Source organism: Emys orbicularis, chromosome 3 (genome assembly GCF_028017835.1).
Source record: "Emys orbicularis isolate rEmyOrb1 chromosome 3, rEmyOrb1.hap1, whole genome shotgun sequence".
Classification (NCBI taxonomy): domain Eukaryota; kingdom Metazoa; phylum Chordata; order Testudines; family Emydidae; genus Emys; species Emys orbicularis.
The window spans coordinates 8,501,812-8,790,169 of record NC_088685.1 but is presented as its reverse complement, the minus strand read 5'-3'; the positions used below and the strand labels follow the sequence as shown (position 1 = coordinate 8,790,169).

The window sequence follows — 288,358 nt, the reverse complement described above, 5'->3', positions numbered from 1 at the left end:
GAATCCTACAAAAAGTGGAAACGTGGACAAATTGCTAAGGAGGAGTACAAAAGACTAGCACAAGCACGTAGGGACAAAATCAGAGAGGCTCAGGCACAAGAGGTAGCTACACTACCACTTTTGTCGGTAAAACTTTTGTCTGTCAGGGGTGTGGGGGGGGGAAAAGACCCCTGACCTATATAAGTTTCACTGGCAAAAGTGCTGGTGTCAGCTCTCCTGCTGACATACCTACGCCCGCTCTCTGGGGATGGTTTAATTACGCCAGCTGGAGAGCTCTCTCCTGCCGGCAAAGAGCAACTACAGGGTGACCTTACAGCGGCACAGCTCTGTAGTGTAGACATAGCCTAAGTTACACCTAGCAAGGGAGATAAAACGCAATATGACGAGGTTTTATGACTACATTAGGAGCAAGAGAAACATGAAGGAAAGTGTAGGTCCTCTACTTAGTAGAAAAGGAGAGCTAATAATGGACAATATCAGAAGGCTGAAATTGTAATGCCTATTTTGCTTCGGTGTTTACTAAAAGATAAACTGTCACCAGATACTTAACCCAATTGTTATTAACGATTAGGGGAAAGGACAAGTTAAAACATATTTAGATAAGTTAGATATATTCAAGTGGGCAGGGCCTGATTCATCCTAGGGCAGGGGTTCTCACCCTTTTTCATTCTGAGGCCCGCCCAAAATACTATAAAAACTCGCCGGCCCACTTGTGCCACAACAACTGTTTTTCTGCATATAAAAGCCAGGGTCGGCGTTAGGGGGTAACAAGCAGGGTGCTTGCTCACGGCCCCACACCACAGGGTTCCCCGTGAAGCTAAGTTGCTCAGGCTTTGGCTTCAGCCCCAGGGGGCAGAGCCCTGGGCTTCAATCCCATGTGGTGGGGCTTTGGCTTTCTGCCCCGGGCCCCATTAAGTTTGCTTGGTGGACCCCCTGAAACCTGATTGCGGCCTGCCAGGGGGCCTTGGACCCCTGGTTGAGAACCACTGACCTAGGGTACTTAAGGTACTAGCTGAAGCAATCTCAGAACCATTAGCAATTATCTTTGAGAGCTCATGGAGGATGGGTAAGGTCCCACAGGACTGGAGACGGGTAAACATAGTACCAATATTTAAAAAGGGGAACAAAGAGGACCCAGGGAATTATAGACCAGTCAGCCTAACTTCAATACCTGGGAAGATCCCGGAACTAATTATTAAACAATCCGTTTGTAAGTACCTAGAGAATAATAGGATTATAAGGAATAGCCAACATGGATTTGTCAAGTTAGATCATGCCAAACCAACCTAATTTCCTTCTTTGACAGGGTTACTGACCTAGTAGATAGGGGGAAGCTATGAACGTGATGTATCTTGTTTTTAAAGTAAGGCTTTTGACACAGTCCCACATGACATTCTCATAGGCAAGCTAGGGAATTGTGGTCTGGATGAAATTGCTATAAAGTGAGTGCACAACTGATTGGAAGACTGTACCCGAAGAGTAGTCATCAGTGATTCGCTGTCAAACTGGGGCGGGGGTATCTAGTGTGATCCCACACGGGTCTGTCCTGAGTCCAGTCCTAGTCAATATTTTCATTAATGACTTGGATAATGGAGTATAGAGTATAATTATAAAATTTGCAGGTGACACCAAGCTGGCAGGGGTTGATAGCACTTGGGAGGACAGGATTAGAATTGAAAAGAACCTTGACAAATTGGAGAATTTGGTCTGAAAGCAACAAGATGATAGTCAATAAAGACAAGTGCAAAGTACAACATTAGGAAGAAAAAATCAAATGGCTATGCAATAGTACTGCTGAAAAGGATCTAGGGGTTATAGTGGATCATAAATTTAATGAGCCAAGAATGTGATGCAGTTACCAAAAAAGCTAATGTCATGCTGAGGTGTATTAATAGGAGTGTCGTATGTAAGACACGGGAGGTAATTGTTCCACTGTACTCGGCACTGGTGAGGCCTCATCTGGAGCACTGTGTCCAGTTCTGACCACCACACTTTAAGAAAGATGTGGATAAACTGGAGAGAGTCCAGAGGAGAGCAACAAAAACAATTAAAAAGCGACAAAGAGTCCTGTGGCACCTTATAGACTAACGGATGTATTGGAGCATAAGCTTTCATGGGTGAATACCCACTTCGTCAGACGCAAAACAATTAAAGTTTTCAAAAACGTGGCCTATGAGGAAAGGTTAAAAAAATTGGATATGGATAAGAATGCAGAGGGAGGACTTGATAACAGTCATCTAATATGTTAAGGGCTGCTACAAAGAGGACAGTGATCAATTGTTCTCCATGTCCACTGAAGATAAGAAAAGAAGTAATGGGCTTAATCTACAGCAAAGGAGATTTAGGTCAGATATTAGGGAAAACTTTCTAGCTATAAGGATAGTTAAGCACTAGAATAACTCTCCAAGGGAGGATGTTGAATCCCATAACTGGAGGTTTCTAAGAACAGTTTAGACAAACAGGGATGGTCAAGGTCAGGGGTAGGCAACCTATGGCACGCGTGCCAAAGGCGGCACACGAGCTGATTTTCAGTGGCACTCGCACTCACACTCACACAGCGGCCACCGGTCCAGGGGGCTCTGCATTTGAATTTAATTTTAAATGAAGCTTCTTAAACATTTTAAAAACCTTATTTACTTTACATACAACAATAGTTTAGTTCTATATTATAGACTTATAGAAAGAGACCTTCTAAAAACGTTAAAATGTATTACTGGCACGCGAAACCTTAAATTAGTGTGAATAAATGAAGACTCGGCACATCGCTTCTGAAAGGTTGCCGACCCCTGGTCTAGGTATACTTGATTCTTGCTCAGCACTGGGCACTGGACTAGATAACCTCTTAAGGTCCCTTCCAGCCCTAGATTTCTATAATTTGAGGCCACCCATGAAAATTCTTGAAGCCAATCTGTAGCCTGTGATTTCTGAAAACAGATAATTCTCCCATGCAAAAGGCTGGGGACCTCAGTGATATGACAGAGAACCAGAGTGAGCAGCTTTCCTCAGCATTGGTCCGTTTCCTTAGGAGACTCCTGTGACGTTATTGACATAAACTGGGACCATATAGATCATTGTTGCAACCAAGGTCCTTAGTGGCACCCAAATCTTGTATAAAGGGGGTCAAATGGGGTGTCTAAGACAAGGTTATGGTTTACTGGTTATGATTATGCTGTCTATATGTGTGTGTCAGTTTTGTAGTTGAAGTTATGAATATTGGCTCTATACTGTCTGTATTTCAAACTTATGCTATGCTTCTGGGTGACATCCCAGACAAGCTGGGATTAGCTCTGCCTAGCCTGCTTGATGGCCCATTAAGGACCATCAGCTATACAATAGACCCATTGAGAGAAGGCAAATATGCCTTCAGACTCAGCAAAGTATGCAGGGACTGGCCCATGTGACTCCAGGCTCCATTTTGCTGTAATTTTCCACAGTAAGAACAAAGAGGTGTTCTTACACCTGGAAAAGTCTATTTAAGGCTGATGCCTCATCTCCATTTGGTCTTCAATCCTGCTTCTTACCTCTGGAAGGACTTTGCTACAAGCTGAAACTTTGAACAAAGGACTGAATGACCCATCCCAGCGGGGGATGTATTCCAGAGATTTAATTTGAACCTGCAGTTTATTCTATCACTGCTGCAAGCCTGAACCAAGAACTTTGCCATTACTGTATGTAATTGATTCCATTTAACCAATTCTAACTCTCATCTCTATCTTTTTCTTTTATCAATAAACCTTTAGATGTTAGATTCTAAAGGATTGGCAACAGCGTGATTTGTGGGTAAGATCTGATTTGTATATTGACCTGGGTCTGGGGCTTGGTCCTTTGGGATCAGGAGAACCTTTTTTCTTTTACTGGGGTATTGATTTTCATAACCATTTGTCCCCATAACGAGTGGTACTGGTGGTGATACTGGGAAACTGGAGTGTCTAAGGAAATTGCTTGTGAGACTTGCAGTTAGCCAGTGGGGTGAGACCAAAGTCCTCTTAGTCTGGCTGGTTTGGTTTGCCTTAGAGGTGGACTCCTCCACGTCAGGTGTCCACAGACATCCCCATTGTTTACTATTGAACTCAGGGAATGAAAGAGCACAGAAGAGAACCAGTGTATTGAGGATAAAAAATTGGATTCAGTGACGACAGAGAGCTCCATCGGGTCTTGTCCCAGATGTACCACAGAGCTAGAGTGGAGCAAAGAATTACTTAGTAGAGCCGTTCAAGGTAGCAATAAATAGAATAGTCTGTTTCAGCCACACTTCCTCTCTGTCCTTCTTGCGAAAGCTATGGGCAATATTCCATCTTCCTTGTTGATTAAAATCCTTTGCAATCGATCCAATTTCCTGTTATCCAGGAAGCCAGTGTCAGAGCAGGAGGCCACAAATGCACCTGTGCTCTCACTCACTCTGCAGATGGTCATGAGAGGCAGCCTGTGTGTAGGAACCAGGCTTATTATGGCTTCAGAAACCCAGTGGTGAGGCGCTTCTCCACTTGGGTGGGAGTTATTGGTGCCTTCTAGTTAGGGCAGAGCACAAGCTCTCCTGAAACACACCAGTGTACAACCCCCAATCAAGAAACCATCTCTTGATGCTAACATCCTATCCAAGTTCAAACCTACCATTTCTTGGGAAGAGGATCAAGAAGGCGACTGCCAGTCAACACCTGGAACATTTGGAAAACGTGGAAATGGTCGTTACCTTCTGATCTGGTTGCAAAACCCAACAGATGCTGAGAGTGTGAGCTTGTCAGATAGATGGCCTCCTTCAAGTTACAGATCCAAAACAGCTTTCCATGTTGATGTTAGACCAGTCCACCTGCATTCAGTATTTCTAACCACAAAATGAGTGGCTGCGGGGGAATGGGATTGAAATAGTGGTTTTGTTCTCTCCGTTGGGGCAGATTTAAATCAGTAGGTACATGGGAAAATTATTCATCAACCCAGAGAGTTCTGCCAAATGGAGTCCCTGTGATTCCGGTTTTATCCCTTTGGTTGTCTGATACACATGTGAAGCCACGCCAAGTACCAGTAAAGCGGTACGGACTGAGATACCAGGAGGACATTTTTGAATTAAACTAGCACCAAGCAGCCCATTGTGCAAGGTGCTCTCTACATGCACATCGTACGGGAAAGGCTGGCAATCTAAACAGAAAAGAGTGGGGAGAGGAAACGGAGGTGTAGTGACTTGCTCAAGTCTATGGCAGAGTTCGCAGTAGAGCCAGGATCTTCTGTGCCCCAATCTAGTGCCCTCCCCACTGCCTCCACTCTAGATTGAGATGGCAATGTCCTCCCACTGTCCCACTGGCTGAGCTCACAGACTGATGTGCAAGTCAGTGAAGGCTCATATGGGTTAAGACATAAGCATTAGGAATTGGGCCAATGTGCCATTTTGAGATTTTCACCTGTTCTTCGGTACCCTGGTTTACTGGAGCACTTATAAGGTTATAAACTGGGGGGAGGGATAGCTCAGTGGTTTGCGGATTGGCCTGCTAAACCCAGTGTTATGAGTTCAATCCTTGAGGGGGCCATTTAGGGCAACAATCTGTCTGGGGATGGGTCCTGCTTTGAGTAGACAGTTGGACTAGATGACCTCCTAAGGTCCCTTCCAACCCTGACATTCTATAAACTTCAAAGTCATCTGGGGCCAGGTTTCAGCAGTGATCAAGAACAATTTCAATCATCTCCAAAATATTTGGGAGCGGCAGCCTTTAGTTCCAGATGTGGACACAGCAACCCATGCCTTTATAATCCCAGTGCTACATTACTGCAGCACTCTTTAGCTGGGATTTCCCTTCAGAAATCACCCACAGACTGCAGCTGTTGCAGAACACAGAAGCACGCCTGCTCAGGGGCCTTTACAAGAATCAGTAATGTTGTCACTCCATGACTTCTACTGTCAGCATATAGGCCAGCGAGGGTGCTTTAAGGTTTCACCACGGGTGGAATTCACCTCTATGCAGACAGCTAATGCATGGTTTATGCAATGCTTTAAACCCACAAAATAAGGCTTAAATAGGACTTAAGTGGGGCATAGACCTCCTGTACCCCCTTAGTTTATAAAGATCTAAATAATATAACTCTACCTAAGGAATTGCCTATTTTTCTATGTCCTACTATGCTTATTGAGATCAACAAGTTTGAAACTGGTGACCCTTCTTAGGTAAAGGACCAGAGACTGTTTCATTACACCAATATAAATTGAGAGTAACTCCACTGACTTTCTCAGAATTCGTCCTGGTTTATTCCCATGTAACTGAGCTCAGAATCTGGCCTATAAACCTGAAAGAGCAGGAGGCAGTTATCTCTGCCATTCTTCATCCTAGCATCTGTTAAGGCAAGGCTGAAAATTTCATCTTCATTCCAAGCTTGTTTTGTTAGTCACAATGGACTGAGACTTAAACAATTGTTCTTTTTCCAGTCCCCTTTCTGACTCTGTACTGGGGCATGTTTCCATCTCTCTCGCTCTCTTTTTTTTTTAATCAGTAAATTGTTCAATTAACATGATATTTGTTGTTAATTATGTGTTAATGAATATATAGAACTGCCGAGCATTTGACTAAGGGAAAGGATAGATTAGTGCTGGTTAAAGCAGCAGCCTGAGATCAAGGAGATTAGGTTCTATTCTTGGTGGATTCCCTGGGTCATCTTAGATAAGTAACTTAACATCTGTGCCTCAGTTTCACATATGCAAAATAGGGATAATTCTCCCTTCTTTACTGTGGTGTTTGACTTAATGTCTGTGAAGAAGCACTTTGAAGTCCTTGGATGGAAGATGCTAGAGATGTTTTTGAGCAACTGCCATTCCCACGGTCTCCTGAACACAGTCTACCTACTTCATAGAGTCCAAACTAATCTTCTCCTTGGTTTTATTAGCACAGAAATAAATAATAGTAACAACATAAAATTCAGCTCAAATCATCTCCACAGGCTTATCTGCTCCTAGGGCTGCTACCCCAACTTTTCTCAGTCCACACCCTGAGTCCTGTGTTTCTAGAGACCCACCTCCATCTCTCCTAGAACTGGGCAGGGTAGTGAGCCTCTTGCCTCAGTTGGTGAGCAGACCCCACTTAACCCTTTCCTAGCAGGCTAAAAGAGAGAGGAGTATTTTGTTGCTAACCCACTGGATTAGGAGTTAGGTGCTCTGAGTTCAAGTCCTGTCTTTGCCACACGCTTCTTGTGTGACCTTGAGCAAACCACCTAATTGCTCTGTGCCTCAGTTTCCCACTTGTCAAATTGATATGATTATAATATTTCTTTTCACCCACCGTATTTCTTTGTCTTACTCTATTTAAAGTATTGCCAAGAGTTCAAAAATCGTGCATCAGGTCCACAGAAAATCATGAGATTTTAAAAATAATAAATTGTAGGTTCTCTTTATTTGCCTTCTGGTTTTGAGCTTTTAAGGTTCACGTTCTCAAGCTTTTCTCTGTGAGAACTAGAGCTAGAAATATACTTTGATTCTCACATAATCACATTACTTCAGAAACTGAGATTTTAAGGAACAGTAGAGACTATCATGAGACTCATCATAACTTTGAGATTTATGTAGATTAATCTGTAAACTCTTCAGAGTGTGGACTGTCTCTTAATACGTACAGCATTTAGCACAAAAGAGGTATTTAACTGGGACTTCTAGGAATTACCATAATACAAATAACATTAATAACAATCAACAGCTGCTAATAGGGTGAGAGATTTCGGGCCAGACTGTTACTGATTTATTTATTTATTTATTTGTGTATTTATTTATTGTATTAGCCCATCTTAGAAACCAGTTCTTCCTCTATACAGGCTTCACTTTTCTGAAGCTTTGTCACTTTAATTTGTAAATGATACCATTGCAATATATCACTTACACTGAGTTACATGGGGTTGAACCAAATGTCAGTATAGAGCAATGAACCATTTTTGTTATTTGTTACTGTAGGGTAAGTTTATGTTGATTACTCTAAGTATCACTTTTGAAAGTTAACTAGCATTAAAGTGTTGATAATTCCCCACTTTTGCAATCATATTTGCATAGTGTACAACAGAGTTGAGGAGAAAAAATTATCTTAAGTGCTGTTTTTCATCAGCCCTGTCAGTCTCTTACTGTTTGCTTCATCTTGGTATATGGGGCATTCTGTGACAAATGGTTGTGACATTTTCATCTAAGCTTTGCATTATTATATAATAATCTGGTTCTTTCTCGTGAGTGCACCCTTTACATGTAGTGGGGGAAGGGGGCAGAGATCTGTTTTACAAAAATCTTGCCTACATTTATAAATCCTTTCCCTCCCCACCTTCACAAAACAGTAGCAGCAGAAATGCTGCCGGTTTTCCTGTGGGCTCGGTCCTCCCCTCATTGAAGTCAATGACAAAATTCCCAATATATCGAGTCTAATATATAAGAAGTGTGGGCCCTTTCTGTTCTGTCCTCATTGTCTGTCAGAATATTACTGAACAGAACACGTACAATTATTATCACAGGCCTGATTCTCCCTCATTTATCTCTTCAGTGAAGTCCCCCCGACTTACACATAAGGTGACCAGATAGCAAGTCTGAAAAATCAGGACACTTTTTTTTCGGGGGGGGGGGGGGGGACGGAGGGAGGGACGACTGTATAGTTGCATATATAAGACACAGCCCCTAATACAGGGATGGTCCCAATAATATCAGGACATCTGGTTACCCTGTTTATACCTGTATAAGTGAGAGGACAATCGGGCTTTACAGTTTTATTGCAGCAATACTTGTAAAAGATACTGAAACATTTCCTAAGCATTAAAAGCCAAGAAATTAAATCCCCAAGAAATTAAAGCGTTCAGAAATGCAGCATGAATAAGATATCTCCATAGCTATTTCTCCCTCAGTTACATCTCACCTTGGTTTTGTAACCACATTTAGGATCTACATTTATTCCTATTTATATTAGTAAATACAAGAATAATAATAGTGCCTGGCATTTATAGAGTGCTTTTTACTTTCAACACCTTTTTTATACACTTTCTAATTCATCCTTAGTCCTATTACTAATTAAGATTTTACTTTATCGTGTGTGTGTGTGTGGCATCTTATATTTTGCAAAAACAATTGTACATGAGTTACTAATTTATAGTAAGTACCTACTTGAATTCAGAAGATTTCAAATTTGCTTCTAGGAAATATTACATTTTTTGAAATGTTTGGCTTCTCTGCTAGTATTTATCTTTCTGCTTGCCTCACACTTCTTGCATGCAAGTACAGTATAGAACATGTTATGCTTTGCATTAATAACAGCCCAATAAAAACAGACAATATTCTTAGTTAACTATGTGTTGAGTTATGTAGATCCTAATTCTACTGCATTAGCAATGAAAGGAAAGCAGATATTTTGTCCTTACTAAAAAACAAATTCTGTGATACAAATGCAAACCGACATATGGTAAAAATTGCCTGCAGCTCTGCTGATTTACAGCACTGTCTTCACTCACAGATAATTCATTAAAAAATCAATTTCATACTGTGTGTGTGTGTATGCGTGTGTATATATAAATTAAAAATGTTCTTGTATAAATACCAGTCTATGAAGGTATTACATAGCTTTTCATACAGATGAGAGGGGGGAAAAACCCTAAAATATATGGCCACCAGAAGAAAAAGCGAAGGTATCATTAGAATTCATCCTTCAATACAGGTCAGGATTGTGGGTTAGATAGCACAGCTTTTAAATCTACTACCTGAACCATCTGCTGTGCAGTACAAGTTGAATCTGCTTATGTGAAACACAACTATGCAGACATTTATATTGTGGTATACAGCACAAAAGGGAATAGAAAAGTGCCTGATTCAGGGCTCTCTCACTGACCATGGGAACAATGGGAGTAACTATAATGTATGCTCCTGGAGATAGCAATATAAAACCTAAGGATATCAAGGCCATTTGCACTGTAACCAGCGCAGCATTCAAAACAAATAGCAAATTTAAAAAAAAAAGGATTTTTTTTAATTTTGAATTTTTACCACGATTTCATAAAATAATGATTGATTTAAAAACTGTAAGGAGGAAAAAATACCCCTGATGAAAAATGAATTTGGGCAACATCAGACAACTTCAAAATATTAATAGCCAACATATATTTGGCTATTTGGATGATAAGGGGAAGCCCTGAAATCTCTCCCTTAAATCCCATACTCTCTTCTCCAAAGTATGTGTTACTAGGACCAAAACATTCAGTAACTTCCTAGTCAGAGAATGTATTTTTCCCTTTTTCTAGTATCGTTTACTAAATGTGATGCACTGTTCACTTTGATCCACAGCTTTGAGATCTGTGCATGATTTCTTCCCCTCTAGGGAAATACACAAATCAATCACTGCATACAAGAGACAACATTTTTCCTCTATGGCCTCTCTACAGCAGGTAAAATATTGTTGAAAAATTGCGGAAGGGGAATAAGTATGTGGAATAGGGAAAGTGCGCCATCATCTCCCTTCCAAAATAAAATCCAGTAGTAAGAACAGATGTAAACAAAACTAGAGTGTTTGCAAAAAACGTTAAGATGAAATGGCTGCTGCTCTGTTTGAAAAATATTAGAAGGAATGAGAATCTCCATCTGTTCGTCCTGATCCAACTCCCATTGAAGTCAATGGCAGAACTTCAAGGGGCCAGGCTGGCCCGTTTTCGATGGCAATCTCAGAAGATGTTGTGCATTGCTGGCGAGGACACACTTCTGTCGCTGTTAAATCCATGTGAAATTTTCAAATTAAGTATGAACTAAACTGAAAAGGGAGAATAAAATAAACTTTTATTCCAGACTAAGAGTGTCCACATCAGGGGTTATACTGGGACAATTTAGCAGTATATTTATGCTGGTAAATTTTCCCATGTAGAACAGCTCTAAGATTGAAGTTCCAGTATCCAGACTGTTACCACAGATTACAGAGCTTTTCTTCCTGTAGCTTGGACTGGAGTCAGGTAGTTTTGTATCTATATAACTTTTTTCCACCCTTATTATTATTTGTAAGGGCTTTGCTTCCCTCCCCCGCCCCCTTACTGGGCAATTTACCTGGCTTCTGAACAAGAAAAGCTTGGGGTTTTTTGTTGTTTTGTTTTTATTTTTGACTTTGTTTTTTCGTTTGTTTTCCCTTGCCAAGGTATATGCCTGGCTCTTTATATGGTCCCTAGAAACTCTGCAAAATTAAAATGTGAAAATTATAGGGTGAATTTTAGGTTACCGTTTCCAGCAAACAGATCCTCATGTCACATTGAATCAGCCATCTGAAGGAATTAACAATTTAGTATGTGATCAATGGACACACGTTACATCAGAATAACACACTTTCTCAAAATGGTTGAAATGTTCACTGTTATGCTAATTCCTTTTACAGAATGAATCATTAATTCTAAATACAAAAGCTGGCATAGAGTATGTTGCTACAGGATATGTTTTTTATTTTAAAACATAAATAAATCGGTTGCACCATAAGAGTGCTGGCCCCTAACTCAAAAGCCAATGGATCATAATCATCCTCTCCTAGGGATGCTCTTTGTTTACAGTTCCGCCTCTGGGCTTAGATCCCTTCCTCCAAGTTGCCCAGTGCATCCTGCCTAGTCTGTTTCAGTCCTGTTTAGATTGTAAACTCTTTGGTGCTCAGATTGTCTGTCTTGTGTTTCTTGTGCAGCACTGAACACATTCCAGGTGCTTAACAAAAATAAATAAATAAATAATGATTATATAGGGTCTGATTCTGCACTGCTTGTACACCCAAAAGTCCCAGAGACATCAGTGAGAAATCAGGACCAGACCCATCGTGAATTATTATTTATTTTTAGGATACCGTTTCTGTTTATAACCTGGCCCAATCCTGCACTCCTTACTCAGGCAAAACACCCCTGGATGCCAGTGTAAATTGTTAGCTGTAACATAATTTATAGTTCATGGGGCAAAACTATAGTATCCGCTGAAGTCAAGCGGATGAAAAGAAAGAGAATTTACACATTGCCATTGATTCGCTTCACATTCTCGGTGAATGATTCCTCCAAAGTCATCTGCACTGTCGATACTTACAGAGCTCGTCTTACTGGGTTTTGTGTGTGTGTGTGAATTGCTCATACAGCATTCCAATAGGGCCCAATCCTGCCATACTCAGCCTGAGTACCCTGAACTGCAGTTGACATCCCCTTGCAGGATTGGGACATTGAGTCTCATTTAGTTAGATGATTGATATTCAGGGGATACATCAATTGTTCACAAATCATAGATCTGGCTTTGCATGTGGGGGTTGAGGTGGAGGGGGGATTGCTAGTGTCATTAAAAGGAGCAATTCTAAACCCATCTTAACTCACTTTGAAACCCTTCCCCATCCCACATTGTGTTAATACATAGGTCATGTATGAGCCCTCAAGGGATAGCCGGAATTAGGCTTGCAAAAGGGATGCAGCATCTTTTCGAAGAGAATCTACACAGATGTCGTGCCATATGGACCAAGAGAATTCTGGCCAACTGGGTCTTTAGGAGTTTTATTGTGTAATTTCTTAATGTGTTAATATTTTGGGGCCCAGGGAGGGAGTGGATCATCACTTAAGCCCCAAGGATTTATGTTTTAAAAGACCATAATGTATTTTCAAGCACATTATCAGGGAAGGCTCTAAATATCCACAGAAAATACGATGAGGCATTGGGGGTGGGGTGTTAGCTAGAAAAGTCCTTAGGGGTACATTTTAGCTATTAATTGTGTTGGTTTATAATCTGAGGCATTCCACCTAGACCTGCAAAATAGAAACAAGTAGAGCCAATGACCAGCACAGGACTAGTCACGTGAGTAAGGGCTGCAGTCAGACAACCTGGACTCCAGTCAGCCGCTGGCTGACTGTTTAATTTTTGGGTGAGTCATTTGATCTCTCCGTCCTTCAGTTTCCCTACCTGTAAAATGGGGTTAATCGTACTTACCTTACTGCAGTGCTGTGAGGCTTCATTCATATTTGCAAAGTGCTTTGAGGGAAGGTGATCCAGAATGGCGAAACATCATGGCTAAAAGGAGCAGAAATGGTGATTTTGGGGAGAGTTGTCTGAAATTAAAGCTTCCTTTGCACCCAGGCAAACAGTAATCTCACACACGATATGTATATTTATTTTTAAGGAATATAACTCAGCTTTGTATAAACTGTGTGAGTGCAGAATTATGCCCTTGGACATCAATTGGAGCTAGTAATGCAGCATTCTCATCACATTGCTATTACTGTTGGCTTCTGATACTCAAAACTCAGATTGTGTAGGTGTGGTGTGCAATTTGTTTGAATTGTGAACAGCTTAAAGCAGCCTTATGAAATTCTACTTGTAACTTCGTTTTACCAGGCAAATACTATGTCATTTGTTTCATCATCTGTCATTATGGTAAATGAGAGACAAGATGGGTGAGGTAGTATCTTTTACTGGACCAACTTCTGTTGGTGAGAGAGACAAGCTTTGGCGCATACACGGAGCTCTTCTTCAGCTCTTAACAATGCTGTATAGGTTATGATAAATGGCAGACAAATAGATTGTGTGCCTAGGCTGGTAACTTTTTGTAACCTTTATCCAAGTTTGATTACAAGCAAACTCTTCTGACTTATTGGGTCAGATGAAAGTGCCAGCAACTTAGGTATCATTGTAATTATGTTTATTATTAATGGAAACAAAATGCCATTAACAGCAGTGAGGGAGAAGGAACCAAGAGCTGTAGGTCATCTGTACATGGTAACTCTGTGTGGGTAGTGTTGTGTTCAGGATGTGCAGTGAGTGTGCGCGGGTGTAAGTGTAACCCACTGGTTACTTACACATGCTTGTGTGTTCAAGGTGTGCAGTGCTTGCTTGTGTGTTTTCTGTAGTATTACTGTATGCATCTTCCAGGCCTGAACTTTAAAACAAAAATCTATTTGTGCTTCTCTAGCTAAAGAGGATATGTTGGTGATTCAATGCAATACACATGTTTTAAATAAGTTGAATAACAGAATGACCCCTGCTTATGTGGCTAGATCCCGGTAACTGGCACATGCCTTTGATATCCTGTGAATGGTGAGGGGTTTCGTGTCTTATTTAGAGCCTGTTTTACCCATTCTGGGTGCCACTGCTGTATAACGCAGACAAGGTTATAAGCTATAACAGTACACACAAGAAGGATCAGTGATTCAGTGTAGACACGTGTGTTACTTATCTCCAGTATACATCTGGAGCTTATCCTGAGCCAAAACGTGCCCTTCTCCTTGAAATTCACCTTGAATGCAGTGAGATGGGATATTTTTTCCCTCCCTTCCCTGACAATTGTCAGTGGAGAGGCTGCAAAAAAGCCACTGCAGCCTGAATGCAGCCCAGGCAGCTGGCAGCTCTACTCTACTGCAGTGATGTCAGCTGCAAAACCCGGCCACCTCCACCCCCACCCCCCCCCAGCCCCCGTCATGAGCAGCAATCAAACTCCTGTCCGCACACACACAAAGTCACCAGAATAAGAATCATGACAGCAGCAGGGCAATGAAATCAGCCATGGATGATGAGTGGTGGAGGAGGAGGCTGAGCTTGAACCAAAACAAAATCCTCAACATAAAAATAAACCCAGATCTCCACAGCTGCGTCAAACCCATCCCAATAAATAAAATCAAAAATGAATGGTGATCTGTAAGGGAAATTCTAAAGGCTCGGTGCATTCATTTGCCTCAGCCAAGGGGCTGCAAACTCCCCTCTCTCTCTCTCAGAGTGGGTGGCTGAGTAGGTGGGACATTGCATGTGACTTTCTTGCAAGGTGAAACTGCAGGAGAGTCAGTGAGGATGGCCTCTCTTAGGTTGCTTCTGGGGCCGGGGAGGAGGGGAGATGAGATGGGGTGGGGTGGGCTGGAGGATCTTTCCCTCGAATCTGCTCTTTGATGCTCTGTTATCTCCTGGTTTTAAAACCATCCTTTCCATGGACAACATCCTGGGCATAAAATAAAGAAAGGAGCGTCTCCCAGCTCGGAGCACAGAGAGGAGGGATGCACATGAGGGCAAAGGAGTGTGAGGCGCCTGTGAGTGATGGAGGGGGCGGGGGGCTGGAGGGGCTGAGGAGGGGGGGGGATTTTTTATTATTATTTTTGATTGCGAGGATTATTTTCGGTTTGCTTTCGGTGCAGGGAGTCCGCAGATGTGTCTTTTTTTTTTTTTTTTTTTTTTTTTTTGGCTGAATCCTTTCAAGGGGGGAGAGAAGGGGGGAAAAAGTGGATCAACATCACGGAAGGAGGACAGTGAGCAAGCTCAGGGCTGGCTAAGGATAAATGGGATGACAGTGACACCCCTCCCGGCTCGTCTCTTCTTTGCCTCTCCAAAGCGCCGGTCCTCGCTCCGGCTCCTCTGCGCGCAGCTCCTGGCTCTCAGTAGCTTGCTAAATGCGCGACGCAGCCTGGTGACTTTCCCCCCCCCCTTTAATATAGATTCTGCTTCTGTTTTGCAGCCTTTTGCCTTCCGATCCAGGTCTTCTCCCGCCTCCCATGCATGCTAAGATTTAACCAGAGGCTGCTCTTGTTTTACCTAGGGGGATGGTCTGCACCTTGGAGAGCATCTTTCCTCTCCCTGGCTCTGGGCGGAGTGACTTTCCCTTGGCTTGTCTTAGCGTCCGTGATTTTTTTTTCCTTTTCCTCTTTCTTCTCCATGTAGATGTCTGTTTTTGGAGGTGCCCGGGACTGCAGTTTGCCAGCTGCACCCAACCATGTCTGCCCCCCACCCCCAAACAGCCAAGGGATTATGCAAGCAAAGATACCTGAATCGCCTTCTGCACCAGCCCCGGGACTGGATGGAGAAACTCAGAACCCAGCCAGCCTAGTGCGTCGGGGCACGGAGCTGTGTAAGGAGGGTGTTTCGCGTGGGGCTTCGTTTGCTCCTCTGTGTTTGTGGATTGCATTGGGGGGGGGTGAGATGCTGCATTAACGGCTAGGCTTGCTTAAAACTGTAAGACAAAATGCATTGGGTTTGCAATAGCTCCCTCACCCACTGAGCCAGCCAGGCCCCCTCCCACCCATCCAGCCCTCTTCGGGCGCAGGCTGGACCGGTGGGGAAGGGGAGCTCCTGAGATGCTGCGCCTGGGCGAGGAGGCTCGAAAGAGGTAAACGCTGGTCCGAGGTGTGGGTGTGTGGAACTGCTTGGTCCCCCCCCCCCCCCGTTTGTATAGAGGGGAGCACGGGGCTGTGGGCGGTCGGGGGGGGGGGACGAGGGGATGGAGTGTGGGGGGGTTATAGACAGGATGTAGCGGGGGGATACAATCTACCCCCCCCCTTTCTTCTTCTTCTGAGCGATGGAGGAGTCTTTTGCCTTAGGGAGGTATGTAGCCAGGGTGGATGCTACAGAAAATGATTCTATTTCATTTGTCTATTTCTATTTCTTTCTGTTGGTCTCTCTCTTAATGATCTATGCTCATTATACTTGTGTGACCTTTGAAATCAAAGCCCAGTGTATTGCTCGTAAGGTGCATTGGCTGGAAAGGGATTTGGAGAGGGTGTCTGTGATGCACCCTGGCAATCTCTCTCTCTCTCTCTCTCTCTCTCTCCCTCCCTTCTTCCCTCCCTCCCTCCCTCTCTCTCTCTCTCTCTGCTGCATTTTGCATGAGCTATCTAGGTCATTAGCATTTTAGCGTATGCAAGACTTGACAAAGCTGATGAGAAGCCAGATGGGCCCCTCTCCTATTTTTTTGCACCACTTGGGACCTGAGCTAAAGGATTGACTGCAGCAGGCAAACGGGGAAGGTTTATCACTCTCACCCAGGCCCCTTTATTCCAGCACATCGGCTTTGCGGAAAAGCAGCAAAGCGCACACGATGCCTTGCAGAGGGTAGGTAACGGGACGAGCCTGCAGCCACCGATCGCTTCCTTCTTTCCCCCTTTTTTCCCTTCCTTTCTCCCCCGTTCCTTTTGCACGGCTGGCTGAGTGGGTGTCTACAGCCGTGCAGCAGCCATTGCAGGGCTGTTCACTGTCTGTGTGTCTGGGGGAGCAGGGTGGGTGGGAGAAACAGGGGAAGGAAGGGTGACCCCCCCCCCGCAATTGAAAAGAGACAGAGGCTCGCCGCAAACAGGAGCAAGGAGAACAAAGACAACCATTCAAATGCATGGCATGTTATCCCATTGTCTGTGTGTCTCCCTGGCGCGGGGGAGGCGGTGGGTGCGAGGGAGGTAGTGGGGGGGGGGGTTGTTGCTTTTCTTTTTCTCTCTCTCTCTCTCTTTTTATTCTCCCTCCCCCCCTTTTTTTATTCCTTCTTCCCCTTCCTTCTTCCCGAGGAAAGGCCCCTCTCTCCGTGTTCACAGCGGACCTTGATTTAAATGTCCATACAATTAAGGCACGCGGTGAATGCCAAGAACGAGGCTGAATAGCATCGATCCGAGAGCAGCGGAAAAGACAGCTGCAGGGTGCTGCATCAGGGTGTGTGTGTGTGTGTGTGTGTGTGTGTGTGTGTGTGTGTGTGTGTGTGTGTGTGTGTGTGTGTGTGTGTGTGACAGCGATTACACCGAGTCTGTCTACTCTAACTGTAATGCAATCTCAGCTGTTATTTGCAAATAAATTATACATGTATATGCAATAAACTCTGCATATATAAAAATATCTGTGGGCATTATACATAGGTAAAGTGTGTCTGTGTATATATATGTGGGTGTGGGTGTGTGTGGGTGTGCAATACAAATAGACATAGATGCGATTATGTATTTGTATGTTACATGCGGTTTTTAAATTTGCAAATGAGTTTCCATTTCTGCAGACTAGGGGACCTTTTTTTAAAAAAAAAAAATCAGCTCCTTGACCATGTTTCTATGGTGAGGAGGTATCTGTCCCTTCGCCATCATCTCTCTCTCTCACACACGCTCTTTTACTGCAGATAGCTCTGTTGGGAAATCAAATATTCAGCTGTCACAGAGATCTGGATGTGACATGCATCTAGTTATCGTTAGGAAAGAGCTGCTCCGTGCAATGCCTCCTCCCCCCCCCCCCACTTTGTTTTAAATAGTTTGTTTTAAAATGTTAAATTGATCTTGATCAGTATGACTTGCTGAAAATTCATGGGGGATGGGGGAGGAGGGGGAGGGACAGCCGGACTACTAGGAAAGCCTTTTTCGGTGCCTGTTTTTGTATCTTCCCCTTTAATCCTTATAATGTAAATCAAAAGTGTCTGGGGCAGATTTATGTCTGCAGGATCAGGCGGTGTGTAAATCTCTTGGAAGGATAAACATGTCATTTGTTTCCTTTGTATGGTAATGCTGCCCCCCCCCCCAACAGCTGCCCCAGCCATGCATCCTCTCTACTAAAGGTCCCAATTACGCTCCAGAAGTGACCCATCATCTGCCTCATTATTCCCTAGCCCAGACCCAGGGAAGGAGAGGGCTGGGGGTGGTGGGAGGTGGTGTGTTTATGTGTATGCGTAGGGGGGGGGGACGCAAACCAAATTATTTACAGGATCAGAGGAGGAGGAGGCTGGAGAAGAGCAGGGGAAGGCGGATGGAGACGAGGGATGAAGAATTGCACAGGCAGAGGCGGGAGGACAGGACGCTTGAGGGCGCAGGGTCAGCACCGTGGGTACAGAGCCTGCATGACACTTGGGTATCAGCTAGTGAGGCCTAGCCGAGGGGAATCAAAGGCGGCGCAGATTAGAAAGGGTTTGAAGCGTGGGTGTGGGTGTAAATCTCTTCATCATTCAGAAGGATCCGCCTCCCCTTCTATGCCCCACACAGGGGCAGCAGCAGTGAGGGGCTCCCCAGCTTTGGGGCTGTTGAAATCATTCAATCCAGAGCAATAGACAGACAGAGGCTTTAACCCGGCTGCCTGTGCGTTACCGACCACTCACTCCATGGCACGGCTGGAAATCTACAGAGCTTTGGGTTTACCAAGCGCCCTCCAGCTCCCCCGTCGCCCTGCAGAGAAGGAGGCTGCTGTGACACCCGCTAGCCCTGAGTAGGTCTGGAGCTGGCTGGTCGGTAGGTGGGGGGGGGGGGGGGCAGGTGCCTCTGCAAAGCCAAGTGGACAGAAAGAGGCTCCACTTCTTATTTGGCAGGCTCCAATCCTGTCTGGGCTGTGGCCAGAGCAGGGTCCTTCGCAGCATGCAGCGGCTCCCGCATTTCCCTTCCCACGTCCCGATTGTGGGTGTTGCTTGTTCCGCCCCAGGCTTCCAAACGCATCATGAATCGGCGCCCAGGAGCGCTCTTGCGCACGGCTCCGGAATGGGTTTCATTTGCGATCTGTTTGCTGTTATTTCTCATTACAGATGGAGGCCCCTTGACTAGCCATGTGAACGGGAGTTCTGACTCCTTTCCGCTGCTGCCTGGCTGGCGGGGCTCAAAGGCAGCGCTCTGGCATGTCACTGATTGCACCTGACCTGCCCGAGTGTCCCCCCTCCCCAATAATTAGAAGGTAATTAAACACACACTTCCAAATTACACCTAACACTTCAAGGAAGAACCTTGCTGTGGGAGAAGGTGTCGGTTTCCTATTGATGAAAGACAATTAACATCGACAACAAAAAATCCTCTGTGCATCAGACAAGTTTCTGCAACACACGTCCATCCCCCCCCCCTTTTTTTTTTCTATTAGTGGCAAAAATGCCAGGCTGGGCCCTAGGAGGAAAGGAAATAGTTCGTCTGAGTGGCAGGAAATGCACGTGTAAAAACCCTTCTCCTGGCAGGCACTGGAAGATGCTTGCTCCAGGATGGAGAGGGCGAGGCGGGTGTGTAATCGACACAAACGGGAGTGGACTTACATTCTGGGGGAGCGCTCGATCCGAGGGAGTGTTGTATGGGGACAGGTGGATCAAACGTGTGTGTGTGTGTCTAAGTAAGTAAAGAGAGCCTGTTAACACACCGCCACATCCATAGCTATACAGTCCGTTTATGACCATAGAACAACAGCGGGTATTTTCTCTGCTTACCGCGTTGCGTTCGGGCTATGCTTGCTCCATAAACGCATTAAAGGTCTTAACACTTCGCTTCCTTTTTTGCAACTATTTTTACAAATCCCTCCGTGTATTTAATACGTTTTCAGTCCACGGTGTGTCGTGTGTGTGTTTTGTTTGTTTGTTTTATCTTTTCAGCAAAGCCCTTTGCACCTTTGGGGTTTTTTTTACATTTGGTTTGGTTCATTTCAGCTGTTGTAAACGAGGCACGTCAATACAATAAAAACTGGTTCTATTGTTTTCTGTATTCCTTTCCTTTGTTGTAAAAAGAGACTTTTCACCCGTGTTTGTTTTCTTTTCCTTTTTTTATTTTTTTATTTTTATTATTTTTAGTTTAAAGATGGGTCGCCGTTGGTTTGGGGAAGGGGAAACGGGCTCAGATAAGCTGCGTGAAAGGCGGAAGGAGTCAGGTTTAGATACGTATATATATGTACTATATAGTTTAAGAAAACCCAAACCTAGATCGCTTAAAAAAAAAACCTTCTCTCCCGCTTAGAGATTTCTTTCCCAAATATTTAGGCGGGGAAGGTGATGCAGACAAAGTTCAAACCTATTTTTCATGGGGAAGGTCAAAGCACCATTGGAAGTTGATGTCAAGGTCATTGGGGCAAGATTCATACCAAACATTTTTGTGTTTCTTGTAGAGGCCACAACCCTACAAAAATACACTCATCCCCCTCCCTTTCCAGTTAACGAATTTCTTGGTACATTTGGTCTCCAGATTATTATTATTATTTTATTTTATCGCAATCGGTAACCTATAGTGTGTAGGTAGAAAACAGCCCTTGGATGTAATCTAACCAGGGATTTCTTTCTCGCTGTTGGGCTGTATGTCTGTCCAAGTTTTCTGGGAGAGAACGGGGACGAGCGATCTAGCCAAGGTGTCCCAAGAATGATACTTCATTTAGCGTATTTAAACTGCGGTTAGTTTACCATTTATTTTTTTTAATTGCTTTATCCTTTATAGGGGAGTCTTTATCCCTTTAAAAGTAAACGAAATTTTCCTCCATGTTACTACAGCTGGCTTCTATCCTCGCTGGGCGCGTACTTCCCCTCGGTTGGGTACCAGTTAGGAAGGAAGGCGCATTTCCTAATGGCACCAAATCATTTCCAGAAAGGCCTTTTCAAAGGGGAGATTTCGCGTTTAAAGATGGAGAGGGAAAAACCCAGGTAGTGCTAAGACTCATAATGTTGCGAGCTGGGAACTTTTAACTCCCAACAGGGGAGCTTGACCAATGGAAGAACTTGGCATTTGGAGACCACATTCGCGGGTGTCTTTTTTTTTTAAAGTTAAAACAAAACAAAAGAAAACAAATCCCTCCCCATCGGCTAGACCCTTGCAGCTGGCTGTGTTTCTCTGGGGGGAAAGTGCGCTGTTCAGTCTAGGTTATGGCTAAGACTTCAACCCAAGGAATAAACAGAACGGTTCCTCCCCAGAACGGACACGAACCTGACGCGACTGGGGAGGGTCCCTGGATGACTGGGCCAGCGGGCAGCAGAATAACCTGTTTCCATTGCAGGGCAAAGAGACCCCAAGCCTAGCCGCGGCTCCTGGGAACGCGGGTTTCCCTTGGGTCACGCAGTTCCTGTGACACCCGCTGAACTTGACGCTCAGTCCTGAGAACCACTGCGGGCGCTGGGGGGGGGGGGAGCGCTCCAGTGACCCAGACAGGCCACCCGCGCACGGGCCCTGCTCCCTTCTCGCGCTGACCTTGCCTGGCTGCTCCCCCGGGGGAAAGCCTCCAGGCTTTGGCTGCAGCAGGAGCAGCAGCTTCGATGTACTCCCCGCCCCTGCGGCTACACAAAGCCCCCTACTGCTCCACTGACGCTCGTCCCCCCCCCCCCCCATACATTCCCCATAACCATAAGCTCCAGCACCCCAGAAAGCAAACTCTGTAAATCCCCCTCCAGTTCCCCTTCCCGGGGCCCGATCCGAAGTCCGGGGAGTGAAGTCATTCCGCTGACTGCAGTGGGCTTTCGATCCGACCCACAGCCCACCCCCTATAGCCCTCCCCAGCCCCGCCCCTCCAGCCGCAGAGCCCTGCTCCCTTGCAGGAACACAACTCTAGGGAAAAAATAATCTCAATCCAAAATATCCCCCCCCCCCAAATAAATAAATCATTATCCCCCTTGAAATTTACTTCAATCAACCCGCAGTAACAAAGATCTTCCCACCCCCTTTCTGGCCCCCTGAAGCTTATTCTCCTGCAGGGACTGCTCCAACGGGGGCTCCTAGCTAGAGACGCGCATCCCGGCAGCTCCAGGACGCCTGGCTTCAGCGCTGGGGCAGGATTCGATGCTGCTGCGGCGGGGACAGGGTCGGGCCCCTGAGGCTAAGGCAAGGCAGGGACGCAGACCCCCCAGTACAGTTGTGAGGGACCTGAATCGCAGGGAGCGGTGCTGGTACTAGAATAAACCTGGCGGGGTTTAGAGACCTCCCAGGCCCTGGGGGGGAGCTGGACTCTGCGGACTTTTTTTTTTTTTTTTTTGGTGGAGGAGTAAGGTATGGAAAGGGGGGGCGGGCACTAAGAGATGGGCTGGTCTTTTTTTTTTTTTTACGCAAGGGGAGGCGAGAGTCGTTTCAATTTTATTCCAAGCACCTCAGACTTTAACGCCCCCCCCCACACACCCCCTTTCGATGTAAACATAACACAAACCCGCCAGGCTCCGTCCCCGGTTGGATTCGATGGGAGAATCAAGCCGCTTGTGTGAAGAGTTGATGCCCCGGAATAACCTTCAGGCATCTGGATTCAAGGTCAATTTCCTCTCTGCGGCTGTGACTGAGCGCAGGGCCGGCGGCAGCCCATGGGGTGGAACCCATAGCTAAATAGGTACCGCAGATGGAGGGGGAGATAGGACACAAACACACTTTCATCTACAATTTTATTTCATTGTTATTCCTCTCCCCCCACCTGTGCACCATGTATGTTGTATGGAGAGACCAGTTTAACGTCAAGATGATCTTATTCTAGGCCTCAGTGGGGTTTTCCCCCCAACCCCTTTCCCTCATAAATCCCCACAGAGATTTAAGTAGCCCCATTTCAGGGTCTGTTAGTCACCTTCCAGTTAGATAGCCAATCAGGAAGGATCAATGCCTGGCCCTGGGAACCTCTGTTCAAGGTCAAGGTTCTCCTTCCAGTAGCAGGGTTTGCCCATAGAATATCAGGGTTGGAAGGGACCTCAGGAGGTCATCGAGTCCAACCCCCTGCTCAAAGCAGGACCAATCCCCAGACAGATTTTTGCCCCAGATCCCTAAATAGCCCCCTCAAGGATTGAGCTCACAGCGCTGGGTTTAGCAGGCCAATGCTCAAACCACTGAGCTATCCCTCCTCACCCAAAGGGCCACCCTGCTCCACAGCAGCAGCAGGATTGGAACCCACGCCCTCCAGTATCAAAGGCTACAGCCTTACCCCTGTGCCACCACACCCCCTTTCAATTGATTTTTGTTTCATGACTCTCCCCCCACCAAAACCTCACACACAAAAACACACACCCCAGCCACAGTAAAACGGAGAGCATTCTAGGCTCCTTTCGCTTAGATTTGAAGGGAAATCCTTTTGTAATATCCTGGGCACATTAATAATTTATAAATCAATTCATACATTAATTAAATTAATTCAAATTTCTTAGATCTATAAAAAGGAGAGTCCTGGTTTTTAGCCTTTCCTGGACAACACCTTCATCCCAGCAGAACTCCCTCCGTGTGCAAAGCAAGACAACCCTCAATTACACAGATTCATATTTCACTCGTGTGTTGCCTCCCTGACTTCTCCCTTTCTCAGCAACAGAATCGCAAATCATCTTAAATGCTCTAAATTTAGAACTCCAGAGAGACTGTGAACAGTTGTTTTGATGATCTCATTGCTTTAAATAAAGGGGGCAAATAGAAAACCTGCAGTTCCTTCCACCACTATGGAATGTCTGCTCACCCAAGTACACCAGCGCATGGCTTTACCCATGTGCCTTTGCTTGGGCCTGTTGTGGAGAAAGCTATGAAGACACTTTGAAAGGAGAGAAATCCTGGATTTTAGCAATATTATTTCTACTGTCATCTAAATGCCAAGTCTAAAGCAGGGGTGGGCAAACTTTTTGGCCTGAGGGCCACCACGGGGTTGCACAACTGTATGGAGGGCTGGGTAGGGAAGGCTGTGCCTCCCCAAACAGCCCGGCCCCCGCCCCCTATCTGCCCCCTCCCACTTCCCATCCCCTGACTGCCCCCCTCAGAACCCCTGACCCACCCAACCCCCCCCCCCGCTCCTTGTCTCCTGACTGCCCCAACCCTATCCACACCCCCAACCCCTGACAGCCTCCCTGGGACCCCCAACCCCTATCCAACCGCCCCCTGACCACCCCCTCCTGGGACCCCCGCTCCCTATCCAACCCCCCTGCTCCTTGTCCCCTGACCACCCCCTCCTGGGACCCCTGCCCCCATCCAACCCCCCTGCTCCCTGTCCCCTGACCGCCCCCTCCTGGGACCCCCGCCCCCTATCCAACCCCCCTGCTCCCTGTCCCCTGACTGCCCCCTCCTGGGATCCCCGCTCCCTATCCAACCCCCCTGCTCCCTGTCCCCTGACTGCCCCAACCCTATCCACACCCCCGACCCCTGACAGCCTCCCTGGGACTCCCAACCCCTATCCAACTGCCCCCTGCTCCTTGTCCCCTGACCACCCCCTCTCAGGACCCCCCCGCCCCTAACTGCCCCCGGGTTCCCACCCCCTTATTCAACGCCCCCTGCTCCCTGTCCCCCGACTGCCCTCCCAACCCCTATCCACATCCCCGCCCCCTGACAGGCCCCCTAGACTCTCACTCCCAATCCTCCCTGCTCCCCATCCCCTGACCGCCCCCCCCAGAACCTCTGCCCCATCCAACCGCCCCTCCTCCCTGACTACCCCTCCCCCAGGATCCCCCGCTCCCTTACCCATCCCTCCCGCTCCCCGCCCCCTTACCAGCAGCAGGAGCTCACAGCCGCGACACCTGGCCAGAGCCAGCTGCGCTCCCCACACTGCCCAGTGGGAGCGGCGGGCCAGAGCGAGGTGAGGCTGTGGGGGAAGGGGGGACAGCGCGGGAGGGGCCGGGGACGAGGGTCCCCGGACGGGAGCTATGGGGCCGGATGGGAGCTATGGGGCCGGGCAGGACGGTCCCGCGCCCGTAGTTTGCCCAGGTCTGGTCTAAAGAATAGTCTTCAGCTAACTCACTATCAGGAGCTGCCATTACAGATCAGAAAGACAAGGGGAATCAACAGAGCCAGGGTCTTCTGTTTGCATTTGTTTATTGAAAGCCTCGAAGCCTAGATGACAAGCTTGTTTGCAAACCTCTAACCAAGCTGCTTCAAGTTGGCTGAACTCTTTTTCACTGACTGAACAAGGCAAGGGTGTACATGCAGGGAAAACATCATATGATTTCCCACAAACAGGGCAAGAGGAGGGGGAAAGGTTTAGATGAGCGACTTCTCCTCTTGTCACTTACGCTTCACCATTGGACTTCTGGAAAGAGCCTCTCGCTTTCTGCATGCTTTCTTTCTATCTACTGTGCATATGTGTATGCATATGGCTATGAACATAAGAACGGCCATACTGGGTCAGACCAATGATCCATCTAGGCCAGTAGCCTGTCTCTGACAGTGGCCAGTGTCAGATGTTTCAGAGGGAATGAACAGAACAGGGCAATTTTGAGTGATCCATCCTGGTGTCCAGTCCCAGCTTCTGGCAGTTGGATGTTTAGGGACACCCGGAGCACAGGGTTACATCCCTGACCATCTTAGCAAATAGCTGTTGAATGGATCTAATTCTTTTTTGAACTCATTTATATTTTTGGCCTTCATACCATCCCATGTGAATGAGTTGCACTGAGTGACTGTGTTTTGTGTGAAGTAGTACTTCCTTTTGCTTGTTTTAAACCTGCTGCCTACCTGTACACACATGTACATATACACACTAGGCCTGATTTGCCATTGCCCTGCATGTGGTGTCGTCATTTATACCAGAGCAAAAGCAGTGTAAAATGCTCTGATTTTGATTTGGTAGCATTTCACACTCCAGCTGCACCAGCACAAATGATGGCAGAAGGTGGAATGCATTCTGTAGAACTAAAATCAATCATGAACAGATTTATCTAAGTTGGTATAGACTACTTATCACCATCGCATCTAAACACATCCTGGGGAAACTATAATTTTGACACTATTCTTCCCTCATATACAAAAAATAAATATACGGTAATATTCAGGCTCGTGAGGCTAATACTTTAGCACAACTCCCATTGACTTTAATGTGAAAAAGGACCAAACGAGCAAGTCCATACTGCAGAGGGAACAATCTTGCACTGGCAGGTGGATGGTCTATGCAATTTTTTGGTGAGGAGGCCAGTTAGGGACTTCTGTCTCCCACCAAGCTATATTTCATGGTTCTCATTGTGCAGTAAATTCCCAATGCAGGAATGTATTTTTCTCCCTTTTCTATATATTTTTCTGTGATTTGCTAACTGTATCGCGACATCCTGTTTACCTCATTCTCCAGATTTTGTGTGTGCCTTTAGGGTTTTCACAAATAAATCATTGTGATCTGCATGACATAAGAGGGAATCTCCATCTCTGATATTCATGATGACATTTTTATAAACATTTTTTTATTTCTTCGGGGGGAGAAAATTTCTACAGCTACTGAACTGATTCTTTTATGCAGCAGCTATACAAAAGAGCTAATATCTGGCTGGATAATCTCACTGTTAATAGGGATTTGCCTGGTTGAAGTTACTCTACTGGTAATATCTTACATGGGGAAGACAGAAGTAATGTGTGTGTGTGTAATTTTCTGTGTCAATTTGTTGCACTGTCAGTGTGAACCTTAAAAGTTATTTAATTTATTACAATAACCCAAAGCCTTTTAGAGCTGCAGACTTGGAAGAGGAAATTATGCAAATAGGTTAATAATCTACAGCAATATGACTGACAACTAAAATTAGACGAACACAGCAGAGTAATATGCTAAAGGCTGTCACATTATGGGGGTTCAAATCCAGACTGGTGAGGGGTTGTGTCACCACTTCCCCTGCAACCCAGGGTGCTTTACAATACTTGGCTGCTGTAACTCTGCCTAGGACACTCATAGGCAGCCTACACAAGCATGCAGGTCAGGTCACACCCTGAACGGTAGACAACCCTGGCTCAGCAGATCTGACCCCAGCAGCAGACCGACTGACTTCCACCAGCCTTGGTTACAAGGAGCCCAACACACCCTCAGTCCCACTTTTCCCCCAAAACATCCACCCTGAAGTGTCCAGCCCTCTCCTGGATAGCTCAACATCATAAGGTTCAATGCTCCCGTAAAGAGTCAATATACACAGCACCTTATCATTTTAACTAGAATTAATGCTCACTTAAGTTAAACAGCACTGCGTTGGTTCATAATAAAAAATAAACAACTTTATTAACAAAAGAGCCTGGATTAAGTGGTTCAAGACAGAAGGAATTACAAGTAAAACAAAACAAAGCACGCTCCGAACGGCTGAGACTCAACTTAACAAGCTACTGTCTGGGTTCAAGGTAAAATCTTACTACGCGCTCCCAGCAAGATGACTCAGAATGGCTGACCATACCTTTGGCGACAAGGACCTCTTCACAGAAGAACAAAGGGCTGGCTTCCCTTGTGTCCCCAAGTGAAAGATTCTAGGGGCTCTCTTCTCCTTACTCTATAGTTCAGTTCCCAAAGACTCCAACCACCCCCCCACTTGGGCTGAAGGACCCATCTTTCTCAGCTTGCAAAAGCTCTCCCCTCCTGCCTCTGTCCCATGATGGATGCCAAAGGTGGCTTCTGTCCTTCCTTGTTATATCTCTCAAAGTTCAATGCCTTGCTGCAGGAGGCAGGAAGCTCTCCTGTGTGCTCAGCTTGCTGTCACCACCAGGAAGCTGGCCTCATGCTATTCTTCCCATTTACATGCCTAGGGATGGGAAGCCCGCAGCATGGGGCTTCCATTGATTTGATTCTGCCATGCTTATTTTACACAGGAGACAGGTAAATAGCTGCCCCCCTCCTGTCTGGGTGGGAACTGCTCCTTCCTTCGTTTGGCCACACACTTTCAAACATAGTATCAGTGAGTATTCATAATTCCTCACATAGTGTTCAGATGGTCATTTCACAGTGATATTAATCACCAGCGTGTTACAGGCATTCATAAATAGAGTCCTGCGCAGATACAAATTTATACCCGCAGATGCAGATATCCACAGATAGAAATTGGTATCAGCGGAACCGCAGGGCTCTCCTGGGAACTGCTGCGGCAAAAGGAGCCGAATGTGGGGCCGCCACTCCCAGGAGCCAGCACCCCGTGCCAGCAGCAACTCTGGTGCGGCTGTACTGCCCCCAGCCCCGCGCTCTGGGGCGGGCACCCGGCTCACCAGCAGCTCTTATGTTCAAGCAGCACACACGCTCCCAGACAGGAGATGCAGATAGCTGTGTGGAAGGGACGGGGGCAGGGCTGGGGGCGGTACAGCCGTGCCAGGGGAGCTTCTGGCTCCTGGGAACAGCGGCCCTACGTTCTGCTCCTTTCGCCGCTGCGGTTCCCAGGAGAGCCCTGCGGTTCCATGGATACCGATTTATATCTGCAGATATCCACAGCCACGGGTATACATTTGTGTCCTTTTAGGGTTCTATTAATAAAAGACCTTACATGATACAATAATATTGTATTCAAACAGCTGATTCAATTGCTTATTATGTGAGGTTTAGGCCCCCCCCCGGTTTCTCTTCCCTTCTGGGGTGTGGCCACACTGTGTCTTCTGCCCACCTTGTTAGCTTGCTGGCTTTGCTTATCTGATATGTAAATACATTCTCATTGTCTTTCAAAGTGCTTTGGAAGTAACTGCCCTTGGAGAACCACATTCCTGTGTTTATGGTGGGGTAACTTCTGTTCGACTGGCAAACACATTTTAAGAAGAATTATAATTTCAGTCTGTGTCCATAACTTTTCATCATTTGCTTGCACCTACCTTACACAATGATATTAATAACCAGTGAGATACTCTGAGAGAACCTGCTTCAATACAGAAATAAAACCCCCTCCAACCACTAGGGTGATCAGATGACCCAATTTTATAGGGACAGTCCCAATATTCTGAGCTTTTTCTTGTATAGGCGCCTATTACCCCCTCACCCCCATCCCGATTTTTCACACTTGCTATCTGGTCACCCTACCAACCACACACCCCTACTTGCCACCTACCACCCTACACTGGAACCCCTGTGGGGTATCATCAAACAACTACAACCCATGCCCAATGGGGACCTCATCCTTAAAGAAATCTTTCCTGAACCTTCATTTCTGGCCTTCAGACAATCCCCCAACCTCTCCAAGCCCATCATCAGAAGGCAGCTCCCCACAGACCAGGATACACCAACTCAAAACGGCATCAGACTCTGCCAGAACAACAGATGCAAAACTGAAGCTCAGAAACATAATAAGGTTCGTATCTTCCATATCTCCACTGCTATAATGATCAACACCCCCCGCCCTCAACACATCTTTCAAGATCCATGGGTGCTACACATGCCTATCACAACTTGTGGCAGAGGCAACAGGTGGGGAGGTTCCGGGGGGGTGGTGTCAAATGTCCCCCCAGATTGGCCTGCTGGGGGCAGGGAGGGAGAGGGGCTCTGACCTTTTCTCCCTGTGCTGCCCTCCCAGCACGTTTGGCCGCTCTTCCTGGCAGCAGGGTGGGGAGCGGGATGAAGCCACTTCTGCCTGACAGCCTGGCTGGGAGGCAGTGGTGGCCCACTCCCCACCCAGGACCTGCTGCCAGGGACAAGTGAGCCGGATGCTCAGCTCCTGTCATGGGCAGCCAAGCCCAGGCAAGAAGCGGGCCGCTGCAGCCTCCCAGCCAGCAGGGCGAGGCGGGGGTCACTGGGCAGGGGATACGTGGGGCAATCATGTGTCCTCCCCTTTAGATTGAGCCTTCCCAGTATGGGGAGACACCAGTTGTCTATGATATATGGTGTACCTTATCCAGTGAATTAAATACCCCCAGAATAACTATGTGGGTGAAACCAGAACATCACTCTGCTCTCAGATGAACTCAGGAAAATGATAAAAGACTAAAACACCCTGTCACCTGGGGGTGATCACTCTACATCTGACCTCTCAGTCCTCATCCTCAAAGGAAACCTGCACAACCCTTTCAAAAGACAAGCCTAGGAACTTAAATTCATAACTTTGCTAGACACTAAAAAGCATGGTTATAATAAAGGCTCTGGATTTATAGCTTATTACAACAATGTGTAACCCACAAATCCCCCTGCCTCCCCCATTTTGTTCTATGACTCCAGGGGTGTTAAAGGGCCACTTCACCTTGAATGTTCCTTTCAGAATATGTGCTAACTACTCATGGTCGACAATTTGTTCCACCTTGTATTTAGCCGTGACACTGAGTTCCTTTCCCAGACCTGAAGAAGAGCTCTGTGTAGCTCGAAAGCATGACTCTCTCATCAACTGAAGTTGGCCCAATAAAAGATAGCACCTCACCCACCTTGTCTCTCTAATATCGTGGGACTGACACGGCTACAGACACACTGCATATGACACCTACACTCTGCATATGACACCTTTTAGATATAGATTCTAACAACAGTGAGTTGGGGTACACCAGGCTGGTCAGGCCAGCTGAAACTCGCTGCTAGAAATCAGGGTGTCTCTTGCTCTCAGCCCTTGAGTTGTTCTTAATGTCACAAAGGCATATCACTAAAACTATGGCTGGGGATTTGTTCAAAATACCAGTCACATACTTTCCCTGGTCAAATATTTATAGATCATAGAATATCAGGGTTGGAAGGGACCTCAGGAGGTGATCTAGTCCAACCCCCTGCTCAAAGCAGGGCCAATCCCCAAATGGCAGAATACTGTAGCCTATTCTATATATTTTTTGTTGCATTTCCTTCTCTCCTCCCCTAATATTTTGAGATTTTACATAGCAAAGAACTAATATGGTCAATCATTACCAAGGAGAAGGCAAATGCTCTGCTCTAAAGAAAAGCCTTTGTCGGCCTAACAAAAGATGGATAGGAACCAGGTATAGATGAATGAACAGGGCTACTACACCAATTGTGTTTTCTTAGCCCTGGTCTACACTGGGGGGGGTGGGGAATCAATCTAAGTTACGCAACTTCAGCTACATGAATAATGTAGCTGAAGTCGACGTACTTAGATCGACTTACCGTGGTGTCTTCACCACGGTGAGTCGACTGCTGCCACTCCCCCGTCGACTCCGCCTGCGCCTCTCACAGTGGTGGAGTACAGAAGTCGACGGGAGAATGCTCGGGGGTTGATTTATCGTGTCTAGACTAGACACGATAAATTGATCCCCACTGGATCAATCGCTGCCCGCCGATCTGGCAGTTAGTGAAGACATACCCTTAGGTTGGTGTGAAATTCACCTGTAGTGTGGAAGTTCAGGGCAAGCCCTTCTCTGCTATTTGAGCACAGCACACGGACTATGAAAGGGGACTGTAGGTAGAACCAGCTGTGGAGAGGTACCTGTTGATGCATCCTCTGTGTGCCATTGAAAGCATGCCCATGCTGGCCCTGCATTGATCAATGCAGAAGACTGTTGGGGCTATGCAGAAGGCAGGCCAAGGGAGGAGCCACAGGCCTGGATCCAAAAAAAAAACCCACACAAAAATGTGCTTTTAACTTTAATTACATAATAGCCTCATTGAAGTCACGTTCTTAAAGTTAAGCATGTAGGGTGACCAGATGTCCCGATTTTATAGGGACAGTCCCGATTTTTGGGTCTTTTTCTCACATAGGCACCTATTACCCCCCACCTCCTGTCACGATTTTTGACACTTGCTATCTGGTCAGCCTATAAGCAGGTGCTTAAGTGCTTTGCTGGATTTAGGCCTTACAGGGATTCATTGGCTCCACAACCACTGCCTCTGCTGGTAGGAGGAAATCTGAACTCTATTTTGGCCTTAAACTAGAACAACAAATTCAGGGGGCAGTGTAAAAAGGGCTGCATAGCGGTCTTGTGCCTTGGGCCTGAACTGCGTAGATTTCACCTCCCCCACCCAGCAGCATGCCACCCTTAATATTGCCTCCAGAAATAGAATATAAATACTATTGATAGCCTTGGGGAAATCTAGAGAAAATTAATTAAGTAATTGGTTAATTAATTAGTGAATGTATGGCTCACTTAAGAGACCATTGTCAGGTTTGTCTGTCTGCCTGTCTAAGTATATATATGCCCCCTACTCCTGGGGGAATTCTGCGCCACTGCACAATGCAGAATTTTGCAGAAATTAATGTATGCACAGAATTTCCTTTCCCCCACAGAAATGGGTTGCAGTGCTGTTAGCCGCCGCCGGACTCAGCAGGGCTCAACTTGCACGTAGAAGAGATTGCTAGGGGGAGGGAGAGGGAGCTAGAGGGTTCCTTGCAGCTGCAGTTCCCAGCATGCTCTAAGGGAATGCAGTAAACTCTGTACAAGCCGGGGACCAAGCATCACGCTGTTTCTCCCTCTGGATCCCTAGTTTGAGGGGATGGGTGAACGGGTGTCTGGACAAGGGCAGGCCCCACAGTTGGGCTCAGGGGGGGAAAGGGGGCAGAGAAACAGGAACTGAGTTGTCATAGAGGTTTCTTTAACTCTCTACTCCCGGGGGAAATTTTGTGTGTGGCTGTAGTGTTACAGACATACTTGCTGACAGATATTTTGAAATAAATTACCAAAATAATTGAACTGGTGTGATTATGTAGTGCAGAGGTAGGCAACCTATGGCACGCATGCCGAAGGCCGCACGCGAGCTGATTTTCAGTGGCACTCACACTGCCCGGGTCCTGGCCACCGCTCCAGGGGGCTCTGCATTTTAATTTAATTTTAAGTGAAGCTTCTTAAACATTTTTAAAACCTTATTTACTTTACATACAACAATAGTTTAGTTATATATTATAGACTTAGAGAAAGAGACCTTCTAAAAACGTTAAAATGTATTACTGGCACGCGAAACTTTAAATTAAGTGAATAAATGAAGACTCGGCACATCACTTCTGAAAGGTTGCTGACCCCTGATGTAGCGTTAGCTTGACAAATAGAATTTGCAGAACTTTGCAGAATTGTAAAATATTGTGCACAGAATTTTTAATTTTTTGGCACAGAATGATCCCCAAGAGTAGACCCCCTCTCAATTAATGTAGTAGTTGAATGCTGAAGTTAAGCTAATATATTTTCAATAAACAATGTTGCGTATCTATGCAGCAAGTTATACCACAGAGCCGCGGTTCTCAAACTGCGGGGCGCACTTCCCAAGTGAGGCGTGGCTGTTTGCTTTATTTATTTTTCTTTTTTTTTTTGGTGAAGCGCTCCAGCTGTGAGACCCAGTTGGCTGGGCCCATGCAGAAGGGTTGTGCACTCCCAGGAGGTCGGGGGAGAGGGGATAAAGGGGTCAGTTGGAGCCCCACCACCAGGGGCTGACAGCCTGAGCCCTACCTCCCAAGCTTGGGCTTTGCTCCCCCACCTCTCAATCCTTCACCAGGAGGCAGTCCAGGCTTGGGCTCTCTTTCCCTCCGCTCCCCCAATCCCTCACCAGGAGGTGGCAGTGGGGCTCTGTCTCTCAGCCCCGGGTGGCAGCAGCAGTAAGGGTGGCAATGGGGCGCTAAGTCTGCTGTGAAAGGTGACCCTTACTTCTGTGCTGCTGCTGGCAAAGCGGAGCGCTGCCTTCAGAGCTGGGCGCCTGGCCAGAAGCCACTGCCCTCCACTCTGTCTTAAGAGCTGGGTGGTGATGTGTACTTGTGTAGGAGGGAGCGTGTGAAAAAGTACAGACACAAAGAGGGGGGCCCCACAAAAAAATAAGTGTGAGGACCACTGCCATAGCCTATTGAAACAGAATTTTAAAAGCCACAATCAGGGGTCCTACCTGAGCCTGCAAAGGACATTTGCACTGGGGGACATATATGACCACACAACATCCCATTGACTCCTATAAGACTCTGCCTGCCGGGATCCCTTTTCACTGTTGCTGTTTGTTTTCCTTCTGCCTTTTTCTCAGATTGGCCAGTGAACATAGAGATTAGTCAGAGGAGCTCCCCCACCTCTTTCAATCCTTTCGCAACCAGCTTCAAGGGCTAGATCCCGGACTGGACAGGGCACACCAGCCAGTCATTCACCTAGGAATATGGCCCCTCATTTCTAGGAGGTTATTATCAAAAAGGAAAAAGTTGTTTTTTCATTAAACACTTGAGGGGGGAAAGCCCTTGCCAGTGTCCTTTATACAAATAAAGCCGGAACCAGTGTCATGGTCTAAACATCACATTATGAAAGCTCAGAAACTTTTTGGCAGCCTCCCACTCTGCCATGTTAGGGAGGACACCAGACCTTGAATTCGTTCCGGGAACACCAGTCAATGGGTCTGATGCTGCAGACCCTTCTTAATGGAAAACTCTCATTGACCGCAAGATCAGGCCCCTGTCTTGGCCTATCACAGAGCTGGCAGAACTAATGGAAAGGGTGTCACCCCCACCCTTTTCAAAGCAACTTCTGCCAAGAGATTTACAGAGCAGCAGCACGGATGGCAGCTTGGGAGGAAAAAGTGCCAAGACAGCAATTAACAAGAGGCGTGTGTGGGGGAAGCATTGCCGGCACGGAATCAACACCGGGCCACTCACTTGGTTAAAATGCCTGTGGGAGAAGAGGAATTTTTTTTTTTAAAGTCATAAAGTGTTATAATAATTTACTTATCAGGCGTTCACCATGTGATTGATACATTCACAAAGAACAATTCCTGTAAAGGATCAGCTTTTAAGGCATGACAGAGAAGAACTCTCAAACTGTTTGGTGAAACATAGGAGTCCAGTCCTTGGCCTCACCCAATCTCATTTAACAAGATGTATGTGTCAGTGAGTATGTGCATGTAAAATCCAGGAGGCTGGTCACATGAGGGATCTGGAATGACAGTGCTGGTTAGCTAAGCGAACGTTTGCCCTCTCACTCCCAGAAACACAACAGCAGTATACACTGGGGATAGGTGGTGTGACAGGGTGTATAGGCCCCATGCTGACCATGAAGATGTCCGAGGGGCTCTGGGGGCAGAACTAGCCCCACCGCTCTCGCCCTGTTAATCAGGTATGGTTGGGAGGAGGTCTTTAAAAAGAGAGGAAACTGCAGTCAGCTGTTGGGGGAGTAGCTGCCGCTGCCATGGCCTAAGCTGGAGACTGCTGGAGTGACTCCTAGAGCCACAACGACATTGTGAGGGAGATTCCCAAACCTGAACAATTCTTTTTAGGTGACAAATCTGAGGAACTGTCCCAGATTGAGGTTTTGGAACAAATTGATAAACTAAACAGTAACAAGTCACCATGACCAGATGGTATTCACCCAAGAGTTCTGAAGGAACTCAAATGTGAAATTGCAGAACTACTAACTGTGGTTTGTAACCCATAATTTAAATCAGCTTCTGTACCAAATGACTGGAGGATAGCTAATGTGACGCCAATTTTTTAAAAGGGCTCTAGAGGTGATCCTGGCAATTACAGGCCGGGAAGCCTGGCTTCAGTACCGGGCAAACTGGTTGAAACTATAGTAAAGAAAAAAATTGTCAGACACAGATGAACATAATTTGTTGGGGGAACAGTCAACGTGGTTTTTGTAAAGGGAAATCATGCCTCACCAATCTACTAGAATTATTTGAGGGGGTCAACAAGCATGTGGATGAGGGGGATCCAGTGGATATAGTGTACTTAGATTTTCAGAAAGACTTTGACAAGGTCTCTCACCAAAGGCTCTTACGCAAAGTAAGTTGTCATGGGGTAAGAGCAAAGGTCCTCATGAATCAGTAACTGGTTAAAAGGTAGGAAACAAAGGGCGGGAATAAATGGTCAGGTTTCAGAATGGAGAGTGGTAAATAGTGGTGTCCCCCAGGGGTCTGTACTGGGCCCAGTCCTATTAATCATATTCATAAATTATCTGGAAAAAGGGGTAAACAGTGAGGTGGCAAAATTTGCAGATGATACAAAACTACTCAAGATAGTTAAGTCCCAAAGATCTACAAAAGGATCTCTCAAAACTGGGTGACTGGGCAACAAAATGGCAGATGAAATTCAATATTGATAAATGCAAAGTAATGGAAACATAATCCCAACTATACATATAAAATGATGCAGCCTTAATTAGCGGTTACCACTCAAGAAAGAGCTCTTGAAGTCATTGTGGATAGGTCTCTGAAAACATCCACTCAATGTGCAGCTGCAGGCAAAAAAGCAAACAGAATATTGGGAATCATTAAGAAAGGGATAGATAATAAGTCAGAAAATATCACATTGCCTTTATATAAATCAATGCTACGCCCACATCTTGAATACTGCATGCAGATGTGGTTGCCCCTTCTCAAAAATGATATATTGGAATTGGAAAAGGCTCAGAAAAAGGCAACAAAAATGAGTAGGGGTATGGAACTGCTTCCATATGAGGAGAGATTAATAAGACAGACTTTTCAGTTTGGAAAAGAGATGACTAAGGGGGGATATAGAATCTATATAATCATGATTGGTGTGGAAAAAGTAAATAAGGAAGTGTTATTTATTCCTTCAAATAACACAAGAACTAGGGGTCACCAAATGAAATTAATAGGCAGCAGGTTTAAAACAAATAAAAGGAAGTATTTTTTCACACAATGTACAGTCAACCCGTGGAATTACTTGCCAGAGGATGTTGTGAAGGCCAAGACTATAACAGGGCTCAAAAAAGAACTAGATAAGTTCATGGAGGATAGGTCCATCAATGGCTATTAGTCAGGATGGGCGGGGATGGTGTCCCTAGCCTCTGTTTGCCAGAAGCTGGAAATGGGCGACAGGGGATGGATCACTTGATGATTACCTGTTCTGTTCATTCCCTCTGAAGCACCTGGCATTGGTCACCGTCAGTAGACAGGATACTGGGCTACATGGACCTTTGGTCTGACCCAGTATGGCCATTCTTATGCTCTTAATACTGTCATTTGGAAAAAAAACACAGAAGGGAAAGAACAGGAAACATCAGCTGAACGGCCATTAAAACTTTAGGGGGCTCACTTCTGTTCTTTAGCCCTTTCACATGCAGATATCCTACATGGCATAAAGGGACCCATTCTCTGCCTGTTATTCTGTCTCTCTGACATACAAACACCACTAGCATATGGGGCATTGTAGGGAGGCGATGACTCACCCGCATGGCGCCTCCTGCTGGTTGTCCTGGGAATTAGCTCTCCAGCTCCAGAGCACCCTCTGCTGGCCGATGTGCCGCTTGCTGCTGGCCCCCATGACCCTCCTGGACCCCAGTGCCCCTCTACCTCAGGGTTCTGCCCTCTGCAATACCCCCACAGTCTCTGGGTCTCCCCTCCCCAGGTAGGGTGACCAGACAGCAAATGTGAAAAATCAGGACGGGGGGGGGGGGGGTGGTAATAGGAGTCTATATAAGAAAAAGACCCAAAAATCAGGACTGTCCCTATAAAATCAGGACATCTGGTCACCCTATCCCTAGGGAACCCCCAACCTTCTATCCCCACCTTGCCTCAGTGGTTGCTGTTAGTCATCATCTAGCCCCCTGCTCGCTGGGGCAGACTGCAGTCTGTACCACTCATCATTGGCAAGGAGGGTTTGGACCTGCTGCCTTTGCCTATCCTGGGCTGCACCTCTGCAACCCCAGTACCTGGTCTGGGCCTTCAGCAAACCCTGCAGCCTAGGGGGTTCTCAGGCTGGAGCTTGTCAGCTCCTCTGGCCTTCCCCCAGCCCTGCTCCACTCTAGGTACCCTGCTGAGCTTGCAAGCAGCCAGGCCTGTCTCTCTCTACAGCTAAAGAGAGACTCTCTGAGTTCCTGGCCCGCAGCCTTTTATAGGGCCAGCTGTGGCCTGATTGGGGCGTGGCCTCAGCTGTGGCTGCCTTCCCCATCAGCCTAGTCTTTGGCTCGCAGCCCCAGTCCTCTCCCAGGGCTGCCTGTAACCCTTTCAGGGCCTGAGCAGGTGACCACCCCGCTACAGACATTTACAGGGTGGTTCCATTCTGGACACACCATACTGTCCTTTTGCTTATCCCTTTCTAGACTTGGCCGCACAGAGCAGATGATCAAAGAAAACTACATGATTTTCCCTCCTCTTAGTAGAGGGCACAATACGTGGTCCCCACAGCATCTCTACCATTAGGATCACTTTCTCAGGATGAGTCCTTCCAGCTCCCCGTGGCCTCAGCCTTCAAATCCTCACATGGCCTAGCTACTACAATGCCTAGATACAGTGACTGAGGGGCACTGTGTGTAAATACCTGCAATACAGAGACAGAGATAGACCTGTTCATTGACACAGCTAACACTGGGCCTGTACCTCTAACCCTTCATCACACAAATAGTGCCAATGGGATTACTCATAGGACCATGAGAAGTCTGCAGGATCAGGCCTATTATAACACATTTCGCATTGATATAGCACTTTACACCCAAGGATCTCAAATCACTCTGCCAATGTTAATTAACCCTCACATCTCCCCAGTGGATACTATTAAAACATCCATTTACCAGCTGGGTAGACTGGGGGATGGAGAAGTTATGTGACCTGCCTAGAGCCATGCAAAGAAGCAGTAGCACATCCGGGAATGGAACCCCAAAATCCCAGCTCCCAACAGGTCACAGACCCAGGAAATAACATTCCTAAATAGAGAGCCAGGTCACTGTGACAGGGTGTATAAACCCGGTCATGCCACAGCCACTAAGGAGTGAAGAGATGGGGTAGATACAGCCTCAGCAGCCAATTGGCAGACCATCGATAGCTGGGATATTAACCTGCAGAACCAGCAGGAAGGATGGCCAGGGAGTCTGCAGAGGGTTCTGTATCAGCTGCTGGCTGGTTGGAGGCCGCTCAGGGAGCCGAAACAAAGCACTGGAAGAAGTTGCTCTGTGAAAGCAGCTGGGGGTCAGTCAGTAGCTGCTTAGTCCAGAGTCCTAGTAGGGCTGATTCTAGGGGCAAACAGCTTACGGGACCGTCTGTTTGTTGCACTCTAGAAGGGTGGGGACCATAAGTGACCCAGCATGACCCAGCTCGGGGGCTGAGTCCATAACCAGGCCCTGCAATGTTCCGAGAGGCGTATTTGTTGAAAGATACTATAAATGATTATATTACATTATTCTTCCTCACCTGATGCTTTGCCTTTAAAAGAGGAACTGCCTTCAAACTGGAATTTTCAATAGGACTTTCCACCCTCTAGTCTTTTAGGCTTTTATACTCTCTCTTTTTATTCAAGTTATTTAATTGGTAGTTCACAATAGCCCCAATTGGGCTTTTTTAAAGTAGGAAGTAAAAACCAGTATGACCACAAGGAAGCATGATGGGTATCTATGCACTAGCAACTTTCCTTTAAAATTAGCAAATTTTCTGCTGGGAGTGGGGAAAGTTAAAAAAAAAACCCAAACACCCACCTTCTCTTCTACTGTCAGATCTAGACAGCGATGCTGCTTTATGGTGTAGTTACTAGAGTGCTCTGTTTGTATATGTGTATATAGTTAAAGTGTTTGTTTGTAGATGGCACTCAAGAACATGTACAGTAGTAAGCATATCACACCTGTCCTCTGCTCTCTAAACTGGCTTCCCACAGAATTTCAAATCAAGTTCAAGATCTCGGTCCTTATCTTCCAAGCAATCCATGGTGTGGGCTCAGGATACCTAAAAGACTATCTAAAGGTCGAGGACAAAAGCCGTGGTTGACAACTTTGCTTCTCTGGCACCATGTAACTCACAACGATAAGAGTAAAATTTGTCCATGCAGGAGACAGAACCTTCCCCAGAGGTGGTCCGTGGCTGTGGAGTGACCTACCCCAGGAACCAACGGCCATCACAAATCTCAACACTTTCTGCTTCAAGTGCAAGGTGTATTTCTTTGATCTTGCCGTCTCTAATACACACACGCATTGACAGGTATATTTATTTAATAAAAACCAAAACAAGACACTCCATTGCACACGTTTCTCTTTCTCTGGGGAGACAATGAGAAAACAAGCAACATGTGACAGATGTGTAGTCACATGGCTTCATGCACTACTGAGATCCAGAAGACTGCTTTGATTGTGAGTTTTGTATTACCTTGTGAGTTTTTGTTTGAACTAATAAAAATGTGTCCTGGAAGAAAGGCTGAAAGACTGGGTGTGGTAGTGAGTCCTTCATGGTCTGGGGAGACAGGCCAGCTGCCTACAACACATCAGTGAGATTCCAGGTGTGCTGTTCTAGCTGTGTCCTGTCCTGCTCTAAAATCATGAGACAGACTTAATCTAAAGAGAGGGGTGTCCAGCTCTTCACTTGTGTAACTAGGAAGAGTAAATGACAATGGGTAGACTTACAAACAAGTTTAAAAGCCGGAAAACCAATGAAGTAAGGGGCTTATCTGTATATATATATATATATATATATATATATATATATATATAGTGACTAATTTTTTGAGTCAATCGTGTGAGTTAACTGCAATTAATTGACAGCCCTTTTATATATATTAGGGCTGTTGATTAATTGCAGTTTTAATCGCACTGTTAAACAATAGAATACCAATTGAAATTTATTCAACATTTTGGATGTTTTTCTACATTTTCATATGTATTGCATTCTATGTTGTACACCTCTACCCCGATATAACGCGACCCAATATAACACGAATTCGGATATAACGCGGTAATAACCCCAGTGTAGAAAGCCCTATGTCAACAGGGGAGTTTTTCCACATCAACATAGCTACCGCTTCGCAGAGATGGATTAACTACGCCAATGGGAGAAGCTCTCCTGTCAGCGTAGTAGCATCTCCACTGAAGCACTAGTGGCACAGTTGTGCCACTGCACCGTGTTAAGTGTAGACCTGCCCTTAGCTCCAAAGACAATCACAAACCTTGTTAAAGCCAATGGGTGGGCCATGCACTCTTTCACACTCATCAGAAGGAGCACTCAAGCCCCTTTATGTAGTAAAAGCAATTGCAGACCACAAGGAAGGGGGGGTGGGGCATGGGGCAGGTCAGAATTTAAATGGACCAAGGAGCTTCCCTGGTTCCAAATGCAGAGATTAGTTGCGGGCTGGGGGAGAAAAGCCAAAAGGAGGAGTTGTAAGGGTGAGTGTGAGAGGAAGCAGAGGGCCTGAGCTGCTTGGGCACAGAATTTGCTAGAGTGGCAGACTTGGGGAAATTGTGTCAGATAAACAGGGCTTCCTGTAGGTGTTTCTGATTACATCAAGAACATTGCTGATTCATAGCACTGATTTCCACCGCACCCCCACCCCCCATCCTGATGGGAACAATGCTGCAATGCCCTGAATTCTGGCTAACAGTTTAGACCAAATGGGCAACCTTTACTTAAGTGTTCAGAAAGCACCGTGTACACAAGTCTATATAAATAATTAACCTAGTACTGTAATTTATTTCTTCTGAAGTCCTACTGGGTATGCAATTAAGTTTGCAAAAATAAATGTCATTGAAATATTTTTTATTTCTATAGAGTCTTTCACTCTTTGTATGTATTTAATGAGATTGCATGTCTCCCCCCTGCACCAAATATTCGTTAAAAAAAGAATTACCGTCAGCCTATTTAGATCTCACTTTTTCATAGAATCATAGAATATCAGGGTTGGAAGGGACCCCAGGAGGTCATCTAATCCAACCCCCTGCTCAAAGCAGGACCAATTCCCAACTAAATCATCCCAGCCAGGGCTTTGTCAAGCCTGACCTTAAAAACCTCTAAGGATGGAGATTCCACCACCTCCCTAGGTAACCCATTCCAGTGCTTCACCACCCTCCTAGTGAAATAGTGTTTCCTAAAATCCAACCCAGACCTCCCCCACTGCAACTTGAGACCACTACTCCTTGTCCTTGAGACCATTACTCCTTGTTACTTACTATTAAATTGTTATAATAGAATAATAAGTGTGATCTTGATTGTAAAGGGTCTGTTATCCCCTAGATGGGATGTGTGTCACTTCTACTAGAGAAAATCTTTTTTTGTTTTTAAAGCTACCAGTTTGTAAGAATTTTTGTGTGACTCCCCCCTAGTCTGATATTACACCAAAAAAGTCTGAGCGCCCCCTTCTGTCCCACAGCAGCAGTGCACTCAGAAGCATGGCTGGTATGATTTTTCAGAGATGCTATGTACTCTCAACTTCTCCTGGAGTCAACAGAAAGAAGAGGGTGCTCAGCACCTCTGGAAAAACAAGGGCCATGTATTCCCAAAGCTGTGCATATCCTCACGAAGCACATCAGGGATGCCAGGAAATAAAGAAAGGGCAGATGTGTTGGTTTCTGCTGCACTATAAAGATGGCAGCAAAGAACCTTTTTAGACGTCGTCCTGTAATAATTCTCTATTGAACAATATACAAAACCATGGAAACTAAAAATGGAAGGGAAAAGATCTGAGATAATCTAAGGTCTGGTCCAACTCCTACTAACTCTCAGTGGGAGCTGGGTCAAGCCCCTAGCCCAGGGGTAGGCAACCTATGGCACGCGTGCCGAAGGCGACATACGAGCTGATTTTTAGTGGCACCCACACTGCCCGGGTCCTGGCCACCGGTCCGTGGGGCTCTGTATTTTAATTTCATTTTAAATGAAGCTTCTTAAACATTTTAAAAACCTTATGTACTTTACATATAACAATAGTTTAGTTATATATTATAGACTTATAGCAAGACACCTTCTAAAAACGTTAAAATGTATTACTGGCACGCAAAACCTTAAATTAGAGTGAATAAATGAATACTCGGCACATCACTTCTGAAAGGTTGCCGACACCTGCCCTAACCCATCCCTCACGCTGTCTTTAGGAAAACGGGAGAAGGTGGGGAAACAATTGGCTCTTTGAAATTATTTAAAAGACAAGGCAGATAAGGGCAGAATAAGATCCAGTGGCTGGAAGCTAAAGTTAGACAAACTCAAACTGGAAATAAGGCGCAATGTTTAACAGTGAGGGAAATTAATCATTTACCAAGGGATGTGGTGAATTCACCATCACTTGAAGTCCTCAAATCAAGATTGGATGTCTTTCTGTAAAATGTGCTTTAGCTCAACCAGAAGTTATGGGTATGAAGCAGGAATCAGTGGGTGAAATTCAATGCTGTGTTATAGAGGGGGTTGGACTAGATGATCGTAATGGTCTCTTCTGGCCTTAGAACAGGGGTGGGCAAACTACGGCCCAGATCCAGCCCATCAGCCCAGGGGCCACAGGGACGTGGTGCCGGCCGCTTCCGGGAGCAGCGTGGGGCCAGGGCGGGCAGGGAGCCTACCCTGGCCCCAGTGCATGCCGCTGCCACCCTGGAGCTGCTCTAGGTAAGCGGCGCCAGGCCAGAGCCCACACCCCGAACCCCTTCTGCACCCCGCACCCCTGCCCTGAGCCTCCTGCCACACCCAAACCCCCTGCCCTGAGCCCCTGCCCACCCCTGCACCTCCCCCTGCACCCCAACCCCATTCCCTGAGCCCCCTCTTACATCCCGCACCCCTCCTCTGCCCCAACCCCTTGCCCTGAGCCTCTTCCTGCACACCGCACCCCCTCCCACACCCCAATCCCCTGCCCCAGCCCTACATTCATGGCCCTGCATGCAATTTCCCCACCCAGATGTGGCCCTAGGGCCAAAAAGTTTGCCCACCCCACCTTAGAAGCTACGGATCAGTTAAAATATTTTTCTGGTGCTGGGTGATTTGTTAAGCAAAATCCTAGGAACACTTAACTTGCAGATAAACATTACTGACCAAGTTCTGCCCTCAGATACGTGTGAACCATTCCTCATGAACTGAAAAAACTTGTAGGGTGGTTGTGGCGGGGACTAGATAAAGTACTTGGCACACTACAGAGAGCAATCTTGCACTAGCCAAGCAGTGATGAACTAAGTAGGGGTTAAAAGCAGCTTTCAGTGAAGTCAGTAGGAAAAAATCACATTGACTTCAATGTGAATTGAATCAGATCTTTGGGAACCTATTGGTAAAGTATGAGGCCTTTCTTGTCTATTTTTAAATATTTTTATAGCAGATTTAGTCATTCCAAAATGTCCTTTTCTAACAATGATTCTACACTTGGGACGTGTACTCTCCAATCACTTAACCACTATTTGATGCTTCTGTGCTTCATCTCTTAGATCACAGACAATGGAGGCTGAAGACAATTGTGGAGGAAATCTGATTATACAGTTGCTATTGGTTTCCCAAAACACCATCAAATTCAAAATTTACCAAAGGAAATACTTTTTCACACAATGGGTAATTAAACTGTGGAACTGATTGCCACAGGATTTCACTGAAACCAAGAATTCAGAGGGACTGGGAATTTACATAGTGAATACTAACAAAAAGAGTGTTGGAAGGGAGATAAAACCTCATGTTTCAGATCTGAAGCCATCTTCTAACTATTAGGGGTTAGGGTGACATCTTTGGGGTGGGGGTCAGATTATTCCACAAGTGCTTACTGTGGAGTTCTTGCACCTTTCTTTGGAGCATCTGGTACTGGCCGCTATCAGATGGACCACTGATCTGATCTAGTCTGTTAATTCCTATGTCCGTTACTGGAACTGGCTCTCTGGAGCCATTCCTGCAGTACAAAAGGACAGGAAGGAGGTAAGTGCTAGACAAGTGGCACCGAAGAGTAGAGGCAATTCCCACTAAAATTGCGGTTTACATCTTCCTGAGCCTAAATAAATATGAACTAATTCAGATAAGGGCTGAACAATATTAGAACTGGATCCCAAAGTAAATTGAAGTATAGTTGCTTGATATGTAAAAATCATGCAGTGCCCATATCTGCACTAAGGATGTTTCCTGATGACTTTTTTCACAATACATCACATTTTTGTGCCTCTGTTTTATATTTATTATAGGAGTATATATATTTATTCCAGGAGTTAAGCACGAGAATAAATTGTCTAGGGAGGTTGTGGAATCTCCATCATTGGAGATTTTTAAGAGCAGGTTAGACAAACACCTGTCAGGGATGGTCTAGAATTAATGGTTCTCAAACAACGGGAACCCAACGTGGGTCAGGACCCCATTTTAATGGGGTCACCAGGGTTGGCATTAGACTTGCTGGGGCCTGGGGCCGAAGCTGAAGTCCGAGCCCCAGGGCCAGAGCCGAAGCCCGAGATCTTCAGCCCTGGGTAATGGGGCTCAGGTTACAGGCCCCCACCTAGGGCTGAAACCCTTGGGCTTCTGCTTTGGTCCCCTGCCCTGGGCGGTGGGGCTTTGGCTTTGGCCCCGATGTGGGGCAGTGAGGCTTGGGAAGGCTCAGGCTTCAGGCCCCCCTCCCCCCCCCCCCCCGGGGTCATGTAGTATTTTTTCTATGATTTATATTCTGCACATGATGGAAAGGATGATCTTGTGGTTAAGGAACAGGACAGAAAGCTTGTCTACAAGAACATTTAGTTCGTGTCAAGCTGGGGTTTGAATCAACCCCGCACTAGCCTCCCTCGGATGAACTATCCGGGTGCACCCTGCTGATGTGTATTAACAGTTGGTTAATGCACTTTGAGGTACTCCTCTTTCAAAGAGGCCTAATCAAAGTGCATTAACAAACTGTGCACCGGACAGTTGGTCCAAGGCAGGCTCATGAGAAGGAGATTCACAGCCCTGCTTGCCATGAACTAAATATTTGTGTAGACAAGCAGGACATGAGTTCTATTTCCAGCCCTGCTGGATATTTGCTCCATGACGCTAGGATGAGTCATTTCCAATCTGAACTTTCCACAATTCAGAGTTTTGGCTTTTCTCTGCTAATAACATACAATGAGGTGAAACTATTAAAAAGGAAAAGTTATAGAAGGGCTAGAACCAAAACTCCCCATCCATACACCTCTGAACTTTGTGACATTTTGGATCTGGATCCAGATTTAGTGTCTTGGTCCCATATCTACTGAGCATCATTGTAGCAACATTGTAGCAATAAAATGTATTTGGCTATGGAATAGTCTCTCCAGGGAGGTGGTAGAAGCCCCATCACTTTAAAAGAAAGACTGGAAGAAGCAATAAAAAAGGAGAAATTCTGCACGAGGGGGTTGAGCCTGAAGTGGGATGGACTAATGAGGTAAAGACAAGTGAATAGATGATCTTGTGACTCTGGCATCTACCCCAGCAGCACTATTCTTTGCCTGGCTGGGTAGGTCTAGTCCTGTGCAATGATAATTAGCTCCACCAGAGGTCAGGAGCTGACTTATTTTGCTCATTGTAACGTGGTTCCTTTTCTTTTTGAACGCTTTGGAAACGAAATGAGAGAGCCAAATCTCTCACTCTTCCCATGCCAGGCGGTCCTATTTAGGAGGGACACCCATTATTTTTTAATATTTATGCTTTCACAGTTTCTTAATGTTTAATATTACCACCCATCACCATCATGTCTGAGCACATCACTTTGTCTCTCCCAAAAGGTCCCCTACTACTCCAAAGTATTTCAATTAGACACAGCGGATTAAGCAAAACTCCCAGATGCAAATTCCGCAAACTTCAGTAGGGGAGGGGATTGGGATTGGAACCAGGATCAAGATCTGAATTTCAGACTAGGGCCATAGCTCTACAATGGGAGTTCACATCTGGATCAGAACGAGGCTAACGCCTAATTAATTTCAATGGAATTTTAAAAATGCAGTCCTGTTTCTTCACTTTCTGCCCTCATCCCTAATTTCCCCTGTTTAACACATCCAAATATTGGCAGGCACCTTATGGAACTGGTAATATCAAGTCTCAGTTACAGAGGAAATACCATGAGGGCTTTTGATTTTAGTAGCCGAGCTGCTTTATACCTTAGGAAATAACATTTTCAGGGTAGGGCTGAGATGCCAGCTTCCAGTGGCTGCGTTGCCAACTCTTGTGATGTTTAGCATGAGTCTCATGGTGTTTGGCATCCTTCTAAAAGCTGCAACTCCTGGAGTGACGTTACTACATGAGCATCTCTGCTATCGTTTTTAAAATACAAAACAAAGTGATTTCTAGCCCTCATGGTTGTGGAGGAAAGCTAGAAAATGTAAATCCTAAAGGCTTAAAAATCAGAAGGCAAATAAAAGGACCCAAAATGTATTGTCTTAAAGCCAGTCTCGTGACTTTTGGGAGACTGACTCATGATTTTGAATGCTTGGGGTTGGCAGGACTACAGGGGATGTCTAAACAAACTTTTTTAAATGTCCAGTTAATTTATTAACAATTAACTCAAGGTAATTAACATGTTTGTAGAGGCTGGTTAATAATTATCAATCAATTAACTCAATGTTAAGAATTGGGCATTCTTGGGGTATGTCTATACTGCAATTAAAACCCTGCAGCTGTTCCATGCCAGCTGACTTGGGCTCACAGGGCTTGGGCTGCAGGCTATTTAATTGCAGTGTTGATTTTCAAAGGTTTAGGCTACAGCCCAAGCACTGGGACCCTGCCACCTCTTCGAGTCCTAGAGCCTGGGCCCCCGCCTGATCTCAGAAGTCTACGCTGAAATTAAACAGCCCCACAGCCCAAGCCCTGGGAGCCTGAGCCAGCTGGCATGGGCCAGCCATGGGTGTCTAATTGCAATGTAGACATACTCTTGGACAAGGCAAGGTTTACCGCTAACACAGGGTAAAACTACCGCTGCTTTGTTCACCCTGGTAATTTACCATGTGTCAGTTATCATGTTAGCTAAAACATGATTAAAAAACCCACCATTTTGACTTGTGAAGACAAGGCCCAAGTGTAGACAAGCCTAGTGAAGCCTCACTTAAGTACTGTATGTGAAACCCTTTCTCCACTGAAGTCTAGGGAAAAACTCCCATTGATTTCCAGGGGGGCAGGATTTCACCCTGTGCATTCAACTTGCCTTCAGCACTTTGGAGAGTTACTTTACACGGAGTTTAGACACAGGCCCCCACACTGGGTATGTCTACGCTGCAATTAAAAACCCATGGCTGGCCTATACCAGCTGACTTGGGCTTGCAGGGTTGGGCCTAGTGGGCTGTTTAACAGCAGTGCAGACATTTGGGCTCAGGCTGGAGCCCAGGCTCCAGGACCCTGAAAGGTGGGCATGCATACTGGCTGTGGTCATGGGTGTAGTTTGGGTGACATGGGGGGCATTGCCCACCCAAACTGCAAGCCTTGGGCAGGCATGGAATTTGCCCCCCCCCCCATCCCCTTGTGGTCTCATTGGCCTGGCTGGAGCTCCACCCACCCACAAATATAGAAGTCAAATTACGCCTATGGCTATGATCCCTTTGCTCTTTGCCCTTTCACAGGGAAGCGAGGAAGAGCTCACTGGAGCCAGCAGTCCCAGAGCAGAAAGGGAGGCAAATCCCCACCTGACTTTAAAACGTTTCCCCTCACTATTACTTTTGTAAATATTCCCTGCCAAGCAAGGGAGCTGTCACTCTGGCCCACAGCTACAAGGAGAGTCAGTTACCCCCCACTCCACCAGGAAAGAAACCTAACATAGGCAGGGTTCAAATGAGAATCACCTTTCTCCCCTCCAGCTGTAATTTTGCCACTTATGTGTGTTCTGTTGCTGATGTAACATCATGTGCCTAAAACAAGAGTAGATTTGTCCTTCTTTTGCTATAAGGTTTTTGGAAGATGTTTATTTTTCCTTAAAAGAAGCTAATAAAACGACAGTATTTAAAAACAGGAAAAGAAAAGAAAACTGCAGGCAACAGAGACCTGAATTCACCCATGCTCCTCAGCCACTAGGTGTCGCTCTTGTCTGCAGATGCCGAGTTTGCAATTGGCCATTTTTAAACCCTAAATTTATTAATAAATTCTGTAACTTTACCAGGTGAAGGTAACATCCATGTTTTTAAGACGCTCCTAGGTCTGAATGTCAAACCACCAACCGTCTAAATGTAGTGGTGTTTGGCTCTAGTGTTTTAATCTAGCCCATTATTTGCTATATATGTGCAACATATTATTAATACAATATTATTATTCATTAATATAGAGGCAGCTGGAAAATTGAAATCTGGATTTGGACTTTGAACTTAACATCCCCTCCAAATCCTGAAGGTCTTTGAATCCAGGGTTTTAGCTTGGGTCTAGCTCTAGTCTGCAAAAGAAACCCTGGCTCTTGCAGGTCGCTCCTGCTCTGCTGATGTGAAACAATAATGTGATTCAGCAGATAAGGCTATAAAATATGCCAGTCTTTGGTGACAAGGGAATTCGTCTCTCACAGAAAACCAAGGGAATAAATGCTGCAAGCTTTGGCATAATTCTCTAAAACTTCAGTTGTTCTATGTTTCAATAGATGTCTTTGTGCTTTCTTCTTGTGTTTCCAGAACTGCAACTTTTTCTTGACTTCCCATCACATAATTTCCCGCTAATTCTGTTTTTTGACTGTTGTTCAAACATCTTTAAAGACACCAAATCCAATTTATCATCAAATCAAAATGTCAAGCCTTTAATTGGAGAAAGAATAATTTCTAACAAAATCTGAGAAACCAGTTGTGTTGAATAAGAAAGCTTATCAGCAAATTGAACAGCTGATAAAAACAAAATAATTCTTGATCCACAAAGTAGGGACATTAAATCTAACTCATAAGGCCCCCTCCTGCAAACACTTAAATGTATCAACTACATGGGGGAATCTTAGTACATGCATATGCTTTAGTGGTGGGGTCCTGTATTGCCATTCAGAAGGATGGACTTGTATTAGAAGTGAAAGTGCCCCAATTCTGCAACGGATCAAAAGGACCCCATTTCTGCAAAGAGTACCATTATACCGGAATGCTGGACCCATGCGGAGTCTCATTGGCTTTAATGGGGCTCCATTTAGATGCAGGGATCCACCTTCATGGTTCTTTTTGCAGGACTGAAAAGAAGAGTGAGGGGGGATTTGATAGCAGCCTTCAACGACCTGAAGGGGGGTTCCAAAGAAGATGGAGCTAGGCTGTTATCAGTGGTGGCAGATGACAGAACAAGGAGCAATGGTCTCAAGTTGCAGTGGGGGAGGTCTAAGTTGGATATTAGGAAACACTATTTCACTAGGAGGGTGGTGAAGCACTGGAATGGGTTACCTAGGGAGGTGGTGGAATCTCCATCCTTTGAGGTTTTTAAGACCCGGCTTGACAAAGCCCTGGCTGGGATGATTTAGTTGGGACTGGGCTTTGAACAGGGGGTGGGACTAGATGACCTCCTGAGGTCTCTTCCAATCCTAATCTTCTATGATTCCATGACTGGAGCCCACGTATGGATTTTGGGATTCATTCTGGATAATCATCCAAAATATAGGATTCTGTAATGCTCTGGATATACCCCCCTCAAAATTCCCGATGAGGACTTTGGAATAAACAAAAAAGGGTGTTCTACAGATAATCCATCTCAGTTTTTGCTCTGTACCCTGCGAATGCTGCAACATGAGTTCAGTTGTTTTATTGTATTACCCATGAAATGAGAACATGACCAATAAAGCTCTGCACTACGTATCTCCCTAGAGCGTCTCAGTGCCTTGATTCTACAAACCTTCCCATGACAGGGAACACAGGGAATGCTTCTCCAAAGCATACATGAACCTCTTGAACCTGTAAACTTGTACAAATAGTGTCTCATGAAATTGCTAGCATATCTGCTTGTGACTTGGCCAGAAATGTTGCTACAAGATCCTCTGCTTTAGCTTTCCTAAGCCTGAATGATTTATGGACAGGAACTAGGTCTATAGCATATTAATAATTGATGCTTCTCTTTTGATATGCGCTCTCACAAATGATGTGACTTTAAAATAGGCCTGACTTTTTTTTGGTTATATTTCCGCTCTGGATGAGAACAGAAATCTGCAGTGTTTTCCACTGTGCAGTAAAATATAATTCTGTCCAATCAAAGAAGGATGCTAGTCCCCGTTTCATAATCATACAATGACTCCTAAAAAATGAAGGCCTCTCCCTCCCTTTGAACAGATTGCTAGGATAGGTCTCAGGCAAATCTGCAGACATTCTCACCCCCATTCAACATGGCTAGTGTGGATAAAGGGGGTCCTTGGTGGTGCTTCGATTGGCTCAAAACAACCAGTGTAACGTTGTCCCTGTTAAAGCCATAGGCCATGTCTACACTACGGGCATAGTGCCACTGTAGTGCCCATAGTGTGAATACTTCCACAAGCAATGGAAAGGGATTTTTCATAAATTATAGGTAACCCACTTCCTTGAGTGGCAATAGCTAGATCAACAGAAGAATTCTTCCATGACCTAGACTCATCTGTACTGGGGGTTAGGTTGGCTTAACTTTGGTGCTGATGGGTGTGAATTTTTCACATCCTTGAGCAAGGTAGCTAGGTTAATCTAAATTTTAGGTGTAGACCAGACCTTGGACAGTCCAGTCACAGTGGACTTGTAATTAGGTGGCATAACAAGAGCAACTGGGCTCTTTGACTTGGGTATAAAGTGTTGAAGACAGGAGCTAAATAAATGAATGGGAGGGGAAAGTAATGTCTTCCCCTGATGGTTGTTTGTTACTTAATTACATTAGTATTTAAATAGCTGGAGCTAATCCTTGAATCATTATAGTGAATAGGGTGGGGAAGGAGTATAATTCACACATTTTCTATTACTATTGTATAGTTACAGACAATTCCCTACACGGTGAGACTAAAAGGTTTGTCCTGGGTTATGTCTACACTATAGGTGCTACAGTGGCACAGCTATGGCACTGCAGCTGTGCTACTGTAGTGTAGACGCTTCCTACATTGATGGAAGAGGTTTTTCTGTCGATGTAGGTAATCTACTTCTCCAAGAGGCAGTGGCTAGGTTGACAGAAGAATTGTTCCATTGACCTAGCTGTGTCTACACAGGGGATTAGGTTGATCTAACTATATCGCATAGGGCACAATTTTTCACAGCCTTGAGCAATGTAGCTAGGTCAACCTACATTTTAAGGGTGGACCAGACCTAGATTAGGGAAATTCTCAGTGGTCCTAGATTAGGGAAATTCTCACTGGAGTAACTACATTGATGTAACTGCACTAGTATAAACCCCTAGTGCAACTGATTGTTGTACAGCATGTCTACATTAGGGAAATTTTGACAGGTTCTAATGTATAGAATCATAGGACTGGAAGGGACCTCGAGAGGTCATCTAGTCCAGTCCCCTGCAATCATGGCAGGACTAAGTATTAGCTAAACCATCCCTGACAGGTGTTTGTCTAACCTACTCTTAAAAATCTCCAGTGATGGAGAATCCACAGTCTCCCTAGGCTATTTATGCCAGTGCTTAACCACCCTAACAGCTAGGAAGTTTTTCCTAATGTCCAACCTAAACCTCCCTTGCTGCAATTTTAAGCCCATTGCTTCTTGTCCTATCCTCAGAAGTTAAGAAGAACAATTTTTCTCCCTTCTCCTTGTAATAATCTTTTATGTACTTGAAAACTCCTATCATGTCCCCTCTCAGTCTTCTCTTTCCAGACTAAACAAACCCAATTTTTTCAATCTTCCCTCATAGGTCATGTTTTCAAGATCTTTAATCATTTTTGTTGCTCTTCTCTGTATTTTCTCCAATTTGTCCACATCTTTCCTAAAATGTGGTGCTAGGGTGACCAGACGTCCCGATAAAATCGGGACTGTCCTGATATTCAGCTGTTTGTTCCGCGTCCCGACGGATGTATTGTCGGGATGCCATTTGTCCCGATATTTGGCTTCGTCGGCGCTCCGGCTTTTTTTTTTTTTTTTGCTTCGGCGGCTTCCTGACCCCCGATGTGTCCCGATATTTTGTTTTTGTCATCTAGTCACCCTATGTGGTGCCCAGAACTGGACACAATACTCCAGTTGAGGCCTAATCAGCACAGAGTAGAGCAGAAGAATTATTTCTCGTGTCTTGCTTACAACACTCCTGCATAGGGTGACCAGACAGCAAGAGTGAAAAATCGGGACGGGGGCGGGAGTTAATAGGAGCCTATATAAGACAGAATCCCAAAAATTGGGACTGTCCCTATAAAATCGGGACATCTGGTCTCCCTACTCCTGCATAGGTAAATACAAGATGTAATTAAATGTTCCTAGTCTAGAGAAGCCCTGGTCATTACATTTGTGAAGATTCTTTTTAGCCCAAAGGACTAGACCCTTCATTGCCTTTAAATAAACCTGCAGAAAACAGCAAATATTACATAAGAGACCATGCTCTCCATAATGTGGATTCAGTTTCTCCTGAGTTCCTGGCAATTAAGATTCTGATGTAAGATTGATTGGGAGGTTTTGCAAGTTTTAATAAAAAGTTCTGCATCTACAGGAGTGCAAATTTTAGCAAAATATCAATTAAAATATTTCATGCATTCATTATAGTTTAGTTATACAGCATTCAAAACATAATGTTCTTTTCATAACAAATAATAAGATAGTATATTATCCTTGCCCCAAAGAGTTTATAATCTAATTTTACCTATGAAATAGTGCGTAAGAGTGACAGACAATGGAAAGGAAGATGGGGGAATGAGAGAGAAATTACAGTAATTAGATAACCCTGTCAATCAATTTTGGTATGTGAACATCTTGGTAGTCCCTTTACATTTATTTAAATCAGGTCTTTAGTGTCTCACGTTGGACACCCAAATACTAAGGTACTTTGAATCACTGGCCACTTTCCCCATGTGTAGAGTGGGGGTAATATTTATCTTTACAAACATTTTCTGAACCTCAAGACATTGTTAAGTATAATACTTAGCTAGAAAATACCACAGAAGTTAAAAGCATGGTCCCATTGAAGCCACTTGGGAGGGCCATTGCTCACAAATGTAGGGAGGAACCACCTGAACAGATCAGTTTAGCAGTATCCCTCTGGTTTGGCAGTCTGCTATGGCAAATTGGTCATCTCTTCATGTAGCCGTATGATTTAGTCTGAACACAGCATGCTTGGAGTTTGGGATTCCCCTCTATAATGCCCCAAACCTGTTTAAGTCTTGTTACTGTTTTTTTCCCACTTCCCTGATTGGTATGACCTGCTAGCCCTGTGGAATTATTTTTGGTCTTTAAGAAAGTGAGAAAACCAGCATCTTGACCCTTATGGTCAATTTCAAGATGCCATGGCATTTTTTCCCAATGTTAGTTCTAGTGTATGTTAAATGCCAATTTGAATATTTGTATTCTGTCTACCTGGACAAGCTATTCTTTGGGTTGGTAGGGGTGAAGTGATATATTTTAAGTTAATAATATATGGAGATATACCTATCTCATAGAACTGAAAGGGACCTTGAAAGGTCATCAAGTCCAGTCCCCTGCCTTCACTAGCAGGACCAATTTTTTTGCCCCAGATCCCTAAATGGCCCCCTCAAGGATTGAACTCACAATCTTGGGTTTAGCAGGCTAATGCTCAAACCACTGAGCTATCCCTCCCCCCACTGGGGGCCTAGTCTTCTGGATGGAAAGTATGCACTTAAAGTAAATCTTATTCTGAAACCATTTGAATCTGGGTTTCGTTTTGTTTTTGAGTCTCTATCATTCTGTTACAAAGCTTTATCCCTGACTTCCATGTTGAAGAGCTAAAGTATTACAATTCTAAGAGATTTTTTTTTCTGCCCTCCCTGCAATCTGGCCTTTCAGAGAGACAGAAAGAATTCTTTTTTTGAAAAAGAATAGAAACTACAGAGCTGTTCAACCATGACATTTAAATGAGTGAGATTTCAAGGCCTTGTATGCATTGGTTCCCAAACAGGGTTTTAAAAATGGTATCTGGAAACACAGTTGAACTAGCTAATGTAGCTAGGATGTAACATTGTTAAAATCATCTTTAAATATCATTAGTGAAATGCTGGGTCTGTCTTCATTATAAAACATGTTGTGTTTGGACAGTGCGTGTCTTGGCAGTGCCCTGGCAGAATAACACAGATTGGTCTTTTTGCGAAGACAGACCTAATTCTTCTTATAACCATATTATGGAACTTTATTATAGTCCCTGGTCTTTAACATGCTCTGTAACATGGTGATAACAGAGCTTGATGCCACAGACAATCTACAACAAACAATTATTACATGGCCAAGGCAGTACCATGTTGTTATAATGTGTTCTCTTGATTTAGTAAGTCTTGTAGTGTAGCCAGGCCCTTTTTTCTCACCCCTATCACTAAGCAGCAGGCATATGCCAAAATATTATATCTCCAAACTATTAATCCTCAAACTTTTCCATTTCCCATATATTCTTTATATCGGTGTACTTCTCCTTGGTACCTTTATATAAAGCGATTATACACCATTTAAAAAACATTGGCTTCCCATGAAAAATGTTACAATAAAACAAACAAACCCATATTTGTATTTGTAAAGATTTTTATGGGAAAACTCAGAGACTTTGCAAACCTCTCTGAAAGATTCACTGGGATATTGCTGCCTCCAGATGGAGAATTTATTTTCTAATCAAATAGGACTAGTAAAAAGAGCATACAGGAAGCACTTTATAGTCTATAATGTGCACGTTTCCTGGTGCTTGAAGGGAGTGAATATGAGGTGAAGCAGGGGAATACGGTGATATAAATAATTTATATTTTTACATTTATTATCATTTGCATTTCCACAGTGAGTAGGGGCCCTAGCCCTATTGGGCTAAGCACTGTACAAAAACAGAACAAAAAGACGGTCCCTGCTCTAAGGAGCTTACAATCTAAGTATAAAACAAAAGACAACAGATGGATGTAGCCAGACGGGGGAGTACAAGTAAACAATGAGACAGTATTGGTCAGCATAAGAGGTAGTGGTTTCTGCACAGCAACAGCCTAACCGTTGTCATGTTTTTGTAGGCATCACAGCAAAGGAGAGTACCGAGGAGCGATTTGAAGGTGGATGATCAGGTGGCTACATACTACAGCCATGGATCTCTAGCTTGAGGTGGGCAGTATGTATTATTATATAGCAAAACACAGAGAGGTGGAGCGACTAGTCCGAAAACAGGTGTGCAGCCACCACCCCCTTCCAGAGCCAGGGATACCACTCAGCAGCAGTTCTGACTTTCTCCCAGTCTCTTGTATCAATAACCACTAGACCGAATGTGTTTTCCAGAGCTGGGAACAGAACACTGTCTATTTAGGTATGTGCTAATATGGCTCTGTTCTTGTCTGAGCTCTTCACAAGCTTTCAAAAATACAAATAAGTTGATCACTCTTTTTTTTTCTCTTCATCTTAGCCTGTAGGCAAAATAGCCTGATTAATTCAGAGGGGTTATTGCTTGCTTGCTTGTTTGTTTGAAGTGGGAGAGTTGTATGTGTCTGAAAAACTAATTGAGGAGAAGATAAATTGAGCAAATTTTGGATTAATGCAGAAAGTGGTATTGTTCTGATGTCCTGCTCCAACCAGTAGACTGTGCTCTCCCCCCAGAAGGAAGTACTAGTATTATCCATGTTCTTTGTAGAAGGGTGACTTTCACTCTCCCTGGTATAGACAGGGAACTGAGATACAGAGGGGTGGAAAGGCTTGCCCAAGGTCAGTGCCAGAGCTAGGAATGGATAGGATTACCATATTACAATGAAAAAAGAGGATGGGAGGAACCCCGCGCTAGCCCTGCCCCCGTCCTGCCCTAGCCCCGCCCCTCCCACTTCCCACCCCCCTCAGAACCCCCAACCCTCCCCCCACTCCTTGTCCCCTGACTGCCCCCTCCTGGGACCCCTGCCCCTAACTGCCCCCCAGGACTCCACCCCCTACCTAAGCCTCCCTGCTCCTTGTCCCCTGACTGCCCCCTCCTGAGACCTTCTCCCCATCCTAACTGGCCCCCTAGGACCCTATCCCCTATCTGTCCCCTGACTGTCCCCTCCTGAGACCCTCCCCCCATCCTAACTGGCCCCCTAGGATCCTACCCCCTACCTGTCCCCTGACTGCCCCAACCCTTATCCACCCCCCCACCCCCAGACAGACACCAGGGACTCCCACGCCCCATCCAACCACTCCCCACCCCCTGACAGCCCCCCCCCCAGAACTCCTGACCCATCTAAACCCCTCTGCTCCCTGTCTGCCCCCTCCTGGGACCCCTGCTCCTAACTGCCCTCCAGAACCCCACCTACCACTTAAGTCTCCCTGTTCCTTGTCCCCTAACTGCCCCCTCCTGAGACCCCCCCCACCCTAACTGCCCCCCCAGGACCCTACCCCCTACCTGTACCCTGACTGCCCAAAACCTTCTCCACACCCCCAGACAGACCCCCCCCCCGAACTCCCGACCCCCCCCCCGCTCCCTGTCTCTTGACTGCCCCCTCCAGAACCTCCCTGCCCCTTCTCCGACCCCCTGGCCCCCTTACCGTGCCGCTCAGACCAGCGTGCTGCGGAGCGGCGCGCCGGGCAGTAAGGGGGGGGAGCAGGAGCAGGGGGAGGAGCTCCAGACTGCCGGAGGCCCGATGTGAATGGCAGGTGTGTCGCTGCAAGCCAGAAGGCAGGGGCACCATCTAATATGGTCCCTGCATCCTCAAGGGACTACATGTCCCAGCATGCAAAGCTCTACGTTGCGTCACAGGGACGCACGGGACGACGCTTCCCAGCACGCATCACGTCCTCCTGACCCTCCCAGCCCGAGGCGTGGCGCGTTGCCCGCTGGGGGCTGTAGTCCCGTTCCCTCCCGCATGGAGTCCCGAGGCTCCTCCCTCCGCTTCCCCCTGCCGGCAGGGTGTCCCGTGCCTCCTTGGAAGACGGAAGCCGAGGAGGAGGAGGGAGAGTCGGAGGAGCGGCGACGGGATGGGTGACTCCAAAGTGAAGGTGGCGGTGCGGGTCCGTCCCATGAACAGGAGAGGTGAGTGCAGCCCAGCCCAGCCCCCTGCGCGCCCGGCCGAGGGGGGAAAGGGAGAGACGTGGGGAGATACCGACCGCCCCTGCTCCCTGCCCCTCGCTGAGGGGGGAGACACCGACCCCCCCCCCCCCGTGGGGAGAGACACCGACCGCCCGCCCCTGCTCCCTGCCCCTCGCTGAGGGGGGAGACACCGACCCCCCCCAGTGGGGAGAGACACCGACCGCCCCTGCTCCCTGCCCCTCGCTGAGGGGGGAGACACCGACCCCCCCCCGTGGGGAGAGACACCGACCGCCCGCCCCTGCTCCCTGCCCCTCGCTGAGGGGGGAGACACCGACCCCCCCCCCCCCCCCCGTGGGGAGAGACACTGACCGACCGACCCTGCTCCCTGCCCCTCGCTGAGGGGGGAGACGCTGACCAACAGCCTCCCCCATCTGAGGGGGGGGGAGACATCGACCGACCCCCCCTCCTCTCTGAGGTGGGAGAGAGACAGTGACCGGCCAATGCCCCCCACACACACTCCCCTCGCTGAGGGGGGGGGGAGAGATAGTGACCGACACCCCCTGGGGAGAGAGAGAGACCCTCCCCCCCCCCCCCCGACTAATTCACGTCTAGGGTGACCAGACAGCAAATGTGGAAAATCGGGACAGGAGGTGGGGGGTAATAGGTGCCTATATAAGAAAAAAACCCAAAAATCGGGACTGTCCCGATAAAATCGGGACATCTGGTCACCCTATTCACGTCCCCCCTGTAACCACCCCACATTTCTGTCCTTTATGATTCTCATTCCTTCTAAGGTCTCCCCCTTCATAATCTTCCTCTCTTCTCTTCCTGCCTCCATAGAATCCCCCACCTCCTGCACCCATTTTACAATGGGGCTCCTTCCTTGTCCCTTCACTTCCTTCCCACTCAGATTTCTTCCTTCCCTGTCCCCCCCTCTCATTCTCCCACCCCCATCAGCTTTCCCTTCTCCCTTCCATGAAATGACTCCTCCCCCTCCCTCCCCCCACATGTGAGAGTGACCCAAAGTGTCCCAGACTATGGGGACATGAGGATAAAAGCAGCTGGAAGAGGAAGTGTGAATCGATGGGGGAATTTTAAAAAATAATACACCCCATAGGCAAGTTTCAATTACAGACTGGGTATTTTTCTTTTCTTTTTTCTTTTACTTTTTTTTTTTTTTTAATCAGAAAAATTCAGTTGCTGCAGCTGGTCGAGAAACAAATTTACAAAAGGAAATATAGCATTTAAAAAAGTCAGGAAATAAATTAAGGAAAAAATATACACGCACACACAATTAGTATCTCAATAGAACACTTCTGATTCACCTGAATCTTACTGTAATGAACAGTGAGGTAATGCCAGGTTTGTGTACTACTGAGGTAAATGAGGGTTGCCCATCAATGTTGCAATTGAGGTATGTGTTATGCAGTCTTAAAGTCTGACGGTCTTAGGGATCATCCTCTGGTAACACTTTAAAAGTTGTTCTTGTGGTTTTATTTTTTTAATAAACCTAGAGGCAAGAGAGTGATTTTTAAAAACCTGTGTTGTAATTTGCATTTAATTTTTAGTAACATTAGTATGAATCTTGGGAGGTCTTTGGATGTGAATTGAGAAATAGTCTGAATTCTGTTCAGGGTCATTGCTCATGACCCCCAAAAGGAGACTTTAAAATATTATAAACCTGTTGCTGACTGACTGTAGACACTTAACCTTTGAAATATTCTTGATGTCTGCATGCTGTTATTGTCTTTGGACTGTAAATTCCTCAGGGTAGGGAGCTTTCTGCTGTAGATCTATAAAGTGGCATATAAGTCTGTGTTACACTTCTAGGCTTTGTATAAATAAGTAGTAATAGGTTCTTTGCAGAAGAAGTACAAGGATCTCTGTGCTGAAAAGTTTCAGAGTAGCAGCCGTGTTAGTCTGTATCCGCAAAAAGAACAGGAGTACTTGTGGCACCTTAGAGACTAACAAATTTATTAGAGCATAAGCTTTCGTGGGCTACAGCCCACTTCTTCGGATGCATATATCCGAAGAAGTGGGCTGTAGCCCACGAAAGCTTATGCTCTAATAAATTTGTTAGTCTCTAAGGTGCCACAAGTACTCCTGTTCTTTTTGTGCTGAAAAGGTTACCATTTTATCTATAAAAAGAACAGGAGTACTTGTGGCACCTTAGAGACTAACAAATTTATTAGAGCATAAGCTTTCGTGGGCTACAGCCCACTTCTTCGGATGCATATACTTGCGGATACAGACTAACACGGCTGCTACTCTGAAACCTATCATTTTATCTATGGTACTATTGGACCGAACGAGCTCCCATTATAGCTAATGGGGGTTGGATTGGGCCCCATATAAATAACTACATCTGCCTCCTTGCAAGACAGGTTTACCACACTAACTTCTTGCATTGAAGTGGGTGTTTGAGTAAACATTCATTGGTCCACTTATGTTGCTCATTTGTTGCATCTTGGCTCAGATTGCATCCCAATACTATAAACACTTATGTGCGTAATCTCATTGAGTTCTGTGGAACTACTCACATGAGTGAGGACCTGATGGTCTTCTGGGCAAGAACCATATCTTCGTTGTTGTATATTTAGCAACTAATATAATGAAACCCTGAACCTTTTTGGGGTGCTACCAAAGTATCTAATAATAATTATTATTATTACTATTGTTCACAGCTGTTTTCTTCAGTTGACTAGAACTATGTTGGGGTGTCTTGGTTCCAATGTAATTCTTTTTACTAAAGAATATTCACAAGCTCTCAATTTCATCATGATGCCAATCTGTAACTTCAAGTGAAGTGACATTTATTTTTATGGTAGCTAGGGTGAGTGCTTTACTTCACTTTATAAAAGTGTGTGATGTGATCCAGTTAAATGTCAACTGGATCCATAAAAACAAATAAGGGAAACCTAATGGCAGACAATTTGAACTCTTAAAATTTATTTTTACACTTCTGTCTTCAAGTTTATTTTTCATTCCAAATAGTATTGATAGATGCACTAAATGTGTTTGATTCATATATAAATCCTTTCAGTTATCTTAACAACAACCTTAGCTGGAGAAGATGGTTTAGTGATCTCTGCTTCAAATTTGAAGTACCTAGATTCCTTGGAACCATATGTTTAAATCTCTGTCATGTTCTCTCAGACCTTCCTCTTTCCAAGGTAGATAATTGTTGTACTTAAAGTACTGCACAGAATCTTTTCAGGGGGAATAAGGCAAAACGCTACATTTATTAGTAATACATGTATTCATTAACACTATCATATGTATATAATATATTACACTTACACTCACACACACACACACAAACACACTCCGTCTTGTTGTTACCAATTAGTTTAGGGCTACCATATGTCCGGATTTCCCCGGACATGTCCGGCTTTTCGGTGTATAAATAGCTGTCCGGGGGGGATTTTTAAAAATCTAAAAATGTCCGGGATTTCCCCCCGGTCGGCTATTTATAGACAGAAAAGCGGCGGCCAAGCGCCGCTGGGCACCCAAAGCCCCTTCCTGGCTCCCCCCATCCCCTGCAGCCTTACCACGCTGTCCGGCCCGCAGCTGTCTTCCCCCTCCTCCCCTCCCCTGAACGCTCCGCCCCCTGCTCCTCCCCCTCCCCTGCTTCCCGCGAATCAGATCTTCGCGGGAAGTCTGAAAAGAAGCAGGGGCAAGCGGGAGGCAGCAGCAGGTAAGCTGGGGCGGGGGGGCGCGAGGAGGAGAGCTCCGGGGAGGCGCAGGGCGGCTTAGATGGGGGTGGGGTCCTAGGGGGCAGTTAGTGGCAGGGGTCCCAGGAGGGGGCAGTCAGGGGACAAGGAGCGGGGGGGGGTTGGGGGTTCTGAGGGGGGGCAATCAGGGGGTGGGAAGTGGGAGGGAGTGGATGGGGCGGGGCAGGGGCAGGGCTAGAGCGGGGCTCCTCCCCCCCCCCCGTGTCCTCTTTTTTGCTTGTGGAAATATGATAACCCTAAATTAGTTGCTCCCCTTAACTTCACTGGCCAGGTGAGTTAGATGGGTGAGGGGGTGGAGCCGGGCTTCTGCCGATCTGGATCGATGCTCCCATGTTGACAAGACGAGACCCGGGGTCCTCTGCAAGACACCTCACTTTTATAGCAGCTTCCCTCTCATGCAAATCTATACCAGATTCAAAATCTGTGTCTGTGTCCATTGGTCCTTTGTGCTGCTTTCTTCTGGGTGTTGTTCCAATGCTGCAAAGAGGGTGTTTCCAAAAGAAGGTGCTTGCTTCTAACCCCTGAGACCATCAGTATGTCTGCTTGTCTTTAATGAGCCCACTTGACACGTTTTATTGTCCTTGGGTCTGGCTCCCAGCCCCTCTCCAACAGTTGAGGCTGTCAGGAGGTGCTGCCTTCCATGCCTTGCTCATCCACACCTCATTCATTCAACAGGGCAATTGATTAAGAGTGGGGGGGGGGAAGCTTTTGTTTTACTGCTAGCAAAAAGAAATTTTTCTTCTATCTTATTCTATCCTTAGGGGCTATAATATTATACCAAGGGCAATGCAAAGTTTCTAAATGAGGCTTTGATACAAAGTCTCCATATACCAAGGCTCATCAATACAAGGTTTCTATATGAGGCTTTGATACAAAGTCCCATGAAAACAGAGGTCACACGTGGGTAGACCCACCACAAGGTTATATGAAGAGGCACAATGTAAAGTCATATGAAAATTATCAGAGATTTATCTACATAATTGAGTACCACCCAGCTTGTTGAATGTAAGAACAAGGATTCTTGTGTCAGCTTGGATATTAAGGCCTTCTTTTCAAGAGAAGGAATTTTCTTAGGGCTTGTCTACACTGGCAATTTACAGTGCTGCAACTTTCTCGCTCAGGGGTGTGAAAAAACACCCCCCCTGAGCGCAGCAAGTTTCAGCGCTGTAAAGCGCCAGTATAGACAGTGCATGAGCGCTGGAAGCCATGCCCCTCATGGAGATGGGTTTTTTTTTTTTTTTTTTTAGAGCGCTGGGAGAGCTCTCTATATTTTCCACTATTATGCAATGTCCTGTGCACCAACTTTCTGTTGCCCTGGACTTTGGAGGTGGTTGCATTTCCACTATGTTATGTGTATATTGTTTGTGAAATTTTCTGGATGAAAGGTGCTACAGAAATATAAATGATGTATCTGAGAATTGAAGTTTATTATGCATGATTAATCTTATTGTTAGAGCATAACTAGTTTCACAAATGAAGTGGTAAATGTCACATCTTGATGACAAGTATCAGAGGGGTAGCCGTGTTAGTCTGGATCTGTAAAAGCAGCAGAGAGTCCTGTGGCACCTTATAGACTAACAGACGTATTGTATCAATGTAGCGTAGGTAGAGAAGGGGAGTGAGTGGACGAGAGCTGAGGAAGCGTTGTTCCAGGTCAGCCATAAAAATGTTGGCATATTGTGGGGCCATGTGGGTGCCCATGGCGGTGCCACTGGTCTGGAGGTATATATTGTCATCAAATTTGAAATAGTTGTGTGTGAGGATAAAGTCACAGAGCTCAGCAACCAGTTGTGCTGTGGCATCATCAGGGATACTGTTCCTGACAGTTTGTATTCCATCTGTGTGTGGGATGTTTGTGTAGAGAGCCTCTACATCCATGGTGGCTAGGATGGTGTTTTCTGGAAGGTCACCAATGCATTGTAGTTTTCTCAGGAAATCAGTGGTGTCACGGAGATAGCTGGGAGTGCTGGTGGCTTAGGGTCTGAGTAGAGAGTCCACATATCCAGACAGTCCTTCAGTGAGAGTGCCAATGCCCGAGATGATGAGGCATCCAGGATTTCCGGGTTTGTGGATCTTGAGTAGTAGATAGAATAACCCCGGTCGGGGCTCTAAGGGTATGTTGATTTGTTCCAGACAATACGTCTGTTAGTCTATAAGGACTCTTTGCTGCTTATCTTTATGTCAGTATGTGAAGAATAATACATTTTACTCTCCATTATCCTTTTAAAAGTGAAAGGTTAGAGTATATTAATATTAAACCCTCATAGTGTAAACAATAATAAACCCGGGGATCACTGTGGAAAACTATGCAGTGACACATAGATAAAGCATGTGGTTCTAGTTTGTTTCAGCTTGCTTAAAATATAATTGCATAACTGAGAAATGCTTGTAACTCCTTGGGTGTGCTTAGCATTTACTCTCAAAGGGGGACAATAATTATGAGTATGGCTCAGATTTTGTCACGGATATTTTTAGTAAAAATCATGGACAGGTTTCAGGCAATAAACAAAAATTCAGGGAAGCCCGTGACCTGCCCTTGATTTTTACTAAAAATATTCCTGACAAAATGGGGAGGGAGGAGGTTCCAGCTCCCAAAGGGGCTCTGGGGCCCGCCCACCCGCCACAGCTGGGCCGCTTCGGGTGGGGAGGGGGGGACCTGCTGTCCGCAGGGGCTGGGAGTTCCGGGGTCCCTCTGCTGCCCGGCAGCTAGGAGCTGCTGGGAGCCTGCCGACAGCAGCAGCTGAGAGCTACGGTGCTGCTTGCTGACAGTTCCAGCCCCAGGCAGAAAATGTCACGGTTGTCTCTGGAAGTCACAGATTCCGTAACTGCTGTGACCTCCTTGACATAATCGTAGCCTTAATTCTGAGCAATCACAGTTGAGTCAAATGTGTATACTGCAAAGGAAAATAATTTGTTAAACTAAGTAAATGTACTCTTAAGCCTAGTTTTGTATGAGATTACCTTGATGTTTTGGCTTTATGTTTACTTGATCATTTTGAAGTCAACAAATGATCAGATAAAGTCAAAGCGTAAACTCTGCTAAAACTGGTTTCTGGTTAGCATGTTTATGGGAGAGTAAACACCATTGCATTACGATTTGAGTGTAACTTTAAAGCAGCCATTACTTCAATGGAGCAGAGAAGTTTTGTAGTCTTGCACTCTATACTTCCACCAGCGTACTTGCTGGATCAGAAACTTTCCAGACTAATTAATTTACTTAAAATATTTGTGCAATGAACAGTATATGCAGCAGCAGAAATATCTGTAAAAAAGAATGCACAGCCACATGGAATGCCTTTATGAGGAACATTTGGCAGGCTGTCTTTTCTTGTATATCAGACTGAGCAGCAGAAGACAAAAGGAACACTTCCGATGGGTTTTCAGCAACTTGTCATTAATTCTCGTGATGTCGAGCGTCTCTTTGAGTTATAACTTATCTAGCTGATGTGATCGCAATACAGTATTGTGCTCTTCCTGATGCACTCATACATATTAAACAATCTATAATTACTGCAAACTGAAAATTGTATGAATTGTACTTACACAATTATATAGCAGAGGAAACTTGAAAGAGGACTGTCTAGAAATAAAGGGCTGTTAGGTTGAAGGGACATATCACCTTAAAACACACTGCTGTCTGTTTTAAATAACTGTTGTACAAGGAATGCCTACATTTGCTATAACTTTGCTCAGATTTTTTTCTTCTTAGTTTTGTTTACTTTGTGCAGTTGGCAGTACTTCGTATATCATCAGTTGGTTTTCCCTTTGTTGGCCTTTCACATAGCAAAGGGAAGAAATAATGACTTTTCAGATTTTTCTAAAACAAAAGATGACAGAGAGCATATGTGGTATCTGAAACTACTTTCAACATTTAAAAAAAACCACACTAATTTTTAAGATGATGGTGCTTCTTTAAAATATTTTTTAAAACATTTTTTGTGTTCTAAAACTTCAAGGTTAAAAAATAAATGCTTTCAAAACTCTTCACATTTAATGCTATTTAGATTTCTGCATTTTTCTCAGCTTGGACAAACTTTAGTAAACAAAAACCTAACTTCACATTTAGGTCCTCATGCAGTAGCATAATACCACAACATACAGTTGTAAACTTTGCAGCGCAATGTTAATCTGTTTTAAATTGGAAAAAAGAAATTCCACTGGCATTTTAAAAAAAAAATCAGGTAAAACTTCTGTTGGTCTCCAACTTTGTGAAAGCTTATTTTGAACTTCTATTTCAGGCCAAATTTGACCTGGCAGAAAAATTAAAGCTTTAGTTATTTATACAGTTAATACCATTTTCATGTTCATAGTTTTCATACTTCAGTTATTCAGTATAAACCACATAAAATACACCTTTTAGTCATTTTAGCCAACAGATTTCCTAAAACTGAAATGCTTGTTTTAAAAGGCAACATAACTCCTCAATCTTGACCAACATTTTGATAAATTGCAGGCATACAAGTTTTACTTTAGCATCTCACTTTTCCTTAGAATTATCACAAAGCACTTCTTACAAACTGTATATTAGGATCACTTTGTCTACCATTGAACTTTAGCCACCTCAGAGGTAGCTGTTTAAAAATACCCTACATCAGTATGTAATAGTTCAGAAATTTCCATATATGCCTGATTTCTTGGGTCCCAGATCCAATCTATAAAATCCCCTGAAAGTTGTATCTGCCTTAGAACTGGTAAGTTAGGTGTGGGTCTAAAATTGTATTTATCTACAAAATTTGAGGTGAAATTGGACATGCAGTTCCTTAATTTTCACCCTAAATAAAGAGGTAGAGTTGACATAACCCCACAAAGTCTTTGGGCTAGTCACAGGGCTAAAAGCATAAGGCTTGTGTGTGGGATCTCTTATAAGACTTATAAGGGTTGCCAGGAGGTTGATGCACTTAGGTGAAGCCCCACTCCAGTGCAGCTCCTCAGGTCTTCAGGACCTGGGCTCTTCTTCTAATGATTTTAAGAAGATGAATCTCCCCTCAAGCACACCTTGAAGGAATCAAGAAAAAGGTGTGGAGAGAGGAAATGCCCACCATTTTCCTTCATGCCTGAGTTGCACAATAGGAATTAATTCATTCAAATGAAGCTAACATATTGGCACATATGAGTGGTGAGTGCACACTATCTAACAGTTATTCACATGACTTTGTTAAACACCTGATGCAAATCCAAAAGGTAAATTTGGATACGTGGCAAACATACTTTTGATTTCTTTTGTTTTCAGGGTAGATGTCCCATCCCCATGCTCTGCAGCTCTGAAATAGGCTTTTGTTACTCTATAGTAAATATTTTCCAAGATGATGAAACTGTGAAGTCTCCAAAATTAATCAGCTGATTACTGTATCCTGGTAGTATTCTTCTGCCTTCAGTGAAACAAGTGGTTGTTGATTGTGCTTCCCCAGTTAATGCTGTATCTAGCCCAGTAGATCTGGTAGCATTAATCAGTATTGCCAGCCCCAAGCAGTCAATCAAGAGTCAGTCTTTAAAAATAATCACAAGATTGGTTTAAAAATCATGAGACTTTTAAAAAAAATAGTTTTTGCTCTTTGCATTCTGGTGTCTGAGCCTTCACATCCATCATAGGGTTTTTTTTAACCTATTTGTGATAAGGTAAAAAACAAATCTATTCATAGATGGCTACATGGAAAATGAAAGAAACCTGCTTCTACTATGTTACTTTTGTAGTGCCCAGAAGTGTGTTAGGTGTTTCACAGAATAACTTGAAACACATGGCCCTTGCCTCAAAGAGTTTACAGTTTAAATTTGAGATGTTATGCAAAGAGTGGAGGTGGGGATGAGGATTACAGTAAACATGGTTAGTCAGTTTAGGCATGAACACATCTTGGTGACTCAACTAAGGTTTTTTTAGCATGTAAAAGTGAGGATATTCTGTTCAGGTTCTTATTCAGCTTTCATAATCATAGTATCTGAGCTTCTTTCAGAAGTGATTTAAGCAATATGATTAGTATCTGTCATGAATATAGAAAATAATACTATTTACTCATTTTGGGCCTTGTAAAAGTGGATTTTCTAGATCTGGTGTCATAATATTGCTCCCGTTTCACCCTATCGACGACTCCACCTGTTGGTGAGTAAGCACTTCAGTCTTGCTTCACTTCTACCAAAAACTAGTTTCAGTACTTGAGGTGGAGAGTATTCCCATACTCTCCTAACGGTTTTATTACCCGCACCAGCTAGCCTGTTACTTCCAGGGATGTCACCCCTCTTGTCTCTAGTAGTTGGTCTGGAATCTGCTGGTGTCTCAGTGCTGGCAACTGGCACGAGATCTCTGTGTCACACCAGTGGATGAGTACATAACTGGAAACTTGCCTCATACTAGGGCCAGCCTACCCCCTGACTAGATATGTGAAACTGTGACAGCAGCAAGGAGAGCTGCCAAGGTGGTACCATGCTAATAGTTACTTCCCTAAAAGAAGTCTCTTATTGCCTTCGACAAAACTTAAATACTACTTTCATTTTGAAAAGAATAAATGCTTTTAAATCAGACTAAATCAATCACAATAGAATATCTCTGGCACTGAAGTTTAACACTAGTTCTCTTTTTATTGTGTGGCTAGTGGGGAGCTTGGTGGCTAGAGGAAGCAATGGTACATAAAATCTGGTACATTAAGAATAGCATTTGACACTTTTTTATTTCTTTATAGAGTTTGATCTGCATACAAAATGTGTGGTGGATGTGGACACAAACAAGGTTATTCTTCACCCTGTAAACACCAATCTTGCAAAGGGAGATGCCAGGTAAGACTTTTAAACTAAGCAGCACTGGTCTAGTACATTAGGTATAGATCTAGCAACTGGGAGATTTTGGTTCCTACATGTGATCTTGGGCACATTTCTTAAATTCTCCATCTTTAAAATGAGGCCAATAATGTGTACCCACCTCAGTAAGGTACTCTTGAGATCTACAGGTGATTCTAGAGTGAATACTTGCTCACCACCCTTCCCTAACTAATATTTCAACCCATAATGCCATTAGTTACCTTTTCATTTATTCATTTCTGTACTCCTGTCTGCGTTGTTTTAGATGTGACAGCTGATTTCAGAGCAGGGCAAAGTCTCCCTCATTTTTGGAGGAAGGAAATTTGCTCATACTTTTTTATCCAACTGTGCTTGTGTCTGGTCAGTAAGGGAAAGGACATGCAGGCATATTGGAGAGATCTATAGCTATAGTAGGTGCCTAGATATTGAGGGTATTCGATGCATTAGGAATGCTTAGCATGGAGATGACAGTTGAAGGCAGGGACTACCTTTTGTGTAGAAAATGACCAAGAGACTGCAAATTTATTAACCCCTAAATGCCAAAGATCCTGTTGATGTTTGAAAGAGGGGGGAGAGTGACTAGCTTATTTCTTGTTTGCTCTCAGGAGAAGAAAGGAGAAACAGAAAACAAAGTGGGCTGAAAGAAAGAAGGGTGAAGTGTAGAGATAGACCAGTGAAAATGTACTGAAAACAATACAGCAAAAGAGATGACATTATCCATTTATTTAAAAAAAGAGCAAAAACAGTAGTTAGGAAGTATATTGATGCTAGGAAGGTAAGGAAAGAATAACAGGTGAAAATTGTAGTTCTTTACATTTAAAAAAACTTACTTAAAGTTGGTTGACAGTGTTAAATACAATGCATAACTACTTTTTCCTTAAAATTACAGTGGTTTGGGGAGTGTAGTGGCACAGTAATTCATCCTGTCCAGTAGACTTAGTCTTTGGGCTAGAAGATGTCAAGTAAACTTCTCAAGCCCTAAGTAGCATGTGGAAAAGTGAGGCAAAAGGAGATTGAGACCCTATGCAAACTTCCACTGATGTCAATGAAAAGGCTTCTACTGAAGTCAGTGGAAGCTGGTTCAGGCCTTTTGTGACTTGCCCGAAGTCAAATAGGAAGTCTGGCAGAGCTAGGTATAGAACACACATTATTTAGCTCATAACTCCAGTCCTCTGCTCTAGCCACAAGACCAACTAATTCTGTCTCGAAAGTTGTCTAAACTGTTCATGTAAAGTCACTGGTAGTGGGTAAGGAACATGTAGTTAAAATACATGTTGTGGGTGGGAAATTCAATCACGTGGTGGAAGTGCTTTCACTTCCCTGGACTGAGTCAGCTCACTAAACAATGGGCAAAGTTCAGATTTGCTAGACTGTTATATTGGGATTACAAGGTGTGTATCCCCTGTGAAAGGAAAACTAGCATTCCTCCCACTTCTAAGTAAATAGACTGAAGGCCTAAGTACAAAACTGAGAACCATATAATTGGAGCAAAGCCAGATGGAGGTTGGCGGTGTGGAACACAGTAGCTCATATTCATTGTTGTTTTTTTATGGATTACATGGCTACCTCATCCCTGTCCTTTACCTGTGACATTGGCCAGTCTGATTAAAGTTCTGCATTACACATCCCTCCATCCACAAATGTCAGAAAATCTGGTACTGTGGCCAAGTCAACAGGCAAGCAAGGATTTTCCATTTCCCAGTTTCCACAGTCTGTGAAATATTACTTTAGGGACAAATACAGTCCTGCATAACTGAAAAGGGTAGCAGAGAGTCAGAGAAATTTGGCTGTGGCACGAGGGTTGAGGGAACATATCTGTATCTAGCAGCTTTATATCAAAACATCTGCACTGTCCCTACATCCTCCCCACACAAATTCCTCGAGGCCAGGCTCATGAGTTTGTGGAAAATTCCTCACTGCTTTTTTCAAGTTTTAGGTAGAAGATTTCAGGCAGTAACGAAAATTCAGTTGATAAGATGTCCTAGTCTTGGATAAGGGACCGTGAAGTGAGGTTGTACATGAACAAGGCAATTTATAATTCAGTTACTAGTAACTCATGGGATCTTTGTATTCCGTATTAAAGGAGGCTTTCTCCCCACTTGCCTTTCCCCTGCATCACAAAATAATCAACTGTAGAGTTTGGAAGGTTTGACTCCCTTTTTTTTTGTTTTATTTTAAACATTAAACAATCCAGCAAGTCAACTGTTTTGTCTGCTTTATGGCTTTACTTACATATGACTGGATGTTCAGTGACTAATCTTTTAATGATACTCTAGATTTGTAAAGCAAAACTTCATAGTTCGGAGTGTTGTTTAAAAGAAAAGTTGAAACTCCTGAGTTCTAGTCCAACTCTTAATGGATATCTTGAGAACTTGGACTTTAACATCTCTGCTTCTGTTTTTCCCCATCTGCAGGATGAATCTTGTATTTACCTACATTCGAGATGGTGAAAATTAATGTATGCTAGTCAAATGATTTGAAAGCCTTAGATGAAGTGTGTCTGACTCTGTGTGTTTCTGAACAGGTTACACCTTGAAGACACTTATTACCCCTGCTAGCCTTCCTTAACCCAGGAGTGGTCTTACATGGGACAGAGAAATCAAGCCAGTTACTGTATTGAGTAGCCCTTATTATGGCTTTGCTGGTAGTGTCAGTAATCTGCTCATGTAAAGTAGATCAACTTCAAAATCTACAGAATAACCTCCAAGCTGGTATGCTTGTACTAGTACTAGTTCTAATCTTACTTTGGTTTTGTGTATGTTCTTCCTCCCTTGTAAAGAAGGAAGCTATATTATATATATACACCTGTTCCGTAACGCTGTCTGCAAAGGCCTACCAAGAACAACTTCTCTAAAGCTGCTGTCATAAAAAATGCTTTGCTATAAATCCTTAGAAGTTGATCTTCTGTCTAGCTCCTCCCATCTCCACACTTACAGCACTGCAGCGGCACAGCTGCAGCACTTAGTGAATACGCTACCTATGTGAACAGGAGAGCGTCTCCCATCAGCATAGGTACTCCACCTCCCCGAGTGGCCGTAGCTATGTCGACCGGAGAAACCCTTCCGTTGACATAGCACTGTCTACACTGGGATTAGGTTCACAGGTGCTGACTTTTGTTTTTGCTGGTGGATTTCCCACCCCATCCTGCGGCCCCACTGCCACTTGGCCTCTTCCAGCTCCTGCTCTGCCCCGTCCCCCGAGACCCCCCCAAGTGCCTCTGCCGCTCACTCCTCTTTGCCCTCTTCCCTAAGCACCTCGCACCCACTGTTCGTTCCTTTCTGCCCCCTCCTGCCTTAAGGACGAATGACAGGAGAAGGGGGCAGAGAGGAGCAAACGACTATGGCCTCGGGGGAAGAGGCGCAGCATGGATGGGGCCCAAGGGGAAGAGGTCAAGCAGGGGCGGGGCCTCAGGCTGGAGTGCAGGCCAGGCAACGGGCCGGGGGTGCTGAGCACCTCCGATTTTTTTTCCGTGGGTGCTTGAGCCCTGGGGCACCCACAGAGTTGGCGCCTATGGTTATGTTGATATAACTATGTCGCCTGAAAATCCACACCCCTGAGCGACGTAGTTATACCAAGATAAGTTCCTAGTGTAGACCAAGCCTAATTTTATCTTATGGAGCTGTTTGTGTTCTCTCGGTTGCAGAAGGTCAGAGCTCATATTTCCTCACCAACATAAAATTTTACAGTGCACTGCAGGCATTAGTCAAAAGTTTATTAGTTTGTGGTTGGCATTGGGGAAGGGTGTGAATTCATTTTGATAAGGGTGAAAAGATAGTATCTGCATAGCAACTGGGATGTCTGTAAGAACTAAGTTTTTGAATAACCCATAAATAGATAGCACTTCCTGAAGCTTTTAAGGCTTCTTGATTCTAGACTCTTTTGTTTTGTTTTTTTGTTTAGAAAACATAGTATTTAAAAATACTGAGATTATTTTTTTGAAAGCCTAGAAATTAACTACTTTTGACCAATTAGGGAAAAGGAGTTAAATTACAGGGCATAACTATAATTGTGTGTAAAAGATAAACCCTTCACTAATTTGCATAGTGGTCACACCCAGGGTTATAAACAAAGAGCGATGGTTGTAAATTACAGCACTTACTAAATCTGTCCAATAGAAGCCAGCATTACAAAGAGTTTTGTACTTTTTTTTATTTTATTTTATTTTTTTTACCATGTGCCTTTATTAAGCGCTAAAAGTACTTTCAGATACTATGCATGTTCTTTAGTTCCAGTCCCTATTTATGGTTTTGTAGTCACATTACTATTTTCAACCCTCCCCCCCCCTTTCCCCATTATTGTATGACAGACTGACAAACAAGGGACCTTCCAGGGTAAATTGTGCAACTGACTACTTTATGCATTTGATAATTTTTGTATACAAACAAAAATGATCTTTCGGCTATACTAATATTAGGTAAAAACTGTTCAGTTACAAGTGTCATTGACGGTGACCCTCAAATATCTAACAACTGTCAAATATCTAACACTGCTCTTAGTAATAATAAATAATAAATAAATTAATAAATTTAAAAAAACATAAATCATGGTTTGTTTGTTTTTAGTGTTCAAAATGACAGCAGAGTCTGTTGCTAAGGAAACTGGGTTGTATAAAGAATTTACACAATTTTCACTATCCCCTAAGGAGTTTCAGAAAGCTGAAGATGGAATCAGCTGGCATCTTATTCAACTCTGAGATTTTTTGCATCCTCAGTATGCATGTTTGGAACTCATGGGTTACCTCTCTTTCGCTCACTTGATAAGCAGCAGCCCAACCAATTATAAGCAAGAACGTTTAGTGCCTTTATAGGATTCTTCAGCCACTCACCTTCCGCAGATTTTTCTGAGGCAGATGTGGCAGCCCCTACAGAGACTTGAGCGGGAGATGGCAAACAATTATGGGCTACAACCTTTGCCAGTAGAGATTCTTAACAGGCTCTACTTTGAAGAGCCGTGGAGACATGGCAACTGGATCATTATGGCTACCGCTAACCACTGGGTAATATCCCTTAGGAGATAAATCTTATCTAAGTGAACTTGACAGGGTATTGAGAAAGCAGAACTAATTTTCATGGAGCTCAGCAAACAGCCTAGCTGTTCTAGAGCAGGGTGAACTTTTCATAGACCGCAGATTTGAATGAGTGCCTGATTTAATAAGTTTGAGATGAAACAGTAGATAATCCAGTATGCTGAACTCTTTCTCTGTGTTGGGACTGATTGTTTTTTAATGAAGTTAAGAGCTCTTTGTTCCTGTTCCAGAAGAGAGGGAGATGGGGTTTTCCCCAGACCTGCTCTTTTCAGGTAATAAAGATGAGACTGTGTAAGAGATTGATGTATCAAAAGACATGGTGCTGGAAAATAATGATCTTTGAGTCCAGAGTATTAAGTAGCATACAACCAAGAGTTCTGAAGGGACTACAGGGTGAAGTGGCTGAACTGCTAACTAAAATATGCAATCTGTCAAACTAAGTAGTCAAGGGGTGAGAAGTAATCACTGTCATATGTTTAAAAAACAGCTAAGAGATGAGAGAGTAGGAATAAATGGTCAACTTTTTGCCTTATTGAATATTGACATTGGGGTGCCCCCAAGACGCTATTAGAACCAGAATTTTACTTTTATGAATTACCTGGAAAACACCTGAATAATGAGATGGCAAAATTTGCAAATGAGAAGAAATTATTTAGGCTAGTCGTGACTAGAGAAAACTGAGGAACTCCAGAGGGACCTAATACATCTACGTGAACAAGGTAGCATGATGGCAGATGAAATTTTATGTTGACAAATGCAAAGTAATGTAATACTCAGGGAAAAGGACCTGAGAAGTTCAATGAAAACATCTGCTCATTGTTTAACGTTGGTTTTAAAGGAGTGTGAATATAGTGCCATTGTATTTTTTTTTTTTTTTTTTAAAACAGCAGTTCATCCTTGCCTAAAATAATGAAGTCTTCAGTTCTGGTCACTCCATCTGAAAAACTGAGCAGAAACTGGAGATTTCCAGAGTTGGGATGCCAAAATGATTAGAGACGCATACACGAAGATGAAAAATTGGGACTGTTTAGAGAGGAGATGGAATGATTTGTAAAATAATGAATGGTGTAGAAAAGGCAAAGTGTGACTTCTTATGTACTCTCATAATATGAGAACAACAGGTCATTCAGTGAAGTAGTAGAAAGGCAACACAATGCATAATTACTCTGTTGATCTCATTGCCACAATATATCACTAAAGCCTAAAGCTTAATGGGATTCATAAAAGGATTATCTATTTATATTGATGGTGGGAACATACACAGTTACATTAAGTAGGATGACTTTCTTTTAGAAAGCATATCAACCTCATGATTCAGGGCATAAGCCATGACCACTTGTTTCTTGAGGTTATGCAGAAGCTTCCTTTATTGGGCAGGTTCCATATCTATTCAGTATGTGGTTTCCTGAACTTTACTCTGAAGCATCTGGTACTGAACGTGGCCAGAGACTGAATATTGGACTAGATGGATCACTTGTCAGGTCTGGTCCTGCAATTCTTATGTTGCTGTTTGACCTCAAGCCTGCTGGGGAAGGAAATGTTTCTGTGCCTGAAGATTAAAGGAGAATAAGTTACAATTTACAGCCTTTTTCTTTCCCCTTTCCTCCCTGTTGCTAGCTGTTGTTTTACTTTTGCTTGGGATGGCATCAATTCACAACTGATGTTCTGTGGGTGTAGAAACAGAACTTGTTAGTTAGTTGGCTCTGTGCACATCAGTATTCTGTTGAGGAATTTCTTGCCTTATGGATGAGTGTTCATATTCACTTCTAAAGCTTCAATTGTGAGTGGAATTTATGAGTTACATATTCAGTTTAGTCTTACACTAAACAATTCTTCATACTGTGTCTTGTAATATGAAAGCATCCACTAAGGAAGGACGTAGCATTTATGAAAAAGTTCCAAAAAATCCTGGACTGTGACTGGTTGGCCTTTTGACAACGAGCTGAGGGGAAGCCTGCAGCTCACAAGATCCATATTGGTGTACTGAGGGTGTGGAAATACAGCTAACCGGTAATTCTAGTGAGCAAAAAGAGCCTTGTGAGACTGATGTTTCCTGTATTACTAGTATTGCCTGTGTAGCTCTGTTGTCTGAGTGTTTGAAAACAGTATTTAACAGATGTGTTCAGTAAGATCACCTGGAGATCTTTCTTATGAAATTTTTTCATGCAAACTCTTGCTGACTTTTATAGATCAACTTCCTAAGCAAGCTTAAAGTTTAGCTGTAAAATAGTTCCTCTAATCCAGGCCTTTGTAATTTAAAATTATGACTTAACTATTTGAATGGTTGCACAGATTTTTGGCAAAACCAATTACTTTTTAAGTCAGTTATTAGTAGGACTTATTGTATTACAAGGCATATTAGACCTATATTATGTAGCATATTTCCTGATTTATGCAGTAGAGCTGAACTGTATTTTGTACTCAAAAGGGATCTTTAATTTTACTGAAATAATTCTGTGTGTGTGTGTGTGTGTGTGTGTGAGAGAGAGAGAGAGAGAGAGAGAGAGAGAGAGAGAGATCTCAAATGCCACTTGAATTCATCAAGAGCTTGTGTGGACTCCTGAGATACTTGGGCACTGCATGGCAGCTGACTACCCATCCTGCATGGAACTTAAGCTGGGTAAGTGTGGGGACAGGCAGAGGTAGAAGGATTTGAAATTCTATCTTGAGGACAGCAGAAGGAGGCTTCCAAGAGTATGCAACTGCCATCTAAGACTCATAAACCACGCAGAAGTGGAGGTTCCACTCTTATGTGGTTTAGGAGTTGGACAGCATGGGGAGGTGGCTGCCATGTGAAACACCTACCACGTGCAGGAGTTGGACATTTAGGAGCTGTGCCAGAAAGGAAGTTGGCTGTTGTACAGAAAATGATAGGTGTCTATACTAAGGAACTAGAAGGTGGCAGTAACATGAGAATTTTTGTGGATTTGTGATATGTGGATTAATGTAGCATCCTGGCAAAAATGTAAATATATTCATCCATTTGGGAGGCTAAATAACTGCATAATGTCCAGGGCCTTAAGTATTAATTTATGAAACTAGACAAATATGGTCATCACGTGACAGCCTATGAGCTGGAGAGCTGTGTCTGGTGTGAGACATAAAACAAGGATTCAGAAATTCCTACAGTTGTCAAATGAAACCTACTATAGTTATTTTAATGTTCTTTTTTATTTTTAGAACAAAAAGTTGAAATGACATTTAAATGTGTGACTGGGATAAGAATCTTTTGGTTCTGCATTTGAAAGACAACCAGTTTGGGACTGAGAATGTAATCGGGCTGTAAAATAGTTTCATACTAACTCAAGACTAAAAGTGAAAATGCAGAAACTAATCAAAAACTCTTGCTATGGCGAAAATGTAATAAAGAGAACCTGTAACTATCCCTGCAGGCTTGTGTGTGCTTAATAGGGCTATAAAAAGAAACTGCTGTATTTTCTCAAGCAAAACATGAAATAAACTTAGTTAAAAAATCAAATTTTACAATTATGTAAATGTCTAAAGGATAAATATGTTCTTCCCATCTCTCTTTCCTCCCCCCCGGTTTGGCTTTTTGCTAGTCAAGCTTCCCCTCATTGTGACCCTCCAAATCAGAGCTATGAAAAGTTTTGTAAATTTTATACTGGGGACTATAATGTAAGTGAAAACTGTTTTTAATTAGAGCCAGGTCTTTTGCACCTCTCAGATCCCCTGTTTTCAGTGGGAGTTACAGGTGCTGAGCACCGCTAAGGATGAGTTCTTGAATGTGCCAGTTGTCTTCATGCAGCTCCGTAGCGTGTCACGAGCTATAGTCTTTGTCACTGAGACTCACAAATAAAATGGATTTTGAAGGCAGATTATAATAGGATAAGTTTGCAGTCTACAGTGGGAGGTAAAACAAGTTTCTTTTTAGCCTTGTTAATCTGGCAAAATCTATAATAACCTACGCTGTTTGCAAAGAAGGGAAGATAAGGTGGCATCCATATGTGAACAATTGTTGTTGTTTTGGGTGCCTTGTCTGAGAAGTGCAACCCCTACTCTGCATTTCAGATGTTTTTTTCTTTTTTCTTACGCTACTTTTCAGGATGTTATGGATATCATCAAACCACCTGTAATATGCCTGCAACCTTAGGTTCACCTTGCATAAAGGTGTGTTTGTGTTTTACAGGATATGTAATAGAGCTGCAAGTTACGGAATATCTTTTAACATTGTTGACCTACTTGCAAACTGTCTTCTGCTTTCTATGGTCTGGTGATATTAGTTGTTAAGCAGCTTGCTGTTCAGGCAAACGTCTCTCAATAGTTGGAGAAGTTTTTTAATTGAGGAACAAGTCTACTTGTAGATGACATGCAAGAAGTATATCGTTCATAGTCCAGTCTCAGTGCAAATTGACATTAGTAGTAAAGATGAATCATCATTCGTGATTTAACAAACAAACGAGTCTTTATATATGGCATACAAAAGCTAGAAAAATCATCTACATGAAAATATTCGAATGGGAGTCAGGTTTTTATGTCAACATAGCAATTTACAAATAATTGATTCTGACAGGGAGGCAAAGGGAAGCTGCAATTACACATTTTTCCCACCAGCAGCTGATGTGGCACCAGAAGAGAGGGCAGCTGACTCGTGGGCTGGAGTAGCCAGCTATGGAGAGGGAGGGGGCAGAGGCTGCCTTTGTCACAGTGCCCTGTCCATGGGGCCAGGTGAGGAGGCACAGGATATGGGGGAGGGGGTATGGACAGAACAGGACACATGGGACTGCTGGGGGGATCACACAGACTGGGGTTCAGAAGGGCTAGTGGAGGGGAGAGACCGACTGGGGCACAGGCATAGGAGCTAGTGAGGTGACAGTGTTGACCAGGGGCTGAATGGGAGTGGGGGTCTGGGGCCACATGGGGATGGGGGAAGAGGGTGCAGGGACACATAGGGGTGAGAGGGTGGCTGAGTGTGGGTTCAGGGTCACATGGAGATGGGCAGCTATGTCTGGCTGAGTGAAGATGCAGGGATACATAAGGATGTGGGGAGTGGGGTTGTAGGGCCACATAGGGACAGGGGCAGATATGCCTGGCTGAATGGGAGAGACTAGGTGTCCGCCAGGGTCTGCATTGGGGAGGCTCCCAAACTACCTAACTATCTCTCCACCTCCCCCAAAAAAACCCTGTTCAATACTTCTGCCCCACACCCAGCAACCCTCGAGGTTCACTCCCAGGCTCCTTCCCAGCAATTCTTCCCTCTTCCTCAGCTTCTCCGTTACCTGACTCCCCCAAGCATTTGCACTGCTTCTGAGGAGTGCGGGAAATACGTTTCTGTATTGTAGTTTAAAGGAATTATTACTCAAAGTTCTGTACTAATATGCCTAGTAAGGAATCTGTTGGTCAACAAAACATTTTCTGAATCTTTTTTATTGTCTGCATTGTTACAGACATACTTGCTGACAGGTATTTTGAAAGAGATTACAAAAAATAATTGAAGCTAGAGTGATTATAATTGTTGTTTTGACAAATAAAATATACAGAATTTTAAAATATTGTGCACAGAAGTTTTAATTTTTGGCACAGAAGTTTTAATTTGTTGGTGCAGAATTCCCCTGGCAGTAATAAACATTGATATACAGTACTTCCATTATTTTAAAAATGTTTTGTAACATAGATTTCACAATAAAATTAATAACATAACATGTAATTATTAAAAATTCAGCCTAAAATAATTGAGTAATCCTATAATACAAAATACTAAATTACAATAAATTGGTCTTTCTCAACTCCCACTACTCTTCTGTCCTCCCCACTCTTCCCCTTCCCGGTCAGGGCCCTGGGGCCTCTTTCTGTCCACCCCATTGCTCATCTTCCCCCATCCTAGGGTACGTCTTCACTTACATCCGGGTCCGGATGTAAGCAATCGATTTTCTGAGTTCGATTTATCGCGTCTGGTTAAGACGCGATAAATCGATCCCGGATCGATCCCGGAAGTGCCCCGGATCGATCCCGGAAGTGCTCGCCTTCGACGCTGGTACTCCAGCTCGGCGAGCGGAGTACGCAGCATCGACGGGGGAGCCTTCCTGCCGCGTCTGGACCGCGGTAACTTCGGACTAAGGTACTTCGAATTCAGCTACGTTATTAACGTAGCTGAATTTGCGTACCTTAGTCCGAAGTGGGGGGGTTAGTGTAGACCAGCCCCTAGGGGGAGCCTGTTCTCCAGGCTGGTCCTTTTCTTCACCTGCTGGGCTCGTGCCGCCACTGCCCAGGTTCCACTCTGTCAGCCTGGATGGTGCTAGCTTTTGCCTGGCAGTACTGCTGGAGAGAATGGGTTCCCAGGGCCTGCAGCACCTGCACTACTAAGGAGGAGTGTGGGAAGCAGTTGAGCATAAAATGGAACATAAGGTGTTCTGTATTAAGCCTTCAAACTTCTGGAGAAAGATGGGGACTGTTCTGGGAGGACAGGATGTCTGGTTGTTCTACTGATTCACTGACAATTATTTACTGATACAAAAGTAGCAGCCAAGAGCTGAATGGTGAACTCCATCTAGCTTGGAACGCAAACTGCCAACAACAAATAAGCTATATAGCTGACTCCAGCGTGGCGTCTTATGGCCTGTGCACTTTGACCCCAGTAGCAGTCATCTGCATGGTTTCCCTCTACAGAACCTCTTGTCTTTCTCCCTGCCCCTCACTCCAAAATATGAATTCCTTTGACCTTAATTTCCTATCAATAGCCATTGCAGAAGTAATACTGTTAATTCTTAGCACTCTATACAAGAGCTGTGCCAAACTGATACGCTGTTAACTTTTTCAGGGCTGTAAGGCACAAGTAGGTGTAGCACGTTACTGTACGCTGAATCATAGCTGCAATACGTCATGGTAGTGCCTTGGGAGTAGGCAGAGGACAGCCCTTTGTGACCCAACCTCCACTGACTGCAGCAGTAAATACAATAGAGTAGCCTCATGCTAACTACTAAGGGTATGTCTACACTACCTGCCGGATCGGCAGGCAGCGATCGATCCAGCGGGGATCGATTTATCGCGTCTAGTCTAGACACGATAAATCGACCCCCGAGCGCTCTCCCGTCGACTCCTGTACTCCAGCGCCGCAAGAGGCGCAGGCAGAGTCGACGGGGGAGCGGCAGCAGTCGACTCGCCCCGGTGAAGACACCACAGTAAGTCGAGCTAAGTACGTCAACTTCAGCTATGTTATTCACGTAACTGAAGTTGTGTAACTTAGATCGATTTCCCCCCCCCCCCCCCCCTCCAGTGTAGACCAGGGCTAAGGTGCTTAACTTGTGAAATCAGTTGCAAGGTGAAACTGATTAGGATCACCAATAGTCTGACACATTTATTGATGTTTGTGATTTATTTTTCTCCTCTTCCTCTTCTCCAGCTCTTGTTGCAGTTTCCCTTATGGTACTTCACTGTTATCAGGTGGTCAATAGCCCACGCCAGAGGAATTTGCATACTAACAGGGAGTTCTTAGGACTTCTGTGATAGCCAGATGTTCGGTTCACTAGATGCTTTTTCCATCAGACTATTTTTTTTTTTTAAGAACTACTTTCATGGGTATAACAAGCTCACCAGTTTCAATACTATATGCAACTCTGGTATTACAGCCTTTTCCATTCCTTCCTCCCACCTCCTTTAGGTTCATCTTCAGAAGGGGAAGAAGTAAAATAGTTTTAAAGAAATATTTCACTCCCCTAAAATATAGATTGCTGTAAGTTTTATATGCAGGTGTGCTCAGAACTGCATTTCTTTTGCACTTCAGTTTCTTTTCATTCTCCGGTTTGCCTGGAGTACATAGATATGAATGAAATTTTGGCTTCTTTATACAATGAAGGCAGTAACCTTATTTGGAATTAAAGCCTTTGGAAAACATTCTAGAGGCTAAGATGCAGTGAGTGACTAAGGGCTTGTCGACACTGGCACTTTACAGCGCTGCAACTTTCTCACTCAGGAGTATGAAAAAACACCCCCCTGAGCGCTGCAAGTTTCAGCACTGTAAAGCGCCAGTGTAGACAGCGCACCAGTGCTGGGAGCTATTCCCCTCGTGGAGGTGGGTTTTTTTTATAATGCTGGGAGAGCTCTCTCCCAGCCCTATGCCACAACAACACAAGCCATGTTAAAGTGCTGCCGCGGCAGCGCTTTAACGTTGCTAGTGAAGACGTGTCCTAAGTCTAGATTGTATTTAGCGTAAACACTAACTAGAGGTCACTGTATTGTGTCCATAATTAATACGCTTGCAGGAACGTGAGAGACAGATTAATCTGCAAGGTGGTAGGGAGGTCAGCACCCCTAGTTTCTTATGAGTTAGGTTTATTAATAAACAGATCAAAGTTCTGTATCATTTAGAAGAGATGTGAAAGAGTGAATAGTGGCCTTAAAGACGGATTTATAGAAAGCATTCCATATGTAAGGGTAGCGTCAATGAAAGCATGATGTTGAATAGAGATTAAGGTAAAGCAAAACTGTTTAACTTCTAATTTAGATTACTTACAGTACAGTGCTTGAGGCAGTGTTGTCAAATGGTTGAGTAGACAATTAGAAGTTAGGAATTCCTGGATTCTGTTCCCACCTGTGTCTTAGACTTGCTGTGACCTCAAATTCTAAATTCTTCATTGACATGACAAGCTATAAAAGTCTTGCAAAAGTGATTACATTAACCCTGTGTTTGTCAGGCTTAAAGTTTCGAAAAGGGCTGTAAGATCCTTAGTAAAAAGAGTTTTGGGGAAGGATATGCGTTACGAAAAATGAAGCTTATTTTTTATTTATTGCAAATTGGACTTTAAGTTTGTGATGCTTTAATGATTAATTTAGGGTGTTTGTGTCTCCAGATAAACAGCAACTAATTGCAATATAAATACTCTTATGAAGTTGTTTACTGTCTTCCTCTGTATCTGCATTCAGAGACCTATAGAATATAATAAAATCACATTGCTATTTGAAAGGTTAAACCTAATAAGATTACTAGGAATAGCTGAAAAATTAGTTAGGATATCTCCATATATTATTATTTATTATATCTCCTAGAACTGGAAGGGACCCTGAAAGGTCATCGAGTCCAGCCCCCTGCCTTCACTAGCAGAACCAAGTACTGATTTTGCCCCAGATCCCTAAGTGGCCCCCTCAAGGATTGAACTCACAACCCTGGGTTTAGCAGGCCAATGCTCAAACCTATAGTGAGTTCAGTTTCTCTCATTTAAAAAAATCCTTTATAAAATGTATATTAACCCCTAGACGGCAACAAAAATCCCCCATTAAAACAAGTTCTAAAATAATTTAAAAAATAAAAACCTCACACTGTTATTTAAAGAGTGCTGTCAGAAATTGATTATTTTTCATATTTAGTCAATTAAAAAATACAGTACTATAACCACAATATAAAATTTAAAACGGATAAAAACAGTCTGTGTATATAAGATCTTTGTCTCTTTTAAAGAAAACCTATTACAGGTATATTATAGCTTGAATTTTGAGCAGCTGCAGGGTATTCTTATATATGTCTCTGTAGCCTTTGATGGTTTGTATATAAGCTGTAAAATTGCAGGTTTAATATTTGTGAAAATTATAGCAACATTGTTTCGGATGGGGTTTTTGCGGATCCAGGCATCTGTGCCTCTCTAAACTCCTGCTGTTTGAAATTATCATGAGTGGCAGACATGAAGGGAAGCCCACGAGGGTCTTAAACTAACCCCAACGTGACTGCACAGTTGCCATGGTGTTGTTTTTGACCAAGAAGAGTGTTGTCACTTGGCCACGTAAGCAAACCTGTAATGGGTGATTACCTTTTAGCTTAATGTTGCTAACCCTTAAAAAGAAGACAGCTTGTAGCAGCTGTGAAGCAGAATGTGATATCTGTTTTCAAAGGGGTTTTGTGTGTGTGCACGGTATCCTGAGACTTACTCCAGAGAAACTTTTTTTCCTCTCCTTTCCATTTCATCTGGATGGGATGATGCAAAAATATCATAAAGCAACTTGTTAGAACAAAATATTGTTTCACCTTAGAGACTAACAAATTTATTAGAACATAAGCTTTCGTGGGCTACAACCCACTTCTTCGGATGCATAATGCATCCGAAGAAGTGGGTTGTAGCCCACGAAAGCTTATGTTCTAATAAATTTGTTAGTCTCTAAGGTGCCACAAGTACTCCTGTTCTTTTTGCGGATACAGACTAACACGGCTGCTACTCTGAAACCTGTCAAAATATTGTTTGTTTCTTTGCATTGCAGCTGGGCATAAATTGAAATTACTCATTCTGGAGGCACAGGATTTAGCAGATAGATGGCAGATGGCATTAATATTTTTGAGCCCAACTATTTTGTGCTGTAATTATTTCATACCTGCAGAAACTACTTTACCGGTGAATGAACTCAAAACAATGATGGCTCCGAGTCAGCGAATTGGTAGTGGGAGACTGAAAAAGTGCTTTCCTTTTTAATATGAATTTGCTGGTAGCATTAGTAGTGAATACATCCAGTTCCTTGCACAAGAAAAAGCAACTTTGCAAACATGGTCTGTTCCAGATTGTAAACTGATGTGTTTGGGTTTAGAATTCTCAGTGTCATTGTCGGCGATCCCTCAAGGTCGAGGATGATCTCTTTCACAGGTTTTATTTTGTATGGGTCCTTTGGTGACTGAGGAGTTTGATCCTTGAGCCGCAGACTCATTGGCAGATGTTGCAGGTGGTATTGGAAGTCAGGGTTGGGCCATGCAAGGCGATTTTCCTCAAAAGTGGACCTTTCTTCTCTGACAAGTCTTTGCCAGTTATCCCTATCTTGGGCTACTGTCTCCCAGTGTGTGGTGTCGATGCCACATCTCTTGATGTTTATCTTGAGGATGTCTTTAAAGCGTTTCTTTTGGGCTCCGTGTTTCCTTTCTCCTTTGGTGAGTTGGGCGTACAACAATTGTTTTGGTGAGGGTACATCAGGCATGCGCACACAGTGCCTGCTCCACCTCACCTGGTGCTGGATAATCAGGGCCACAACACTGAAGATGTTGGCCTCTATGAGGACACTGACATTAGTGCGGCAATCCTCCCAGTTTATGTTGATGATCATCTGAAGAAAGTGCTGGTGCTTGGTGTCTCAGGTTTTTCAGGTGTTTTCTGAAACAAGTCTCACAGCCGTAGAGGAGAGTTGGGATTACCACTGCTTTATAAACTAAAAGTCTAGTGTGTGTTCTGATGTTGATTGTTGAACACCCACCTGGCGAGACAGTCTGCCAAAGGCAAGGCTGGCACAGCGGATTTTGTGTTGAATCTCGGTGTCTGTATCTGCCCTCTGTGACAGATGGCTGCCAAGATAGGTAAAGTATTCTACGTTTTCCAGTTCTTCTTTGTTGATGTAGATCTTCCTTTCTGGGGCTGATGATCGACTGGGAGCTGGCTGGTGGAGAACTTTTGTTTTGCCAATGTTCAGCGTTAGACCTAGGGTTTTGTAAGTTTCAGAGAAGCAATTAAGGACTGTTAGTAGATCCTCCTTTGAGTGTGCAACTACAGCACAATCATCTGCATACTGGAGTTCGATTATTGTTGCTGATATTACTTTAGTTCTGGCACGGAGATGAGAAAGGTTGAAGAGGTTGCCATCTGTCTGATATTGGATGCCAATGCCCTATGGTAGACAGTCTTGGGGTTAGCGTTTTCATAGCTGCTAAGAAAATGGAGAAAAGGATGGGTGCTAGTACACAACCTTGTTTTACGCCAATTCGGATGACAAAGGGCTCAGAGATAGAGCCACTGCACAGGATGGAGGCAGTCATCTCATCGTGGAGTCATCTTACAATGATGGTAAATTTGCTTGGGCAGCCAAACTTTGACATGATTTTCCACAGAGCCTCATGGTTGACAGAGTCAAAGGCTTTGGTCAGATCGATAAAGGCCACATACAGCTCCTGGTGGTGTTCTTGACATTTTTGCTGGATCTGCCTGGCTGCAAAAATCATGGTGGTGGTGCCATGTGATGGTCTGAAGCCATGCTGGGACTCTGGAAATACTTCCTCTGCAAGAGAGAGCAGGCGATTCAATAAGATTCTAGCAAGAATCTTCCCAGTGATGGAGAGGAGGGTAATGCCTTGATCGGGCCGACTGTGGCAACTATCTCCCTTTTTGAAAATGGTGATGATGTTAGCGTTACGTAAATCAGCAGGGATTTCTTCGATGCACCAGATTTTGAGGAGCAGCAAATGAAGCTCATTATTCAGTGTCATTCCCCCCACCCCCCATTTTCAGTACTTCAGCTGGTAAGCATCAGGTCCTGATGGCATTATAGTTCTTCATTTGCTTAATTGCTTTGCAAATCTCCTCAGCTGTGGGTGGGTTGGCAAGAGCTTCCCAGATTGGGTGCTGAGGAATGGAGTCGATTGTTGTAGTCAGTCACAGTTGATCCTTGATTTAGAAGCTTTTGGTAGTGTTCCTTCCAGTGTTCTTTGTTGGATTCATTATCTTTAAGAAGGGTACTACCATCTTCAGATCTCAGTGGTGTGAGGCCACATGAGCTTGGCTGCACAGGGTCTTTGTCTCAAAAAAAGCTCTGCATATCATGTCATACAGCTCTCACTGTGCTGAGTTAATGTACCACACCTTCATGTTAGTCTTGTAAGATCAATATGTTTTTAGTGTGTAAACAGTATCTATTTTAGTAAACATTCAGATTCTTCCAAATATACAGAGTAGAACAGCTTTTGACCAGTGGTACTCCAGAAGAAATATCTTAATCTTTATCATAGACATTAGAGTTAAAACAAAACAAAACAAACAAACAAAAACCCACAGCCCTGTTAAATCATCTAGTGCATAATTGTTCTTTAAGTATTTTCTCTAGTGCTTTCTCCACCATGCTTTATTTGCAAATTTGTTTGCATGTATTAAATAAAGTTTTCAGTGATACAGAAACATAGTCCTTTGTACATTCAATTATTTGACCCCAGAAGACAGGTGATCTGATGTTTCTCTTCTTGTATAATTGTGTGTGCATGTGTGGGAGGGACGATTCTGAGCTGGCACATGTAAGGGAAGAGCTTGTTACAGAAAGTTTGCAAGCAAAATATCAAGTCTTCAAATTCAGAGGGACCCCTTTAGGCCCAATCTACCTTCCAAATTTAAATGTGTCAGGTAACCTGATTAAAAACGGTTTAAAATTTGCTGTTATAAGTGGGTTAATGGCTTGTATATGTAGCATAAGTATTGAATCTGGAAAGAGTTGCACACTTTACTTTTCTGTTACAGGTGGGATAGACTCATCTGCAAATAAAATGGTGAATTTTCTCCTGGACTGCTGGGAGTGTTCAGTAAATTAGATTAGCACCTGTAAATGCTTTATCTGAAGGAGTCTAGTCCAGTGCTTATTATTTATTCAGTACATCAGGGGTGGCGAAACATAGATTAAATAAGATTCTAGCAAGGTGGAGCCGCATGGGGCTCTTCGGAAGTTAATATGCGGCTCCTTGCATAGGTGCCAACTCTGGGGCTGGAGCTACAGGCGCCAACTTTCCAATGTGCTAAGGATGCTCACTGCTCTGCCCCAGGTCCTGACCCCACTCCACCCCTTCCCCCTAGCCTGCTGTGCCCTCGCTCCTCCTCCTTTCCGCCCAGAGCCTCCTGCACGCCATGAAACAGCTGCACTCACGGCCCTGTTGAGACAGCACAGAGCATGGATTCCCCCCTCCCAGCACAGTGCTAGGGGACAGGACAGCTGAAGCTCAGGAGCACAGAGTGGCCACGGCCCCGTTCCCCAGGGCCCACCCAGCCCTGTCCACCTGGCGCTGGTGGTGCCCGTGGTGGAGAGGAGGCGTTTCCTTACAGGGGTCAGGGGTAGCTGCCGACTTCCCCAGTGTGCAGCTTCTGCAGAGCGGCAGGGAGAGGTGGGCCCCACCCCTGGGGAGCCTGAGATGGATGGTCACCGGCCAGGAGGCTCAGAGCGGCAGCGGCTGAGCCGCCCCTCTACCCCCGTCACTGGTAGGCAGCCGCAGGCTGAGAGGAGTGAGCAGTTGACAGGGGAAGGGACCATGGGTGAGGAGGAGCTGGTGGGCGGGGCCGAGAGGTGGAGAGAAGCCCTGGGCCAGCTGGCCGAGAGGAGTGAGCGGTGGAGAGGGAGGGGTCAGGGGCAGTAGCATAGCTAAGGGGGCTGCGGGGGGGGCGGACACGGCCGGAGGAGCGAGGGGGGACGCAGCATGGCCGCAGTGTGGCCGGAGGAGCCGGGGGGGGGGGGGGAGAGTGGAGCGGCCAGAGGAGGAGCCAAGGGGGGCGTGGCCACAGGAGGAGCCAAGGGGGGGTGCCTTTTTTATGTTTGCTCCCCCTGCTCTTAGAACCTGGCTATGCCACTGGTCAGGGGGTGGATTGGAGCCAGCAGCTTGGGGAGCAGCGGGCCAGGTCAGGCCGGGGCCCCCTCTGAGCATGGGCCCAGTGCCATTGTAAACCTGGTACTGCTTTCCTTCAGTAAGGCATGGTGTCCTACACTTTTTCCTTTCCCTGTTAGTTTGTGGATCCCAAGAATCAAGCTGCTTCCAGTGTTGCTGTGTGGGTTTTTTTTTTTCTTTAACTACACTATGAAGGCTGCCATTGGGTGTTTTATGGAGGCCAGGGGAATACAGCTCGAAGTTTTGCTGAGAACAGGGTTTTTATCTGGCAGATCATCTTACTGCTACCAAGGCTGGTATTAAATAAATTAGTGGCTTTGCGGTTTTTAGCTATCCATAGAGTGCTCTAGAACATTTTGGAATTGTGAGCTCAAATTGGTTTGTGAGGCTGTTTTCAGTAGGTTTCTACTGACTCCAAACTTTATCCTCTTGATTTGGAAAAAAAATTAAAAAATTCTAGGCTTTCTGGCTGCAGAGATAACCCTTTAAATGTAATGGCATTGTGAAAAGTGCCTTTCAGACAACTTTCAGTAAGAATGTATCAATTATGCATTGTTTGTCTCAGTCATTGTGCCAATATCTGTTGACATCCAGTGCTTACAGTTTTAAACTATCAAACAACTTGCAACAGTTTGAGCCTATGCTGAAACAACACAAACAATTCTGGGACATGGAATCAAAGGAGAGAGAAGCGGGTGTGACAGTACTCATAGCTTGCTGGTGTTCGTCCACTAAGGCTTGGTCTACACTTACCCCCCAATTTGAACTAAGGTACGCAACTTCAGCTACGTGAATAACGTAGCTGAAGTTCGAAGTACCTTAGTTCGAACTTACCTCGGTCCACACGCGGCAGGCAGGCTCCCCCGTCGACGCCGCGGTACTCCTCTCGTCTAGCTGGAGTACCGCAGTCGACGGCGATCACTTCCTGGTTCGACTTATCGCGTCCAGACAAGACGCGATAAGTCGAACCCAGAACTTCGATTCCCAGCCGCCGAACTAGCGGCTGGGTGTAGACATACCCTTAGTCACATCACAGTTGTAAGTCTTCGAGTTCTATTTCTAAACTCCCTGGAAGGTTTATCTTGCCTCAAAATGTTCCTGGTTCTCCAGGGAATGCTACAACCACACTGTCCCCAAACAGTCCAACTTCAATTACTTATCTTTCATATTGCTGTGGTCCAGGCAGAGCATGTTTCTTCTTGTGAACAAAGATCGCTGCCAAGACTCAAAATGTTCCTTTTTAGAAGCCTACTTAGGCAAAACTGTCAACCTTTCCTTCCAAGATTTCACAGCTGGTAATCCCTCTAGCAGCATTACAGGTGCTTTTCTTCACTTCCAAAGAAGCTCAGCTCGTTTTTCCTCTTGCACGGGCATGGGAAGGGCATGACAAGTTAATAGTTACTTGTTGGAGTTTTTTGTACACTCATTGTTAAGGCTGCGAGTTTGTCATGGAAAGTCATGGATTCTGTGACTCTTTGTGACTTCTGCAGTGGCTGGTGTGCCTGGCTCAGGGGCAGCTCAGGCAGCCCCTGTGCCAGGCGCACCAGTCTCAGGCCCCCGCGTTCTCACTAGCAGCAGAGTTTGGGTGTGGGAGGGGGCAGGTCTGTGGGCGGCGCTTACCTGGGGGGGCTTCCCGGAAGCGGCGACATCCCCCTCGCTCAGCTGCTAGGCGGAGGCATGGCCAGGCAGCTTTGCATGATGCCTCCGCCAAGAACGCTGACTTTGCAGCTCCCATTGGCCGGGAACCGTGGCCAATGGGAGCTGTGGGGGGTGCTTGGTATTTTTAGTAAAAGGCATGGACCGGTCACGGGCCGAGAATTTTTGTTTCCTGCTCGTGACCTGTCCGTGACTTTTACTAAAAATACCCGTGACTAAAACATAGCCTTACTCGTTAGTGCCACTGTATCTTGAACCTTATTATATTAAACATTACTTTTATTTATTTTGACCAACGAGCGTGCGTGACATTCCTTGTGACTATACAGTGAACCAACCCTGTAGATACAGTGTGTATATCATGAGTCAGTGCCTTGGAAGAACTTATGTACTGTTGTTTTTTTCAAGAAGGGTTAGTACAATGGATGTGGATTCATGCACTGATGCTGAATGCCCTATGCAGGTGAAAAACAAGTCTTGGGTTGTGTGTGATTGACCAAGATTGCTTATTGCAATGGAAAATTTATTTCTCAATTGCAGCTTGCTATGATGGAACAGAAAGCTGAATTGGTATCAATAGACATGCAGGTGATTGCAAAGCATGCCAATTGAGTGTTGCTTATCTGCTGTTATCAGTCATGGAAGACAGAATATAAATAGGAGGGTATGAAGTTGGTAAGAATGGCAAGATTATCTTATTCTTTCCCACCTTGTCCCATTTGCCGAGTGATACTGGTATCTTCCTATGTACCATTACCTGGGGCCTTATCAATTCCACGAAGAGGTTTTAATTCAGGATAATTGCTGCCATAATTTGGGATTCCCCAGAGGGGTTCATATGTCTTCACGTATTGAAAATTACACTTTCAGTTTTCACAATAATAGGCTTCCAACATGTACTACTTTTTTCTAACAGTATATGTGAAACGGGTTCCTAATAGGGTGTGGTAATTACCTAATGTTGGACTGACGTATGTCATCCCTCTTTTTTTAAAGAAATTTGATTGTCTGATTTTTATCATATGCCAAGCGAATTCTGACTTTCTTTTGCTCTGATCTTGAAAAATGAGATTTCTCTGCAACCGTTCTCATTTCTGTATAGTAAAGAGTTCTTTGAAAGCAGGACCATTGTCAAGGCTGAAAACTGATAGTCCTCATTCTTTGCTAGGAATTTTTGTTTCTTCTGTGACTTGGCTTTTACAGTCATAAACTACATTTGTTCCCATTAGCAACAGAGTTGTTGGTCATTCAACTTTAACAAAACAAAATATATTTTATAATTACTTTAGCTGGCTTATTCCTTGTTTCTTAATTAATTTAACTGATTTTGTTAGTGTAGTGAGCTCATTACATAATGGTTAGTATGTCTGGAACAGCCTGTAGTCAAATAAGCATCATCCTCTACTTACAAATAAAAGGCCTTCTGTGTTGTGCCTAGATACCATGGTGACTTGTACATATTTAGGTAGGTAGACTTGAGCTGTATTGTGACCACATGTGCATTTAAACTGTAGGCCCTTAAGGCAAGGGGTTCCATTATTTTGTGGATCATCCAACTTATTGTAAAGCATTCCGCACACCATAAAGAACTGTATGCACCTGTGGCACTATAAAGAATGCAGCCAGCCTAAAGAGTTGAATGGTGGGGAGAAAAAGATATAACAAGAATGAATGACTGAGAGTTTAAAGCCAGACAAATTCAAATTGGAAGTAAAGCACAAATTTGGAATAGTAAAGATGGAAAAAAACACTGGAGCAAACTACCAAGGAGCATGGTGGATTCTCCATCTGTTATGTCTTGAAGTCAAGACTGGATGCCTTTCTGGAAGATGTATACTTTAATGAAACATTTGTTATTGGACTGAATAGAGGGGCAACCAAGTGAAATTCGGAACCCTGTAAAAAGAGCGAGGAGTACTTGTGGCACCTTAGAGACTAACAAATTTATTTGAGCGTAAGCTTTCCTGAGCTAAAACCCACTTCACTGGATGCATGTAGTGGAAAATACAGTAGGAAGATCTATATATACACAGAGGACATGAAAAAATGAATGTTGCCATACTAACTATAATGAGAGTAATCAATTAAGGTGGGCTATTATCAGCAGGAGAAAAAAAACGTTTGTAGTGATAATCAGGATGGCCCATTTCCAACAGTTAACAAGAAGGTGTGAGTAACAGTAGGGGGAAAAAAAATTAGCATGAGGAAGTAGTTTTTACTTTGTGTAATGACCCATCCACTCCCAATCTTTATTCAAGCCTAATTTAATGGTGTCCAGTTTGCAAATTAATTCCAATTCTGCAGTTTTTCGTTGGAGTCTGTTTTTGAAGTTTTTTTGTTGGAGTATTGTGAGTTTGAGGTCTGTAATTGAGTGTGTTATACAGGAGATCAGACTAAACGATGGTCTCTTCTGGCCTTCAAATGAGAGAGTGGGTATTCATTCATCCGGTACTTGGATATCAGCATGATGGGCGCAGTATAGTGATAAATTTCAGTGGTTAAGGATATGATGATTCGATGCATTTTAGGAGATCTGGATTTGTCTTTGTCTCCTGTTCTAGGTAATCTCATACTACTGCTCGTCACAGTAGCATCTAAGCGCTGCTTACACATGCTACACAAATGATTGAGTTTGGTAGCTTTCTTGTCTCCATTTGTGTTTATTCCAAAACCACTATACAGGCTGGCATGATTGTTAATGCAGGACTATTGGATTGATATGGGGAAGCTGTGAAGAATTGCACCATGTCTATCTGCTCTTAACAGCTCACTGTCATGAGCTTGAAAAATATAGTCTCTACCCCTCTACTGCTACTTAATCTATTCCCTCCGTTTATCTCCTCTTGTTTCTGAATGTGCCTCCTTTTACCCTCAGATAGATAGCGCATAAGAGCCTGATCATGCTCCCATTGCAGTTAGTTGGAATTCTGCCACTGGAAGCAGGAACAGGCCCAAAGTGATACACTGCAATCAAACTTTTGACAAAATTATTCTGGTAGCTGATGGCAATGGAAGGAGTCTTTCTTAAGTGGGCAGAAGAAGCAGTGTGTTAGTGGACTGAGCACAGGGCCGGAAGTCAGGTCTCCTAAATTCTAATCAGGGCTGTGCCACTGATTTGGGAATGTGGCTTTGGGCAAGTTATTTAAAACCTAATTATCCAGTCCAAAAAAAAAAAAAAAAAAGAAGGCGGGGGATTGTATGGAGGTCCCTGGTGTCTTTTTTTTCCTTTCTCTTGACAAACCCCAAACTTAAATCCCATTGAAATCCAAATGCTTTTGTGTCATCCTGGCCTGAGAGTACAGCCTTCATTGAAAACGCAGGTGGTGCAGTAGCACTGTTAATTACTCCGCACTGTCAGTCAAGATGACTAGCCCACTTCTCAATGCAATTATTGCCTAATCAAGGGCCTGTTGTAGATTTTAATTGAATTGCTATGCACCTAGATACTGTAGTGATCTAAGATATTGAACACACCTAAGCAATAGACTTTACTCTTCAATGTATCTAAATTGCACTTTAAACAAATTACTGTAGTTAATCTTGAATACAGTTGCCTTTCTCTCAATTTTACCAAGATTTTGAAATGAAGCCCATTAAGAGCTTTGTAAAATCAGGGTTCCACTTCTACTTAGCAGGTGTGTTGAGGCTTAATGTATGTTCAGTGTTTTGAAAACTTAAAGCACTATGCAAAAAGCTGAGTAAGATAGTAGGCTACCTTTAGGCTAGTTGTACTTCATTGTAAATTACTAGTAAATATATGTGGTTTCCAGGCTGAGGTCAACCCAGCTGGTTTACTCTACGATGAAAATGACATGTGTTGTTTGTATATGAAATACAGCAATATCTGTATGTATACTTAATTGTGAATTCATTCATTGATATCCCAGATATGTACTGAGACTTCACACCTTAGTTGAAGGGGCTGTTTGTTGAGTCTTTCACAAAGGCATCCTTTCTACCAAGTGTTTATAAGTCATTGGAGTCAAATAGGTGTTAAGCAAAAAATAATGCTTTAAATATTTTGTCTAAAAACCCCATCCTCTTTCAGTGGATAGAGCATTGGACTGGGGCTCAGTTCTATTGCTGACTGCCATTGGCTTGCCTGGTGACCTTAGACAAGTCGCATCACTTCTCTGTGCCTTAATTTCCCCCTCAGTAAAATGAGGATAGCTGCCTCCTTTGGTAAAGTGTGTTGAAATCCATGAACGAAAGGTACTAAGAGCTAGGTGAGGTACTAATTTCTAATGAACTCTTTTTTTAAAAAAGAAGCAATTCTTTTTGATGATGTTGATGTTGACAGTCTTTCAAGCCAACTTTTATACATCATAGTTTTAAAACTCTTATCTTTCCCTTCCCCCTCTCCTGTGTGTGGTTTGTGTGTGTTATCCATTTTTTTTTTTCCAGTTTCAGCACTGGATACAACTGATTTTTTTGTTTTTTTGTTTGTTTTAATGCTGTGTTTTGTTTGGAGCAGCAATATTTTCCATTAGTCCTGTGGAACAATTAATGGAAACTTGTGTGTTTGAATTGCACAGCCCAACTCTTCCTCTGGCAGCATTCAGTCATTAAATTGCTAATGTGAAAATTAAAGTTCAAGGGGAAAAAATGAAGTTGGGGGTGAGGAGGCAGGATGACTCTGCAGCACTCATTTTACTGCCCGTGCTGTTGAAAACAATCATTTTCTGAACTTTTCTGTTTGAGGGGGGGGGGGGGATCTGATTAATTCCCCCCCTCACCCTCCATTCTCGAGGGCCTCATCTTCCAGTCTGTCACATCAACTGTGCTAGTCTTGCATAAATGTTAATTTGTGGATTGTCTGTTTGGGAGTAAAATGCATGGCTGCTTTTCCTTTGGTTTAAAATTCTAGTGCTTACATAAGGTGCTAGATGAACATTGGAAACTGATGTCCTCTCTCAGTGGAACCAGTAGAGCAGCAAAAGCGCTTCTTCGAGTGCTAGTCCATACACATGTTCCACATTAGGAGGTTGAACCTCCAGTACACTTGAGTTGGAGAATTTTCCAGTCAGCAATATCTAATCAGGATGGTGCATGTGCCCTTCTTGTCCTCGTGCATGTTGCATGGGTATAAAGGGCAGAATCACCCCACCACATCCAGTTCCTTCTCTACCGCTTATGGTATATGTCAGAGCAAATCTCTTTTCTCCAGTGATTACTTCGTTAGACATTTCAAGTATTTAGGTAGGTCTTCACCACCCTTCGAGAAGAAGGGCTCTTCTCTCTCTGTGGTTGTCAGTGGTGCCAGCTGCCATGGCTGACTTCAGCAGATTCCCAGTTTTTAAGAACTTCCTGTCCTGTTTGGGAGTAACAGCAAAGCACAAGCTGTCTGTTTAGCCTCAGCGAAGGACACGTCCCTGAGCACTCTGAAATTTGCAGGTCTTTCTCAAAACAGACCTGGTGCTTAAGGGAGGTGTGGCTGAGGGCTTTCCTTATGGAGCAGGTGGTGGGGCCAGTCTTCGAACCAAGACTCCAGGTGTATAGGCCCTTGGAAGACTGAAGGCTCTCGAACTGTGCCCCAGCTTCAATGTCCAAACTGGCTGAAGAGTGCCTCAGGTGGGCTCTTTCTTCATCTGGATAGCATAGAGAGAGATTGGTTTTGACCTCAAGTCCTCAAAGGAGAAAAGGTGAAAATCACCCTTTCCAGATCTGACTTTGAGGCTGCATAAGGCCACCAGACAATCGGACATTAAAGGTACTTCAAAACTTAGAAAAAGTTCTCTGAGCACTGGATACCCACTGAGGCGGTACAGAATGTGCTACGCAAACTCATTATTTTACATTAATCAGTACTGGGATGCATAGTGACCCCGATCAACGAGGGGCTACTAGAATCTGCAAAAGTGCTATGGTCGTTCTTCCAGTACTGACTGCTTGAGTCCCCAGTCTGCAGACAGGTCTGTGAGGGGAAGATCCCCCGCATAGGCCACCTCTTGGTCACATCTCCCTGCATTGGTACGAGCTAGGCAGCATAGATCTCAGAGCATAGACCTCAACACCTATGTCAAGAAACTCAAGTTCAAAATCCTCTTCCTGGAACAAAAGGACTGGTTATGCTGCCCTTTACCTCAAGGATGTGTATTTCCACATCGTGATATACCCAGCACAAAAGCGTTGCCTGAGGTTTATGTTGAACAAATACTACCAATGCTTGGTCCTGCCCTTTGGGCTTTCTACAGTGCCCTGCATCCTCACCAAGTGTCTCATGGTGGTAGTGGCCCACCTAACAAGGATGGGCATCCAATTGTTCCCATACTTAAACAACTAGTTGGTCAGGGGCCATTCAGAATCTCAAGTCTGGGCCCACATGGTGTCTGTACTTCAGCTGCTCACATGCTTGTGTTTGCTCGTGAATAAGAAGAAATCCAAGTTAACTCCCACACAACAGAATTCATCAGGGCCATACTCAATGTAGAGGCAGAGACTGCCTACCAACAACTCACCAGGTTTCACGTGATCTCTGCTCCCACTTGCAGTCCCACTTCTTCGCCCAGGTGAAGACTTGTCTTAGGCTGCTACGTCTTATGGCAGTATATACATACATTACCCCATACATGAGGCTTCACTTCCAGTAACTTAGCATAACTGTTCTCTGTTTAATACCTGATAAGAGACCACCTAGACAGGGTGACGTGTCTCCCCTGGCAGTCCTCCAGTCATGACGGTAGAAGCACCTGTGCGGTGTGTGACAAAGGAAGTTCCAAACAGACCCAGTTAGCCCTCAAGTACTGTAATCACCAATGCCTCCATGTGGGCAGACTGGAGGCTTAGGGTCTTTGGTCCGTTACAGGAAGGTCCTCTCAAATCAATGCTCTAGAACTCAGGGTCATATACAGAGTATGTGTAGCCTTCCTTCTAGACATTTGCGTCTGGTCAGTCTTGGTAATGTCAGATAACATGGCAGCAGTCTTCTATCTAAACAGATAGGGAGGGGCCTAGTCACAGGCCTTGTGGCAAGAGGCCATCCAACTCTCGGATTTCCCCTTACAGTATGCTACTTTGTCAGCAATCTATCTCCCCGCGGTGGACAATATAAAGGTAAATGGCCAGAGCAGGCATTTCTGCAACAATCATGAGTGGTTACTTCACATGGGGGTCCTTCAGAACATGTTCCTGTATTGGGAAAGCTCCCTACATAGACCTTATCGTGACAGTAGAGAACAAAAAGTGTCCCCACTTCTGCTTGTGGGGAGATCCACTGGATAGGCTCTCTTCCTGACATTTTTCTCTTCCCATGGACAGACAGCCTGTTGTGTGTGTTCCCTCCCATCTCTCTGATGCTCAAGGTTCTGTGGAAGATCAAGGTGAGAAAGCCAGAGTAATCCTCATAGCCCTGGCATGGCTGAGACAAACATAGTTCAGGGACTACCACCAGTCTTACTACCCTTTATCTGGTAGAGCCTTTATCTGCGATGGGGGACTCACTCAGCCCACACCTGAACCTGAGTTCCCTCCACTTGACAGTATGGGTGCTCTCTGGTTGACATCAGTGCAGTTGGCCTGCAGGGAAATTTCCACTAGGTCCACCTCTCTAAATGGACATGCTGTTGGACCCAGATTGTAAACCATTGGGCAACCCCCATGTATTCTGGAATACAAGAAATTATGGACTAAATGTTACACCTGAAGCAGTCCAGTCTCTCATTAAACTCACTCCGGGTTCACCTGGCGGCCATATCTCTGATTCACCCAATCCTTAAGCGATTTTCAGTCTTCTCCCACCCTGTGGCAAAGAGGTTCTTGAAAGGCATCTCAAGACTGTACCCACTGGTCAGGGATCTGGCCTGAACATGGAACCTTATACTAGTCCTCTCAGAGCTAACGGATGCCTCTTTCAAACCTATGGCTACATGCTCCTTGCCCTACCTCTTAATGAAAGTGGGCCTTCCTCTTGGGAATCATCTCTGTCAGGAGACTCAGGGGACTGCAGGCCTGATGGTAGAGCCACCTTGTATTGTTATTCAGAAAGACAGTGTATCCATGAGTTCACATCCCAGATGTTTGCCCAAGTTGATGTCAAATTCCATATTAATGAAGACATCCACTTGTGTTCTTTCCCGAACCTCACACTGACAGAACAGAGCAAAAACTGCATAATCTGGATGTACGCAGAGCCATATTGTTCAATTTGGATAGGACAAAATCCTCCTGGAAATTGACTGGGCTGTTTCTGGTTTATGCAGAAACAGTCAAAGGGTCTATATAGGGAATATCAAACTGAATTGCCCAATGAATCGGGTCATGAGACTGGCAAGAAGGCATTTAGTTTCCTGATTCACTCCACCACAGCACAATCTGCCTCTGTGGCCTCTCTAACAAACCTCCCAATTCAGTGTATAATTGTACATCAGCAACCTGTTTGTCCATCCATACACACGTTCACAAAGCACTATGCATGAGTACAGGGAGCCAGGAATGTTGTAAGATTTGGAAGATTTGTGTTGCAATTCATATTTAGAGACTCCTTGGGCCCACCCCTGCAAAGACTACTGCGGGGGAGTCACTAAATGTGACATATGTATATGGACTAGTGCTTAAAGAAGAAAGTGGTTACTGATCTTTACAGGAACTGCCATCCCCATTATTTCGGAGTCCTGATGTCATCGGCTTTCATGATAGCAAAGGAACTGTGTGTGATGGATTGATTCTGCCTTTTATATCTTTGCCAAGTGCATGAGGAAGGGAAAGGTGCATGAGCTGCCCAGTGGATACTGCTGACTAGAAAATTCTTCGGCACATGCACACTGGAGAATGCATTCACCTAATGCGTAATCAAATACATATTCCACATCGCAAAGAACATCAGTTGCTGCACAGGTAATAACCTCTTTATGCTTTCCCCACATTGCCCCAATAGTATGTCTCAACTGGAGGAAGCACCGCTTGCAGGTGAATGCTAGTTTTGTGTCTACCCTTTCAGTCTTTGGTCTAGTTGTGGTGGTGGATTTCCATGATATGAGTCTTATAAGGACTGAATTGAGACCATCAATTCCAGTGAATGTGGCCAGTCAACCACTGACAGATAGGAGCTACTCTTCACCACTACCAACCTTAGATGAATGACACCTGGTGAGCTTGAGGGGACATTGCTAATCTTTAAATTATCCATTCTACTCAGAAAATCATGCCTCAAAATGTTGCATAGGCTCTTGTTTGCCTTGCTTGCTTTTAAAGAAGCCAGATATGAAATTATGGATTAGGCATTAGATACTAAGTGATAAATGCCATAGAAATGAGGTGTTTTAATATGTCCCATTGATGTAGCATCAAATGACATAACTGAACATACAACACCTGCTGCATAGACTAGTTTAGTCAGCTGCATGGGTGAATGCTTAGGGATTTTATTAGCCACACTGTGCAGGTTATGGTAATTGGACATCTTGTCTATTTTGTCATCTTTGCTGCAGAACATTGATGGGTTTAAAGTAACATTGTCAAGTTAATTAGGGCAAAAAATTGACTTACTTAAAGCTGTCACATATTATATGCTACATTGTACATCTGAATATTTCCTGATGTGGCATTAAAAAAATCAATGTTCTATTTGCATGTGTGTATTTATTTGCATTCAAACATGAAATATTCCATACATGTGGAATAGTGCAAGTGAATGGCATTATGTAGGACCTACAGGAAGTTAATCACGCTTCAATAAGTGATTTGGAAACCTCTGAGCAATGCTGGTTCTGTACAGTCATTTGATTTTGATGGCTTTGGAATTACGTGATGACTTCCACTTTTGATGGAAAACATAGAAAACTATGTGAAACTGAATTTAACAGGGGAGTAGCAACCAGTTGGTCTCGGTTCAAGATATTGCGGGTTATGAATTCTGTTTTTAAATCCTGGTATTAATCTGCCTAATTTCTAGTCTGCAGTTCTTTCTAAAAATAATTCCGTGTTTGCCCTTTCTTCTTTGTGTTTGATTTAAAAACCTCAGGGAGCTCAGCCTGGATGGCATGGTGATAGTGTGACACAATTGCTCTCTGCAATGACCTTGTCACCAAGGTTCTCCTTGATGTCCTTGTGAAGAGACTCTTTTGTTAAAAGAACAGGAGTACTTGTGGCACCTTAGAGACTAACAAATTTATTAGAGCATAAGCTTTCGTGGGCTACAGCCCACTTCTTCGGATGCATATAGAGTGGAACATATATTGAGGATATATATATATATATATATATATATATATATATATATATATATATATATACACACACACACACACACATACAGAGAGCACGAACAGGTGGGAGTTGTCTTACCAACTCTGAGAGGAGTTCATGCTCTCTGTATGTATCTCCTCAATATATGTTCCACTCTATATGCATCCGAAGAAGTGGGCTGTAGCCCACGAAAGCTTATGCTCTAATAAATTTGTTAGCCTCTAAGGTGCCACAAGTACTCCTGTTCTTTTTGCGGTTACAGACTAACACGGCTGCTACTCTGAAACCTGTCTTTTGTTAAAGGTGTGTGTATATGTGAGGAAGTGTAAACTAAGACATTTTGGTGGGTGAGAACTCTTATACTATAGATCCCCATATTAGAAGCACCTTTAATGAAAGACTGTTAATTGGATTTTATTTTCTTCTTGAGGCCATTTTGATGCTAAACACTTTAGGCTTAAAACTGCACCCACGTTCAAAGTGAAACTGACACTTCTTTAAAGCAAATCACATTCTGCTGAAGCTCAAGTTTGATTAACTTTATTTTTAAAATCATATGTTAGAAGTTTAGTGAAGTTCCCCTCAGTCCCCTTTTCTCTTATGTGCTTTAGCAGCCAGAACTTTATCAGCTATATTTAGCTCCTCATTGTTGCTTGCTTTTTTTTGGCGGAAGTCTGATATTTAACATGTGTTAAGTGTTTTAATCAAAGTAGAAATCAGATTGCTTCAAGATTGGAGTGGGGTTGGGGCATAGAGGAGGACATCTCTTATTGCACCTGCTATATTCTTTGATGGCCTGAGTTGCTGGGAAGCATCTGTGAGCTAGTTGCTCCTTTTGCAATATGAAAATCATCCTGGAGCTCTAGATGACTTGCATTGTCTGATCTCATTGCTTACCTCTATATTAGCTTTTTTCCTTCAGACTTTCCACTGATTTAGCACCATTGTTAGTGGTGTAGTTGAAACACTAGTGTAGACTCCTCTTTGTTTTTGTTGTTTTAAGTACCACAGCTTGTAACCTTTAACAGGTCTAGCTGATATAGCTGCTAAAAGATATTTGTGTCCGTGTTACACTAGAGCTCCACCGCCGCTAACAATGGTGCTAGCAATAGTGGGAAATCTGAAGAAAAATGCTAGTGTAGGCAAGGATGTTTAGGTGGCCTATAATTATGACATTTGCATGGTACCTTACTCTTAATTTTCTTGTCCAAAATTCTTTCCAGTAATGGTAGAACAAATGGAGAACAACATGCTAGTTTGCCAAAATCATCTTTGCAAGCTGACATAGTAGCTGAATTTCTGTCCCGTAGAATGCAGGAAAGGGAGAACCAACTGTCAGCTATATTTTTGTTTGCCTTTTTTCTTTGTTCATGCTTATGCTTAGTCATAGAAAGTAGTCATATCCCTTCTCAGCCTTCTTTTTGCTACACTAAACAAGCCAAGCTCTTCCAGTCTCCTCTCAAAAGATAGGCCCTCATAAGAACATAAGAAAGGCCGTACTGGGTCAGACCAAAGGTCCATCTAGCCCAGTATCTGTCTACCGACAGTGGCCAATGCCAGGTGCCCCAGAGGGAGTGAACCTAACAGGCAATGATCAAGTGATCTCTCTCCTGCCATCCATCTCCATCCTCTGACGAACAGAGGCTAGGGACACCATTCTTACCCATCCTGGCTAATAGCCATTTATGGACTTAGCCACCATGAATTTATCCAGTCCCCTTTTAAACATTGTTATAGTCCTAGCCTTCACAACCTCCTCAGGTAAGGAGTTCCACAAGTTGACTGTGCGCTGCGTGAAGAAGAACTGCCTTTTATTTGTTTTAAACCTGCTGCCTATTAATTTCATTTGGTGACCCCTAGTTCTTGTATTATGGGAATAAGTAAATAACTTTTCCTTATCCACTTTCTCAACATCACTCATGATTTTATATACCTCTATCATGTCCCCCCTTAGTCTTCTCTTTTCCAAACTGAAGAGTCCTAGCCTCTTTAATCTTTCCTCATATGGGACCCTCTCTAAACCCTTAATCATTTTAGTTGCTCTTTTCTGAACCTTTTCTAGTGCTAGAATATCTTTTTTGAGGTGAGGAGACCACATCTGTACACAGTATTCGAGATGTGGGCGAACCATGGATTTATATAAGGGCAATAATATATTCTCAGTCTTATTCTCTATCCCCTTTTTAATGATTCCTAACATCCTGTTTGCTTTTTTGACCGCCTCTGCACACTGCGTGGACATCTTTAGAGAACTATCCAGGATGACGCCAAGATCTTTTTCCTGACTCGTTGTAGCTAAATTAGCCCCCATCATGTTGTATGTATAGTTGGGGTTATTTTTTCCAATGTGCATTACTTTACATTTATCCACATTAAATTTCATTTGCCATTTTGTTGCCCAATCACTTAGTTTTGTGAGATCTTTTTGAAGTTCTTCACAATCTGCTTTGGTCTTAACTATCTTGAGTAGTTTAGTATCATCTGCAAACTTTGCCACCTCACTGTTTACCCCTTTCTCCAGATCATTTATGAATAAATTGAATAGGATAGGTCCTAGGACTGACACCACTAGCTACCCCTCTCCATTCTGAGAATTTACCATTAATTCCTACCCTTTGTTCCCTGTCCTTTAACCAGTTCTCAATCCATGAAAGGATCTTCCCCTTTATCCCATGACAGCTTAATTTACGTAAGAGCCTTTGGTGAGGGACCTTGTCAAAGGCTTTCTGGAAATCTAAGTACACTATGTCCACCGGATCCCCCTTGTCCACATGTTTGTTGACCCCTTCAAAGAACTCTAATAGATTAGTAAGACACGATTTCCCTTTACAGAAACCATGTTGACTATTGCTCAAGAGTTTATGTTTTTCTATGTGTCTGACAATTTTGTTCTTTACTATTGTTTCAACTAATTTGCCCGGTACCGACGTTAGACTTACCGGTCTGTAATTGCCGGGATCACCCCTAGAGCCCTTTTTAAATATTGGCGTTACATTAGCTAACTTCCAGTCATTGGGTACCGAAGCCGATTTAAAGGACAGGTTACAAACCTTAGTTAATAGTTCCGCAACTTCACATTTGAGTTCTTTCAGAACTCTTGGGTGAATGCCATCTGGTCCCGGTGACTTGTTAATGTTGAGTTTATCAATTAATTCCAAAACCTCCTCTAGTGATACTTCAATCTGTGACAGATTGAAGTATCACTATTCCTCCATTCCTCCATTCCTCCGATCATCCTAGTACCTTTTTCTCAGCACCTGTACTAATTTAAATTTATTTTTCTTGAACATGCTTGACCAGAATTGTACACAGTATTCTAAATTGGGTCTTAACAGGTCTTTGTACAATGGCATTAATACTTCTGTGTCTACTAGAAATACCTTCCCTGATGTATCCTAGGGTCACATTTTCTTTTTTCACAGCTGCATCACATTTGTGGCTCAGTCATCCTGTGGTCAACGCACAAATGCAGTGGTCTCTCTCCTCCTCTGTCACTTCCAACTGATGAGCCCCCAGTTTGTAGCATAATTTTTTTATTATTAGACTCTGTGTGCATGACCTTACACTTTGCACTATTGAATTTCACCCCATTTCTGTCACTTCTGTCTTTAATGTCAATCCAGATCTTTCTGTATAGTATTCTGATCCTTATCCACGTTACAATTCTTGTCCTAATCCCCAAGTTATCCAATTTAACTAATAATTTCCCATGTGGTACCATGTCAAATGCTTCACTGAAGTTCAAGGGTATTAGATCTACTGCATTCCCCTTATCTAAAAAAAGCAGGAAATCAGATTAGTCTGGCATCATCTACTTTTGGTAAAACCATGTGGCGTTACACCCCTTTATCATTTACCTGCATGAATTTAATTATTCTTTCCTTCACAATTTTGTTCTAAAGTTTTGATTACTACTGAGGTCAGACTAATGGGTCCGTAATTGCCCTGATCACTCTCTTTCCCCCCCCCCCTCTCAAATATAGGTACAACATTAGCTATTCTTCAGTCATCTGGTACTTCCCCTGAATAGATAATTTATGAAAAACCCTTGCTACCAGACTAGCAAGCTTGTGTGTCAGTTCTTTCCGTAGTATGGCGTGGAAATTATCCAGTTCCTTCAATCTGAGTGCATTAAGCTCTTTGCTCTTCTTTAAGGAGTGTCCCTGTGAGTGCTCCATTTCAGGTGTTGGTGCGTCCCTGTGCCTTTGATTGGAAAATTTCAGTAGCAATGTCTGTCCGGGTACAAATGCACTGTTCCTGTCTCACGCTGTTGTCGGCGCTTATCTAGCACGCATGACCTGACCCCCCACAGTTCCTTCTTAACCATCCTCGGCCTGAGACGGAGCTCCCAGCAGTGCGATAGCTGATATCTTTACTGGGTAGAATAGTTAGAGAAGTGTTTGTTTACTGGTTAGATTTACTTATCCTCTGGCACTGCCTGCGATGTACCTTCTGTTGAACTGAAGCGAGCAGACTGAGTTGAGAGGCAAACAAAAGCCCATCTCCTCCATTGTGGTACCAATGGAGCCACCGAAAGACGCGGCACCAAGACTCTCCCCACAGCCTATGGTGCCACCACCTGCTCCAAAAACGCAGAGCATCTAGGCTTCAGCACCGACATTCACAGCTGCAATGGCACCGTCAGCACTGACCACTTCAGCACCGAAACCATCAGCATTGCGCCATTTCCTGCAACATAAGGACTTAATGGTATCGACGACGCCTGAATGTCCACTCTTCGGCACTGGTGTATCCCCAGCACACGTGGTCCAGCCCAACCTGCTTCACCACTGGCCCCTCCAGTGAGGAGGAGGAGGAGGGTGTTTTTCTCATTGCAACACTCCACTCCTGTCCGACCTACTCCTGCACTAGGACCACCTATAGAGCCAAGACTTCATCCCAGTCCTGACACCCAGACCTGATATGGCCACCTGGGGATGCCTCCACTTATGCCGTTCCCCATACAGTGACCTTATTGGGACCCCTGGGCTGCATTCCGGAGGCAATATCCCAAGACCTTGAAATCCCTACAGGGAAAGGATTAGGTCTCCCCCACCATCCCCTGTGGCTGCACCATCAGAGCCCATTGAGGAGAGCTTTGAGGAACAAGAGGAAGCCCTTGAACAGGACCCGACACCACCTGTCAACCAAAAGAAAACAGGGTAAATATTATCCTACCAGTGAACACGATCTGCTCCATACACTCAACAACAGAGACACTATGAGACATAGCGACAGAGGCAGAGACTTTCGGGTTGTCAACCACTTCCGCCTCAATTATCTGCGTCTCAGCTATCCTCAAACAATAATTTTGAGGATTTGGTCGAGGGTCCGAACAAATTCCCTGACCCCCATCAGTGCTGACACTATCCCCTGTTTTGGCCACTGTTTGACTCCTTTCTATTTGATGTGGACTTCCATCACCACAGACACAAATGGGTCCTAGAAATAATCCATACAGGCAATGTGATATCGTTCATCTCCAGCCCCACTACCCATCCTCCTTCCCCAACTCTCTTCAGGGACCCTTCTCACAAACAACTTCTACGGCAGGCAATAAGCAATCTATGACATCTGGGCGCCATAAAAATTAGTACCATCTCAACACAGAGGGAAGGGCTTTTATTTCCACTACTTCTTAACCCAGAAAAAGAACAGTTGAGAGAAGAGTGTCATTGCCAACTAGTGCCAGAGTGTCATTACCAACTAACAGGTTCATCACTCTAACCAACCTCATTTCTTCGTCATTGAACAGTCCACCCATATTGGCACAAACCTCCCTCCAACTATTAGCACATTTGTGATACGACATGCATGTCTTCACATGCGCTGTCTTCAGGGCTGGATAAGAACGGTGTACATACCACGCAAACACAGCCTAAACAGACACCTTTTAATGCCGATCAAAATCAGTCTCTCTCCACTGGTGGACGTATCCCAACAATGTGTGCATGGGAGTCCCATTCACCCAGACTCCCATCTTCAATAATAATCACAACTGTTGCTTCCTTGATAGGCCGGGGAGCCAATCTACAATACCACATGATCCAGGGCTGGTGGTCTCCTTCTGAGACTATTACACATAAACCTCTTAAACTGCATGCAGTTTGCAATGCGTGCTTGCACTGCCTGCCACTGATCAGGAAAGAGAATATATGGGTAATGACGGACAACATTGCCTGCATGTTTTATATAAACCAACAGGGAGGTGCATATGCACACTCCTCATGCACTGAAGCCATGAAGCTATGGAACTGGTGTATCCGGCACAATGTCAACATCTCAGCCTCATACCTCCTAGGTCATCAAAATACTACAGCGGATATGCTGAGCCGAGAATTTTCCTAGGATTACAAACGGGACCTAAACAACGCGGTCCTTCAAAACTTATTTAGACTTTGGGGTCACCTATCTATTGACATCTTCGCAACATCCCAGAACTACAAATGCCCACAGTTCTGCTTGAGAGCAGGTTTGGGGCCCCAATCCCTGGGGGATGTCTTCCTCCTCAAACGGGATGCCCACCTGTTATACATATTCCCTCTGACCCCCTGTTATTGAGGGTGATACACAAAATACGTACTGACAAAGCCAAAGTCATATTGATAGCCCCAGAGTGTCCCAGACAGACTTGATACTCATACCTATTGCTGATGGACACACGCAGGACTCAGTATTACATACCCTAGACATCAGCCGTGCACTAGCGTTCTACCTCGACAGAACTAAGTCTTTCAGAAAATCTCTGAGGCTTTTCAGTTCCACTACAGAGCGTTTTAAAGGTTACACTATTTCTACACAAGAGACTATCTAAATGGATCTCTGGGTGCATCCACCTCTGTTATCAACAAAAGAACCTGCAACCCCCGCCAGGGATCAGAACTCACTCTACCAGATACTTTTCAACTTCAATAGCCTTTCTAAACAACGTATCAATCATGGACATGTGTAGAGCAGCCACTTGGGGTTCCATACACTCGTTTACAAAACACCACACAATCAACCAGAGTTCAAGATTTGGATGTATTGCTAGATCTTAGTGTTATCACTTACATAGGCAACTCCGAAGCCCCTTCCATCCAGTGTGGGGCACTGCTTGACAGTCACCTGAAGTGGAGCTCCTACAGGGACACTCCTCAAAAAAGAAGAGAAGGTTACACACCCTCTGCAGTAACTGACGTTCTTCAAGATGGATGGGTGTCCCTGTGTCTGCTCCATTACTCACCCTTCTCTCCCTCTATTTTGGTTCAATTTCTGAACTCTATGGTAGAAAAGGAACTGAGGTGGGTCGGATTGCGAGCACTAGATAGGTGCCAACAACAGCACGAGACTGGGACAGCGCATGCGCGACCTGGACGGACGCTGCTGCTGAAATTCTCCAATCAAAGGCGCAGGGACACACCAACATCTGAAATCGAGATGGTTCTCCCTGTGGGTGCTCCAAGAACTTCAGTTACTGCACAGGGTGAGTAACACTCTTTTTCTTCCACCTCAGGTATGGTAACTTCCATTTCTTGACACTCATTTCCATCAGCCATCTCACCTTCATGCCCATGTTCCATATTATCATCCCTATTGAAAACTAAGGCAAAGTATTCAGTGACTACTTGATTTATTCTGCTTTTTAAAAGGTACCAATATTGGGTCAGTGAGTACAGTTTTGAGCACAGTTTGTTGCAATTCTGTAATCGCTATTGCATTCTGCATGGCATACATTACTCTATCAAGCAGGACAGCGAAGCACATTTGGTGCTGTTTTGATCTCTACCCTACATCATAAGGGAAGAGGGAGATCCTAATTTAGCCCAATCATCTGAGTCTGTTGCCATTTGCATGGAAAACTTGCACCTGTTAACAAGGACATTTGCTTTGTGGCTCAGTGCATACAGCTGACTTTTATTATTAAAACAAACAAAACTTTTGAAGCTAGTTTATCTGATTTAATATTTCCAAACTGTAATTAAGCAATACACTTACTGCTGATCATATCATCTTTCCACATATTTGACTGCAAGTTCTCTTGCTAGAGCAGGGAAGGGGTGGGTGTGGGGGTGTCTGTCTCTATCTGTAGGTACAATTCTTCTAGTATCTAACTTTTTCTTTTCCTGTGGCAGTCCCAGTGCTATGCCAATCAAATTATTAGCTACAGTGTATGCCAAATGACTAGTACGTTAATTGGTAGTGCTCTTGGGTTTGTTGATTTGTTGGATGTTCCTGTTGTGGTGGTGGTGGTTTTTTTTTAATATACATTTTTTTTTTTTTTTGTAGCTTTTTGTTGGGGGTTTGTTGGAGGTTTTTGTTAGCTAATCCAAACACTCTTTAAGAAAATTGCTCTAGCTTTGTTTTTGACAGTGCTTGTACTTTTTATAGACTGGCCAGCTGACTTTCTTCCCCTGCCAGCACATGACCCTCTTTCCTGTTTTCACAGTTAACCTCTCTTCTGAAGGAGTTAAAACGTAGTTGTTTTTTTTTTTTCATTTTTTAGGGAAATTTTTTTCTAAAAGAAACATGAATCTTCTCACCCATCTACATCAGTATGAGTATAGTTATGATCAGGAATATGACTAGGTGAAAATTAGACCTATGAATTCAACTGTTCTGCTCCCTGTATCTGTTCAGAATTGCACCTGCTGTTTTTCCTGACAAAAATAATTTTCTTTTCTGATTCGTGCATCAACAAAATTAACTACACTCCTATTACAAAATTTCTGACTGGTAGTGATGCAGGAGTCAGAAACAGAGTCATCTCTGCTTTCGAATTTCAGACTGAGTTTGTTGGACTGGCACTTACATTTTGTGTGTGTAAAATTTTATCTTATGAACTATCAAATGTGATCCTGAGTAACCAAGACAACAAACATGGAAACTGATAAAGGCATTTTTAGAGTGGCTTTTCAGAACAGAATTTTTTTGTGTGATTAGTGGATCATGGTGTAATATCTATGATCACATTTCTAGCGTACCACGAGCCATGCTACATGGTTTAGATGGGGTACAGACATGATTAGTCTGAAAGATTTCTGGAACTATCACCATATAGCGTGAAGCTTCTCAGCCTAGGAATATTTTCATAGGGATAGATGAGATGCAATTTAATTCAACAAGAGGATTGACTTTTTTTTTTTTTTTTTTTTTAAGTGTTAAGCATTGAGGTAGAGGATGCATTTTTCATAAGCTAAGAATTTTTTTGGCCATACTTCTGCACAGGGATAATTCAAAACTGTTTTTGTTTCTAATTGAAACTTGGCAGAGATTTTCTTCAGTGCCTTTGCCATGTTTCAATTTGATTCACAATTAATAAAATTAATGCTTTCATAAGCGGTGTGCTGCTCGTGTGCAATATAATTTTTCTTTTCAAAAATACTTTGAGATGCTATTTTCCAGATAAATACACATCGAAACAAACTCTTCTACATTTATTATTTGCTTGCAGTGCCATAGCACTATTCTTATAGTACTTAGTCACACTTTTGAATGTACAGTAGTAGGTCTTTGAATATGGGATCACTTCTGAATATACAGTCAAACAGAGCAATGAGTCACATCTAAAAGCAAGGAAATTTTAAATGGAAAGTGACAGACGTTAGAAATTCAAAGTTGTGGTTTTTATAGATAGTGTAACTTGGCTCCCTTGGACCTACTGTGTATTAAGGGCTTAAATTTCAATACCATTTATATGAATGCAACATACTATGTGTACAGCCTAAGCTTGTGGAGTGAAAATATCCTCTCTACCAAGGACAGCTGGAATGAAGAAGTTATAAACTATTTAAGATCACCCTTGCATACACATTACCAAAATTGATGGTTCTTCAACATGCATAAGGTCCTACTGGATTTATGCTTTGAACTCTCATGTTGTCAAGGAAATTATTTTTGACCCCACAAAATATTAAACATCTCTCTCTGTGGTGCAAACCACATGTCACTGCAGCCACGTAAATCAGAATAGCGAGCATTTAAATGAAGCCAGCTGGCTTCTAGTACTGTATATCCAATGGTGGGGGTTATAGTGTGAAACAATGAAGCTGAGGCTGGAGCTGAGATTTAGTTCAAATTTTAGATCCAAGTTCTCATTTAAATTTTCTTGAAAACCCAAGTAGAGGTTTCAGGTTTCAAGGACTCATTTCCTGCAAAGAGTGGCCTGCCAAAAATATAGCAAAACCCACACTGAAAAGTTTGATTGCACCCTCCTCCATTTAACTTCATTAAAGGCAAAAACTTACCATTGCAATTGGTCCCACTTGAAGACTTTGATAATAGTACTCTAAAAACCTGCCTTAAGCTGCCCAGTTAGATGCGAAAGTTATTGATGGCTATGAACAAGAGACTTCACCAAAATTAAGCATTGCAATATGGCAGCTTGATTCCTTGGCTTGTTTTTTCTTTATTTACAAACTTTTGTGCTACTGTCAGCAAAAATGAGAGTTGTCTCTTCAGGAAATGTTATATTCTGTGGAGTTTAGTAAAGAGGCCATATGTGTAGTAAGTCCAAACAAAAAAGGTGACTCTTAAACTCAAAACTGTGGGGCTGGAAGGGACTTCTAGGTCACTTAGGCCATTCTCCAACCCCTGTTAAGACAGGATTAAGTGTACCTAGACTGTCTTTGACAGGTGTTTGTCTAATCTGTTCTTAAACCTCCAATGATGGTGATTCCATAACCTCCCTGCGTAGCCTGTTCCAGTGTCTAACTATCCTTACAGTTAGGTTAGATATTAAGAAACTTTCTAAATCTCCTTGGCTGCAAACTAAACTGGTTAATTTTGTCCTCAGTGAACATGGAGAACAATTGATCACCGTCCCCTTCATAACAGCCTTTTACATATTTCACAACTGCCATCATGTCCCTCAGCCTTCTTTTCTCTAAACCAGCCATGCCCAATTCTTTCAACCTTTCTTCGTAGGTGATGTTTTTCTAAACATTTTATCACCTTTGTTGCTGTCCTTTGAACTCTCTCCAGTTTATCCACATTTTTCTTAAAGTGTGGTGCCCAAAACTGATAGTGATCCAGTTGAAGCCTCACCAGTGCCAAATAAAATCGAACTGTTACCTCCCATTTCTTCCTTATGACACTCCAGTTAATACACCCTAGATAACATTTGCCTTTTTCGCAACAGCAGAATACTGACTCACCTTCAATTTGTGATGCACTATAATCCCTAAAACCTTTTCTGAAATCCTGCTGCCCAGCCATCTATTCTCATTTTGCATTTGTGCATGTGATTTTCTTCCGAAGTGAAGTACCTTGCACTTCACTGAATTACATCTTGCTGATTTCAGACCATTTCTCCAATTTGTCAAAGTCCTTTTGAATTCTGATTCTGTCCTCCAAAGTGCTTGCAACCCCTCCCAGCTTGGTGTCATCTGCTGATTTTATAAGCATACTCTCTACTCCACCATCCAAGTCATTAATGAAAATATTGAATAGTTCCAGACCCAGGACTCCACTTGATATGTCGTTCCAGTTTGATAGTGAATTATTGATAGCTACACTATGAGTATGGTCTTTTAACCAGTTGAGCACCTACCTTATGATAATTTCATCTAGACTGTATTTTCCTAGTTTGTGAGAATGTCCTGGGGACTGTTACAAGCCTTACTAAAATTAAGATATCATGTCTACTGCTTCCCACTAGAGCAGTTACTCTGTCAAAGAAGAAATTTAATTTTTCCTCTGATTCACAAATGATTGTTCATTTTGTACAGTAACTTTGTTTTACAAAACAACCACCCCTCATTAAACATATGTTTAATAGGCACAAGGGCTAGTTCAGATGGCCTGTACATGTTTGTATTGGGAAATAAACCATGTCCCGAGAAAGGAATACAAATGCATAACTTAGTCCTATATATACTGGCTTCTGTTATGGCAATCTGAACATGTGAAACGTGAGGTCTAGGCTACTTCAGGGAAGGGTGAATTTATGGTCCACTTATAAATCCTTTGAAAATAAGTATTCTGTAACTGAAACAGCACTACATGTAATCGTGTTTAATTTGATCACATAGTGCTGTTCATGATTAAGTTATTTGTAGGCACTGGTGTTGAAATAGTTCTGTGATTTGAGCGTACACAATGTAATCAGCACTCTACAAGTCAAATATTTTGTGCTGCAGATCTTTCAGAGGGATCATTGAAGGACTTCTAATTTTTTAAAGGAGGGATTTGAAAAGAGAAGGTGTTGTGATGTGTAAGAGGCAGTTTGATGTGTAAGGAGCGGCATAAAATGTGAAGGTGTTATTTTGGGAAGGAGGCTTGAGAGGGGTATAGAGAGAAGAGTAGGAGCAGGAAGAAATTAAGAGTTGGCAGCTATTGTGTATTCATCAGTAACTGACTCTGTGACCCATAGGCACTTAAAATCTGTTATGAAAGGCTATACTGCTTGAACTGCTGGGGTTGTCCTTAACTCCTCTTGAAAAAGTGTTAATGACTTGCCTCTACCAGAGACTTACAAGAAGGTGTTGGTGTAACTTCTCAACAAAACACCATTTCTCTAGAAGTCTAGCACCTGTTCTCTCTCAGTACTGCTCAGTAAACATCTGGTATAACATTTATAAATGAACGTTTCAGTGAGGGACTCAAATCTACAACTTTCTAGCTGCATGGCGAGTATACCAGCAACTGTGCTATGTGAGTTCTTTCACAGTAGACTGGAATTGTACCCTGCTTGCGAACTGTTAAAGAACAAAATGATCTACCCCGTGGTGGAGCAGGCACAGAGTCAGCAACAAGGAGTACACCATTGGCTGAAGCCCTGATGATGATTGGCAGGAAAGAGAATGGGGTTTCACTTGACAGTTTGTTTAGACAAAATGGATACACATCACCTTGCTAAATAGCTGAAACCTCCTGCCAGAGTTGTAACGTATCCTGGCTGATCAATTATTTCTCTGCTATGGGCAGTAGTCTTCAGAAGACGGGTGTCATATTCTGCCAGAATTTATCATTGCCAGCTCAAGTTTGCCATTCGGGATATCCAGTGTAACTTTAGAACTGAAGTCATTTGTCGCCAAATACTCTTTACCTTGTCTAAACCTACAGCTTCTGCAGTTGCTGCCACTCGTTGAATTGCACGTGTATAGAAACATGCTTCCCAATTTTTATAGTATGGACAAGGCCCTTAATAGTTAGATAGTGTTAAACAGTTGTCAAATTTGTTCTTAGTTGGCTGCATTTCTCTGTGTGTGGGGGGGGTGGGGTGGGAGGTTGTATGTACGTATACAAAGAGCTTTGCAATAAGAGGTACAATATAAAAAACAAGATGATCAAAATGAAGCTTTCTCCATTAAATGTTTTAAGTCTATCTTATTACTTCTTTCCCAAATGAGGGCTTTCAGTGGACTACAATGGACATAAGAGCATATATGAGAACGACAGTGCTTCTAAATACTAAAGTTCTATAGTGGGCTATTTTGAGTTGAGTATTTCAAAAAAATTATTCAGATTTGAAAATAGCCACATGGTTAACTGTGGCTAGAGAGAGAATAACAGACGCTACTCAGGCAAGGGTTGAAATTAGGAAATTACTTGAGTCTAAGGCTACAAGAAAAGGCCAAGGTGGGATGGTGGTAAATAAATCCATTTATTCGTGTCTGAATATCTGTGATCTCAAAGCAGAATTTTCAAAGCCTTTGTGATCCATCCCTAACTTTGAGCAGTCAGGAGCTGAGCTTCCAGTGATCTGCCCTACATCATCCATCCATTTTCGTGCTCATTGTGCCCTATTACAATGACCCTCCACCATTCCTCCCATAATAACTTTCTCAAGGTTATTTCCCTCTCTATGCCTAATGTGACCAAAATATGTTGGTTTGCGCCTGTTGATTTCTGATTGGAGAGTCTGCTTCTCTCCAATAATATTTCTAGCCCAGGCATTTGTCTTTTTGTCCACCGAGGAGATGTGTGAGTCTTCACCAGCACCACTTTTCAAAAGCTTCAGTTTTCTTCTCATCAGCAGTATTAACTACCCATGATTGACATCCATAAATAGGTATTGAAAAAATTAGGCTTTTTACCAGTCGCACTGTTGCACATTTCAAGATGCCACGTTTTTTCCATGCATTCTTAAGGAAGGCCATAGCTAAGTGAGCCAACCCTAATCCTCTTCCCATTTCTTTGGAACAGCCTCCTTGGTTGGATATATATGATCCCAGATAATTAATCTACCACTTCACCAGCTTGTCCATTAATTGTGATATCCACCTTCATTCTGTTTTAGTCATGTAAAAAGCATATGTGTATTTTGTTTTTGTTGCATTCAGCAATAGTTCATATTCCTCACTAACTGTTTTTACAGACTTCAACATTTATTGTATTGCTTAATGGTTGTAGCAAAGAGAATCACGTCATCAGCATATTTGAGGTCAGTTAAGAGGTGTCCACCAAGGGAAATCCCAGCTCCTTCTACTTTGTCAAAACCTTGCAAGGCATATTTTAAAGAGGTATGGGAACAAAATAGACGCTTGTCTTACACCCTGCCCAGTGGAAAACACTTCACTGATGCCTACTGCTGTTTGTACCATGGTCTGTTGTTGGTAGAGACTTGCAATGAGTTCAATGAGCTGCTTAGAAACCCCCATGTCTGCCAGTATCCTCCAAAGATGGCCGTGTCAGACTGTGTCACATGCTTTTGAGAAGTCAAAGAAGCACATGCTCAAAGGGTGATTTATACTCTACATTTTTCAATGTGATGCATATTTGGAATTTGGTCACGTATGCCTCAGCACTCTGTGAAACCAGGTTGTGGTGGTGGTAGTTCTTCTGTACTTCATTTCATGTGATTCTGGATTATGTAGAGAAAATTTTTTGATCTCATGCGATTTCAGGGAGGTGGCATGATAGTTATTACGCCCTTCTTTGGTAAGTGGGGAGGGAGAATTCCTTCATCCACTCCTTCAGCCGTTTTCTAGTTATCCATACGTAGTTACAGATTTTCCACTTAAGATCAATACTTCATTCACCAATCATTTTCAACAATTCTGGAGACACATTATTTACCCCTGGTGCTTTTCCAGTCTTCATTTTCATAATATCACACACCTCTTACTCTTGCAGGATTGATGGCTCTGGCTCTGTGCTCTTTTCTGTCGTCCTGTATTATAAGTGGCTCTTGTGAGGCATACAGATTGGCAGAGTAATCTTTCCATCTGCGTTTAATATCACCCTCAGTGAATTCTCTGCCATCATGATCTTTTATGTTGTTTGATCACAGGGAAAACCTTTTGGTAAAAAGTGTGATCACTATGAACATACTTTTCTATTATTTCTCTTTATAATGTCTCAAGTTCCATACATTTTGTTCTTCTATTTTCGCTCTTGTCTCATCTAGTCTGCCTTTGAATCTGTCTGCTCAGTTCCTTATATTCTCTTCTATTCTTTCCTCTCCAAGCCATTCTCTTGCACTCAGCATCATTTTTTCGTCCGCTTAAGTGCCTTCTCATTTAACCGTAGTGTGGTCCAATATCAACTTTTTAGAATGTGTGCTTTGGAGGCTTTGAGCATGATCATTTTCATTTTCTTCCAAAGTTTGTTGGGAGAGAAAATGAGGAGGAGTCTCTTATCCGAGGAGTCAGCAAAGCGTGGACTCGGATATAATCCGCTCAGTAGTAGAATCATTACAGTTCGCCTTTGAGTAAAGGCAGTCAGGATGTCAATCATACAGGATTATGTTCCCTAGAACAGCAGCTGATGACATGACCCTGACTTCTATGAATGTCTTGAAGAGGTACTCAGTAAAACACTAAGTTTAAAAATATCACCCTTGTAACTGGGGACTTGAATGCGAAAGTTGGAGCTGTAGGCTCTCATAAAAAAGTAATGGGAAACAAAGGTCTAGGTTCCAAAATGAGGAAGGCATTTAGTTGAATTCTGCTCCTGTAATTACTTGGCCGTTCCAAAAACCATTTTGACCCAACATCCTGGACATTTACATATGGAGGCGTGACAAAGAACCAAATAGACTATGTAATGATACAGCAATGCTAGAGGTGAAGTGTCCAGTGGGCAAAAACTTTTTCCTGGGTGCAGACTGTGGGTCAGTACTCATGGACCATTGGTCTGTCCTAGTATGCCTGTTCTTATGTCAGACCATCAGCTGTTGGCCTCAAACATAAAATTAAAACTTAAAAATATATGACATTTGACTGGTCAAATGCTTTTGGACTTGTTCAGAATCAACAAAAATTGTGTGACTTCTGTCCAGAATGGATTTGAGGCATGGGCACAGGTGAAAGACGAGAACAACTGAACTTGGAGGTGGGAAGGGGTGACTGCACGTCATTTAAGCAGAAATATGAACTGCCTTTGAAACATGGAAGAAATTGACATTCTCCAAAGACACAGAAACAAATGTTGAACATACAAGCAATGCAGCAATCCTGTATTTAACAAATATGCTAGCATTTTAATAATTCTGCTGTGTCGGTCTGTTAAGATGTGCTGATAAGCATCTTTTGGCACTACTGTTATTAAAAATCCATTTGATCCAAGCTTTATTCCCATCTGTCCCTGAATCTGGATCTGCATACTTTCTCCATTTCTCTCCTTTCCCCCAACAGTTGGTTTGCCTTCAAAACAAGCTCTCAAAGTAGGTCAGAGCACCTTCATGTAATTCTGTAGTTTTTAGCAGGCATCTTTAAATACATTGGCTAATGCAATGTGGCATTGATTTGGCCTGTGCAGAGTGCTGGCTCAGCTGAGGCAGCAGATGGGAGCAGAACTGTGGCAGTAAAGGTTCATTAGTAATTTATATAAATATATATAATTTTTCTTTGCTGTTCAGTAAATAGGTCAGTGAAATAGTAAATAGTGATATTCCAGTGCAAAGAAATATTATGGAATAAAAAAAAGTATAGACGGTGTCAATTTGTGTGGAATGCAATCTGTTTCTTTCATCTCTTGTGGCAGAACTGTGATCATGGGGGTCTGATCCTACAACCCTTGTTCATCCAAATAGTTCTCCTTCAGGTAATGGGACTACTTGCGTAAATAAAGTCTGGCAGTGATGGGCCCTTAAGGAGGACCTGAACCTTTTGTGAAGAATGAGGTGATGGAGCAGTAGTTGCCAAATGCCCTAAATTACAAGTGATGACAGATAACTAATGTCAATATTACTTTTTAATACTCTCTGCATTCAGCATATAACCCTAATTTAATCAGACAACTTCTTGGGTCACTTTTAATATTCTAGTTCACTGAAGTGGGTGGGGAAAGTTGCCAATATTTTCAGTATTGTACAGTTGAAAAACCAAACCTATTCATAGAAGGAACAAAACAGTAAGACACTTTTCATTATGGAAATAAATTCTGTAATCCCATTGCAGCCCATTATATGTGTTTTATGCCACATCCAGGTTTTTTTAAAGTGCAGCTCTTTTAAAGTGTGTCTTGAAGAGCTGTTGTATTCAAGTGATTTCTTATTTAATAGTAGTACAACTGCATTGTGCTTTTTTTTTAAACTCCCAAAGTTCCTCTGGCATCAGTGAGAATGCATAGAAACTGCAACAACTTCTCCACTTATCACTGTGATCAGGATGTGTACATTTGTGCTAGAGTAAGGAAATTCAAAATGGTTATTGAACCATCGAGGCAAAGCAAGTTACTTTTATATTCATGAGTAGCATTTCTCATCTGTAACTTTACCTCTGTTGTGCATTTTTTTCTTGTTCAAATAATTTAAACCACTTAGTTTGTGTTTTCCAGTGCTGTGTTTTTTAAATAGTTGAGCTTCTGATTTAAAGCAAAGGCTGCCAGTCCACCCCTTTATTCTGCCTAATTGTGCAGTTCTGGTGCGTCTTTTTATATTTTGTTCCTGCAAAGTACAGAGCATCTTCTAATTCCATTGGGAATTGAGGAGGCTCAGCATCTCACAGCATTGGGTCCCTTGGTTGCATACCATTTCATTTCTGCTTGTGAGTTACGCATATCAGTGCGTGAAATGGATGACCATTTCCCTTTTCTGCACTAGGCAAATATGAGCGAGATAAGGGGGTGAGGTAATATCTTTTATTAGACCAACTTCTATTGATGGAAGGGACAAGCTTTCAGGCTTCACAGAGCTATTCTTTGGGTCTGGAGAAGGAAACTAGGGGCTAATCTACACTGGCAACGCTAAAGCGCTGCGGCGGCAGCGCTTTAATGTGGCTTGTGTAGTCGCGGCAGAGCGCTGGGAGAGAGCTCTCCCAGCGCTCAAAAAAACCCACCCCCACAAGGGGCGTAGCTACTAGTGCTGGTGCGCTGTCTACACTGGCGCTTTACAATGCTGAAACTTGCTGCGCTCAGGGAGGTGTTTTTTCACACCCCATAGTGAGAAAATTGCAGCGCTGTAGATTGCCATTGTAGACAAGTCCTAGAATGTCCAAGCTAAATACAAGGTGGGACAGATTGTTAAGCATAAGGTGTTCACACCTGTTGTGGGACATAACTTAATTTTAAGTTGACACCTCTGCAGTCTTAGGACAATGGCCGGTTAGGCGGCAGCTATGCTGCTGTAGCTCTTCAGTGTAGACACTCATGACAGCAATGGGAGGGTTTCTTCCATCATTGTAGTTAGTCCACCTCCCAGAGAGGCGGTAGCTAGGTCAATGGAAGAATTCTTACGTCTGCCTAGTACTGTCTACACTGGAGTTTAGTTTGGCATGGCTACGTTTCTGAGGGGGGTGGATTTTCCACTTGCCTGGGAGACGTAGCTATGCCAGTGCAAGTTTTCAATGTAAACCAGCCATTAGTAGTTGTAATGGGCCATAAAAAGTCCATGGTTTTTAGTGTCCAGCAGAGTTATGAATTTAAGTTTGCAGACTTGTCTTTTTTGAAGGTGTTCAGGTTTCCTTTGAGGATGAGTACTGAGAGGTCAGAGATGGAGTGAGTGCTTGTGAGAAGTGTTCACTCACGGGCGATGGGGTGTTTTTTTCTCGAATGGACTCACACAGGGAAAAGTTGGAGGTTTTTTGAGCCCTTGAGGTACAAATTAAATTGCACGTGCATTCTTTATTGTAGCATGCATAGACAGGCTCTGTGTAGTAGTAGGCACATGAAGTTCATGTTCTTACATTACCTCGTTTCTGGAGGGATAGGCTGTTGAAACAAGAACAAGCAGCAGGCACCATTACTGATAAATGTCATATTGAATACAGGATCCATAGCACAGTGCAAATGATGGATTCTGTATTATAGTAGCGAACATCTGAAATTGTTGTTTTGGAGTAGCAGGAGGAAATGGAGTCTGTATCTGAAAATGGATAATCTGTTTCAAATAATTGAACTCAAATTAATGTTTAAATATTTGCAGGCACAGGTTTTTATCTTCTAAGCGCTGAACTCTGCTATACTAGTGCTTCTCAAACGTATTTGATTGCACCCCCCTTCTTTGTGTCTGTAGTAGTTTATGCATCCCCCTTCCACCACACAAGTACATATACCGATATATGCGGTGGCGATGCTTCATTAGAATCAGTTTCAGCTTCTTGGTTTTTCACTTGTTTTTTTCTGTTGCACGAATGAGCCAATGTTCCATTGTAATAAGAGCAAAAGCAAAACTGCGATTGTGGTCCATGCTGACAATTAAATGTGCACACCGTGTCGTAGCGAATGGATTAAAGTACAGATGGCAATGACTTTGTCTAATGCTATGCAAACTTAACAGAAATCTCTCAGAATGCACGGTGCCATCTGAGGATCTGATATTTCTGGAGGAATCAATGTTGCTAGTTATTCACTGTGGTGGGTAAAGTGTGTGCAGTAAGTTTGGTTTTTTTACCCTCCAAAAGCTTCTCACAAGCAAGCCCCCCACCAAAAATACATGCCATGCCCCACTGGGGGGTCCTGTTCCCCAGTTTGAGAACCTCTGTGCTCTGCTACCCTTATATGTACCATTAAATGCTTGTGAGCCTGCCAGACCTTGCACCCACGCCCCCCCTACCCCCAACCACTGCTACCTCTGCACAACTCCTTCCTTTCTCTCTCTCCCACGCTTTATTTGCCAACGGGGCTTCTTTAAGGGGCTTAAAGAAACCACTCTTCCATTCACTCTTAAGCAGACCAGCTTGATTTGAGGGGCAGCTGGCCCTTTGCAATTCCTACCTGATATCTGAAGAATGATCTTGGGCTTAAAAGTATGCAATTTGAGTTAAGAGATCTGAGTTATATTCCTGGCTGTGCCCCACAGTTTATTTTTTAGATGATATTTTCAGGGCCAAATCCTGCTTGCCTTTTGAGGGTGTCGTATCTAATTTCAGTAGATCAACTTATGTGGGTAAGGTGAGAAGGATTTGGCGCCCCCTCTGATGCCATAGTCATGGCCATAGTCATGGCATCAGAATTGTTTACCCACTCAAATGAATCATGCTAGTTACAAAACAGATTTCTATGTTACATGATGATGCAAATATCTTGGTAAGCAGCAATGAAGGGAAAATAAAAACAGACGCTGCATGGCACTTGAAAGTGAATTTAATGCACTTGCAGGTTGGGGTAAGCACATGTAATAAACATTGTGTTTGGAGGGTAAAGGGACTTATTAAATGGTGGCTGCTTTTTAAAATGAAAAATAGTTTGCCACAAGTCTCTCAATGTTACTAGATGAGTGTCTCTGTGTTCCCTGGGGTTGTAGAGTCCTTGGTGTAGTTTCTAGAATAACTTTCCAGGAATGCCCACTTCATTTGAGAATGAAAAGGTTGTGGTCTGCTTAATAAGCTCTGTGCATGTGTTTGCTAGTCTTTTCGCTTTCTTTTGAATGGTTGTTGCTCTTTATCCTGGACTATTTTTCTCATTTCTTTGAAGTGAATTGGTGCTCAAACTGATTTCTCTTTCTAGTGTCACTATAGTGTATTTTAAGGGAGGAAAATACAGAGGGAGTAGTTAGGAAACCACTTTCCTCCCCTCCTCCCCCCACCCCAAAAAACAACAACAACAACCTGTTTTAGCTAATGTGGTTTTTACCTTCAATGTGAAAGGGTATAATGTAAAGTGTTTTCAAAAACTATTATCAAGACAGTTAAAATGGGAAACCATTTTAAAAATCTGTTCTTAAAAATGGTTTTCTCACACACTCTCCTTTTTGTATTGTGTTTATAGGGCTTAATTAAAATAAATCAGTCATGGGATAAGAGATAAGGTTCTGTCATGGATTGGTAACTGGTTAAAAGATAGGAAACAAAGGGTGGGAATAAATGGTCAGGTTTCAGAATGGAGAGAGGTAAATAGTGGTGTCCCCCAGGGGTCTGTACTGGGACCAGTCCTATTCAGCATATTCATAAATGATCTGGAAAAAGGGGTAAACAGTGAGATGGCAAAATTTGCAGATGATACAAAACTACTCAAGATAGTTAAGTCCCAGGCAGACTGCAAAGAGCTACAAAAAGGATCTCTCAAAACTGACAGGGCAACAAAATGGCAGATGAAATTCAATGTTGATAAATCCAAAGTAATGCACGCTGGAAAACATAATCCCAACTATACATTTAAAAGTAAGGGGTCTAAATTAGCTGTTACTACTCAAGAAAGAGATCTTGGAGTGACTGTGGATAGTTCTCTGACAACATCCACTCAATGTGCAGCGGCAGTCAAAAAAGCGAACAGAATGTTGGGAATCATTAAGAAAGGGATAGATAATAAGACAGAAAATATCATATTGCCTCTATATAAATCCATGGTACGCCCACATCTTGAATACTGCATGCAGATATGGTCGCCCCATCTCAAAAAAGATATATTGGACTTGGAAAAGGTTCAGAAATGGGCAACAAAAATGATTGGGGGGATGGAACGGCTGCCATATGAGGAGAGATTAATAAAACTGGGACTTTTCAGCTTGGAAAAGAGTTGACTAAGGGGGGATATGATAGAGGTCTATATAATCATGACTGGTGTGGAGAAAGTAAATAAGGAAGTGTTACTTACTCCTTCTCATAACACAAGAACTAGGGGCCACCAAATGAAATCAATAGGCAGCAGGTTTAAAATAAACAAAAGGAAGTCTTTTTTTTCACACATCACACAGTTAACCTGTGGATCTCTTATTGCCAGAGGATGTTGTGAAGGCCAAGACTATAACAGGGTTCAAAAAAGAACTAGATAAGTTCATGGAGGATCGGTCCATCAATGGCTATTAGCCAGGATGGGCAAGGGTGGTGTCCCTAGCTTCTGTTTGCCAGAAGCTGGGAATGAGCGACAGGAGATATATCACTTGATGATTATCTGTTCTGTTCATTCGCTCTGGGGCACCTGGCATTGGCCACTGTTGGAAGACAGGATACTGGGCTAGATGGATCTTTGGTCTGACCCAGTATGGCTGTTCTTATGTAACTGGCCTGAACTAGACTAATCTGGCTGTTGCTTCTAAATTCAAACTGATCATGGAGCACCTCCCTCTGCTACTTCACCCACCAATAAGTTCTCCTTAAAAGCTTCACAGCCATAGTGGGAGTGGGAGGAAGGGTGCGGGGGAGCATTGTGCAAACAGTTAAAGGAGTCTTCATTAGGAAAACTGCGACCTGTGAATTCATCTGGCAGTAGCAATTGTGGAAGTGGTAGTGTAGATTTGGCTTGGGTGTTTCCTACCACTGTCCTTTACAGTGGTTTAAAAGCTCTTGAATCCTGTCTGCCTTACAGCTCCACTAGTGGAGTTGCATTGGTGATGAACTATGAGCCTGTTTTCTTAGTATAGACTTTGCTCAACTGGAACTTAATTCTACAACTCGAATGTGAAAGTCAGAGGAAGGTTACAGAGCAGTCCTGAGCCTTCAGTCGAATTTAGACTTTCATTGTAACAAACAATTTAACAGGTTTCATACACAGAATCCAAAGTCACTGTAATTTCTTAACCAAAAATTTAAATGTATCAGTAGTATAAAGCACTGTATCAGCTGACTTGCTTAAAGTTACACAAAGGATACACTTAGCCTCTGGTAACTATAGCAGTGAAGGGGAAAAAATGATGTCTGACAAACAAAAGTGTGAAAGGTGTTTACTGTTCACGTTTTAAAATAATTTTCTACTAGTATTGCTCATGTACAAACCATAGGGGTTTTTGAAGTCTGTCTCCTATAAAACGTAGCCGTCATTCTTTCTGTACAAGTTGCAGAAGTGATACATCAATAGTTCATGCAGGGAGGAAGTATAACCCACACCTCTGCTGGATGTGGTGCTCTGTCCCATGTAGTGGCACTGAGACCACTTAGAGATTAGTGAGTTTGCTACAGCCCTAGCTAACAGCCATGTAGCTTTTAGCTCATGCAGCAGAGGCTCATCCACTGAGCTCCAGAGGCCCCAGGTTCAATCCTGCCCGCTGATGACCAGGGTCTGTTGGTGTTACAGAAGCATGGTCTGTTGGTGAAAACAGGATCTTAAATTGGGAGATCTGGATTTTTTTCTGGTTCTGCTATTAATTCCTTGTGACCTGTGGAAAGTGAGGGGTAGAAGTTGAGTTCCCCAGTTTGTAAAATGAGGATACAGCCTGGTGTGACGTTTCCTGAGGGTATCTAGGGTTCTGAGGCACCTCGGTACTACCTGGCCTTGGAGTGAGGAAGCCTTGTCTGTGCCTGCCATGGGTCAGCTCCCCAATTCCACTGGCAACACAAATGCTCCTCTTTCAGCCTATGCAGGCTCTGCTGTCCCTCTGGAGGTTAGTGATAGGCACGCTCAAACCTCTGAGCGTCCCCCTGGAATGTCTAGCTCCTATACCACTAGACACTCACAGTATTCATAGATTCACTTCTCCCAAAGGAACAGTACACCCCAGCTTACTAGATGTGGCTCAGTTCACTGCTCTGCTTAACCCTTAGCACTTATGAGCAGTTGACAGCAAAAGCAAATGAAAGTTTATTTAACAAAATATAGAAATTCAAGTGATAGCAAGCGGAAATACTGGTAAGAAATGGTTACATATAAAATAAAGTCATAACATGCATTTTAGAACCTAGACTTAACTAAGTACTGTCCTGTCTTGTAGGGGAAGCTCACTTAAAATCCTTTCAGCATATTACAGCCAGGCTTCCATTCATGAGACAAGCCACGCTTTCAGCTTGCTTCCTCTGTGGAAAAGATTCAGGGTGCTTCCCTATAATCCCAGTTATACTCCCCAAACCATTCTTTACTTGGAGACAGGATGCCCCCTACTGGTTATTTTTTCCTGCATGCCTCTTGTCTGTTTCGCTCAGACTGTAGTTAGGCCTCCATTGTGAAGCAGAAGATAACAGATACATGATCAGCCAGATACATGACGGATAAACATCTCTTCCATCTTACTTCACCGGAGTGTGTTTATCAGCTTCTGGTGACCTACCATAATTCACATACTTTAAGAACATAATTATCAATACAGATACATAATTCCTTAAACATTATCCATACATACATTTTTCAATTATTATGATGACCAGTGGGTTCTTGGCTCTTTGAAGAGACCTCACATGCCACCCTTTGGTAAATGTAATATGCATATATCTGACCCAGGGGATTCTTGCAAAATTCTATGACACCCTGTGCCCTCTGCCAAGAAGGTCCTGAGCACACCTGGCTTTTAACTTTTTTTTTTTATTTGACTGAAGAGTGTTATATAAATGTATTTTACTAGGAAATAATCCAGTCACAGGAAAGACATTAAGCACTATATTCTGATGTCAAAAACAAACAAAAATACCATTTGCTTTCTTAGGAGGAAGGGAAAAAGGCATAAAACAAGTTCTTTTAAAGCAGTGTCAGTGGGTGCAGGCTTCTGATGTTGAACAGTGAAAGAAGTAAAAACATGTTGACTGACTTTGTGACCTGCTAATCCTTCCTTCCATTCTTCTGTGTCATGTCCTCCTCCTTTCTGATTTGGCAATGAATGAAAAACCTTGACACTGCCTTGCTTAGGCCTGGGCCATGCATTATTTTGTACCGGTATAACTATTTTGTTTAACGTGAATGTTTTTAATGGAATTAGGTATACTGGTACAACTGCTAGCATGAATGGTTATATTGGTATAAATGTGCTATATAACAATATAATTTATTCCCCTTCCATTAAATGAATAAGTTATACTGGCGTAAGCATCTTTATACTTGTATAACTGTCTACACTAGGAGGGTTGTACCACTTTAACTGTACTGGTATAGTTAGTAGTACAACTTTTGTGTGTAGACAAAGCCGTATTTTTCCTTCTTAATGATTTTTCAGTGATGGTTCTTGTGGTCTACTTTTTTTTGGTATTGTTCTGCAATTTAGGCCTATGTGCCAGTGTGGCTTTTGTATGTGGTTAAATGATTGCTTTAATGTAAACTAATTGCTTTATATTTTAGTGAGCAGTTATACGATTACATTAGATCACTCTGGGCTAAATTCTGTATCTTAAGGAATTTTTTTCCCCCAAGATACCATTACTTCACCAGTATTGGACTCTCTAACCCATTGTTGTGAATTACATTTTATGCTGATTTAGTGTATTGTGCACTAAGGAACTATAGTAGTTGGTGGTGTATTGAGAGATTGTCAGATTCCTCTAGCATTTCCCTTTTGTTCTCATCCCCACAAAAGTCTTGTGCTGTTGCTTTTGGAGTTGATCATTGCTGCTGCTGGGTTGGCTAAAGGACATCACTTCTGAGTAAAGTAATCTTTGCAGTTGTCCCAGAGGCAGAGTACACTGTTTGTGCCAAGTCCCAGGCCTGGGACCTTTTCATTGCCATGTGGAGCACTGTCTACATATGAGATTTCATACATGTTTTTTTAAAAATGTTAGTCACATCAACATTTATGGAAATTTGGGATAATTCACAATAAAACTGTAAGTTTGGATTGGTGCTCTGAGGCAGTGGCTCTCAACCTTTCCAGACTACTATACCCCTTTCAGGAGTCTGATTTGTCTGGTGTACCCCCAAGTTTCACCTCACTTAAAAACTACTTGCTTACAAAATCAAACATAAACAAATTAATTACTTTCTCATTTTTACCATATAATTATAAAATAAATCAATTGGAATATAAATATTGTACTTACATTTCAATAAAGTATATAGAGCAGTATAAAAAAGTCATTGTCTGTATGAACATTTAGTTTGTACTGACTTTGCTAGTGTTTTTTATGTAGCCTGCTGTAAAAATAGGCAAATATCCAGATTAGTTTATGTACCCCCAGGGGTATGCATACCTCTGGTTGAGAACCACTGCTCTGTGGCACAGCAGTACACCAACATCTAAATGTCTACTGACAAAAGGATAACATTTTAATCCTTTTGTCATAACACAAGCTTTATGGGATACTGCAAGAACTCAAATGTGATAAGGGACTAAGCAGATTACACCATACTGAGACTAATAATTCAGAAAATTTATCTTCAACCAGATAATACTAAAAGCCCACAAAACTGCTCTTCTACATCTGACTTTGAAAAGTGAACTAGCAGAAATTAGTCCTCAGTTAGTAGAAACTAAGTAACTTCAAATTATGCTTGGAATGCGTTGCAGTTATGAAGGAATTTAAGTAACAGTGATTTCTTTTGTTTTTGCTAACTAAACAATTTTAGGATTTGAACTGCATATAAACTTTCACATTTACTCTGGCTTTTTTGCTTTACAGAGCATATTTAGTTCTAAAAAGGAGAACTTTGCCAAGCTTATGGGAAAAAAAATTCTCCCAAAATGTTCAGTATTAACATGAAGAGATATGTAGATGGAAGCTTTATAAAGTGATACCCGTGGGAGGGAGTGTGGTCTAGACTCTAGGGTACTGATAGCCAGGATTCTGTAATGCTATTGTGCCTTAGTTTACCTACCTGTAAGGAGGAGGAATGTTTATAAATGTTTAAAGCACTTTGCAATCCTCTGAAATGTGCTAGGAAATAAGTTGTTAAATGTGGTGGGCTACAGAAACCTAAAGTGAACAGAGTTTCCTTAGTGGACACTTCCTATCTCAGGCATATCTTGCTGCAATTAGATGCAGCGCTAGTTGTATACCTTTAGTACCATGAAGAAACAAGAGGAAAAATCATCTTAATGAAATCCTCTTATATATGCTGGGCATAGCCAAAATATCTTCTCAGTTAGCCAATATATTTTCTTGGGGTAAATGGTTTTGAAAGTTTTTGAGAAATAGTTTAACCTGATCGGTTGCTTGCTTTCCATTTAAGCTTGGAAACAGAGTCTGCAGCTGGTGTCTTGACCATGAAGTTTCGACATGAGAATGTATCCTCTCTCTGTTGGGACTTCTAAACATTGTGTACATTTTTTTCTGAACTCCTTCATCTGTTGATTACTCAGAGTAAGAAAGGTCAAAGTGAACTTAATCTTGGTACCAGATAGGCCTGATAAAAAGATGGAGTACAACCAGCTCATTTATCTTAAGCCAGTGCGAGGCCTTCTCTTATACAGACTGTGGCTGCATCCTGGTCCAACACAGCTCAAGCTATCTGCATGGTTTTTGATTGGGCATTGCTAGTGATGTTCAGTAGGCTCCTGGATACCTTACCTGCTTCTTGTAAGTGGGAACCCTCTGTAGTATATACTACAGGGTGTGGGCTGATGGTGAAATATAAACTTAAAACCCACAAGTCCATTGTCACACCCCTCAGTGAAGTACCTGCAAAAAACAGTTCAGTAAAGCTTTGCAACTAATCTTCTAAAGGTGTAGGATCCATGTCTTAATGTCAATAGAAGAAAAACTGACATGAACCAAGTATCAGGGGGTAGCCGTGTTAGTCTGTATCTACAAAAACAACAAGGAGTCTGGTGGCACCTTAAAGACTGACATGAACCAACCTGCACTAGTCCTTTAGCATTTGGATTTCTGTAGGGCTGACCCTAAGCTTCTCCCCAGTACTCCTCAAGAAAACATCTTTGGCCAGTGTCCAAGTCTGAAATTCATCTTTCAAGCTGAAATGCTTCTTAGGTCCACAGGAGATCCTTTTCCTTCACCTTTGGACCCATAGTCCCTCAATCTGGGCTTTATTTAGTCGTTCCCTCCCTTATAGTCCTAGGTTAGCTCTGCTTGCTGTCCTTTCCTGGAAGGTGGCATTCCCAGTTTCCTTTTCACTGGCTTTGAGGATTAATGATCTGGATGATGGGATGAATTGCACCCTCAGAAAGTTCACGGATGACACTAAACTGGGGGGAGAGGTGGATATGCTGGAGGGTCGGAATAGGGTCCAAATTGACCTAGACAAATCGGAGGATTGGGCCAAAAGAAATCTGATAAGGTTCAACAAGGGCAAGTGCAGAGTCCTGCACTTAGGACGGAAGAATCCCATGCACTGCTATAGGCTGGGGACCAACTGTCTAAGCAGCAGTTCTGCAGAGAAGGACGTGGGGATTACAGTGGAGGAGAAGCTGGATATGAGTCAACAGTGTGCCCTTGTTGCCAAGAAGGCTAACGGCATATTGGGCTGCACTGTTAGGAGCATTGCCAGCAGATCGTGGGCAGTGATTATTCTCCTCTATTCGGCACTCGTGAGGCCACATCTTGAGTACTGCGTCCAGTTTTGAGCCCCCCACTACAGAAAGGATGTGGATAAATTGGAGAGAGTCCAGCGGAGGGCAACGAAAATGCTTAGGGGGCTGGGGCACATGACTTATGAGGAGAGGCTGAAGGAACTGGGGTTATTTAGTCTTCAGGAGAGAGGAGTGAGGGGGGATTTGATAGTGGCCTTCAACTACCTGAAGGGGGGTTCCAAAGAGGATGGAGCTCGGCTGTTCTCAGTGGAGGCAGATGACAGAACAAGGAGCAATGGTCTCAAGTTGCAGTGCGGGAGGTCTAGATTGGATATTAGGAAAAACTATTTCACTAGGAGTGTGGTGAAGCACTGGAATGGGCTACCTAGGGAGGTGGTGGAGTTCCTTAGAGGTTTTTAAGGCCCGGCTTGACAAAGCCCTGGCTAGGATGATTTAGTTGGGGTTGGTCCTGCTTTGAGCAGGGGGTTGGACTAGATGACCTCCTGAGGTCTCTTCCAAACCTAATCTTCTATGATTCATGGCCTTTGCTGTGCCTTTTTTTTCTAGCCTTCTATCAAGATACGGTGGACCTATGTACCTGACTTAATTTTCTGCTCAAAGTGGTTATCCACAGGTCCAAAGACTTGCAGGAAGACCAAGCTGCTGTTTGGGAATTCAAAGCAAAGGTCAGCAGCATCTAGGTTCATGCTGAAGACTGAGACGGCCCTGCCCAATGAAAATCAACTCAGTCCACAAAAGCTTTTTTTTTTTTTTTTTTTTTCCCCTTTTCTTCTGTAAAAGGGAAATTTACTCAAGATGTCCTTCATAAACAGCCACCATGTGTTCCCTGTATAACTCTCAAGCCATTGCAGATTCAATGGACCAGGCTTAGCTTGATATAGATTTGGCTTCGTGGCACTTCTGCAAGTAGTCAGAGAATCCTTTTTCTTGTCCTGGAGCACCACACAACTTATTTTCTGTCCTCCTAGATATCGCTATTTATAGGGTATTCTGTTGACAGAGACTACTGAGAGCATCCACATGACTGAAAAGGGGTCTTTCTTGTAGAAAGTAAGAGAGGCTAATTTTAACCAGGTTCTGACATACTTCTCTTGGGGTAGGGGAGGTGGATTAGGTGTTGGAAAGATTGGTAGTAGGAATTTCTTGTAATTTATGTGGGCTTTTTCTCCATTTTATGTTTGTCATATGATTTGCTCTTCTCCCCCCACCACTCCCATCTTGACTCACTAGTTGTTACTGTAGCTTAACTTTGGAACAACTTTTACAAATTGCCTGAATGACTAAATGCTGTGATCCCATACATTCAAGCACTTCGATACCTTGGTGTCACTAAGCAGTAGCAACAGATTGGAAACTGAGCCACTTGTAGTCTGAATGTTGCATTTAGCACTGGTTTAGGAAGTGGCCTAAAGAAAAAAGAAAAGGAATGTGATTTTAAGATGTTGCCAAAATGAGCAAAAATAACTTTTAAAATGTCACTGCTGATGTCAGGTTAAGTAGGTGTAAACATTAAACATGATTTAATTTTCTGAGATTAGTGATTTTAATTAATGGTAATAAGAAATGCAGGAATCTAATCTCATAGGCATATACTCTGACCCCCAATGTTGGAAACTAGGGTCTCTTTTGATTTGATACTTAGTATGCTAAATATCTGTGTAACCTGCCTTCTCTCATTTCTAGTGAGAATAGGTGTATGTGGGTTAAGAATCATGTATGGTGCAAGGGTTTTAGGTTAAAAATAAATGATTACTCAGGGCTGCATATCTTTTGTCATTCTCAAACACCATACAGATTCCCCTACCTACACTAAATAAAACTAGTAAACAAAACTGTCTGGTTTAACAGGAGGAAGGGCATTGGAGGACTATCAGCACCAGAGTGATTTTTTTGTTTGTTTTTGTTTTGCCTGTCTCTTCACTGCAAAATATCTGGTTCCAGCCATAGCTGAAGTGGAGCTTATGCTCTAACCTATACCCCCCAGCTGAGTAAACTAGCCCAGGCTTAAAGCACTCCAAACCTGGATCGGATGTTTTCTATGTGGATGGTGGGGGAGGGAGACGGAGAAGGTTGTGCTAAAACCTGCGTAAGAGCCGAGTTAACATTGTAATGTAGGCCTATCCTTGCAAATGCTTCAACAACATTGCAACTGATACTATCTACAAATTTAGCTGTGAAACTTGTTTGACTGCTCTTATGTATCTTCCTGCTCTGCTGCATGTGTACTCTGCAGCTGCAGCATTGGGTATCTTAAAGCTACACACCACAAACAAATATTTAATTTAAAACAGAGATATAGAGATAAAGATTTATAGTTGTATAGGTTTCTCTGTGGTAGATTGTGGTGTGACACAGTATAATGCAAGAATGCAAAGCAAGCTTGTAAATGAATGCAAAGCAAGTACTTGCAAAAGTACTTAAAATAGTTAATTATGTGTCTTATGAGTGGAACCGTCATGGAAGGAGCAAAGAAGAGGTCCAGTCATGAAGACAATCTTGAAGGGAGGATAGGAAATTCAGTGAGTGTACAAAAAAAAGTTGGAGTGCCCAGCCGCAGGAAAGTATGGCAACCTGCACAGAGGGGTATAGAAAACTAAAAATGTGGTCTCTTTTTTTTTTTTTTTTTTTTCAGGGAAATAATTTCATGAGTTCTGGTAACTGCATAAACAGCTCAAACTATGCTTTAGAGCAGTGATTCCCCACCTTTCCAGACTACTGTACCCCTTTCAAGAGTCTGATTTGTCTTGTGTACTCCCAAGTTTTACAAAATCAGACATAGAAATACAAGTGTCACAGCACACTATTACTGAAATATTGCTGATTTTCTCATTTTACCATATAATTATAAAATACATCCATTGGAATATAAATATTGTACTTACATTTCAGCGTATAGTATATAGAGCAGTATAGACAAGTCATTGACTTTATGAAATTTTAATTTGTACGGACTTTGCTGCTGCTTTTTATGTAGCCTGTTGTAAAACTAGGCAAATATCTAGAGGAGTTGATGTACCCCCTGAAAGACCTCTGCATACCCCCAGGGGTACATGTACCCCTGGTTGAGAATCACTGCTCTAGAGGTCTGAAGTCCACAGAGCCAGGGCTAAAATTATGGCTCCAAACTTCAGTTTCTTTTCTAGATGCCTTTGTATACTCTGAATGCAGTATACTATGTTCCTATGAGCCATTCTCAGTAGGTAGTGAATTATGCTTTACGTTCTTTGATTTAGGTCTTCTCTTTATGTACAGCCAGATTAACAGTAATTGAGGCTACAAACATTACAGGATATAATGTGCATATTCATATCTCTGAAGAGAACAAGGTGCTTATTTAGTATCAAGCCTTTAGTCTATATTAAGCTTGATGTTTTATGCAGCCTAGTGTAATCCCGGTTCTGAAAACTACAGATGTGATGTATGACTTTTGAGATTATATCCTTATTGCTACTTTAATCCAAACACTGAATAATATGTGCTCCCGCAAGGCCTGAAAGTTTAAGTACCATGTGATAACATAATCCTGCCTTGAAATTCAAGACAGGATAAAACAAACATAAATGCATCTGGGTTTATGGTAGAGTCATTTCTTCTCATAAATTCAAACTCAGATTTGCAAAGAAAGTGAGAATTTTTGGATGGCACCCTTTAGAAATACCATTATGCCTTTAGTGTAAATAGGAGTTCCTACAAAAGCCTATGAGGAACCTCCAGTAAAATAGCATAAACATTTGAGGCCAGAGAGCAGAAATGTAAATGTGCTTTGTTTACTTTTGAACATTCCAAAATCTGATATGAGGATCCTAGAGGATCACTCCCCATAATTTTATGCCCTCTCTCTGGTCTTGAATCAGTTTGTCCTATGTCAGGCTCCCCTGTCTCTGACCAACTGAAGAGTGATATAGGGTGACAAGTGCCACTATCTACCCGTGGGTCTGATCATGCTTCCTGTGATGAACTCTGTATCCAAGCTTTGGTTTTTGTTTGGCAGACAAAGTGTTACTGCTCTCTTGCGTTATTATCTTGTTTTTGGCGCATATTCTGCTGTAGCAAGAGTGAGTAACTCTCTTGACTTGAACATGCGCCAACCTGCCAGAAGGGTCACACTCTGACTCTGCTCCTGACCCAAGGCTGCTGTCATTGCTGTTTGGTCAGAACAAATCCTAATATTTGATCTGAACCAGAGCCAGATAGAAAAGTTTTTCTCCATGATGGACTGATAAGCAAACCTTCATTCTTTGAGGCAGACCCAGTGACACAAAAATAACCATGAATCTAAATTAGCTTCCCAGCCTAAATTGACGAGTAAGAAATATATCTTATTCTCATCTCATTACCGTTCCCTTCCCTGCCAAAAGAAATAAATGTGATATGTCAGAACAGCTTTCTGATTTCATTTGTAAAGTTCTGGAGTGAAGGAGGCTGGCTGTTTCCAAAGTTGTGTATTTTGGATACTTCTCAAGTCTTCTGTATGGTGGTCTGCATATTTACATTTTTTAATCTGATGTTCTCATTTACTCATTTACTTGTATCGAATAATATGGTATGGTCTTTTCTGAATTGACCAACCGTCTTGAAAACATTTATACCATCATTTCTCCCCTGGAGAAAAGTGCCAAGAAGAGCCACTCTGGATCTTGCTGTTGTGTATAAAGCCCTTAACCTAGGTCTGAGACACTCGGGAGAGTGCTCCTTTTCTCCACTCACCCTTTCAAGGCAACCTAGATTGGCTAGGTTGTCGATGGAATCTTGAGACTGAGATCAGAACTGGGTATGGGTAAAAGCTTTACCTTTGGTTCATGGACAGAGGCTGTGTCTATACTTAAACCTGTGCAGCACTTCAGTGTAGACGCTCACTACAGTGATGGGAGGGGTTCTCCTGTCACCGTAGTTAATCCACCCCCCTGAGAGGCAGTAGCTAGGTTGACAGTAGATTTCTTCTGTCAACCTACTGCTGTCTACATTGCTGATTATGTCAAAATAGCTACGTCTTTTGGGTGTGAATTTTTCACACGCTTGAGAGACATAGCTATGCCAATATATGTTTTCAGTGTAGACCAGTCCAGAGTCTGTGCAATTCCTTCTTAGTCAGTCTGCTAGACTTCATTTGCAACTATTTTCAGGGCTCACTAAAAGGCACTTCTGTTTGGCTATTTATAACCAAGGCCCTACCAATTTCATGACTGTGAAAAACATGTCACAGACCATGAAATAAGTCCTTCCCCGTGAAATCTGATCTCCCCATGCTTCTGGGGGCGCCCCAGCTGTGGGGGCTCCGAGCTGCTAGTCAGGGCTGGGCTGAGGAGGGACAGGACTTGTTCTTCCCCTACACGGTCGCTCTTGGTGGGAAGATCAGACATACCTCCAGAGGCAGCACAGAAGTGAGGGTGGTAGAACCTCACTTCTGTGCTGCAGCAGCCCTGGAGCTGGGCTTGGGGCTTCCGCGCCCCCCCCCCCCGCCCCCACGGCTCCTGCTGTGGCTCAGGGCGCCTGGTCACGGGGCTTCTGCCCCCTGTGGCTCCCGGAGCGCCCATGTGTGCTAATCCACCACTGGCTGGGGCTAGCAGCTAGGAGTCCCTGGCTGGGGTGCTCACAGCTACACGGGCAGATCAGCTTCACATCCATCTCTGTGAGCCTCCTCCCGCTTCAGGAACCTTCGGGGCTGCTGCGCAGCTGTGAAGGCATCACAGAAGTGAGGTGGTAATCCCATGACCCCCCCATAACAGCTTTGTGACTTCCCCCTCCCTCCCCCCTTGATCACCTTTTGGGTCGGACCCCCATGGTTACAACATCGTGAAATTTCAGATCTAAACATCTGAAATAGTGAAATTGACAATTTTAAAAACCTTCTGACCGTGAAATTGACCAAAAATGGACCTTGAATTTGGTAGGGCTCTACTTGTGACCATATTGTCCCCATCCCTATTTGTACTATCATAGTGCCTACTAGCCATAGTTATTGACCAGCACCCTATTGTGCTAGGTATGTACTGAGAGACTTTTTTGCCCAGTTTTGTTGGTATGGCTGGCTCCTCTAAGAATTAAGCTTAGTTTAATTTGATTTTTTTTTTTAAAGTTAGGTTACTACAGAAAATATCCCAGATACTGCGTTTGGAAAGGGTGCTTCATAAGCTTTAGTTCCTATATTTGAAAGTGATTTTGAACTTGAAGCTGAAAGGGGAGTTATGGGGAAAGTTGAAGTTTCTAGTTAACATGTTATCTTCAATTTCATATTTAATTGGTTGTATTTCTTTCTCAGACCTGAGAGCCCTCTAATTAACTGTATTTTTGTCTGTTTTTTTCTTACATGTGCCCCTTCTCATTTGTCCCTGATGATGATTCCTCTGGGAACTGCAGGAGCCAGCCAAAGGTAAGTTTTTGATTTCACTTTAAACCAGTGTTGTGAAAAGCTGTGGTATATTACTTGTTCAGCCTTCAAATATCCAAATATTTACTATTTTTTTTAAAAAGTGCAGTTGATCAGCTGTTGTTTCTCAAAAGAAAAACAAAAAAACTCCAAACCACACATTCCTCAAAAAATTTCCTTGCTGCAGAGTCTAGCCAAAAAATGAGTCTCAGAAACAAGTGAGAACATAGTTGCGTATTAAGCATTGAGGACTGTGAATGAATGGACTGCTTGTCTTAAAGCATTTTCTGGTATCTGCATTAGAGCAAACTCATTGCTGCTGACTTATGTTCCCTTCATTTTTTGCATTTTATATGCAGATGCCTCTTATCTCCTTTTCCCACCTCTAAAAATTTAGTTTATTAGCATGTTTATATACTCATGGCTTATTGTTTTAAACAGCTTGTAAATGGGACTGATAAAATAAACCATATAAAAATTACAGTAAAGTAAATTAGCTTGAATTTGATTAAGCACAAAAATAGAAAGCAAATAAAGGTGTCTTGTGGAGGATGGTTAGAATGGCAGCAGAGGCATATATATCAGCTAACCATGGCTAACAAAATAAGGATACCTTTTTTGGTTTGATTTGACTATAGTTTTTATAAGATGTCCTGTTGGTTTGTTTTATTACAGGTGTTTGCTTACGATCACTGTTTCTGGTCTTTGGATGAATCTGTAAAAGAAAAATATGCAGGTAATATTTACTGTAGTTTTGTGATTGCACTCTGTTTACATGACAGCTATGAAAAGAAAAGTATTAAGAAATCAGTTTGCAAACACCTAGAAGATAACGAGGTGATAAGGAACAGTCAGCATGGATTTGTCAAGAACAAATCGTGTCAAACCAATGTGAGAGCTTTCTTTGACAGGGTAACAAGCCTGGGGGATGGGGGGAAGTGGTAGATGTGGTAACAAGCCTTGTGGATGGGGGGAAGCGGTAGATGTGGTCTGTCTGTCTGTCTGTCTATCTATCTATCTATCTATCTATCTATCTATCTAACTTTAGTAAGGCTTTTGATACTGTCTTGCATGACCTTCTCATAAACAAACTAGGGAAATACAACCTAGATGGAGCTACTGTAAGGTGGGTGCATAACTGGTTGGAAAATCGTTCCAAGAGAGTAGTTATCATTGGTTCACAGTCATGCTGGAAGGGCATAACGAGTGGGGTCCCGCAGGGATCAGTTCTGGGTCCGGTTCTGTTCAATATCTTCATCAATGATTTAGATAATGGCATAGAGAGTACACTTATAAAGTTTGCGGACGATACCAAGCTGGGAGGGGTTGCAAGTGCTTTGGAGGATAGGATTAAAATTCAAAATGATCTGGAGAAACTGGAGAAATGGTCTGAAGTAAATAGGATGAAATTCAATAAGGACAAATGCAAAGTACTCCACTTAGGAAGGAACAATCAGTTGCACACATACAAAATGGGAAATGACTGCCTAGGAAGGAGAACTGTGGAAAGGGATCTGGGGCTCATAGTGGATCATAAGCTATATATGAGTCAACAGTGTAACACAGTTGCAAAAAAGGCAACCTCATTCTGGGATTTATTAGCAGGAGTATTATAAGCAAGACACGAGAAGTAATTCTTCTGCTTTACTCTGCGCTGATTAGGCCTCAGCTGGAGTATTGTGTCTAGTTCTCGGTGCCACATTTCAAGAAAGATGTGGACAAATTGGAGAAAGTCCAGAGAAGAGCAACAAAAATGATTAAAGGTCTAGAAAACATGACCTATGAGGGAAGATTGAAAAAATTGGGTTTGTTTAGTCTGGAGAAGAGAAGACTAAGAGGGGACAGGATAACCGTTTTCAAGTACATAAAAGGTTGTTACAAGGAGGAGGGAGAAAAATTGTTCTTCTTAACCTCTGAGGATTGGACAAGAAGCAATGGGCTTAAATTGCAGCAAGGGCGGTTTAGGTTGGACATTAGGAAAAACTTCCTAATTGTCAGGGTGGTTAAGCACTGGAATAAATTGCCTAGAGAGGTTGTGGAATCTCCATCATTGGGGATTTTTAAGAGCAGGTTAGACAAACACCTGTCAGGGATGGTCTAGATAATACATAGTCCTGCCTTGAGTGCAGGGGACTGGACTAGATGACCTCTCAAGGTCCCTTCCACTTCTATGATTCTATGATAATTACAATCCTGTATTTGGTAAAGGGAAAAGACCATATGGCATGGAAAACCTTTTCTTTATGTGGTTGCCCATTGTCAAGAGAGAAGGCAAAGTCTTAAAACTGCTACCTTAATCCTTCCTTCTTTCTAGTCAAACATAATGTTTAGAGTAGAGGCAGCCAATAAACATGCATTACAATCTATATACAGTATAGGTAATTGATGAATGTAACTAATTTGCCATTTTGATTCATACAGATATCTCCATTAAAATACTTAATCTAGATATATAAATTAAAACATTTCTATTCCTATTTCTGCCCATAATTTGAGGATCAATGCTAAGTTCACCTTTGTGGTAAAGCTTGCCCCCACTCAGGCCAGTTCAGCAACACACAAGTAATTTCACTGTAGTACCTTTCAGAATTGGGACCTAATTCTTTAGTGGCTTAGGTTGCAGTGGTTTAAAAGGTCCAATCCTGCTCCCACTGAAGTCAATGTGAGTTTTATTGATCTGAATGGGAGCAAGACTGGGCCTTGTATACCCAAACATAGGTCCTGATCCTACAAATCAGTGCTGTATGTGAAGAGAAGCAGTACAGTATAACTAAATTCATGGACTACTTTGGTCATTGAGTGAAAGAAATTTTTCAGGGAAGGGAAAACTTTTTGAGAGAAGAGTTCTGAATATTTGATGTATGATTTAAAGTATCTTGCCATCTGCCTATGTGTTGCATAATTATCAGAATGACACATTCTTTGACGGTTAACAAGACTTGTGGATGGGGAGTAGCAATAGATGTGATGCATCTCAAATTTAGTAAGGTTTTTGATACTGCCTCACACGACCTTCTCGTAAACAAACTAGGGCAGCGTAGCATAGATGAACCTACTATAAGGTGGGTGGACAACTGATTGCAAAACCGTACTCAAGAGTAGTTCCTCAGTGGGTTCATAGTAAGGCTGGAAGAGCATATCGAGTGGGGGCATATCAGGGATCTGTCCTGGTTCCAGTTCTATTCAATATCTTCCAAAATGATTTGGATAATGGCATCGAGAGTACCCTTACAAAGTTTGCACGTGATACCAAGCTGGGAGAGATTGCAAATATTTTGGAGGACAGGATTAGAATTCAAAATGGATCTTGACAAATGGTCTGAAATAAATAGGATGAAATTCAATAAGGACAAATGCAAAGTACTGCACTTATGAAGGACGAATCAGTTGCACAAATACAAAATGGGAAATGACTGCAGAAAAGAATATGGGGGCTATAGTGGATCACAAACTAAATATGAGTCATCAGCATAATACTGTTATAAAAAACGTATCATTTTGGATGTATTATCTGTAGTGTTGTAAGCAAGACGCAAGAATTCTTTCTACTCTACTCAGCAATGACCAGGCTTCAACTAGAGCATTGTGTCCCATTCTGGGCACCACATTTTGGGAAAGATGTGGAGAAAGTCCAGAGGAGAGCAACAAAAATGATTTAAGGTGTAGAAAACATGAGCTATGAGGAAAAATTGAAAAAATTGGGCTTGTTTAGAGGAGAAGAGACGACTGAGGGGGTACATAACAGTCTTCAAGTAGGTAAAAAGCTGTTATAAACAGGAAGGTGATAAGTTCTCTTTAACCACTGATGGCAGGACAAGAAGTAATGAGCTTAAATTGCAGGAAGGGAGATTTAGGTTAGGCGTTAGGAAAAACTTCCTAACTGTAAGGGTAATTAAGCACTGGATTGAACTACCTGGGGAGATTGTGGAATCTCCATCATTGGATGTTTTTTTAACAGGTTAGACAAACACCTCTCGGAGTGGTCTGAGTAATACTTTGCCCTGCCTCAGTGCAAAGGACTGAATTATCCTCTGACTTTATCAGAGGATAATTCTATGATTCTGTGATTCACTGTATTACTGCTTTAAACAAAATCAAATTGACAAACTTTCTTCCACTCTAGTTGGAAAAGAGGCAAACAAAAATTTTAAGGGTGGCTAGGTTTACACATACTGTTACAGTAGAAAAACTATCCTATATTTTGTTGATCCACATGCCTTATACTGTAATTCTCTCCAACATAATTACGGTCTCTTCTCTGTAAAGATTTAATAACAGTGATATGGCAAAGTCTATTACTATATTTTCACTTATATTACAGAATACTGTAAAGTACACTTACTAGTAGATCATAAAGTATTACCTTAAATTTAAAATTAAACTGCAATTGTCAAAATAAATGAATGAGGTACATTTTGTGGGTCTTTCTTTGTTTTGCTGATGCACAAAATTCTGTGATTGTCAATAGATGGTAGTTGAGGTTCTAGTGGGTCTATGGATTGCTAATATTGTGTTCATAGAAAACACAGATACAGAACCAGTTTCTAGCTTAATATAAATCAGGAGTAACACCACAGACTTCAGTGTAGTTATTCCAGATTTATATCCATTGTCCCTCTCTCAAACACCCTACTGTCTAATTGAGATACATTATGAAAGATGTAAATCTTTCATACAGTTCGTTCTTTTCGCCTGATTTGGAGTCTGAAAGGCATGACTGTAAAAACAGTTATCATTTTTCCCTGAACGTCAGCTTTTATTTTATTTTTAGGTCAAGATGTTGTTTTCAAGTGCCTTGGAGAGAATATTCTTCAGAATGCCTTTGAGGGCTACAATGCATGTATCTTTGCCTATGGACAGACTGGTAAGTCATTGCAGAGTGTAAAAAGTGCTGTTGATGAGAAACGTGTTGTGACAGAAATAATTGTTCTTGGGCTAGCTTTTTGACATTGCTAGGTTTTTCCCAATATAGCAATGTAGATAAGATGTGGGCTTTTTTCTGTTTGTTTTGTGTTGGGGCTGAGATGAGAAGGCATTTTGGAATAACATTGCTAATTTCTGGTGCCCTGCTACCCTGCTTTCCCAAGCTGTGGATAAGTGTCTCCTGAATGTTCTGTGTTCATGAATGTCCTTGGGTTTGTTGTATCTTTAATATTCTGTAATGGAAGATCCCTGACTCTGCATTTAGATAGTCATTGCTCATCATTTTTTAATTTGATAAACAAAGATGGCTTGGCTTGTTCAATTGGCTTACTTGAACTGTGTAGTTATGAAACTCAGGTAGGCATTAAATTGATGTCCATGATAAGGATGCATCTCTCTAAGTGCTTTCAATCAATTTAAGTAGCTTGGCTTTTCCTTTTCAGCTTGATTTAATAAGTAGGCTGCCCTTTTTACTTTGTCCTTTAATTGGTGTCTTGGTTCCTTTATATATAGAAAATTGTGTTTAAAGAATATTCAATGAAAAGTTCCAAACCATTCTTTGCCCTTTACTTCCCCCTTATTCCCATCACCTAAAAAAATCTGTTGCAAAAGCAATAACACTAGTTTCAAATGCACAGGGTCTGGAAAATCTTACACAATGATGGGTACAGCCGACCAGCCTGGATTAATCCCGAGACTCTGCAGTGGTCTCTTTGAAAGAGCACAGAAAGAGGAAAACGAAGAACAGAGTTTCAAAGTGGAAGTGTCCTACATGGAGATTTACAATGAGAAAGTTAGAGATCTCCTTGACCCCAAAGGGTAAGCAGTATACATATAGAGGATGCTTGACCTCGGACAATGTAACATGTTCTTGTTTCCATGAGCTACGGCTGTCTCCCTACCTTGCCCTAATGGACTCCCTCTCAGGCATCCTATCAGGGTACAAGACGTATCCCTGTTATGGGATCGTATTGTCTTCCTGACTGCCCCCTAAACCCCCCACAAATAGCTGCTTTATTATTATTTAAAGGCCCAATATGTGCCAAACACTTACTCTCGTGCTCACATTGATTTTCATGAAGTGAGGTACGGGGAAATGCCAACACTGTATGTATAGACAAGTGGGTTTTTTGTCTAGTGCACTATAACACTAAAGCATTCCTGCTTTGAATGGTTGCTAGAGGGTCTTGTCATCTTGTCTATTCCTTTGAATGGTAAGTTGATAAAAATTGTGGTTTTACTAAAAACCTTATTGTACTTGGATAGCTGCACTTTTATAAGTACAAATCTTTTTTTATTTTTTTTTTTAAACAGAAGCCGTCAGTCATTAAAAGTTAGAGAGCACAACGTCTTTGGTCCTTATGTAGATGGATTATCTAAACTGGCTGTCGCCAGCTACAAGGTAAGGGACCATTTTAGGGACGGAATAGATCTTGAAACTGGTAATTCTTATAGTCGCTGCTCAAGTATTGTTTATAGTAGCGAGATTATTTTTATATTATGTTTCTGTAATTAAGGGATTGAGAGAGAATATGCTTAAAGAAATCCTTTATGAAAGTCTTTAAACATGTGAGTACTGCTCTTACCACCTAACATTGGGAAGAAGAAAAAAAAGGAAATGAAAGATTTACAAGGCTGGTTTAATAATTCTTCCTTACTGCAACCTTAACTCGTAGTCTCAGTAACCTAGGCTATACAAACAAAAACAGTTTGGACATGTAACAGGTTCACAAGGAAGGGTGGTGCATTGCCTTCGCTGGAGAAAGTAAGATACCCAGCTATGTGCTTTGAGGCTTGGTTAGGTCATTTCATCTCTCTGTACCTCCATTTCCTTAGATGGGAACAAAGGATTAACTAGTTAGTATTTGTAAAGCACTTAAGATCCTTGGATGGAATGTACTAAATAAATGAAGAGTATTATTGATGATCATGTAGCAACCCTATGTTCAATCTAAGTAATTCAGATTCTAAGGATTGTGCAGCACAATGTCTTCGTGGAGCTATTTGATATGCTGTCAGAAAAGCTAGTAATTATAAGATGGAATTACAAAACTCTTATGCCTCTAAGCAGACACACTTGCAATACAGAGGTTGGTTCATGAGTACTGTTATGAGCACCCTGTTAATTCTTCCAGTCCTTACTACTAGTTTCTATAAATGAAAATGTACATGAAATAATTTTCATACACACTACACAGCAGTCTTGCAAAATTCCACACACACAGCGCAGGAAAGCATTGTGGTTTTGTTTTGCTTTTTCCTTCCCCAGCATCATCCTGCTAAAGGTTGGGTGAATAGATTTTTGTGTAGGGGCAGTAAGTCTGTGACCATTTTGCAAGATTGATGTACAACATGCAGCTCCTATGCCTCAGGGTGTCTCTGAAGCCACTGATGAATTATGGCATTCTAGGACTTCCCAAGCTTTTGTCCAGGAGAGAAACATCATAACCTGTTCTGTTGATTGTTTTGCTTTTATAAAATTTAAGGTTCTAGGTATGAATTAAAATGCATGTTAATGAAAAGCTCTAACTACTGAGTGAGCTAAAGTGCTGTACTATTGGGGGGAGGGATAGCTCAGCGGTTTGAGCATTGGCCTGCTAAACCCAGGGTTGTGAGTTCAATCCTTAAGGGGGCCACTTAGGGATCTGGGGCAAAAATCTGTCTGGGGATTGGTGCTGCTTTGAGCAGGGGGTTGGACTAGATAACCTTCTGAGGTACCTTCCAACCCTGATATTCTATGATTTCACAAATGAAATGCCATTTTACTTTGTTCATTGCAGTAAATTAATGTTTTCTTCAGCCAGCCAACCAATAAAAAGGAATACAGTATCCCCCACCTTGAGACCCAAATAAAGTTAATGGATAACATACAAATAGTGATGTTGTTTAAATTGAATTAGGCTCAGTGACTGTTTACTGCTTACTCTTTAACTTAAAATAGTACAATATTGTGATTTCATCTTTAGAGACTTAAAAAAAAAAAAATTAAACCCAGGGAGAAGCTTGTCTATTTTACGTTTAACAAAATTATTTTTACTATCTATTGAAGTAGTTTAGTGAAAGCAATGTTTGTGCAGATAGTGCCTAGCACATATTATTAAAGGCCTTACGATTTTATTTAGGACATAGAGTCTTTGATGTCAGAAGGTAACAAATCTCGAACAGTGGCTGCAACCAACATGAATGAAGAGAGCAGTCGGTCACATGCAGTCTTCAAGATCATCCTCACACACACACTGTATGATGTACAATCAGGGGTAAGTAATAGCAGGAGATTTGCAGGTAGAGACTTTGACCTCTGATGTCTAATCCAAGCTACAGATTCTAATCATGGCTTTTGTAATATGTTCCAATAGACTGCTGTGCTTGTGCACATATGTAATGAAGCTAGGTTTATTTAGATGTTTTGATGGACGTGTAAGATTGAAATCTGGCTTTTGAAATGCAATGATATAAGGATGCAAGCCCAAAGCTGCAGTAGATTTAATGAGGATTCCTCAATCCTAATATCTGAAGCAATAAAACATGTATTTTAAAACAAGAGTTTGTAATATAGATTTGGGGGCTAGATGGAAAGTAAAACTTCTGCAAAACTGACTCAGTATCCTCCAGATCCCTCCTTAAAGCACCCCTTTGCCATGGTGCCTATAAAAAGTTTGACAACGGTCAGGCTGCTGATGTGCTGAAACCAGTGCCTGTCACGCTGACAAATATTGTCTGTTTTCTTGTACTCCCCTATTGGTCAGTCTGTATCCATCTGTTGCCTCTTTTCTTATATTTAGATTGTAATCTCTTTGGGCACAGACTGTTGTTTTGTGCTGTGTTTATACTGCACCTAGCACAGTGGGGTCCTATTCCATGACTGGGGGTCCTGTTCCACGACTGGGGCTCCTAAGCGCTACAGTAATACTAGTGTAATAATAATAGTGTGTGGGGGGTGGGAAACTGAAGTGTTGGAAGAGTGTTTGAATGTAAAACTGGCTTTGTCCTTTACGAGAAAATATTTGATGGAGATATTTTGTGATGGTATCAGAATGAAGAAACCTTTGTGCAGGTATGAAGATTTCAGGTTGTAATTTTTTCCTGGACTATTTCCAAATGTATGTTTGCTGAAAATGTTACAAAGATTTCATCTTCTCAGTCAGGAGTACTTTCTTTCCTTTAATTTTGTTTACCTGTTTTTTAAGAGAAACATATTTAAACTTTTCCGTTTTCTTTTACTTAACCTCTGCAACCTAGCGGTGACGGCATAACAAATTTAACTTGAAAATACAAAAATTTGAGAGAACTTCTGGAGACAAACTTAAACAAGTTTGGTTAATCTTATTAAGCTAAATGTATCTTTTTCCTGTTAGCCACGTGGTAAGCCTGTGGCCCTTCTAAAGGCAAAGCTAAAAATGATCAGGTAACCAGTCTTAAGCTTCACAACTCCTTTTGTCTCATCAGTCCCCAGGAGTCAGTAAAAATAATCAGATGTAGGAATAGAGAGCATACTGATCAAATTTTCAGATAACACAAAGCTGGAGGTGATGGGGTTGCAAAAACTTCAGATGATAGAGCAAAAATTCAAAGGGATCTTGATAAATTGGAGAACTGGGCTATAGACAACAAAATTAAATTCAACTAAGACAAATGTAAGGTGCCACATTTCTTAAGTAAGAAAAAACAAATTCACAAATACAGAATGGGAGATAACTGGCCTGGCACCTGCCCTGCAGAGAAGTATCTGGGAGTTTTGGTCTATCAGAACTTCAACATGAGTCAACATGCTGCTGCAAAAAAAAATAAAAAAAAATGCAATTTTGGGTTGCATTAACAGAGGCATAGCATGCAAGTCACAGGAGGTGATAGTACTGCTGAGTAGATCTCAACTGTACTACTGTGTCCAATTTTGGTCACCGCTGTATAGCAAGGATGTAGAGAAACTGGAAAGGATCCAGAGGTGAACGACAAAGATGGAATGCAATCTGTATGCGCAAAGGCTGAAGGAACTGGGTATGCTTAGTTTGGAAAAGAGGAGATTAAGGGGGATATGATAGCGATCTTCAAATACCTGAAAAGCTGCCATAAAAAAGATGGAGAAAAATTGTTCTCTCTTGCCCCAGAGGGTAGGACAAGAGTCTATGGGTTCAAACTACAGCATAGCAGATTTAGATTAAAGCTCAGGAAAAACTTCCTAACTGTAACAACAGTAGGACAATGGAGCAAACTGCCTAGGGAAGTCGTGGAAGCGCCTTCACTGGAGATTTTTCAAGAAGAGGCTGGATAGCCATCTGTCATGGTTTGTTTAGACACAAGAAGTCCTGCATCTTGGCAGGGGGTTAGACTAGATGACACTTTTGGTCCCTTCTAACCCTATGGTTCTATGAGTTTGATTCTATGAAAAGCGAACAACGTAATGCCAGCTGAACATCCAACATCATTGATCAAATTCTCCCCTCACTTTGAGGAGAGTGTGGGAAAACAAATTATACTGCATGTAGAATTAACATAAAGCATTTAGCTTAAATGAGTTTTATTCTTTGATTTCACACACACACCCAATTCGCGCCCCCCCGTCCACTCGGATGTGGGAATGTGTGGGGTCTGGGAATGATGGGTACCAGGCAGGAAATAGGTCTTTTCCACTTGTGCTCTGTTTGCAGCCCCCATGGTTAATGGTTGAACAAGGAAGAACCAGAAAAAACCCCAACAAAAACTACTAATCACATTCTGTATTTTTTTTGTTGATTAAGCTATTTTGGGTTTTAAATAAGGGTTTTGTCCCTCTCGGCTCCACTGCTTTTGTCTGATTCCCTCGATGAAATTTGAATTCTGGGCACATTTTATCAGTTTGTTGTGGAAATATGTCTCAGATTCAGTGTTATGACTCCACTGCTCTATCTAATATGGGTTCTGAAGTGTGTGTGTGAGTGTGTGTGTTCATGTCACCTGCATAATTTAGTAAGATTTTGTCTGTCTTATATTTCCTGAATATCGAGTGCCTAAAAGTGGTATTCATCGGAATAGCTGATTTATACAGTAGTGTTTCCCCCAAAGTGCTCTCCAACTCCTGTTCTCCATTTCCTTATTTCTCTCTCCTCACATCCTTAATCTTTTTCTTATTGTCTAACCATTTTCTTTCTTTCATTCTTTAACTCCACTCACCCCCACCCACCATGCTATATTTCTCTCTCAATTCTATCTTCCCCCCAGCCTCCAGATCACTCTCTTTGCTGTGTCACACTCCCTACAATGCTGTATTTTTCATGGTTCTCTAGTTTTTCTGTTGCTACATTGCATTTTTGGTTTCTTTGATGCTTCTGGTTAGGCTTGGCCCAAGATAGTTGTTTTGCTTTCCTTTTTCCCTTCTTGCCCTCCAGTGACCACCCTGCTGACTATGCAGTTATATGAATTTCTGGAACACTGGGCTTCTGGTCTGGCTTTTTTTTTCTGCTGTCTTCGGGTTCTGAAATTAGATGATCCAACATACAGTGCTATGAGATAGAAATGCAACGTGCTTTGAGAAAAAGTTACATTTTCAAAAGTAGCTATATCCCAGTGGAAAAAATCAGTCCCATTGATTTTTTTTTTTTCAATGAGACACAGGTACTTTTGAAAATGTAATTATACTCTTAGCACTTGCATACTACAGTGATGGGAGCTAAGGAAAACTTAAGATACCTATTAATTTAAGGGAAATCCAAATCCCAGGTTGAATGTTTGAAAAATTTATTTTTGGTCCAGCTATAACTTGCAAGAGTAATAAGAATTTATGATAAAACTTCTATTGGGTTAAAGTTGAGAGTTGAAAGTTTTTTAATCAGCTTGAAATTCCTTCTTTAAGGAGAAGGTCTTTGGAGGGGATGTGAGAAACCTTGCCTGTCATCTTAGTATTTTTGTAAATATCTGCCCTTCATAAAATGTGGAATTATTACATACTTCCTGCTTTGCTCATTCTTATTTTCAGAGTGATGTAGTCTGAGCACTGGACTGGGAATCAGTGTCAAAACTGAGGGGCTGTTTATGCTACAAGCACTACAGCAGCACAGCGATGGCACTATAGCTACGTTGCTGTAGTGTATGGGTTATTTATGTCATTGTAGTAAATCCACCTTCTTAAGAGGCAATAGCTAGGTTGATGGAAAAATTCATTTGTCAACCTAAAGGTGTCTATAGCAGGACTTAAGTCAGCCTATCTATATCTCTCAAGGGTAAGAATTTTTCACACCTCTAAGTGGCATAGCTAAGTCATCCTAAGGTTTAAGTGTACAGCAGGCCTGAGATTGGCATTCAGGAGTCCCGACTCCCACTGTCGCTTTGGACAAGCAACAGTTTTCTCATCTTGAAAATAGGAATCAAAGTTAGAGATGTTGCCCCCGATTAGATCGAGCATCCTGATCTGTGACTCCTGGTCCATTGCCTGTGTTCCCTCTTCCCACTCTTCTTGCTTTATACCTGTCTGATACTGGCTGTGTTCCTCCCTTCTGGTACTTAGGTGTCCAGCTAGAGGTCTTGAAGTTCTTGGTGCATCCCACATTACCACTTTTGAGGCAGCAACTAAAGTAATAGAAGGATTATTTTTGATTCAAAACGCTATGTTTAAATATTCAGTACTTGTTATTATAATTATTTTAAAATGTGTCGGATAAAAGGTCGGAAGTAAGGAATACAACCTGCATTCTTATTTGAAAACATGGCAAACTGTGAAACTTAACTAGAAATTTGAGTGAGTAAAATCTTTTAACAGTAACTCTTCTCTTGTCCATTCCTCAGACATCAGGTGAAAAAGTGGGCAAACTGAGTCTGGTGGACTTAGCGGGCAGCGAAAGGGCAACTAAGACTGGTGCTGCAGGTGACAGGCTGAAGGAAGGAAGCAACATTAACAAGTAAGGCTTTTAATGATTTTTCTGACTGCTGTTTTGTTAAAATAAGCAATAAAGGAAAGCTACATCAAACTTCTAATGCACTGTTTAATCAATAAGATTTCTGCAAGGTACTTGTTGTAACCAATTCAGGCTTTTCTGAGGTTGTTTTGTATTTGAATGTTATTTCTATAGAAATTCTTAAGTGATCTGTGCACATTTTAAGTATTTAAGATGTGTTTTATGCTGGCTTATACTCCCTGCAACAGTTATGCTTGTAATTTGTGTTGCAAGGACATGATTATAAAGGCTGAAAACTTTTTATCTTGTGAGTTTCTCACATAGAAAATTGATACATTGCTAAGCAATGTAGCTTGTGTTGGAAGAGAATATTAGTGGAAATGCCACTGGCTAACTTTTTTTTTCATAGCTGCTTTTTGGAAAAGCAGGGTCTTGCCTTACTTCTGATACTCCTGCACTTGCAGTTATCTTCATGAATAGAGACTAATAATTATGGCAAATTGATGTGTACAAAAAGGGGACTAGATGGAGACCACTAAACTAAATTTCATTTGTCTGAAGTGGGTGTTGGATGGGCAAGGGCTGTTACTGCTTTAGGTATTTGTTACACTGAAGATGTCGGTGCTAATCAGATAAATATTAATTCTGTGAAACTGAGATAAAGTTACTCTACTGAAATGACAATGGTTTTGTTCTTCTTTGAGTGATTACACGTGCATTCCACTCTTGGTGTGTGCGTGCCATGAGCACAATGGTCAGAAATTTTCCCCTCGGCAGTACCCATCAGACCAGCTCAAGTGCCATCTGCTGCCACACACCACCACATGCAGTATAAAAGGCAAAGCCACTCCCAGCCCCCCTCAGTTCCTTCTTGCTGCCCATGACAGTTGTTAGAATCTGGTCTTGCTTTAGCAAGTTCTCGGTGTTTTTTTCTTGTATATAGTTACCTAGTTACATAGTTCTTGGTGTGTGTTAGTGATAGATACGTTTGTTTAGTATCAGTTAGTTTTTTCTCAGTTCCCCAATTTTGGGGTTCCGTTTGTCAGTACCAAGGAATTCCTTGGGCCCAGGCTTCAAGCCCTGTCTTTCTTACTCAAAGCTGATGCCTACGAGCAAGCTGCGCTCTAGTTGTTTAAAGTGTTTCGGTGAGACTCACGTTAGGGATCTGTGCCAGATTGACAAGGACTTCAAGCCGAGAACCAAAAGAGATGGAGAGGCTAGGCGGAAGTTTCTTTTGATGGAGGCTGCTCTGAGCACACCTTCAGAGTCTGCTCGGTCAGAGAGGGTACTGAGCACTTTGGCATGTGTGAGCAGTACATCTCCATTGCTGTCTGAGTCCCGGCACTGCTCATCCTTGCGGGTGTCCAGGAAGAAACAGAAGCCTTCCAAAGACATTGCTGGGAGAGGCAGATCTCTGATCCCTAAGTCTGCCAAGAAAGGGGGCAAAGTGTTGACTAGAGTGCAATCAAAATTGAAGTACTCTTCCACTCACTTTTTGGATAAAATGGTACCATTGATTCAGGCATTGAGGCAGACAACATTGAGTCCAGGGCCCAAAGCGGCACATTTATCATCTGCAGCACCATCTTAGTCTCTTGTGAACTGGTCAGTGACTATTCCAGTACCATCCATGCCAGAGGCATTTGGAGCTGCAAGGAACTTGTTGAGCTTATCGGCGCTGCTCTCCCCAGTGGGGCAGATCTCTCCTACAGTATAGGTAGACCGTTCAGTATCAGTCTCCTTCCCCTTTGTTTGCAAACCATCTCTCCTATTTCTTCAGACCAATGGGTCTTATGTACCATGGAAATAGGGTACACTCTGAAGTTTGTTTCTTTCCGTATTCAGGGACCACTCTCGCTAGGTGCTCCTCCTTCAGGAAGTTCAAACTCTCATCTGGGTGGGAGCCATAGAAGAGGTTCCTCAATGTCACAGAGGAACAGGGATTTATTCCTGTTATTTTATAATATTGAAAGCAAAGGGACGTCTCAGGCCAATTTTAGGACCACATCAGCTCATCAGATATCTCAAAAAGATAATTTTGTATTGTGTCACTAGCTTCCGTTTTCCCCTTCCTGTATCCTGGAGACTGCTATGCTACCCTCGACTTAAATGATGCCTGTTTCCATTTGAGGATTTATCAAGACCATAGGAAGTATGTCAGATTCTTGGTAAACCAATCTTGCTACCAGTTCACAGTGCCGCCTTTCGGCCTGTTGGCAGCTCCCTGGATTTTCACAAAATGTATGGGACTGGTAGCTGCCTTCCTGAGAAAGTTAGGAGTATATATCTATCCCTATCTGGACTACTGGCTTGCGAGAGGCCACTTCAAGATTCAGGTACTGTAATTCTTATCCAGTCAAATTGTAAGGCACTGGGACTGTTGAGCAACTCAGAAAAGTCTGTCCTCTCACCCGTTCAGAGGAGAGAGTTTATAGGGGCTATACTGGATGCGCGCACACCAACCAAGAATGGCATGGATATGTGCAACACATCTCCAAGAACAACAGTTACAGAATAGATAAGTAAGCTGCTTCTTCGGGTAGTGTCCCTATGGGTGCTCCACTGTAGGTGCGCCTGCGTCCCTGCACAGTTGATCAGACAACTTTGGTAGCCGTCTGTCCCACCCATGCATGCACTGCTCCTCACCTGCCACAAAGCTAGCCAGCATGTGTGAGCAATCCCTCCGCAGTTCCTTCTGAACAGCCCTTGGCAAGAGATGGAGCTTCAGCTGTCCATTCATGGATCTTTAACTCCCTTTAGATTTGCTAATTTTAGCTTCCCTTGAAGCTTTTTTTCGTTGTTACTTCATTTGTATTTTTGTTTGGCCATGTCTAAAAAAGAAGAAGAAAGAGTTTGCTTCCCACCAACCCCGGTGGGGGTGACCCCCCTGGACAAGGGTATGCCCAGCTCCCTGGGCTTCAAAAAGTGCCTCAGTTGCATGGAATCTATCCCAGTGACTGATGGACACTCACAGTGCATTCGCTGCCTGGGAGAAAAGCCCATTCCACAAAAGTGTGGCTTGTGCCAGCAGCTGAAACCTAGGTCCAGGAAAGACAGAGAGTTAATTCTCAAACTCCTGCTCATGGAGTTGGTGTTTCAACCCCTGAGTCCCTGCAGAAACTCTCACCACAATCCTCTACGTCGAAGGGAGGTGAGCCTAGAGAGATGAGCTACTCACACAAGGCCTCTAAGAGAAGGTCTGTGAGTCCCCGTAGCGAGCCCTGATGGAGCTGAAAACTATTTCCAGCTTCATCAGTATCATTGGTACCAACAGAACCAAAACCATCTAAAACTGGTACCCAGGGCACAAGCGGTACCATATGACAGAGAAAATTTGTCTGCCCAAAGACCCAATAGGCATGGGCAAAGAAGCATCGGTACTGCAGGGGCATGAAAAACATAGAAGATCCGCCCCGGGGAAGGCTCCATCGGTACGGATATCAGCACTGGTACCGACTCCGGTGCATCTGGCATCAATGGATTTTGCGGCCAAGTCCACATCTCCAACTCCATCGGTGCAAGCCTCTCTGCACTAACAACTACTGGCAGTACCAACGCCATCTGTACCACTGGATTTCCAGTGCGTGACAGATCTTTCAGTGTCCAACGCACCTGACTCACCCCTACTCAGTATCGGGGCTCCAGTACCAAGTTTGCCCAAAGCCCTGGACTCACTGACATCTCCCTGCCGTGCACTGCTTTTCTCATCATCAGAGTCAGAAAGTGAGTGAGAAAACGTGGGTTCCCGCCGCTCTTCTCACCTGTCATATGGGGTTCAATTTTACTATGGGCATCAGGCATATCATCCACCTGATCCACAGCCTCCCTGGTTTGGTCAGCCATGGTACCAACCACTGGGCCCATACCCACCACAATAGCCATACTGGGACCCTTGGCAGGCTCATAAACAGCAAGCCTCCCATGCCTCTAGTGTGGCATGTCAGCAAACAAGGAGACACCCTCCTTCAGCTGTGGTTTCGAGGGCTTCTGAACCCCCAGAACAAGTAGGAGAGGAGATTGAGGTGGAGGAAGAAGTCACTCCTCAAGCCTGCTTCTCATCATCGTCACCAGACAAGACGGTGATGCCCCCTCTGCCATCAATGGCTGATTTCACATTATTCCAGGGCCTGGCACAGAGGGTGGCAGAAGCCCTACAAATACCCTTGCAGGAGAATACCGAATCTTACCACAACCTGGTGGACATTTTACATTCCTCCACCTCCTCCAGAGTGGCCCTCCCTATTAATGAGGCATTCCTGGATCCTGCCAAAGTCATATAGAAGACCACTGCATCTGTCCAGCCAATATGCAGGCGGGCGGACAAAAAGTATTACGTGCCAGCAAAGAGCATAGAATTTCTCTTTTCCCACCCGCCTCCTAATTCCATCATTTTGGATGCAGTTAACTGTAGGGGCCGCCAGCACCAGTTCAGAACCACCCCTTATGACCGGGACTGGAAATGTTTGGATCTGTTCGGCAGGAAGACATATTCATCAGCTACTCTCCAGTTCCGTGTAGCAAACTACCAAGTCTTATTGGCAAAGTATGACTACCAAAACTACACAAAACTCAGTTCCTTTATTGAGCAACTGCCTAATTCTCACAAAGAACAATTCAAGGCAATAGTCAATGAGGGCCAGCTGTTGAATAAAGTGTCCCTCCAATCCGCGCAAGATGCAGCTGACACAGTGGCGCACTCGATTTCTATGGCCATTGTGATGAGACATGCTTTGTGGTTTTACTTGTCTGGCTTCCCTGAAAAGGTCCAAACTATGGTGGAACGACCTTGCTTTTGAAGGGTCAAAGTTATTTGCTGAGAAGACTGATGCATCCCTTCACATGTTGAAGGATTCTAGGGCAACTCTTTGGTCCCTTGGGATCTATACTCCTGAGGAGGGATTTCCCACACATGCTGGCTAGCCTTGTGGCAAGTGAGGAATAGTGCATGGCGAATGGGATGGACTGCTACCAAAGTTCTCCGATCAACAGCACAGGGACGCAGACACACCTACAGTGGAACGTCCATAGGGGGACACATCTTGAAGAACCATAGTTACTGCACAAGGTGAGTAACTTCTTCAGTTTATTTGGGCATCCATCATATTTAAAAGGGTTTTTTGAATTATAGATCTCTTCACTTGTTCATGGGTTGGTTACTTTCTCCATGCAGGTCCCTTACAACTCTTGGGCTGGTTATTTCTGCTCTAGCGGATCAGGCTGCTGGCAAGAACAAGAACAAATTTGTTCCATATCGTGATTCTGTGCTCACTTGGTTACTTAAAGTAAGTGAACTTCTCATACATCTTTGGAGTGGGTGGCATGAGGAGAGAGAGAGAGAAGAATTTTTCCTTCATAATGTGTAAAATACAATTGTTCCATCATCTAACCCTAGTTTTGTATGCAGCAGCCTCATCTTTGAAGAATTAGAAGGATATTAGCCATTAGTGTCTCTAGAGGATACATTCTATCTCCCATGCTTATTGGGAATAACTCTGTGATGGCCAAAAGTATAGGGCATATTTTTTTAAGTGATCTAATAAATATTTAAGTCCAGCTTTTTGAGTCAACTCACTAACAGCTACACTTAGAACTCTGGGGCTGATTTAGCCTGGACCATCTCCTTATGACCTAAGTTTACCCAATGTCATGGTTGACATGATTAACTTCAGAGATTTTGGATAAGATGTTTAGCCCTTTGCTTCAACTCAGCAGGGGTGTATTCACAAAACATATTCCAGTCTGCAGTCCAGTTGCAGTCATATTCTCATGCTCATGTGAAATGCGCAGTTATGGAGTCAGTTTCTATACTGCAAATCATTCTGATTTGAAGTTTACTGTTGCAAAAAGAAACTGGATCTAGGAGGGCTTTAAATGAAGCTCATTGATATCTAAATGTTTGTTTGTTTTTTGCTCCTGCTGCCTCCTTTAATATATAGTGGTTATAAAAGGATGGTAAGCTGCAGTTAACCAAAAAGAGAGAAGTTTGGGCAGTGACTGGGTAGTTTCACTTAAGGCTTGACAAAGCCCTGGCTGGGATGATTTAGTTGGGAATTGGTCCTGCTTTGAGCAGGGGGTTGGACTAGATACCTCCTGAGGTCCCTTCCAACCCTGATATTCTATGATTCTATGATTCTAAGGAAGATCCTGTTTTCTCCTGGTCTTTGAATATGCTACCTTTAGAGCTACCTGGTTGCTTTCATATCTAAAGCCAAAGAGGCAAGTGCTTTCCTTATAATGAGATGGATTTTCCTTCCATTGGTACAGATCAAGTGACTGACAGGCAGATTGGCTAGGTTTTAAAGTAACTGCATTATAGAGGTGCAGACCCAATAGGGGCATCAGGACTAGAGTATCCCATAATGTTTATTACATTTTTTTCTGTTTTTCCACATCAAAATTGTGAAGTTCAAAATGTTTCTATCAGACTTAGTTATGAATCTTGGAAAGCTGGTATCTCTTCCTTCCTTACCTTTTGTCCTATGCTTCCTTGCTATCAAGAAGTAATTATGATATTTATTGGGTATAAAGAAATAAGCTGGAAAAGAAACATTTATGTCAGCTCTATTACCCAGTGATTGCTAAAGCTAGATTCTATCCTTTTGTAGACGGCACCCAGTCTAACCACCCGCACATAATCTCTAGGTGATCTCTGTAAACATAATGTGATCTGAATCCTCCATTCCCATAGTTTACTTACAAGTGTAAAAAAAAAAAAAAAAAAAAAAAAAGTGAACTGCAGGATATAGCGGTACTTAAAATGTTTAAACTTTTCCCTATAATGAAATTTGGAAAAAAACAAACAAAACAACCCTCCCTCCCCCCAATAGTTGACCTTCAGTGCAGTTCATTGCCTCTTGGGCTAGATACAGTAGGGAAATGAAAGGTCAACTGATATAGCCCCTTAGCACTATGAGTCTTGATTTTCCCAGTAGTTACCTTTAACAAACCTTCCCACAATATTGTTTTGTAATAGTTAACATTGGGAAATTCAGTTAACACGTTAACCTTGTAGATACTAAGATTTTAAACATCACATACTGCGGTGATAAAGCTGTATAAAAGTTTGAATAGAATAGCAGAAGTAATAAATTTTATTTTCCTTATAATATAGTAAATCTTCTTTTCACAATGCTGCCTCACACAACACTTCTTATCTATGCTAAAATATAGCCTTGCCTTTATATTCACTGTCTCGAAGTTTGTTGAAACAAATGTACTTTGCTTCTCTGCAATGTTGTAATCAACTATGCTTGGTTTGTTTCAGTTTACTGCAGTAGTGAGACCTATGTATGGGTAACAGAATCTGAGGAAGCAGAAATGGAAATCTTTTCAGAGGCTTTCCCATGTTGTTGTTAGAATTAGTTATGCTGATCCTTTTCTAGACGTAATCCAGCAAATAGATTGAGTTTCATGTTTAGCCCCTGCCCGATACATTGTAGCAAAGATGGATGGCAATGGCATGCATAGTAAGCGCTGAAGCTCAGAAACAGACTTTTGTTATGCCTTCCTCCAAGCAACTCATGTCCTTTGTCCTGTTCATGTTCAGCCATGTTAAAATCCTAACAAAGGCTTAATTTCAAAAACAAGCTCATTTAAGTGAAACTCAAGGACGAAATTTTTAACTAATACCTAGTGAAAAAGATAATTTGATTATATTTTAAAGAAAGCTCAAACTAAAAATTCATCAATTAAAGATGTCCAAACTTGTTTTTAAACTCTAAGCATTTGGGGATTGTTATTATACAATGTGCCACTCCTTTTCAATGTGGTGCAGGAGAGAGAATGTATTCTAGGATACTAGGAGTACTTAGGAATAATCTATATTTTAGAACAGTGGTTTTCAACCTATTTTCATTTGCGGACCCCTAGAACATTTTGAATGGAGATGCAGATCCCTTTGGAAATCTTAGACCTAGTCTGTGGACCTCCAGGGGTCTGTGGACCACAGGTTGAAAGCCACTGTTTTAGAGCAAATTTGAATAACCATTGACATAATCAAGACTTTGTATTGCAAGATGGGCCATCTACTAGCTTTACTACTTGTATGTTGCCTCTATCCCTTTTCCATTTATTTTCCTGTCCTGGTCTTTTTATCTTGGATTCTAAACTCTTCAGAGCAGGGACCATACTCTTTTATCTTCGGAAAGCTCCTTGTGTATTGTGGGCATTACTGGAAACAAACTTTAACAACAATGCCAGTTGCAGCTTCTGGGTTCTGTACCAGTTGTGTGACCTTGGGCAAGTCCATTCAGTATTTCTGTGCCCATCTTCCCCATTGTAAAACAGATATAACAACAATTATTTATGTCAAAGGAATGTTGTGAATCTCAGAACCAGCTCAGAATCTGGCCCTTCATGTTTATAACTTACTTGAAGATCCTTGGATGACAGATGGTAGGGGCACAATTCTGTTCACATTGAAGCCATTAGGAGCAACACCAGAACCTAAATGCAAGTGAGAACTTGGTCGAAAATAATAACCAATCTTCTTACCAACTTATCAGGCTTTTGATGTGTTTTATCAATTATACATTTATATTTACCCTGCCTTCTGTGTGGGTGTTCTACAGTTTGAGGCACATTAAAATGAAAAAAATGTAGGAACTGAGAACAGTGATCGCCTCGTAAACTATTTTCTTGTTCTAGGTGTTGGTTAGGAAAGTAATGTCTAAATTTTCACATTCCAATAGTGTTCTCACAATAATTTTAGTGCCGACACATAGTTGGCTGGTTTTAGTCTTTTTTTTTTCTTAGTTATTTCCATTCTGTTCTTGTCTCTGACATACTAAGCCCCCCACCTGTTGCAAACTTACTCTTTTTCATTATGAGAGTCTAGCTTATTCTCCATTCACCCTTCCCACTGTGCAATAAAGGAACCAGTGCCATTGCACAACAGAGAATTATATATACAAATAAATTGGATGCCCTGGAGCTGGGCCTGAGCAGTCAACACAGTGATGGAGGGACCATTAGAAAATTAATAATGGATAGGTTATGAACCATGATGGTGTATCACTGATAGGAAGCCCAGCCTCCTATGGAGAAGAGTTCCAATTTAGTGGTTTTAGTATAAGCTCTGCTTTGGAGCTAATTGATGCAATGAAAGTTCTCAAAGTGTAAACTATGAACACTTTCTGTGGATTCCAAAAAGTGTCTGATTTTGGACATACTGTATATACAAACCTGGGATCATTTGCCAGTTACTTCACATTTTTGAAAACGTTCGGGAGAGGGAAAAAAAGTCCCTGGCTCAAGGAAAAAAACCCACATTGAACAGGACCAGTTCACACTGGATCCCATATAGTCTTCAATGGCTGTGATGTGAGTACATTGCTATTTTATTTGGAGTGGGCCCTGCAAGACAAAGTAGTTTGCAGACATGTAGGGATGGGACTATATTTATGCAGACAAAAAGTGTATTCCCATAAGCTAGTGGTATTTATTCTGTGAATTTAAACACGTTGAGGATTGTTATGGAAAGCTTCAATGCGTTCGCCTGAATGAAATGATTAGACAAATAGTTTTAATGATGCCCAGTGGCAATCTTTGACCTACATTTCATGGATTACTTAAGATTAGAGCTCGTTGGGAATTTTCCATTAGAATGATTTTCTGATAGGAAAATTAAAGTTTCCACAAAATTTAAATTGTCCATGGGAAAATTTAAAATAAATATTTCATTTTCAGATCAGTTCCACCCAAATTGGAATATTTAGTTTGTTTAACAGATCTGAAATATTATATTTCTGACTAGTTCAACAAAACATCAGACTGCATTTCTCTATCAGGGCATTGCCTTATGGGAATTGTAGTTCAGGCCCCCATTCTATTATATGGGCCAGGCTCCTGGAGGACATCATCTCCTATAATGCAATCCAGATTTCCCTCTGACTGATCTGTGTGGTGGGTCATGGAAGTCCCATGTAGAAGTATTTGCTACAATCACAAATAAAACCAGTTATACCGTTAAACTCTAGGGCTCTGTCTACAGTACAGCAGTGCATTTAGCTGTTAATATAAAAGAGATGGTTTGTAAAAAGGTCTGTATTCCTTTAAATGTAAAGCTAGTACACTAGAAAGTTAACTGTCATTCAGATTCAGGCCTAAAAGTGCCAGCTGGAAAAAACTGGAAGACAAGTGAAATGGTGACATCACAAAACACACAGTGAAAGTAGACCTATTAAGAGGGGAATTTTTGGTCAGATTGTTCTAAACTGTTTGTTTTGTTAACACCTATTGTAAATGAGTAATATTTCTGGTAGAGAAAACTAGGGTTGTCAAGCAATTAAAAAGTTTAATCGTGATTAATTGCACGATTAAAAAAATTAATTGCGATTAATCACACAATTAATCGCGCTATTAAACAATAATAGAATACCATTTATTTAAATATTTTGGATGTTTTCTACATTTTCAAATATATTGATTTCAATTACAACACAATACAAAGTGTACAGTGTTCACTTTATATTTATTTTTATTACAAATATTTGCACAGTAAAAAACAAAAGAAATAGTATTTTTCAAATCACCTAATACAAGTACTGTAGTGCAATCTCTTTATCATGAAAGTTGAATTTACAAATATAGAATTATGTACAAAAAATAACTACACTCAAAAACAACACAATGTAAAATTTTAGAGCCTACAAGTCCACTCAGTCCTACTTCTTGTTCAGCCAATCGCTCAGAAAAACAAGTTTGGTTACAATTTGCAGGAGATAATGTAAGTTGACATTGTAAATAAGAAGCAGGCAGCATTATCTCCCGTAAATGTAAACAAATTGTTTGTTTTAGCAATTGGCTGAACAAGAAGTAGGACCAGCAAAATGGCCACTGAATCCTCAAAACCATTTCATTTAGTAACTGACCCATAAACTGATTGTGGGTTGTGTGGTATTACATGTAACTTAGTGCTACACGTGCCATGTTGGTTACATTTACACTAAGGCAGGGGCTCAACCTGAGAATCAAGACCACCCTGTCCTTCCCATCTTGCAGGATAAGCGAGGAGCCCCAATATGTAAAAAGGGTCACAGTATGGAATAGATGAAGAACTACTGCACTAAAAAGTTTTTTCCCTTTGGCTCAGAGAATATGGATATATGACCTCAATAACTGTAGCTCCTAGGTGGGGTTATCTTTATGGCACCTTTTAAAGTGATGTCCACTTTTTGAGGAACACCTTCATTTTTCTTTTGTGGCATGATTTTCCTTTTTGAAAGATCTGTTCCTGTTGTGTTAAACAGTTTAGATTCCATTCTGAGTGTAGCAAATTCTAGCTACAACTTGCTGTATTTTAAAAAACAAAAAACAAAAAAAATGTAAACCTTTGTATGACAAATTGGTCAAGTGCAACATCTTTGATCCGTTTTTGTTTTTATTTTTAAACAGATAGCCTTAAGCTATTTACCTTCTAGGACAAATATTTTGTTTGGTATTTTTACAAACCCTTCTGTATTGAACAAGCATTTATTATTAGCCTGCTCTCCAATTTGCTGATTAAAATGATGCACAGTAATATACTGTTTTCTTGCTGGTGTAACTTTTGTTGAAAACATTTTATTGCTGTCCGCTTCTGCATCCTATATGGGCTCATCATAGATGTGCTTGTTAGAGGAGGACACCCCACCAATGAGTTTAACTCGAACGCAGCGCTAAGGCCAGCAAAGCGGACACAAGAATGGATAAATGACGTCATCTCCTGCCTGTCGCATCATATCCATTGACTCAAAGTTTAATTCCTGTGGATGGCAGGAGATGCTACTGCTGGTTTGCTTCACTGGAGTTCTCCCAGTGATAGGAAGCAGCTTTAAACACTAGTAGAACAGTTTTGAAAAGCTGCTGAATCAGCAGTTCTTGATATATTGGCTTATGCCTCATTTAGAGCTGGGTTGCATTAGTCTCTTATGATCTCCCCCCCCCCCGCCCCACCCCAAATGGAGTCATAGCCATTTTGTGCCTCTGCAACATGCTTCCTGCATCAAGGGACCTCTACCAGAGCTTGCTGATGTAAACAACTACTGAATGTAACCTACAAAATACATAGACTGGATGAGGTCCTATGTTTCTGTCTGAAATAGTCCCTGACAATCATCCCTGGCATGCAGTTGCTGATGGGAGGTTGCCAGATACATTAGAATTACTTTTTTTAAATCTACACTCAGTATTTGTGAAAGTTGCCAGACTATTTGTGAACGTGGAATGGTAGATGGATCTCACTAAAACAATAAAAGTCCCATGCCCTCAGATGAGTGGAGGCCACTGATACCCCGAGATGAACTTGACAGCTCTGAAGATTAGTCCTCTGTGTCAACCATAGAACAAATACAGCATAGGTAACAACAATGCAACTTTCCCTCGCTCTTGGTCAGGAGGGACTACATCTAGGGACAAGAAAGTAGCTTAGCCTCCATGATACAGTCCTTAGCCAATCTGTTTAGATGGACAATGATGCTGTCAGCAATTACAGGCCTAACTTTTCAGAAATCTCAAACAGATTTGCTTAATCTACCTGAAAGATGGGGTGTCTCTCTCCCTCCTGCCCTCTCTTGCTTCATTCTGCTTTAACACTGACACTCTGGACCAGTGAGGAAGGCTCATAACTGCCAGAAAGAGAACATTCACAAGTGGCTTCTTTTCCTGGAGGAGGCACCAATAGAAGACCTAAGGAGGCCACCAAACCAGTATACATAGGCCACCAAATAGCCTTCAGATGCAAACAGCTTTTAGTTACTACCTACATGGACTGGATTTGAACTGGTGGGCTTGGGGTGAAAGGCTCTCTCATTACCAGTCCCCTCCTTTATTATTCGGTGCTCTTTTTAAAAAACAAATGAACAAAAAATCCTGCCTGATTTCCTCCCCCCCCCCCCTTTGCTCTCCTACAGGACAGCCTTGGTGGTAACAGCAAAACTGCTATGGTGGCAACAGTCAGCCCAGCAGCAGATAACTACGATGAGACCCTTTCCACATTGAGGTACGCAGACCGGGCGAAGAACATAGTTAATCATGCCGTGGTGAATGAAGACCCCAATGCCCGCATCATCCGAGAACTCCGAGAGGAGGTGGAGAAGCTCCGAGAACAGCTCACCAAAGCAGAGGTACAATATACTAGCTGTTCAAGGCTCCTTTGGGTGTTCTGCTTCATGCTGCTGCAATCCTGTGAAGACACTGATTAGATATTTTGTCTGGGCTTGAAGATAAACATCAGTAAGGCAATACTAGACAGTATTTATGGGGAAAATCCACATCATCTTTCTTCACCTCAGCTTTCTTCCTTTCCCCGTTTTTCCTCTTATCCATATGAGGCTGCTGAGTGTTGACTAGTGGGGGTGATAATGTGAGAGGCAAGCTTCCCTTGAAATGTTTCATTAAGTGGTCACATTGTAGTGTCCAAGCTTAGGCAGAGATCAAGGAGGAAGGAAGACATACAGCTAGAACTAGGGACACAGACATTTGAAAGACTGTGCTTGCTATTGGGAGGGCTTTACCTAACTACCCAGGAATACAGCAGAATTACAACACTTTCTTCAAGATGTAAATAAGTTCACATGACTTCTGTTTACCTTACAACTTCCAAAAACATTTAACAATATTTATTATGAATTTATCCCCTATTTCAGGTGTTGAAGACAAGATACTTGTGATTAATTTGTGCCTCAAACTGAAGCATGCAGGAGCATGATCTAATGGTTAGAAAACAGGGCTAGGAGTTAGGGTAGTTTTCGGTTCGCTTCCCAGAACCGCCAAAGAAGTTGCTGTGATTATGGCCCCAGCCAAGTTATTTAATCTGTGTCTGTTTCTCATTCTGGAAAATTGGGATAATACTACTTCCATCAGAGGAGTGTTATGGGGCTCAATGGTTGAGGCTTTCAAAAGTGACTAGTGATTTTTTTGGTGCTTCAGTGTTGGGGTGTTTAAGTTGAGACACGTGAACTTGCTGAGCATCGCCCCGCCCCCTCTGAAAATTAATCCCTTTTAAGGTATCTTAAGTCAGGCACCCAAAATCAGTAGTCACTCTTGAGAACAAAAACAAACGCCAACAAAAAACGCACACATGCCAAAATTTTCAGATCCTTGGAGATCCTTTGAGAAGTACTGTGTGTTTATTTTATGGTTTTGTTTTCATTTTCTATCTGGTTGTTGATAGAAAGGGATTAGTGCCGAAATAATGGAAGCCAGCTCTCTCTCAAACAATGTAATATAAGTGATCATTCCTTTTCTGTGTGTTAAATCCTACCCCCACCATCATCTCAATGGAATTGACACAAAATACAAAAATGCTATACAGCTTGTAGCTAAAAGTCTGCACTGTAAAGATCATAAGCTATATTTGTATCCTCTCTTCCCCTCCAGCTTATTGCATTTGTATATGACCTATTTATCTTCATAAAATAATCGCTTACACATATTTCTAAAAAAAAATGTTTAGTGACCCATATGGACAGTCGCAGAATTACATTCTGAAGTTCCCATCTAAATTTAGACCTTACCGTGTATTTTTCCTTTTGGCGTCAGTGTCTCTCACTTTCTCTCTCAAATAGCTGTAAGCAGAACAATATCTGACACTTTCATTTTTTACTGGACGAATAAGATTCATTCCTCTCCTTTGATCTTTTTATTTTATCTATACTAGTTGAGTCAAGTTAACCTAACTCTTCTGGAACTAATTCCAAAATGTGGTACTGTGTCCACACTAAGTCTACTAACATTTCTCTGCTGATCTTGGAAACTAAACAACCAACTAATTCAGACTCTCTGGGGATGCGCCTGCTTTCCTACATTCTGGTTTTGGTCCTGTGTATCTGAGAGCTTTGTATTTTGTTCTAATAAATATGCAATGTTGTGTCACCTGGGTGTCAAAATAAGGTTAATAATGCTTAGCGCTAATTTTATATATCTCATGCACATGCGCTATCCAAACAGCAACCAAAAAATCCTCCTTGTGTAGGTATAATTGATCTCCATGCTGATGGAGAAGCAGACACAGATGTTAAGTGATTTGTCTAAGATCATATGAAATAACCAAAGCAGATTTAGAACTTGAAAATAACTTATTTCCAACTTTGTGCTTTGCTCACTAGATCCCATTGCCTTTGCTTACTCAATACTTTATTAGAATTAGGCATATTAGATCTTTGTTCTAGAGACTGCACTGGCTTCCGTTTCCTTCATGGATACAGTCCGTGCTGTTGGTTTGTGAGCTATGAATTCCTTATGATTTAGATATGTAAAAGGTGGCCTTTCTGCTGCTGAGATGCTCCAGCTGACAGTCCCTAGACTAGTATATCTGAGGGCTGGGGAAACTCCAGTACAGAGGAGGAACCTACACTCCTAGCTCTTGCTTCTGCTCTTGGTCAAAGAGATCAGGAGTCTGTTCAGGGCATGCAGCGAAGTCTCTGTGCTTACCTTGGATTCTTCTTGAAGGAATTATGGTTGTGGGGTTAGGAAGTTGGTCCAATGAGGAGCTATGTTTCACAGAATCGTAGAAATGAAAGGTCAGAAGTGACCTCGAGAAGTCATCTAGTCCAGACCCCTCTGCCGAGGCAGGACTAAGTATACCTAAAGCATCCCTGACAGGTGCTTGTCTAACCTGTTCTTAAAAAGCTCCCATGATGGGGATTCCACAACCTCGCTTGGAAACCTTTTCCAGTGCTTAATTATCCTTATAGTTAGAAAGCTTTTCCTAATATCTAACCTAAATCTCCCTTGCTTGCATGATTGACATTGTGTAAACACCAAGTGGTTGACAGTATTTTCATTTTGTAAATGGAAATGATACACAAATAAGCATAAATTATTATAACAAATCTACTTCCTATTGAAGATAGTATAAGAAGAATACCCTAGTACTAGTACTGGTGGACATTACATATGATACAGAAACATCAGCCCCATACCAATCTCATGGGGAAAATATCTATCCACTTGCCTCCTTGAATAAGCATGAGGCTCTGACTCAGTCATGAAGGCCAACGAACTTGATGAATTGACAAGGGGATAGAATTCCAGTGTTAAGCATTCTGTTAGGATCACCCTCCCTCCAGCTTTGCAAAATACAAACAGGAGTGTTTCAGCTGTCTGAGTGATCCATGTGGAGAAAAGTGATCTCTTAGGAGCCGATCCCCGGACCATGCAAAATTAAATCTCCGCAATAATGACCATGCCAATAATCATTGGGACCCTAACTGCCTTTTTGTGGGGAAAATCATTGAGAAAGTGATGGCAGGCCAAGCCCAGCATTTCTGACAATCTCTCTGATTCTTTTAGATACCAACCAGTGAGGCTTCAGAATTGAACATGGCAACAAAATGGGCTTAGTATATGGTTGATCTCTTCATGGCAATGGAAAGACTTCTTGTAATTGATTTACATTAGGGCAGATAAACTCTCTTTTGAGGGTCTGTATTTGGAACTAGCAGTACACGAGAGAAGTGGTGGTGATAAGTGATTTGGTTAAATGTGTCGAGGGAGATGAATTCTTTCTGTGGTAGGAGTGGGGGTTAAGTTTCCTTTATTGACCTGTCTAAATTGATGTCTAATCTATAAGGATAATCTAGGTCCTAATATCAAGGAATTCAGTGTCTTGTTTTTTCATTTGCAGGCTATGAAATCACCAGAACTAAAGGATCGGTTGGAGGAATCTGAGAAATTGATCCAGGAAATGACTGTCACCTGGGAAGAGAAATTAAGAAAAACAGAGGAGATAGCACAGGTTTGCATTTTCTTTGATTTTGGCAGTGAGGGAGAAAATCTTATTACTTACTTCCTTTGTTTATCCCTTCATAATAGTTGTCAGGATAGCCCTTCACGTTTATGGGTAAGTAGGTCAAGTTCATTGCCCTTTTAAAGGGCTTCTGCTTAATTCCTGGGATAGCAGGTTACATCACAGATTACTGCTCTGGGGACAATAATAAACCTTCAGACTCTATGTAAATTGAGAGATTGCTTTTAAAAAAATCCATGGATGGAGAGGATTAGAGGGTTTTTTTACCTTTCAGACAGTGAAATTGTTGACTGTGGTTAAAGATAGAGTGTGAGTGCATTAAATACAGGGTTATGTGCTGAATACCTCAAAAAACAAAGTTAAGGAGCATTCAGAATATTAAAAAATAATTGAACTTGTCTTTTTTCCGTTTTGTAACTTCAAAATCCCCCTGTATGCTCAACACTTCTCTTATCCCTGATGTTTAGAGCATTCAGCACATAACAGCAAACAATAAAGTTGAAAGTTTGTGCAGTTCACCGTGACACTTCCCATCCTTACCAAACAAGTGTAAGCACTTGCACTGAAAAACCTATTGAAAGCTCACATAGATAGCATATTAAATAATGAGAAAATATAACCCTGTGATACAAAAGTGCTTTTGTAGGTGACATGATCAGAAACAAGGTTAGCTTGTTGGCCTCAGACCTCTTGAAAGAAATGGTATTTACCTTTTTTTCTTTATGCTCCTAAATTCTTGACCTGTTATAACATGTTTACAGAGCTGAGATCTTCAAGAGCCTTATCGTAGTTTCTGGGGAAAAAAGTGAAATGTTGGCAGTGAAAGAATAAGAACCAGTGCTTGTGCAATGCTAAGTGTAAAAGGTTTAATTGTTAAGCTGTATCAAGTGGAGTGATTTATTTTTGGTCTTGTGGCTTATATCCAACCTGCATTTTAGAGTGGGGGAAAATGTAAATGTGCACAACCTCACTTCCATGTCAAACCTTTTACCGATTCTTGGTTTGCTAAAGATGAATACTTTCACTTTTGCTGCATCAGGTTTTTAAATAGTAAAGTCTTAAGGTGTTTTTTTTTCTAATGCTGTCTATGATAAAACTGCTGGAATTCGTTTGTAAAATGGTGTGAGAGTATTTTGTTTGTTTCTCTCTGTTTTTGATTAGAAAAAAAGTGCTAGCTTATCGGGTTCTTTAATACAAACTTTACATCTTCACCTACCGTAATATTTCTTCCACACCAGAAAGCATTAATAATATAAATATACATCTCCAAGAACAGAGATGATTCAATACAATAGAACTTTCAAGAATCCACCTTGTCCTTCCCAGGAGCATGAGGGAAGGAAATATTAAAAATGCCCAATATCGGATACAAAATGACGGGGTTGAAAAGAAAAGCAGCGAGCTGTGGTGATGAGGAAACAAAGTTATCAAAACATTATGGGGAATTAAATAAATGTCCGTTCACTCAAAATTTTAGAAGCATACAATAGGAAAAGCACAAGTTATGAAAATTACTTAGACAAGTTAGATGTCTGCAAGTCACCAGATTCTGATGTAATATATCCTAGAATATTCAAGAAGCTGACTGAGGAGATATCTGAGATATTAGCAATTATCTTTGAAAAGTCATGGAAGATTGGAGAGATTCCAGAGGACCGGAAAAGGGCAAATATAGTGCCCATCTATAAAAAGGGGAATAAGGACAACCCGGGGAATTACAGACTAGTTAGCTTAATTTCAGTACCCACAAAAATGGAGCAAATAATTAAGCAATCAATCTGCGAACACCTAGAAGATAATAAGGTGATAAGTAACAGTCAGCATGGATTTGTCAAGAACAAATTGTGTCAAACCAACATAATATCTTTCCTTGACAGGGTAACAAGCTTTGTTGATAGCGGGGAAGTGGTAGATGAGGTATATCTTGACTTTAGCAAGGCTTTTGATACTGTCTCACATGACTTCTCATAAACAAACTAGGTAAATGCAATCTAGATGGAGCTACTACAAGGTGGGTGCATAACTAGTTGGAAAACCATTCCCAGGAGAGTAGTTATCAGTGGTTCACAATCAAGCTGAAAGGGCATATCAAGTGGGGTCCTGCAGGAATCAGTTCTGAATCTGGTTCTGTTCAATAGCTTCATCAATGATGTAGAAAATAGCACAGAAAGTACACGTATAAAGTTTGCGGAAGATACCAACCTGGGTGGGGTTGCAAGTGCTTTGGAGGATAGGATTAATATTCAAAATGATCTGGACAAACTGGAGTAATGGTCTGAAGTAAATAGGATGAAATTTAACAAGGACAAAGTACTCCTTAAGAAGGAACAATCAGTTGCACACCTACAAAATGGAAATGACTAACTAGGAAGGAGTACTGTGGAAAGGGATCTGGGGCTCATAGTGGGTCATAAGCTAAATATGAGTCAACAGTGTAACACTTGCAAAAAAAAAAATCATTCTGGGATGTATTAGCAGGAGTATTGTAAGCAGGACACAAGAAGTAATTCTTCTGCACTGATTAGGCCTCAACTGGAGTATTATGTTCAGTTCTGGGTGCCACATTTCAGGAAAGATGAGGACAAATTGGAGAAAGTCCAGAGAAGAGCAACAAAAATTATTAAAGGTGTAGAAAACATGACCTGTGAGGGAAGATTGAAAAAATTGGGTTTGTTTAGTCTGGAGCAGAAAAGACTGAGAGGGGACATAACAGTTTTCAAGTACATAAAAGGTTGTTACAAGGAGGAGGGAGAAAAATTGTCCTCCTTAACTTCTGAGGAATGGACAAGAAGCAATGGGCTTAAATTGCAGCAAGAGCGGTTTAGGCTGGACATTAAGAAAAACTTCCTAACTGTCAGGGTAATTAAGCACTGGAATAAATTGCCTAAGGAGGTTGTAGAATATCAGTCATTAGAGATTTTTAAGAGCTGGTTAGACAAACACCTGACAGGGATGGTCTAGATAATACTTACTCCAGCCATGAGTGCTGGGGTCTAGACTAGCTGACTTCATGAGGTCCCTTCTGGTCCTATGATTCTATGATTGTTTGCTATACTATTGAAGATTTTAGTTTAATTTTTTCCCTGGGCCTATGCACTTAAATTTTTTGCATAATACAGAAACTCTGGCTCTCATATATTTTTAAAGAAAATCTTGCATGATTCAGACCAGGAATCAACTCTTTCTTGGGCCTGTGGGTCCTGTGTCTACCAATAGGTTATAGAGAACAACAGCCTTGAGTTTATAGACTGGAACTGTGTGAGGAAATAGCGATTTTAATCATGGTTCTGCCGTGGACTTCTTGTGAAAGTTACTTAACCCTTCTATTTCTCAATTGCCCCTCTGCTTAAAAAAAAAAAGGTAGGGGGATTACTTCTTTTGCTTACATGAGGCAAGACTATAACAGAGTTCTAAAAATAACTAGATAAGTTCACGGAGGATAGGTCCATCAATGTCTATTAGCCAGGATGGGTAGGGATGGTGTCCCTAGCCTCTGTTTTCCAGAAGCTGGGAATGGGCGACAGGGGATGGATCATTTGATAATTAGCTGTTCTGTTCATTCCCTCTGGGGCACCTGGCATTGGCCATTGTTGGAAGACAGGATACTGGGCTAGATGGACCTTTGGTTTGACCCAGTATGTCGGTACTTATGTTCTTATGAGCATTGTGAGACAACTCTGGGAAATTCCTTGTATTACGGTGGTGGGGAATTCTCTCCTTTACAATCCTAGCTTTAGTAGATGATGGACCCTCACCCGATCCTCAGTTTTCTGTTTAATTTCTGAGCTAGGTGGTATTATTAACCAAACTGTGGCCATTCTTTTAGGAAAGAATGGCAAGATAGAAAGATATCTATCCACTACAAAGTCAAAAATGTTTGGGTGAAGAGTGGAATACTGGGAGAAAAACTTTTAACATTTCCCTGTAAAAGATGTACACTTTTAATAAAGTACTGCTTTGTTGTTGCACTCTAAGAAGTCAATTGATGAGAATAATATACCATCTTAAATTCTACTTAAATTTTGTTTAGCAGGAAATCTTTCCTGCATTACTTAAATAGAATTTCAAATTTGTTGGTGTTCAGTTTCTATGGGACAAAGATGAACAGAGTTTGACTTGGCAAGGATTTGACTGAATTTGTTGCCTCCTAGCTAAGAATGGGAAACAAAAGGCTGTAGAGATGGCTTTGTGTTGCTGTTTCACTATTTCAAGGAGGCTATATTGAAGCCCAGGCAGATCTACAGTGTGATCCTCACAACTATACTCGTCTTTCGCTAACAAGATGTAACCCTCTGAGACTATAGGGTTCCAACATGCAGTGGCAAGAGGCCCATCAAAATTAGTTTCCTGGATACCTTGTTTAATCTAATAAATTGCTGCCTATTATGTTGGTTTGATTTCTTAGCAGGTAGTAATGTGTACTGTAATATATCTGTTTCTTAAACATTAATATTTTGGAGGTTTCTCTTACAGGAGCGGCAGAAACAACTGGAAAGTCTTGGCATATCTCTTCAGTCTTCTGGAATCAAAGTTGGGGATAACAAGTGCTTCCTCGTTAATTTGAATGCAGATCCTGCTCTCAATGAACTTCTGGTCTACTATTTAAAGGTAAAATAACACTTTGTTTCAACATGTTTAAGTGGATCATTTAATCCTGTGAAAATGCATATGGGTAGAGAGTTCATTATGAGAAACAGACTTCAGAGGTGTTGTTTAGTGTCCATTGGTTAGCAAAAATGGCACAAATACAGCTTGTTTTTAATTGCAGCTCATCTTTACTGTTACAGAGAGCCAGAAAGCAGTGTAAATGTGTCTTAGTAGCATTTTGTATCCTTAGAAATTTTCCCTTTTACAAGCAGTTGTCTGGCCTTTACAGCTCTCTTTGTGTAGCTTTACTCAGAAAAGTGATTATGCAAAAATGGGGGCATCTTACTAGATCAATTTGCTTCTCCATGTATGTTCACAGTTATATATACTGACTTCTAAAATGAGTTTTTACTTCTGTTATCACTGCAGAATCAATATGGCTCTGGGGAGAGAGCTGGGTTCTGTTGAGGTGCAACTTCTGATTGTAGAATTCCATATTATTGGTGATGGGTGCAAAAGAATGAACCCAGTTTAAGTCTTGGATTCTGGGCTAGTTTGTAAATTGAGCAGGTTTGATCTGGAGGCAGAGTGACAAATGGAATCTATGCTGCAGTTTTAAGTCACTTTTCAGCAATTTAATATTAAGTTCAAGTGCCAAAGTTCTCACATTGTTGGTTGTTAATGATTTCCCTCCCACTGAAGTGGAATACAGTAATTTGTCTTGAGGCAGTCACATGATTAGCATTTGGCTAAAAGTGGTTTTGTGCCGCCTCTCTTAGGAGATGTATGTTATCTTCTTTTTAGATCAGTCATTGTATATCACAGAGCAAACCGCTACCCAAAGAATTAAAACAAAAGAAAAAACCCTTATTCATCACTGCCCCTTATAACCATTAATAAACAACAAAAGAGCTGATTCAGGATTTTTGGAGAGGAGTCAAAGCATTTCCAGGCATCTTGTATGTAGGAGTCTGGATTCTGAGTCATACTGCTAAGTCAGCCTCAACTCTGACAGCTATTGAGACTGTGGTGGTTTCTTTGTTGCTTAATGTGAATACATAACAAGAATACATTAATGACAAAGCACATTCAGAAGGATGACCTCAGTCCATGTGCAAAATGCACTCATTGTTATGTGGTGTAGGATGGGGAAACTAGTAAAAATAATACTCAATGTTCTTGCAATTCCCTTTCAGATAGAACCAGAACTATCGATCTTAGAGTTGTATTTTGCTTCTCATTACTGTTATAGTCACTAAAAATCAAATTTAGAAGCCATGTCATGCTCGACTCCTCCCATTTTGGGGTAAAAATCTCAGCCTGGTCTAGGGTTTGTGTTTGTATTATTTTTTAGATTTTTTTATTTCGGATTGATTTGTTTCAGACTTTCTTTTTGGGTGATTTCAGATTTCTGAGTAGAATGGGGTTTCAGTTTTGTGTCATTCTTGTGGAGAAAAGGCTTTTTCAAAGAGGAAAGTTTTTGCTGAATTTCCTGAAGAAGATCAGAATTTGGATCCACCAAATCTCAGAGCCAGCTCCCTTTTGTCAGTCTAGCAGTCATCTTCGACCTCTTTTGTGTTGAGCTATCTGAGCTCTGCAAGAGCTGGGTAGCAATCTAGAGCAGGGGTTCTCAAACTGGGGGTCGAGACCCCCTCAGAAGGTCGTTAGGTTATGTGGGGGGTCGCAAGCTGTCAGCCTCCACCCCAAACCCCGCATTCCCCCAGCATTTATAATGGTGTTAAATATATAAAAAAGTGTTTTTAATTTATAAGGGGGGGGGTCGCACTCAGAGGCTTGCTATGTGAAAGGGGTCACTAATACAAAAGTTTAAGAATCACTGGTCTAGAGCTCCCTTTGGTTGGGGAATTATTAGCTAAATTGGAAAAGATGGGGATCAATATGAAAATTGAAAGGTGGATAAGGAACTGGTTAAAGGGGAGACTACAATGGATCATACTGAAAGGTGAACTGTCAGGCTGGAAGGAGGTTACTAGTGGAGTTCCTCAGGGATCAGTTTTGGGACCAATCTTATTTAATCTTTTTATTACTGACCTTGGCACAAAAAGTGGTATTGTGCTAATAAAGTTTGCAGATAACACAAAGCTGGGAGGTATTGCTAATACAGAGAAGGACCGGGATATCATACAGGAAGATCTGGATGACCTTGTAAACTGGAGTAATAGTAATAGGATGAAATTTAATAGTGAAAAGTGCAAGGTCATGCATTTAGGGATTAATAACAAGAATTTTGGTTATAAATTGGGGACACATCAGTTGGAAGTAACAGAGGAGGAGAAGGATCTCGGAGTATTGGTTGATCACAGGATACTATGAGCCACCAATGTGATATGGCCGTTAAAAAAGCTAATGCGGTCTTGGGATGCATCAGGCGAGGTATTTCCAGTAAAGATAAGGAGGTGTTAGTACCGTTATACAAGGCACTGGTGAGACCTCATCTGGAATATTGTGTGCAGTTCTGGTCTCCCATGTTTAAGAAGGATGAATTCAAACTGGAACAGGTACAGAAAAGGGCTACTAGGATGATCCGAGGAATGGAAAACCTGTCTTATGAAAGGAGACTCAAAGAGCTTGGCTTGTTTAGCCTAACCAAAAGAAGGCTGAGGGGAGATATGATTGCTCTTTATAAATATATCAGAGGGATAAATATCAGGGAGGGAGAGGAATTATTTAAGCTTAGTACCAATGTGGACACAAGAACAAATGGATATAAACTGGACATTAGGAAGTTTAGACTTGAAATTAGACGAAGGTTTCTAACCATTAGAGGAGTGAAGTTCTGGAACAGCCTTCCAAGGGGAGTAGTGGGGTCAAAAGACCTATCTGGCTTCAAGACTAAGCTTGATAAGTTTATGGAGGGGATGGTATGATGGGATAGCCTAATTTTGGCAATTAATTGATCTTTGATTATTAGCAGGTAAATATGCCCAATGGTCTGTGATGGGATGTTAGATGGGGTGGGATCTGAGTTACTACAGAGAATTCTTTCCTGGGTGCTGGCTGGTGAGTCTTGCCCACATGCTCAGGGTTTAACTGATTGCCATATTTGGGGTCGGGAAGGAATTTTCCTCCAGGGCAGATTGGCAGAGGCCCTGGAGGTTTTTAGCCTTCCTCTGCAGTGTGGGGCACGGGTCACTTGCTGGAGGATTCTCTGCACCTTGAGGTCTTTAAACCACGATTTGAGGACTTCAATAACTCAGGCATAGGTTAGGGGTTTGTTACAGGAGTGGGTGGGTGAGATTCTGTGGCCTGCGTTGTGCAGGAGGTCAGACTAGATGATCATAATGGTCCCTTCTGACCTTAAAGTCTATGAGTCTATGGTTGATGAAGAGCTCTATTCTAGGGTGTAAAGAGAAGTTGTGCCCAATTGTTCTGGGTATTCTACATGTAGACTAGTGCCACATACAACTTGCGGCATACTCTAAGTGGTCTGTATGCTACCATTATCTGTTCTTAACTAGTAGTCCCTTGTTAGCCTCTTACCATTGCTACAGTCAGTTCTTTACATTGAAGGTACGTCTACGTGCTGCCAAAAGAAGCATGCAGTGTAGAGTACACACCTGTGTAGCTGCCCTAGCAGGGATATAAATAACACTGTAGCTGGTGAGGCATGGCTTAGGCAAGTAAAGAAACATCTGAAGGGTGGGGGTACGTAAGTAAGTAGGGGAAGACTCTGGTAGCGGGGCAGGGCTCTCCCAGCTCCCTGTTGCTGGAGCCTTTCCCTGCTGCAGGAAAAAACTCTGGCGGGGGAGGGAGGTGGTGGCAGCAGGGAAAGGCTGAGCCATTCCTGTCTGCCTCTCCACTGCCAGAGCCTTTCCTGGGCAACTGTAGCTACACACTGAAGTGTGGATGCAGCTTGCTTTCCACTGCAGCATGTAGCTACACGCTGCTGCTGGTGTGTAGTGTAGTGTAGATGTAGCTCAGCATAGCACTTCTCAGTCGCAAAAGGATTCCAAAGTATGGGCCTTTTTCACTCTTTGACATGAAGGTCTAGTTCAATCTAAAATTTGTTGTTATTCATGTCACTTATAAATCAGTTCAATTCCATTTCTCTGATTGTTTCTAGTTATAATGTCTCCTTCCCCTTTTTAAAAAATTACTAAGTAGCTTTCAAAACTTCAGTAATTAAGGGAATGGGCATGTCCAAAAGGTAGGATGCAAGAGTGTGAGGTGTGCACGCACTATAGAGTAATCAGTGGGAAATTTCTGCTACCGGTTGCTAACATCTGCATTTGATTCTTCCACAGGAGCACACATTAATAGGGTCAGATGACTCCCAAGATATCCAGTTATGTGGAATGGGAATTCTTCCTGAACACTGTATTATTGAAATAACCTCAGAAGGACAGGTTATGCTAACACCTCAGAAAAATACTAGGTAATGTTACAAAATATTGTAAAGTCAGTTCCATAACTTTAATTTTAGTAAATAGGGTGAATGGTGCATGAAGATGATTTCTAAATAAGCTTTTTCCCTTAATCTCAAGATAAAATGCTACTTGGCTTCTGTTTAGATTTTAATAATTAGCTTGCGGTGTTCCCCATGAACAGCTCTGTCAGTGCATCTCATTCCTAATAGATAGTATCCTTGCTCTTCCAGTTCTGGGTCTTTTTGGATTAGCTTTCAAACAGAATATCTGGGGTATGTGTCTCTTTTTTCTTAATGATAAGACAAAAGTAAATTATAGTTTCAGCAAACACGTGCTAACTTATTTGCACTTGTCTAAATTTAGCTGTGAGTGTCAAGATTTAAACTAATCTTCTATAAATACTGTTCATATGTGAAATTTTATTGAAGCACTTGCTATGTTATCCGATTAAGTAACGGTACTTGGAAAGTAAACGCTACGTTCCAACAAACCACAAAATGCCATGTACCTTTGGGGTTTCTAACAAAAGCTTAATGTTCCATATAATTCGGTGATGAACACGTAATGGGCATGAAATTCCTGTACTTCATCAAGGTTCTGTATGTGCAGGCCTAGGAGCTTGGTCTATTTTAGAAATCAACAGTATAAAAGTATAGTTTTTGCCAGTATGAACCATAACACTGGAGTTGATGATGTCTCCAGTAAACCCTGCATATAGCCAAGATTGCCAACATTTTCTTTACATGGTGTATGTTTATTCTCCCTGTATTTCTAAACAGTGTAAAAATAGCTGTGTTTGCTTCCAATAGGCTATATTCAAAGCCATACACTTTTTTTAGGCCCAATAGGTTTTTTTCAATTATGCTCTTCAAGTACAGTCTGTGTTTAAAAAAAAATACTAAATATTATGGAGCTTAAATGAGAGTTTAAATCAGCTCAGGGATTGGTGAAACAGTGCCAAGTTACAGGAGACATGCTTGCTTATTAATTTGTAATCCTCAAACCTGCTTTCCTCCCCCAAACTAATTGGGAGAATGAAACAAATTATTCTCCCCCCACAAAAAATAAAACCTATCTGGATGTATGTGTATTAGCTTTTCTTCTTCTTCTCCTCACAGAACATTTGTAAATGGTTCTGCTGTTGTGGGTCCTACCCTGCTACACCATGGAGACAGAATACTGTGGGGAAACAACCACTTCTTCAGGTATAAAAGGTCTTAATCCAGTTATGAGCTTGAGCCAGTTTTGCTTTAGCTTTGAGCACAAAGAATAATTATGGGCCTCTACCCGAGCTCTCAAGATGCAGATGGACCACATGCTGCCCATTCTATGGGTTTGTAGAGGCAATGCTGGCTAGAGGATGTTTTCGAATGACCAGTGTCATAGCCGCTGTGCACAGTCTTGGTTTGGTTGTAATGTGCTGAGGAGGATTTTAATTTATGTATTTCCAGGAGGTTGTGGCCCATTTTGATGTGGACCATGCTACCGTCATTAGCACCTTTGTCTTCTCCAGATTAGATTACTACAGTGCACTGTATTTGGGGCTACAGTTTACATTTTTCTGAAAGCTGAAGTTGGTGTGGAATTCTGAAGCATCCTTGGTAAATAATATGTCTCATTGTGAGCATATTACGCTGATCTGCAGTGTCTGCCTCTTGGTTTCTGGATGGAGTTTAAAGTGATTGACTTGGACTTATAATTTCCTAAGTTACATGGGACGTACTTACCCGAAAGACCACCATACTCTGTGGCATACTGCTGCAGTTCCGGTCATTGGAGACCCTCAGAATGGAGTTCCCTCTGTTTAAAAAAAGAAAAGTGATGATTGCTGGCAGGTGTTCTCTGGGAAGGGCCTCTCAGCTTTGTAACTCGCTCCCCACTCTTGGTCTGAAATGGCCCAACTCTTTTGACCTGTAGGGCATGCTGTAAAACCTAATTATTCTCCTTCCCTTTTGGAAAGGGGGAGGCTTGTGAAAGGGGAAGAAGAGGGAGATAAGTGTCACCAGACAGTTTGTTGGTGAATGTGTGGGAGGGTTGATGAAATTGATGGGGTTGTAAATTATATCTGTATTTTTAAATGCTGTCAGAGGTGCCTAGGGCCTTAGATAATCAGTGGATTATTAGATGAACACAGGCTCCCAGTATGACGCTGTGGCCAAAAGAGCTAATGTGATCCTGGAAACATAAACAAGGAAATCTTGAGCAGGAGTAGAGAGATTATATTACTTCTATATATGGCACTGGTGCAACCGCTGCTGGAATCCTGGGTCCAGTTCTGGTGCCCACACTTCAAGAAGGATGTTAATAAATTGAAGAGGGTTCAGAGAAGACCCATGAGAATAATTAAAGGATTAGAAAAACGTGCCTTATATAGTTATAGACTCAAGGAGCTCAGTCTATTTAGCTAAGAAAGACAAGGTTAAGGAGTGACTTGATTAGTCTATAGGTATGTCTACACTACCCGCTGGATCAGCGGGCAGCGATCGATCCAGTGGGGGTCGATTTATCGCATCTAGTCTAGACCCGATAAATCGACCCCCAAGCGCTCTCCCATCGACTCCTATACTCCTCCGCCACAAGAGGCGCAGGCAGAGTCGACGGGGGAGTGGCAGCAGTCGACTCACCGCAGTGAAGACGCTGCGGTGAGTAGGTCTAAGTTCTTCGACTTCAGCTATGTTATTCACGTAGCTGAAGTTGCGTAACTTAGATCTATCCCCCTCACCCCCCAGTGTAGACCAGGCCTTTAAGTATTTACATAGGGAACAAATATTTAATAATGGGCTCATCAATCTAGCAGAGAAAGGTGTAACATGGATGTTTTTTTAAAAGATACACTCCCGGATTTATTTTGGGTAGATTCTCTGGTCTGTGTTATACAGGAGGTCAACCTAGATGATCACAATGGTCGCTTCTGGCTTTAGAATCTATGAATAGATAGGTGTCCATCTGGTATAAATGGCTGTATCTGAAGGAGAGGAGAGAAGGGCTGTTGCACTTCCAGTGTGATGTAGTGGTCCCGGTTAGGGTGCTTTGGAACCTTTATTTTGACTCTATTACAGAAGGCACCATCTTCATCCACACAATATTTTAAAAGGAAAATCTGTGGCTTGTGGGGACTCGCCTTTGTTTTAAGAATCTTCTAAAAGCAACAGTTTTATTACAGAGGCAGGGGATAAAAATTGTTTGTTTGTTAGACATTGCTTTTTTTCACCTTCTTTTTTCAAAGATTGAATTTGCCAAAAAAGAAAAAGAAATTAGAGCATGAGGATGAAGAGCAAGAAAACTCCTTGGGGTGCAGCAACAGTGTCGAGCAGCTAGATATAGATGGAGACAATTCCAGTGAAGTGTCCAGTGAAATGAACTTCAGCTATGAATATGCCCAAATGGAAGTTATCATGAAGGCACTCAGTGGCAATGGTAAGAGGCAGCAGATATATTAAGAATACAAGCAGGGAATAGGATTACATCCTGAGTACCTTGTAACCCAGGAATCATTTTCCTTTATAGTTTCCTACTGAATACACTTTCTTCTCTTAGTCACTTTGCCCTTGAAGGGAAAAAAACTACAAAACTTGTTAGAATTCAGAGTTTCTGTTCAGGCAAGACCCAGAACTAGAACATTGGGGATATCATGGTCTAGCATTGAGGTATTTGAGCAGAGCTGTGTACTCTCTGATCCTGCAATTGACTTTGAAGTCAAGTTTTTTGGTTTCAGTAGCCTTATACAGCTGCCAAAGGTGTCCCATTTTGCAAAGGTGAGGGGAATTGATTCAACCTGACCTTGTCCATCTCTAACTTCCATTAGGTCACCTACCTATCCCTCTCTGATTTCTAATGCTAAAGCATAGAACAAAACACTTGGTTTATTATACTTTGACAAAATATAATAGTCCAACTCTTTTAGTTATTTTTAATCTTTAGAGTACACTTCATCCATTGATCTTAGAGCTTTACAAAGGCGGAAAACTAGCAGTATCCCTATTTTATAGATGAGGAATGAGCCATAGAAAAGTGGTAACTTGTTCAAAATCATGTGATAAATTCTTGGCAGAGCCAGGAATACAATCCAGGTCCCCTTAGTCCCAAACTCTGTGCCCTGTTCACTGGATCACTGCTTCCCTCTAATAGCTCTGCACACAGTGAGTGTCCAAACACTTCACTACTAGCGTCTTTATTTTCAACACCTGTTTAGACCCGATGCAGTCAATCTTGCAGAGCGTGGAACAACAGTACGAAGAGGAGAAGCAATCCGCACTGGAGCGGCAGAGATTAATGTATGAGCACGAACTAGAGCAGTTGCGAAGGCGGCTGTCTCCAGAGAAACAACACTTCCGCAGCATGGACAAGTTCTCCTCTCACTCGCCCAGTGCTCAGCAGCGCTTACGCCAGTGGGCAGAAGAGAGGTGGGTGATGAGAACATACAGCATTTCTCAAGCAATGGTGGTCAGGCTTGAGGTCCTCTAATGCCAGTGAAGTCTCTTATAGATTTCAGATGCATTTGACTACAACACATGTCCTTGGCTCCCAAGAAGAGCCCTGCAGAGAAGCAACAATGTTGTGGGGATACCATCAGCCAAGAGGAAATGTCAGTGTAAGGATTAGCAGACCACGCATTTTGTTCCAATAAGTCCTCGAAAATAAAGGTGGAAAAGAACTATTTTGTCACCTTATCTAGTTATGCGGGAATGTTATCTACAGTGTATTCTCAAATGGCTCGTCCATTTTAATTTTAAGTGAAGAATAGGAGATTGGGGGAAGTTTATGGACTCCTCTCTAAACTATAGCACAGGGTTGGCCAAACTTATTGACCCTCCAAGCTGCATAGGATAATCTTCAGAAATTTGAGAGCCGGCCACACCTGCTGGGGCTGGGGCTTGAGTTCTGGGTCATGCCAGCTGGGGCTCAAGGCTTCAACCCTGCAGCGGGGTGGTGGGGCTAGAGGCTTCTGCCCCTTGGGGGAGGGGGATATCAGGGCTTCTGCTCTGCTGAAGGTGCCTGCCTGGGCTCGGGGCTTCGCAGCTGAAGCCCCGAGCCCCGACAGGCACTTCCTGTGGGGTTGAAGTCCCGAGCTCTCGCAGAATCCCTGAGCTCCTCCCCCACAGTCTGGTAGGTGGAGATTGCGGGGAGCATGGGGAACTCTGTGAGCTTCACTTTAACTGTAAAAGAGTCGCATGCAGCTCGCGAGCCATGGTTTGACCATCCCTGCTATAGCAACAGTTATCCCAAGATCGTCCACCCTGAAAGCAACTCCTTTCAGAGGCAGCAAAGCTACCCTTACAGCCACTGCATTTCTTCCACTCATGTTAATCTATCTGACCTGAGCAGTCCTAGGATAGAGAGTGGAATAACACTAGATGAAGGGAGGATTGTCCCACAGTCCCTGCAAGAGTTGGTCGCTGGCTCTAGTCATTCATTTTAGGTCCATGAGAGGGATCCTCGTGCCCCTTCCTAGAAAATTCCAGTGAAGGTGCTCAGGACTTCTGCCTCCTGTCATAACAGAATCACTGACCGTGTTTCTGACAGTAACAGCAGTCTTATGGTGAAAGAGGAGCTTTGCCTAAACCAGAGGGTGAGGCAGAAGACACTGAATGTAGTAGTAATTAAACCATACACACACAGGCACAACCCAAAAAACCAATAATCCACTGTTAACTTAAACTGCCAAAGAAACATCATTTTTTGAGAAAATAAGTATTGTAATGAAGGATGGAGCATTTCATCTCTAGGTCACAGGTTCAAATCCAGCCCAGATCAGTTGTGACCATCTCATAATATTTTGGTGGCTTGTGTAGAAGGACTTTGGTGTCAGCATATATCCCTGTGAAGAGTTTTCTGTATCACAGTAGGCACTAATTTGTTGCACTCTTCTCAGAGAACAAATATTGACTGGATCATGGAGACTGAATTATCCTTTCATCTTAACGCAGTTTTTCCACTTCTGTGGTGGGAAAGGTGTGGAATAGCTCACACAGATGCTGCCTGTTCTATTGATACAGGGAGAGGCCTTTGGGTCTCTAGACTTGGCAGCCTGGCAACTTTTGTATTCACTAAATTCATATAAATTTCAAATATCTTTTGTTTTTTCAAAGGGACCAAGTTAGTGTTTAGCTAATCTTTCTATTTTAAAATCAGTTTCTTTGGATATTGATTCCTATGAATACCCTACCTACATGGTAGTGATCAGCCCCATGGTCCTTTGTGTTCTACTGCAAATCTAGTTAAGTTTCCTCACTAAATAAAACAATTTCTTGGTTGTCCTCTTTTTTTTTTTTTTCCCCTTTAAAAGAGAAGAAATGTTGAACCACAGCCTGAGGAAGCTGAGAGAGCAAATTGTTAAAGCTAATTTGTATGTGAGAGAAGCCCGTTTCATCTCAGAGGAATTGGACAAGAGCACGGAGTATAAGGTCACTCTGCAGATCCCAGCTTCAAGCCTTAATGCTAACAGAAAGGTGAGGCAGCAGCTCACTGAGCTTAATCATTGTTCAATAAAGGGTTGCCTCATGGAGCACTTCACATTGTGATCCAATGGCTCTAATGATCCAGATAATTTGCCAACATGTTCACACTTGCAAATGGTGATGTTGGAAGAGCATGTGGCGTGTTTATTGTATCTGATAACATGAAAGTATGGAAATGTGATGTGGTGCAAGTTTAACATCAGTTTCTACAGCAATGTTGCCAGAGTTTAAAAACACCAAGGATCAATTTTTAAAAACAATGAAACATGCTCTTAAGTTTGCCTGCTAACCATGGTCATTTGACCCAACTGCCAGTTATAGGGGAGTCCCTCCATGTTAATCCCATTACCTTGTGATCACCTGATATAATGGCCATAAAAGTAACATTTCCTTTTTGTGGCTGTTCATTAAAGGGCTTTATTGTGCGGTTACATTTCACATAAGATGACAAAAGCCAAGAAATCCAAAGTTATCATTAAAATTTCAATTTATACACCTCTACCCCGATATAACGCGACTCGATATTACACGGGTTCGCATACAACGTGGTAAAGCTCTGACACGCTGCTCTGAGCAGTGTGTTAAGGGTGCTGGGCCAGGCCAGGGCCGAGCGGTTGGATAAGGGGCAGAGGGTCTCGGGGGCAGTCAGGGGCTCCCCCCCCCCCCCCAGGGTCTGCGAGGCAGGAGCTGTGGGGGGGCACTTTTGGGGGCCCCGCAGTCCCAGAGTGGCCCTGGGGATTAGCGGGGGGCTGGGAGCAGCCCGCTCTGCTTCCCTCGTCCCGGCCCCAGCCGTGTCACTGGGGGGAGGGGGTTTGGGGGAAAGGATCCCCCCCCCCCGCACTCACCGGCAGCAGTGGAAGCAGAGCAGCCTGGCCCCAGCCCGCTCCATTCTGCCCCTTCCCAGCTGCTGCACTCCGCTTCCCACCGCAGGCGAGTATGGGGGCCGTCCTTTCTCCAACCTCCCCACACTCACCTGCGGCGGGAAGCGGAGCACTGCAGCTGGGAGCTGGCAGAGTGGAGCGGGCTGGGGCCACATCGTTCTGCTTCCTGCTGCAGGTGAGTGTGGAGGGTGTCCTTTCCCCCAACCTCCCCGCACTCACTGGCGGCGGAAAGTGGAGCAGCCCCGCCCCATTCAGCTCCACTCTGCCAGCTCCCAGCCGCGGCGCTCCGCTTCCCGCCACAGGTGAGTGCAGGACCTTTCCCCAGCGCCGCCCCCTCCCCCCCCCCCCCCCCCAGCGACATGGCTGGGGCAAGGAAAGTGGAGCAGGCTGGGGCTGCGTCGCTCCGCTTCCCACTGCAGGTGAGTGCGGGGGGCATCCTTTCCCCAACCTCCCCGCACTCACTGACGGCGGGAAGCGGAGCGCCGCGGCTGGGAGGTGGCGGAGTGGAGCGGGCTGGGGCCGGGCTCCTCCGCTTCCCACCGCTGCCGGTGAGTGTCTGTCAGGGGGTGGGGGGGGGTGGGTAGGGGTCGGAGCAGTCAGGGGACAGGGAGCAGGAGGGTTAGGTAGGGGGTGGGGTCCTGGGGGTGATTAGGGACGGTGGTCTCTGGAGGGGGCGGTCAGGGAGCAAGGAACAGGGAGGGCCAAAACAAGTTCGATATAGGGCGGTCTCACCTATAATGCGGTGAGATTTTTTGTCTCCCGAGGACCGCGTTATATCAGGGTAGAGGTGTACCTCTTGCTGCTTCATATTTTGCTATTTCATACTTGCCATCACTATTATTCTATGTAGGGTAAATCATATAGAATCACAGAATATATACATATCTCTTTTATGTACTGATCTAGCCCCCATCACCATAATATTTGAGCAACTTAGAATCTTTAACATACTTACCACAACGTCCCTGTGAAGTAGGTCTTAAGCCTAGTGTCTTAATCACTGAACCCCGATTCGTCTCTGATATTGCACACTGATGTTGGCCAGACCATAAGGATTTAGGACAACAAGAGTCCAGTAAAGGATACGTTTCAACCTACATTTGGAATTTTTATTAGTCACTTTAAAGCTCAGCCTTATATACGTAGAGTTTTTTGTCTATAAAGGTAATCTTTCAATAGGCTTAAAAATACAAAGGAAACATTAATTTCTTTTTTATTGTTAACAGCTAAACTTTGTATTGCACGTTATTGGAAAAATGTGACCACTCCTCCCAGGGAACTGTGGTATAATAAAATAGGGACTGTCCTTGTAATGGTAGAATTTTTACACCAAGCATATACACAAGAGAAGCACCGAAAAGAGCATGGGTATTGAAAAATGTGCTTACTCTTCTTAGCAAACTCAGAGGAGGACACCTTCCCAGCCAGCAAGCCATAATCTTTAGCCAGGTTCTTTGAATACTAACCTGATCCTGAATAAGGAACGTACGATGTAGTAGAAAACAATATCCTGATTCTCACTAATTATTTAGATGTAATAATGAATAAGTAATGTAGATATATTACAAAAGAATAGCACAAGCATGTAGGAACAAAAGAGAGGCTAAGGCACAAATTGAGTTACATGTTGCAAGGGACATAAAAGGCAATAAGAAGAGGCTTTATAAGTACATTAAGAGCAAGAGAAAGACGATGAAAATGTAGGTTCCCTACTTAGTGGAGAAGGAGAGCTAATAACTGATTGAGCTAATAATTGATTGGTCCTGCTTTGAGCAGGGGGTTGGACTAGATGACCTCCTGAGGTCCCTTCCAACCCTGATATTCTATGATTCTATGATCAAGAAGGCTGAGGTGTTTAATGCGCATTTTGCTTCAGTTTTCACTAAAAAGGTTAATGGTGGCCAGATACTCAACCCAAGTAATGTTAACAACAAGGGGGGAAGGAACATAAACCAAAATAGGGAAAGAACAGGTTAAAGAATATTTAGATAAGCTAGGTGTAGTCAAGTTGGCAGTGCCTGGTGAAATTTATTCTAGGGTACTTAAGGAACTAGCTGAAGCCATCTCAGAACTGTTAGCAGCGATCTTCAAGAATGGATGGAACAGTGAGGTCCCAGAGGACTGGAGAAGGGCAAATGTAATATCTATCTATGAAAAGTGGAACAAAGAGGACCCTGGGAAATTATCAACCAGTCAGTCTAACTTTGATACATGGACCTTAACAAATCATTAAACAGTTTGTAAGCACCTAAAGGATAATAGTGTTATAAGGAATAGCTAACATGGATTTGTCAAGAACAAATCATGCCAAACCAACCTAATTTCCTTCTTTGACATTGTTACTTGCCTAGTGGATAGCGGGGAAGCAACCGACGTGATATATCTTGATTTGAGTAAGGCTTTTGACACAGTCCCACGTGACAGTCTCATAAACTAACTCGGGAAATATGGTCTAGGTGAAGTTCTATAGGGCGGGAGCACAACTGTCTGAAAGACCATGCTCAGATTATTTATCAATGGTGTGTTGTCAAACTGGGAGCGTTTATCTAGTGAGGTCTCACAGGAGCCATTCCTAGGTCCAGTACTAGTCAATATTTTCATCAATGGCTTGGATAATGTAAAAAGTATGTTTATAAAATTTGCAAGCTGGGAGGGTTTACAAGCACTTTTGGAGGACAGGATTAGAATTGAACATGACTGTCACAAATTGAAGAATTGGTCTGAAACAAGATGAAATTCAATAAAGACAAGTGCAAAGTTTTCAATTAAGAAGGAAAAATCAAATGCCCATCTACAAAATGGGGAATAACTGGCTATGTGGTAAGGATTGGGGGGTTATAGTGGGTTACAAATTGAATATGAGTCAACAGTGTGGTGCAGTTGCAAAAAAGGCTAATAGAATTCTGGGTTGTATTAGCAGGAGTGTTGTATGTAAGATCCAGCAGGCAATTGTCCTGCTCTGCTCGACACTGGTAAGGCTCAGCTGGAGTGCTGTGTCCAGTTCGAGTGCCACACTTTAACAAAGCTCTGGACAAGTTGGAGAGAGAGTCCAAAGGAGAGAAACCAAAATGATAAAAGGTTTAGAAAACCTATGAGGAAAGGTTAAAAAAAAATCATGTTTAGTCTTGAGAAAAGAAGATGGTGGGAGGAGGTGGACCTGATAAGTCTTCAAATATATAAAGAGAACTATGATCAGTTTTCCATGTCCCCTGAAGGTAGGACAAGAAGTAATAGGCTTAATCTGCAACAAGGGAGATATAGGTTAGATATTACAAAAAACTTACAAACCATAAGGGTAGTTAAGTTCTGGAATAGGCTTCCAAGTGAGGTTGTGGAATCCCCGTCATTGGAGGTTTTAAAGAACAGGTTAGAACAGTGGTTCTGAAACGTATTTGATCACGCCCCACTTCTTTGTGTCTGTAGTAGTTTACTCTCCCCCTCCCACCACACAAACTGGGAGGAAAGATCAAACCAGTATCTTAGATGCCTATATACAAATGCGAGAAGTATGGGTAATAAGCAGGAAGAACTGGAAGTGCTAATAAATAAATACAACGATGACATTGTTGGCATCCCTGAAACTTGGTGGGAAAATACACATGATTGGAATGTTGGTGTGGATGGATACAGCTTGCTCAGGAAGGATAGACGGGAAAAAGGGAGGAGGTGTTGCCTTATATATTAAAAATGTACACACTTGGACTGAGGTAGAGATGGACATAGGAGATGGAAGTGTTGAGAGTCTCTGGGTTAGGCTAAAAGGGGTAAAAAACAAGGGAGATGTCATGCTAGGAGTCTACTACAGGCCACCTAACCAGGTGGAAGAGGTGGATGAGGCTTTTTATAAGCAACTAACAAAATCATCCAAAGCCCAAGATTTGGTGGTGATGGGGGACTTCAACTATCCGGATATATGTTGGGAAAATAACACAGCGGGGCACAGACTATCCAACAAATTCTTGGACTGCATTGCAGACAACTTTTTATTTCAGAAGGTTGAAAAAGCTACTAGGGGGGAAGCTGTTCTAGACTTGATTTTAACAAATAGGGAGGAACTCGTTGAGAATTTGAAAGTAGAAGGCAGCCTGGGTGAAAGTGATCATGAAATCATAGAGTTTGCAATTCTAAGGAAGGGTAGAAGGGAGAACAGCAAAATAGAGACAATGGATTTCAGGAAGGCAGATTTTGGTAAGCTCAGAGAGCTGATAGGTAAGGTCCCATGGGAATCAAGACTGAGGGGAAAAACAACTGAGGAGAGTTGGCAGTTTTTCAAAGGGACACTATTAAGGGCCCAAAAGCAAGCTATTCCGCTGGTTAGGAAAGATAGAAAATGTGGCAAAAGACCACCTTGGCTTAACCACGAGATCTTGCATGATCTAAAAAATAAAAAGGAGTCATATAAAAAATGGAAACTAGGACAGATTTTTGCGGATACAGACTAACACGGCTGCTACTCTGAAACGTACTCAGAGAGTTGTTATTAATGGTTCCCAATCCTGCTGGAAAGGCATAACGAGTGGGGTACCGCAGGGGTCTGTTTTGGGACCGGCTCTGTTCAATATCTTCATCAACGACTTAGATATTGGCATAGAAAGTACGCTTATTAAGTTTGCGGATGATACCAAACTGGGAGGGATTGCAACTGCTTTGGAGGACAGGGTCATAATTCAAAATGATCTGGACAAATTGGAGAAATGGTCTGAGTTAAACAGGATGAAGTTTAACAAAGACAAATGCAAAGTGCTCCACTTAGGAAGAAAAAATCAGTTGCACACATACAGAATGGGAAGAGACTGTCTAGGAAGGAGTACGGCAGAAAGGGATCTAGGGGTTATAGTGGACCACAAGCTAAATATGAGTCAACAGTGTGATGCTGTTGCAAAAAAAAGCAAACATGATTCTGGGATGTATTAACAGGTGTGTTGTGAGCAAGACACGAGAAGTCATTCTTCCGCTCTACTCTGCTCTGGTTACGCCTCAGCTGGAGTATTGTGTCCAGTTCTGGGCACCGCATTTCAAAAAAGATGTGGAGAAATTGGAAAGGGTCCAGAGAAGAGCAACAAGAATGATGAAAGGTCTTGAGAACATGACCTATGAAGGAAGGCTGAAAGAATTGGGTTTGTTTAGTTTGGAAAAGAGAAGACTGAGAGGGGACATGATAGCAGTTTTCAGGTATTTAAAAGGGTGTCATAAGGAGGAGGGAGAAAACTTGTTCACCTTAGCCTCTAAGGATAGAACAAGAAGCAGTGGGCTTAAACTGCAGCAAGGGAGGTCTAGGTTGGACATTAGGAAAAAGTTCCTAACTGTCAGGGTGGTTAAACACTGGAATAAATTGCCTAGGGAGGTTGTGGAATCTCCATCTCTGGAGATATTTAAGAGTAGGTTAGATAAATGTCTATCAGGGATGGTCTAGACAGTATTTGGTCCTGCCTGGCGGGCAGGGGACTGGACTCGATGACCTCTCGAGGTCCCTTCCAGTCCTAGAATCTATGAATCTATGAATATACATTAAAAAAGAAATCAACATGCAACTCTCACTACCTATTAAAAACAGTAAGGCAGGCATTGACTCAAACAGCCAACGATCCATTGTAATAAGAGCAAAAGCAAAACTGCGATTGTAGTCAGTGCTTACAATTAAATATGCACACCGCGTCGTAGCAAACGGATTAACGTACAGATGGCAACGACTTTGTATAATGCTGTGAAAGTTTAACGGAAATCCATCAAAATGCACAGCGCCATCTAGAGTCAAATGTACAGCACCATCTGAGGACCTGATATGTCTGGAGGAATCAGCTTTGCTAGCAATTCATTGCTGCGGGTAAAATGTGCGCAGTACGTTTTTTTGTTTGTTTGTTCGTTTTTTCCCCCCCTAAAGCTTCTCTCTCATTACACACACACACACTTTCTCTCTCTCTCGCACTCACTCATGCACCCAGGGTCCTCTCCTCATTTTGAGAACCTCTGGGTTAGAACACCTATTAGGGATGGTGTAGGTTTGCTTGGTCCTGCCTCGGTACAGGGGGCGGGACTTAATGACTTCTCAAGGGACCTTTCAACCCTACATTTTTATCATTCTATGTTAAACATTTTATTGTAATTTTGCCTTAATAAAAAGTTATAAGGACATAAATAAAAGGAAGGAAATGATTAAGCAACTGCATGAGTTTGGACACTGTAGGTGGAAATAATCTTACTTTGAATTTACAGCCTCTTTCATTTGAGGCTCTTTATGAAATGCTTAAATATTCATCCTTGCAACACTTTTGTAAAGGAAGGGATCTATGAAGATCTCTGCCATTGTTACTGGGATAAAATGTGACAGTTTAATAGGACATGGCCATGCTATGTTGACAGTTGGACTTGGATTCTACTATTCCAAATTTGGCTGCTTAAACAAGAGTTGTTTTTTAATCAAAAAGTTACTTTCTGTTTAACTTTGTGCCAGTTGTCATGACATGGATTCCTTACTCAGGCCACCTTCTCTAATGGTTTTGTTTCTGCAGCGAGGTGCAGTTCTCAGTGAGCCTGCTATTCAAGTGAGAAGGAAAGCGAAAGGCAAACAGATCTGGTCACTGGAGAAATTGGAAAACCGGCTGATAGATATGAGAGAACTTTATCAAGAGTGGCAGGCGTGCGAGGAGGATGACCCAGTAAGTAAGAATGGGGAAGAGGAGAGACCAGTAATGTGGTGATAAAATTAAGTGCCTGTTATGTTTTAGAAAAAATAGGATGGGAAACTATTGGGTGAGGGGAGGGTTGGCAAAAAGATGCCAGTTATCTTGAAACCTTGCTTATTTCTAGTATTGAACAGAGACTCTGAAGGTTCTTTAATATTTCATTAACCTGCTGTATCTTATCACTTTTATATTACTTTCCACTTGTGGTTTGACAGTGGATCCTAGAAGGAATAGGATTACAAGGAGAGAAGCTAAGTCGAGAGAACAAGAATTGTGCTCCTGGTCAACTTTTGAATGGTGTGAATTTAAAATGGTTAATATAACCTGTCTGAAGATCGGCCCCAAATTTATCTTACTGTAGTCTACACTACAAAATTACTTTGATATAACTACATTGCTCAGAGGTGTGACTAATCCACACCCCTGAATGAGAGAGTTAAACCAACCCTATGCGCCGGTGTAGACAGCACTATGTCGGTGGGCACATAGCTACCGCCTTTCGTGGAGGTGAAATTATTAAGCTATGGGAGAGCTCTCGCCCTTAGAGTGTCGTCACCAGAAGTGGTACAGCAGCACAGCTGCAGATTTGTACGGTAGACTTGCCCTGACAGTTACCATGGTTGTTCGGATCACTCTGATCAATTTTCATTTCTTGCCTATGTCAGACACTGTAGAGGAAGAGAACAAAACCCTGTGAAACCTCACCAGTTCGTCTGTGCTGTGCAAATGACATTCTATTATAAACTTAGTTTTTACATTATTTTGAATTTGATTCAAGTTAACCAGGTCTTACTTCAAGCGAGCTGATCCATTCTATGATGAACAAGAAAACCATAGTCTCATCGGAGTGGCCAATGTTTTTCTTGAGTCCCTGTTTTATGATGTGAAGCTGCAATATGCTGTCCCTATCATCAATCAGAAGGGAGAGGTTTGTCATTCCTATACATCATACTTTTTAGCTGTTTAATGGAAGTCATTAGGGCTTTTCAGTATTGTACGAAAGGTGATCCCCAGCCACTGGCACATGCTTCTAATGATATTTCAGGATCGAGTGGCTAGTCCTTTACCTTCTCCCTCTGGTATCTTAATGATGCACCTGTGTGTTACTTGGGCAGCTACAAATCCCAGTCTCCTCATAATGATGGATATGAAGTTGTGTAAGCTCCAGATCCAGGTAGAGCAGTCATAAATGAATGGGAGGCAATTGGGTACAGTCAAAGTAATGCCTTGCTAATAGTAATGCTCAGAGGTCCCAATTGGGATTGAGGCTCCACTGTGGTAGGTTCTGTACAAGCTCATAGGAAGACTGTCCTTTCCCCAAAGAGCTTGCGATCTAAAACAAGATAAGTGAATGGGACAAAACAATAGAAGGGAAGCGGAGGAGGGAGGAAGAGGTCCCATGATGACAGATTAGGTATGCTCATAACATAGCAGTGCACTAGAATAGCTACCTGAAAAGGTTAGAAACCATTGTCTGGTGGCACCTGATAATCTTTCCCACCCACCCTTTTTCATTAGGTGTCAGGTCGTCTTCATGTTGAAGTGGTGCGAGTGAGTGGAGCGATTGGGGAGAGAATCGTAGGAGGTGATGATAGCACAGACTGTTCAAGAGAGAACGACATACAGGAGAACAAACTAGTTTGCATGGTGAGTTCTAGATGCATTCAATAAAAGCTATTGTCACATCCTCAATATTGAGCCAACTTCTTCCTTTCTGTTACTTACTACCCAAGTGTAAAAAACGTGATTAAATGTTTGTGGTGCATTAGCTTCCATGTTGGTGATAAATTACACTGTATATTCTTTTGTTTACCACCTATGTTCAGTTATACTATCATTATCCTACCATGTGAATTGTTCAGTTTATACAGCCTGTTTGAAAGAATCTTGGTGTTTCAAGATTTAAAGAAAACAAATAGCTATGAATGCTCAGTGATGTGTGCAGTCTAGTATGCTGGTTGTATTTTTCATGAGCTTGCTTAATGCCCTGGGGTTCAAAATTCGCCCTGAAATATCTCTGTCATGTCGCCTCTCAAAGAATTTAATTTTCTGAATGGTGGAAATAATGCAAGAAGTCTGAATCTTGTGATCCTTTGGTCCCATAATGGCATTTTTCTGGTCCCTGTGGCATTTATTAAAAATGAAAACAAAAAAACTAAGATTTACCCTCGAACATTTTTATCAGCCTTATTTGGGGCCCTAATAAAACCAAATGTGTAGTCTTATTCTTATATTCAACTAAAAAAAAGATTTTGAGTCAAATAACCCTGGTCTCTCACATGTATATATGGGAAGGGGGGGGGAACCTGTTCTCTTGTGCATGGTCGAGGTGGGATGGGAGGGAAAGCATGGTGGATGCCCAGAAGAGGGAGCTAAGTGTGCAACAGCTCTAAATGGTGTCTGTGTGCAAATGAAAGGCACTGGTGGCCACTAGCGTGTCATGATACAGGCAAATTACATGATCCAGAAATTAGGAAGCTACAATTATCTAGAAAATCCTAATTCAGTTGAACTTAGTTCTACTAGTAAAAAGGGAGACTTACTTTGCAAAATATTACAACCTGTTTAAAATAATGGATTGTACATTTAGAACAGAATATGAATTTGAAGTTAAGGTTCCGCTGCGCCTTGGTAAAACATGCAAAACAGTTCAAGAGAGATGGCAGTTTTTCAGAGAGACATTATTAAAGGCACAAGAGCAAACTATCCCACTGCGTAGGAAAAAAAGAAAGTATGGCAAGAGACCACCCTGGCTCAACCAGGAGATCTTCAATGATCTGAAACTAAAAAAGGAACCCTACAAAAAGTAGAAACTAGGTCAAATTACAAAGAATGAATATAAACAAATAACACAAGTTTGTAGGGACAAAATTAGAAAGGCTAAGGCACAAAATGAGACTAAACTAGCTAGAGACATAAAGGGTAACAAGAAAACATTCTACAAATACATTAGAAGCAAGAGGAAGATCAAGGACAGAGTAGGCCCATTAGGTAGTGAAGAAGGAAAAACAATAACAGAAAATATGGAAATGGTAGAAGTGTTAAATGACTTTTTTGTTTCAGTTTTCACCAAGAAGGTTAGTAGCAGTTGGACATCTAACATAGTGAATGCCAGTGAAAGTGAGGTAGGATCAGAGGCTAAAATAGGGAAAGAAAAAGTTAACAATGATTTAGTCAATTTAGATATCTTCAAATCACCAGGATGGGATGAAATACATCTTAGAATACTTAAGGAGCTGACTGAGGGAGGTATTTGAGCCATTAGCGATTATCTTTGAAAAGTCATGGAAGATGAGGAGATTCCAGAGGACTGGAAAAGGGTAAAGATAGTGCCCATCTATAAAAAGGGGAATAAGGACAACCCGGGGAATTACAGACCAGTCAGCTTAACTTCAGTACCCGGAAAGATAAGGGAGCAAATAATTAAGCAATCAATTTGCAAATACCTGGAGGATAATAAGGTGATAAGTAATAGTCAACATGGATTTGTCAAGAACAATCAAACCAACTTGATAGCTTTCTTTGACAGGGTAATAAGCCCTGTGCATAGAGGAGAAGCTGTAGATGTGGTATATCTTGACTTTAGTAAGGCTTTTGGTACTGTCTCACATGGCCTTCTCATAAACAAACTAGTAAAATACAACCTAGATGGGGCTACTATAAGGTGGGTGCAAAACTGGTTGGAAAACCCTTCCCAGAGAGTAGTTATCACTGGTTCACAGTCATGCTAGAAGTGCATAACGAGTGGGGTCCCTCAGGGATCAGTTCTGTTTTGTTCAATATCTTCATCAATGATTTAGATAATGGCATAGAGAGTACACTTATAAAGTTTGCGGGCAGTACCAAGCTGGGAGGGGTTGCAAGTGCTTTGGAGGATAGGATTATAATTCAAAATGATCTGGACAAACTGGAGAAATGGTCTGAAGTAAATAGGATGAAATTCAATAAGGACAAATGCAAAGTACTCCACTTAGGAAACACTAATCAGTGCACACCTACAAAATAGGAAATGACTGCCTAGGAAGGAGTACTGCAGAAAGGGATCTGGGGCTCATAGTAGATCACAAGCTAAATATGAGTTAACAGTGTAACACTATTGCAAAAAAACAAACCTCATTCTGGGATATATTAGCAAGCATGTTGTAAGCAAGGCACAAGAAGTAATTCTTCCGCTGGAGAAGAGAAGACTGAGAGGGGACATCATAACAGTTTTCAAGTACATAAAAGGTTATTACAAGGAGGAAGGGGAAAAATTGTTCTCCTTAACCTCTGATGATAGGTCAAGAAGCAATGGTCTTAAATTGCAGCAAGGGCGGTATAGGCTGGACACTAGGAAAAACTTCCTAACTGTCAGAGTAGTTAAGCACTGGAATAAATTGCCTGGGGAGGTTGTGGAATCTCAGTCATTAGAGATTTTTAAGGGCAGGTTAGACAAACACCTGACAGGGATGGTCTAGATCAGTGGTTCCCAAACGGGTTCACGAAATGTTACAGGGGGTTCTCGGGAAAAAATTCCCTAATGGCGGACAGGACTGTCCATAGGGACTCCGGGCAGCATGGGGCTAGCAGCCCAGAGCCTTGGGGACTTCCAAGAGCTAAGCAGATCAAAGCAAGCATATCTATCACACTGAGGAGATTTAAATTTCAAGACTCCTTATACGAAATAGAAAGGGAGGTGGATATTTTTTTGCTGTTTTTATTATTAAATAGGCTGCTAGTGTTGTTTCTAAATTATTATGAAGAACAAGTTTAAGCTTTGTTGTAACGTGCATTGTTTGCCTGGACTGCTCAAGCCCTGAATGCTTGTGTAGAAGGTACTCTTTGAGTTGGCTTCTTAAATACCTTCATGCTGTTTCACATCTGATACTCCTTGATGAAACATAGGAGCCAGAAGCGCCAGTACAGGGGGGCGACGAAGGTCACGTGCTGCCCCCGCGGGTCCCTCCCCTTTTTTTCCAGCAGCCCCCACGGGCCCCCTCACTTTTCCGGGAGTGCCCCCCAGGCCCCGGGGTGCGCAGGGGCTTTGCCCCCCGCTCCTTTTTTCTACTGGCGCCTCTGATAGGAGCCTTGTCTTGTAAAAAACTTAATCAAAAGTGATACAAGCTACAAAAGTGAGATCTTGGAAGAGTGTTGCCGTTTTCATAATGTAATAAAAATACTGTAACGATAAATAATAATAGTGTGTAATAAGCATGTCATAAAAACATTTTATATTTCCAAGATCACTGCTTTTATAAAATCCCTGGAAATATTCATTTTTAGGAAGGGGTTCACGAGACTTGACATTTTAGTGAAAGGGGTTTGCGGATTGTTAAAGTTTGGGAACCACTGGTCTAGATAATATTTAGTCCTGCCTTGAGTGCAGGGGAGTGGACTAGATGACCTCTCAAGGTCCCTTCCAGTCCTATGCGTATCTGAGTTCTTGGGTGGGCATGGCTTTTCACTTTATGCTGTTCCTAGCATCCTACAAGCAATTATGCTGGAACAATTTGTATTGTAGGGGGGGCTGAGAGCCATTGAACCAAACTGTAAAACATGTATATAATGGAAACCATTTCAAGCCAAAAGAATGCTATGGGTTTTCTGAAAACTTCCTTTGTTCTACAAACATCCTGTTAAATTAATTCTTGTCCTATTTGTAGGTATAGGTGCTAGAACTGGGGGTGCTGGGGGTGCTGCTGCACCCCCAGTTCTAGCACCTATACCTACAAATAGGACAAGAATTACTTTAACAGGATGTTTGTAGAACAAAGGAAGTTTTCAGAAAACCCATAGCATTCTTTTTTACTCCCAAAAGTCAGTTGTTCAATGACACCTAGTGGTGACTTGCAGCTGGTTCAGCCAAAGCATTTTTTCTGCAAATATTTCAAGGCAGACAAGTCGTCTTTTGTCAAGACTTTTGTGTCAAAGTAACTGTTTAATAATTTTTAGCCTCTCAGTTGAACAAGAAGATGTTCTTTTAACAAACTGGCTTTCTTTTGTGTTATGCTTGACTGTTTCAATTAAAATTGTTTACTGATTTAAAACGTGCTTTTCTCTGCTTTTTCCTTCCTCTAGATTAAAATACTTCAGGCTACCGGTTTGCCTCAGCATCTTTCCAACTTTGTGTTCTGCAAATACACTTTCTGGGATCAACTGGAGCCAGTTACGGTTGCCCCTGAGGTGGACCCCTCTTTATCCCCCATGAGCAAGGAGCCACAGTGCATGGTTGTCTTCGATCACTGCAATGTAATTTTTGTTTTATTTAGGATTGCACTTGCAGACCGGCAAAGCAAGATAGTTAAATTAGTCTGCCACTGGCCTACTCAGTTTCTTTACTAAACTTAGTATCATTACAGTAGAACCTCCCAGTTACAAATACCTCTGGAATGGAGGTTGTTTGTAACTCTGAAATGTTCGTAATTCTGAACAAAACATTAGGGTTGTTCTTTCAAAAGGTTACAGCTGAACATTGACTTTAATACAGCTTTGAAACTTTATTATGCAGAAGAAAAATGCTGCTTTTTACCATCTTAATTTAAGTGAAACAAGCACAAAACCAGTTTCTTTACCTTGTCAGATCTTTTTTTAGACTTTCCCTTTATTTTTTTAGTACTTTACTTTTAACACAGTACTGGACTGTATTTGCTTTTTTTTCTCTCTGCTGCTGCCTGATTGCGTACTGATGGTTCCAAATGAGGTGTGTGACAGATCGGTTAGTTCGTAACTCTGAGATTATACTGTATGGTCATTTATAGTAACTTAATATAGTCACTGAATTTGTAGTCTTTCACTTGCAAGCTGTTTTTATAAGCACCGTTTACCAAAAACATCACATAGAACAATAAAATGAACTACTAATAAAGGAAAATAGAAGAGACTGTATGAGAGATGTGCAAGAGGTCAGACTAGATGATTATGATGGTCTCTTCTGGCCTTAATGTCTGAAAGTCTGTGTGTTTGAGTTTACCTGTCTGGAATCAGTTCAGGCCTGTGAGCAGAGTCTCTTGAATTCCTATCCTGGCCCTTCCACTGATTTACTGTGGCACTGGGCAAGTTACTTAACTTCTCTTAGTTTCCATATCTGTAACATGGAAGGATTTTGTGAGGACTGGTTAACATTTGTAAAGCGCTTTGAGGAAGGATGCTCTTTTGGTTTACGGCACTGGACTGGGATTTGGGCATTTGGGTTCAATTCTCAGCTCTGTCACGGACTCCCCCGTCACTTTGGGCAAGTGGTTCTCAACCTTTTTACCATTGTGGACCGCATTAATGTGTTACTTGGGCCGCAGGTTGAGAACCACAGCGCGCCTTCCCAACCCCCCTGTCCTCCGCCCCCGCCCCAGACCCCTATGCCCAGCACCTCCTGTCCAGAGACCCCTCCACAGAGTAGGGCCAGGAACGAAGGGCCAGCCGGCAACCCCGGACCCTCGCCATGCGGGGCCGGCCGGCAACCCTGACCCCGCTGCACAGGCCTTGGCAGCCTTTAGCACACAGCTGGGCCACAGCTGTGTGCTAATTGGGCCGCATGCAGGCTGCGGGTTGAAAACGGCTGGGCAAGTCAGATAATTTCTCTGCCTGACTTCTGCATCTGAAAAATAGGGGTAATAACGCTTCCTTTCTCACACCTTCTTTGTCTTTATTAATTTAGATTTTAAGCTCTTGGGGTCAGGGACTGTTTTACTACATGTACGTGTAGCATCTAGTACAATAGGCTCCAACCTCTTCTGTAGGTTCTAGGTGCCTCCCTAGGTGCTACTGTAATACAAATAGTTTGACCAGGGAAAGCACTAGAGAAGTGCCAAGTGTTCATTTTTACCATATGCAGAAACTGAATGCAATTTGCAGGTAGAAGTAGGTACAGAAATCAGAAGACATCAGCCTAGTGCTTCTGAGTGGAGAACTTTAAATGCCAGTGTCAAAAGCCTTTGATTTATGCAAAAAAGCAGTCAATGAAATAATAGACTTGGATGAATGGGATTATGTAGCTTGTCTGATCTAGAGTCCCCTCCAAAAGTGTGTGTAGAATGGGGGGGTTATTAATTTAGAAGGAATGTAGGGGCCCAAAGAGTTAAAGGTGTGAACATGTCCCTGTAACTGTCCAACAGTAAACAGTTTTAAACGAGTTTTGGGGTTTGGTATTCAGAGACCTCAGCCTACTTAATACCTTGGCAAACACATAATTAAAAATCCTTTAAACCTTTTTTTGAAGGTACAGTGGGGGGGAAAAGGGAAAATGGTTAAAGCATTTGAAATGTTAAATATTAAATAAGGCTTTCATCTTAACATCTCTTGTTCACTGTCCCTTTAGTTGGAGAGAGTTCTCAAATAACCCCCACCATGTCTGATAAGTCTCTTAGTTGGTAACTGTCCTTTTCAGGGAAAAGAGAAGTTAGTTGAGATGTCATTGCTGTTAAAATCCAATCCTGTTTCCTAAAAGACGCAACAAGACAGCAGACACATACAAGGAGAAAGAAAAGAACAGCAAAGATAGAAAATGCAACTTCTTCCTCACTTGCAGCCTCTCTGCTGGCAAAACATAGGCACAGCACACAATCTTATCAGCCACTCTGAGACCTGGCAATCATGTATCAGCACTGGGCTATTTAGGGCATTGCATTTAGCTGCCCTTCTGGTAACAGGCTTACGGCAAAGTATGCAGTCTTGGCCGGCTAAGACAGACTCTTATTAGACAGAAGGAAAAAAGAAAGAGAGAGGAAAGAGAAGTAATAAGGTAGAGAAGAAAAAGAATACATTGTGGGGGAGAGGGCAGAGACAAAATCTCATATCCCATGTGGCGTTTGGGATGTAGCTGGACCTGGCGGGTATGGCAGTGTCATCTGGGTCCCTCTCTCTGACCCAGACTGGTCAAGACATCTTTCAGGATTAGGATGATGAAGGCACAGTGGTGTCACTCTGAACCCTAGGGTCCCAGGAAACAGAGTGCGCAGCAGTTATGATGATGAAGTTTGCTCCTTCCCCTTCTCTTCTCTTCTCTTCTCTTCTCTTCTCTTCCAGTCAGCCAGCATTATTGTAGCTAGCTTTTCCTTCTAGCCTCTTTTTGAGGCCCCTAAAGGGACTGATGGGTGGAACAGCCTATCCCCTCATTCTCATTGTTCCCCAATTGGGCCTAATTTCTGACGCAACAGTTTTGGTCTGTTGACTTCTGGTTGCACACTTTTCTTGCTTACAAGTCAGGACCTTAGCATGGTCCTTGATTTATATCAGTAGGCCTTTTTGTTTGGACTAATGCCGTGTTTCTGTTGCCCTTATGCTCCTTTTCCCATCAGCATTTATTGTTGAAGGTTATTGTGATGTTTTGTGAACTTTCACTCACTTTTCACAGTTGAGCTCACAATTAGGGTAAATTTGTAGGTCCAATTATCACAATAGTTAACAACTTATTCTTTTTAATGTTTAACTAGTTTTGTCATTTCCACATAGGAGTTTTCTGTAAATATTTCTGAAGACTTCATGGAGCATCTTTACGAAGGGGCTTTGGCAATTGAAGTGTACGGGCACAAGCAAAGTGATCCTCGCAAAAACTCAACCGTGTGGGATTTGGGAATAATTCAAGCCAAAACCCGAAGCCTTCGTGACAGGTAACTGCAGGCAGCAAACTCCTCCCACACAGTTTAAAATCCAGCCTCCCAGGCACAGTATATTTTTCTGGATTATAGAGTGGGTTAGAGACCAGCAGTCAAATCCTGGGTTAAGTAAAAATGAATCTGATGTTTGTGTCTTTGTAACCCTCTGTGCTCATTGCAAAACCACTACACGGGTTAGTAATGTAGGTAAAAATTATTGATAAACGCTCATTCATATTGTTTATAGTTTTGATTAAAAGAAGAAAAACCTGAAGAATAAGACTGGATGATGTCATATTATTTAGGCAACACCATAAATGTGTGTATGGTTCTTTGCAAAGAAACAAAAGATAGTGGGGCTGATTTAACTGTAACTCTGAAATCAATGGACGGGAGAATTTCTTTGGTTACTTACCGATGTATTGGAGATCAGTCCGTGCCAGGAAGGGTTTACAATCTAAGGACCTGCTCACGCTTTCATTGGAGACAATTGTGGTTTTGCCATTGACTTTAGTGGCAACAGAATAGGACTGTAAGTTAAGACATGACATGGGAAGGTAACAAACACTGGGAAAAATAAGGAGAAGGGAGAATTGACAAGCGTGTTACAAAATTTCCTACTTCCAAAATTCAAGCTGATGGGACGAGCCCTTTTGCACATTGCCCTGTTCTTGATTTTTAATGGGGCAATTAACAAAGTCTTTGTAAGCTGGCCCATTTAGTTTTGATAGATGTTTTTGATGGACAAGAGACCATCCCTCCTAACTAGGTTCACAGTTTCAGAGCAAACGTTTTTTAGTTACAAAGCAAAAACTTAAATATTACCTTATAGCATGTGATAAAGAAAGTGAGATTAATGTATGCTGCAATTTCCAAGCATTTCATTTCATAAAGTCTAAACCAGTGGTTCTCAACCTATTTACCACTGTGGGCCACATATGCTGCTCTCTGTGTGTTATGTGGGCCGCATCCACACTATATATGCTATCTGTATGGCCCTGAGGGATGTCACCTGTATGCTGATTGGGCCGCAAGTGACCCACAAGTTGAGAACCATTACTCTAAACACATTGTTATAAATCCAGTACCCATCTTTACTAACACACAGGTGAAACAAAATGGTTTCCAGCAATGAATTTGTCAGTGCTGGGCTGAGGTCTAGAGCCGTGGCAAGAGCTGGCACCTGGTCTGCCAGTGTCACACATGGATCTTGCAGAATAAATTTGTTCTTTTCAGTTAAGGGTTTTCAAAGATGGGAGGACTAATTTTATAGGCTTTGTGGAAGAAGTGCATTGTAGGGGTAAACTTGAAGGAAGAGAGGATGGTAGTGATGGAGAAAGTCAGGATAGGGGGCCACATGAAACCAGAATAACCTTAATTCTGCCCTCGGTAATGCTGGTTCAACTGCACTGAAGTCAGTGGGATTGGATGGGTATAAGAGAGAACAGAATTTGACCTCGATGTCTAATTGGCACTCATTCTGATATGAAACCAGTATGAAGAGGTCTTGTGTCTACAAAAGTTTTAGGCCAAAGTGCCATCGCTAGTTGTTAGCTCAGAAGTAGCAATGGGTAACTAAAAATCTTTTCTAGGCATAAATGACACTTGAAAAGTATCTCCCCTTCCCCTGCCTGTGATCTTTGCAAATACTGAGCAGTCATGTAGCTTGGCTCAGCAATTAAAAAAAAAAAGAGCGAGAGAGAAGGGGAAAAAATGTAAATTGTGAAATGGTATTTGGTATGTTTTCCAGATGGAGTGAGGTAACCCGAAAAGTGGAGCTCTGGGTTCAGATTCTGGAACTTAATGAGAATGGGGAGTACTGTCCAGTTGAGGTGATTCCCGCCAAGGACGTAAACACTGGTGGCATCTTTCAGCTCAGACAGGTAAGATGGCAGCTGCAGGAGTCATCTGTGAAAAGAGACCGGCTTTAACATTCTGAAGGAAGCAGGGAATCTTGTATGTTGTACTGGTTCATAGAGTTTTAATAGTGGGCTTATGTCAAAGGAACCATCAAACTTAGGCCCAGTATTCGACCAGCGTTAAAGCAGTTACAGTCTAGAGGGAAATGCATTGGATACCTTCTATATTTTGTGTAGGTATTTAGAGACCCTTAGCAGATTGAGGTCCTCTATTACCCATCAAACAGGCATAGTGTGGGTAACAGCAGCGGAAGCTTTCTCCACACTGCTCTGCCAGTGTGTTTCAGCCCTTACCTGGAGGAGACCACAGATGCTGGAGGATAGGTCATTCTCAATCGTCTACTTAGTGAAAGATATGGATACCTGGAAACTGGACTGGACCAAATTCTCAAATCAAACTCCTCTCACACAGGATGTAGAACAGCCATCAGAAAACAACTTTTAGTTACTATCAACCCAGGCAGAACTTGATCAAAAACCCGATGCTAAAGTTCCCATTATCTTACTACTAATCCTCTTAGCCAGCTACTCTCCCGTTCTCTGGTTCCTGCACATTTAATATTTTAAAATATAGTCCACTGGTCAGAGAACTCTATAAAATTAATATTTGTTAAATACACACTGTACCTCCCTGAACTCCCAAACTACTATGATTTCCTATTCTGCTGACTGTACAGCAGCAGCAGCTAGCAAACACTGTTCCTAGAGCTGTGCTGACAACATCAGTGGTGAGGGTTTACAATCAGGGAATCCAGTCCCACAAAAAGTTAATTTCAGCTTCAGTAACATTTGCTAAATTACATTCTCTCCCCTCAAGTGTACAAAGTCAAAACAGATTGGGGGGGGGGGAAATCCTATTTTCAGTGTTTTTGAGTATTTTTTTTAAACCTTTGAAAAGCTTTCATCAGAAGCAAATTGTGGGCTCACCGAATATCCCACACTTTCTTGTGGATTTAGACCTTGCAGCAGAGTGGTAGTTCTACCTAACCAATGTCATGTCTCGCATGAGAGCTTGCAGTACCACTTTCTATGTAATGAACAATCACCAGATTCAAATTGACTATATATAAAGCCACCACCAGTAGAGGTCTCTCTGTCACTAAGTTTTCACCATTCAAGACTTTTAGTTCTTCAAATTGTTCCCTTGTGAAGGGGCAGTCACGGCGAATCCAGGCCAAAGTGAAGTCGGTGCAGGAATCTGGGACCTTGCCTCTAATGGAAGAAGCCCTACTATCTGTTGGAGTTGGCTGTGTTCAAATAAGGCATGTCAAGTCACAAAAAGTTCATGAGACTCATCAGGTAAGATCCTGTCTCATTAAAAGATCTTTAGCAGGAAAAAAAAAAGATAATTCAGAGGCTTGCGGATGCACCTGGAAAGCGGTGGAAAGCTCTTTTGGGACAAATTCACTTCTGGAGCAACTCCACTGGCTGTAAATTACCCTACTCTATGTGAAACAGTGACTTCTAAACACTATTTTGACAATACTCTTTCAGTGAATATATTTAGCTATGGGTGGGTAAATCCAGATTCTGATTTTCTCTAGGAAATGCTACCAAAAAAACCTTTCCTCAGTATTCTTGCCAGCAAGTTAAAGAAATATGGGCTGGATGAATGGACTATAAGGTGGATAGAAAGCTGGCTAGATCATCAGGCTCAACGGGTAGTGATCAATGGCTCCATGTCTAGTTGGCAGCCGGTATCAAGCGGAGTGCCCCAAGGGTCGGTCCTGGGGCCGGTTTTGTTCAATATCTTCATTAATGATCAGGAGGATGGCGTGGATTGTACCCTCAGCAAGTTTGCAGATGACACTAAACTGGGAGGAGTGGTAAATACGCTGGAGGGTAGGGTTAGGATACAGAGGGACCTAGACAAATTAGAGGATTGGGCCAAAAGAAATCTGATGAGGTTCAACAAGGACAAGTGCAGAGTCCTGCACTTAGGATGGAAGAATCTCATGCACTGCTACAGACTAGGGACCAAGTGGCTAGGCAGCAGTCCTGCAGAAAAGGACCTAGGGGTTACAGTGGACAAGAAGCTGGATATGCGTCAACAGTGTGCCCTTGTTGCCAAGAAAGCTAATAGCATTTTGGGCTGTATAAGTAGGAGCATTGCCAGCATATCAAGGAACGTGATCATTCCCTCTATTCGACATTGGTGAGGACTCATCTGGAGTGCTGTGTCCAGTTTTGGGCCCCACACTACAAGAAGGATGTGGAAATATTGGAGAGTCCAGAGGAGGGCAACAAAAATGATTAGGGGACTGGAGCACATGACTTATGAGGAGAGGCTGAGGGAACTGGGATTATTTAGTCTGCAGAAGAGAAGAATGAGAGGGGATTTGATAGCAGCCTTCAACTACCTGAAGGTGGGTTCCAAAGAGGATGGATCTAGACTGTTCTCAGTGGTACCTGATGACAGAACAAGGAGCAATGGTCTCAAGTTGCAGTGGGGGAGGTTTAGGTTGGATATAAGGAAAAACTTTTTCACTAGGAGGGTGGTGAAGCACTGAAATGGTTTACCTAGGGAGGTGGTGGAATCTCCTTCCTTAGAGGTTTTTAAGGCCTGGCTTGACAAAGCCCTGGCTGGGATGATTTAGTTGGGGATTGGTCCTGCTTTGAGCAGGGGGTTGGACTAGATGACCTCCTGAGGTCCCTTCCAACCCTGATATTCTATGATTCTATTAAAAGGACTTCCACCATAAGAAGGAGACTTGCAATACTAACACACACTTTTGCTTTACCCTCTTCCTCCTCTTTATTTTAAAAAAAGCCCTACTAAATGAATAAAAACATAACCCCTTTTCAAGAAGAGTGTTTATACACCCCAAAAAGGTAGAAAAGCCAGACTCTCCATGAAGTCTGCTAGGAGCTTTGTTTTTGGTAATTGATTTTACTTGGAAGACAGTTGGATACAACAGCGATGGGCATAAGAAATTATAATGTGTCAATGGGGATTGTACTTAAATAATGGCTAATGTGATTTTGGAAAAGTTTAAAATTAAAGGAGCAAAACTTCAGTTATTTATTTTTAGGTTTAGGAGAGCAGAGATGTATGTTGCTTTTGCATTTTAAAATCACCCTAACGCCCCTTGTCATCAGTTGGAAGTTCAGTGTGGATGGGAATGAATGAATGGGCTTGTGACATAGCAGCTGCCTCAGTTTCCCCACCTTGGTTGAATGTCTCTTCACAGTGGTCCTCCAGCTCCCAGCAATGTTGGTTGACTTAATGCTTTGGCTAAACTTTATTGAAGGAGAGTCTTCTTTCACATCTTCGTTCCATAACTAAACTGAGCAGGCTCCCAAATCTATCTCAAAGCTCAAAACTGGGGAGGCAGCTAACAAGGCAGAGGTGGACTGAGCCCAACTCCCTTAAAAGGCCACTGCATCCTGTGACCAGGCCTTAAGGCTTTTCGTTTTACAATTTTTTTGAAAGCTATAATCCACAAAATTAAATAACCTTTTTTATTAAAGTGACATAACCATCTACTTTGAACCTCTGGGTTCTTGTTCTGCATATCTGCAACTCTAATTTATTTATCTTTCATGTGTATCAAATTTTCCAAAGACCTTGAAACTAAGAAAATGTATGCCTTTTTAATTTTAACTTTCACTTACCTAAAATTTGCTTTTGTTACTTAACTCATCACGGGAGTTCCCCTTTATCCTTTAAGTAGCTAGATAAATATTTACTCAATGAGACTGTAAGTATAGGAATGAATTTCCAAAAAATTTTTGGAAATCCTTTGCTTTTTTCTTTTTCTTCATTCAGTGAATGGTGCTTTGTGTCTCACTCCTGATTGCCATCGTGATGATACTTTCTAGCAAGGGGCCCAGTTTGATGTAGGTCATTTTGATGAAAGGTTCTGTGTCCCATCAGAAAGGACAGAAAATCAAGGTGTCAGAGCTTTTGTGTGGTGACCGCTAATGTGACTTTTGTTTTAACTTTTGGTTTAAGAATGGGTTTAATATGTTAACATTTTCCCCCACTAAATGGCTTGCCTTAAAACTAATCTTTTGTCAAACTTTGGTTTCCCATGCTTGCTATAACAATTCCTGCCTCTTACTAATAAGACAGTAGGTTCTTTCTCTAGTCCTATCATGTATCCATCAGAATAGATAGATTGCAAGTGCCTTTTCACTATAATTATTCGTTCTTATTTAAACCACTCAAATGTTTTGGCAGTCACTTCTTAGCAATTAGATGTAGTGGTTAGAATCCTTTATTACTGGAGTTTTCCTTTAATTGCTATGTAAACTATGAAAATACATTCCAGTTGTTTATACTAAGTGATATAAATCTTCAATTACAATACCCTTCCAAACAAGATTTATAAAGGAAAAATAAGTAGTGGGTACAAGTGGCACTGCTATCCACTATTAATACTGTGAAGCTGGTCTACCAGTATCTATCCCCAGTGTACTACATTGCTAGACATTTTAATCAGAATTACACGTACAGCTGGTAATATTTTAACCATAAATACTGCTTTTGCACTTAATGTATTTTCTAGTATAAAAGTGTTTATGAATGACTTAGATTTTTTTTTTTTTTTTTTTTTGCCTAGGAAGGAGAGGATGATATGGACAGTTATCAGGTAAATAGAGCAACATTTATCTTACTTCAAATATAAATATTTGTAGATCAGATTGCCTGGTCTAATTTTCAATATTAGATAGACATCAACATTGTACATCCCACTGTATGAGGCATGAATATCTTAACAGTTGCTGTCCCGAAGACTGTAAAATCTTACACAAATTTTTACACTATATAATATCTGACCCAGAATTAAGAGGCATTTTTCTCTCTGAAAGAATGGGACACATTAATGTATGTTTCCTGAACAAGGCATAGTTCCTCTTATCTTCTCTACTCTCTGACATGCTTCCTCTCTGTATCTACAGCCTGTGGATTAGGATTGGCTGTGCTCAGAGCAGTCATAGGTATAATGTTTAAGATGCGTAGAAGCAAAATGATTCACACTATTTTATGTTATGAACATGGTTTATATTGGACCTGGGAATAAAATATTGGCTAGTGATCAAAACGGGCCTACTAGTCAGGACAGGGATTCTATTCCTAGGACCACAACTCACTGTGACTTTGGGCTAGGTATTTAACCTCTGTTTTGACCATCACCCCCACCCCACCCCCCGAAAATGGGGATTTTTTTTAACTTCACAGAGTTGTTGGTGTGGCATAATATTTGTGATACATTGTCATGAAAAGTACACAGAAGTAGGCAAAAAACACCTCATGCTCATTGTTGCTGTTACCAGTAGTATAAGCATTATAAGGATAGATCCTGTGTTTAATTTGGTCTTTGGCGGGCTGGAGAGGGTTCTAGGTGCATTTCTACAAGACTATAGGTGTTCAAAACCACGCAGGTTACGGTTTGCTTCAATCCTTTTCAATTGATTGATTAAATGCCTAACAAAGGAGAAGAAATGTTTAGGGAAGTCTTAGGGGGGTGGTACAATGAGGAATAATAGGATCAGATTAGGCAAGGGGGAATTCACATGTAATGTCAGGAACAATATTTTACCAAAAATAGCATGGCCCCAATCCGGCATCATCTATGCAGCAGTCCACCCATAATTCAGGATTGGATCCTTAGACTTGAAACTCTGTAAGACAAGGACTGGTTCTTACTATGTGTTTGCAAAGTATTTAGCACAGATGGGGGCTCTAATCCTGATTGTACTTTCCAGGCCCTGTCACAGTATTAGTGTTAACAATAAAGTGAGGCTGTGGGACAGTCTAAATCCTGTAAATTTCCTATTTCCACATTTATGTTGCCTAAATGAGTAGTAGGGAATATAAGATAACTGGAGAGAGAGACTTGCCAGATCAAGTCAAGACTTGCAAGGATGGGGCAGTGGATGTGACTGAATGTGAGGAACAATCCTGTAATAAAGGAGAATAATGGGTAGACTAGATGACTTAATGGAGATCTCTTCCATATCTCATTTCTATAGTCCCCAAGGCACTAATTCAGGGGGAAAAGTGGCCAAAAATAAAAAGTATGAGCAGATGGATTGAAAGCTACATATGTTTACAAATGGGAAACATTGGTTTTGTTGGATCAGGACTTACACAACTTGCTTCATTTACATAGGACAGGGATTTGGAGAGACTGCGTCGGAAATGGCTGAACGTATTGACAAAACGTCAGGAATACCTAGATCAACAGCTGCAAAAACTCGACAGCAAACCTGGTAGGTGAAACATTATTGGTAGTGGGAGGGGTGAGGGTGTATGAAGGTGTTTTTGTAATGTGTGTGAAATTAAGTAGCCAGGGGAAGGAACCTCTGAAATCGTCAGTTTGGGGAGTATAATGAGAACAAGATTCTGACATGCACTCAAGTCACAAATAGAGAGCTCTATAGAGAAAATCTGTGTATACTTACAGAGTAATAGGTGTTTTTATTGAAACTGCCAGCAGGGTGACTAGATGAGGTGGTTTTGTTTTGTTTTGTTTTTATAAAGTCAGTGGCCCACTAGCATGTGGGTCGAGACCACCAATATGCATCACAAAGATAGCATTTTTTCCATTGCAGCTTGTCGTTCTGACTGACTGTCCTACTTTTCCAGATAAAACAGAAGATGATACTGATCGGGAGGCACAACTGTTAGAGATGAGGCTCACCCTTACTGAAGAAAGGAATGCTGTAATGGTTCCTTCTGCTGGCAGTGGGATCCCTGGAGCTCCAGCAGAGTGGTATGAATGTTACTATATGCCACAGTGAATATAAAAATGATGGGCAGCCTGTTCCTGGCTTGGATTGCTGCCATTTTCTGCACCACCACATGTGGATTATGTACGTCATATGACAAAAGTGGTTAAATTAGGAGTGTTAGTGTGAATTAATTTCTTGGTCTCAATAACTGAAACCCAGAAACACTCTTTAGTAAGTATCAGAGGGGTAGCCGTGTTAGTCTGGATCTGTAAAAAGTAACAGAGTCCTGTGGCACCTTATAGACTAACAGATGTATTGGAGCATAAACTTTTGTGGGTAAATGATACTGTTATTGACCAAAATGTAAATATGACTTTTGAAAAAAAATAAATTAATATTTATTACCACTGCACTTAGCATTAAAAAAAAATTTGTTAATATGTTATTATGTAGTTCCTTCACTTAAAAAGCTGCTCTGTCATAATAAAACTCCATCTGCAGGAGCATTGTATGCTTCTGGCTTAAGCATAGAGTCTGTTTAGTCAGCAGGTGTTGCACATAATTTTCTAAATATTAAAACCAATAAATTACACTGGACTGAGATTGCCATACTATGGCAGCTGTGAGTAACAACTGCAGTATAGGATGCAAAACAGTTTCTATTCTAAGCCACTGTATTCTAACTTGGGATGAATTTTTTTGTGCTTGGTCTCGGCTTTGGAGGAAAAGCTGATCAGCATTTGAGTTGTTTGGAGAGGGAGCATGGTAGTGAAGAAGGGGACACAAGATATACACCTCTACCCCGATATAACACGAATTCGGATATAATGTGGTAAAGCGGTGCTCCGGGGGGGCGGGGCTGCACACTCCGGTGGTTCAAAGCAAGTTCGATATAACGTGGTTTCACCTATAACACGGTAAGATTTTTTGGCTCCCGAGGACAGCGTTATATCGAGATAGAGGTGTATTGTGCAGAGTGTGAGGAAAACCTCTAACCACACTTGCTGACTGGACCCTGTTTGTTTGGTTTTTAAGTTGAACTTTGTTAAAACTAATGCTTTTGAAGCATAGGAAAGTCCTCACTCCTTACTGAGGACTTTTTGTATGCCATCTTTCAAGTTAAAAAGCTGTGAATATTTGAAAACTCCATACTGAGCATGCACAGCAGAAAACAGTGTAGTTGTAAGATACATACTTAGAAGAAATGTATTGTGAATGCATGTGCATCTAGGGAAATGTGCAAAGGCTGATTCAAGCAACTTACTAACTTTTTTCTAATTTTTTTTCTTACAAAATCTTTCTAAAATGTGTTATAAAAATAGGAAATTAAAGGGATAATATAGAATAAAGCATTAAGGTTGCACCTTTAAATCACAACATATCAGGAAGTTTAAAAGTTAAAATATAAACCGTAGTGTTAATTTGGACATGCTGCACATATGTACTACTTCCTATTCCTATTTTTATTTGTGGGTGCTTAACAATCAGCATAATAGTTGTGCAATGTGGGAGAGTTAACTTTGCTTTTGGAACCTGAATATTTGCATTTCCTGACTTTTCGCGATTAACAGTCCAACCTTCGGTCGCATTACTAATGCAGAGGTTTTTGCATTAATATGTGTACATGTCAGTGTAAATAAAGAAACTTTAAATTTGCTATTAGCAGTTTAGAGGCAAGAAAACATTTCTGAAAGCAGAGGTCAAATAATGTAATAATTGTGAGGAAGCTAGTATAAAAGAAGTACCAATTTAGTTTGAGTCCCTCTGTATCTGCAAGAGTAAATTAAAATAAAGCCATTTGCCAAGGTTATCATTGGCTTGACCTACAATCGCAGCTGTGCAGAATGTATTATACTGTTGGCTTGTATCATAAGGTACGTGTGCTGGATAAATCTGCTTCAGTTTAAATGCCACCATTGTCAATATCTTATGTTTTAGGACTCCAGTGCCTGGTATGGAAACCCATATTCCAGTTGTTTTCCTTGACTTAAATGGTAAGAGAGGACAGAGAGCGTTTGAAATAAACTTTGTCTAGCCAATAACATTATAGGAAATAAGAAGCAAACTAATAAAATGAAGAAATTCCTTGAGTGGCAGGTTTATTAATGTGAAAAGACTATTAGAACTACATTTATTTCATCCAACTATATTGTTTAATACTCCAGAATACACAGCAATTACATACAGAATGAACATTACATTTTTATCCTCCCTATGTTTTGCTGACCTTAAATAAGTGAAAAGACAGGAAGAAGGGAGGTATAAAATAACAAAGGGAATAAAACTTAGAAGCTAACAATAAAAGCCAGTTGTAAATGCGGAATAATCATTCAAAAAGAATGGTTCTAGTGGAGTCCCACAGGGATCTGTTCTTGGCCGGTGCTCTTCAATATCTTTATCAAAGATCTGGGAAAAAATTGCTGATAAAGTTTGCATATGACACAAATGGCTGGAATCGTAAGTGAGAGTAGGTTAGTTAGGCAAAGTGATCTTTATCATTTGGTATACTGGGCTCACTTGCCTTTTAATACATCCAGATACAAGATCATACATATAGGGACAAGGAATGCAGGCCACACCTACAGAATGGGGGACTGTATCCTGGAAAGTAGTGACTCTGAACAGGATGTAAAGGTCCTAGTGGATAACCAGTGGAACATGAGCTGCTAGTGTGATGATGTGGCTAAGAGGGACTAACATCGTCCTTGGATGTATAAGCATCAAATAAGAGTACAGAGGTGGTGTTATCTCTATATACAGCATTGCTGTGACCATTAGTGTGATACCATTTCCAGTTGGGGTGTTCACACTTTAAAAAGGATAATGACAGATTTTGTAAGGGTTCAGAAAACAGTTACGAGAATGATTCTGGGAAAACTTCCTTATAGTGAGAGACTTCAGAAGCTCAGACTATTAGCTTGCCAGAGAGAATGTTAGGAAGTTACTCAATCATGGTCTGTAGGTACATGGGAAGATTTATGATTGTAGGGAACTCTTTAGTTTAGCTGGCAAAGGTAGGAAAAGATCCAGTGGCTGGAAGCTGAAGCTTGATAAACTCAAGACTATAAATATGGCACCGGATTTATTTATTTTTTAACAGTGAGAGGAATTAACCATTGTAACCACTTACCAAGGGTGTAGTGGAGTTTAAAACTCTATCATGTGAAGTTTTAAAATCAACATTGGATGTCTTTCTAAAAGATATATGGTCTAGGTCAACTAGAAGTTATGGGACTTGCTACAGGAATTATTGGATGAAATTATCTGGCCTTTGTTATGCAGAAAGTCAGATTAGATGATCATAATTGTCCTTTCTAGCCTGAAAATCAATGCAAATAAAATTGCTGGGATTTCGAAGGGAGTTGGGCACATAACTGTTCGGCTTCTTTGAAAATTCCAGCCTAGATGAATAGTAAACTCAAGGAATTCACAAGCTGAGAAGTGTCTGATAAGGGATGTAAAGAAGGAGGGAGATAAACTGTTTCAAATATATAATATAATTGAATAAATATAAGCGTGCTTTGATATTGGCGCTGGTAAGTACTAGAATGACTACCTAAGCTGAGGCCCTGCTAACATAACCACAGTTCAGTGACTGACCACATGTAGCTCAACCAGAATTGTGTTTGAGAACAGTTTTCCAACATATGTTGGCTGTTAGCACAAGCAACACAGGAACACATTGTTTTTTAAATTGTTCCAGCTGAAACTGCTATAGGTTCCTTGCCCTAGATAGCCCATACTGAAGTTCTAAACAAGGGTGTGACACAATTTGTAACCACATTAGCTGTGGATGCAAGTAATGTAACTGCTTTTCTGTAACCACGTCTATAACGATTTCAAACACTGCTACAAGTCCCAGGGTAGGAAGGACTTCAGCACACTTCATACCAAAGGCTCCCAAACCACAAACACACTCCCTGTACAATGCAACACAACAGTTTCAGGCAAGGTGTAAAGGATACCCTATTGAAATGAAACTAAGGTGGAATTTTACTTAGGCAGAAAATAATTGTCCAAACTGGCATTTGGCCAGTACACAAAAATTAATGCCATTACTCTTGTGCGGTTTTGAATGGAGTACAGTTCTTGTTTCTTTTAACATTTTTGAGTCTTCTGTGCTCCTAGCGGATGACTTTAGCTCTCAAGATAACCTTGATGACCCAGAACCTGGTGGATGGGATGCTACTCTCACTGGGGAAGAGGAAGAGGAATTCTTTGAATTGCAGATTGTGAAACACCATGAGAGTGAGGTAAGCAAAAGCACAGCCCAGAATGCTTAAGATCAGGAGTCTTTTCATCTCTTTAACCTCTTCTTAACCGGTCTTGTTTACAGAGCGAGTTATTCCAGAATAACTATTCCTCTTCCAAAGTGGATTAAGATAATTCACAATAAGGCACTCTTTTATTCTAAAATAAAAGCGTTCACACATGGAGTTAATCTGTTTTTAATTCATACCGTATCTAAATCTGGATTAGTTTTCATGTGTAGGCAAACTCTTACCTAGACATCACAGGAGTGCATCTAGACTGACATAGCAAGTATACAGCTCTTGTACTTTCTAAGGCTGATTGTTTTTAAATTGTTCCCTAGGAATGGAACTTTATTATATTCCCCCCAAAAAAACTACATTAAAGTGGAGTTGCAGTTGTTTGGGTGCCTTAACTGTGCATTTCCATATCTTAACATGTTTTGATTTCTTTTCAGTGTAACCTTAACTCTGAATTTCCTGGTTTTGGGATAACTGCAACATTCCTGTAACTACCTTTTTTTTTTTTTTTTTTAACTTTTAAATTACTGGTACTTAGGGTACGTCTTCACTTACATCCGGGTCCGGATGTAAGCAATCGGTTTTCTGAGTTCGATTTATCGCGTCTGGTATAAGACGCGATAAATCGATCCCGGATCGATCCCGGAAGTGCCCCGGATCGATCCCGGAAGTGCTCGCCTTCGACGCTGGTACTCCAGCTCAGCGAGCGGAGTACGCAGCATCGACGGGGGAGCCTTCCTGCCGCGTCTGGACCGCGGTAACTTCGGACTAAGGTACTTCGAATTCAGCTACGTTATTAACGTAGCTGAATTTGCGTACCTTAGTCCGAAGTGGGGGGGTTAGTGTAGACCAGGCCTTACTCTAAACTTTAACTCCAACTTAACACAGTTGTTTTTGTCTGGGAATTTCCTCAGACTTCTAAAATTATTAAAAATTTTCTGCATGCACTTTAAACAAGAAACCCAAAGAGAGTGCTGCCATGTGATATTTCTAATTATTTGAAGATACGTAGTATCAACTTTCAATAATTTTATTTTTATTTTATGAGCAGGGAAAGTCCTTTTTTTCCCTCAATCCTAATAGGGTTTCTGTATTTTACGAATATTTTTAACACTGTTCAGGCAAAATATTTCTCAGCTATCAAGCAAAAAATGGGTGTTTTTAAGTGAAATATACTGAAATTTGTCTCCCAAAGACTCGCGTTGTAATCAGTTCAGTGTTTTCATAATTAGCAAGATTGAATGGTCCTGTCCTCTTAAAATGTATAGTCAGAAATCTAGGAGGTTTGTAGCTCTTTTTCAAAGAGAAATGGCCTTGAGTTTTAAAGAAGTCTCAATTCTTCTTTGGGTGCTGGTCCCTATGTGTGTTCGACACTTGGGTACGCATGTGCCCGAATCCATACATTCTAACAAGCAATGTCGGTTGGCCTGCACATGCTCATTAATTCTCCTCGTGCTCCAGACCAAGGGCATAAGTGGCAGTATTGACCGACACCTCTCCAGTTCCTTCTTACCCATCGCATGCCCTGACTCAGAATCCCTGTGTCCACAGATTTCTCCAGCTTTTCTTTGGTAGCCTGTAAATAGATATTGTAAATAGTTTTATAGTAGTTTAGTTAGTTAGTATAGCTTGTTCTTTCCCCATACCAGAGACACTCTCCCTGAGATCTGGGGCTATGCCCAGAGCCTCAGGGTTCAAGAACGGTCTCTTGCCCTCACTCCTTCTCCATGAGCACTGATCACCAACACTGTCTCTACTACTTGGGTAAGATGCACATTCCGGCAAAGTGCAGCATCTGTTGCTCGTTTCCATCACAACCATGTGAAGCTTATGACCTTCACTTAAGGAAACACCTTATGAAGAAGGCAATGAGACCTCACTCTGATCCAGGCCACGGAGACACCCACGCATGCTGTACATTGGCTCCATCAGATGAGCAGTGCCCCCGACATAAGCTTAGAAGCGGAGTCTACAGATTCTAAGCCCAAGGACTCTTCCACGGCTTCCCATAAGAGTAGGGGGCACTTTCATAGTTGCAAGGACAGGCCCCTGTCCAGGGGTGTCCATAAGATATCCCTCCCAAAGCTCGTCCAGGCTGGGTGAGCCTTCGTTCGTGGAGCCTATAGGTCCAGGATTTTGGAAGTCAAAATGTGCAAGAAAAAGGATCTGTCACTGGCTCTGGCTTTGAAACACAAGGACTGACATCGGTTGGTTCCGTCCAGAAGTGCTGGAACTAACTCTTCATTGATACCAGCCCTCCCTTCAGAGGACAACCCAACTACAATTTCCTGGTTCTGACCATTGGAATACCCAAAATGCCAGGATGTACAGACACCTACACGATACCAGAGGATATATTCCTCCCTTACCCTCAGCCTCCTCTCCAGCCCAGTCCTCCAGAGGAAAATTGCCTTACAGGAGGACAAAACTGTTTTGGTGACACAAAAACCATCCCTTCTCTACCCCATGGGCAGGAGCATCCACCCTCATATACTGTCCACCTCACCAATGAGGAGAGAGCAGTTCTCAGACTCAGATGAGTCAGGCACCCCAGCCAGTCCATCTCCTAGAGCCCTGAGCCCTGATAGAGAGTCGAGGAGACCTGGATGTCATCCTCCCAGATATTACTTCCCCAGGGACCGCTGGTACCCAGTGCTGTGAGGTCTCCCCCATCTGATTGATCCCTACTTTTGGCTTTATTGGAGCCCGTGGAAACTCTGTGGCAGACACCCCAGATCTGTCCAAGAGTCATACAACACCTCTCCTCGGCACCCACCAGATCTGTCACAGTATGAGGAGGAGGTGGACACTGATTCGGATCCACAGGCATCAATGGGAATCTCATCCTAGCTCCAAATGAAGCTGTCACTCCATCCTCACCATCTCTGCTGGATGACCATAGGCATACCAGGAGCTACTGCAGAGGATAGCCAATGGCCTCCATATAACACTGGAGAAGATCCATGATTTCCAATACCATCTTCTGGATATTTTGTAGGCTGCAGGTCCTAGCAAGATGGCGCTATCATGGAGCCAGCGATAGTGGTCTGGCATACCTCCACCTCATGAGCCCCCATGCCCAAGAGGGGGGCTGAGAGATACTATTTTGTCCCTGCCAAAGAAGCTGTATGTCTTTTCTCCCACCCAGCACCCAAATCCCTGGTGGTACAGGCAGCCACAAAGAGAGCAAGGTTACAACATCCCAAGACCACTCCGGCTCACAAGGGCTCAAAGAGGTTGGACGTTTTGCAGGAAAAAAGATCTTTTCCCCTACAAGCCTACAACTCATACCGCGAACTGTCAGGCCTTGTTAGCAAAATATGATTATAACAATTACTCCAGGCTGGCTGACTTTAAGGACAAGCTTCCCCCTGAGGACAGAGCCCAATTTCAGTCTTTGATAGAGGAAGGCAAGTTGTTGGCAAAGGCATTTCTTCTAGATGCAGTGGATACTGCATTCAGAGGCTTGGCCTCTGGTATAGTTGTGAAGCATGAGTCTTGGCTTCACTCTTCAGGGCTCCCCAAGGAGGTCCAGAACGCCATACAGGTCCCGCCTTTTGACAGGCTAAATTTGTTTAATGGAGATCGGATGAGTCCCTACACTTGCTGAAAGACTTTTGGTCAACTCTACACTCCGTAGGAATTTACACCCCAGCCCTGAGGAGACAACACCAGAAGCAAATGTATAGACCAAGACCAACCTCTCCACAGACATTATACAACCCACATACAGCCACATCCCCCGTAAACATCAGGCTTCAGAGACATCAATTTTCAGCTACCATAAACTCTGCCTATTCTCAGCCACCAATTAAGGGCTACTTTTGACACCTCAGTTGATATCCTTCACTGCTATTGATGCCACCTACCTTTACCCACTTTATCTTTGGGGGCCATCTCTCACTTTTCACCCACAATTGGGACTCTATCACGACTGAGAATTGGGTCCTAGAATTTGTCCATTAAGGATATTCCATAGAGTTTCTTTCTCTCCCTCCCAACAAATCCCCTTCCTGATCCCCTTCAGGGACCACTCTCATGAAGTGATTCTTAAACAGGAGGCAGACTCCCCCCTCCAACAAGGGGCAATAGAATGAGTGCCATCTTATATCAAGAAAGTTCCTTTGGTTTCTAGTGGATCGGGAACGTTTCCAGTTCATAGTCCTTCCCTTAAGACTAGCAACAGCACCCAGAGTATTCATGAAGGTCTTCTCTGTGGTTGCATCCCAAATGAGATGTCAGAGTACACAGTTTTCCCGTATCTTAACAACTGGCTCTTAGCAGGCGGCCCCAGCCAAGATGTCAGATCGGCGACTTTGTTCCTGCTCCATCTTCTAGCAGTGCTGGATGTCTGTGCAAAGAAAGAAAAGTCTGTTTTATCACACACGGACAACAAAGTTTGTCAGAGCAGTCTCTATTTCAGCAAGAGCTTTCCTCCCCAGAGCAAGATTTCAGTTAATGAGCAATCTGATAGCACAGATTACCAAGGCCTATGGTCAAAGTATGCCTTTCTCTTCTAGACACATGGTCTTGTGCACTTATGTGACACCATTCACCAGACTTCATCTACAATGCCTACAGGTCTGGCTTTGGTTGGTCTACTCACCAGATGAGGATCACACCAACACCAGAGTGACCATTCCCATCAGGATCATGGCCTGTCTTACCTGGTGGTTAAATCCAGAACAAATGATAGTAGAAATCCCCTTCAGCGCTCCTGCCCCCAATCCACTTTCCAACAGATTCATCCCTTATGGGTTAGAGTGCTCACATGAACAACCACACCGTAAAAGGTACCTGGACCCCACAAGAGGCCAGACTGCACATCAATCTACTGGAACTGAGGGCAGTCTGCTAAATCTGCTTATACATTTACTTCTATATCCAAGTAACATCAGACAACAGCAACATGGTCTTTTACATAAACCAACAGGGCAAAGCAAGATCTCTTCCTAGAAGCAGTCAGGCTTTGGACTGGTACATCAGAAACCACATCACCATCCAAGCCACATACCTTCCAAGTGCTCAAAACTCTTTAGCAGACAGACTGAGCAAACATTTCTCTGCAGACCCTGTGTGGGGAACACCTCAATTGGGATGCGAAGGGATCCCAATGAACAGGAAATTTCCCCTGTACTGCTCCAGAGGAGCTATGTGTCACTCCCAGGGCAATGATCTCCTGTTGTCATGGCCAGAAGAACTTACATATGCCTTTCCTCCTATTCCCCTGCTACCACAGGTCTTGAGAAAGATCCATCACAACAGTGCCAGAGTTGTTCTTTTAGCACCTAATTGGCCCAGACAGTTTTGGTTCCCAGAACTCCTGAGAATGTCAGTCCCTCCTCCTATCAGGATCCACCCCTTTTCAGATCTCCTGACTCAGGAAGAAGGTAGAATCAGACCCTGCAATCCAGAACCACTCCACCTCATGGCCTGGTGTTTGTATGGGGATCAAAACTAGAACGTTTTTGCTCAGCACCCCTCAAAGTAGGAATGCTACCTAACTAAATGGAGATGCTTCTCTACCTTGGCTCAGCATAATCAGCCTTCTCCCAGCTTCATAGATGTCCCAGTTGTTTTAGATTCTCCTGTGGTTTTTTTTTAAAAACCCTCAGGTCTTTCCATTAGCTCACTGCAGGTTCATCTTGCAGAGATCAGTGTCTTCCTTCCTCCAGTAGATGGACATTCCATTTTCACTCACCCAATGACAGTGAGATTCATGAAAGGGCTAGTCAGGATTTTTCCGCTAGTGGTCAAACTTACACCTCAGTGGGGCCACAATCTTGTCCTGTCTATGCTCACCAGACCTCCATTAGAACCCTTGGCAACATGCCCTATGTTAGGGGTCGGCAACCTTTGGCACGCGGCTCGCCAGGGTAAGCACCCTGGCGGGCCGGGCCAGTTTATTTACCTGCTGACGCGGCAGGTTCGGCCGATCGCGGCCCCCACTGGCCGCAGTTCGCTGTCCCGGGCCAATGGGGGCGGCAGGAAGCGGCGCGGGCGAGGGATGTGCTGGCCGCGGCTTCCCGCCGCCCCCATTGGCCCGGGACGGCGAACCGCGGCCAGTGGGAGCCGCGATCGGCCGAACCTGCCGCGTCAGCAGGTAAATAAACTGGCCCGGCCCGCTAGGCTGCTTACCCTGGCGAGCCGCGTGCCAAACGTTGCCGACCCCTGCCCTATGTCCTACTTGTCCATGAAAGTGGGATTTTTAGTTGCTGTTTCCTCAGCCAAAAGGTCACGGAAGATGGGAATCCTCATGGCAGACGCACCCTATACTGTTTCTCACAAGGAAAAAGGTCTCTTTTCACCACCACCCTAAATTCCTGCCCAGTTATTTCTGAATTCCATGTCAACCAGGCCATCCACTTACCTGTTTTCTTCCTGAAACTCCATGCCGCTGCTGAAGAGAGCAGCCTTCATTCCCTTGATGTTGGACATGCCTTGGCATTCTACCTGAAAAGGACCAAACCTATCAGAAAATCACGAAGGCTATTTCTTGTCATAGCAGAAAAGTTGCAAGGACAAGCTCTATCCTCTCAGAGAATGTAAGTGGATTTCTGGGGGAATCATTGAGTTCTACCAATTCACTCATATTCTTCCAACTGATGGGGTAAGGGCACAATCCATGAGAGCACAGGATGCCGTTACAGCATCCCTGCAAGAAGTACCAGTACTGGACATACGTAGAATGGCTACCTGGAGTTCCAGTCACACATATACAAAACATTTTGTACACTAGTTCAAGCGGATACAACAGTGGGAACTACAGTAATTCAAGCATCTTTGCTGCCAGGATCCTCGCACCCTCCTCAGTCTGAATACTGCTAGTCAGTCACCCATGTGTGGAACAAGCATAGGGACCAGCACTCGAAGAATTGGAGGTCACTTCCCTGTAACTGGATGTTCTTTCAGATGTGTGGTCCATGTCTATATTCCCCTCCATCCCCTTTGCTTCGGATCCTACTGGATTCACAGTAAGAAGAACTGGACAGGCGTCAGCCCACGCTGCCTCTTATGCCCTGCGTCTGGAGCATAAGGAGAGCTGCTGCACACGTGTGAGCCAATGGACACTGCTTGTTAGAATTTATGGACTCAAGCGCATGATGTGCATGCACACCTACATGTGGAATACAGATAGGGACCACAGATCTGCAAGAACTTGCACTTACAGTTCAGTAACCTCCATTTTTAAACTCAAATATCTTTGTTGGTAGACCAATGTTGATTGTAAAATGACCTCTTATAAAACAGATGTTTGTTTTTTTTACCAGTTCTGTGTGAACTGGAAATTTTTTGAGTTAAAATGTATGTATTCGAGGAGATGCTTCTTTCCCTTTGCAGGTGAAAGTAGAAGCCTCCTGGGATTCCACAGTCCATAATTGCCTTCAGCTCAGTAAAGGAACAGCAACAGATGAAAGAGTTTTCCTGATTGTGAGAGTGACAGTCCAGCTCAGCCATCCTGCAGAAATGCAGCTAGTGCTACGCAAACGTATCTGCGTTAATGTCTACGGGAGACAGGTACATCTTTTAAAACCCTCCAGTGAGTTTTGACTCCCTGTCAAAGTGCTGAGAGTCCTGAGGCAAAGAGCTTTTGACTTGCTTGACACCAGAGTTCAGTAATTCCTGGCCCCCAGTCCTGTGCTCAGACTCTTAGTCCGTGCCTCACTTCACTGCAGCATTTTAACACTGGTGTGCCCCTTGTTTTGGTGGATTTGATAGGTTACCAACATCAGGTTGCAGGGCTGCCCGGGGGGGGGGGGGCAGCAGGAAGTGGGGCAATTTGCCCCGGGCCCCACAGGGGCCCCCATGAGAATATAGTATTCTATGGTATTGCAACTTTTTTTTAATGGAAGGGGCCCCCAAAATTGCTTTGCCCCAGGTCCCCTGAATCCTCTGGGTGGCCCTGTCAGGTTGAGATGGAGGTGCATATTTTTAAATGTTTTATGGGAGCTGTGTGTTTGTAATTCTGAGCCTGACAGGTGTCCCTTGAGGAAAAATGAAATTAACAGTGGCCTTCTAAAAAGAGTCTTTAAACAAACTCTTAGCCAGAAGCATCTGACAAAAAGAAAAGTGTCCAGTTCTACTCTTGATGTAGTTTTTCTTTGGCTAGATACATTTGTTTGACATATTGAAGTGGTCTGGGTCCATTTTGTAGAAGCTTTGAAAATACCAAAATAATTTATACATTAATCTTTAGTTCCTCTTCCTCACAAGTCCTGCTGGGGGCTAGACCTGGAGAATCAAGAAGGTGGGATACTGCCTTTCACCCATCCAAAGCAGCTTCAGCTCTTTTCTTTGGTACACAGTCATAAAGAAGCATTAGAAATAGCAACAACCAGCTGCTGTTTTGATTCCTTGTGTTTACTTGATACTGATTTGCTCTGTCCTGTGTGGCAATAACTAGAGCAGGGGTCGGCAACCTTTCAGAAGTGATGTGCTGAGTTTTCATATATTCACTCTAATTGAAGGTTTCGTGGGCCAGTCATACATGTTAACGTTTTTAGGAGGTCTCTTTTTATAAGTTTATAGTATATAACTAAACTATTGTTGTATGTAAAGTAAATAAGGTTTTTAAAATGTTTAAGAAGCTTCATTTAAAATTAAATTAAAATGCAGAGCCCCCGCCCCAGACCCGGCCAGGACCCAGGCAGTGCGAGTGCCACTGAAAATCAGCTCGCGTGCCACCTTTGGCACGCGAGCCATAGGTTGCCTACCCCTGAACTAGAGGCTTCACGTTGCTAGTAGTCTGTGTGATAACTTCAGTGTCTTGGGAAATTATTTAATATTTTTTCATAGCTTTTGTCTGACGCTGCTAAATACTGGAGAGAATTTTTGTTTCAATATCATTAGTATTAATCTGGTGAATAGTCTCTCTAATCCCAATCATTTTACATTGGCTAGAGTTTAGTAGGTGTTATCCTCATGGCCAGGAGCTCATGTTTTGTAGATTAGTGAAATTTCTCTAATTTGCCGATGTATCCTAAGTGAAACCTGAATTATGTTTTCCCCATCAGTAACGTTCACTACATCTGTTTCTGGATACTGACCTCTCTCCCAGTCTGAGACATTTAGGGGTATGCTAGCAGCAGTTGTGTACACGTTGCCGTCTGTGGCTTCTCAGAACGAGAGTCCCACTTGACCTTTTATTTTCTCCATTTGACCTGTTCTGCCATGATGGAAGGTGCAGGGGGAGGAACAAATGGAAGGCAGGAGCTCGATGAAGTCTCATTCAGGGAATGATCCCTGAAAATCTTCATTCCTTGATGAAGATGGTGGGAGCAGGGAGAATTCTGCTCAACACTGCCCCAAAATTTGGCTTTCCATGCCGGCGACAGTATCAGATAAGGTGGGGGTGCTGAGCTGCTCCTCTGTTGGCACTACAGGAGGCAGAGTCGGAGTGAGGCCAGAAGGGGCATGGCCAAGCTCCAGGCAGAGCCCTGTGGACACAGCTGAGCTGCTGATAGTATTTGGAGGAAGAGAGGCACAGCACTAGATGTCTGACTAGGTGTGAAGTCATTCCCAGAAAGGAAACAGTGAAGCAAATTTTCCATTACCTAGAACTGGGGGAAACCCATTTCACAGAAATCATTTGCAGGCTCCATTTATCATACAGATTGTATTGAGTCTCCAACAATGCCGATTTCAACCGCAAGCTGAGTCTATTTGCCAACACAAAAATTCAGCCTTCTCACAAGGTTTTTTTAATCCCCAGTGATAACCTTTCCAGGCTGTTCAGACTGAGCAGCATCTTTCAATGACTCATCTCTGCATTAATTCAAGAATCCAATTCTTAACCCTGCACGGCGCCAAGTCAGCATAAACAATGACCATGTCCTCTTAAATCATTCTTCATAACGATCTCTCTGGTCAAGAATTTAATGTCTGTACATGTCGATATTCAAGAAAAGTCACCCTGGGCTCTCCAAAAAAAAAAAAAAAAATCTAGAACCAGCCAATCCCTTGTTTTCTAGTTAAGAGGTCACCTTGCTGTGTAGAAAGATAATCCCCTTTTTACATCTGTAATGAAGACAAAAATAACTGATTTCGTCTTTATTTGGACTAAAGTCCTTTGAATGCTGCCTGCATGTTTTGTCTGTTCTGTTATTTGCCATATACAAACATTTGCTTTTGTTGAAAATGTTATTTTAAAAGACAATTTTTTAAAAAAAAACTGAAACAACCATTTTTTCCCCTTTTCCTTCTTCCTCTATAGGGTTTTGCACAGAGCTTCCTGAGAAGAATGTCTCACCGAAGTTCCATTCCTGGCTGTGGAGTCACCTTTGAGATAGTCTCTAATATTCCAGAGGTGAATAACTAGGAATTGAAAATATCTGAAACTGTCAAAGGGTCACCAACTTCTTGAAATCTCACATCTATTTGAATATTCATTGCCTATTGTTGCTACAACTAATAACTAAGATTCCTAGAACAGAAAGAGATTAGACAAACTGGTTTCTTTCCACGTTGCGCATTTGGCAGCAATCTGCATTGTTTACCCTGTTTAGTCAGTTTTCCCTTCTTGTTTGTGTGGGTCTTTCATTCAGCAATGGGGAAGAGAAATATTGTAAGAAACCTTGTCCTGGGATCTGGGAGCAGGTTTAGTACCTGACTACTTTTACATTTTTTTTTTTAAATAGAATCTAAATTTCAAGTTGAGGCTGCCCCTTAATAAATAATGCCTTGCTTTGAGCACTGAGCCTCGTCATACTTTCCTTCATTGCCTCCACTCTTGGCTTCGTTCGGTCAAAACAGATACCCAGTAACAGCCTCCAAGAAAGCACTGTGAGAGACAGACACCCCTCACACCCAAAGTGCGTCTGAAGCTGTAGTCTCTGTTTTGTCAACTTTCTTCGTTTTATTTCCCTTCATATGATAGCCTAGTATGTTGTAGGGAGCAGGCAAAGACCCAAATGTGGCTGACTTTAGTGTTATAAAATATCTGAAGACAGACATTTTACTCCTGGGGGAATTCTGTGCACAATATGTAAAAATTCTGTATATTTTACTTGTCAAAATAACACAATATAATCATGCCAGTTTCAATTATTTTGGTAATTTATTTCAAAATACCTGTCAGCAAGTATGTCTGCAACAATACAGAAAACAAAAAAGATTAAGGAAATGTTTTTGACAAATAGATTCCTTACTAGGCATATTAGTACAGAACTTTGAGTAATAATTCATTTAAACTACAATACAGAACCGTATTTCCCACACCCCTCAGAAGCAGTGTGAAGGCTTGGGAGAGTCGGGGGTAATGGAGGAGCTGAGGGAGAGGGAAGTAATTGCTGGGAAAGAGCCTGGGAGTGAACCTGGAGGGTTGTGAGGTGTGGGTGGGAGAAGTATGGAACAGGTTTTTTGTGGGGGAGGGATTGTTAGGGAGTTGGGGAGCTTTTCCCATGCAGACCTGGGCTGACCTCAACACCTCTCATTTAATCAGGCACATCTGTCCCAGTCCCCGTTTGGCCTGCACCCCAACTTCCTCCTATACCCATGTGGCCCTGCACCCCCACTCCCACTCACTGTTGTCACGCCACTAGCTCCTGTGTCCCTGCCCCAGTTTGTCATCCCCCCCCAACTAGCCCTTCTGAACTCCAGTCTGTGTGATCACCACCACCCCACCCCCAGCAGCTCTGGGTGCCCTGCTCTGTTCTTCCCCCCAATCCCATGCCTCCTCACCTGGTCCTGCAGGCAGGGCATTGTGAGGAAGGCAGCCTCTGCCCCCTCCCTCTCCATGGCTGGCTGCTCCAGCATGTGAGCCAGCTGCCCTCTCTTCTGGCACCACATTAGCCCCTGGCGAGCAAAAGGTATAATTGAAGCATGACCCCTCTTGTGGCTTCCCTTCACCTCCTCGAGTCCCCGTCAGAGTCAATTATTCTGCAGGGGGAAAAATATCTATGAGAGATGTTAATGCTGCGCTTACGCAGTGGCGCAGAATTCCCCCATGAATAGCATTTACATTGCTTGATGGTGATATCTCCCCATTAAACTCTGCTGACAAGAAAAGAGAACCATCACCAGCATTTACAGCTGAAGGGTTCGACTCATCAAAAACAACAGAAGCACTCCTCTAGCTTCTATGCTGCAGGAGCTCCTAAAAAGTTTTTGTTGGGGATTCCTGCATGTGCTGCAGAAGTAGATTAATTTCTTATCTAATTTAGGGGAAGATTCAATGTTGAATCAACATCATCCATTTTTTCAAAGCCTTCCTGTGGTCTGTACAGGAAAGAGATGTATTGTTTTTTGGTTGGTTGGCTGTATTTTGGGTGGTTGTTTTTTTTAATTGGAAATATTTCCTTTAAACTAGGCAGCCTTTCTTTCCTTCTTCCCAGGATGCTCAGGGAGCTGAGGAGCGGGAAGCGCTAGCAAGGATGGCAGCTAATGTTGAAAACGCAGCTTCGGCTGACTCAGAAGCCTATATTGAAAAGTACCTGCGGAGTGTGCTGGCAGTGGAGAACATTCTCACCCTGGATCGTCTTCGCCAGGTGTCTTTTTTTTTTTCTTTTCTCCAGTGCCAGAGTTGACATCAATAAATATACTGACTGAGAACACTGTTGTGATAGAAATCTTTTTATAAGTGCATGCAATGGCTTAATAAACAAGAGGGTCACGTCAGTATATGGCTCAGCTCTTCAGAGTGTTCTGTGACAGACATCCAAGGAAGCAAGTGCAGGAAGCTCTTTAGTTACTCCTTCTAAATTGTATGCAATACAGATGGGATTGAAGGCTTGATATCAGTTTCACTGTCCATTCTGGGTTTCAAAACACACTGCACTGCCAGAATTGTATTTCAAAAAAGATAGTTTTGTGTGGAGTTGGCTTTAAAATTAAACCCAGAGTTTCAGAAAGCAAGTTTTCTGAAGTGATTAGCAAACCTTGTGTCATCTTGTACATGCTATGTGTTGGAGTAACCAAGCCTGTTCTCTCAATAAGTGAGACATTGATTAGGTTAATCGTAAGTATTGTAACTTGATCTGTTTACCAGGAAAAACGCAGGAGAGGGACACATTTATGGAAAATTGTATTTCTGGGTATAAGTTATGCAAGGAAGAGATAAAGTCATCCAAAACAAATCTGAGCATGTGCTTGCCCCCTATAAATTAACAATAAAGTGCGCTGCACTCTTAAGTATTGAAAGCAAGTTCTCTGTCAAATATAATTACTGTAAAGGATTAAAATAAGAGCTCAGCTAGGAAAAGGAGTCTAAGGGCTGGTCCACACTGGGGCGGGGGATCGATATAGGAAACGCAACTTCAGCTACGAGAATAGCGTAGCTGAAGTCGACGTTTCCTATATCGAACTAAAAGTACTTACTTCGGGTCCACGCGGCGCAGGCAGGCTCCCCCGTCGACAGCGCTTCCTCCTCTCGGCGAGCAGGAGTTCCGCAGTCGACGGGGGAGCGCTTCTGGGATCGATCTATCGCGTCCAGATGAGACGCGATAAATCGATCCCAGAAGATCGATCTCTACCCGCCGAATCACATCTGTTAGAGATATAGCCCTCTCATAGATACAGGGCTATAGATGCTCAGTGACCTTCTAAAGATTATATAAAATTCTAGCCTACCACTGAGCAAATAGTTACTAGTGGACCAAACTTGCCCACTCCCTGTATCGGCATACTATATGAGACATTAAAAATTAAGTTATGAAGTCTCCTTTCATCTATGGTGCATTAGGGCTATATAGAAATATTTTCATGTACTGTATATGCAAAACTACACTTGGATCACGGTTTAGATGCTTGTAAAGTGTTTCTGTCCTGATGTCTTGACTGGTCTGCAGGAGGTTGCGGTGAAAGAGCAGTTAACGGGGAAAGGAAAACTTAACAGGAGGAGTCTGAGCTCTCCCAATGTCAATCGGGTAAGTATGCCACAGTTGCATCAATAGATCCATGAGGAGGGCAGACCATACAACTGACAGGGCCCTAAGCTGTCCAGATGGGAGAATAAGATGACGAGTTGCCTCTGGTCTGATCCCCCAATTGCACCATTGGTGGTGGGGGAGATAAGCCAGCACGTGAATTCCTGAGCAGAGAGAAAACCCAGAAATTTCCATATCCTGATCACATAGGCTACTGTTCTAAACACCCAGACCTATCCAGACTTTATAAAAATAGCTATGTGACATGTACTTCTGTACACACTACTCTTTTTTGAAACACGGAAGGTTTTTCATCCAATTATCAAGTTAATACTTTGTGCTTACAACTCTTTTTGTCTGAAGATATCAAGGCATGTTATAAATACTAATACTAATGAATTAAGCCTCATACATGCCTGAGTTGTAGAGATTACATTTTCTGTTTAACACATGAAGGAGATTTTGAGATTGACCAAGATCACACAGGAAATCTGCGGCAGAGCTAGGGATAGAACCTAAGGGTCCAATCAGTGGAAGTTCTGCCACAGACTTGAGTGGGGACAGCATTTCACTCTAAACCGCTTGACTCCCAGTTTTGTGCTATAACTGCAAGGCCATCTCTCCTGCTCTTATGTATTTTCAAGGCACATTTATTAGAGGTACTTAACATTTTGCAGAAACTACTGTGTTTTTACTTTAACCATTTCAGATATCTGGAAGCCGTCAAGATTTAGGTCCCCCGTACAACCTTGGCAGTCAAAAGGTAAATATTTAAAGCAATTTGTGGCCTTTGAAGAGACGATTAGGGAGAATCTCCTCTTCCTTTTTGTGGTGTGTGGCCCCAGAATCAACCCCATCACTGACTATAAAAATATATCATTGGGACATGGTTCAAAAGTAATCTTGTTTAAAGATCAAAGAATTACTTTTGAGAGACGTCGCAAGGCCTAAATAGACGACGGGGCCTTCCCATGACCTGCACAGTTCGTGTGTGTGTGCATAAATATATATGTATATGCATATGGAGAATAGAGGGTGAGAAAGGAATTTTAATGCATAATGCAATGGTATGAAGAAATCGAGTTTTCATATACAGTCTAGTGTCGATAGTTAAATATCTGTTCCATGTAGGAAATGCTAAAACATCTGCAAGTAATGAATTGCTTATAGCCGCATCCATAGAAATGTCCCGCAGTTTCTCATTAAAATACTGTACTTCATTTAAGCATTGAGAGAAAAATTCATTATCTGAATTTTCACTGTTTTTGTTTCCTCCTCCCTCCCCACCTTCCTCTCATGATATACCACATTGCATGCTTCAGAGTTCAAAGGTCCCAGCAGAGGTAACTAATGCATTAGGTCCACCTAATGAGTGAGATAAAATTATTATCCCACTATAGTTACTATATTGTTCTTACTTTAAATTCCTTTGCTTTAAAATATTTCTGCGTTGAAAATACAGCCATTATGCCTCATTTTCATAAGAACGGCCATACTCGTCTCTCTAGTGCCCAATGCCCAGTACTTCAGAGGGAATTATCCGAACATGACAATTATCGAGTGATCCATCCGCTGTCATCCACTCCCAGAGCATGGGGTTGCATCTCTGACCATCTTGGCTAATAGCCATTGATGGACCTATTCTCCATGAATTTATCTAGTTCTTTTTTGAACCTAGTTTTGGCCTTCACAGCATCTCCTGGCAACAAATTCCACAGTTTGACTGTGTGTTGTGCCTTTTGTTTGTTTTAAACCTGTCACCTATTAATTTCATTGGGTGACCCCTAGTTCTTGTGTTATGAGAAGGAATAAATAACACTCTCCATACCATTCATGATTTTATAGACCTCTGTCATATTCCTGCCTTAGTCATCTCTTTTCCAAGCTGAAAATTCCCAGTCTTTTTAATCTCTCCTCATACGGAAGCTGTTCCATACCCTTAATCATTTTTGTTGACCTTCTCTGTACCTTTTCCAATTCTAATCTATCTCTTTAGAGATGGGGTGACCAGAACTGTTTGCAGTATTCATGGTGTGGGCATACCATGAATTTATATAGTGGCATTATGATATTTATTGTCTTATTATCTATCCCTTTCCTAATGTTTCCTAACACTCTGTTTGACTGCCACTTCACACTGAGCAATGTTTTCAGAGAACTATCCACAATGACTCCAAGATCTTTCTTGAGTGGTAACAGCTAATTTAGATCCAATCATTTTATATGCGTAATTGGGATTATGTTTTCCAATGTGCTTTACTTTGCATTTATCAACATTATTTGTATGGGCCATTTTGTTGCCTAGTCACCCAGTTTTGTGAGATCCCTTTGTACAGTAACTGTTTGCTGCCTGTTTTGGGCTTAACTATCTTGAGTAATGGTGTATCGTCTGCAAATTTTGCCACCTCACTGTTTACCCGTTTTTCCAGATCATTTAAGAATACGTTGAACAGCACAAGTCCCAGGACAGATCTTTGGGGGACCCTGCCATTTATCTCTCTTCATTGTGAAAACTAACCTTTTATTCCTACCCTTTATTTCCTGTCTTTTAACCAGTTACTGATCTATGAGAGGATCTTCCCTCTCATCCCATGACTGCTTACTTTGCTTAAGAGTCTTTGGTGAGGGACTTTATCAAAGTCCTTCTGAAAAGTCCAAGTACACTATATCCGCTGGCTCACTCTTTTGCACGTTTGTTGACCCACCTCAAAGAATTCTGATAGATTGATGAGGCATGATTTCCCTTTACAAAAGCCATCTAGACTCTTCTCCAACAAATTATGTTCATCTGTGTGTTCATGCTACACTGATGCCAATGAGTAACTCCATCGAAAACAATGGTGTTATATCAACATGAAACTGTTGTAACTGAGAGGAGACTGAGCCTGTTGGATGCATCTTTCTTTTTATGTTGTCACAAAGCTCCAGCTGTTCAGGTACAGCTGTTTCATAGTTTCGTAGAAATGTGTAATTTGTGGCGTGGTGAAGTGATCCACAGGCCTCTTCTTACTAGTTGAAACTAACTAGATGGACATGAAACAAGCAAATGTGTTACAATCCTGTAATGGCAGCTGGGCAGTGAATTAGAAGACATCACAGGTCTTTTCTACATCTAACCTCTGTGATTCTGTAAGGTTTCCATGGACTAGTCTTTCATTGTTAGTATCCAGGTGGCTCGCTCTCCCCCACCCTCACTCACTTTCACTGGGCTGGGGTAGGGGCTTGGGGTGCAGGAGGGGGTGAGGGCTCTGGGGTGGGGCCAGGGATGAGGGGTTTGAGGTGCAGGAGGGGGATCCAGGTTGGGGGGAGGGCTCTGGGCTGGGGTTTGTGTGTGAGGGCTCTGGGCTGCGGGGGCGGGCTCTGGGCTAGGCCTGGGGATGAGGGCTTTGGGATGCAGTGCGGGGCTCAGGGCTGGGGCAGGGGGTTGGGGGGCAGGAGGGGTCTCAGGGCAGGGGGTTGGGGCTCGGGGTTGGGACGCGGGCTTACCTGGGGCAGTTCTCGGTGAGGGGAGGGGGCCTAAGGCAGGCTGCCTGCCTGTCCTGACACCGCGTTGCGCATGCCCCAGAAGCAGCCAGCAGATCCGCCGCTAGTAGGTGGGGGGACAAGAGGTTCCACATGCTGCTCTCGCCTGCCACAGTCACTGCCCCCCCCCCCCAGTGGTTTCCGGCCAATGGGAGTGCGGAGTCAGTGCTTGGGGCGGGGGCAGTGTCTGGAGGCCCATGGCCCCCCGCCTAGCAGCCGGACCTGCTGGCCGCTTCCGGGGCGCAGCATGGAGCCAGGACAGGTAGGGGACTAGCCTGCCTTCGCACCGCTGACGGAACCTTAAACGGCCCAGTCGGTGGTGCTGACCGGAGCTGCCAGGGTCCCTTTTCAACCGGGTGTTCCAGTCAAAAACCAGACACCTGGTCACCCTAGATGGGACAGAAATGGTAGGAGGTTCTCTTGCAGCCACCAAAACAGGCACTTTGGAAATATTCAAACAAGGAACCAGAATGGTCTTACAGCAAGAGCTGGCTCTTCATTTCTTTGCACATAGGTGGGTGGCAGCACTTCAGAGTAAGAGATTAGGAAAATCCTTTGCCAGGAGTGGAGCAGGAGAGTGTGTGTAGTGGCGCTTTTTAGAAATGCATTCAAAATTAGCTGTGCATACCGACATCGCAGGCATGCACAGATTTTTACAATGGGCAGCTTCTGAAGAGTTAACCCTCTATCGCCCCTTTGACCGAGACCTTTATTTAAAATCTGTTTAGGGGAATCACTTGTGGGCTTCATATTTTTTTAACGATGCATTATAGAATTAAACCATCCAGTCGGGATAGGGAGGAGGGAGACACATTTTCAGAGCTGATATGGTTTTGGGGGGGGAGGGGAATTCTATTATATCTTACACATCAATACAAGTGCCAGCTGCGTTATGATTTTATGATTTCACTGGTCATATAAGCTGCAGCTGGATTTTTAGATCCCAAGTCACTTGCACCGGCTGTTAACTCTGGGTTTTTTTGTCTTGTAAATTGAGCAAATTGGATATGGAGTCAATGAGAGGGACCAAATATGGAGTCTGACACTACTGTCCTAACATCAAAAGACAATAGTTACTCCAGCTTTATACCCTGATAACAGAGCTGCATTTGGTCCCATCTCTGTCTTTGAGTTATATCTGCTTGCTTTAGAGAGGACAAGCCAATTTCCTCCATTCCAAGTCATTCCTCTGACTATAACCACACAGTGATAAAATTCTTTACAAGTAGGCCCTAAAATATGTTGTTAATGATATCCATTCTATCCTGGTCGTGTCTGTCTCCCTTTGAAATCTGTGGGAAGCTGCTGCCTATGTTGTATCTCAAAGGCGTGTGGGAAGGCAGGGCCACTTGAGCCTAAACCCCAGTTGGCACCAGTGATAGTTCTCTAGGTTGTATCAAAGTAGATCAGTGCAAATTAGTGCACTCTCCTATTTATTACAGCAGACAGGGATAGGAATGGGGCTATGGTAATATTTAAAAACTGTGACTACTTTTTCGTAAAGTTCTTTCTGAAAGCCTTGGATAGATGAGACACTAAGGCTTTCATTTCTGTGGTCTAGTGGCAGCATTTTAACAGCCTGCCAACTGGGAAAAAATAGTTGAGGCTGGTGAAGCCTAGAGAACACTTTTAGGAAATAACTCATAATATTTGCTACAAGACTCCTGTGCACATTGGGGCTGACTCCAAATAAACTTCTTAGCATTCTTTCTGGAGGATAGAGTGCTACATTGTCGAGTACCAGCAGAGAAGAAAGAAAGCAATGGGAAAATATTCCAGAAATCAGTGGAACATATTAGAAACAACCCTGTATCAAAACATGGCAGGGAACATGTGTTCTTCCAGTGGCCATTTTTGATTTGCTAAATTAAGTCCGTTGACCTTGGTGTTCAGTCATTTGGCAGTGACCATGTACTGTGTACATAATACAGTTCCTTCAGACAAAGGATGTATAAGCACTTTCCCCTTCCCCTGCCACGCTTCTTGATGGAAACTAAAGTTTCACGGCCCTGAGTCTAACCAGTTGGCATTAGTTACAAATTTAGACGTTTCAGTCAGTAAATGTACAAAACAAGTGAGAGCCATGTCTAATAAACATACATGAAACTTGGGAACTGCATCAAGTTAATATATAACATACTCTTGCATTTTTTCTGTCCACGGTACAAATCTCTAAATAGCTTTTGGTCACTGAACAAGTTTATATTCATATTGTATAGGTCTTTTCCCTTCCATTGACAGTTGAGCATTCTTGCCCCCCTCCTTTTACCTCTGTACTCTTTGGGGAATATTATTTGGTCCCTTGGGTTCTGTTATCCACTCTATACTGATCTGTTCTGTTGGCAATACACCTCTTAATTCTCTGACCATTAGAGTAGCTCCACCTGCCACTAGAATATCTCCTCCTGGATGGCTTGCTGGCTTCTCAAAGTCAATGGGTCATAGTCATCCTGATTAATCTTGCCTCATGTCCAAAACTGGGATATTCTTTCCTCTCTCTTCTTCCACATGCTCACTGCTAAGAACTACTATTCTTCAAATACTTGTACATGTGGATGCCATTCTAGGAGCATGTGCCTCCCCACGATCCTGAGGGCATAAAGGATGGAATGGGCCCAAATGCCTCTGTTTCTTCTTATCACCTATGGCAGTGAGACAGAACTTGTGTCCACCTGCTACCCCTTAGCACTTTTCTGTTAGTTAGAAGCAGTTGAGTTCTTAACATTTCACTTTATTTAGCCCATTGGCAAAATAATAGAAATAGTGTTTTAGCAAATCTGAGACTCTTCTACTGAAGCATTGACCTTATAGCTGTGGCACAGTTTCCAGGCTTTAAGTCCTGCTCTTCCTATGAGGCAGCAATGCCCCTGAATGATGGGCATTCTAAAGGCCTCTTTTGCCTTGGAGAAGACCCCATTCCTGACAAGTGCTCCATCTGTAAAACTTTCTCCAAATGGATCCAGGAAGCCTGAGTCACTTGGCTGAAATTATTTCTATTGGAGCAATCAATGAAGGGCACTTTTGACTCAGAGAATCATGAGTTGAAAGATGATTCAGCTATTCATAAACTGCATTTGGCCAATGCTCTGATAAGCTATCCCTGGTACCTGTGTCTCCATAGCTACCAAAGGGCCTCAGACCTTGTCTAGAGGTAGCAAATGATCAGTACAGACCTCCATGGGTCAGTCAGTTGCTTCTGCTGACTGGCAGAAATGAGCACTATTCTAAGACCCAAACATAGCATCAATCACCTTTCCTGGTAGCATCAAAGCACAGTTCCTTCTTCAAAGCCTGACCTGCAACCTGGATCAGTTCTACTGCCTGATGCATGCGCTTTGGCACTGGCACCGTGGCAATTGAGCTCTGGCATCAACCTTTCTATATTGGTACCAGCTACCTCATTACCATCTACACTGATGATGTTCTCACTGGTGTGAGAGATGAGACCCTCACTGGCCTTGATCTCTATGGTACCCCTTTCCTCAGTACCGCCTTCTTCAGTACTGTCTGTATTTACAAATTCTAGAGACCTAGTTATCATGCTGAACTAAAATATTCTCTTAACTAAATAAATTAGCCCCGCCATCTCACATTAAATCATGATCTACTAAGGCCCAAGCAACCTCACTGGCATTCTTGAGGAATATTTCTGTATCAGAAATTTGCAGGGCTGCCAGTTAGAGGCTCAGTGCATATTGTTATTCAGCACTCATTGTTACAGATGTTGGATCTGGTGTCCAGTTTGGTAAGGTGGTCCTGCAATCTTTATTTAAGTAGGACTCCAAGCTCCCGTCTCCTTAGGGCGATAAAAGCTAGCTGATCACCTAGGATGGGATTTATGTGGACAAAAGCTTGGGGAAAAAAATGGTCACTTATGGTAACTGTGGGTGTTTGAGATGTTGTATCCACGTGGATTCCACAACCTGTCCTCCTTTCCCACTACTGTGGAGTCTTTTAGCTTTGGGGTTCTGTATTGGCAAAGGAACTAAAGCAGTTGGGCCTGCTCCACCCTTTATGCCTTTGGGGCGGAGGGCACAAAAGTCTGTGGTGAGCAGACATCGTACCAAAGTGCACATAGGGTGCATGCAAACCTAAATGGGATCCAAGTGAACAGAACTTCTCTAAGAACACTTACTGTACAGCAGGTCATTTTTCTTCTTCAACGTCTTCCTTCCTTTAGTGCAGGCCCTCTCTAGATCCTGCCACTTAGTATCTCCACATTTCATCCCTATCTGCAATGCTAAAACACTAACCCGTTCTCTAATTACTTCTCTCCTTGACTGCTGGGTATCTGCCATAATCCAGTTTCTTTTTCTTCCATCTCTCTTCCTTTCAGTGTATAGAACAAGCAAGGTCATCTTCGTTTCTTGCTGATCTTATCTCCTGTCATACTACTTGAACCTATGCACTAGCTTTCCCTTCAGCCCAAAGATCAAGGCTGTCCACATCCATCTATTCTCATTATCTCCTGCTCTCCCTCCCTTTCATGCAAACTTCACTCTTGAATGCTACTTTAGAAAGCCACAAAGTCTTCCTAGATTTTTGGGTTAAAAGGTGCCAGTATGATCATCTAGTCATACCTATGCATAATGATAGAATTTCATTCAGTGATTCTTGCAATTAGCCCTCAGTGGTTGTAAGTGGACAAAGGAGTCTGCCAGTGTCAATGGGAGCTGATGATGCTCAGCATCTTGTGAGATTGGGCATTCAATTCAACTGAAAACATTTTGGGGCATGGGTTTGTCCTTAGTTTTGTACATTCTGCGTACTGCGAAGCGTTGTATATGCTGGCATGCTGTATAAGTATTAGCAGACTCCTACTCTGCACAATACTTTTGAAAATATAAACTTACTTTTCTTCTAGGGTCGATGGGAGAGCCAGCAAGATATATCCCAAATTGCAACACATTCTGGTAGTGGGATGACCCCGTCTCATACATCTTTGTCAGGCTCTGCTCAGCAAAACCATTCTAATGATCCAGGTAACAGCTTTCCCAAAGCTAAATCGGCTATGGTAAAAGTTTAGAGTGAAACATTCTATTTGGAACTGCAGGAGAAAAGGGGGCGGAGGTAGTCTCTCTGAATGTACAGTTGGAATTTTTTTTTTTTAAAAGAATACCTATTGAGTTCTACCATTGTGCTCTGTACTGTGCAAACAGATATTGAGCATCAGTAAGAACTTGACATTCACTGTCCTGAGTATCTGCCCTAACCATTGTCTTTCTTTACTTTGATATGGGGAAACTGCAGTTCTGCAAACCCTGGCTGGTATGCAAAGTGTTCAGTGGTGCCCACTGTTTGTGAAGACACTGTCCTTGCCTCCAGAAGCTTACATTCTTAATTAACAGACAAAGCAATTCAGACACATAGTAATATACCATATGTTATGCAAGTAAAATGGCAAAGGCTGCAAAGCTACCAATGTATTAGAAAATAACGAAGAAAGTGCAGATTGGGGTGGATATTTTGCATATAGAACCCAATGTATAATGGAAGAGTGCAGTGATAAAGTTGTCTGTTTTTCTGTACTGGTTATAACTAGTGTTTCTCAAGGGGGATGAGAGCAGAGTGACAGCAGTAGAGTAAAGGAACAGGTGTGAGCTGGGAGAGCTGCATGACCCTGGTTATGTACCGATGGAGTCAAGATTACTTAATTCTAATCCATGTTGCTATTTCTAGGGTGTGATTTAGTAATCAAGTTTACCTTGTTAAAGTTTTGCACTTGCGTAGTAATATTTTATCATCTGTGTTGCTTGTTTCTGGATTTTTAAATTCTACTACTGCAATTCTTAAAGCATTTAGTGTTTCCAAATCCTTGTATGTATATTAAGCCTTGGCATCCTATGTGAGAGAGGGAGCTCTTATCCCTGTTTTACAGAAGGGCAAACTGAGCCTCAGAGAGTTTGTGACTTGCCCAAGATCACACATTAATTCAGTGGAAGAGCTGGAAATAGTAACAGGGGTCCTGACTACTAGTCCTTTGTTGTTCTGACCTCTAGTCAACTCCCTCCCTAGTGCTGATTACAACATTAGAAGGTTCATAGATTTTCTATTGTGAAAGAACCGCAGCTGTTGATTACACTTTTTTTAAAAAAACTTTGTTGACAGGACTCAGTAGCCTGGCTGCCTCCTACCTGAATCCAGTAAAATCCTTCGTGCCTCAGATGCCAAAGCTGCTTAAGTCTCTCTTTCCTGCTAGAGATGAGAAAAAGGGCAGGCAGACCTCTCCTCTTGCCCAGCAGGTAAAAAAAAACCAAACCACGCACACACGCGCACACACACACACACCAATATTGGTGAGCACTGTTATAATGACTTGCTGGCAGAAAGCTGTTTTGTATGTTGCTGTAGGGCAAACCAAGCTTTTAGTCATAGTAAAAGCTTATATGATACATTTTCCCCTCCACAGTATCCAGAGATAGTGGAGCTGTTTTAACTTATTGATACTCTCAGCCCACTTGGCTTTTTTAAAGTGCCAAGTGCGCTACTAATGTGATTTATGGTAATACCACTTGCAGCAACAATAGTAAAATTTATGAAGTGCACTTAGTGTTGTTTGTATATTGCCAAGTGGAAAATGTAATTCTATTTTTAATTCCTGATTTCATTTCCCATCACCCACCCTTTAGCACCTTTTCCCTCTGACTTGTGCAATGTACTTGGAGCAGTAGTTTTTATTTCTATCCCAGTCTATTCCACATGCCAGAGATGCACCTCATCTTTTTCATATGCTTGTAAGTCCCCACCTGTTCCAGGTTCAGCCCTTGTGCTCCAGGTAGCAACTAATGCATAGTCAAATATCAGAAAACACTATCCTTTATTTTAGATAGAGACAGACTTGTTGAAAATGAGATCTTCAACTTTACAGGCACTATCTTATTTTATATAAATAGCTGGAGTTGTTTAAAAAAAAAAAAAAGCCTCTTCATTGTGTGTGACTCACGTAGTATGGGAGAATTTGCAGGAGTGAAAAGAATAGAGTTCTGTGTATTTATTTTAAACAAAAACCTGGAGCCAGATCTTCAGTTGTTATAAATCAGTGAAGCTCAGTTTGGCCTATGGTCTGTTAAGGTACTTCTGTAATGCAAAAAAAATAATCCCATGGTAGCGAGACTCAGAGCCCAGGTCTACAGACTCAGGCTCATGCTACAGCACTAAAAATAGCTGTGTAGACGTTCCGGCTCAGGTCTGAGACCCACCCTACTTACCGGGATTCAGAATCTGAGTTCCAGGCCGAGCAGGAATGTTTTCACCGCTATTTTAGCGCTGTAGCATGAAAACCACAAGGCTGAGTCCATAGACTCAGGTTCTGAGACTCCCTGATGCAGGGTTGGTTTGTTTTGTTTTTTCAGTGTATACATACCCTGAAGTTGGAGGGCTCTGTTGTCCCCTCAGATTTGGTGCTTCAGGTTTACACTATCAGGTAGCTTAGAACCCTAAATTTAGGTTTAGTTTGAAAATACGCATGGACAGGTAGTGAGAGTGTGTGAAAAGATGTATACTAGAGAGAGAAGGTAATATCTTCTATTACCTCGCCCACCTTGTCTCTGTAATAGCCTGGGACAGACACGGTTACAATGACACTGGGTACTTTCACTTTCAGAAATGTTTTCATGAATTTTGTTTAACTTCCATGAAAAGCTTTTTGTGGTAGGGATTCAAACATTCCTGAGAAATGGAAAATCAGAAAGTGAAATTAACCACATTCTTGTCTTTGTTCGAGCCAAGAGAAATACAACAAGGAAGTGAAGAGCATAAACTGTGGAAAAATACATTAAAATATTAAATATTCTTTCTGTTTTAATAATCTTAGCTGATATAAACACAGATAAGGATGTCTTTAAAAAATAACCTTTTTAATGAGAATGTTCCTTTAAGCAGTCACATTGCATAATGTCTTTTCTCCCTAAAATAATGAAGAAAAAAAAAAACATAGTTTATTCCCAGTTTTTATCCTAATAATGATGTTTCCACCTGTACACTACCTTTCATCCAAGAGCGTTGAAGTGCTTTACAACAGCCGTGGCAAGGAGATAACCACTCTGATTTCAGTTTACTTGGCTGTAAAATGGGGATAATAAAACTTAGAGGGCCAAATTTTTAAAAGTATTTTAGGTGCCTAAAAATGTAAATAGGTGCCTAGTGAGATTTGTAAAGATGCCTAAGGGCTTGTACGCTCAGGGGCACTCAGGAACGTTAATCTGAATTAACTAAAGGTGTGAATTTTAAATGGGTTAAACTCCCTTAAATCCCTGTGTGGACAATCTCATTCAGAATTAAAGATAAAATAGCTAAATTAAACTAAACTGAATTATGGTCACTTTAATCCTCAATGAGAGCAGGGCCGGCTCCAGGCACCAGCTTAACAAGCAGGTGCTTGGGGCGGCCAAGGGAGAGGGGCGGCACCTGCGGCAATTCGGGGGCGGCAGGTCCCTCACTCTCTCTAGGAGCGAAGGACCTGCCGCTGAACTGCCCGCGCCGATCGCGGCTTTTTTTTTTTTTTTTTTTTTTTTGCTTGGGGCGGCAGAAATGCTGGAGTCGGCCCTGAATGAGAGTGTATACACAGTTCAACAAAGCCACTTAAAATTCACACCTTTAATTAATTTAGATTAATTTTCGAGTGTGTCCCTGGTTAAACAAGCCTTAAGTGAATTGCCTGAAGTTGCACTGAATCAATGGCAGAGTCAGAATTAGATCTCAGAAGTCCCAATTTCCTAACTCCTACTCAAGTTTCTTGTCTGCACTCCCCCACACAGATCAAGATCAGTTGGTTACATTATTTGTTTGAAGTAGTTTTTTTCAACTATAAAGCCAGCAGTTTAAAGAAGCTTTGCATTTAAATTATAGCATAATAGAAGTGCTCAGATACCCCAGTGATGGGCGCAGCACAGGGACCTGAATGTGAGAGAATATTATTTCTGACTATTAAAAATAAATAAAATGCTAATGCATAAATAGGAATGTACAGAGTTTCTAACATTTGGTTATATTGGAGAGCAACCTAAGGTTTTCCAAGACCATTGGATCAATATAATGAAATGAAACGATAAAATTAATACAAGCTTAATGCTTTTAGTTTTCTTAATGCAACAAATCAGCTGCATTACAAAGTCAGGTCACCTGCTGTCCATAAGAAACATACATATTTTCTTCATTGCTCTGTCAGTAAATGAACTGAGCTTCCTAATCCCCATTGGGAACCGCAATACATCGAAGAAAAAGCAGTAATTGAAGTAGAGCTATAGAGCTAGCTTCCTCCTGTATTGCACCAACAGATAAATATCAACTGTTGGAGTAAGACTTGTTTTTGAAAACGTAAATGATATTGTGACTCGCATGATCTTACTTGCACTTCATTTGTAATGGGCCTGATATGAACATGGTCTCATGGGTTAAATGCAGGCTGAAGGAATGTAAACCGAAGGCATTAGTGATAAATGGCAATGTATTGAGCAGGAGGTGCTACCAGGATCAGTGTCAGGTGTTCAGCTGTAAGCCTTTTTTAATCTGGCAGAGGCAAATGGTAAATTTGCTAACTCCTGCAGATGTTATTGAAGTGGGAGGTGTTGCACATTCCACTGAATACTAAAACACAATAAAAAGGATATGGCCAGGGAAGAAAATTATACTGAACCTAGAAAAATACCAACTGGTGCAGTGGCAGGACAAAACTCTGATGTCCAATGGCAAGGAAGATCATGGAAATGGTGTAATGCCAGCGGTGGTAGCAAATGGCCAACTAGAAAATACTGCTTCAAAAAAAAAAAAAAAAGCAAAGTGAAATTCTGGTGGCACTTGCAAAGGAATTTCATCACTTAAAATGATGCATCTGCAGAAGTGAGGTGTTTTACCCACAAAAGCTTATGCCCAAATAAATCTGTTAGTCTTTAAAGTGCCATCGGACTCCTTGTTGTTTTTGTGGATACAGACTAACACGGCTACCCCCTGATACATCACTTAAAAAGGAATTGATGGGCTTCTTTCTGGTACAGAGTGCACCTTGAATATTGCGTGCAGTGTATAGGGTGCCCCTTAGGTGCCGTATAAATACACAGTTCTTATGATCAGAAAGCAATCAACAAATTGGAGGGAATTAGAGAAGAGCAACAAAAATGACTAAAAGGCTGGAGGGATTGATTTACGAGGGAAGAGTAAAATATCTAAACCAGTTTAGCTTCACTAAAGGAAAAATAAAGGGTAAAGATCTGATATGTCTACAAGCATTTGAATGTAAATAATGAAGAGGGAGACTAGTTGCTTAGGAGAGTTCTGGGGGATATAAATAGAAGACGAGAGATGAAATTATGCAAAGGGAAACTTTAGAAATTTTTGTTGATACTAATTGAAAAGTGAGATCTATTAGACAATAGAGTCTAATAGATTCTGAAAGGAAGTGGAAGGCCTTATCTCAAAAATACAAATCAGTCCACAGACATTAACAAGAAATTGCTTTCAATTACTTGGACATGTGACAGCTTGCACCTTTGTGACACAATATGCCAAGTTATGCCTTGATATTTCCTGGACTGGCTCAGGATGGTTTATACCCTGAACAAACACAACCTGAACAAGCTGGTGTCAGTCCCTTATCAGGTGTGAGACTCCCAACGGGTGGAAAGGCTTACACAATGTTTGTGCAGGTGTTCCATTCATCCAGGTCTTCCCGACCATCACCATAATGACAGATGCATCTCTGGTAGGTTGGGGAGTGCATTTAGGGATCCATACCATTCAGGGTACGGTTACACATCAACCTCCTGGAGGTGAAGGCAGTAAGGAATGCCTGTATCCACTTCCAGCCATTAGTCAGCAACAGATCCACAAAAACCATGACAATGTAGCCTGCATGTTCTATATCAGCTGGCAGGGGGAATGAGATACTCTTCTTTGTGCTGAAGCAATGAGGCTATGGAACTGGTGTATAGCCAACCACATCCTAATTTCAGCAGCCTACTTCCTGGGCATACAAAACACTAAGGCCAATGACCTCAGCAGGCACTTCTTCCAGAACTACGAATGGGAGTTCAACTCCCGGATTCTCAATCACATTTTCGTGACTTAGGGAATTCCAAAAGTGGATCTCTTTGCCACAGTTATGAACAGGAAGTGCAAACTATTTTGCTTGAAAGGGGGCTTGGGCCCTCACTCACTGGGAGATGCTTTCCTCATTCTTGGATGAGAGGCCTTCTGTATGAATTTCTTCCAATGGTCCTAAGATTGAAAGTGGTAAACAAGATCAAGCAAGTCAAAGCCAAGATCATAGTAATAGTTCGAATGTGGCCCAGACAACCCTGGTACTCTTCCTGGTGTGTCCAGCTATGAGTCTTTCCTCCATTTCCAACCTTCCCTCCTCCTCCTCCCCCAAGATACCAGTCAGACTCTCTGTCCCAACCTGGGAATTCTTCACCTCCGGGCTTGGTTAATGAATGGTTCGCAGGAATAGAGATTTCCTGTTCTGCAGAGGTATAGCAGATGTTATTAAATAGTAGAAAAAGATCTATGCATCATACTTTCTTGCAGAAATGGAAAAAATTTCACCACTGGTGTGATCAGTGACATCTGTTGTCTGTTCATTCTTCACTTTGTGGTGCCCTTGAGTATCTCCTGGAATTAGTCAGAATTATCTATGAGTTCTGTCAGGGTTCGCTTGGTGGTTCTCACAGTCTTTCATTCCCCAATTGAGGGATTCTCAGTGTTTGCTCATTCACCATGACAAAATTCATTATGGGATTGAGGAATCTTTATCCTTACATTAGAGAACCTACTCCTGTATGGGATTTAAACTTCATACTCAAATGTCTTATGAAATCCCCTTTCAAATCTATTCCCTTCTTCACCTATCCATGAAAATGGCTTTCTTGGTGGCCATCACTTCTGCTCGAAGAGTTGGGGAAATGGGATCTTTATTATTGGATCCTCTCTTTACAGTGTCCTTGAAAGGTAGTCTCATCACACTCACATCCTAAACTTCTACCTAAGGTATTGTTTGAATTTCATATCAATCAAGTCATCCGTCTCCCAGTTTTCTTCCTGAAACGGCACCAGAGCAGGGAGGATGCTGCCTTGCATACCCTAGGCATCAGGTGGGTGTTGGCCTTTTATTTGAGCAGAACCGGATCATTTAAAAAAGTCTCCAAGACTGTTTGTGTCAATAGCTGACAGGTCCAAATGTCCAACGTCTCCATGTAGAAACTTGCCAGATGGATTTCAGGGTGTATGGCATATTCATAAGAAGAAATAAGTTTACCTCTTCTTAGAGTATTAGCCCATTCCATGAGGTCTCTCTCTACCTCTCTGACATTGTTCCCATTGTTGAGATCTGCAAGGCTGCAACTTGGTCTTCAGTACATACATTTTCCAAGTGCCACACAGTGGTTCATTCTTCCCGATCAAATGCTGTCTTTGGGAATTCAGTCTTCTCTTCAGTATTGGACTCGACTCTGAAGCTCCCGCCTCCTGTTGAGGATACTGCTCTGAAGTCAGCTGAAGTCAAGCACCCTTAGGGACACTACTCAAAGGAGGAGAGGTTACTCACCCTGTGCAATAATTGGAGTTCTTCAAGATGAGTGTCCCTCCATTTTGTTTTGGAGTTTTCTCTACAGGACTCTTTGGTGGAGAAGGAACTGAGGGCAATTTGCCTGTACAGCCCTATATGTCCTTGGTGCAGAACACCAGGGTGTGTAGTGCATGTGCGCAGGCCAAATGGCCACTACTACCAAAAATCTCCGATCAAAGGTGCATAATTGAAGTGGAACACCCATCTCAAACTCCAGTTACTGCACAAGGTGAGTACCTCTCCGTCGCCATGACTAAGCAGGCCTCAGGGAGTGGGTAAGTGTGTGTTCCCAAAGCTCAACAGATGTTCTTTGGATGAAGCCAAATTTGAAAAGTTCTAATATTAATCTACAGCAAAAACAGAAGGTTTTGAGTACTTGTTCTGAAAATTATCAAAAATTATCTCAACAGTAGATTCTTATTTCCTCCATATGCTTTTGCTTAAGTAGGCATCTGCCTTAAAGTAAGATACGTTTTTGTATGTGTTTCCTTAGCAAGATGGTCTCTTCCAGTTCCATGTTTTGTTTGTAATCAATTGCTGTCTGGGTTCTAGAAATGCAAAGACATTACTGTGAAGCTGGTGGCAGCTGACAAAATTGCTGTCTTTGACCTTCTGATGCAAGTTTAGTAACTAATCTGGAGAATAATGAACCGCAATTAATGAAATCTGCTCTCGTATTCAAGTGTGTTTCTCAGACAGCACATAAAATAATTGAAAGAACTTCCTGCTCTCTAATTAGTTAGATTGAATTAATTTGGCATAATAGGATTCTTCATGTAACTAGCAGATCAGCTTCCGATGAAGCTGTTTATATACCTAAAAGATTGGCTGCTGATGAAGCTGTTTATATACTTTAAAGTTAGAAAATACACATTCTCTCTGACTAATCTGGTGCCTTTAAATTAATTGCCAGTATTTTGTAAATTAAAAAGCAGCTATATTCTTTAACCATTTGTGATTATTTGACTCGCTCTTTACTTTCCATTGTTCATTCTTAAAACAAGTTAGTGATGCCACATGCAGAATTTATGGCTTTTTCCATTCTTCTTGTTGATGGGGAGAATTAATTATTTTAAACTCCACATGTGTGGAGGAGGAAGGGGTGGGAGTTGCATCTTTCTAGTTTTTAGCTATATATATATATATATACATATATATATATATATACATACTTATATTATGTGCATGCAGCTGAAGCTTTATTTCTTTATTAGCGTATTGTTGATTCCATAGTTCGAACAAGACAGATTTATTCTTCACGCTGTGACCATTTTGGTCTCTCTGAACTGCTCATATAATGGCATTTTAAGGTATCATTGTTTGTTGGTATTTACAATGTATATATCAAAGTACAGTCCATACCTTTTATCATTGCAGTGGCAAAAGCAGACTCCTCAGACCAGTGTGAACTTATTCAACGGTTTTAAAATATTTCTGAAGACTCATTTCTTGCTCTCTCTAGATACTAATATGAGGGGGGGCCATAGAAGTATCTGAGTGCCTAGGTGAATAGATTTTGTTAGCATATTGCTGAAATGAAACGTATTTTTGTGTCACCGCTCCCTTATAGAAGGATCTCTTGTCTGAGTTTCTGTATTCTAATGTCATAATTCATTGCTGTCTGGTTGTGTTCCAGAAATGCAGCGATATGGCACAGGAGAGGAGGGCAGCTAACAAAATTGTTGTCTTTGACCTTCTGACACAGGTTTAGTAACTAATCTAGAAAATAATGAACTGCAATTAATGAAACCCACCCAGAGAGGCTTTCTCTGGCATACATACAATTATTTATGTAGTGCCATAGATGTGCATGATGCTTAGCATGATTAAAAGGAATTCTGTCCCCTAATCAAATATAAATAATTTGACATCATAAAAACCCTTTTTAAACATATGTCTAAAAGGCTTTTTTCAGGGTTTCTAATAATAATTTGTGTGCTTTAATCAGCACGGCTCAACAGATCCTTCATGACCAACTGAGCTAATATGCATCTAATTCTTGTTGACTGAGTTGTTAAGGCTTCGGTTTCTTGCCTAATTCAGCTTCCCATATCATCCTTTTAAATACAGTTTTAATTAGAATGATTATGTAAAGCTAATTTTTTAAAGCAAACGAGTGAAACTCAAAAAATCTGAAACTTTTAAAAATCTTGTTACAAATTACCCTTTTAATCTTTCTGCTTGGAATTGGGAATGAAATAAATTAATTGCACAAGAAACAATGTATATTTAATTTTGCACTAAATACGTGGGGGTAGCTCATGAAAGTAAATCTTAGATTTACATGTAATGAAATTATAATTTACATGTAATGAAATTATAATTGCATGTTATACCCCAGTAAAGAATTTTGCAGTAGCTTTTCTGAAATGGCTGTGTGAATGTAGTACTGTCAGACTGACAATCCTTGCAGCTGAAGTCCATCCCCATCTTGAGAGAAGGTGCAGCATAGGCAACAGCAATGGAAACTCCCTGATTAGTGCCCTGCTAGTGTGCTTTAACCATGACCTCAAGGGACAACCTCTAAATTGGAGGGTAATTCTAGGATCCCTGGCCCACTTCTGATACAGTGAGTGGGCAAACAAGTTCCTATTATGGTGCAGGGTTTTGTGATATGATCACCTGCCTGCTGGGATCTGGTGTTCTCAGTCCAACTGATTTCACGTAGGTCTACAAACCTTGCAGAATCAAGCCCCAGATTAATAGTAAGATCTGGAGCATTCCAGTCTCAGTCCAGCAAAGCACATAAGTATGTGTTTAACAGGTCTACTTGTGTGCTTAAAGTTAACTTCTGTGGGGCTAATCACATGCCTAAAACTAAGCATTTTAGGATTTAATCCAGTGTTCTAGAGTTGAAAAGCTCTGTTTCTCATTACGAGTCCCCAAAGCCATCCTATCTCCTTTCAAACAACTTTTTAAAGAAGTGACTTAATATTTCTTTTTATCATTGTAAATTTCTTAATTGTTAGAATTCATCTGATATTTAAATGTATGAACTAGAGAACTATTTAATAGGACACATATAGTAGATTTTTCTAGGTCACAATATAGTGATTGGCTACCCAGCTGTGAAGTCTCCAAATATCCTATTATTTTTATTTATTATTTATGTTTTTAACATGAATAACTCTAGATTTAGATTATAAAATCTAAACCTAATTGTGTTTAGCAACTCTTATTGTGAACCTATTACCAAACTGGGTGCTTTGACATTCTCTTTCAGTCCAGGTTTGTCAATTCATTGCAGATCATATGCCAGAAATTATCTCTATGGGAGGCCTGAATGAATAGACCAAGGACCAAATTCTGCCTCTCAGATGTATGTGCAGCCACTTTTTACTTCAGTGGGAACTATGCTCATGCATTTGAATACAGAATGTGGCGCTGGCTGCAGAGACCAATATTTCATCAGTGCATGTCTTTTCACAAACACAAGTAGTTATAACAAATTGCATTAATACTTATTTTCCCCCCAACTAACTTGACTACAGTTCATAACAAATATTTGTTTTAATACCTTTACTACCCGACGAGAGTAAAAAGCATCTTACCTATCTGTTTCCTGTCAACAGCAAAGTTGGTTAAGTGCCACTTTTTATAATTGCTTTTTTGTTCCATACTTCTTTTAAAGTTGTCTGGCAAAGGTATCTTAAGAGTTTTTATGTGTGTCATGCTTTCAGGAGGAGAATGGTATTTTAGCAGTTGATGTGGAATGATTAAAGTTTAACCGTTTTATTTCTTTTGTTGTTTGATATCAACAAGGCTTTTACATTTTATGGGTTTACATGCTGTAAGACTGAAGGTTTTTGATAAAATACAGGAAAGTGTGGGGTTTTCTGTTTTTTTTGAAGGCCAGGTGAATAATGCTAAAAATAAAGGAACTGGGAAATATCAAAATAAAAAAACTATTTAAGATCATTGTGATCACTTCTATAGCATTTTTTATCCATAGACCTCAAAGCACTTTCTAAAAGAGGATATTGTAACATCCGTATTTTACAGATGGGGAAACTGAGGCAGAGGTTGTGACACATGAGGTCACTGCCAGAGTAGAGAATAGACTGCCTATCTGTTGGAACACGCTGCCTCTCCAAGACCCTAAATCACTAGCAATACTTGTGTAGACTTATAATTATAACTCTCAGTGGTAAGCACTGCGCTCTAGTAAATACTTGAAAGGTTGAGCCAGGAATGAGGAGGGAAAAATGATGCCATTCTCCATAGCTGCTCCTGCTTGAGATGCCACTCATAGTAGATTGTAAGGAGTGGAGATGTTAAATATGATTACTAATCTTCTGGTGGGTTCCCCAGATTTGGCTTCCCCCTCAGAGAGGTTCAGATGCAGACAGTCTCCAGAAGAGGGAGGAGCAGTTGCCATTAAAGCCAGGGAGGGGGCTACCTGGCTTCACACCAATCAAACCAGGCCCTGCTGTTGTGGAGGAGACCAAGCTTGGTTGGGGGTGAGGAGGGTTAGGTGCCCTGCTGGGCTCTGCCGGATTGGGTCCTCCTTGGTGAGGCTCAGATGACTTCCTGGGCTTTACTCCTTGGCCTTTTAGTTCCAGGGATCAGGTTGGTGGGTGGAGAGGTGATACTCTCCTAAATGCCACCTTATTTATGACACCAAAATGAGCCATTGCTCACCATAAAAAGTGCAGATCTTATGCATAATTTAAAGAGAGTCCCATTCCTTTTTAATATGCTTTGATCAGAAGTGAAATAGTTAACAATGACAACAATTAAACAATCATTACTTCATAGAAATGAATGGGAGTAGTTCTCACTTCTTCGAGTGATGATCCCTATTGTATTCCACTGAGGGTTTACATATGCGCACCATGCGTTCAGAGCTGGCTATTTTTCAAGTAGTAGTCTCCACTGGTCCGCACATGTGCCCTTGCCTCGCCTCATGGTTTCATCCAAGGTAATAAAGGGCGGGGCAGACCAACCACGTCGCCAGTTCCTTCTCACCGCCTCATGGTCCGGATCAAAACTATCACTGTACTCTTGTGTGTGACACACCTTTTAAAAAGAGTTTAGTTGTACAGTATATAGTTTTAGTAGTCCTATGCTGTTTTACTGTTTTAGTAGTTATTTGGAGTAGAATTAGGACTTTGGGGGAATCTGTTTCCAGGTAAACACCCAACACACATACACACGGTTACTGGACTATGCCGAAGACCCTAGGCATTAAAATCTGTGCCTCCTGCCCGTGTTCCTCTTTGGTCAGCGATAAACATCAATGCTGCTTGGGAGAAGCCCACATTTCATCCTGGTGAAGTATCTGCCAGTCCTTCCCTAGCCATACCTGAGAAGAGCGGGCTCTCTGCCTCATGAAGCATCTCATGGAAGTCGCCATAAGACCTCATTTGGACCGAGGCTGGGGAACTCCCCTGTACATTGCCTGATACAGCCAGGATTAACGCTGCTGGCTATGGAGACTGAGTCTGGCTCTGTCAGTACCACCACTATGGACCCCATGTTGGGGCCTAGTCTGGAGGTAAGGAAGCATGCACATAAACATGGCAGTAAGTCTTCCTCCAAACCAAAGAAATGGGATGTTTTTTCCACAAGCACCAGCCATGGGGAAGCAGCGCACTCAGAGATGCATAAACGTGACAAGAATCCGCACAAACCAGCAGATCTGTTGGTAACGGGTACCGAGCCCCACACACCGTCAATGTCGGCCCCCCTTAAGGTACGGGATCCGCCCACTCCGGGAAAGTCCACCACTCTGGTGCCAGTTCCCACTATAGAAAGAGTACCATTAAGGCCAGGGAAACGGGAAGGGCTCCAGAGCCCCAGGAACTGTTTGCTGTGGGAGAGCCAAGATCTCCATGCCTTCTGCTACCATCCATCTCTAGGCAGGCCAGATCTCCCACCCAGTACATGCCGCAGTCAAGACACCCTTCACCACGTCCTCCAATGGTCTACATCAGGGGTGGCCAAACTTTTTGCCCCGAGGGCCACATCTGGGTATGGAAGTTGTATGGTGGGCCATTAATGCTCAAGAAATTGGGAGTTGGGGTTCAGGTGGGGGTGCGGGCTCTGGGGTGGGGCCAGAAATGAGGAGTTCACGGTGCAGGAGGGGGCTCCAGGCTGGGGTGGGGGGGGAGTTCTGGGGGGAGTATGAGGGGTTGGGGGCGCAGGAGGGAGCTCCAGGCTGGGACCGAGGAGTTCGGAGGGCGGGAGGGGGATCAGGGCTGGGGTAGGGGGTTGAGGCACGGGAGGGGTCAGGGTGCAGGGTCCGGGCAGTGCTTACCTCAAGCAGCTCCTGGAAGCAGCAGCATGTCCCCCCTCCTGCTCCTACGCAGAGGTGCAGCCAGGCACCTCTGCGCACTGTGCTGTCCCTGCAGCTCCGATTGCCCTCAGTTCCCGGCCAATGGGAGCTGTGGGGGTGGTGCTTGGGGCAGGAGCAGCGTGCGGAGCCCCCTGGCTGCCCATACGTGTAGGAGCCGGAGGGAGGACATGCCGCTGCTTCCGGGAACCGCACGGAGTCACGGCACGCGCAGAGTGGGGCAAACTCCGACCCTGTTCCCTGGCTGGAGCGCCGGAGCAGGTGCTCGAGGGCTGGATTAAAACATCAGAAGGGTCAGATGCAGCCCCCGGGCCATAGTTTGCCCACCCCTGGTCTACATGCTTCCACTGGCTTCAATAGTACTGTTGATGGAACCAGTGTCCGAATTTTCCTACTCAGGGGATTCAGATGAAGTGCAGGGGCTGCCCATCCCTTACCACCACTATGAGTACCCGAAGAGGCCATCCACATCGTGGCAATATCCTCCACTCCAACCACAGAGGAGCCACTGGTTCCCTATGCCCTGGGGCCCACCACAGCACCCTCCGAATCTGTCATGCTGGCCCCTTTTCTGGACTCTGGCCCCAATACCCACCCTCAGAACTCACCCGTTCTGTGAGGGAGACTTTTCCTCTCTCCCTGTCTAGAGTACCCTCAAGTAGACACTCCGAGCCAATCATGGAGGAGGAACCACTGAATCCGGTTCCAGCGGCACAGCTGGAGCAGAACTGTTTTTTGTCGTCCTCACCAGATGCTGCAGAGACTTCGTCTTCCCTCTCACCCCAGATGACTTTCAGCAATTCCAAGATCTCCTGCAGAGGGGGGTGGTGAACTTCACATCCCCCTGGAGGCGGTACAAGACACACAACATCAACTCCTGCACATCCTTCACTCATCAGTACCAGGTTGCTCTGCCAGTCGACAATGCCCTCCTCCAACCAGCTCAAACAATTTGACATACTCCCGCCACATGTGCACCTACCCCTAAGGGGGCAGAAAAGAAATACTATGTACCAGCTAAGGGGTCTGAGTTTCTTTTTTCACTCCACACCCCAATTCCCTTGTGGTACAGGCTGCGACAGAGCGGTCCAAACAGCAGCTCCCACACTCCACTCTGGCGGATTGGACCTTCTGAGATACAAATCTTCTCCTCAGCTAGCCTCCAGTTCAGGATTTTGAATGATCAAGCATTGCTTGCCATTTACAACTTCCTGAACTACAGCAAACTGGAGGACTTTGTTGAAAAACTACCTCAACAAGATGGGGTCCAGTTCCAGTCAATCTTGGAGGAAGGCATACTGGTGGCAAGGACAGTGCTTCAATCAGCTGTAGACAAGGCAGACACTTCCTCGTGCTCGATGGCTACGAGCATTGTCATGCGGAGGGAATAGTGGCTTCATTCCTCTGGTTTGCCCAGGAGGTACAAAATACCATTGAGGACCTCCCTTTTGATGAATCCCATCTTTTTAATCAGAAAATGGATGATTCTCTCCACACCCTCAAGGATTCAAGAACCACAGTTTCTTCGCTGGGTATCTACACACCTGCACCCAAGCGTAAATTCTATCACCCACCATCCACACAGCAGTACAGGACTTCCCAGTTTTTCCACCAAAGGCCTCACGAACCACCACACAAGCGCCAGAAGACCCAATGATCTCGTTCTCCAGGTCTGCCTTCACAGCCTTCCTCATCACACATGCAACCCTCTCAGAAAAGAGATTTCTGAGAAACCCAAAAGAGCTGTCAACTACCTTGCCTGCTGCTGTACAACCACCCCACCCCCTTCGGGGGTCTTCTTACCAGCTTGGAGTGCAATAATAATGGACAAGTGGGTGCTAAATGTCATCCATTATGGCTATACGATCAAGTTCATCACACTACCTCATCCATAACCCCCTCCCCTATCCCTCCTCAAGGACCACTCTCACGACAGCATCCTCACCCTAAAGGTAGACTTCTTCCTACAAGGAGGGGAGATAGAGTGGGTTCCTCCGGATTATCAAATAACAGGGTTCTATTCAACTTACTTCCTAATACCAAAAAAAGGTGCGTGGAAAGCAATTCTGGATCTCTGTTGTCTCAATCACTTCATCCGCAAATCCAAGTTTCGTATGGTCACCGTAGCAGGCATCATTCTGTCGTTGGAAGAAGGCATGTGGTTTACGGCTCTCGATATGCAGAACACCTATTTTCACATAGACATTGATCTGACCCACACATCGTTCCTGAGGTTCACAGTAGGCCCTTAGCATTTTCAATACAGGGTCCTGCCATTTGGACTCACCACTGCTCCCAAGGTCTTCACCAAAGTTTTCACTGTTATGATGACCCACCTCAGGCATTATGGGATCCTTGTATTCACACTGGCTGCTATCAGTGTGATCAAGAGACAAAACCCAGATCTTGACCTCCATGTTGCTCAGACTCTGTTCCTCCCTCGGAGTCAGCATAAATGTTGAACAATCAAATTTGGACCCCACACAGTCCCCGGGCCTCCATCAACTCAGTTACAGCACAAACGTACCTATCAAGGGACAGATTCTAGACTCTGCAAGAACTTGTTACCTGCGGAGCCAACAGTCCTCCTGTCTCAGCCAGGATTTGCCTATCTCTCCTGGGCCACATGGCCTCAGGCACATACATCACCACCTTCACCTTCGCCGCCTCCAGATGTGGCTTCAGAGAGTTAACTCACCCATGCAACATGCCATGAACCTTCTGCTGACAGTTTCACCCCAAGGTACTCTCATCCCTCCAGTGATGGATGGACCCACGACAAGTCTGTGTGGGGATCCCTTTTCTCCCATCCTCCCCGGACAGAATGATCATCACTGACTCGTCCCTGGAACGGTGGAGGAGCGCACATGGGAAAGCACATGACACAGTTGAACATGGACCCCGCGGGAATCCAGGATGCACATCAACATTCTGGAGCTCCCAGCTGTAAGGAAGGCGTTCCAAGCATTTCTCCCTTCCATCTGTTCTCATTATGTTCTTATGTAGGACAATGCTCTTGGAGCATTTAGAGCACTGGATGAGGTATGGGCTACCCAATACCCCAAGAGAACCTACTTCAATACAGAAATAAAATCCCCTCTGACCACGAACCTCTAGTTGTCACCTACCACCCCACTCTGGAACCCATATGGGGTATCCTCAAACAAGTACAACCCACACTCAGTGGGGACCCCATCCTGAAATTAATTTTTCCTGATCCCCTCTTCTGGCCTTCAAACAACCTCCCAACCTCTCCAAGCTCATCATCAGAAGCAAGCTCCCCACAGACCAGGACACACCAAGTCAAAGCAGCACCAGACCCTGCCAGAACAACAGATGCAAAACCTGCAGACCATATCTCCACTGCTACAATGATCAACACCCCCCACGATACATGTTTCAAGATCAGAGCCGGCTCCAGGGTTTTTGCCGCCCCAAGCAAAAAAAGTCGCGATCGGTGGCACCTCCACCTCACCGCTTTCTTCTTCGGCGGCAATTTGGCGGCAGGCCCTTCCGAGGGACTTGCCGCCGAAGAGCCCGACGTGCGGCCCCTCTCCGTTGGCCGCCCCAAGCACCTGCTTGCTGAGCTGGTGCCTGGAGCCGGCCCTGTTCAAGATCCATGGGTCCTGCACATGCCTATCACCACACGTGGTGTACCTCATCCAGTGCACTAAATGCCCCCAATAGCAATTATGTGGGGGAAACCAAACAATTACTATGCTCTCGAATGAACTCACAGGAAAATAAGAGACAAACACCACATCACCTGTAGATGAACACTTTTCACAAAGTGATTACTCTGTATCTGACCTTATGAGTCCTCATCCTCAAAGGAAACCTGTGCAACACTTTCAGAAGATGAACCTGGGAGTTTAAATGTATTACTCTGCTGGACAGTACAAATCATGGACTAAACAGACACTGGATTTATGGCTTATTACAATAATCTGTAACCCATTAACAAACCCCTGCCCCCCCTCCCCCTGCCAAACTTGATCCCCCCCCCCACCCTACTTTCCTCCCTATGACTGGAGGGATGTTAACATCACCTTGAATGGACCCTTGAAATATGTGTTAACTACTTATGTTAAACAATCTGTTCAAATCTTGTATTTAGCAGTGACATTTTGTTAGTTTCCCAGACCTGAAGGAGAGCTCTGTGTAAGCTCAAAAGCCTCTCTCTCTCCCCCCAACAGAAGTTGGTCCAATAAAAGAGAGAACCTCACCCACTTTGCACATATTTTTCAGTTTAGCATCCTGCATGTTGTAAGTTATGGTGCCTCTTTTCAAAAGGAACTTCTGTAGATGTTTCTTACAGACTGAGATAGAGCGCACAGTGTTGAAAATCTTGTAAGACTCACGTTGTAGACGGGGAGAACATTTTGGCAGGGGACATAGGTAGGTTGAAATCTCTATTGAATTTTGGCCACTTCTAATAGCGAATCTGTCTGCTTGTTCAGTGATGTCAGCTGAAGTAGCATAGGCAACTCCTCTTCCTTTTACTTCCAACCTTGATCTGTTCAATGGTCAGTCTGGCAGAGAAACAGCTGTTCTGTGGCCACACCACAACAATCTTTTTTATTTACACTTTAAAATCTTACCCTACGTAGTTCTCGCTGTTGCGTGTGTGTGGAAATGCAGGGACGTTCTCATTACCTGGGTTAAGACAACAGTCATTTGTCCCCTCTTGGTATAGTGTGGGTCAGCAGAGCCCATTTTTAAAAAAAGCAAAGCTCCGTTTGTCTGTCACTAAAGACCATTTGTTATCCCAGAATTTTCAATACATATTTTAAAGGTTTCCCTCTTCAGTTAAACCAGCAATATTTAATCCTGTAAGTGAATAATGCTGTTTTTTCCCCCCCTCTCCTGCAGCCTGTCCCACGAATTATGGTTCAGTCTGCCAGCATTGATGCCAGTGCTACAAAGTTAAAACAGGTAGGCACACTGCATTGTCCACAATATCTTGTGGCTGGAAACCAATGGAAACAGCAGCAGTGCTGTATGCAAAGGCTACTGCTGGCATCATTACGTCAAACCTCTTCCATTTTTATTGTTGCTTTGCTTAGACAATTAACTGCAATGTAGGTTGGAATGGTTTTTTATGTCCTGCTAAATTCTCCTCTTATATTGCTTGTTACACTTTTATATTTGAAAACCTTGCTAATCATATGATTGCATTAGCAGGTAAGTATCTAAAGTTTAGCTGCCTGCTGCTTTAAAAGGCAAATTGCTGGGCTGGGGTGCTTTTTATAAACAGAATGTATCCCTTATTCTGAACGTTTAATTTGATTCTCCGTTTTACATTTCATTCTAATTCATGATATCAACATGAAAAAGACTAGAACTAACCTGCAGAGAAAACACTCTTATGATCTCCCACAGTTCAGCAGAATTTCAATCTTATGAGTAGCAGATCAGTTTTCTCCTATTGTGCTTATATTGTCTTAACAAAATGTGTGTTAAAGCTTATGTAAAAGGGAAAACCCAAGGAAAGGATAGAGCTTCTAAATCTACAGTACAGCACCCTTCCCCATAAAAGAGCTAAAAATATATTTTAATTGACCATAACGTTTTCAGAAACTTTTCTGTAGTACATTTCACTCAGCAGTAGAAGGCTAGCCTTTGATTCTGACGCGCCAGTAATTCAATCAAATTCCGCTTTCTCTGAATGCCACTTATGTTTCCTTTAGAACAGTCTCCTCAAGGGAGAGTGAAAGTCCCATCACTTGGGACACTTAAAACTAGATTGGGCAAAGCACTAGAAAATATCTTGAAAAGAAACAAAAAGAAAAAAGGTGGGTGAGACAATGTCATAGGTCTCTAGATTATGAAAGGAATTTAAAAAAAATCTTGGCTTTCAGATTGAAAAAGAAATTAATTTGTTCACAGAAAGCTACTTGCTACGCTCAGTCAGCATATGGCTTATGAAATCTTTCGTTGGAACTCCCCCTTCCCCATGGCACACCTTGATGGATGATTGATGGATCATGCCTATCACAACATGTGGTACACCTTATCCAGTGCACTAAATGCCCCAATAGCAACTATGTGGGTGAAACCAGACAATCGCTATGCTCTTGAATGAACTCTCACAGGAAAATGATAAAAGGCAAAAACAACACATCACCTGTGGTGAACACTTAGATCACTCTATATCTGACCTATCAGCCCTCATCCTGAAAGGAAACCTGCACAACACTTGCAAAAGAGGAGTTTGGGGAGCTTAAATTCATTACTCTGCTAGATAGTACAAATCATGGACTGAACAGAGACACTGTATTTAGGGCTTACTAGAAAAATCTGTAATCCAGTAACCCTCTCTTTTTGTCCTATGACTGCAGAGGTATTAACGGGCCACTGTACCTTGAATAGTCCCTTACAACATGTGCTAACTACTTATGCTAAACAATGTGTTTCACTTTGTATTTTGCTGTGATGCTGGGAGTACCTGTCCCAGACCCGAAGAAGAGCTTTGTTGGCTCCAGAGCTTGTCTCTCACCAACAGAAGTTGGTCTAATAAAAGATATTACATCACCCACTTTGTCTCTCTAAATCTGAAAATTCAAGGTAACTTTCCACTCCAGTGGATACTAATTTAGAACAGAAAACAAAAATAAACACTGGTGAGTTAGTAAACAGAATATGTACAAGTTTGCCTTCCTCATGCTCCCCCCCCACACACACACAGAAAAAGATTTAAAGACATCCTAATCTTTTAGAGTACATTTGCTGGCAAAAGATATTGATCCATCCTATATAGTAAACTGTACAGCCAAGAAATACATCACTAAAATGGGCTGTTAATCTCGGTGGTGCAGTTAATTTCATACTCTGAAAGTATGTGGTGGTGGCAGTATTGAGAGGGGAATGGCATTTGGAAACGGGGATATAAATGACAGTTTACTTAGAAATGCATGATTTATCAATCCTGAGTTAAGCCAAATAACTGTAAGAGACTTATAGATCATGGCTGTTTCACATTTCAAATAAATCCTGACGTTCAAAAGGCAAATGACCATTCCTGTGATATAAATAATCTTTCAGTAAATATTGGGGAACATATTTCTTTTGCTGGACACTATTTTTTTTATTAATGGAAGAAACGCACTGATAATCCCACCAGGTTTGTAAAGATGGCTATAAATCAACAAGCACCAGTCCAGCTCTGCAAATGTGCAGGGATTTGGATAAACCGGAGGTTTAGATAGTTCCAGAAGGCCATATGTCAGCATTATCATTCCAGATGTTTTGAATACCATAACCCCATACTTGTCATCTTTTCAGATTAACCAAGAAGGGGGGAAAGAACCATTTGAAATGGCCAGGCAAGCTACAGAGGCAGAAAAGAACCAAGAAAAGACGCCCAAAGTGCCTTCACAGCCACACACTTCAGATATTCAGGCACAGGACTCCCAAGAGGGCCCTCCAAGTCCCCTGAGTGAAGCCTCAAGTGGTTACTTTTCTCACAGTGTTTCAACAGCGACTCTGTCTGAAGCGCTCACTGCATGGAACGAAGCGATTGTTCAGACAGGTGGTCAAACGTCTGCAGTGAGCAACATCTCCCCATCCACCCCAGCTGTTCAGGTAACTTCTGCTACTGACATTTCAATGCAGACAGAGTGCGCTTCAGAGGGCTACCCTGCTGCTAAAAGAGATAATCAAGCTGCTTCTGACCTCAGCACTGCCCATGTGAGACCTAAGGACAGCAGCGACGTGAATGGTAATGAGCATCTAAAGTCCAAGTCCTTTGTCTCCCCTGTGACTCAGAGTGAAGAACTAGATGTTGCCTCTATAGCCATTGATGCGAAAAGCTACATTTCTACCTCCATCCCAATGAAGGAGCTGCTGACCAAACATCTAATGGCTTCAACAACTGGAGAGTCAGTGGGACAAGCTGCCAGGAAAAAGGACCACACAAAGCCCGCCTCTACTTCAGAATCGAGAGCTTCCAAACCACAGCTTCAACCTGACCTCTTGTCCCAGCCCAGCGCTACAGCCTCTCCATTCAAAATCCAAAAAGTCAGGACATCTGAGCTCAAATCTTTTACATGCATGCTGGGGGGCGATTCTGGGTGCTCTTCAAGCCCAGAGGAAGAGGAGAGAGAAAAGAACCGGGTGACTGCACAAGGGTTGAGCCATAATGGTGCGGAGACAGCTGATGAAAAACTGGAAGCGGCTTCTGATTCTGAAGATGCCAATGAAATCCCGGAATGGCTAAAAGAGGGAGAATATGTCACTGTTGGCACAAATAAGACAGGCACAATTAGATATGTTGGCCCAACTGACTTTCAAGAGGGAACATGGGTTGGTGTGGAACTCGATTTGCCTTCAGGTGAGATATGCTCTGTGGCAGGTTGCAATGTGATAAATACTAAACAGCTCTGGATATCCATTCATAACAGGCAGATTACATACGACACCTGGGAGGACTCTCACCTTGATTACTGGAATCTCCCTCAGTCTGTCTCTAACTAACATGTGTCTGCCCAGAGTGCCCCTGCCAATGTAGACTGTCTCTGATCTCACCGCATAGCCCCCTCTCCTCAATAATTTATTGGTTTCTTGTGTCCTGATGAATCATTCAAACTGCTAATCCTCACCTTCCCCTGCAAAGCCCAATACTAACAATCTACAAGTATATAAATGTATAAACCTCAAGGAAAGAGGAATTTTCTAGGGAGGACCAGAGTGAGTGCAACAGGAGTCATGGAATGCAAATGAGGAAAGGAAAATTTGGACTAAATAGAAGTCGAGATGTACATTAAACTGTTGGATAATATCTCCCAACCTGTTTAAAACTGGACCACAAAAGCACACAAGATATATACGTGTGTGTGTGTGTGTGTGTGTGTGTGTGTGTGTGTGTATATATATATATATATATATATATATATATATATATATATATATATATATATATATATATATATATATATATATATATATATATATAAACATGGAGTTATCATGCACCGAGCACCAGGGAATAGACTCGATCATTTAATGGGGGAAGAGGAGGGGTGTTCAATTTCCAATCTGAAAAGTGCCGATCAGTCAGGAGTAGCAATGTCAGACCTCCAAAGATGCTGCTGGTGATGCAAGCTTCTCTGTGAAGAGGAAAAGATGCTGCTCCTGCTGGAGGCCTGTTAATATGTGTAGGTCTCAAGCAGTTCTCAGTGTGTTGAGGATGTGGAACAGAGAAATGGTGGCCCCAGCATGAGTGGTCTGAAAAAAATGAGATAAAGGTACAAGATAGGGGATTGGCGGGCAGAACATTATATGCTAAGGCCCCAAACCTTTAGAATTTGCTTCCTCCTCAGCTCCATAACGGCCCAAGTTTATTAGCCTTCAAGGTGCACCTTTTTTCCTTTGCCCAAGAGGAGATGGATGTTGACTAGGGTGAGTGATGCTGACCTAGTCTATCTAGGTATTAAAAGGGGTCAATATTTATTGTCATTGGGTTAACTTGATCTGGGAGAATTGACAACCGTGTTTGTTTAGTCTAATTTTTTAACATTTACTAAGGGCACCGCATGGGTGCTCTTTTTATAGATTGTAAACATACAAATAAACGTGTAGAATTGGTGTTACCAGTAGGCCACCTCCACCTCTGTCCTATTTGATCTCTCCTTGCAAATTACACACTTTCATCTTTTGCCAGTCATGGGAATAGTGGACCCTCACCATGCCTTTGTCCACGAAGAGTGGAGTATCTAGGTTCCAGAACTTTACCCTCCATGTGGTTGCCTTGGTGCCTTTCTCCTATGAGACTAGACTGGGTGACGCTGCCCTCTCTCATCTCACAAGACACACAGCAGGTCTTTCAATAAAACAATGCTTATTAAAAAGAAGAGGATTCCAAATAAAATATTTGTCTCAACATACCTGGATTTGTGCTTGGTAAAAACTAAACTAGATACAGCGTTCTCGGCTTAAGTTTTACAGAAAAGGCACCCACAGCTTACATGTCCCAAAGAGCAATCTGTGGTTCTGACTTCTGTCAAAGTTCCAGCCCCAACTCTCAGTTATAAGAGTCCATGTGCCCCCGTTTATAAGCCTCTTTTTTCCAGCTTCAATAACACATGCTAGGGAGTTAACTTGTTTCCCCTGCTCCCAATCAGTCTCTCATCTTCTTGAAGCTCTTGTACATTACTTCACACATGGCTGATGATTGTCTGCCGGATTGTCAGGGGAAAAGATTGTTTTGATTGCCCTATCCCCTATATGAGGGGGAAATTTCATCTCATGTCTCCCATCTGTTGGAGTATAGTTTATTTCTAAAGTAAATTCACCTCTCTGTTATAAAATTTAATTTAAGAAATAGGAACAGAGGTTCATATCTTGTCACAGTAAACTGTGGATTGAGCAGAATGCTGTATCCTCCACCTCATGGGATTTCAGCACCCACCGTACGTACCCACCAGTGGCCAAGTGATCTGGCACTAGAGTGCTTAGGATGAGGGGAAACTGTCAAGACAAAAGGGTGAAGCATGTGCTATGTAAGGATGCTTCTGATGATCCATGATAGTTCTTGGCAAATGGAACCTCTTGGTTTACAAAGATAATAGTGATCATCCAGGTTTCTGGAACAGAGCATTTTGGAGTGCATTGCAATGCCCTGTGTAGTGGACAGATTGAAATGGAGAGCGTGGATATGGCACTAGCAATAATAAAATCAAATAGCCTGATGTTTAGAGGTGCTAAGGTATGGTACCTACAGCTTCCTTTGACTTCCGTCTATCATGGAGTCTGAAAATCAGGCCACAATATATACGTTTTTTCCCTCCTCCCAGATGTTTTATTTGCCTCTGGATTATGCTTGTGTTGCTGCACAGAATATTTAAAACATCTGGGCTAAGTTTAAAGAATTCCTTTCAATAGATGGTGGAGGGTAGAAAAAGGCTAATGGGCCCATTCAGTTCCATACTGATTATCTCCAGTAAATTGCCACCCGGCATTCATTTCTACCTGATTTCAGGAGTTTAGTGTGTTGGCTCATAACTGAGTTTTATTGGGTGTGCCATGGACTGAAGGTCAATTTATGGAATCCTTTCTGATCACTGCTATAATGACATACAGATGACTCCAGTGATTCTCTAAAATGAGGGGTAGTCATAAGTAAATATGTGCACAAGGGCGAAATTCCTTTTGTAGCATCTTTCTTTTTCTTGTTAAAGGTAAGAACGATGGCTCCATTGGAGGAAGGCAGTACTTCAAATGCAACCCAGGCTATGGGCTCCTCGTGAAACCAAACAGAGTGGGAAAAGCCACCGGAGCAGCAAGACGGCGGAGTGCTGGGCTTAGGTTGCAAGGGGGAGCTACGCCCGAGAACCGGAAGAGCAACAATTTCTCAGGCTCAGCCTCCAGCCTGACATCACTGACAGCCCTAGCCAAAATGGAAGGATCTGCTCTCCAACCCGAGAAGATCCAGAAGAATGCAGAGAACAGGAAATCTTGGGCTAACTGAAAGAGGCTTACAGGCCCCACAAGCTGGTTCGAAAATAGCTTGTGAAGCTGTCACCGAAGTGGATGTGCTTGCAACGTTAAACCAACCTGGTAAACTTAGCTCTGGCAAACACTAAAGAAGGGGTTTTTCTCTACTTTTGTTGCTGATATGTTATATCTTTGCCTTGTCATGGTGATGGATCTGTGTGTTTAGGCTCCTGACGCAAATTGGGACACTTCATTGTGTGGCTTATTTCAAATAGTGAAGGTTGTGGGAGGGGGTTTAATGGTGCTGTTTTTAAGTCATTCACAGAATGAACAGCCAGATCAGTGATTCAAAGTATTGTATGAGTTTCCAGCAGCTGCGAAAAATTAACTGGAGCGATTTCCCAACCCACAACATCTATACTTCCTTAAACATGGTTGGCAGTTCTGTAAACATCAAAATACAGCATGCAAGGCTCCATCCTTTTGGAAAAGCTGTGTCTGTATCAGGCAATAATGAGAAACGGATACAGTTATAAAGAAGAAAGAAGTTATATTGCGAAGGAAACAGAACAAAAATAATCAGCTTGGTTACATGACCTGGAACCAGTGCCTATCTTGAATAATGTTCGTGTCTTTCTACTCTTATTGAAATCAATGGGATTCTACCCTATCAGTGGCTTTTGATCCCTGTTTTTTAAAGGCATATTCAAATTTAGTTAACCCACTAAATAGATTTTAGTTATTATTTTAACAGGACATAGAATCTGTTCACCTTCCTTTCCTCCCTGGACACACTGTGGAATAGTGCTCTAGTTGTTTCTTTAGTTTGTCTTCAGGATTTTTGCAAAGATATCAGCGTTCTCTAAAGTGCTACAGTATTTATAACAGCTTTTTCCAGTTCTGTCTGTACTGCCTGTTGGTGACGTACTCACAAAGAAAGATGTGGGCACCATGCACAACCTTCACTGGCATTTGCATTTTACCAGATTTTGTAAAGTGAAGGCTTGTTGTTCCCCTACTGAATGATCCAGTTGTATTTATTTTTATTTATTGTTTTAAAAAATATGAAATACTTGCGCTTCACAATCGCCCACTGCCTGCCATTGCACATAGGCGCTCTATTTAGCGTCATACTGAATAGCCTCCCTTTTGGAAAGGCTCCTGCCTAGCCAGCAAAACCCTCTTGAGATTGCTCCTAAAATCACTTTATTGGAACGGTTGCACATTCTTCCTCAAAACTAACATTTTTCTGGAGGGTGGGAGAACTGGGCTGGCTTTTGTTGTTTTTAAACTTGATTTTATCTTTGGTGACCTTCACTAGTTTTTAATTTCCTGTGGCATATATAGATATTTTCTAACAAATTACGTAAGACTTAATTGTACAGTATATACAGAGCTTCTTATACTTTGTTTAGTAAACATTGAGGGACTAGAAATTTTGAGCAATAGATGTTTATAATCTATGTGAGGAACATTCAGGATGCTAAATTAATGGTTAAAACTTAATATGTATCCAGCCTCTCTCATGCTGCACAGATGTGTCTAAGTGCCTTAGCCATCTGGTTCAGGTATCCAAGGGAAACATACATTGTCATCAAAGTAAACTTTAAAGGAGGTAGGGACGCTTAGTGCAGGAGATCATTATGCTGATTGACTGTAATTAATATCAATTTATGCAGAAGGAATAAAAATTAAAATAGAAACTAATCAGTAGTTGGAATAAAATTTGGAATGGGTCAGAATACAGCATTCTAAATGCTGTCAAGCATTAGTACATTCCTATCAGCATTGTATAGTTCTGCTCTTTTCTAAGTTTTCGTAAAGGAATTTAAATGTACAGGCAGATTTTTAAGATTTTCATAAATGTACAACTTTTTTCTTCCCCTGCACAAAGCTGCAACATGGGTTGTCAGAGAGGGGTTTGCCACCCACTAGACTAGTGTTGGAAAGCTTTTTATATTTCTCTCCTTTCAAGCCTGAAAACATGGGGAAATTAGCAACAAAGACTGGAGAAGCTAAATCCTGAATTTAATTTTAGGAATAACTGTTTTTCATAAACACGTGATCTGCAACAATCACATAATTTATTTTATTAATCAGTTTTATAATACTCTGCAATGAGATAGTACACTCTAACCAATGTAACTTCTCATAATACTGCCTGGCATTATAAAACTCTCTAAAATCATTTTTTCCAATATGGGTATAGATGGCTGGCTACTGTGAAGCATCTTCTTGACTTAGTTTTTATTAATCTCATCATTTCATTTATTGAATTTGGGAAAATCCTAACTTGTCCTTTTTATTGGTCCCTTATTTGGAGCATACAGTGTTGTGAATGGTAGAGCCATGTTTTCTATTAACCCTCTATTAATTCCCTTTTCTCTTGCCCCATCATATATTACCGACAGGGTCTGTCTCTGTGAAGATTTTATATGTTAAATGATTGATCTTCGTAGATTTGATCCAGTGCTTTCACTAGTATTTGGGGACCAAGCAAAGGGAAGCTGGGTGAATATTTCATTATTTATTTTACCTAGTATGCATTCCTTTTTGGCCACGTTCACATTGTGATTCTGATTGTGTAAACCCTTTAGCTTGTGAGTGACATTACTGAAGTGTTTGAAGGATCAAGATCTAGGGTAGAAACTCTGCCACCCACTAGAACTTTGGCCTGGTAACCCTAACCTGTATGAACAGGATATTTTTCCTAATCGTGTTACAAAACTATGCTACAAAATATCAGTAGGGTTATACAATAGCAGAAATTGTGCTAGTACAGTGTGCTTTAAACATAGCTGTTGCTAGCATATATTCAGCCTACTTTGGACAAGGCCTTACACCAGTTTTAGGAATGCCCAGAGAGCTCTCCTCAGCAGTTCACCTTGAATAAGGAAGCTGTGTTTTAACTCTCAGACTTCAGTAGATGGTTAGGATGAAATTCTGGCTCCATTGAAGTCAATAGTCTAACATCCATTGACTTCAGTGGACCCAGGATTTCACCCATTGATTTTTTTTGTATATAGATAGATATAGATCTATCTTCATCACACTGATGTTTGAATTGTTCAATTCCACTCCAGTCCCTACCCCCCAAAAATTTAATCCAGCTGAGCTTTTTCCTACCCAGATCATTTCCATCTTACAACTGCTGGTTATAAGCTCTTTTAAAAAAAAAAAAAAATCAAGGAGAGGATCTTACCAGAAGCTCTCAAACTCCATTATCCTCCTCCTGTTGACATTCCTCAAGCAGACTTTGTCCTAATGTTAGTTCCTAAATCTCATTATAGTGAATACAGTTTTTTACTCAAAGGAGTTTGAGGTCAGTGCTCTGTCCACCCTCACGTTGGCCAAGCATACCCTAAAAAAATCACGAAAGCAATACAAAAAAAGTATTAAATTGTGCTGGAACAGTTCGTAGTTGAGGCTGGTTGCATTAAATAACTTTATGCACATTTTTTGCAAGACTTTCATGCACTTTACACAGGAAAAAAGGTATGGCTCCTGCATTAAACATCTGTAGCAAATATTTGCTGTAATGTATCTGCTACATTTTTAAGTTTTCTTTTTAAGTCCAATAGGTCTGTTTTGAATGATTCTGGGTTTCTAGAAATCATAAAGCATATTTAAGATTTCAAAGAGAATAGAAAATGTAATGGTCTAAATGTGTGGTAACCACTAGATAAATCCTTTTATTTGCACATGGTACAATGTTTTATGCGGTTGAAATGTGTTGTTTTTGTCCCAGTTCAGCCATAAGAATCCTTGTGTTTTTTAAAACAAAGCCAAGACTTTCTACTATGTTATTTAGAAGATATCAGAGCTCAGCTGTCCCTTGGTGTCTTGACCTTTTCCTTGTTGAAATATCACCTTTGGCTTCTTGAGCGCCTTGATTCACACTAATTGTAATACATGTTCTGTTAGTGGGAAAGTGAATGAAGATAAGTTTGTGTTCAGTAGTGTAGCCACAGAGTCCTTAAGAGCAGGTAGAATTTGTCAGTGACTCAGAACTGGGTTGAATCCCATTCTATACCTGCTGCTCATCAGGAAACAAATGCACTCAGTCGCTGACTTTAAAATGTTCAACACCTTTTTCTTTTGTGTTCTGTATGAATCAAGAATCCAGCTTGGGTTATTACATATCAGACAGGCAAATTTATATGAAATAAAAACTTTCTGTGTGATGGGTTCATTGGGGGCTGGGAAAAGCTTCCATGGGATCTTGTGTTGCCATTACACTGGTACTGTTAGTTCTTTGCACAAAATATATATTTAAACAGTGCCTTATCTTTGCGACAGACTTTACCCAATCCAATGGGGGGGACTAGTTTTATACTAGCCTGAAGCATTTGTGTGTAGCTTTTCAGTAATTTAAAATGACAGTTTAAAGTAAATGTGTAGGTGATTCACACTATAGGATCCAAACGGCTTGATCAGCTGTGATTACAAACAAGTGTCTTGCTCCAGTCTGTTTTTTCCTTATTCATCTTTTTGTTCTCTAAACTTCCGCTCCTACTACATGCATTTGGTTCTGCTGTCCACCTTGCTCAAACCCACACATCCCACCAAAGAAAACCTCAGATATCATTAATGACTGACTAAATACAAGCTGATTGGAGCCAGTGACACAAATACAACTTCCTTCTGTGCTTTGGGGGTGACTTTGAAGCTAGCAGCTACCCACTCCTAATTTCTCACGTGTAGAGTCACTGAGTCTGATTCTAGCAGCTGCTACCTGTTCAGACCACAAAATCATTGAGAGGTTCTGATTTGAGTCTGGTGCTGGATCATCCAACACTGCGTGCCAGTTGGGTCTCTGACATCACAGCCATGCACCAGCTTCCACTGGTGCATAGCTGAGACCTCCTCTCTAAGGCCATGTCTATACTAGGAACACTTTGCCTGAATAAGTATACTGGTCTGCTGTCTTGGCAAAGTGCTCCTAGCGTGGACAAAGCTTATACTGGCAAAACTACATGTCTGCTCTCCCTGAGCAGAACAAGCTATACTAGCATGAGCACAGAATTGGCAGTGTAACTGCATCTATACTAAGGGCTTTTGCCAACACAGCTATGTTGATCGAAGGTCAACATAACTAGACTTCTGCTATTGTAGCCATCACCTAAGAGTACTCCCTGCACCCATCATGTTAAACAGATGAAGAAAATATACTGGGGTAAACTGGATCACTGAGACAGGTAAGGGGGAGAGGGAGTTGAAGCACCTGTGGGAAGTGAAAAGAGATTGGGATGTTGGAGGTGGTGTGTTAAGTGTAAGGGTATGTCTACGCTACCCGCCAGATCGGCAGGCAGCGATCGATCCAGCGGGGGTTGATTTATTGCATCTAGTCTAGACGCGATAAATCAACCCCCAAGCACTCTCCCATTGACTCCTGTACTCCACCGCCGCGAGTGGCACCGGCAGAGTTGACGGGGGAGCGGCAGCAGTCAACTCACCAAGGTGAAGACACCGCCGTGAGTAGATCTAAGTACGTCGACTTCAGCTACATTATTCGGGTAACTTAGATCTATTCTTTCTCTCCCCCCCCCCCCCCTCCAGTGTAGACGAAGCCTAAGCCATTCACTTCCTTTCCTCCTTCCCCCACAAGTGCCAAGCTGCTCTTTCAGCCTCTAGGCCTTGTGACTAAAGTTGCTGTCAACTCCCATCCTATTCTGGCTTAAGACTCCATTGGTACCTGTTTAAATATTCCAAATCTAGCTCTTATAATGAAGTGGATGAAAGTGGCTGTTGGGCCACAAACTGCTGAAAGGGCAGGGATGGAGAGGGCTCCCCATGACTAGGGGAAACCTGGAAAAAAATACTATAAATATCCAAATAGTAGGGAAAGTTCATTTTACAGCCATTTCCCCACTATTTTCTCTTATCCTTTGATTGGTGGCTTTTTTTTCCTTAATAGAATACATTGTATGACACCCCTTCCCACTGCTGACTTTTAAGGAGTTAATACATGCATCTTACTCTCAGCAATAACGGTTAGGTTATGAATTAGTGGGCTACTGCTACACTTCAAGGGTGGCTGACGACCTTCTGTCTTCAGTATGGTTTCAGTCCTGTCCTTCCAACACACCCAACGCATGTGCCAGTAGCTGACTAATGTAAACCATGGTGTGGCTTGTTACAGTCAAAGTACCTTTTGCTTTATCATCAACACTAACCTTTGAAATGTCTTGGGAGAGCCTTTTGAAATTTGTCTTTGTTGATTTTTGTAAATGCAGTGTGTCTGTATATAAAGAGTGGCTATTTAGACTGTGGATTAAGTGTTGATCGATATACTTTAAATGAGCTGAAATCCAAAGATACTTTGTAATGAACTGTAAAGTTTTTAATTTTGTTGTATAATACTAAATGACTGTAATGTTGTATCATACATGCAATGCGACCTGCAGTATCTAAATAAACACCTTCTCAAGAGATGAGAAGTCTCTGCTGTTTTTTTGGAAGTACCATCAAAGAGTTTGAAAGCCACAAATCTAGAATTTATTTAGCTATTTAGATTTATACACATCAATTAAAAAGGAGAACACCTATTCCTTCCTCTAGGTGCATCTTTGAACTTCTTATGGCTACATATTTTAGAATTGCCAAGATATCAGCTATTTTCAGACCACCTTATAAATGTTAAACCTTGCAAAACCTAATGAGAGTATAAGGTCCATTTTACAGATGGGAAAACTGAGACACCGAAAGCCTGATTCTGCAAAGCTGATGTTTTAAGTGCTTTCCTGAATTGGGCCATTAAGTGACCTACGTAAGTTAACAGAGCAAGTGAATGAACAAAGATGAGACGCACTGTCAAAATGTCAGCTCTCACCCATGATGCCAGCCTCCATCACCACTTGTTAAATTTTCAAACAACCACCTTCGTGCTTGGGAGAACTCCCAGTAAACATCCACAAAGCTACCTCTTTGTCCTTCTTCAATTCCCACCTTAAAACTCTCCTTTGCCATGATGCCTACAAAAAGCTTGACAGACGTTAAGCTGCTGGTGTGCTGATAGGCAGTGATCTGTCATGCTCACCAGTAATGTTTCCTTTTACTCCCCTGTCTCTGTCTCCATCTACTGTCTTATACTTAGATTGTGAACTCTTTGGAGCAGGAACTGTCTTTGTTCTGTGTTTGTAGACAATGGTGTCCTGGCCCATGAGTAGGGCTCTTAGGTGCTATTGCAATACAAATAATGGAACCCAGAAATTATCACTCCAAGTCCCCTGGATTTAACCCCTAGACACGGGGCTTAATCCACAAAGAGATTTAGGCACCTAACTGCCACTTTAGATGCTTAAATGCAACATTTAGGCACTACTGAGATCCTCAAAAACCCCACTCAGCCACTGCCTAACCTGGTAGGCAACTAAAATCCCAAGCCACCTAAGTGTGGGTGGACATGTGCAAAAAGTGCCTACGTCTTGATGCTGCTAAGCTGCATGTTTAGCTTGCCTAAACCATGGCAGGATTCTCAAATTAGGCATCCCTTGCCTATCCCACCTATGGGCCCCAGCAGGAGCAGGCCGTGTACAAAAGATAGCTGGGGGCAATCAGATCGGCATTATTGGGCGTGGGGGGGAATCAGACTATCCCATGGCTGAGGGGTTAGGGCCTCACTTGGGAGATGGGAGACCCGGGTTCAAGTCCCTGCTCCAAATCAGGCAGAGGGGGGATTTGAAAACAGGTCTCCTAAGTTCATAGATTCCAAGGCCAAAAGGGACCCCAGTGATTATCCAGTCTGACCTCCTGTATGGCACGGGCCATGCTGTCATAACTGCTGGGATATTGGCTATAATGGGGTGGGCATCTCTGCTTTTTCTTGAGAAAGGGCCGACCTGGTTTAGGCGCCTAACTCCGAGAGAGAGAGAGAGAGAGAGAGTTCATGGTTGAGAATCCCAAGGAGCGACAGGCACCTCCCTCTGGCCCAGAGTTGTTAGCTGCATAAGCCACACCCCTCTCCTCCACATTTCTTACTGGCTAGGCCAGTAGCTCTCAACCAGGGGGTACACAGAGGTCTTCCAGGGGGTACATCAAGTCATTAGATATTTGCCTGGTTTTACAACCGGCTACATAAAAAGCACTAGCGAAGTCAGTACAAACTAAAATGTCATACAGCCAATGACTTGCTTATACTGCTCTATATACTCTACACCGAAGTGAAAGGACAATATTTTTATTCCAATTGATTTATTTTATAATTACATGGTAACAATTAAAAAGTCAGCAATTTTTCAGTAACCGTGTACTGTGGCACTTGTGTTGGATTTTTATGTCTGATGTTGGAAGCAAGTCGTTTTTAAGTGAGATGAAACTTGGGGGTACGCAAGACAAATCAGGCTCCTGAAAGAGGTACAGTCGTCTGGAAAGAGTTGAGAGCCACTGCGTTAAGCAGCTCCCTACACAGCATGCTGGCTTCTGTGAATCCCATTCTTGCATGCCTGTCTTTCCCTGTACATTGTATAGGGAGCCTGGACAACGAACTCAGGGTTGTGTATTCCACTGGGCGGTAGGGTGCCTAAAGGTTAGCTATGGCGATGATTAAATGTATCCTCTCCCAAAGGGGCTGTGTGCATTTGGAAATATCTCTTAGTTCACAGCTGAAATCGCCTGCCAGTAAGTGCCTTTTAACAGAAAACTAAAGAGAATAAATAAGAAAATTGTTTCAGAATTTTTGGAGACTGTTCAGGTTGCGTCGGGCGTAACCTCTGGGTTAAATGGCAGAGATGTCCTCAAACCAAGCCGTTAATTAAAACCAGTCTGTCTGTGCTGCTTACACACACTAACGCTAACAAGCTTGTTAGGAGTGATGTTTGAATCTGAAAATACAGAACTGCAGAAATGCTAGGGTGCCTCAGAGTAATGGAAGTCACAGCAAAGTATAAGGAGTGATGATCCTATTTCACTCTGTGGACCACCGAAGCAATGAGCAATTCCAATCTTGGACGCTAAAATTACCCCTGTTCTGTACAGAGTGTTCTACTCGGAAATGGAGTCCAGGCAAACAGACAAGACAGCTGGGATATTAAGGTGCAGGACTGTTTCCCTGCTCCCAGAATAAAAGCTTCATATAACTTTTTGGGGGGTGGGGGGGGGTGCCTTTCTCCCTGCTTTGTATCTGAACCTTTTACATTATCCTTGATCATCTCACTACTTGGAAATGAATACCTCTGTGAGGTGAGTGCTTGCTTGCTTTGCTGCTATTTGGTCTGACCTTGTGCAAGATTGGTTACTAATCTGTCTTTGTATTTGCCTGACTGGTGTGTGGGAGGGGAGGAGAAGGGGGGGGGGGGTCAGTTTGTTTTATATTTGGGTTTTATTATAGAGAATGTAAACGATTTTCAATAGACATCTTTTATAGATGGATCAATTGAATTATTTTAATTGACGTAAAAGTCAGCACATTTAAAACTGAGAAGGACGTTTTTCACAAACTTTATATTTTGCGGCTACCGAGGAGCCCCAGTCATGAACCAGAATCCCATTGTGCTAGGCACTGTACAGACACAGGGAGAGAAAAAAAAAAAAAGATGGGCCTGCCCTGAAGACCTCCAAGCTATAATCAGAATAATCTGATCTAACTATTTTCTGCATTTCACATATGGGGCCACTAAGGCACAGAAGTGAAGTGACTTGTCCCAACTCATGCAGCAAGTCTGTAGCAGAGGGCGCATCTGTCCGGTCTTGTGCTTTATCCACACTCCCTTCCTGTTACCTTACCAGTGGAATTCACCGTCACAAGATACTGCTGAGATACAACACAGCAGGCTTTGAAAAATAATTAGACATTTACATGAGTAAATCCATAGTGTAACTACAGGTACTTTTCATCCAGTTAGATGTATACAGAGAATAAAGAGGCGCCTCTCCAAGGCTTTAGACACAAAAACAAATCAAATTAGACTTCCTGCAGAACATCACATTCTTCTCCCCTCCCCAAATCTGGTTCTTCTCAAAGGCCACCTCTGAAGCAGCCTGTGAAAATGGATGTGTCTTGCAGCGTACTCTGGAGGTCAGTAGGCTCAATCTATTTTGGATTAGAGGGGAAGACTATTCCAGAGCTATGAGCCCCTCACAGACAACACTACCCCCAGCCCTCTTCCTTGTCAATCGTGGGGATTCAGCCTGAGTGCCTCTGTGGGCAGAGCAGCAATCTTGCAAGTAGCCTGGTTTCAAGATCTTTGTGGCTTTATAGGTTAAAACTAGCACTTTAAATTCACTCCAGAAACCAATAGGTAGCCAGCACAGTAGCTTAAGTTTCATAGAATAGAATCTCAGGGTTGGAAGGGACCTCAGGAGGTATCTAGTCCAACCCCTTGCTCAAAGCAGGACCAGTCCCTAACTAAATCCCCCAATGGTCTCCCTCAAGGATTGAGCTCTCAACCCTGGGTTTAGCAGGCCAATGCTCAAACCACAGAGCTCTCCCTCCCTATTAGTTTATAGCTAGGGCTGCACATTAGGTCAATGTGAAGCATTTTGCAATAACCAAGTCCTTAGGTGACAAAGGCATGAATCACAGAAGTAAGGTCCCTACAGCTACAAGAAATGGTCACAATTTCCTGCCCAGGCACAGAGGGTGAATAGCTTTCCTGGACACTGCAGCTATATGATCATCCAACAGCAGTTAGGGATCCAACACACCACTTCAATGTCAAACAGGAGTAACAAGAAGGAACACACCTCACTCAGAGAGGGAATTTTAAGCCTTGCTTCCCCCAGCCTACCAGGCTCAACTGGATTTTACAAAGATTGAGCTCCAGCCAGTTATTCATCCATGCCCCAGTCTCCTTCAAACACTGGGTATTACATGGGCCACAGCAGTGGCTGGATCCAAAGTGCTAGCCACTCCTATCTTCTCACTAGCTCTCCTAGCAGCCCTACAGGTACAAATTAATATGGGATCTCAATCCTAAAGTTTTAGCACATAAATCGGGCCAGGGTTAGGAATAGTTTTATTTTACAGTAATGTTAATGCAAAATTGTCTGTTTAAACCCCTCTGTTCTGGTGGACTAGGACAGTGTTTGTCTTTTGAGGTGTGACCTCCTGTTTTGAGTGCAACCTACTGCAAACCCTGAGCTGCACCAGAGTTTTAAGAACTGAGTGAAGGTGCCCATGAGTCACGATGAATCTTAATGGAGGCTCCTTTATATTCATAAAGAGCTGTTTGCAGACATAAGCACTGCCAAATAATGACACACATTTGGCAGCCTGGATGTGGCCTACTTTGAACGAATTGGGAATCTTATATTGTAGAATTGATCCATCTCCCTGGCAGAAAACTTTTCCCCCCCCCCAGACAGCTGCTGCCTTGCAAGTCAATGAGCTCCATTTAGAGAAAGCATCAAATGTGTCTGCTGAGCAACTGCAAATCTGATTTGAGTCTCAAAGGAATTAAGCCCTTGACAGAGCTGCACGTTTGGTCAGTGGTGGCACCTGTTTTGCTGGTGTTGGGTGACAGTGACCAGGGCAAGCACTAGTGCAAACAGCTCACCTCTCTTTATGCTCGGTCAGAAAGGGCCAAGGGGTGTTAGCTATGCCTCGTGAAGGTGGATTTGAACACCAAATGCCTTCAAGTGCCGGTACTGGAGTGACCAGTTGTTCATGACGCAGCAGCTTTAAGCGGGCTGTTTAATAGCTATCTGTATCGAAAGAAATAAGCTAGATCAGTGATTCTCAACCTTTTCAGGTTGGTGACTCCATATTCAGTCACACATCTTACATGTTTTATTCTGACGTTAATAATAAACATAGAGGATAACGATAACCCTGTACTTAATACAGCTGCTGTTACCACCTTTGACCTCACAAACTTGGAAGGTTTTGGCCTCCCTGACGTTATCCTGAACATTTGGCTTTAGAATTGTGTATATATATAAAAAAAGTCAATGCTCCTGTTTGCTTTCTGTCACCCCAGGGGTTGTGACCCATCAGCTGAGCAACACGGACCTAAATTAATCTGGAACTAGTCCCAGCTCACTTCTGTGTAGCAATTGTTACAGTTATTCCATTAGAGTGAACAACCTGCAACACTACCCCTGATTCCAACTGCAAAATTTTGGTACGGAGGCCTGATCCTTCGCAGTCCCATCCCCTGGACCTCAGCGACTTCGCAGCCTGGGTCTGCAAACAATGCAGGCACGAGCTCTAATAATGTCTTCATTACAACCGTGACTTTGCAACAAACCCCTTTTACCTCATGAAAACTAGTTACCCTTGATGAAGTCGGTTTGCAGGCAGGGTCCACAGAAAACGCTTGAATTGCTGGTGCGGCCTCTGGAATGGTGGGTGACAACTTGTTTAGACCAAGGCAAGGTTAGAATCCAAGGGGAGATATTCCCTACTGCTCACTTGCTTTGGGGGAGGGGCTGGCCTCCCTGAGCTATTGACTCTGCAGTGAGAGGGTAGCATAAGTCTGGTCCTCGGATCTCAGCCTGGTTTCCCTCTATTTTCAGCCACTAGAGCAATTCTTCATCAACAAGCTTTGGCCAGAGGCCTCTCTCTGCTATTGCTCAGACTGAGGGCTTATCTACACTTACAGGAGTTGTAGCTACGGTGCTGCAAATACGCCACCATGACCCCATAGTACAGATGCATCCTACAGCAATGGAAGGAGAAACACTGTAGGAAAACCAGCTCCGCAAGCAACAGCAGTTAGGTTGATGGAAGCATTTGTTTGTCAGCCAAGCTGTGTCTACAGCCGGGGATAGGTCAGCGTAGCTACGGCCTAGGGCTGAGCCTGGATTTCTCATAAGCCCGTGTGCCACAGCTATGGTGGCCTAAATGCTAAGTATAGACCAGGCCATGACTATTCTCTCGCCATTGTAATCTGCAATCACCAATAATGCTTCCTCTTTGCCTCTCCACTGCCTTCGGTGACCAATTTCCACAAAAAGGACCACCCCCTTCCCCAGAACATACATGGTACGTTTCAATTTAATCAGGGCCGGCGCAACCCATTAGGCGACCTAGGCGGTCGCCTAGGGCACTAACATTTGGGGGGGGCGGCGACTGCGGCAGCCGGAGCTTCGGCTGCCCCGGTCGTCGGTGGTATTTCAGGGGCAGGACCTTCCGCTGCCTAGGGCGGCAAAAAAGCTGGCGGCGCTCCTGAATTTAATGGGCATTACAGACAGTTACTCCTCAGGGACTCGGGGGCACCTTCCTCCCCTCCAAGCCTATGGCAAAGTCCAACATGCAGGTGTTACGGTGCCATCTCCCAGGGAACAAGGAAGCAAAGGCAGTGAGTGTAAGGGCAGTACCTACCCTGCAACGCTGACAACTTGAGCAGCCTGGAGCTCCCAAAATGCCCAGGGAGGGATACACCAGCTAGCAACTTTCCACTGTTAATTATCACCCTGCCCCCGACCCCCTGCTCCAGCCTGAGGAAAAGTCTAGCTACCCACGGCTGTAGCATGTCACCCATAAGCTGAGATACTGTCATCGAAGAGGCAGTTTGCTCACTTTTTCAAAGGCCTGGGCTACACTGCAGTGCTAGGTGGCCATAAGGCAGCTTATGCCGCCTAACGCTGTAAGCGTCTACACTAAAATGTAGCGCAGTGTGGACGTGAAAAACCGATTCAATTACTGTGGTGGCTGTACAACAATGTAACAAAGGGTGACTTGATGTTGTAACGGAGCCTTGCCCTAAGTGCCTGGCTGTTAACTTTGCCCATTTGAAGGGACGCATACACTGACAGACTCTTTCTGCCGTCAGAAAGCATCGTCTCTTCACTCCGGGTGCGGGGAAAGCCTCAGTAAACCTGTGGGCTCATTTGCATGGACGTCCCAAATCATTTAGGGAGGAATCCTGCACCAGCCAGCAGAGTATAGGGGCAGGAAGAGTAGGCCTAGGGAGATCAATATGCACAGAGACCCCCCCCCCCACACTCACCTCACCCCGTGCTGTGGACGGGCCTGCAGCAGAGGCAGGCGCAAAGAGAACCAGAGGGACACCTGCCGCTTGATGGGGCGGGGTAACGAACCCAGTTAGAAATGGAAGCTTTTAATGAACCACGCGAGAGGCTGAACTCCTAAATCAAGGCAGTACGTTGGCGGGAAACCTGTCGCTGAGGTGGGGGTGGGGCAGAGACTTACACCGAGAGCCAAATCGATTAAGCCGCTGGGCAGCAATTCTACCCCCATGTGGGGTGTGTGTGTGAAGTCACCGCTGTCCTCCGGGGCGGAGCCAAGCAGCCACGCCTGTTAAACACCAACACCGGCTCGCCCTGCAGCTGCAGTTTGTTGGCGTGACACACAGAGTAGCCGGGCGCACAGCTCGGGGCTGGAGTAAGGCAGGCAAGGTGCCAAGGCATAGCCCACAGGGTGGGACTTGCCCTATGGTCGCAATCCCCCCGGGGCAGGGGTGACTGGAGCCAGGGCCACCACAAGCCATTTTCTGACCTGGGTGGGAGAGGCCCACCGCCCCTCCCTTGGTGCCAGCTGGCGGGAGACGTCAGCCCCCCCCCCCCCAATACACCTGCCATAGCAGAGCCACATTGGGGTGGGTTTGCAGCAACCGAACCCGCACACAGTGTCTGGTGCTGGTGGCAGGAGCTCCCACAGCAGGAGGGTTCAGCATTGAGTGTGACTGGAGCAGGTCCACTGCTCAAAGTGAGGGTCGCTGGCTGCTGCAGCCCTTTGCTTAACACTGTAAAATACACCTCCCCCCCCCCCCCCCCAGCACATCCCTGAGTGTAAAAACTGATCTTTCTGTAAATGAAAGCAGAGCAGCTACTGTCATTGTGTGACTGCAATCGCTGTGCCCATAGGCACAGCGTGGCTATGGTTTAATCTGGTCTTCCATGGGTAGGTACTATAGCCATCCCTGTCAGATGATTGCCAGCCTCCCATTTTAAATCCCACAAAGAACAATAAAGGGCATTTTATTTCTGGCTGCTGGGGGCCATAGCAAACAGCAGAGGTGGTCTACCAACATGCAGATTGGGCTGCAGGTTAGATACTACCACATCACACACACACACACAAAGCATTTTTCCTGGGTTTGTGCAAAACTGGCCCTTTGAGGGAAAGTTTACACAGAAAAACAAACTTTCTAGGCAGCGAAAGGTCTTGGACATATATTTTCCATTTTCACTTGTCAACAGTTTCTCTTGCAACAGTGTTTAATGTTGCAGAATGCCTCATTTTGTTTTGTGTTTTAAGCAGCACACATTATGCCTGCAGCTTTCACCAACCCTTCCGAAAGCCATTTAGCAAAGGCGATGTTTATTAGCAGTGGCTTGCAATCAGTACACGAAGAATGCGGCGTGTTTTAACAGCCTCTTTGCTTTAATGTTGTCTCCTCTGAAAAAATCTTCTCCCACAATACAAGATTCGTTTGAAGTGCATCGACTTTGTTCCCAGGCGCTTTTCCTTGAGGTGATTATATCACTTCCTTGTACTAGAACCATGCTTGATGTTATGCTCTGTAGCCAAAGCAATTCTTAAAAGCCATTGAACACGTGAGCCATAAAAAACAGCTTTTTCTCCCATCTTTCCTGGAAAGCACACGCTCCCTCCCTCCCGGACTTAACTTTTATTACAGAGCCATCACTTGAACTGTTTGAATTGTGTCCCTTTGACCAATTATTTCAACAGGTGAGTAGCGACAGCAGCAGCACCACAAACTTCGAGCTAGAGCCCAGAACAGAAGAAGGATGGTTTTGTAGGTAAGCCGCTGGCCTGAGGAATCTGGATTCAGTTCCTTGTTCTACCACTAAGTTCCTGGTGTGATGCTGGGCAAGTTGCTTAGGGCCAGTTTCCAGGGCTCAGCATTTCCAGGGTGACCAGACAGCAAGTGTGAAAAATCGGGACAGGGGGTGGGGAGTAATAGGAGCCCATATAAAAAAAAAGCCCCAAATATCAGGACTGTCCCTATAAAATCGGGACATCTGGTCACCCTATTGGGACTAGATTTTCCAGAGGTGCTCAACTCCCATGAAAAACACATGAGTAATGGTCAGACTGACCACAGAGCTCATGGGGACAGTTACGGCCAGTGTTCCAAAAGAGCGCAGCAGGCTGGGTGCTGACCTGTTTTGAAAATCTGAACCTGTTGTGGGTGTTAAGCCCTTCTGAAAATTCCAGCATTCACCGTTCTCTCAGTTCCCCATCTTTAAAGTGGGGACTATTATATTAATACCTCCATTTGCCCAGTCTGTTTAGTTTATCTACTGAGCAGGGATTGTCTCTTTTATATATATATAAACAATGCTTAACACAAAGGCTTCAACCTCAGATGGGGTCTCTAGAAACCGCTATAACAAGAGTAAACACTTGATTCCTATTTTTATTAATAGTATGTCTACTTAAACCTCCATGGAACAGAGAATGAGCCCCTCTGTACTCCCATGAGACTTAAGTATTTTGTTTCTCCTTGCTTTGACATAATACTGCTGTGAGATGCTATCCCAGCAACTGAAGCCATGTTGCCACGTATGTAGCATTTTTACTCATGTTGTAGGGAAAAGCTACTTGTAAAGGTACTAAATTAGTTAAGAGAGGGGTTCAACCTGCACACACAAGGGGTGACTTGGTTTTTGTTCTGTTTTTTTTAGCTTTTTTAAAAAAAATCGAAAATGAAATACATTAAAGTAATAAGAATTAATTTGTATCTAAGTTCAAATATACCAGGATTAAAAGGATAGTGCTGTTGGGCTCTTGAATATGAAAGTTCCAGTTTTCTAACTGCCTGCTTTACAAACGCCACCTGGGATCTGCAAACCGAGCAGGGTTCTAAAGACAGGCTATAACCAGAACTTTGCTGTCTAGTCTGTTGTTGATTCATAGGGCAGAATAGGATCTACTGAGCTCTTCCATACCTGCATGCTGAATACAGAGCGATGCCGTGTAAAAACACTTTTGGGTCAGGTAGATATGAAGAACATGGCACGATTTTTACATCGTTTCTCTTAGTGTGCTCTCACTTAAAGGCTGCTGTTGAGGGTAGGTATTGATTAAATGAGTATTAAACCCAGAAAACATTTCAGCTTAAAAAAAAAACATTATTTAATGAACAGACAATGACTGTTTTGCTCACTTTAATAAGTGCAAAGAGCAAGTGGTTACAAAGGGCCACTCTACCATGGTAGCTGCCTGGCAATGGCAAATGTAAGGTGCCAGCCATAGCTGTTGTTCTGGAGAGCGTTGCTGGATGCCAGCAAGCGCATCCCTCATCTATGGGCAAGCACAGACCATGCTGAAGCTGGTGGGCATGCTAGCCACAGCTCATTCAGGGTAAGCAGAAGAAACAATTCAGTTCCTTTACAGAGTAGGAGAGCTGAAATGCTAGAAGCCACTACTCAAGAGACTAACACATTTATTTGAGCATAAGCTTTCGTGGGCTAAAGCCCACTTCATCGGATGCATGCAATGGAAAATACAGTAGGAAGTTTATTATACATATACACACACACACAGAACCTGAAAAAATGGGGGTTGCCATCAGGGCCGGCTCTAACTTTTTTGCTGCCCCAAGCAGCAAAAAAAAGCGCCGCCCCCCCAGCCCCCCCCCCCGCCGAGCGCCGCGCCGCCGGAGCCCGCCCCCCCCCCGCGGGAACCCCCCCCGAGCGCCGCGCCCCCGCCAAGCGCCACGCCGCCGGAGCCCGCCCCCCCCCGCCGAGTGCCGCCGGAACCCCCCCCCCGAGTGCCGCGCCACGCCTCCGGACCCCCCCCCCCCGAGCGCCGCCGGAGCCCACCCCCCCCCGGCCGAGCGCCGCGCCGCCGGAGCGCCCCCCCCCCCGTGGAATGCCGTGCCGCGCTGCCCCCCCCCGTGGAATGCCGCGCCACGCTGCCCCCCGCCACCCCAAGATTGGCTGCCCCTTACCAGGTGCCGCCCCAAGCATGTGCTTGGTTGCCTGGTGCCTGGAGCCGGCCCTGGTTGCCATACCAACTCTAATGAGACTAATCGATTAAGGTGGGCTATTATCAGCAGGAGAAAAAACACTTTTGTAGTGATAATCAGGATGGCCCATTTTCAACAGTTGACAAGAAGGTGTGAGTAACAGCAGGGGAAAATTAGCATGGGGAAATAGTTTTTAGTTTGTGTAATGACTCATCCACTCCCAGTCTTTATTCAGGCCTAATTTAATGGTGTCCAGTTTGCAAATTAATTCCAGTTCTGCAGTTTCTCATTGAAGTCTGTTTTTTATTTTTGTTGTTGTTGAATAATTGCAACTGTTAGGTCTGTAATTGAGTGACCAGGGAGGCTGAAATGTTCTCCGACTGGTTTTTGAATGTTATAATTCTTGACGTCCGATTTGTGTCCATTTAAAAGGGGTTTCCCTGGGCATTGAAAAGGCCATGGGCTGGGTGTTGATTGATTGAATTGCAGCCACGTGCCTGTGTCAGAACACAAACTAATCAGAAATCCAGAGCATGGTAGCATGGCCTTCAGAGGGAACGGCGTCGTTGGGGCACAGGACTGGCTGGAAAGCAGGCTTGGATTTCTGAACAACAAAGCTGCCATCCTGTTTCTACAGTGTTAGGGAACCAGGACTTCATGTACATTCTTTGTAAATAAACAGGACTGCACCACAGAAATACCTGCCTCATAGCATCAATTTCTTCTCCTAAAAGAAACAATCCGGCAAGGCCTTGAATTTCAGCTAACCCCTCAGGTGTCACCAAAGACAGGAGGTGGCTGCGTTGTGTATATTGCCTTTTCATTACTTTGGTGCAAGAGCATTCTTCTCTGCAGCTCCTGCCATCTCGAACAGCTGCTTGATTTTCCACCCTCCTATGGTTGTTAACTCAGTCTTTTCCGTATCTGAGAAGCACAAGGCCAGACAGTTTGCATGAAACAGTTTCTATCATTATTACTGCTAGGAAAAACAAATAGTTGTAAAGAAAGCTTTTATAGAATCATAGAACTGAAGGACTGGAAGGGACCTCAAGAGGTAATCTAGTCCTTCCCCCACGCTGAGGCAGGACCAAGTAACCCTAGCCCACCCTGACAGGTGTTTGTCTAACCTGTTCTTAAAAACCTCTAGTGACGGGGATTCTACAACCTCCTTTGGAAGTCTATTCCAGGGCTTCACTGTCCTTATCATTGGAAAGTTTTCCTTAATATCTAACTTAACTCTCAGCTTGTTGCAGATAAAGCCCATTACCCCTTGTCCTACCATCAGTGGACAGGGAGAACACCTGATCACCACCCTCTTTATAACAGCCCTTAACATATTGAATACTGTTGTTACCAGATCCCCTTCAACCTTCTTTTCTCAAGACTAAACTAGGGTGACCAGATGTCCGAATTTTATAGGTACAGTCCTGATTTTTGGATCTTTTTCTTATATAGGCTCCTATTACCCCCCACCCCGTGTCCTGATTTTTCACACTTGCTGTCTGGTCACCCTAGATTAAACATACCCAGTTTTTTTTTTAAATCTTTACTCATAGGTCAGTCAAGGTTTTCATTTTCCTTGTATCATGTTTGTTGCCCTCATCTAGACTCTCTCGTTTGTCCATATCTTAAGGACACTCCTGTTAATACACCCCAGAATATTAGCTTTTTTCACAACTGCATCGCCTTGTTGACTTGTATTCAATTTTTGATCCACTAGAACACCTATATCCTTTTCAGCAGTACGACCGCCTAGCCAGTTATTCCCCCTTTTGTAGTTGTGCATTTGATTTTTCCTTCCTAAGTGAAGAACTTTGCACTTGTCCTGGCTGAGTTTCATCTTGTTGCTTTCAGACCCATTCTCTAATTTCTCAAGGTCATTTTTAATTGTATTCCTGTCCTCCTAAGTATTAGCAACCCCTCCCAGCTTGGTATCACCTGCAAATTTTATAAGCATCCTCTCCACTCCATAATCCAAGTCATTTCCGAAATATTGACCAGTACCAGACCCAGGCCAGACCTATGTGGCACCCCTCTAGATATGATGTCCCAGTTTGACAGGGAACCATTTATACCTACTCTTTGAGTACGGTCTTTCAACCAGTTGTGCAGTCACTGTATAGTAATTGAAGCTAGACCACATTTTCCTAGTTTGCTTATGGGAATATCATGAGGGACTGTGTCAAAAGCCTTCCTAAAATCAAGATATATCACATCTACAGCTTCTCACCCATCCACTAGGCCATTAAGTTTGTCAAAGAATTAATTTAGGTTGGTTTGGCATGATTTGTTATTGACAAATCCATGTTGGCTACTATTTATAACCCCATTACAATCTAGGGGCTTACAAATTGACTAATAATTTGTTTGAGTGTTTTTCCAGATACCAAAGTTAGGATGACTGGTCTATAATTTCCCAGAGTACTCTTTGTTTCCCTGTTTAAAGACTGGAGAAAGGCTAACATAGCACCTATCATCCTGGACCACACATGTCCTCCATGAATTCTCAAACATAATCACTAACAGTTCCAAAAGTGTTTCAGCTAGTTCCTTAAGTACCCTAGTGTGAATTTCATCAGGCCCTGGGGAACTGAATACATCTAACGTATCTAAATATTCTTTAACCTGTTCTTTCCCTATTTTGCCTTGTGTTCCTTACACCTTGTTGTTAATATTGTGTTAAGCATCTGATCATAATTAACCTTTTTAGTGAAGACTGAAGCAAATTAGGCATTATATTAAAGAACGTATGTTTCAGTTGTGTTCAGAGCGTCTTGATCTTTAACATCCAGGCAGTTATTACACAATAGCATTTCACAAAAAGAATTATAGCAAAAAAACTGTCTTTGTTCAGTTATACGTTTTTATTCTCTAATAGGTACAATACTAAAATAAACACAAATTAAAAAAAAGTTTTATTCAAACAAAACTGTACAAAAAAGCAGTTATACTACATTTTAATTACAGAACAGTCTACTGTCCAAAAGGCACTAATCCAGAATAGGAGATACAATGATACAGGACTCATTTTAACTATTTTAATCAATACAATAGAGCACTTGTTTCTCTGTCCATTCACATACAGAAACAAGGACTTTTGCTACAGTCATTACACATTGTTATAAATATGAGCCCTACGTATAAAGATGCAGTATCATTCTCCTTGTGGAAGAACTAATTCCAAAATTAAATGTTACTTTTAAAAAAATATATATAAGGGGCACAAAGGAAAAACCTAATAATACTTTGCACTTTTATAGTGCCTTCCATCTAAGGATCTCAAAGCACTTTACAAAAGTTACGTAAGTATTATTATCCCCATTTTGCAAATGGAGAAACTGAGGCACAGAAAGATTTGTCTGAAGGCCACACAAGAAAGTTGGTGGCAGAACTGGAATTAGAACCCAGATCAACTGACTCCTAGACCTGTCCTTTAGCAACAAGACCACACTTTCCCTTCCATATGTCCTGCATGCTGTTTTATCTAGCTCTGCTTTGACATTTCAGTCTCCCTGTACAGCAATCAATGTTACACTTTATAAATAACCTTCCCGCCACACCCAAAAGGGAAAGATTACTAGTTTTTCCTTTTACACTGTAGCTGACAAATCCAAAACAATGAAAATCATGGGAGCACACTCCTGCAATGTATTGGAGATATTCAGCAATTTTTAAAAGCAGCTTTCAGAATATTATTTCTGTGTTGCAAGTGTATCAAGCGATAAATGGAGGTTTGGGGCCCTTTTTAATAAGAGGTACTACAGTATCCTTACAGCAATGGTCCAAAACATCTTACACTAGGGCAACAGTAGTGTTTGGGGTGATTAATAGAACAGTTAGTAATTTTCTTTTTTTAAGGTAAAGTGGAGGGAGTTCCCACATAAGAGGTTGCAGACATGCCTTCCATGAGAGCAAGAATACACTACAGCAGCACGTGCCAATGGAGAGCAAAGACTGGCTCTCTCTGAGGTCCCATGTGGCCCATTCCTCAGATTACTATTTGGTGTTGCTGTCTGAGGTTCACTCGCTTGTGGTAAAAGATTTTATTTCTCTAATTTTTTGAGCCTGAAAACAACTTCCTAACAGAAGGATCCTCTCATTGGTCATCTTCCCTTCCAATCCTGCACTATTTGGTTCTCAAATACTGCAGGCTGAGGACCACCAGGAAAGATTCAATGGCCATCCATGGAGCATGGTTGGAGGACTCCTGCTTGGAAAGCTCTCAATCCCTGCTAGATTCCACAACATTTACTGACTCCATTGGGAGGAATGGCACAATGAGATTTCGTCCCAGGCGTAGTCTCTTCCTACAGCATTTCCCATAGCCACTGTGGAGTATGTACCCTTTAATCTGGGCAAGTAGCCCTTGTTCAATAATTGACCTAGGCATATTGCAAGGGGTGGCGACACTGCCTGCATTACCACATGCTTTTCAGTGCTGAACGGGTTTAAAATATCTGATAATAGCTACTTGGTGGGAGAGAGATACTGCAGCTTTTAAACAGTGTCATACACAGATAAAGACAAAGACAGGCATCTGGATGTTAACAAAAATAAGTAACAAAGAAATATGATTAAACAAAATCTTTTCTCACATCATCCTATACTACATCCTCCTTCTGCTTAGCAGAAAATTGTACGTACACAAAAATACAAATACACAATTTTGTAGAACAGTCTGATTTTAATATATTTATATATATTTATATTTATATGAGTGGCAGGTTAGTTCATTATATAGAGCATTTTGCACTTTTGGCTCATATGCAACAAGGCTTATAAATTCAGCTTTAGCTTTCATTCAGGTTTTTATAGCTTTTTGAACAATTGTTTTCACATTTAAAGCAGCATCCAATTTGCAATAGGAGTTGGTGTCTACAGCAAGGATCAGGTCAAGAGGTTATTCGGGGGGAGGGAGAATATACATTCCAGTGTGTGTGTGCTAATGCTACTGTAAAAAAGACTCTGGCTGTAGGACTACAGGACACCATGTTTACCTCTTGAGGTAGGCTGTACACCTACAGCAGACGAGACATGTGTGAAGGGAATACGGTGTAGGAATCAAATACACTAATGAGAGATGAAGGGATCTAGAAATTAACAGAGAAACACACACACAAAAGAAACTTGTCGGCGGGCTTATATTGACCAGCAAAGAAAGGAAGTAGCTCATCTTATGCATTTGGTGGACACATGAAGTAATTGTAGGTGACTGCCAGCCATCCAACACACACAGGATTACAACAACAGTCATGCTCGCTTGCCGTTTCGTTAACACAACTGCAAGGTTATTTAACACTCCACTCTCCCCCGAGTCAAAGTTACACTGGGACAAAATTAAGATGCAGAGAATTCGGAAATGAAAAAGGTAATTCCCTAGCACTTTGCTAGTTTTTTGCACATTCAAATCCAGTCAAATTAAAGGAAAAAAAACAGACTTTTTTTTTTTTTGGCCTCTGATACTGTTCCATTGGGCTTTTTTCCCCCCTTGTAGGTTTGCAACACTCACTATTACATTCACCTCTTTTCAATTACAGTCATGGTAATTGACAATCTTGTTTTTTTTAAAAAAAAAAAAAGACATCTAGACATCAGGGTGACAGTACAATGCCAAACAGTCTGTGTGTGTTATAACGCCATAAATACTTTATTTTCATTAGTACCACTGCAATAGATTCCCCTTTGATCACTGCTTTATCAACACCCGTTGTGATCCTACAAGTTAATTGTCTGTCTTCTGCAGCATAGATCTACTCATAGCTATCTTTGTCAATAGTAACTGCCCATAGCTTCCCAACTCATAGGCATTATTAAATTGCCAGAGTGAAAAAAAATTGTGCAATTAATGAAAAATAAAGCATCTACATATGGATGACTCCCATTTTCTGAATCCTTAAGTGGTACCAATAATTCCGAACAGTGCGGTTTTGTTATATGACTTGGATTTAGTATGGTCACAAAAAATAAGTCTCCTTTCATGTGATTTTTTCAAACCAGCATTTCAGATACTTTTTTTTTTAAATCCATATAAAATTCTCAGAGATGTTTACAAAATTATAACAACCTGTGAACGGTTAAATGATTTTGATAAAACGTTGAGCAGCTGTCACTATTCTAAACTTAGACATAAGTGAGAACATAGAAGGAACCTGTCTCTTTGATTTTAAGAGAGGTGATTATATATGCACATTCATCACTCCTATCCAGGATCTCAGAGGTATGGTTACCCAGATATGAGTGATCAATATACACACAGTCACGTGGATCCAGAATCCTAGAGGCAGTTTCCTATCATTTAGAAACAGAAACTTAATTCTACTCATGGCTCTGTTTCCAAATCAGAGATTATAAAGATTTGACTGAGAAACAGAAAATTCCTAAGAAGTTCTCTACGAACAGGGGGAAGGAGGGGGGAGGACGAGGGGAAGGCAGAATGAGAAAGCAATGCGGATTTCTTTCTGGCCTGATTCTGCAGTTATTCCAGGCTCTGGATTCCCACTGAAGTCAATGAGAGTTTTGCATGTGGAAGGACTGCAGGGAGGGGCCTTTCTTAGGAGGGAAATGGGGTCTAGTCCTATTCCTCCAGCTCACTCTAGAGTCCTGTTATTCACTTAGGCACTTTTTAAATTGACACTCAAGAAAAGGTACTGCACACATTTCATACTTACTGGGCACTCATGAGGAGCCTTGGAAAGATCATAAAGGTCCAGAGGGAGACAGCCAAGGCAATCTGTCAAGGAAAACAACACTCCCGGGCATGCAACTGACTGGAACGTGTCTCGCTTAGATAGAACTACTGTTCAAACTAAACCTACTTTCAATTTGTTAGTCCTGTATTAGCTTTAAGGTAAAAGCCTTTCCTGTATTGGTTCAGTGGGCTTGTGATATTCCGCCATGTTGCCACGTGGAACCTGACATTTGACTCCCAACGAGGTTTCACAGCCTCCCAGCCTACGATGCAAGCAGTGGGCTCAGCACTTCCATTGGGAGTGCTCCCCAGTCACTCAGTAGCAACCTGGGAGGCTCTGTTGTTGATAGGCTTCACAATGACACTGCTAACATGACAGCTGGATTTAAAAGGAGTGTGCGTGTATTCCTGTTCGTCCAGTTTGAAGCCCAAAGAACAAGGAAACTGCTACTCTCAAAAAATGAAGCTGAGCTCTGATCTCAGATAAATTAGAAAGAGGTAGAATCTCCAGTTAAGAGTAAATCACAAGATAGTACAGGAATTTGAACATCAACCGAGAAATAAAGAGACGCTTCAATGCATAACAGTCGAGGTTGGGAAGCCAAACATTTGAACCTAATTTTTGTATCTTATATCAATCTGCATACCCCCCACCTCCAAAAACCCCAAAGCCACCCCGACTGCAAAGACGGACAACAGCCCTAGAATCTGGGAGAGGCAAGGATCAGAATCACTATCAAGTCTTCGTGGACAAAGCTTTGCAGATCTATTTTATCCTGTTCACAGCTCATGCATCACAAGGATGGGCAATAGCAAACCAGTGTGCAAACCAAGAAAAACATTTGTAATTAGTGTAAGAGTTTCAAGCTTCAAGTATGAAAAGGAAAACAAAACCAAAATGAAAATAATACCGTTAGCCATGGTCCAAAACTTGGCACTGAGTTAGTTCATTCTGGAGGTCACTAGTGAAGAACCTACTGTAAATGGCTTGAATTTACGTGTTTTGGTTTTCTTTTTATGGTCAGAGGTTGACTCTACAAAGTGTTTCATATTTATACTTCAGCATGGACAACATATCTGGACTTCAACTAGGCATTTGATACAGCACCATTTGATAAGGGAAAGTCTAACAATACGGTGACTTGGACAGAAGCACTATTAAACAGATTAAAAACGGACTAATAGATACACTGCTCAAAGATCTGAGTGTAATAAAGTGCCCGCACCAGAACCGGAGAAGGCAGGGAGGAACCAAATAAGAAGAGAGTAAGACTATGGGGGTGGGGGGGGAAGGGTGTAGCAAGCAATGAGTCAATACTAATACAAGAGGTTAAGCGAGGTAAGCAAGACTTTCACAACTATCAGGAGATGGTAAAAGACCAGAGAGGCAGCTCTCTCATTAATAAATGACGGTGGTGAGATACCGTATCATTTACCAGGACTGAGTTCCCGAGGCTGCTTTTCTCAAATTACATTTTAAATCACAAAGACACAGGACAAGTTAGGAAGCAATGAATACCTCGTAAACGGAGATTCTAGGAAAAGATGACATTACATAGAAAAACAGAACATATACAGAAATCAGCAGATATGCAAGATTGGCATCCCCTGGGAATCTGTAATGAACTTACACCACCATCACCGGAAAAAAAGGGGGGGGGGCAGTTACGAAAGTTATGGAGAAGCGAGGGAGATTCAAGAGAACTGGTGGGGCAAAACAGTAATATGATGATCAACAACACTCCTCTCCAGCATGTTTGCCAACCACATAGTTAAATAATATAACATATAGTTAAAAAAGAATACCTGTGCACTGAGTATCACCAGCAATGACTACCATGATTTACATAAAGAACTAATCATACCAGACAAACCTGAGTACTTTAACTGCGTGCTAGAAATGCCTAATTAATTTGCTGGAAGGACTGCAGTAGGTGTAACATACCCGTAACTTCAAATATTTGATAGTGTCACGCTGGATCTTTACTGGCCCTCGAGGCCCAATCCTCCTCTTGCAAGCAGACGGACCAGATGATCAAAGAGGTGACTTCCAAGTCTAGATGATATTATTTTAGTCATAAACATGATATCTAGGATATAGAATTATTATTTAGCAGGTCATGCAGAAGTTTGCAATGGCACCCTATACCGATCAGTATCAAGTCCTGTTTTGTTAAGAGTCATCAACACCCACAGGGATCAAGAGACAAACAAAAACACAGATGGTCTGGGGAACCAGAGAGAGACTGTTTAGAAACTAATAAAAAGGAAATTACATTTAGGGTTATTCTTCCCCAGATTTACTACTTTATCTAAGCATCAAAACTAAAATGGAAGAAAAATAGTTATTGACTAACAATGTTAAAAAAACTGGGTTTGCTGGCAAACAGAAAACTAGAATTGATTTCACAATATACTGAAACAACAAAAATCCAGTAACCACACTGGGTTGTACATGTCATGCGCTTCTGAAGATGAGGGAGATGAAAATTTAGTGCATATGGGATTCAATCATTTTCCCTTCTCTTTTAGTTGTTTAATACTCTCCTACAAAGTAGCTGGACTTTTGCAGCATCAGGCCAAATTTTGATTTTGCCAGAGTAAATCCAGAGCAGCTCCATTGCAATTTGGCCCATTACATCCATTGCAATTTGGCCCATTACATCCATTGCTATCTGTAATGTAAACCAACCCTGTCACTTCTTTGCACTTGGAGAAAACATGCATCTTAAAAAGAAGGTAATTCAAATTGTGCTAAAGAAGATCTGATTCAATGTTGATTTCAAAGACATGGTCACAACATGCAAAGGCAATGCCTCACCCCCTAGTTTAGGAAAAAACTCCTTAATGAGCTGATATTCCGGATCCCTGGCTCTGGTTAGCACTGGAGTGGTGTTTACAGCACCGTTGCTACAGTCCTGTCAAACTGATAGCAGCAACTTTATCAGCAGACTTAAATAATAAGCATCTCCAATGTCAAATACGCCTTGTGGAATGTAACATGTGCCTATCGGGATATATTGGATGCAGATGATGACTTATTTTCCATTACCGCTTTTGCTCTGCTTGAATGATTCAATGGATAACTTTATAAGTAAATGTATTTTTTTAAAATCTCAAATGATGTCAAAACAGAGATCAGAAAGCCAAAGTTATCCTCTAAAAGACGCACTAATTATACATGTATGTTAGTTATGCTACATTTTGTGTCTTGTCATAACATGGAAGACTTGAGTCAGGCAAGTCAGGAAAGAATCTAGGTAGTCTAGCAAACAATAGCAGCAAAATTAATGCCTAAAGTCTTGTACACATTATGATTCCCCACCAAAAATGTCCTGACATTCCTAGTGCCAGAACAGCACCACTGGAGATGGTGATGTTGAGAGAACTGGCATCCAGAGATTTTTAGCCATCTTGTCAGGAAGGCCTGCTCTGAACAACACTGGACAATCAGCCAGATTTACAAAGGTATTTAGGCACCTAAGGAAACAGAAAGGTATCTACTGGGATTTACAAGAGTGCCTAAGCTTCTGAGGCAAATCCCACTAGACGCCTGTCTGTATCTTGAAGTGCCTTTGTAAATCTGGCCCAATGTGATGAAAATACCAGGGTGGCACTGGTGACAACAATGGAGAGAAATGTTAGTGGGGTGGAAATGCAGCATAGACCCAGCCCAGCGGTACTCAAGATCCATCACAAGATAATGTTTCTCTTGCATCAACTCCAAAAAGCACAAGGGGGGAGTGTCTGTCGCGCCTTGTGATAAGTGTTTGACAGGATCCAGTGAGAACTTATGCAGTGACTTTGACATCAGCTTGGGTCACCACTATATATTCAGCTCTGTTACATGGTAGAACAGCAAGTGGAGGACAACTGAGTTACTGTTTGACATTAGGATCTATTTTGATATCTGAGGTATAATGTGAGCTAACTCATTTCACTTCTCCATGTTACTCACAACAATAGGCAGTCTAAGTGACATGCAGCTCAAAACTTGATGACAACTGCTGACAACATTCCCAGAATGAGATAATACAATGAATTACTTAAGAGCAACTAAGAGCTAGTTAGACTGTCTAGTCCAGGGGTTGGACAACAATACAAGCAGTATATTGCAATGACAAATTCAGGATGAAAGCAATGCCAGTATTAAGGTGTGAAATAAACTGGGTTCTCTGGGTTTCTAGCAATCCTTCGTTCAGAAAACGGAAAATAATTAAGCCATTGCATGCATTTTTTTTTTTTTTTGCAACCCAATGAGAAGCTATACAGATATGGCCAGGATAAAAGAAAGAGAAAAGCTTTGCATAGAAAACTAATCCCAGTTTTTGTCCAGCATTATAAGGAACAGGTCATTATTTTAGTTTACTAAGTAGCTGTTCCAAACATTGTTGAGTGCATTGGTACTAAAGGAAATTAGGGAATGGAAGATCTGCTGTTTTCAATCACATACAAGGACAGAAATCCTTTTAATTACAACCATGCCAATCTACATCTTCCTGAAGCAGCTAATTACATGTCAGGTGGACACCCAGTCATTCAAAACTGCCATTACACTTTTATGTATTCATTCTACCCACCCAATTACCATGGCTACAGTTTGAAAAGATTGAACAGAACCTTCATCTGATCACAACACATCAGTATGAATTACAACAGAGCACACCAGCTTACATTAAAAAGATAGAGAATGAAAATGGAAGAGAGAGCATTTTGCCAGATCATCTGAGTAAGAGATGTACTATATGTACACAAACATCAAAGATCCATTATACAGCTCACTAGGGCTCAATGGCATTAACGCACTCACACCTACTCTGTAGCATCTAAACCCCTGGCCTGAGTGCTTCAATGATTACTGGAAAGAACTGCAAAGAGAAAAGCTGTGTATTATCCATGGATTGTTATTGTTCAGACTGATGAAAACAAACTCAACCGCCAATCTTGAAAAGGGGCACAAAAGTGAATAGCCATATTTCTCTCTAAACCCACTTCTCAATTTGTCAGCATGATTTAGCCCTTAGATACTATAGCAATGAGCACTCTAAGAACATTCTAGTTAGATTGGGTAAGAGAAATCCTGAAGAAATCAAATATATTTGGTTATTTTTCCTCATTAACAAAAATTAGAGTACGACATGTATTTCCACACAAGAGGATGACAGAGAAGACGCTTAAGGACTATAACCCCATTGATAATACCTTTTTTGCTGTGTAGAAAACTAAGTTTAAAACACTGTCACATCTGCTTAAAGTCCTTAGATGACCAAACCCAATCCTCTAATGCATTTCTCTCAAGAGAGAAAAATAAATTTGGTTTATCTGAAATTCTAATTTGTAGCTGCCACCTCTTTTTTCATTAGCATGGAATATCTTTAATTGGACAATTTAGCTACTGTAAATTAGACAATGCTAAATGAAACTAAGAGACAGGGGTTTCTGGTCATGCTTTTCAGTTTGCCAAAACTGTGTTGGCCAACAACTGATTCAAAATCCTGAGTAAATATCCTAGCTATTAAAAAAAAGCACAGAAAGGAATGCTTTATTTGGAAATACATCTGCAATCCATCTCCTTGGTACTCCTGATCAGTGCACTCGCCTTCCATTCAAGGGAATGATGATGAGTGTGTCTTGGCTCAGTAAAACTGCAAAAGTTAGCTAGAGTCTATGCAGCCCCAATGAATTCAGCTGGAGGGCATTAAAAAACAGAAAAAGTCCTATACCCACAACAATGAATACATTTTGGTTGTGACACATAACTCATTTTTCAAGATACAACCTGCCAACACAGACCCACGTCAAGAGCGAAAATTGCTAAACCAAATAAAAAAAATTACCTAAAAATGTGTGAAGATTGTAAGCAAATAATATTGTTAATGAAAAAAATTGCACTGAAGAGGGCAACAGCTACTGGGAAATGAAGCCCTTTACTAAATATGAGCAAGGGAGTTTCTTCTGATGAGAAACCCAAAGTTTCTTGGTCACAAACTCACAAACTGTGACCTGAAGGAAGAGATAAATTACTTAGCTGATGAATAGTAATCAATACTAAATTCACAATGTCCTGGTTAGGGGAAAGAAACGTACATTTTAGCAAACATCACAACCATCAGAAATGAACTGACTTGAGGAAATTAGATGGAGCATTTTCCTCCATTCAAAACCCACAAGGGCAAACACCGTCATAGTGACCAGTTCCTGGGGTCCAAACCTCATATAACTTAAGAGACTCAAACCAGATCTTGGACACAAATACTTATGAACTTAAGGGAGGAAGATGGGAATCTACACTTGGATCTCAATTCAAGCTACAACGGGAATCAAAATCCTGGATTAAATAGTTAGCGGCAGCGTTGTTAAAATGTGCCCATCTAGTCATGAGAAAAGTCGTCTGCGTGGGGACCGGAAAACAGTCTTCAAGTTTTGCCATGTCCACTGAAGGTAGGACAAGAAGTAATGGGCTTAATCTGTAGCAGGGAGAGTTAGGTTAGATATTAGGAAAATCTTTCCCGCTGTAAGGATAGTTATATACTGGAACAGGTTACCAAGGGAGGCTGTGGAATCTCAGTCACTGGAGGTTTTTAAAAACAGGTGAGACAAACACCTTTCGGAGTGGTCGAGGTATACTTGGGTACTGCCTCCGTATGGGGCAAGGGATTCTAAAGATCCCTTTCAGCCCTAGATTTCTATGATTCTGTGACTGTACCCCAGCCAGTCAGTGGAATCCTGCTGCAATTACCAGATAGCTCTGTGTGACAAGACTAATTCGATTGCACGAGGTAAGCCAGCGTGATGATAGAAAAGTACTCTAATAGAGAAGCTGAAAATCTTAGTGAAATCTTGATGTCCCTTTAAGACAGCAAGACAAAAAGTTTTTGACCAGTTCGGATAGGAGCTGATCATGTGCCATTCTACTTCTATAAAACTGACGCACTACTGGGAGTATGCCTACACTGCAAAGTAAACTCAGGGCTTGAGTTTGAGCAGCTATGCTCATTTGTAACCCCAGATTAGCAATTGTTGAACCCTGAGTCCCAACCTGGCGCTTCAGTGTCTACATTGTATTATGTGGGCCCAAGCCCAACCACCCATATCCCAGACTTCCTACTGCCCTCCCATAATGTGTCTGCTCTAGTCCTTTGTTTGGGTGCAGTGTGGGAAAACATGATTGTTCACCAAACTTGACTGTCCAGAGGACAAAGAAAGTTGGGATTGTGGGAT

At 42.7% G+C, this 288,358-nt stretch overlaps 1 protein-coding gene across 1 annotated transcript; it reads left to right on the top strand.

Annotated features, from left to right (window-relative positions):
* The first annotated feature begins 57,386 nt into the window (after positions 1 to 57,386).
* Positions 57,387 to 256,640, top strand: KIF13B (kinesin family member 13B). The gene is made up of 40 exons (XM_065400572.1): positions 57,387 to 57,493; positions 67,896 to 67,989; positions 133,978 to 133,990; positions 134,663 to 134,723; positions 138,759 to 138,851; positions 139,549 to 139,729; positions 140,225 to 140,312; positions 142,033 to 142,167; positions 146,666 to 146,778; positions 151,946 to 152,057; positions 159,666 to 159,878; positions 163,382 to 163,492; positions 167,978 to 168,112; positions 172,357 to 172,487; positions 173,598 to 173,684; positions 175,706 to 175,896; positions 176,672 to 176,882; positions 178,766 to 178,928; positions 186,328 to 186,474; positions 187,280 to 187,429; positions 188,020 to 188,148; positions 192,559 to 192,729; positions 195,925 to 196,082; positions 197,818 to 197,950; positions 199,139 to 199,285; positions 202,552 to 202,581; positions 204,106 to 204,205; positions 204,582 to 204,708; positions 206,606 to 206,661; positions 208,796 to 208,920; positions 216,280 to 216,456; positions 219,152 to 219,244; positions 221,271 to 221,423; positions 222,723 to 222,800; positions 223,510 to 223,563; positions 231,187 to 231,304; positions 232,431 to 232,564; positions 250,046 to 250,108; positions 252,458 to 253,505; positions 256,351 to 256,640. Exons 1-40 carry the CDS (start codon positions 57,439 to 57,441, stop codon positions 256,638 to 256,640), a joined length of 5,868 nt encoding a protein of 1,955 aa, XP_065256644.1. The 5' UTR covers positions 57,387 to 57,438.
* Positions 256,641 to 288,358: the final 31,718 nt, after the last annotated feature.

What these genes read in the sequence shown, in the direction of transcription:
- KIF13B (XM_065400572.1), top strand. Translation starts at nt 57,439, where the DNA reads ATGGGTGACTCCAAAGTGAAGGTGGCGGTGCGGGTCCGTCCCATGAAC. An exon ending in TGTTTTCCTTGACTTAAATG is followed by an intron (nt 206,662 to 208,795) that starts GTAAGAGAGGAC and finishes CTGTGCTCCTAG; the next exon opens with CGGATGACTTTAGCTCTCAA. An exon ending in TTAATGTCTACGGGAGACAG is followed by an intron (nt 216,457 to 219,151) that starts GTACATCTTTTA and finishes CTTCCTCTATAG; the next exon opens with GGTTTTGCACAGAGCTTCCT.